Source organism: Tympanuchus pallidicinctus, unplaced genomic scaffold, assembly GCF_026119805.1.
Source record: "Tympanuchus pallidicinctus isolate F22 unplaced genomic scaffold, pur_lepc_1.0 scaffold16, whole genome shotgun sequence".
Lineage (NCBI taxonomy): Eukaryota > Metazoa > Chordata > Aves > Galliformes > Phasianidae > Tympanuchus > Tympanuchus pallidicinctus.
This window is the reverse complement of record NW_026294679.1, coordinates 33,980,061-34,215,420: the sequence shown is the minus strand read 5'-3', so window position 1 is coordinate 34,215,420 and position 235,360 is coordinate 33,980,061. Positions and strand designations below refer to the sequence as shown.

The window sequence follows — 235,360 nt, the reverse complement described above, 5'->3', positions numbered from 1 at the left end:
CGAGGCGGAGAGAGCGGCTCTCCGGCGCTCCGGGCCCCGGCAATGGTGACAGCGGCGCGGGCCCCCCCCCGGCCCGGCCCCGCTCCCCGCCCCGCTCCCCGCCCGGGGCGGCGGCGGCGGCGGGCCCGGAGCCGCGCGGTGGGGCCGCGCTGCTACCGGGCGGGCGCTGGGCGGCGGCGGGGCGGCGGCTCCTCAGGGCGTGCGGGCGGGCGGCGCGGCCTGGCTCATACCCCCACTCCCCGCGCCCAGCAGCGCCGCGCGAGCGCTACGCTCCCATCATGGCCGCAGCTTCCGAGAGGGCAGGCCGCACCGCTCCGCCCCCTCCGCCACCCCGGAAAAGTAGTCCCCGCCACATCGCCGCCCCACCGCCTCCCTCCGCCCGGCCTGAGCGCCCCCCGCCTCGCGACACGCCGCTCCCCCGCCGTGCCGCCCCCCGGGCGCCGGCGCCGTCCTTCCCTCGGTGGCGGCGAGGCGGAGGGCGGGCGGAGGGATACGGACGGAGAGCGGCTCGGCGGTACTGCGACAATCACGTGGGCTGCCCGCTGCGCTCGCGGCGGCCCCTCCCCCGCGGCGGAAGTGGCCGGCCCGGCCTGGGCGCCGAGACGCGCCGAGGGGCGGGCGGCGGTGCCGGGTGTTTCGCTCTCAGTCGGGGCTGGCCCTGCCTTGCCTTGCCCTGCCTTGCCTTGCCCTGCCTTGCCTTGCCTTGCCTTGCCTTGCCTTGCCTGCCCGCCTGCCTGCCCTGCTGCGCCGCTCGGCCCGAGCCCTCCTCCCGCTGCCTTTTTGAGGCTGGCCACTCGGCCGGCCGGCCGTCTTCGGTAGTTCCCCGCGGGGCGGTGAGAAGCGGCTCCGAGGCGCCCTCCCCGTCTCCGGGCAGCACTCGCGTAGCTGGGCCGGCCCCCGACTCGTTCCGGGCCGAGTGGGCGCTGAGCGGGCGCCTGCTGCCCCCTGCAGCCGCCCCGGAGCCCGGATGTCAGCGGTAGCGTTGCGTCGGAGGAAGCCTGTCGAGAAGGCAGTTCTTTATTGAGAGAGGGGTGAGGGATATCTGGCGGAATCTGAGCGGAAACAGAGCGGAGCGCTGCTGCGTGGGGAAAGGATCCGTTTGCTATCCAGATAGAAGAAACGCATCGCAGCGAGGAGCAGCCTGGTGGGAGGGGAGAACCCGTGAGCCCCTTTCCCTTCAGGAATGACAGGATGTGCCAAAGCAGATGGCCTCGGTCAGGCAGGTGTCTGCCTAGGGGTCAGATCCCAGCTCTAGCGTATGCCTACCGTGAGTGTTTCTGAGGCTCAGAGAAAGACACCCTGCCGAGGAACTATTTGGCTAGACCTGTCAGCGCGGGGAATGCAGCCCTCACTGGAACGCCAGTAGAGAATGTCTGATTTGCTCAGTAATTGCATTACCTGGGGAATGGCTGGCAGTCTGAGCAAAGTAATGCTGGCTTATGCATTGGCTGGATACTGGGGGGATTTTGTTGATAAGCAGCACTTTGGCAAGGTGGGATAAAACATAGTATCCTGGAAAATACATGTTAAATAGCAATTTTTACATATGCACACTAGGCAGTACTTTACAAAATCTCCCTAAAGTACAGCAATTGAAATGTGTAAGATAAATTCAGTGTCTTGTTCAGTCTTAGAAAAGCTTTTAAGAGAGGTCCAGCTGCAGCTAGTTGGAGCAGAGGAGGAATGGAAAGGTGAAATGTTATGCTTCGCCTTTAAGGGCTCAAAATAAACTGGAACATAAGGTGGAGGGATTTCCTGGGTTGCTGTAGCTTTCAGCTTTTGCAAATGCTATATTATATAATTCTGTCATAAATGTATCAAGTTAAGATCTTTTGCCACCATTATTCCCACTGGGAAGCTGTTCCCAGAACCTCCTTCACATTTTCATGCTAAGTATATTTGTGACTGGTTTGTATCCACAAGTTCTTGCACCAGTGTTGGCCTTAAATAGCTCCTACTCCATAGCATTTACCCTTTTTACCCTTTGTGTGTTTACAGTTCCTCCTGGCCTTCATCTGACTGGTCTCAGAAGTGACTTTCTGCTCCTGCTTCTGTATTCTTTCTTTTCAATATACACTACCAGAATAGAGCATGGTGTTCTTGACAGTATCTTGCCCCCGGACACAAGGACACTGGTATTAACCCCTTCTAAACCCTGTTAGGAATGTTGTTTTCCCTGTCATGTTGGCAGCTATTTTGGGGCCAGCTACTGTGTGCAGTGAGACCATAATTTTCCTTTCCCAGACTTCAGAGAGGTTGGTTAGGGTCTACCTTTCTTAGCCGTCTCTTCTGTATAAAATGTAGGGACTGCAGACAAAACTAGCTGATGATAAATTCAGAACAACAAAGAGGTAATTGGTGTAATGATATAGAAATACGGAATTGCTTGGGTTGGAAGGGACCTTAAAGATTAGCAGGTTCCAACCCCACTGCTGTGGGTTCATTGCTTCCAATTAGATTAGGCTGCCCAGGGCCTCAGCCTGACCTTGAATATCTCCAGGGATGGGGCATCCACAACTTCTCTGGGCAGTCTGTTCCAGGGCCTCACCACTGAGTATGTAATTTCCTCCCAGTGTTTTACCTAAATCTCCCCTCTCTTAGTTTGAAACCATGCCATCTTGTCCTATCCCTACATCCCCTGACAAAGAATTTGTCCTCAGCTTTCCTCTAGCCCATTTTTTTAGGTACTAGAAGGTCTCCCTGAAGCCTTCTCCTCTCCAGGCAGAACAACCCTAACTCTCTCAGCCTGTCTTCAAAGGAGAGGTGCACCAGCCCTCTGGACATCTTCACTGATGCTCCTCTGGACCTGCTCTAACAAATCCATGAAGTTAAATTGGAGAACTTTGGCACAAAATGCTATAAGTGCCAAAAGTTTTCACGGGTTTAAGGGGAGAGAGGAGAAATTCTTGAAAGAACTGGCTGCAGATGTAATCTCTGGTGCCTGAAATCTTTGGTAGACAAGTTGCTGAAGCCCAGCAGAGTTTTTGTGGAAAAAACTTTGCAGTTATCAAGAATGTTTCCAAGCATCCCCTTTCCTCCTGTTTTGTTTTGTTTTGTTTCCCCATCACTCACCTTGGTCTTTCCATGTACTTTGCCTTGCTTTCCACTGATCTCCTTTCATACCTACACCATTTTTCGTTGTTCACAGCCAACAATAACCCCTTCCTACTTCTAGCCACCACAGATGCTTTTGCTTTTAGCATACCAGTTCTTTCCCATCTTGCTCCTGTTCACATCACTGAAGGAGACCTGATTGCCTACAGCCACTGGACACTGAAGTTCACCAAAAATAATATTTATTGGCAAAGCACTCAGCAGTCAAAAGCAAAACAACCACTATGTGTCCTTTATCATAACCCCTCTGAGTTTTCAAACCATGCTAGGTCCCTATAGGTCCCACTAGGACCTCCTCGTGCCATAATGAGGAGCTACAATCTTCTGGAGATGAACCACATCATCCATACTTTGGATTTGAAATGTTAGAATTTGAGCTCGCATGTCCTCAGTGATGGCAAAGCAAAACTAGCAGTGAACAGTTCTGTGTAAACAGGGAAAAGTCCAGTGATGTAAGAGGTACAGAGGCATTTGTCAGATTAGGTTTGAGAGCAAGTCCTAGTGTTGAGCCTTCAGCTCAAAACATAAAGGCTTTGAAAGTGTATTTAGTAGAGCAGAATGAATTCAGTATATCCCACTGCTTTTAAGAAATATTTGTTCAAGAAATAGTAATCTCTCCCTGTTGTGAGAAATTTTGGCCCAATGGATTCCATACAATATAAACCAAAAGCACCAACCTCACCTTCAACCTGACCCTGTTTGACTTCTGTAAAAAAAATTGTATCTCCTATTAAAAAAATTTAATGCACTTTTCAGCAGAGTATTTCTTTCAAGGGTTCATGCTACAGCTGTTGAATAGCAGTGAGAAAATGTTGGTTTCAAGTTTTTATTACTTGCATGTGTGTTTGCATTTATCCTTAATTGCAACAAAACAGATGTCATTTTTTAAGAGTGGGAGAAAAAACAAGGGTCCTAAATATTTTCCTACAGCACCAGTGATTCAAACACAACAGCATTTTTCTAGTACATGAAATGCCCATAGTGAAACGATTGTTCTTTTCCTATTCAAGAGGGGCAATACAAGAACCTCTGTGAGCCTCAAGTTAATAACACCTATCATCTTATTTACCATATATATATATATATGTATAGTTATATATATATAGCTATTTACCATATATATATATATATATATAGTGTATACATATCTACATCTTATCTCATTTACCATTAAAGACTGGAGAAGCAGCAGAAGCAAGAGGGCTTTCTGTAAATCAATTTAGATATGGACACATTTGTTTCCTGATTAAATACATTTCCTTTTTGGGAGATGTACTGCACATAGGACAACAAAAGGTAACCTTCAGTACTCCTGAAGAAGCTAAAGTTATTTCAAACTTTTTTTTTTTTTTCTTCAGTATAGGCCCAGGAAGTTGGAACCAAGCAAAAACTGCTGGCCTGGTATTCTGGTAAAATCCCAATCATTTTGAGAACTGGAGTATTTTTTTTTTGTGTGTGTGTGGATTTAATGATGAAAGCACCATGCATCACCGATGTGATGATGGATGGTTTCTATGGGGCAGGTCTGTCCCACCTGCGTCACTGCAGTGTGCTCAGGTATCAGCACTAAGCAGATGCACTGCAGGAAGGAAATTTTCTATCACATTCTTTATCTGAGAGGAGTTAAATGGAGTAGCTGCTGCGGCCACGAGAAAGCTCAGTAGACTTGTTTGTAGGGTGTATGTGAAGGAACTCCTGCATTTTTGTACAAGGGATGATGATTAAAAATGCCCTGTAGTGAAGATAAGATTGTATGAAATGCTAACAGCTCTTGAAAACCCAAGCAGGTTCCCAAGTGAGCTGGTGCAGTTTTGTTAGTGAGCCCTTGAACAATATATGAATCACAGGTAAGAATAAAAGTCATCAGGCTCTATCTCAGAAAAAGCCAGGAGTAGAAGGCATTGCTGCAAGAGCAGAAGGGTTGAAGACAACAAAAGGCAAGTTGATAAAACATCCAAGTGATCATATTCATTAGAAAGATCAATTGTTTTGGCCTTTATATGGACATTTTCCTGATAATATGTATTATTCTAAGTTATTATTTCAATACTGTGCAAGTTGAAAGTGGGAGTGCTTTCTTGTTATCTCTTATTAAAAGTACTGGTTAATTCTTAAATGTCCTTAGGATCATTTTAGTCCTGGTGAATCCCTGTAGCACCCACAATCAGCCAGCTATGGTGAGCTTTGGGTCATTGGGCCTATGTACCACCTCTGAGCGAAAGCACAGCTGCAGTTGTGCTCTGTGCTCCCCAATTGCACCCTGATGTGGGACCTTCCAAGGTCCCCTCCAAACAGTCCCTCCAATTTACAAAGACATCTCTTTGCTGTGGAAATGTTAGGAGTTCCACAGGGACTGCTCTGGCCACAGAGTGACTGAGAACAGTCTGGAAGCTGAACCACTTGTTAAACGTGTTCTTGGTTAAGTATCTTTTGGCCATTTCTTACTCTTTAATATGAACGCATCCATTTGTGGAGATCTATGTGTGTGTGTCATTGGTTGCACTTCAGCACACCGCGGCCACAGACGGCCTCGGTGACGTGCTACCTGAGAATTGCACAGACTAATAAATAGCGATAGAAGTAATGAACAGCCGTAAAAAGCTGAGAGTCTGGGGGCTGGGAAGTGCAGGAAGAACGGCGAGTTTCTCCAACGTACGGCCGCGGTGCAGCTCAACCTCAGCCCCGCAGACCACAGCCGCCCTCCTTCGCCGGTACCGCTACGTATCGCCATCCGCGCGCGGCACCCCGCACAGCAGGCACTCCTAGCGGGCAGGACGAGGCCCGCTCCGCGAGGAGAAGCCGGGCCGGCCGGAACCTTGGTGCGCGGCGGCGGCAGCCGGCCGGAGCGGGAAGTGGTCTCTCTCCGCGCCGAGCCGGGCCGCACCGCCGCCTCCTTCCGAGCCGCTCCCAGCGTGCTGCGGCTGCGCGTCGCTCGGAACGGCCCCGGGCCGGGTGAGCGAGCGGCCAGAGGGCGGCCGCACCGTCGGTACTCGGTACGCTCGGCGCTGCGGGAAGGCAGGGCGGATGGCGCGGCCCTGAAGGCCGGGCCCAGCGCGCTGTCTGGGGGCGTCCTCTGGGCGGGAGGAGCCGGGCTGCGGGGAATCCGGGCGCGGTGCCGCGTGCGTCCCTGTGTGAGAGCGGGCCGCCAGCCGGGCGCGGATGGACGGGCTGTGCGGAGTGAGCCGTGCCCGGAGGTCAGCCGGGGCGGCTGGAGGTGGTGCTGCCCTTGCAGCGAACTTCTGGGCAGGAAACCCACGGCTGGGTGAAAGTAGATGGAGGACGGAGGGGGCCCGATTTTTAGGGTTCGGGTTTTTTTTTTTTCTGTGTTTGAAGGAGAATTTTCCCTCTCCGTTGCCCTCGCTTGAAGATACTGCACTTTCTGGCTTCAACTCCAGCAGTAGCCGGCCCTTCCCCTGGGAGCTGTGTGCCAGTCCAGCCTGTTCCCTTGCCAAGGGATATTAATGCAAGCTGCGGATCTCTCTGGAGCGTGGCGTTTGGGCGACTTTCCCTGCGGCTTCCTCTTAGGAAACACAGCTGTCCGTGTAAGTGAGGTAATCACTACATCTCCGTGACATAGCATTCTTAGCTCGACAAGACGTAACGTCTCAGTCTTAAAGGGAATGTGCATCTTGCACCGAGGTAGTCTGTCTTTGGAGGTATTACACTACCAAAAGGAAGACAGATGTCTTAAGACTGAAGCTGGGACCATTTTGCTTCCCATCGGTCCAGCTAGGCCCCAGCTCATTGTTGCCCTTTGTTCTCTTCTTACCGAAAGTGGAAGTGAAACCATGCTGTCACTTCCTACAGCCCCGCGTATCTCTGCTTCTCCCTTACCTTTTTTGTGCTGCTGTCAAGTTACTTCCTGGTAACTCCATGAACTTTGGGCTCGATATCTGCATGGAAACAAAAAGGTGTTTAAATGTAAAGTAGGTATTTTCTTAGCTTTAACTTCTTTTCCTCTTTCCTTTGCATTTAGCATTGAGAGGCAGGATGGTCCACGCTGAAACTTTTTCACGCCCCCTGAGCCGGAATGAAGTGGTCGGATTGATTTTCCGTTTGACAATATTTGGTGCTGTAACATACTTCACCATTAAGTGGATGGTTGATGCCATCGACCCCACCAGAAAGCAAAAAGTAGAAGCTCAGAAACAGGTAGGATTTTATTCACAAGAATTTTTGCAGAACACCGTTTCATTCATTACTGTTCAGGCAGAGAAATCTGAAAACTGGGCTAGGAATAGCCAATGAAGTAATTAAAGAGAGCTTGTGGGAGTGGAATAATAGAAAAACAGGAAGTGTATTTTAGTACAGGGTCTGAGCTGTTGTAACAAGTTAAAATCTCTAGCTCATAGTGGTGAAAGAGCTGTGTGGTGTGATGGTGTGGTGGTCTCTAACTATCTGCAAGCGTGTGGTCCCAGTGTCTCTTCTGTTTCCAGCAGCTTTGCTAAGCAGCAGCACATTAAATAATGCTTTCAGTTGCTTGTTAAAATCCTTGATCAGAAATAACTTAGTTCTCTACTGTTTTTTGGCAACTTGATGGCAGAGGCAGGGCTGCAGTAGCTCATAGCAAAGAGGAATGCTGCTGTCCAAGTGCTTTTTCAAGCACAACTGTAGCTTGTCTCTTCCCCTGGTTGCAGTCAAAATGCCCTGGAAAGGGGAGGAAAAAGGGGAAGCCTTGTTCCTTAGGATGGACTGGAATGAGGTGCGCGTGGGTGTTAATGCTTTTAGAAAAGGTGTAGGTGCCTTTGTGTACCAGATGTTAAACATTTCCTTTGGAAAGTACTGAAGCAAATACTGCAATATTTATTTATCTATCTATCTATCTATTTATTTATTTGTTAGGCCTGTCTCCCCGTATTCAAACTATTCAAATTCAAATTAGGTTTTAAGCAACCTAATTCTGATGGGTTTTTTTTTTCCTTTTTTAAATGAAATCTTCAGTAAAAAAAATTGGTTCCCTTTAAAAATCAGCTTTCACAATCTGTGCTGGTGCCAGCTGTTATGTAAGAGGTTGCAATATCCCAAAAGCATGTCAGATCTAACCTCAAGTTTGAGCGTAAAGAGAAAACGAATTGCGAAAGTATGTTGCCACAACAAATGACTTCTTTTTAAAGTGGGAAAAAGAAAACAGTGAATGCTTAGAAAAAATATCTGGCTTTGGTGCATCGTTCTTTTTTTTTTTTTTTTTTTTTTCCCCTTTTCCTTGAAAATACATTGATTCCTCACAGATGCAGTAGTATTGTTTCACTGAAGTGACAGCACATAATTTGGAAACAGCAGAATCCTTCTTCTAAAGGATTTGGGCACTTTTCAGATGTGATTTATTGAGAAGCTTGTATTTCTAACTTTCAGACTCCAAGTAGCAGTCCTTTAAAAATTAATTTTTGAATTAAGTTATCTACTTCCCTCTCTAATTTTCTTGGTGTTTTATGCCTTAGGCTGAAAAGCTTATGAAGCAAATTGGAGTGAAAAATGTCAAGCTTTCTGAATATGAAATGAGTATTGCTGCACATCTCGTCGACCCACTAAGCATGCATGTAAGAAATACTTTTCCATTTTATTCCTAGTAAAGCACTTCAGACATGGAAGATGTTAATTTTTTTTCTTTGGATGGCGTTATTTTGCATATGTATATGTCTATGGAAATACACGGAAGGTGATTCTGTGATTTGAAACTGTAGTAACATCATTAACTAATCTCTTGTTGGTTTTTTGTTTTTTTTTTTTTTCTGGAAGGCCCAACACTACTTAAATTTTTGGGTATGTTTTGTTGGTGGGGACTAAAATCACTTCTAATACTGTTTTTTCCACACCAGGTAACTTGGAATGATATTGCAGGCTTAGATGATGTCATTACAGATTTGAAAGACACTGTCATCTTGCCCATCAAGAAGAAATACTTGTTTGAGAACTCCAGGCTCTTACAGCCACCAAAAGGTAGGAAGGGGTTATGAATTTCTGTATTGATATTAAAAAACAAAAGCTACAAAAAAAAACCCACATTAGGATCACTTAGAAAGGAAGGAGAAAGTGGGTTGATAATTATCCAAAGTATAACTGGACTGATGCCAGGGAACACCCTCTGGTTTTCCCTCTTCTATTGCCATGAAAGTAAATTCTAGTGAATGGCTCGTATTAATTATGAAGTGATAATTGCTTCTTAGTTATTGATGATGCATCTTAATGCATTAATCAATACAGTTTGCATTTTTAACCATCTAAATTATGGAAGCTTTGTCTTTTTTAGACCTCATTTTGTCCTTTGCTGTACAACTTTGTAGGCTTTATTAGTTTTTTTTATAGTATCATGAAAACACGAGTCACAAATGTGAATACTGCGTTAAGCTGATCTTGTTCACAGCTCTCTGTTCTAATCCTAGAAATTGCAGTCATTAAAGACATCATTTTTATTTTGGAGATCCCTCGATTCTCTCTGGAGTTGAGCTGGACAATATTGAGGCAATTGAGTAGATCAGAACTATCTGTGCCAGAATGCAGCAGGTTGTATTTGCTGTATGCTTCTTGAAAACACACAGAATTTGAACATGTAGTGTTGAACAAAATGCCAAATTTTATTGTTAATACTCCTCCCAAAATTCTCTGGAAACCAATTGCTGCCTGTATCTGTGGCTGTCTTTTATCAATTTTATGTACCAAGAGAAAGAAAATGAAATAGTTTTGTAACTGGTTCAGTTTTTTCAAGGCTATGCTCTCTTAAATCAGAAATTGAAACTGTCTGGAAAATTGTTCTAATGATCTAATAAGCAGGAGGAGAATTATTTATCTTTCTTAAGCATACTTTCTGTATAGGGCAAGCTCCCTGTTTTCTTAGTGGCTTGCAGCAAGTGTTAATAGGAAGTCATCTTTTCAGAGTAGTTGTTTTTCTGATCATCGACTGTATAAACAGAAAAAAACAAACTATTACTCTGTTTTTACTGATTTTTATTTTTTTTTTTCTTATTTTCTTTACAACCGTGTTAGGAAAACATTGCTGTGATTTCTTTCAACATAGCAAGTTTAAAAATAATGAGAAGCATCACACTTCATTTGTGCATGATATGTTTAAAATGTTTGTGGGCTCCTTTTTGTTTTTAACCCCTCTGTACTAAGCTTTCTTAGTGAACTTGAAGCTATTAATGAGGCCTACCATAACGCTTGTAAGAAGTAGATTTTTAGTCTTGTAACATTTGCAGTCTATGTATTTGCTAGTCTATGTAACATTTGCAGTCACAGTAATAAAGCACTCATCTTTCAGACTAATGTCTTCTTTCAATTTCACTATATATTTTTGTGTGTGTTCTTGGTTTTAATCTTACAATGAGGATATCTTAAATGTGTTTGATTTGATGGAACACTGTGCAACTTGGCTTCCTCTCTTAAAACTTGCGTGAAATACAATCCCAGGCACTTTCATGTCTGTTGTGCCAAGAGTGTTTTCTGCATTGCAAGCAGGGAAGATTAGCACCATGGCTTTTTCAGGAGTACTTCTCTATGGCCCTCCTGGTTGTGGCAAAACCTTGATCGCCAAAGCTACGGCAAAGGAAGCAGGTTGTCGATTTATTAACCTCCAGCCTTCAACACTGACTGACAAATGGTATGGAGAGTCTCAGAAACTTGCTGCTGCTGTCTTCTCCCTTGCTATCAAGCTCCAGCCGTCCATCATTTTTATCGACGAAATAGGTAAAAATCTGTGCTCTTTGTAAGTAGCGGCGTGCCGTTGAACTGTGGGTTCAAGTTGAAGGTTATATTGATCTACTTTCCTTAGGAAGAATGGTAATGAGGCAAGATTTAGCAACACATATGGTATTGGAAAGTTACCCTGGCAAAGCAGGAAAAATCGCGTTTCTTTTTGTGTTAGTGCAGGAAATTACAACAAGTTGCTGCTTATTTTTTGCTGGGCTAATTAGGGAAACCTTATGGGCAATAAAACATGGGATTAGAAAAGCTTGGGAATAATAATTTAATAAGGCTAGTGAAATAGGACGGGAACGCCAGATAGGAAAGCAGAAAAAGTGCAGTTGTTCCACGCAGCTGGGCTTGCCACTATCATGCTTAAGTTACTGTGAGCAGCTTTGAAACCGCTCTTTCTCCTAGCACTTTGCACTTCACAGAGTGAATTGTGCAGTTTGTAGAAAGAGCATGACAAAGCTTTGTCCCGTTCATGTTTATGAAGGGTCTGCTTTCTTCAGATGTGTTTATTTCCTTCCTGTAAGTGTGAAAAATGTGCCTTTTCCTACCTGGTGGATGTTGTTTAGGCGGCTTCTGAAAAAATCAGAGCTCTGCATAGCAAAGTGCATAGCCTGATTCATGCCAGTCCTGAAACTTGCTGTTCTCTTGTGCTTTGGGGTTTCCTAATGATTCCATCTCTACATAAGAAATTAAGAGGAAATTTAAATTTCCATGAATTGGGGAAAGTGAAAACCAGGAGCTATGATCTGGGACAGTCTGACGTGGTAGTTACATACTTGGGTAATGTAACATAAAAGATACACTTAAAAATGTGCTAGGACTCCTCTGCTGTATTCTTCATTGTAAGAAATATTATTCATTTGTTGACAGCATTTGTTTTAGAAATAGGACAGAGTATGCCATCAGCACACAAGAAATCAAACTGTAGTTTCAACGGCAGGATTGTAAGTCTGCTACTTTACTGAATCCTTTAATACAGATTCCTTCTTGCGAAGTCGTTCGAGCTCTGACCATGAAGCAACAGCTATGATGAAAGCTCAGTTCATGAGTCTGTGGGATGGCCTGGACACAGATTACAATTGCCAGGTAAGCAGAGAGAAAAGCAGTGGGATTCTGTCATCCCAGCTGTGGTGTGCTGGATCATTTTGGAAGGAGTAACAGATTGCATGTATTAACTGCAAAAAGAATTTCTCTATCTGTTCATGAACACCCATGTGTTATGGGAATGAGATGAATTATATTAAGGAATTACTTTTCTTCTTCAGAATACTGTTTTTGTATGTGTTTTGTTTTTAATTTAGAGCTGCTACTTTCAGAAGTGTTGTAAGTTTCAGTAATGCAGCTTTAAAACTCAGGCTGCCAAAATTTGGAATTTTGAACTGTTTGAAAAAACAGGTTGCCAATTAAATTTTCATCAGGCAAATAGAATCTTTGATTTCAGGAAAGATATGAAAAAATGCGAGTATTCACCTCAGTTGCAGGTAGGTTATTTTCTTTCCAGAAGAGCATCAGACTAGCTCTAAGTAAGCATTAAACTGAAATTCTTAATCTTTGAGACATCAACTTCCGTAAATTTTTTGCGGTCAAAATAAATTCTGTTAAATGGAGATGTGGCTCCACCCCATGTTCTTCTGTGCTTTCCCCCCTTCCCATAATCTTTATGAAAACATTCTGATTCAGAGGAGGGGGGAAAAAGTACAAAACCTGCTGATGCTTTATAAAGAACATGACTTGGATGCCACATAGAGGAGAGCCTGCTGCCGGGGTGTCACCTGAAGCAATGATTTTAAGGTTTTAGAAAAGGATGTTTATTCTTTAAATACTGAATTTTCAGCCTCTTAGATTTGTATTTGACTGTGGAAGAATTCTGATTCTCTGCTCTCCATCAGTTTTTTCTTTACGAAATAGGCTCTTCCTGCTCTCTGGGTTGTGCTTACTGAAACCTGCTTTTCAGTGGATTTTTAAAACAGGTCCAAAGATGATGAATGTAGGTATTGCAGAGGCTTTAAGCAGAATGTTTGCTTATCATTAGTGGTACGAACACCTAAGTGTAAGCTAAGATCTTGCACGCACACGTTCTGTGTAGTACATGAATATTAGTTACCTGCTTTCCAATCTAGTGGCAACTTCCTGTAGCAAATGAGGTTGTTCTGTGTAGTAAGACAATATGTGACCTTACCCATCTCAAGCTCAGCATGCTGAGCCTGAGCAAGTTACTGTTGTCCCTTACTTGCTATGCCTTTGCATGGCAGAGAGCCGTAGGGATAAAAATGCAGTGCAAATGATTGGTGACACTGGGATTGATTCAGGTTTCTCAGGAGTGTTTTCTTTTGGTACAGTATTTCAGGCTCCTCCCTTTGACATTCTTGGGTCGTGGCTTTTCTGACAGCCAGCTCATGGGGCTCCTTTGTTCCATACCCATGTTTACTTGGAAGGTTTGGGTTGCTTGTCTGATTTTCGTCAAACAAATTTCCTTTGAACAAGGATGAAATTTGGCTTTTATTACTGTACAAAAAATTGCCAGTGTTAGGAGGAAATTGTAAAATCACCATAACGAGCATTACTTGTTCCTTTGCTGATTGCATCTGAAAAGTATCTTCAGCTTTGGCTTGAACCTGCTGTCATCATGAGTCTGGCAGGGACTGAAGGCTCAGTGCCTGGGAAACGGGGCTGCTCTGCTCAAAGCTGTAAGCCCTGGCTGCTGCATTCATTCTTGGAGAGGCCTGTGTTTGACAAAGCCAGTTCTGGGAAAGCTCCTAGCCCTGATGCAGAGGGAAAACCACCTCAAGTGTAATGCTGGGCCCTGACAGATCCTCGGGAAGCACAGCAGGGATGCAGCGATGCCTCTTGCATCAGCAAGCATTGGGCACACAAGCAAGACCATGGAATTTACATGCACAACCCTTTCTAGACAGACCTGTGATTGAGACTGCCTGAGCCCCAGCTAAAAGTGAGCCTTGGGCTTTTTCTGTGAAGCAGTTTGCCACCGCATACTTAAGCCTCTAGGTGGCAGGGTGGCTCCGATGCAGAGGATGCAAGCAGAAGGTGCCAGGGCTCGTTGCGGAACAGTGACCCCAGACAAAGGAGCAGGAGGGTGTCAGGAAGCTCTATTGATAGGAAATTTACTTTCTGGACATTTTTCACTGTTGTGACTGGGTGTTTACGATGTACATAACTTAAAATAACAAATGAGAATACAAGATTGATGTCAATGGGAAGTAAATTTGTCCTTAAGCTAACAGCTGAAATCCAGTCAAATGAGGTAATGCTCTCCTTGTGTGGAACTTGGCTTATACACATCTACTGCACTGCTCCTTCAGTGTGCTATAAGTATACCACAGCTATACTGAAGCCATATGGGTTCTGCTTGATTTTTAATGCTTTCTAAATGTAAAAAGGAAACAACACTTTAGCATTTTGTAAAAACTGCCCATTTAGTCTTTCCTAGAGAACTAATTGTCTCTTTTTTTTTTTTTTTTTTTTTTTTTTTTTAAACACTGCAAAAGAATGAAAAGATTTTTCATACCTGATCAACGTGTCTTCTTTCAAGTCCCTTCCAGACCATTGCCTATAGTCGAAAGCTCTGAGTTACTGCTCGGTGTTTGAACTTTCAATTCGGGATCGAGGAGTGTCAGACTGACATAAAAATCAGTACCAAGAAGCCTCATGTAGTTTATTTAAATGTTGATGTTCTTGATAAGGAGTGGAAGAGTCACATTTTTTTGTTCTGAAATTGGGGTATGGAAATGTTTTTTAAAATGGGGTATCAGGCTACATTGTTGTTTTGTGTATGCAGGTCATTGTGATGGGAGCCACCAACCGTCCTCAGGACCTTGACTCTGCAATCATGAGAAGGATGCCGACCCGCTTTCATATCAATCAACCCGTAAGTCCTGCCAGCTTTGCTGGAACAATGCCTGGGGGCTAGCAACAGGCAAGTGCTCTATCAGCCCCAAAAGACAGGTATCTGGCTGATTTTTTCAAGGAGATAGAGATGGAGTACTGTTCTGGTCCGCTTTTAGTGTTTTTAGAAGCTTATAGAACTCTGCTTTTAGGGTGGAGTTTGCCAGAAAAACCTAGTTCCTTGGTTCTTTTACCTGAAAGAACTCCATCTGTCTGTCCTGAGAGCTTCCAGCCCATTTTTTTCATCTAGATGCTTTACTCAGTCACTCTTTCCTTGCTGTGGGATAAATAAATACAAAATAAACTAATTTTCTGCATTTTTATGAAGCTTAAGGAAGTCCTTGGCATAAGACCTGAGCACATCCCATCTCTGCTCACAGCAGTTGGCACTGGGCACTCTTCATGCTAGTATACCATGCTGTTTTCCAGTGCAGTTTTGCTGTTGAGGTTTTGCCTTCTTTCTGATAAGCTGTCTTCTCTACATTGCAAGGTAACACAGTTACTGAATTCCGTGAGGGATTATCAGGCAGCTGCAGGTAGGGCATGAGCCAGAAGGTCTGTACCAGGAGCAGCATCTTAGAAAACAACTTATTAAACAAAGAACTTCAAAGGCAATGGTGCGGAGGTGAGAGGCAGCTTACTTCACAGGCTGCCTTTTGGGGAGATCTTAGTTCTAACTTGTAAACAACCACAAAAGGCACAAAATAATCTGCGTGCACTGCTTTATGGGACAGAGTGACAACCAGACTGGGGGTACATCAGTTTCTGGATATGTGATACGTAGACTTGAAGGAGAGAAGAGGGTATCAAAACCTACATTCTGATTAAGCCTTTCCATATTTGAGCACACCAAGCAATGTGGGAAACTTTTAGCTTTTATTCTCCACAATTTACTCCAAGTGGGCAGTAAGTTAAGGTCTGTGTCAACTAGGCCAGCAGTCACAATGTTACCCTCTCTGTATGTTTTGCTATTGCCATCCCTTCCAAGGTATTTCAGTAGCCTTGAGCACTTTATGATATCAGTACGAAAATGTCTTGTGTTTTTGTAAAAGGCTCAGTTGTGGTTGTTAGCATTTCTTTCTAAGTATGGTAATATGCTTAATTATCATTTTGTGCAGAAACTGAGAGACTGAAACAGTCCTATTCCCAGACCTATCTTATTGGAACTGGTCTTCTGTTAAAGATGATAGGAAATCCCTGGGGACAGGTGATTGTACTTAGGACAAAGTAAGACTAAACACAGTAGTGCGTTTCTCTTTCCCTACAGTTAGTGTAAATGTGTATGCTCAAGTGTTCAACTGCGTGTGCTCCTGGAGTCAGAGTGCCCTAGGTTTTGCTGAGTGGTTTCCCTAACTGCTGTCAGATAGGTTTCCTTCCTGTGTTTTTCATGTCTCCCATTTGAGGGATCAGATTTTGTCACTGAAATAGACCCAAAAGCCCACTTAGTGCAAGATTGATGTGGGTGTTGTTTATGTTTATTTTTGTTTTCCAATAACTAATCTCTTTTGTTTAAGGCTCTGAAGCAAAGAGAAGCAATCTTGAAACTAATTCTGAAAAATGAAAATGTAAGTAGACTCCTCTTCATGATTAATTTACTATAAAACTGTTGTCATGAGCACATGCTCTGGAGTTGTTGCAAATACTTTGTAATTGATTTTCTTGAGATAAGGTAGAGATCTACCTGAGTATTCCTGCCTATAACTTAGGAATCTTTTGTTCTCTTAAGTGTGGCGTCAGTTTGAAGCAGTAGACTTCCCTCTTGGTTTAAGTGCGAGCCAGTGAAGAAAATAACTTCTCTGTCCCCATTTTCTTTTCTTAAAACAAGATGTGTTCATCTCACTAACGATGCAGCTAAAGGTGAACCATGATTGGAAATAGCTTTGATCAGTGAAAGGAACATTGTGAAGCATCATTCACTCAGGAAGAAGACATTCTGATTTTCTTCAACTCAGTGTTTGTTGGCTCAAATTCAGAATGGAGGAATGACTTTTTCTGACAATGCTGCTTTTCCACTTTGATTCGTAGTTCATACTTCCTTTTGGGAAAACTACTATGGGTGTTTTTAGAAATTATATTGTATATATTGAATATATGATTCCTATCACGTCTGGGTTGCACATGAAAAGAAAAGTAACAGTGAGTGCATCTAGAAATCTTACAGAATTTAGGCTGCAGCATTAATTCTCATCAAGTTAATGTTGCAAGGGTTCTGTTTATGCATATTCTAAAAGAAAATCAGTTGATTTTAATAACAAATGATATTTTTAAGAGGCTTCAAAGTTGCAGCTGGTCATCATGAATGGCAGATATTGAAGGGGCTGTTTTTCAGGTGGTCATTTGGGATCATTTGTGTTGGACTGGAAGGCAGTTGACAATAAATGCAAAAACTGAACTGATGCTAAAAGCCAAGGGAATTGTGAAGGAAAATCTGACCTATTTGCGGCAAACATCAAACAAATTAAACCTCTTGCAAACTGTGGTTCCAAATCATTACTCCTTTCAGGAGTTGTTAGGAAGATGTGCCAAATAACAGACCTTCAAGCAGGCTTCCCCAGTAACTGCAGGCAGCCTTTGCATGCAGTCAGACTCATGCAGATCCTTTGCCTGGGATGCTGGGCCTGTGAGTTCAAGCACCTTGCTCTTATGGCATTGAAGGGGAACCTCAAATAGCTTATGAATGTGGCCTTGAAAGAGCGTAAGGTGTATCAACCACTTGGTAGGGAATCCCAGCCATGCAAATGATGCTTGCTGGGGCAGGGGTAGAAATCAGCCTGTACTGGTTATTCCATTGGAGGAGGAAGAGAATCTCTCAAGCCTAGCTTCTTTCCATCCAGGGAACAAGCTTTGGACAGCCCTTCACATGGCAGCTGTAAGCATGCTAGCTATTTTCCTTTCCTGTCTCAAAGTACTGTTTCATCTTCCTGACTTGAAGGGATATCCTTGTCAGTACCTGCAGCACAGCATCCCTGTTTCCAGGTTCTTCTTAGCCAGCTACACTGCTGCATCCAGTTGTTGATGACCAAACTGAGTGGCTCCTCCAGCTGAGCCCTGTGGGCTTCCATATTTGTGTGTAGGGCCATGCTTAAAGCAGGGCACTGAGAGACAGCTAGGCTTTGCTTTTACTACCATCCAGCCAGTTCTGTGAAATCATCTCCCTCTTGGAAATCACTCCTTAATCTCAGTCTTTTGGTTAGACTGCTTTGGCCTTAACACCTTAGAATCATAGAATGGCTTGGGTTAGAAGGGACCTCAAAGGTCATCCAATTCCAACCTCCCTGCCATAGACACCAGATCAAGTACTGGATCAGGCTGCCTAGGGCCCCATCCAACCCGGGCCTTAAACACCTCCAGGTACAGGGCACCCACAGCCTCTCTGGGCAGCTGTTCCATCACCTTACCACTCTCATAATAAAGAACTTCCCCCTGACATCTAACGTGAATCTCTTTTTCTTTAAAATCCCCTCATCCTATCACTATGTACCTGTGTAAAAACTTGATTTTGAGTTTAGAAACTCATGTGCTACATTCCTTTTAAATTTTGGAAGGCTGCAATAAAGTCTCTCCACAGTCTTCTCTTCTCCAGGCTGAAAAAGCCTATTTCTTACAGCCTGTTTTCATAGGAGAGATGCTCCAGCCCTCTGATCGTTTCTGTGGCCCTCCTCTGGACCCTCTCCAACACAAGAGAGATGGAGCTTTTGAGGTGTCCCATACCTGGATGCAGTACTCCAGGTGGGACTTTATGAGAGCAGAGTAGAGAGGCACAGTCACCTCCCTGCTCCTGTTGGCCCCCCTCTTCTGATGAAGCCTAGGGTATCATTGGCCTTTTGAGCTGCAGGAGCATACTGCTGGCTCATGCTCAGTTTGTCATCAACCAGAACCCCTAAGTCCTTCTCTGCAGGGCTATTCTTAAGGAGTTCTTTTCCCAGTCTCTGTACATATCTGGGATTCCCTTAAAACCAAGTGCAAAACGTTGCACTTTGCTTTGTTGAACCTCATTAGTTTATCAAGGGTCCACCTTTCAAGTTGATCGGAGTCCCTCTGGATGGCATTCATTCCTGCTGTATCAACAGCACCCTTCAGCTCGATGTTATCAGCAAACTTGCTGAGGGTTCACTCAATCCCATAATCTATGTCACTGGTAAAGATGTTAAAGAATACTGGTCCCAAGACAGACCCCTGAGTATCACTGCTTATTATCGGACTCCACCTGGGCATAGAACCATTGAACACAGCCCTCTGGCTGCAACCTTCCAACCAATTGCTTATCCACAGAGTAGTCCACCCTTCAAAATCGTACTTCTCCAATTTAGAGGTAAGGATGTGGTGGGGGACTGTGTCAAAGGCCTTGCAGAAGTCCAGGCAGATGGCATCAATTGCCTTTGTCCACTCCATCACTCCATCACTCCAGCTTCTTGAAAGGAAAATGTGTCTTGAATGGAAAATCTGCTGGAAGGAGCTGTAAACTGGGTGAATAAATATGAGGTCTTGACCAGAATGAGTCCAGTCTGATCCAGTGCATGGGATTAGAGATGTTCTTTTGCCTCTAAGTTCCCTCTTTCATGGTTGTGTGAAATAGGATTAGTTGTTCATTAACTCGACCAACAGCTTTTGAAGTTCTTACTCTGCATTGAGAGCTGGCAACAGCAAAAGATAAACTTTTTCCTGCCTTGCTGTATTACTGGTCAAAGCAAGTGCTTATGCAAATACAATGTTGTCTCTTGAATAATGTTAAAAACAAACTAAAAAAGGCTGTGGCTAAGAAGGGGGAACCATTGGGTGGCGTTCATTTTGAGTTGCAAGGAACTTGTGAGGGTGTTGGGGAAACCAAGTTGTTATTTCTATGATACTGTTTTCCAGCCATCAGGCTTCTGAAACTGCTCAGGAACCTTGTCAGTAACAGGTGGTAGCAGTGTGATGATTCACATGTGATTGCTTGTTCATGCTTAAGAGATTTATCGGATGAAACATCACTTTCATTTAATGAAATTGGTTACCTGGGAAAGTTCAGACCATAACTTTATCAAATAATTTTCTTTTTAGTTCTCAAAAAGGCAAGATGGAAAAACCCCTGACTTAGGGCAGGTAAAAATACTTGGAGGTGACCATTTATTATACTTGTAGAACAAAGTGAAGTCTTCAGGATCTCCATGCTCTTTTCTCGTGTTTCTGGACAGGTGGACAGACATGTAGATCTCCTCCAGGTTGCCAAAGAGACTGATGGATTCTCAGGAAGCGATCTGAAAGAAATGTGCCGGGATGCAGCGCTCCTCTGCGTCAGGGAATATGTTAATTCTGCCTGCGAAGAAGAGAAGTAGGTGCCTTTATTCTGTTACAGTAGCGAAGCAGCAAGTGGGAAGGCTCTTGGTGCTACATATTGGGCAGTTATTAGGTTTTGTTTTCTGATACAAGTGGCAAATTATAGCAATTTTGTCAAACCTCTCCCTGACTGACGGAAAACAGGAGGTCCTCTCCTTCTTGACAAACTGCCACCATACGACCAAAAAAACTAAATAAGTTATCTTATTCTTTTTGACCATCAAAATAAGACTGTTTGTTCCAAGGCATTGAGCTTGAGCTGGCAAAAACCAGCAAGAGAAACACTTCTGCACTGTGTGTGCTACCAGTTTGAAACGCTGGTGACACAGTGCTCTTGTGCACACGGAACTGTACTCTGTTATGTTCCTCTGTTTATCTCCATGCTTGCAGGTAGACAGCATGCACAGACAGAAGCACATTCTAAGGGTAGTGCTGGGTCAGAGTCAGAGCTGCTGTTCTCAGAGGTTACTTCTCTTTGTTTGAATTGGTGCCACGCGTCACCCAAATGACTCTCTTGGTTTTATTTTCTTTCTCTATCCTGAAGCCGTGATGAAGATGAAATTCGGCCTGTGCAGCAGCAGGATCTCCTCAGGGCAATTGAGAAGATGAGGAAATCAAAGAAGGCCACGCTTCACGATGACCTGATGCATGTCATTATAGATTAAGGCTAAGGAGTGCGCTTGCTGTTTCTGATGTGATTTATATTCTGTAATCAGTTAGCGAAAGCAATGGAAGGGGCTGGGAGTGGGGACACTCCTTGAACGAGGGAGTTCTGTTTCTGGAATTGTTTTTATACAGCAAATGCTAAGTTATTGAAATTTTTGTCATGCACAACTAGAAATGTAACAGTAGATCACGAAGTGGAACAATTACAGCTCTGACCAAGAGCAACTGCCTGTGTCTTGTCCCTTATGGATGCACTGCGTAGCCTTAAAGCAGGTTCTGGTGTGGTGCGAGGGCAGCGGCCGCCTGCTGCCAGCTGTGTGCGTACATACAGGTGTGTGTATGCATTACGTATATATATCCACGCGTTGTTTTTATATGTAGGCATAATATGTAGATAACTTGAGTATGGGAAATGTTTTCTACTTCCTGAATGAAACCAAATCAGAAGATGTATAGATTCATCGATACTCAGCTCACACTTACTTCTTCCTTTGAGCAGCAAATAGAAATTCTGCTTCTAGAATAACTTTGAGGGAAAATTGAAAATGTTACTGATACTTTTTTTTTTTTTTTTTTTTTCACATCACCACTTGAAATCTGGTGCCATTGAGTAAAGATAGTAACTACTGTAAAAATGTTTGAATGCTTTTTCTTTTGTATGAATTCTGCTTCTGGAGACATTTTAATGCTGTTCTTATTTTTCTCCTCCAATGTGATTTAATTAAGGGTGAAGTCTACTTAACTGCTTTTTCCTTAAGCCCCACCTTTTCGAGTTTCTTGAGGCCGTGCTTTCTGCTGTGTTACATGTCACAGTGGGGGCCTACTGCTGTTTCATCTCTGGAAGAGGCACTGCTGCACTGCCCCATTGTGCCATGGCGAGGGGAGGTGTTCTATGGTGCTTTGCTGTGTCACCTGCTCTGCCATGCAAAACTGAAGGCAATGAGGAGACAACTTCAGGTTTATAAATATGATTTAGCGATGTTCTGCTGTACCTGTTGGTAACAGTTTGGTAAATTCATGTAACACTGTGTAATGATAAAGGCAAAGGGTTAAAATGTAAGTGGCAAAGTCTTTTGGTAAAGTTATTGTCAGCAGGTTTTCAGTAGTTTAATTTTTCATAATAATTGTGAATTGTGCACTAACTTGACACAGACACATCATCACAACTGTCCGACCCAAGGGTCAGTGCACTGTCACAGCTCTGCTGGCTGTGGAGAGGTAAGCGGCGAAAGCAGGTGACAGTGGGAAATGGAACAATCTGCAATGCAGAGAGCCGGGGTGAGGTGTTGTCTGGTGTCAGGCACTGCTGACAGTGTGAGTTCCCCTGGAGGACAAAGAGCCATCCTCCACGCTGCAGGGGGGTGAGCTGCAAAATCTGACCTTTGTAATCAATTGTGGCAGTTTCTCTGGAGGCTGGGATTATGCCTGCACCAGAAGCAGAGCTCGAGCTGCTCAGTCCGTTCAGCTGCATCCATCCTTCTTCACAGTGTGTTACTTTGGGGGAAGTGGTTTAATCCTGGTTTATAATCAGACTGAGTGTGAGGTTAAACATCAAACCTGCACAAAGGGATGCCTGCAGGAGCACCCTGGCCCCCAGCTGAATGCTGCGGTCCTGTCCGTGTGGCCCCAGCGAAGGGGCTGTTGGTGTGCCTTCACCAGGCCTAAGAGAAGGGAGGGGGGGGGCAGGTGGCACATGGGGTGATCTGCAGTTGCCCAAGGGATAGTTCCTGCAGCTGAGCTGTTCTCACTTCTCCAAGGACAACTCTGCACCTTAGAGGCCCTTCCTGGGAGCTTGCCAGGGAGCCCAGGGATACTGCAGGATTTATGCAAGAACATAATGTTTATGAGTGTGTCTCTGAATTCTGCAAGTGCTGCTTCTTTACAGCCTTATTTGAGCAAGGTTTGGACATGGGAAACCCCCTCTGGTGTGTGGGAAACTCATCTTGAGGGGTGCTTGGGTCTGGGAGCGGTAGGCAGCACAGCGCTCAGTGCTGCTGAATGCGCCTCACCTGACTCGAAATAAGGCAACAATCACAATGTCAGCATTAGTTTACATGTATAAATATTTATTTGTACTAAAAGTGAGTGTCTCAGAGTATCAGAGTCAGAATATATTAAATCAGGAGATGCATCAGTTGAGGTACAAATTCCAGTCTCATGTCTTTAATAAATACACACAAAAAAACTAGTCCACATTATTTTAATCAGAGGTAATCTGTATACTATGCTATTTTAAAAGAACAATTCAACAATTGCGTTTTGCTGTGACCATCTGGATTAAGTACATTGTCTTGCACTGCTTGATTCTTTTGGGATGAGAGGCAACAGCTAACTACTGCTTCAAAATAGCCAATATTGCAATTAAAAATTTGTGTCTTGCTTTTATCTTCCAGGTCCCTGCCAGAGGGCCTGCATGTGGAAGGCTCTGGTGCTGATATGCTCTCGGCTACTGCCGGGGTGGTTGCAGCACAATGTTGAGGTATAACACGGCTTTTTGTTCTTCTCTTTGAATATATAAAAAGATTACAAAAAGAAAACCAACATCAGGTGACAAGTGAAAAATAAGACGCTTCGTACAAAAATATTCCCAATTGCATGTGTAATCTTGGTACTGCACCATGGCCACAGCAGAACAGCTCTGAGCTTGCGGCGTTGCTTGATGTGCAGTCCCCAGCAGAACCAGGGTTGTTCTTACTGAGCCTGGACCCATCTGTAATTAAAAGGCGGCACGTGCAGAACAGTTCCTGTGAAACCTGCGCTGAGCAGCCCTGGGGAACTGACTGAAGAGGATGTGTGCAAAGGCCACAAAAGCTGGTGGTAATGCGTGCATGGCTGCCTTCCCTCTGCTGTCCCCTAAAACCTCCCCTCCGAGTGCAGCTGTCAGGGAAGGCGCTGTTCACCCTTCCCAACACCATGGCAGCACAAATCAGAGGGAAGGCATGAGGTGTGATGGCAAAGTCTGTGGTGGGGAAAACCAGAATAGTGCTGCAAGAGCTCTCCATCAGGCAAAGGCAGCCCCAGTTCAGCCCTTCGCACTGTCCTGTATGATCAGCATCTTCTCAGCGATCTCCCAGGCTGCGTGATGCTCCACACGGCTGCCATGGTGCCCGCTGGGCCATGAGCACAGGGAATCCCAGCGTCCCCATGGGAAGCGAGCTTAGAGCACCAGGATCACAGCCAGTTTGTTTTTTTTTTTACCAGAAGGGGCAAGCAGGAGGAAGAAAAGACCAGTGAGGCACTGACTCGGCAATGAGGCTGTTCATAAAAAGGCACTAAAAGGTCTCACTGTTAGCAAATGTCTAAGGCACGACCTCGAGAGCAGCAACTGGATCCAAGCACTGAGGGCCAGCAGCAACCACTCCTTGGTCCCTCTTTTGGGGCAGCACTGGGCAAGGGGTAAAGGAAGGACACTTCATTGCTTCTATTCCATGCAGGTGCACAGATTTGCCCAGGCAGCACCAAATGAGCCAGCTGGCCCCATTCAACACTGCACTAGGCACCTTGGAGCTGCACCAGGCTGGAAGCAAAGGGCTGGCTGTCCTCCTCCTCCAGCTCTGAGGGGAGGAGGACTTGGTTCAAAGTATTTCTGATTATTAAAAACTACTCTGATCCAGACAGGAAAAGTCCCACCAGTCAGAATAGTGAAAATGCCATGTAGCTGATCTCTATCATAGGGAATCAATCATCGCTCACTCTTAATACAAGTATTCCTAGGAGGAGAAGTAGTGTTAATTCTTTTTTTCCAGCGATTGGTAGTACTCAGTTAGCACTTTCCAAGCTTTGGGGGCCATGAAGCCATCCGGTGGGTTTTCCCCTTCGCGAGCGAGCTTTCTCATGCGTGTTCCTGAGATGAAGTCAAAGTCATTGTGCCTAAAGCAAAACAGAGAAGGGTGAGGTCAGCCAAGTGGTCCAAGCTGTCCCCGTGCAGTTGTTCAGCCCTACCAGGAATGCAGCTGCAAGCCCCTGGTGCCACCTCCCCGCCAGCAACATCCCATGCTGACGTTCCTATCAGCAGCAGCACCGTCTCCTGAGGGAGACGCTTTCTCCAAACGAGCTGCAGTTGTGGTGAAATGCCTCCATAGCAGTTACGTAGGTTAAAGAAAAGAAGACTGCGGTGCTCACGTTACCTTTCTGGTTCATAAAAATCCATAGCTCGCTTCACTTTGTTGTAAGCCGCTACACGGAACGGGATGATCTCCACCGACGTCAGGCCCGGCGCCATGCTGAGCACTTTCCCTCCCTGCGTGGGCTCATACAGGTCCTTCTTGGTCTCGGGGTGAGGCATGCCTGCAGGATCACGCCCCACAATGTAGAAATTGGTGCCAGCAATCATGCGAGCCCGGCAGTGCCACTGCACCTGGGAAGGAGAGACGGGGATGCTGAGCCCAGCAGCCCTGACTGCAAGGTGCTCCTGGCCAGCCAGACCTCGCATACAGCAGGGAAGGACGGTGGAGATGTGAGCAGCCACACCACTTCTCACGTCAGCACACACAGATTTATCTCTCACTGCGTGGACCTGGGGCAACATCTCAGCTTTTCTGCGGACACATATGTCAGTGGGAAATGCCAGGACTGGAAACAGTTTTGTTCCAGTGCGACAGTGAACAGAGGAAGCCATTTGCTATTTGAATGCACAAAGACAGGGCCTATCAACAAGCATCCAGCATCTACCTTACCTCTGTGGGGCCGGCATAGAGCATGGGAGAGGGGAAGATGGCAACAACAGTGGATTTGGGGTCCAGGACGTGCTCCTCAAGCACCGCCGCATGCTGCTTCATACGCCACTCCAGCGGAACATCGTCATCCTTGGTCCACCCACCCAGGGGGTGCAGGAGAAGCACAGGGTTTTTGTAGCCCCTCTGCAGGAGCTGGCGCCGCGTGTCCTGCATGAGCAGGGCATGCCCATTGTGCACGGGGTTGCGCAGCTGGAATGCAAAGACAGCATCTGAAACAGAAAATATGACACCATCAGGAGACAGGCACAGATCTGCTGTCCTATCTTCACATGAAACAGACCTTAAATACACATGTACAGCACCTCTGGATTGCTCTGTCAATTTATTTTCATTGCACATCCTTCCTTTGGGGCCGATTTTAGTCCGATCAGCAATTCTGCCTTGTTTCTGGTTAGCACTGGATAGAAATCCACATCCCTGAGGAGTTTCCTGGCTCTTTAAGAAATCTGTCACCTCCATAACCTCACAATGTCACCTTCACAAAGGCCAATACTCTCTTCCCCTCTGAAATAAGCATCTAGGGGGCTAGCATCTGCTGCTCGGATGCCACTGCTGTGGCAAGAGAGGGTAGAAAGAGTTAACATCATATTCAGCACATGAAACCTAATTAGCCCTAATGTGTTGATCCTGCAGGAACACTACAAAGGCCATTTCTGGGGTGGCATAGATGAGAAAGAGCCTGAGCTGTCAGACATGACAGAAGATTTATGGCTCTAATTACAATGCCAGAGCTACAGAATGGAGCTCCGAGATTTGGCTGCTCCATATACAACTGCACTTTGCAGAAGCACTCTTTAGCCAGGGCTGTTCACACAGACACCTCTGGTGCTCAGAAACAGGAATTCACAAGGAAGCGATAGATCCTTAGGCTGTACAATACTTCCTACCTCTCAGCCTGCCCCCTTGGGCTGAACCCCCTTAGAAACACTTCCCTGAAATATTCCAGTCTGAAATGACACAGCTACAGGCCACAAAATATCTGTGCTCTACTGGGGGGGGCAAGGCAATGCTGTCACTTGTGCTAATCCAAGGCACTCACCAGCATTCATTTCCCTGAACTTCTGCTTGAGTTCCAGCGGTGTCAGGCGGTATTGGTCCAGGCCATCATTCCAACAGATCTTTTCCAGCACAATGAGGTCTCCCCCCACCAGCCAGTCTCCACTCTCCATCACCATCTGTGAATATTACATCCGTATTCTCAGGATGGCAAAAAGCCCCCTCTCATTTCCCAGTCTCCTCTGAAACTCGTTAGGCACGGTTTTGCCTGTGGAGCGATCCTCCTTTCTCTGTGTACTGTAGGTCAAAACTACCACAAAAATTAGCAAGGCACCAGTGACTGCACCACCACACCCAGCTGTGCGCTGTGCTCACCTCTGCAGCCCAGGGCCAAGAAGTTACGGCACAGCCCTTCTTCCACCTCAACTTTTGCTCCTGCAAAGCCTTCCCTCTGCGAGCAGCACTCTGGTAATGGTAACACCACTGTATCATCCACTTTCCATTCTATCCAGCGCTGGAAATGCTATTTCCCATCTGGGGCACTGCTTCGGGAGTGTGCAGCCCCACGATCTTAAGGAAATCTCCCTCAGCTGCAATAATGAAGCTCCTGACCTCATTACCCTGCACTGACCCACTTAGGATTGCACAAGGCTTTGTGTGAAATCCTCAAATTTGCCTTAATGTACTGTCAAAGCTGTTCTTCTCATCATCAATGGCATAATTAAACTTTAACAACTAAGATAAAAAGATGCCTGTTTCAAGAGAGCAACTGCTGCTAAATAATTAATGGAGGTATTTTAAGTTAGAGGAAAAGAATTAGCATTGTTTTGGCCTTTGAAGTTCAGGTCACACGGCATAACCCAGAACAGTCCTCGCTACATGACAGTGGGAAAGATGAACTCATGAACTATAAGGAACAACTCCTTTGCTGACTGCCAGTACAGACAGGCAAATTGAGGAGCAGCCTGTAGCTAAAAGGAGCACAGCCAGGGGTCTGCAGTGTGAGCGTTTGACAGCATCCATCTCTGGAGGCTCTTAAGGCAAAAGTAGATGCCATACTGAGTGACATGGCTTGTTTAGTGGTGTATGGGAACTTTGAATCACGGCCTGAACCTCTCAGTGACCACCTGAGGCAAGCACTGAGTCAGCCACGGAGCACAGGTGAAGGCAATTCAGCTGTGTGACTAGAAGGGTTGGAGCCTGGCTGCACCTCTCCTAGGCCCCATTTAAGGGCTGACTGCCACTAAGGAAGGATCCTTCTGGAGATTGCTCCCTTCGGAGTTTTTTTGTGAGCCTAGGACACAGGTGAGCATTTTCATTTATTTTCAATTATCCTTTTCCCCCCTTGATAATCCTTTTAGTTATAAGACCTGTAGATACCACTCTGCTAATTGTATATTTGTTGACTGCACAAGTGTAGTGTGGGTGGTGGTGATGGGCTGTTGGTGGACTAAATGATCTTAGTGGTCTTTTCCCACCTTCCTCCTTCCTGATTCTATGATTCTAGGAAATTGTTACACACCCAGGTTCAGGAAGTCTTTGAGCTGCTGGCTTTGCTAAAAACATTCGGATGTTGGTATACTGGTAAAGGTGAGGAAATGAAAATAACTCCTTAGCAGCATGATTGCACTCCCTCTGAATCGCTTATTACCTCACTGATGCTCTTGTTAAGCAGCATGTAAGCCTAAACATTCAGTCTTCCTGCATGCTTGAGATGTAACACTCCTCCAAGAGGAGCTCTCCTCCTGGAGAGCTAACAATGTGGAAACCCTGGAAAGGTTTGGCTCTCTTGTGCATAGCTCTGACCCTGCCTGGGTTTCCATCAGCAGGAGGGATGGCGCTGACCCACCTTGACGTGTGGGTGCTTGGCACAGGTGGTGCCCCAGATGCGGGCGCAGCGCTCCTCCTTCCTGTGCTCGAAATACTCAGGGTCCCTGAGGATGGCCACCCTGCGCCCCGCGTAGCTGAGCGCCAGCGCCCCGCAGCCCTCCAGCCGCTGCTTGTCCTGTGCTGACACTGGCAGCACGATGGGGATGCTCAGGTTGACGACACCATCTGCAAAGAGAAGGGTGGATGTCAGTGTCCTCCAAAGACCTAAAGCGGCGTTCTTTGGCACTGGAATGGACTGCAGAGGGTTGGTGGGAGAGGCTGGAGTGCACTGAGACACTCATAGTTTAGTGGCTTGTGGTAGCAATGGTAATGGTTGGACTAGATGATCTTTTAGGTCCTTTCCAACCTTCTGATTCTATGATTCGACGCACAAATTCTCTTGTTGAAGAGGAAGGCTGAGTTTTTCTATCTATATCTCAGTGACTCACCATCAGTGACATGAATTTATTCACTGCCCAAATTTTGTTTTGTGCTGTAAACAAATGCTAACATTAGTGGGCAAAGAAAGCTCCTTATCTCACTGTCAGAGATGTCCTAAGGACACCTGGAGTATCTCACTGTTCTTTTTCTCTCCCAGAAAGATTCGTTCTTTTCCAGTTAGTTGTTCTAATGTCTCTGCAGAGTTTCAATGTCCTTGGTGATCGCGGCCCCGGCTATAGCCCAGGTATCCTCTTTCAGGACAGCAATCTCCACTCAGACCTCTTCTACTTGGGCATGCCAGCATTAGCACACTGAGATTGTAAGTTTTTCCATGGGTTGCTATTCATGAATAAGAACAAACAGATCATAAATCACTGATTCACTTTGGATCTGACAGAAATCATGTTGGACACCTGAGACTGGAAGATTTTGACTATTTTGTTTAATCTTTTTTAAAATGCTTCCATTTGCTTTAATTCATGACCAGACATTATTCATTTGACAGGCAGCAATTTTCAAGCACCCTGATGAGTAATTGGGTACCCGTAACTACTGTCACGTATGGACCAATCAACCAATTAAATATATGAAGTTATTTGAATAATCTTTATAAACATGTTAATATTTAAATATTGATTAAATATAATCATTATATCTGTTTTATGTGTAACTAAACAGTGATCAGTCAATAAAGTCAGCGTGGAAAAAGCTGGATTATGAAACCCACAAAGGATGCTGAAGCTGAGGATCTCTATGCTCCACTTCCAAATGCAAGATGCTAATAAAAATCACTCCAGTGGAGGTGAATAATTACAAAATGACTAGGATTTTTGTGAGGACTGGTCAGTAGGATGCAGGATAAACAGCTGAATCATAAACAAGACGTGCTTGTGTCCAGTCTTAATAATTTAAATAGTAAAAAGTAATAGCAGAAACTCTAATTGTAGTGATTTCCATATAACCTAAGGATAGTTACATACATACCAGTTACAGAGAAATTCTTTCCTGGGAGAACACAAACATAATTAAGGTAATTAACACTCACAGGCACCTGTTACAGTCTGCAGAATCAAAGCAACTCAACAAAAACTTCAGTGTAGATTTACTCCTCAAAGTGTGAAAAAAGCTACAAAAACGTGACATGCTCCAGCTGCCCACCTGCAGGTCCTGCTCTGTCAAGTGCGGACTGTCCTGAGCTAAGCAGTGCCTTTGCTTAACCCAGCACCAAGCTGCTGCCCTGCATGGCTATGGCAGTATCAGGGTCCTCGAGGAGGAGGGCAAGACTCCCCGCAGGGCGTCCTGCACCGAGATCCTGAACCCCTGAGGCTGGAGACCTCTGCTAGGTCTAAAACCCAATGTGTGCATGGCAATTGCATCTCTGTCTGAGACCTGGGACACAAAAATCTACCACACCAGGCTCAGGAATTGGCTTGCGCTGTCTGAATATATTTGCCTCTTCCAGAGACAAAAACGCCCCCAGCTAATTAACAGCTAAATCCAATTTATTTTAGGGTAAGGTAATAGAGAAATATGAAAATAAGAAATAGAAAAGCAAAATCAGACTCTCTCCTTGTTTCCAAGGAGCAGCTGCCCCCTGCTCCCACTTGAAATTTAGCCTGACAGCCTCCCCTGGTTTGTGGTTTGCATCTTGCTCTACCCCAGGAGAACTGAGCACGGTGTGAGTCACACATACGTACGTTACATACACACAGAGTGAGCACGAAGGCAGCCCATACCGTTCAGCAGCGTGCCGAAATGGATGACCTGCAGGTACTCTGCCTCGCGCATGAAGCCTTTCAGTGGCGTGGCCCAGCCTTCGCTCAGCACTTGCACCCACTGCAGATCCAGCTACAAAACAAACCCAGATGGCTCTCTGTCACCAAGTCATGCTGCTTTACCCTCCCTTCTGCTGCGAAAGCAGTCTCACTGTATTAAATAAAGGATGTTCCTACAGGGGAAAAAGTGGTGCTGCGTGTTGGTGTGATGGTTTAGATCAGATGTTAGGAGGAAATTCTGTATTCAGACAGTGGTGAGACACTGGGACAGGTGGTGATGCGTGGAGAAGCTGTGGACGCCTTATCCACAGAGGTGCTCAAGGCCAGGCTGGAAGGGGCCTTGAGCAGCCTGATCCAGTGGGAGGTGTCCTTGCTCATGGCAGCAGTTGGACCTAGATGACATTTAAGGTCCTTTCCAACTCTAACCATTCCACGATTCTACAAACAAGGCACTGAACAAAGCTTCTGCCCTTCAAACAGCACAAGGATGAGTTACAGCACAGCACTCAGGCGAGACGATACCTTTGTGATCTCCACGGATGGCAGTGCATTTGCTTCAGCTCGGGCAGCATCAAGTTTATTTTTGGGTACAAACAGCTCAAAAACATCCTTAATTGATGCACAGGGCACAATGTTCTGAAAGAGAGAGAGAGCAATGGTAATGCTGGTTCTAAACGCACACTAAGAACCCAGAATATGAAGTCAGATTTACAAGCTGACAGTGGTGGTGGTGGTAAAAATAAGTGACCTACTTGTGTTTGCAGGAGCTCCACAACCTGCTGGATGCATTCAGACACTGACGCAACGTTCGTCTTCAGCACCAGTTCAGGAGATTCGGGCTTCTCGTAGTCTGAGTCAATCCCTGTGAATCCTATTGACAATTAAACACAAACCAAACACATTTAATGTAATACTCCACCCCCCCAGAGTCCACACTACACAAACAACCAACGAGCATTCAGCCATACTCAGTACTACAAGTACACTTGTGACAGTAAGATTAGGGAAACAGGATACCCTTTGTACCACAAAGAGCCTTTATTAACACACCTTGAGATTTTCTACGTGCAGAGCTGCAAAGATCAGCTATCTGAAGCTTTGGAAAGCAAAAGGCAAATTAAGACCTCATTCTTCCATACCTTTGATCTCTCCAGCTCTTGCCTTTTTGTACAAGCCCTTCACATCTCTGCTTTCACAAATATTTAGAGGAGCATCAACAAAGATTTCAAAGAAAGGCAACCCAGCAGCCTCATGAATTTTCCGTGCATTTTGACGATCCTGTGAGAAGAAAGGTAGGAAAATGATACGTGTGCATTGCAATAAGCACCCTCCTACTCTCTGACATTTCCTGAAATTTGACAGAGGTAAATTACTTTCTGGTATAGATTTATTAAATTTAAACCAATTTTAATAACGGCTTTTATTCCCGTTACCCTCTTTTCTTTGAAGCTAGTTTGGAAGACCACTTCATTAAGTAGGACAGTCAAAACTGGGATGAGAATAATTATCTGCTCTGTGTTAAAAAGGCAACTGTTTGTGTTGGCTTGATACTGTCAGACATTTGGTATTCTCAGGAAGCACAAAAATACAATAACTTATTCATATAGAATACTGATAGCACTATGACAGGCTATTGACTTTATGCTTATTCTCTTACAAAGTTAATAGTAGGAGGCTACACAATGAGATTTCAAATGTCACTGAGCCTTTAACCAATTCTGAGCAGAACTGAAAGCAAAAACATTGTCAAACTATTATGAGAGTGGTGACGTGCTAGAACAGCTGCCCAGAGAGGCTGTAGATGCCCTGTCCACCCCTGGAGGTGTTCAAGGCCAGGTTGGATGGGGCCCTGGGCAGCCTGGGCTGGTATTAAGTGGGGAGGTTGAGGGCCCTGCACGTGGCGGGGGATTGGAGATTTGTGATCCTTGAGATCCCTTCCAAGCCTGGCCATTCTGTGATTCTGTGAAGTGGCACTCCAGAAAACTCTACTGATGGTGTTTAATTTTGTAAACCTGTGGCAATGCACAGAAGAGAGAAGATCTGGAGGTACATACAGAAGGTCCTCTACATGAACTAATCTTTCCCAGGAGTGTTCATGAGATCAAAGCAGCTCAGGAAAGAGCTGAATATGACGCAGACAGTTTACCTTTGAAAAAGGAGAAATGAAGCTAGTTATGCAGACAAGCCCAGCGTCAGCAAACAGCCTGGCCACCTCTGCGATGCGGCGAATATTCTCCTCACGGTCCCCGGCTGAGAAGCCCAGGTTTTTGTTCAAGCCGTGCCGAACGTTATCACCATCCAGGGAATAGCAGGGGATGCCATGAGAGACCAAGTACTCTTCCAGAGCAAAGCCAATGGTTGTCTTACCAGCTCCAGAAAGACCTGTTGGAGACAGCAAAGTGAGGTTCCGGTTTGAAAGTGAGGCTCAGGAACGGGATGGCGGGGGGTCACCAGCAGAAAGTCATCGATCCTAAGGGAGGCGGATGCATCCCAACCCAGCTCTGTCCACTTGTGCATTCAATCTATGCAGTCCACGTAGTGTCCTTCTACGTGGTCTCTTAAAAGTCAATGGATAGGAAGTTAGGAGACCGCTGTATACTTCAAAGAATAATCATCAGTCAAAGAAGTTCACATTTTTCACATACAGGGTCCTTAATTGATACTAGAAAGAAGGGAATTGCCTTGGATAGGATGTTTTGGCTTCAGAAATGGGTTAAAACAGATCAGATGCAGGCCTTCTTCCCAAGATGAAAGAGAAGAAAACAGAGATGTGCTTTATTCCAGCGTTCAGCACACAATGAGTTGAATCAGAATGGCTTTACAAACTCTTCCATTCATGTCTTGCAACATCTTCTGTCAGTCAGAGAATAGCAATACTTAACAAGCAAAGAAACACCTGGACAAGTGTCAAAAAAGAGAGTTGTGCAAATGTCAGCAGAGAAAAATAAATGCTCCCTGGGCCCCAGATCTTGAATTTGTTTTTCAAAACAAAAGAGAAAGGCAACACATCATAAGGTGCAAGAAATCACTTTTAGCACAATTCACTGTCTGTATTTCCTTTTCAGACAACAAGACCAACTTGTTCTGCCGCTCACAAGGTTTCTGAAACACAGGAAACCTAGGTGCCCCCATGAACTTTCCACCGACCCAGAATGAAAATCTCTGAATGCTGCTCTGGATGATCTTGAGTGCGTTTTGCTGCCAGGGACCAGGTGAGTTTGAGCCCAGGGTTCCTCAGCTTGGAATACCAAGAGCAATGTGCAGGGCTTTCCATGTGTTCAGTCAAGGGAGCCAGCAAATGGAAGCCCCAACAACAGCTGCAAAATTTATAAAAGCCTTATTTAGGGGCAACCACTGCAGGAAAATCATTTTACTTTGCCAGCACCGTGCTTCTGTACAAAATCACTTTGCAAATTCGCACCAGCTCACAAGGAGTGCTGGTGTTGCCTGCAGACCCCAGATCACCACCTCCAAGCCATTCTCCTCATCTGTCCACACAGCTCTCATGTGTACAGCGATGTGGATGAAAATACCTGTTAGCCAAACCGTGCAGCCACGGAATCCGCCCCTGGTACCAACAACTTGTCCTCGTTTACTCCTGCTGACGTGATGGGCTTGGTAAACCACATTGGTTGATCTCTAAAGAAAAACAGAGTGAAACAAAACGCTTTTGTTACCCTGCTGCACTCCACACACCAGAAAATCTCAGCCAGGACAGAAGAGACACGTACATTCATTGAACATCAGCAAAAGCCACTGCAGCAAATGCTGAGAACACTGTTGCACAGGAAAATGCTATACAACCAACATGGTAAAATGGGAAGAAAACTGGCAAAACAGTGAGAAAACTATTTGCCTTTGGTGTCAGTTATAGGAAAGGAAAAGTTCCAGCAGGAGCAAACACAGAAATATTTTCTCCCCAAGCCACATTCTGCTTGATGCAGGTTCATCCCTCTCAAATCTCTGGTGCAGGGCGGGGGGAAGGCTGGGCTGGGCTTTCCCACAGTTTGTGTCATGCTAGGTAAATATTTCTCCATCTGAAGTCACAGCGGGGAAGTAAGCATGTTTTATGTGTCAGAGATGGGTTTTTTGACAAGATACCAAAAAAAAAAAAAAAAAAAAAAAAAAAAAGGAGACAAAGATGTTCATTTTTAAAAGTGTTTGCAGAATAGCCTTTTTTTTCCTCTGCTTTCTGAGTCATTACCATTTTAGCCCAGTTTATCAAAGGCAGAAGGACTCACTTGAGACTTGGTGTTCTGCAGGCAACAGAGGGCTCTGTCTGCTTAAAAATCTAAGTGAAAACCATTCCGTAATAGAAGTAACATCCTTCTTCCCTCTTCTCTCTGAGGCCAGCATCTCAGCTGAGATCACAGAGATATCATCAGCAAGACTCAGAACTTCACACCCAATTTATATTCCACTTCAGCTAAAATCATCAGAATCGGCCTCTTTTTATGCTTGCAAACCAGAGGTGAAATTTTCCACTTGCAATTATTTGCGGGCACACAGGACCAATACACAGACCTTCCATAGGCATTGCAGCACACTGCCAATTCTTCAAAGCCTCCACTCCCCAAACCAGGCAGGATTGTTCTGTGTGTTTTTTTGTGCGTGTGCTAGTTTTTAATTTGTTTTGCAGGGGGACTGTCTTTTTGGACATCTGGAGCTTGCAAGCTGAGACATCACCGTTATCGTTTAATTTATGCTTGTCCTCAGCAGTCTGGACTCCTGAAGCAGGATTAAATGAGCACACGTAGAAGGTAACAGCCAGCAAGATAACCCCTGCTCACAAAACACAAAGGCAAATTTTGCAGTTTTACTCCTCGCAGAAGTCTGGCACTATGGTGTGAGCACCCCTGTGCCAGCACACCATGGCTCAGCCCTGCAGAGGAGCCGCTTGGTGCAGCACGATGCCTGAGCAGAAACTGCACAGCCCTCCATGCTCCAGCATACGGAACAGCAGTTTTGCAATTTATCTGCAAGCGACAACAGAAGAGGCAGGTATTTCAGCACAGAGAAATGAAACCCACACACTCAAAATATCCTTTCTACACCCCTTTGCTGCCTGTGTCAGCAGGAACTCTGGCAGCACGCTGATTTCCTTGCAATGTGGTTCTGCAAGGCGTTGATCTACCCAGCACGACAGGGACTACAATAATGTCTGTGCTAACACGTTCCTACCTGGCTGACATCACAAGCTTATTATCTTTAAAGCAGATGCTGCTGCAAATCCGCACTACACACATCTTGGAGCAGGTTTTTTTGTTCGCACTAGCATCTTCTGGAGCTTGGGAAAGCAACCCAGCAGCAATTTCAGATGTGGGTGGCATTCCTGCTCATGGCAGGGGTTGGAACTGGGTGGGCTTCAAGGTCCCTTCCATCCCAAGCCAGGCTGTGACTCTAACTCCAGACCCCTCCTACCTGCTGGTACCAGATCCCTCCTATTTTGCTCCTACGTTATGAGCAGCTTTGCTGCTAAAGAGGCGAGATATCCCCACGTCTGAAACAGTGGGACTCACACCAACCCCAGTCCATCAGTTGCATGGGACACCATCTGAAATCAAACGCTCTTAAGCCTACAGAGACAGATCTTACGTTTAAAACCCTCTCCTACATCCTGCCATCTTAATAAAAAAATGATTTCAACTTGTTAGCTGAACTTGATGCATAAAAATTGTGTTTCTGGGTCTTTTAAGTAGAAAATTTCTTCTCCCAGGGCAATTCCCACGGCTGCCCTTGAGAATGGGTGCATTGACATCAAGAGTCCATCACAGGGGGAAATCCTTCTATATGATAGTCACTTGCATTTCGCACTTCTTTTCACAGAAAAGAAAACCTATCATATGCAAAAGGAGGAAGAACATGAAGAAGGGGGGGGTTTGCTTGTCAGTGGCTCACCTTTACAATCAGAATCAAGGAAGATGGAGAAATTTTGGAGTTTCTGAAGTCCTGATTTAATTCCCACAACCCAAAACCTACTGACTTTTCCCAAATATCAGTGTAACTTGCTGAAAAGGGCTATGATGATAAGTGTTTCAAAACTAGCTCTATTCTTTCCCAGGAAAAGCCCCCAAAGAGCCAGCATTACCTTGGAAATTTCTGCCTGCTACAGATCCCAGGATCCCACTGCCACAGCTGGACTTGGAGGATGGAGCACTAGCTTCAGGCAGTGACAAAGATATTACAAAATAATAAGATTCAATTGAGGAACACAGCACTGGGTGACTAGATGTCCTGCCAGGGGTGCCAGCGTTTGCTCACACCAGGCAGGCTGCTGAACTGTGTTTCCCTCCTCCTTCACAGAATCACAGAATGGCCTGGGTTGAAAAGGACTCAAAGATAATCTTGTTTCAACCCCCCTGCCAAGAGCAGGGTCGCCAACCACCAGATCAGGATCTTCAGCACTCCCACAGACCCAAGCAGTCCACTCATGGTCCTTGGCAAGCTCTCCTGCTGCTGCTTGCTTGTCCTGGCACCACTGAGACAGCACCTTGTCCCTGCCAGGAACGTAGCACAGAGACTGCTAGGGGCTCAGCAGAGAGCTTCCAGTTACCTGAAACAAGCAGGCTTTCAGCTTGCAGACAGACACTTTGCAATGCCAAACTTTGCTAACAAACATAGTTTTCAAGGTGAGGCTAGGCAAAGCACTCTTTCCACATAGGACTTTTACACATAGGAATTTCTGAGCTCTTATCAATATCCAAATTTTGAATGCTGCTGTAACACTCTTCTAGTATGTCTGCGCATTTGAAGTGTACACAACCAGGTATTATACAACCTTGCAAAAAATCAGGCTGAATACACAAGCTCAAACGCCTGTCACCTCACAATCATGCTCTGATTTCATGACAATATGACTTCAAAGCAGAGGTTGAGCATTAAAGCTATCTCTCCGAAGCCACCCAGATCAGATTTTTGGTCTCTAATATCTCTGGACAGATGATGTCACTAATCTAATTTCCTTGACCCACTAAAACTAGTGAGTCACTCTGTGCTCACACACTTCCACGTTCAATTTGGACGGCCAGGACTGATGTTAGAAAATAAAAATTATTCTCAACTTCTTTCCAAAAATTACAAGGGAAATCTGCATGGTGAGCAAGTATTTCACAGCCAGAACAGCCTGACATCTGCTGGCAAAAATAACACGTTGAACAGGAAACCCTTCCATGAATTCCCTATTTTTTAAACATGTGTTCTGCTAAACTACCTCCACTAAATGAACCCATTTCAGCAGTTTGGTTCATGTGCATGTTGCAAATACTACATTTTACACGGCAGAAGGAGACCTGCTTTCCTTTGATGCTTAAGTGTGCTACGAGGCTGCTCTGGATGATGCTGAGGCATCTGACAGACCCATGGGACCACAGCCAATACAAAACACGGTCCTCTTGCAAAACAAGGGAACATAAGTCATGCTCACACTGTTGTTTTGGGGCTGGACACCCGCAGGTATGAAGTGAGCACGTCCATTTAATTGTAAAGAAAACTGCAAAGAAAGGAATTGTGCAGTTGCAGGTTAGGTGACAGTCAGAATTCCCACATCAAATAATGATAATTCCTACAAGCAAAGAATAACCCACAATGCAGCATCGGGCAATCATCCCTTGAGCTCTACTAGGCTACAAGTTGCAAGATCAAAAATATGGCTCTGCTGCTCAGAGCTGAGGCTTGTGACCAGCTTGCACTGGGCAGAGCAATGTGCCCCTTCATCAAGCTCATGTCTTTCAAGAGCTCAAGAAACAAGTCTGACACATCATTCTTTAAAGGCTGAACTGGTGGCACTGCTCTGAAACAAAACTGCAGCTCTGTGCCCCTACTCACTGAGTTTGCAATGGGGTTTTACCCTGGAGGCCAAGAGCACACAGGTAAAACAAAAACATCACCTTTCTTGAGGAAAGCAGGATCTCCTCCAGCACCAACCAGCACAGGCTGAACTGAGCCCATCAGAATTCAGCCATGCTGCCACATACAGCAGCTGTATTCCTGCTGGAAAGGAGCCCTGTGACATTTGAGAAGCTTTAGTTATTTCATAAGCAGTGAGAGCTGCAGAACATCTGCAGGCATGTCAAGTTTCACCAGCTTTAAAATACTTATTGTCATAAAGGAACCAACCCTCTTGCACCATTTCTCTACAGGATATCGAGGTAGTGGGCTGAAAAGATAAAACCTGGGGACCAAGGCCACTTGCCCCCAGAGCAATGGCATAGGGCTGCATCTGAAAGAGGTCTGAGCATTCCCACTACTTTAGCAGTACCCACCACCAGTCCCGGACGTGCAAAATGACACAAAACACATCAGGCTCATGATTTTCTCCACAAAGGCTCTATTCCCAGACATGAGTCAGGGGTGCTGGGGGCTCGGTGTCACCTCTGCCCACTTCATTTGGGGCCCAGTCCTCAATCTGGGCCCCAAACGTGCAGTCACCCAGTGCAGTCACCCAGGCTGCACGTCCTTGACTTCAGAGTGGCGTTTTCTATTTCAAAACTGAACATTTGCAAAGTGCAAATAGTTAGGGACACTCAGACAGAACTGCAACACAGGACACGGTTCAATGGAACTTAATCCAGACAGGCCAAGAGTTCACTTGGCTTGAAAAAAAAATCATTCGATAAACTCAAGGAAAGAATCGAGGATTATGAGATCTACAAAGCACTGTTAGGCTGCAAGGCACCATCCGGTACCTCAGGTCACAGAGGGGAGCTGTGATGACACACCAGGACATGTATCTCAGCTGTAAATTCTCCCATGGGCCCCACACCCAGCTGCTGCTGGAGACTGCAGATGTGTCCAAACCAGTCTTTCCCCTGCTCAGCACCTCTAAATCCCTGCCGCACTGCTGCCAGCCAGATGACAGCTTGTGTTCACTGGGACGCCATTTACCACGCCACCTACACTACCAGCTGCATGAGCCAGGCTCAAAAACTGTATTCTACAGTTTGGAGATTCTGGGATCAAGGCTTCCTGCGCTGTCTGCATACCCAGTCCATACAACTGCTACAGAAGCATGTGATCACAGAACACCCCGAGCTGGGAGGGATCTGCAAGGATCACTGAGTTGCACCCCTGGCTCCACAGAGAACCACTCCAAATCCAAACCCTATGTCTGAGAGCAGAGTCCCAGTGCACTCTGAGCTCTGGCACTCAGGGCTGCACCCACTGCCCCGCACAGCCCATTCCATGCCCACCACCCTCTGCTGCAGAGCCGTTCCCTCACCCCCAGCTCTTTCTTTCCCGTCCCCTGACAGCTCCACGCCATTCCCTCGGGTGCAATACTGAACCCCCAAGCCACATTCACCTCTCTTAAAATCAAGTTTGTCTCTCTTTCCACCACCTGGGTCTTCACAAACAGATGATCTGCCCACCAGTAGGGCTGGGTAGGACTGAAAAATGACCTCCCACCCAAAACACGTTTTTGCGCTACATTGGAAAGTTGAAAAATGGAAACACTGTTCTCCCAGAGATTCTGTGAAGACCTCGAAGTCAGAAAGTCTTGGAAATGCAAGTTCAAATGGTCATTTTCCATAGGTGAGCAATCTAGCAAGCGGGTGGCAAAATAACCTCAACAAACTCCAAAGCACTGTGTCTAAAGAAAAGCCAGACTAAGAAAAAGAGAGCGCTTATGCTGCCTTCCCTCTCAAGCTCTGCTCTCCAAACAGGCCAATATGCTTTGGCACTCGCTCAGCAGATAAAACTCTTGACACCAACAGCTGTAGCTCTGCCAAAGTATAAGCAAACAAAACTGGACTGTGCCACGAGGATGGGAGGCTGCACAACTGGCAACGAGAGATGGGCAAACCCTAACTTTTTAGCATCCTGTTTCACGACACACATCCAGAGTTCCTTTGGCCCTCCTTTTTGCCTCCCTCCTTTTGCTAACGATACACTCCAAGTAATTTTTCACTTAAAAATGACTAAGCTGCAAGGCCATTAAGGAGCTACTTCTCACTTCCCACAGCTGTGATTCAGAGCTTACTCTGAGATTAATTGTTAGTCACCACACTCATGGTAACAGTAAAGTAATAACTAATAACCCAAATCACACGACATTTCTCTGAAAGGACCTTTAAGTACAAAAGCCTACAAGCACTGCAATCGAAGTACAAGTTCAAGGCAGAGGATATCACTAGACAAGTATTAACACAGGCCCTAAAACCCCTTATCTTTCGTGGGTGTGTACAGCTGCAATTTATCTAAAATACTTGATTTCAGATAGAAAAAGGTTTTTTCATTTTTAAAGAGTACTTAAAAACACCCTCCAGGATCAACATCAGCCCAGTAAAAAATGCAAGTATGCCAATATTCTCCTGAAAATCCTGAGGAAAAACAAAATCCTTGTGACCTAAATCTAACTCGCAGCTGCAATGCACATGTCTGGATAGTTTGGGGTCTTCAAAATTGTTCCCTGTATGGCCTGAAATCTCTTGCAGGAGCTGGCCAAGATGCATACAGCTGAAAACCTATGCCTGAGTGATGGATTTTGGCACAGGCTGTAACTGGCCGGCAGCTTCTCTGTGACTTCACTGGTGTTGCCCAAAGAACAGATGAGGCCGGATGCTATTGATCAGGGGTCAGGCAGCAGGAGAACAAATGAGCCACTTGTCCCTACGAGAAGGAAAACGACGAAGCTTGTAGGGCCGTTCAGGCAGGGACCACTTGCCCTGCAGAAAAGCACAGCCGCCCTTCCCAGCACACAGCTACTGGGGCTGGACCACACTGATCACTTTGTTCCCCATCCCCTGGGTGACTCAACCTGCCATGGAAAGAAAGAGCCATTCATATCTGGGAGCCTGCAACTTTTTCTGTCCTTTCTTGAATGAAATTCCCCCAAATGAACAGTGCTGCTTTCACAGGACAGAGAGTGGTTCACAGCTACTGGCTGCTGGTATGTTGGCAGCTCTGCAAAACAGCACGAGTTAGTGAAACGGCAGGGCGAGAGAAACAGACCAAGAAGGGAGCATTTAACAGCAAAGGACTTAGAAAAGAAACAGAGAGAGAGCCATAAGAAACAATAAAAGTAGAAACAAGAGCGTATTGTGATAGTCTCATGACATCTCCTTGATCTTCAAAGGCAAAAGAAATCAAAAAAGTGGCATAAAATAATACAAGGAATATCAGACAACCTAAGCAATTAGGAAATGGTCACCGTTTACCACCACGGTGCAACAAGTGTGTTTCAGAAAGCACACTGCAGCTGTAAGCCCAGTCCTGACAGGTGCACCAAGGCCAAGCTGTACCACTTCACCAACCTCAGCATCTGCTCAACGAGCTCTGCAGAGCTGCTCTGAATATAAACACCCTTAGAGATGTCAGAAGATCAGTCAGTCAATTTCTTTATATTTAAAACAGGAGTAAAAAATAAGCAGACAAACAAACTTTTACAACCTCTTTTTGCTTATTTCACATTGGTTCACAGTCAGAATGATAAAGCTGTACAAACATTATCGCACAGCTTGTGATACCACAGTCCATCTGAACTCTGCCCTGTGGTTGCACTTTTTTCAACAGTTTTTAGGCAAAGAAATGAAGCTTTCTTCATATTTCCTCAGCACTGTTCATCTAATCTCACAGGTTTTTTGTTTTTTTTTTTTTTTTTTTTTTAAAGTAAACTGAAGAAAAGCTTACAATCTTTTTTACATGTTAATTTACCTTTCAATAAGGGTCCGTAACTTGTACACGTAAGCCCTGTGCAAGCAAAACTGAACCTTCAGAAGTTACAGCTTTGGGATCTGCTGGGCTCCTGGAAGGGTTCCTCCACGAAGCCAGAGGATGCTGTGTGCCGCATCACTCAGCTGCTGGAGGCACCCTCACAGAGCCTGCAAACAAGGCTGCAGCACTTACCCCAAAGCAGGCGGTTTCTCTAGGGGCTCTCATTCTGCCCGTAGCATCTGTAAGGATATGCGAGGAGAAAGCTGGACCCTGCCCAGCCCTCTGCCCAGTGCTGCCTCATCCCATGTGTGTTGCTCCCACGCGGGTTCAGACAGGTCTCCTGCATGCTTACCAAACACCTCGATTCCACGAGGAATTTGAGCTGCACCTTCCACACACTCGTGTTTTGTTGAAGGAGCGAGCTGTGCAGCCGGTTGCCCTGGCAAGGGGATGGTCTCTAAGGAACCCCTCTGGGCTGGGGCTGCCTCTCGGGGCACACTGCAGTGCCTGTGTCCTGCTTGCTGTAAGAACACCGCTCAGTGCAGAGAGGAACCAAGCAGAGGAAATACCAGCAGTGCCGCAGGTGGAGGGAGAACAAACTGCTCTTTCGTCGGGACTGAAAGAACTACTCAGCCATGAATGCTGCACTGTGCAATAAACAAGGGCTGTTCCACCGCTCCACGTTACTCACTGCAATTACTTTAAGGTACGCTTACTCCCGAGAGTAAGATTTCACCATAGGGGCACACAGGAGGCTTATATAAGGAGTGATAAGGTTGCCATTAAAGATTGTTCTTTGTCTCCAAAAGTCATCTCTGAGATGGGTCAGGAATAAGCACTGCCTGCTGTCAGTGAAGTCTTGGAACTGAAGTAAACTCAGACACAGGGAGAACTTCATGCCTCTCACAGTATCACAGGCAGAAGCAAAGGGAGTGCCACCACTTTAGCAGCAAAAGAATCCCCATATCGAGTGCTGGGTCTTATCCAGAGGCAAGGGGACTTACTGATTTTTAAAGGTAACACAAAGATCAAAAATCCTAAGCTTTCTTCTTTGCATCTTACCATGAGCTCACATTAATAAATGGCTGCTAGGTGAAAATAACTTCAAACTCCACGCAGCACGCAGGGTAAATACGTGTTTTAAGCAGGGGGCTTCCGGGCACTCAGCGTGCAAAACGGGGAGAGCAGTTGCATCACCTCAGCTCACCTCGTAGCTGCACCACTGCACCTTCCCACAGCGGGCAGCCAAGCAGTGTCGCCTACCAAACCCATTTCTGACATATCAGCGGACAGCGAATAACGCTGGAAGAATCCATTCTCTCCCCGGAGTGTACCTGAAAAGCCTCACCTCCCGCAGGAGGAAGATGAACGCATCGCCCACACCACGAAGAAGTGGTAGCAACCGGGATTTTAACATGAGAGGAGGACGGAAAGAAGCAGTCTAAGGAAGAAGAAAAAGAAGCACTACGCCGGCAGGGTCTCAGACAGGTGGGTGACGCTCCCTTTTCCAGTCTCGGATTCAGCACCGCGCTCCGGCCCCGAGCCACGACAGCCAGACGCCCGGCGGCAGGCGCGCACTTCGCCCCTTTTCTCAGCAAAATCTCAGATAAAGCGCAGCCCTCCGCTTGGCACGGTGTGACCGACACCGCCCGCGCGCCTCACGCACCGTCCCACGCCGGCGAGCCGAGGCCGCCCCCGGCCGGGCACCGCATCGCTGGCGGGACCCATCGCGAAGCCCTGCGATCGGCGAGCCCCTTTCTGGGCTCCCCGGGCAACCCGCGCACGGCCGTCGGGCGCTCGGCATCTCTGTGACAGCAGGGTGCAAAGATCGGCCGCGGACTGCTGGTAAAGGTCGCCCCGCTGCCCGGGGCGGGGGCCCCCGGCCGGCCACGAGAACGCCGCGCCCCGGGCCGTCGCCCCCGAAACGAAGCCCTCTCCCGCTCCCCGCAACCCAGACTCCGCGGGACGCCGAAAGCCGTCCGGGGCCGTCGCCTCAGCGGCTCCGGTAGCCCCGAGGGAGCGGCCCCGCGGCGAAGCGCGGCCCTACCGTCTGCTGGCTGTTCAACATGGTGCCGGCCGGGCGGCGCGGGGCACGGAGGGGCACGGCACGGCACGGCACGGCACGGCAGGGCCGGGCCTGGCGGGCGACAGCGGGCTATAAGGGCTCCGCGACACGTAGCTCTGCCCCGGGCCGGCCCTTCTCGACCTGCGCCCTCCTCCGTCTCCTCCTCCCGCCGCGGCCACCGACGTGGCGAGGGACGGAGGAGGAGCGGCTCCAGGGCCCGGCGCTGAGGCGTTCCCTCGCGGCCGCCCGCTTCCAGCCGGGCACGGCCCGGGCTCGCCGCGCTGCGAAGATGCGGAGCGGCCGGCAGCGTGCGCTTCAGTCGGACGAGCGGCACCGCTGCTGTGGTGGTGCGGGTGGGCTGTCAGAGCGAGGCGCGGCACGGAACCGCGGCACGGAACCGCGGCACGGAACCGCGGCACGGAACCGCGGCACGGAACCGCGGCACGGAACCGCGGCACGGAACCGCGGCACGGAACCGCGGCACGGAACCGCGGCACGGAACCGCGGCACGGAACCGCGGCACGGAACCGCGGCACGGAACCGCGGCACGGAACCGCGGCACGGAACCGCGGCACGGAACCGCGGCACGGAACCGGCCCTTAGCGCCGAGCCGGGATGGAAACGTATTATTCCCCGAAGCCTGGTTATTTATAAACTCGGGGTGACTGTCTGGGATGCACCCTTTTGGTTTTGGCTAGGCTACCGGACGGGGAGCCAGCACGCTGCAAGGCTCCTCGCCGGCTTGGTGCGGAGATGCAGGCGGGGCGCGGGTACAAACGACCTCTGAAAGCTTGCCTCTGTCCAAAAGGTGGGATTTGTCCCCCTACCGCCATGCTGGGAAGGCCTCCTGCTCGGCCCAGTAACAGTGGGTGCTTTCGGGGAGGGAGGCGGCCCGAGGGAAGGGTTGGGACTGCGCAGCTCGAATCAACAGCCTCAGCATCGCCCCTGAAGGATAACGGTACTGCCAAAAGCCGATCCGCCCCGCGTTCAGGCCCTCGGTGCTGGGCCAGTTGACTCTGCAAACGCTACGAAGGTTGGGAAGAAACACACAGGAGTCCTGTGCCACGTAAAACCCAATGGGTGAATGCCATGCCTGACGGCTTTTCACAAAATCCACAACTAACCCATGGAACTTTCCACTGCTGAAAAAAGCCCAGAGCCCAGGACTTTGCCAAACCAGAGGACAGGCATGGTCCCTGTGGAGGGAAACCACATAGCACCCTTGAGATGACCTGCAAGCCAGTGGTAAAGGAAGACACTCACAAAGGGTGTGTAGTTCTGCACGTGATGGCTTGGATTCTTCCACGTGCCCTGAGGATGCACAGCCCCATCCAGCACTGCTCTTGTTCTCTGACCCCTTCTTCCCGTTCCCCAGTCCCTACTCTTAATCGAGCCCACAGCTGTGAGGACGATTATGCAAACAGGGCTGTTTCCCCACTAAGCAGGAGATAACTAACTTCTAATCATCTCCAAAGGAACAAGTGCTCTCCCTAGTTCCAATATGTGGATGAGCATGGGAACTGTGGGCGTTTGCTGGTACTTGTTCCTCTACTGCCAGTGTGTCCATCACCATAAAAATACTCCTGTTTCATCTCTGCCCTTCTCTCAGAAGAGCTTAAGATGGCAGAATCTTGGAATGGCTTGAGTTGGAAGAGACTTTAAAGATGCTGGTGCTGTGAAAGTTGCCCCTAAAGGAAAAAGATAGTGAGCATCTGCCAAGCTTCTGAGATATATGGGAGAAGGATCGAGAAAACGGGAAACCCCAGAAGAGGGATGAGAGGAAAGATAGTGGTGTAAACGTAGTTCCTCAAATGGAGAAGTGAGGCCCATTGTGGGGACGGAGGAGCAGGGATGACTTGGAGGTGAAGGAATGAAGCTGGAAGGATATAAGGAGGCAAGGAACACCTGTTCAACCAACTCCTGAAGCCACACAGCTATTACAGTGTGATAGCTGCACTAATCCATGGTGTAATTCCAATTAAACTCATTGCATTACACGTGGGATTAATTTGATTTAATAATTCCAAGGTGATATTTTAGCCTCTCTCATTTCATGCCTTTCCTCAGATTGCTTTTTTTTTTCTTCTCCCCAGTTGTCCAGCTGCAGATTAAGTTCCTGCCATAAGAACAATACAGCACGGCTGGAAGAGCAGACAACCAAGCACAAACACATTATCCATGGCAAAATTATGCCCTGGTACAAGGGCAGGGTTGAAAGAACCCTCCCACGACCATTGCCCAACCAGGACACAGGAGAAGGACATGCTAAATGACAAAGCCTGGGAGTGCACAGCAAATGGGTGTTGCTAAGCTCTCCCTCAAGCACAATGGCAGCCAAACTTGACTAAATCTGCTTGGTCTGTTTATCTGGTGCTCAGAAGTGACTTGATGCCATTTTTGAATCAGAGTACCAGAGTAGGCATCTCATCTCTTCTTTACGTATGGATTTGAATAAATTGTCAACATGAGAGCTTCAGAAGTGGTCAAATCTATGTTGAGCTGGCAGGCAAAATGTGAAATCTTGAGAAAAACACAAGTGATTCCAAATTAACCACAGCTGTCATTGTATTTGTGGCTCTGCTCTACAAGAACACAGCAGAATGTGTAATTATCTCCGATGAGCTAATAACAAGTCTTAATTTCCTGCAAGGGTTATTTTTAAGGGAGTTTTTGTTTGCTTAGTTGGATAAAAATGTACAGTATTGCCCTTCTGTGAGATTAACTTTAAATATGTGTTTTTACACCCCTACCACATCACCTTTCCTTTGTGTATCTTCAGTAACAAAAAACATTTAAAACTGTCTGGCAGACAACAGTAAGAAAAAGAAACTATAAGAAGGGCTCTGTGAAACTAAAGGCACCCCTCCTCATAGGGCAACTGGAGCCAGCACTCCAGGAGTGGTCTCACCGCTGAGCAGAGGGGGAGGATCAGCTCCTTCAGCCTCCTGACAGTGCTTTGTCTGGGGGCAGCACAAGGTACTTTGTGGCAAGGACGCACTGCAGGCTCACGTTCAGCTTGGTTACCTCCAGCCAGGGCCTTTTCTACAAAGCTGCTTCCCTGCTAGGTTGCCACCAGCATGTCCTGGTGCCTGGGGTTGTTTCTCTGCATTTGTGGCTATGCCTGAACTTTGTGATGTTCTGGTCAGTCCAGCAGGACTAGTTTTAGTGAGGACATTTTTTGAAGAAAAAAGAAGTTCTTTCCTATTAAAAATTAACAGAAGAAAGGTAAATGGGAAAAGACGGAAAAAGTTGTGCCACTACGTAACTGGAAGAAGTAGCATTAAGTGCAGTGTAACACCTCCATGTCTTCCTCAGATATCAATCAGTGAGACAGTGAACAAGTCAATGTTATCTGTTTGTTGCATCACTCTTCATTTCACATTTCATCAAAGATACCTCCTTTCTAGGAATTAAACTGACTACATGACCTTCCCGAGAATCTGAGCAAGTAAGAAATATTTTGCATGAAAAAAAGATAAAGACTTTTTCCTCCTCTGTTTCCCCAAGTACAGTGCAGAGAGGGGTATGAAATTCTTTCAACGTCTAATAATTTAAAAACTGCATAGCTGTTGCCTCCAGATTTAACTTGCATGTTCTTTCTGAGGAGATAATAGATGATTCAGAAATTAAGGAAAAATAAAAGGAAGAATCTAGTTGATTCTCTCAAGAGACATGTGAATTAGTGGCACTCAATTAATTTTCATTAAAGAGCCTCTCAAGCTATTTAACGAGCTACAAGAGCTGCAGCTTACTACAGTCAACAAAAGAAGCAGCACCAGAGCAAGGCAGACAGAGGGTCAAAAATCTCCCCAGATGGAGAAAAGGGCACTTGAGCATCCTCCCTGCTCAGTGAAAAACAGCCTTGTGAATGATTAGGCAACTTCTGGGCCCTGTTACGTATGCTAAAGTGTTAGAGGGAATGTTATAATTTGTAAGCATTCTCATTCTGCTCACAGGATCGGAGACTTTTGTTCTTCTCCTTACTGGGAGGGGGCAGATGCAGGTTATTCACTGGATATCTGCCCTTGTGCACAGAGAATAGGGATTATTTAGCACTCCTTCGGAAAGTTTATAATGCCCTGATACTCTGATCTCAGAGAGGCAATAAATCTTTAGACAAACAGCTCTCTTAAGAGCCCATTGTGCAACCTACTGTTTCACTAACAGGACCCACAGAGAGGAAAATCTATATATAACTCCACCAAACAGGCCCTGTGAGCCACTGCCTGCAAGGTGTTTGCTACAGATGTACAGAGCTTCCTGCTCACAAACCTACCACAACACCTTCACAGCCAAAAATCTCACGCAGCATAAACCAAGAAATTGCTTAAAAGCATCAGTACACACTTAGAATCTTATGGTTAATAGAATCACAACCTTTGGAATAGACCTCCAAGATCATCTTGTCCAATTGTCCACCTCCCACCAATATTTCCCTACAGAACCATGTCCCTTAGTACCACAACTAAATGTTTCTTGAACACCTCCAGAGATGGTGACTCCACCATCTCTACTTGCTCACAGAAAAAGACGAGGTTGGTCAAACAGGACCTGCGTTTCATGAACCCATGCTTTTGAGCCTGATCCCCTGGCTGTCCCGCATCTGCCACATGATCTCCCTCAAGATGATCTGTTCCATAATCTTTACTAGCACCGAGGTGTGGCTGACAGACCTTTGGTTCCCCACATCCTCCTCATGACCATTCTTGTAGATTGGAGTCACATTGGAAAGCCTCTGATCCTCTGGGACCTTGCTGGTTGACAGAAACTCTGTTAGATGGTGGAAAGTGGCTTGGCAGTCACCTCAGCATCCTTGAGTGGATCCCATCCAGCCCTATGGACTTGTGACAGTCCAGGTGGAGTAGTACTTCTCTATTTGTTTCCACCTTTACTGTGGGTCGTTTATGCTGTTCCCCATTCCAAAATTCCAGGTCGGGAGATTGAGTAACCCGAGGACAATTGGTCTGACTTTCAAAGACAGATGTAAAGAAGGCATTGAGAGCATCAGGCTTTTCCTTACCTCAGTGGTCACATTCCCTGCTGCCTCCAGTAAAGGAAAGAGACTCTACTTAGTCCTCCTCTTATTGTTAATATATCTGTAATAAAAGGTTTTTTTGTTCTTTTACTTGAATGCTTGCAAGCCCAGCATGACTGTTGGTCTCCTCGACACTCAGGTCAACATGCCTGGCATAACTGTTTACCAGCAACCAAATATTTTGCCACTCACAGCCCTTACCCCCCTTCAAGGGGGCAGTAGTGGAAACAGGACATCACTCATAGGACAGGATCCTCCCTAAAGGCATTGCAGCCTTCAGGAAGTGGAGAAGTATCCTCTGCAGCACTCTCCCACCTGAAAGACATAAACTGGGTCACTGTCCCTCATTTTGCATGGCCACATATTTTAAATTGTTGCATGACTCCCCTCGCTGTGCTGATATCTAGCAACAGAAGCATTGCCCACATTAACACTGCAGCCTCAGGAGCCCACAGATCAGTTGCAGTGTTACCAGTCATGCCATTCCCATGGTGGCTCTCATCTGCTCCGTGCTGTACATTTGGGAAAGTAGAAGCAGAGGATGGAGGAGACAGGAATGATGGCCAAGCTCAAATCTGTGTGCCATGGAAGCTGCATACCAGACTAAGTGAGCCCTATGAGCAATTCTCAAACTACTCTACCACGTGATATCTTCTCTCTTTGATTCACTTTCCTAGAACTGGGGAACTCACAGATGATGGCTTCAGCTTGATTGGCTTGCTTAATCATGAATGTCTTGCTCTGTTTTACAGATAATGGAGACAAAGATGTTCAGCATGGTTTCTTCATGCCTTCTCTTAATTCGCTTCAGTACTTTCTGCTTTGTGTGCCTGCACTTCCACGTTTCTCCAGTCCAGAGCTGCTGCAGCACTCGTATAGAGCCAGTATGATGGTCAGGCCCAGGCAGAGCACAAGAACAGCCTGGGCAAAGTGGTTCAGGGTTTGCTGCTCTTCTGCAAACAGTGAGGAAAAGATTGTGCAGAACACAAACAGTGCAAACACAACTCTAAGGCAGGAGCCCACAGGGAAAATGAGTGCAGAAACACTTAACAGCAGACTCAGGCTTGTCAGCAGTTGATCCAAGAATAAATGCAGACAGCAAAGTCCCAGGGGAGGCTTGTCACCCTATGGGGTATTGCTCAGTCATTGGGAGGTTAATGAATTCTGCTCAGCAAATACAGAGTGTAAGATTGGCACCTTTCAAAATTAAGAGTTCCACAGATTAACAAGTGTAAGCCCTTTGGCATCATCCCTGTAATTTGTCATGCCCACAAAGGTATCATCTCCGATACTGAACTGCCCCAACAAGCAGTTCCTGTTTGTGTACGTCTCCTTTTACACATGGCTTTTCATAAACAGTTTTTTGATCCTGTATAAAATGCAGGTCTGGATCTGCAGCCCTAAAACTTTGCTTGCAAGACACTAAATCAGAAACTTTTATGAACTACTAAAGCAAAGCACAGCACAGTGGAAGCTTGACCACAGACATGGGCTGGCACTGGCTGCTGGCATGAGCAAGTTGGCCTTTTAGTAAGAGCAGGAAGCATTATTTTTCCTCTTGTTCTGTAATTCAAAAACGCATGATTATCCCCAGCACTGGGAAAGCTGCTCAAGAAAAACAAAAGCTCCAGAAGTTACAAAAAATCAGCCACAGAAACTTCCATTCTCAGCAACACCTTCTGCTGCTGGGGACTGCCACAGCCAGCCAGAAATATTACGTTCAGAACCAGTTTGCCAGAGATTTCACAAAGCCAGAAAGGAGTCCAAGCCAGAAGCATGATTTGTACTAGCATACTTTTGTGCATCTTTAGAACGCCACACAAAAACTCAGGAAAACAAAAAAGCACCTCTCTTACTTTGGAAGAAAGGGCATCAACATTCTCCTGTCACCCAGGCAGAAGATATATTAAACTTCAGCTTAAGTTCACCAACTTGTTTTCATCCTTCTGTACAGGAGCACATCACAGAACAAGGGTGAGGAGAGAGCATTTTAATTTGCTGCCATCTTTACACCCACATCCTCCTCGAATGGAGGAGGCTTCACAGCCACCATCATGCAGCTCTGACCAACTGGCACACGCTGCCTGCTCTCCACCCACCCCTCAGAACTCAAGCCAAACAACTCAGATCTGTGATTTCCAGGACGTTTTTCAGTCACTGCTCCTTGGTGATGCAACTGCTAATGTTCATCATCATGATTTTCCTACACACCCTCTGGTCTACAGCTGACAGCTCTGAAGGATCCCAGCTAGCCTGGCTGTTGAGATGATGGCCCCACACAGCAAGTCCATGTGCAGCAAGTCCCATAATCGTTAGGGAATGGGTGGCAGTACACATTCTGTAATTACACAGCAAGTTCTTTTGAGCAGGTACCAATGTTACTCTCACCCTTCTAGCACCACTCAATACCCACACCTCTGAACTGTTGTAACAAGAGTCCTTCATTTTTCTCATCAGACTCTTTATTTTTATTTCTCTTTTTTTTTTTTCCTTGTCTGCCTTCAAAAACCAACACAGCTTTTGAGATTTCTCTACCTGCTGTGTAGAGCAATTGTCAGCTGTGTTTTGTAGGCAAACTGCAGGTTCTCCTTGCATTTATATAGCATGGCTGCAATAGCAACCAAGAGGTAGTTCAGGAGGAGGATTTTATTCCAAAGAGCTGACAGTTTAACTCAGGTTAGAAACTCAAAGCATCATCAGGCAGGGCAGGTGTGAGGCTCCAAATCACAACTGGAGCACCTCCACGTCCCAGTGTGGGCACCAGGCTTTGTGTGTAGCTTTGCCTGGTGAGCTAGCATGGAGACATCTGAGAAAAGACAACTTGCACAGCAGAGGAGATGGTGTTCATCACACCCTAGGTGTATGACACAAGGAAAGGGGTATTTATCAGCAAAACAGCAGCAGAAATAGCCAGCAATTTCTGTCTGACTGATTTTCCACAGTTGTAGATCTCATCGTGGAGGAATTCAGCTAAGGCAAGGCTTTGACACTGCAGATTGTTCTGCCCATAAAAGTCAGGTTTCTTTGCACTCACCTTGAATTATCATTTAGTAACAATCGATTTTACAAAGTAAATGGACTTTCTGAAGCAAAAGGTAAAGGTTCTTATCATTTTGTGACGCCATATTGCAGTAAAGATATTTATTTATTGAGTGTAATTTTCTGCTATAGATATATCACCTTTGCCCTGTGTGATTTCTTGTCCCTTTCATAGACTTTGGCTCCTACATTTTCACCTTTACAATACTAGAATAAAGAGTTCAGTTCCTGAAACGACACCAATGGTTCATTTTCAGACTCCTTTTCCCTACAGACTGCTGCATTCTGGGGGCTCAGGTGAGGAGATCTAAAGCCACGGGTGTCTTCTTACAAAAACAGCAGAAAAATGCATAAAATAGGCAGCCTGGTATCTTTGTGGATAAAACTGTCAACAAAGCAATCACAACAGAAGAGTCAGAGATTAAGGAAAAGCCAAGGAAACACAACTTTTCTAGGGGCAGCTAGTGTTAGACAAGCACAGGCAGGTAGCAGTCAACTCCTATCACAACGTTTTGAGGTCTAAGTTCATCCTAATCCTCTTGCAAAGGAAGGAGTATTGCAGGAGAGCAGCTTCTACCTGTCCCTTTCCTTCTTCTTCAAACTCCAGGAAGTTATGAACACTTCCAAGAATTTTTTCCTAAATACACAGTGAATTTATACACAATACCATGGTCTTTGGCTTTGTCATTCACCCAGTTTTGTCTGCCTTTCCCTTTGTGCGAGGGCAGATGCTTTAGGACCTGCACCATTCTTTTTTTTAACTCATTATTTTAGTTGTGGTTTTTGCACTGTAGGTCACGTGTTGCCAGGCAGCATCTTCCAGCCAAGACAGACGTAGCCACCAATGAAGAAGATAAATGACTTTCTTGTAGAAAACCACCTGAAGGAAAACCCTTAATTTATTCCTTAAGAAACTTTGTGTTTGGCAAACTTTATTTCAAGTTTGTAATTTCTAGAATTACTTTGAGAAGTCTTTTTTACCACTCTCCTAGAAAAGCCATTATTAATAACAGAAGATAAGCTTCACAAAATTAGGTTGTCATTATTTACTGTTTTATTTACTATTTATTTACTATTATTTTCTAGTTGTGAAAGACTTTGGGTGCTTTATCCAAGCATTTTTAAACCTCAGCAGTGTCTTTGAAAATGTATATTGCATAGAAGGAAATACTAGAAAAGAAGGTCTTTCTTAACTGTTTCTTTCCATTTCAAGTCACCAAGAGGACACCCAAGTCCACCTTGCCAATTGCTCGCTGGGAGTCCCTAGCCAAAGGAACAGGGAGTGATATCTGTTCCCATGAACCTTAAACATCAGTTGAATCCATGGAACAAAAGGGAAGCAGGAAAAGAGCAATGAGAGCAACACATCTTCAGCAACCCAACAGAGCTGATCAGACAACTGTGTCGTTCCTAGCAGCTGTCTCCTGGCAGAAAAAGCACACTGAATGCTTTGTTTTGTAGTGGTTTTGCTCAACAGATGAGGACATTTCATAACAGGCTGCAGGTATGTCTCAAACACACCGTTGCCAATACACTCATGGGCATTCAGCCAGAAGTGGGTTGAGACAGCAGTTGAGTGGTTCACATCAGCTCACTTCCCTAAAAAGAGCATCCAGGGGTGGTGGAGTTTGTACACCTTGTCCAGGATGGCACTGGATTGAGCATACATCTCATGAAGGGGTGCTCCAGCAATCCACTCTCCCTTACTCTCAGTTCACCTACAGAAAATCATTGGGAAAAAAAAAAAAAAGAAAAAAAAACAGCCACCAAGGCACTAAGCAGAAATGATGAGGCATATTCTGCCTGCTGAAGAGAAACCCAGAGACTTGGCTAAACAGCACCTTTCTTGCTCTTAGACTGTATATCCTGGCTTCAGCAGGGCGAACAGTGTCATGCAGCAGCCACTCTGTCCCTGTTGTCACTATAAAACAGGGAGATGGAGAGAGAAGAGAGTTCTGTTTGCTCTGCTTTGTTCAAAGACTTCGGCTTTCCCTTTGGGTTTCAGCAGGCACATAAGTAGACATCCAAGGCAAGAGGAAACAATTCAGACTGCAGTGGGCAAACACATCTGTTCTCCACCTACACAACGGTCACCTTCTCCTCAGCCTTTCTGAAGCAGCTCTGTGCAAGTAGCTACCTACCTGTACGTTTTCCAGCCTAGAAAGAGAACCTTCTTTTTCTCCTCATGGCCAGGTCCAACATGGCGCACAGCTGCTGGACTGCCATGGACTGCTGGTGAGTTAGCTGGGGTCTGTCAACACTGTCAGGGAAGAGTTGGGTTTCTCAAAATGGGCTAAAACTGCAGTGATATTCGTGCTACAGCAAAGTAATGCAGTTAGAAAGAACCTACTGACATATAGGATGGAAGCAATTTCTCATTTAGCATGAAAGCTGTCTCCTGTCTAGCTTCCTGATCTGAAGGCTACCCAGGAGAGCTTATAAAGTAGGTCACATGGACCTCTGCAGTTAGCTTTGTTTTTGGATGCCTGCAGCTCAAAGAACCATCTCCAGATTTGGGTTTTACTTCTTCCTCAAGTCCCACACCAAGGGCTGGTTTGAAATCAGCAGATGCAACACCTCAAGGAAAAATAACCAACAACCAGGGAAAAAGGACTTGAAGTTATGAAGAATCTGTTTTACCACTTCTTCTTTGACTGATAGGATACACGGGCACACTGAAAGGGATCACTGCCTTGGCATGGGCATGTTTCACAAGCAGAAAGCACAAAGACTACCTGGAGACAGAGGAAGGGAGAAGTGGACATCTACTGCAAGGTGACACGTGAGCATCTCCCCTAGCTCAGCTCCAGAAGAATTGTGCAGAGCGAAAGGGAGCACCTTCTAGCACTAACTCTTCAGGCACTGAAAAATCCCTGGAGAGCTTTCAGGCTGATGGATTTCCACTGGCTCCAGAGGAAAGACTTGCCGCTCTGCACCACACCAAGGCCTCCAAGGGATGGAGAAGAACCCTGTAATTCTGGGTTATGCAAAAGAAATCTGAACCCCAAAGGCATTACCACAAAGCCAAGCCTTGGCGGGACTACATATGCTTCATGTTTGAGAGGGCTGGAGGCACATGGCCCCAGGCACTAGTTTATGCAGCAGCACTGGATCATCAAAGCAGGGAGTGTGCTGGCAACTCGGAACATTCCCATGTGTGTAACTGACAATGCTCTAAATATTATACACAGATCTGTTATGCACAAACCCACACACAAAAAGTGATCTACGACACCTGGTGAGAATTCTCCAGCAGCAAAAGCACATGACCTCTGCAGTGCCACAGAAAGCAGCCCTCAGCCACACCAGTAAGTATAAAAACCTCACTTGCACAATGATTAACCTCTCCAGGAGGGAAACAAAGGGAAATCACATGGAGTTGGATCCTGTCTGGAAAACAGAGCACAGCTGTGATCATTTGTGTTCAAAAGAACTGAAGTGAAACCAGAGCCAGTACACAGAAAAAATGTTTCAGGTGAGGAGGAAAGCCAAGAGGAGAGATTAAGAGAGATCAGCCCATCAGATCTGGCAAAGCAAGGGCTGAAATGAGATGCAAGTGCTGCCTGCAAAAGTACCAGGCAGGTAGGTGACAATGTTGGAGGATGTACATAGGCTGTAAATCAGGAGAAAAAGGTTAACAAATCTTTTGGCAGATACACCAGGAAGCAGCAACTTAGAAATGTATTGAAAATCAATAGGTGGACAAAGTTGTGAAAGACATTCAGGAAAGCAGGGGCTGTGGAAGACCCTTGCTATTTTCTCCTCTGTAGTGTTAGGAGGACCATGGGATCCATGTGCTGAGAACAGCACACTGTTCACCTGTCAAAGAGCCGCTACGTGTTTCCAAAAGCTGAACAGTAATGCTTCACATGCATGAAATGAAACACATCTAATTAAAAGCAGGAAAGTAACAGAGTGCAGCTGACTGGTTAGAGAGCCAACCAGTTACCTGTGCATTGGCCAGAGACTTCTAGCACTAGAGGAGACAGGGATTACAGGTATGGCTGCTTGGATTTAAATTGCCAGGAAAAAATGCTGAACATTTGATTAAACTCTGTAGGCATGGAGGAGCCAACACTGAGAGGAATAACAGCTTGCAAGGACTGCCCAAGGCAAACTGCAGTGCAAATGAGCCAGTTTTGTTCTAGAGAGGGGATGAAACCACAGGTGCACAACCAGCTAGAAAAGCCTTGTGATCCCCTAGATAACGTGGGCAGTGATGCCTACATCAAGGCAAAGGAAGCACTGATACAGTACTTGCTGGGAAACCAGACAAAGAGGATAGTTCACCCTTAAAGTGGAAGGAGTCCTACCAGAGTTAGATCTGAGGCCGGTGCTGCTCAGTCCCTTTCTAGAGCAAAAATACAAGTTAATGTAACTTCCAGTACTTGAAGGGAGCTTACAAGCAGGAGGGGGGAGATTTCTTACACAGTCTAATAATGATAGGACAAAGGAGAATGGCTTTAAATTAAAAAAGGGGAGATTGAGATTAGATGTTGGAAAACAAATTCTTTACTCAGGGTGGTGAAGCCCTGGCAGAGCTCCCAGAGAAGCTGTGGGTGCCCTATCTTTGGAGGCTTTCAGCACCACGCTGGATGGGGCCCTAGGCAGCTTGATCTGATGGGGGCAACCAGCCCATGGCAGGGAACTGGGGCTGGATGGTCTTTAGGGTCCCTTCCAACCCGTGCTATTCTTTGATTCTGTGATAATGTAACTCCACCAGTGTTAGAATACAAAACTTTTCCTATTTTTACACATGCTTACATAACCGAAGAGATAACATTAAAATGCCTCTAACAAGAGGAAGGAATATATTATGCAGAGGATACTGTTTCCTTGAAAACCAACCACAGAACATTGATTGCTAATATTTTCTAATGCTGTTAAGGCTACTCAAAAAGAAATACTTCCGACACTTCGGAAGGTAGAAAAAAAATCACTTAAGCTCTGCTTTTCCTGTTGGTTAAAGCCAAGGGCAGCTGTCCCCTTAGGCTGTCATTAAACTCATGAAAAGATGGGCTGTTTGCCATTTGGATTCAGTCACTAGTGAATGGTCATCAGGGGACTCAATCTTCCCAGAAGAAGCTGGGGATAACAGCCCAGCATCAGGGGGAATACAACAGCTGCTCAGACACTCAGCATCAAAGCAATTTCTCAGGTGAGTCAGGAGGAACATGCTGTTTTTCCATCAGGTTAGCCTGAGAGAAGCTTGTGCCGTTCATTTAAAGTTAGAGATTGGGAAAGTTAAGAGACATGGGAAAGCATGGAGATCCAGTTGGTACTGATACTGGAGGCTTTCAGCAAGTTCCAAACAGTTTCAGCAGTTTTACCAACACCTGCTAGGAAAACTGAGCACACACTGATGAGATAGAAGGTCCTGGCAAGGCTGAATGACAGGCTAAGGAGAAGAAAACAGGAGGCTGAAGCAGCCACTTTGTGAAATGAGTCCTGCAGGACTGTGCCTGTCAACAGCCTGGAAAAGGGAAAACGTGACAATATGTGCTGAGGACCCAGGGTCATCCCAGAAGAGAAGGGACTGCAAAAGTGCTTTAAAAGACACAGCAAGCGTTTAAACCTAGGAGATTTGGATTGTTCCTGGGAACAGCAAACTGCAGCATGGCAGGTAGAGGAAACCGGAAAAAAAAAAAACAAACCAAAAACAACCTGAGCTGATCACCACATCCCAGGAGTGAGATAGAGGTCACAGGAAGGACACACAGACACTACGACCCACTGCTCACTACCCATAAAGGACAGCAGAAAATAAATGAGATGCTCTTGGGAATAGAAAACTAAGGAGAAAACAGCATTTTGCCCCTCCTGAAGCCCTTGAATACAGGCAGCAAATCCAGTTCAGTAAATATGAAGGTTACTCAGAAAGTAATGCCTCCTGTGTTGTTCTGTTGGCCCCCGGTGTCAGAGGTGGATGTTGGTGGTACAGCGGTAGGGGCTGAACCTTCCCACCAATATCCCATTCCATGCTGTTGCCATGGGACAGATGGCAGCAGAGGGGCAATTTGACAGAATGGTGTCTGACATGGGAGTGCACGTGAAGCAAAGGTGTGTCACTGAATTCTTCCACGTGGAAGACGTAGCACCCATTCACATTTATCAATGCTTGCTGAATATTTACAGAAACCAACCAGTGGATGTGAGCATAGAGAGGCAGTAGGTGTGAAACACTGTGAAACAGCATGTCACCTCTGCTGATGTAGATTTTTATGAGCACAGCATGCAGGCTGCTGATGAAAATATAGAGCTGATGGTAGTGATTATGTTGAAAAATGCATGTTTTGTACCTAAGAATTTGATCTATCAAGTAGTATTATTGTGCTCTTTGTATCTGTTGTACTTGCCATGGAAATAAATAGGAAGCATTACTTTCAGAGTGACCTACATACCTGTGTGCACGTGTATATCTATATACAGGCACAAGATAAAACCAAGCCAAAAGTCCAAATAGCAATGACAGCAACAAAAAGAACATAATGACTCCAGTACAAGGAACAAATAAACAAGAGGTACCTCCAATCAGGGAGAAAGGAGAAGTCATAAGTAGCACAGCTGGATGCAAGGAGATGAAATGTTTTCACTTCTTTCCCAATACGGATGCTCCAGGGACTCTGAGGAACTGCTGGTATTTAGGACAACACTGGAACAAGATCCGTATCACACAAAATGATTCAAGAACTGCAAGAACACATGCCAAACATAGACATTTGCATAATTTCTGACAATCAACTTTTTAAACTTTGTTAATTAACTCTGTTAATTGACTATGTCAGAAAGCTGTTACGTATTTAAATCTAGGCTGCTGCAGACGTGGCTGAATTTCCAGTCTAACAGGTGGCAGGTTCAAACAAAAAGATAGGAGAGTCACAAAGCCACAGCATCCGCCATGTCCCACTACAAGCCAGTTTAAGGCTTTGGGGTTGGAAAGCAACAGGAGAGCCTTGTAGAAGAGAAATTCACTTAGAGCTATACAAAAAGCTAGTCATAGATCTGCTCTCCTTACTCCTACATCTCCCTTTCTGCTTTGCTGCAGGATGAAGGAGTTCCACTTCCCACCCACCAAAGCAGCACAGAAACCAGCCAGGACTTTCGGCAACAACAAAACCCACTTCCACACCATGCATATAAACAAAGCATGACCTCACCAGCACATGGAAACATGGGGTGATGAAGCTCTGGCATCAGGTCAATAAATTCACAAGAGAAGGAAAGGCTGGGGGAAAAAAAAATTCCCCAGAAATCACGAAGTTAGGAGCTCTTGCTGGCTTGCCTGCTCCTGGCCAATTGCTGGTGCTGCACTACAGTGGTCTTACCAGTACATACCGTTTGCACTTGCACAGAGTTCCTTCTTTTTTTTTTTTTTTTGGAACATAACTGATTAACCTTCACTGAGGATAGAGGACAACATTGCAGCACAGTAAGGTCAGCATGGTCTGTGACTGAACATCAGGAGGCACTGCCTGTAATTTCATGTCCAAGAAAGCAAGAAGAGAAACTATTATTTGTTACACAAGCAACTACAAATCAAGTTGATTAAATTAACCTCCCTTTGCAAATTTATGCATATAATAAAAGTAACTGTTTAATGATAATACTTGCATTTAAACTAATTTTTAAGAAGTGTGTGTATGGCAGGGCTGCTCTTCTTTTCCATTCCCAAGAAGCAAGTCCTGCTTGGTTAAAATAATTTTGCCTTTTTTCCTATTCCTGTACAGGTATTTTAAACAAAGCAGCATCAATTGCTTTCTAATTCATTATAACAGACTTTGGAGAAATGAGGAAAGAGCCTTTGATCAAAGATATGAGTTCATTCATAGCACAGTCAGGAAAGTGCTGCAGGCAAAGCTTTTATGTAGAGAATTAACAAACTAACAGATACTCACTCATGAGGATCTACTGTAAGTATCTATAAAAGGACAGGTCAGAATGTATTGCATGAGGTTTGTTTCTAATTCTTCTTTATGAAATGAACTTTGATTTCACATGAGAGGGTGATAATGTTTAAGAAAATAGCACTGCATCAGATCCTGGACCACAGAGAAGGATGTGCATTGCTCACTTCAGAATGCAGGACACCTCCAGGCACCTGGTAATACCTGTGAAAAGCTTGCCAGGAGGCTATCATCCGTTTCAAATCCGTGCTCCTGGAAAGAAGAGTAAGTTTTCAACTCAAGTCAAAATGAGAAAGTAAAATGTCAATTAATGTACTTTAATATTAAGCATGCAGCAGCGTGAAGACTGGAAACACCAGAGACACACTGCAGGAACAGCAGTCTGTCAAATGTGTTTGAAGCAGAATACAGGCATGATGCTACATACTGCGTTATTGTTGCTCATAAAACAGGTGAAGTGCGCAGTTTTATTTCACAGCAGTGAAAATCCAAAACCAGTTACCCAAATTCATCCAGTCAGTCCCACAGTATCACAAAGTTATGTTACATGCAGCATCAGAGAGCTTCATGCCAGCCAGAATTACAGCAGCAATACTTACTAGAAGGAAAAAATAAGCTTTCCAGAAACATTAGTAAAGCTTTAGACATCCAAAATTAAATATATTTCAAGTGTGTTTAATGCCAGCATCCAAGAACACAGTCTGTGTCTTCCATCAATGAAAGGTTCCAGTTTGGGTGAAGTTACACACAGAGTTGTCACTGGAGGCCTGAGGTGAGGGGTTCTGCCTGGAGCTGCGTGCAGAAGGCGAAGGCATCATTTTCCTTGCAGGGCTTTTCTGGGATGGGCCAACTTGCAGTGCCATGAGAGGTGGCAGCCTGTTTGCATTGCTTCACTGAGCCAGTGCCCAACTTCATGGAAATACATTGATCCTGTTTGGTTTCCTTTTTAGTCTATGTACAAATTTATTTTTGGTTGCTTGAGGATGTGTGTTTTCTGTTCTTTTTAAATAACAGAGTCATATGAAGTCATATCCCTAGCAGTCAGAATTAGTCACATGCACTCATAAACATCCCAACACAGCTGCTGCAGCAGTTGTGCAAGATTTCCGTGCTCAGTCTCTAATTATGCCAGCTGAGTGAGTGGGGGCAGTCTTTGCATACAGATCACAAATTGCACATTTTCCCTCTTGGTTAACTGGTGATATCTGCTGTAGATAAACCCACTGCACTGGAGATACAAACAGACCCCTAAGCCAAGGCAAAACAGAAACAGTCTCTGAAGAGTTGCACAGAATTGTTCTATCAAGCTACCATCTTTAACACAGAAACAAATGATGCCTCACCACAAAAATAATTGTTTGGTTCTTCCACCTTATCTGGTTCATGATCTAAGAAAAAACAGGGCAATGCATTCTTCCTCTGCAAAGAACACAGTATCTTTAACAAACACAGAGGGTAACGGAATAGACAAATGGAAACCTTCCACTTATCTCCAGCAGTAAAGCTTGCATTTCTTCTGTTCACATCGTGAATTATCATAAGATGACTCAACCAGAAAAAAAAAAGTTCGAAGGTGAATTTTCTCCTTACGTCTGCTATTTATCATATTTCACCACCTTTACATAGAAGTTTCTTTCTTCATAGCTTTGCCTCAAACACTGCCTCACAATAAAGTTCATAACAGGCACCTGTCACAGTAACTACACTCAATTGACTCAGTCTCAAAGCAGTATCATGCTAAAAAGGAGACAAAGCTGATATAAAATAGCATTAAAAGTCATATGCTGGAGTTGGCAACCACTGAAAAACCATAGGTGTTTCAGTGCAGCTGTCCTCCCTAGCCACCTCCTCTGTTTCAGAAACAGACCTGCAGAGCTAAAACATGCAAGAATTCTACCAGGACATCAGTACTAAAATATTCACTAGCTTTAATCAGTACTACTGCTGACCAGAATCACAGCCTCCATGGAAGTCAGTGCACTAAGGAAACAGAACCTACGTCCTACTCCATGAAGAATACTTAGATTAAAACAACAAAAACAGACAGGAAAAATCCTCATGGTGATTTCACTCATAAAATGATATCCTAAAAAGAAGCTTTTCAGTTGCTCCTTAACTTACAGATATATAAACTCAGAAGTGTTTTATTGAAGGTGTATTTGAAAAAAAAAAAAAAAAGGTGACAGAAGTCCAAGTCCTCTAGAAAAAAAGATGAACCAAGTCCGCCAATACTTAAACTTCTAAACTTTAAACTAGTTCAGGTTTCTCTTCCTTTTTCTTTCCTTTCCCTCCATCAGTTAAGTTTTCAGTTTTGATGATGAGGCTACCTAAGTAAATGAAAGTATAAATGTTTACAGTGCCTATGGCACTCCTGTGGTAACAGGTTATACCACCCCTTCACCCTCTCCCCTGTCAACACAGCAAAATACCCCTCACTTTATGGGCTGAGCTCTGGAGCACTTGTTACAGGGCACACACATGTCAGGAGCTACCAGCGCCATAAAACCACACCTACATTTGCTTTGGGACCAGCCATTCCCTTCCAGGCAATGAAGGGACTTTTATTTGACTTGCTGTATTTTGGACATTTCTGGACAATTATCTTGATTTCTTTTTTTTTTCTGTTTTACTGTTGAACTCTGAAATACTTTCTCAGCAGCAAGTAAATCTGCTTTAAGTGCAGATACACTAATGAGATGACCACTACCTTCATGCAGTTAATTTCTTTAAAATCAGCTCAATTTCAAGAACAAGCTGGTGTATTGAGTGGATAAGGCCTAAGTGATACTCGGTTCTTGCAGAAGTCAAGTCCCAGCCAGATACTTCTCACAGTCTGAAGCCTGCCCAGACTTAGGGTAAGCACCTATCCTGTTCCAAGCAGCAGGATGCACTGGAGACCTCCAGAAGTTCTAAGAAAACTTTCAGTATTTGAGGAGGACCAAGATGTTCAAATTGCTTGCAGAGCCTCACCTGAATGCCCCAGCCCCAACATTAACACGAGAAATTGATGGTGGCAAGTGAAAGGAAACACCAGACTGCTCAGAGAACAACTGCTGCATGGCCACTTTTCCTTTCAAGAGCTCTGGAATATCTCCCACTCCCTCATTCTTCCTCCCTTCTCTTTCAGGAGAATTTACTTACCATGATGGCTAACTTGCAGTGCTGGATGAGTCGATGAGAACTTAAGAAACATAAATCCTTGTCCCTTCACAGGTGGACAGTGCACATAGCAACTCCTCCTCCTGTCAGTGCTAGAGTGAGATGCTCATGTGGTGCTGTCCAGGCAAAAGCTGGGCAACTATAGAGAAGTAGCATATATTCTTTCCCTGCTAGGGGCTCAGGAAAAGGAGTTAAAAAAGCTCACAAGTTTAAATTATTTCATGCCTGCCATAGGAAAACAAGAGCTAGCAAAAAGGCAGCACGAAGCAATATTGAATTAGTTCAAGCACCTTCAGCTCTGACAAAATAAACAGTTATCCCAGCTCTAAATTCTATCAACAACACATTCATAAGAGGAATGACCTAGAAAATTACTTGTCTGTACACATAAATATACAGGCACACTTTGTCTTCCACCACATTTGTTACCAATACTCAGGGACATCCTGTTACAGAATTTGGTTTTGTCATTCATCTTACGTAATAAATAAACAGTGCACTACTGAGACAACCCAGGTAAATAATGGCCATCAAATGTGCAGGCTTAGAGAGTTGACACAGCAGCATTTCATCCAAAGCGCTTGTTCACAACGTCTGTTGAAGAAAACTGAGATCGGTTTCCAAGTCAGCCACTCCATTTAATTCCCTCAAAGTTCATCAGTAACAGTACCATTGAACTTGGGCAATTCACACTCTTCTTCAAAGTGACAGTTCTGAAGGATGTCCTTGTAATAGCTCTTGAGGTCTGCGTATGTAGAGATGGTTTCATTTGAATGATGAAAGAGCATTAGCTTTTCATTCAGCAACAGCTGCACTTGGTACTCCTCCTTGGAGGTCTTTGCTTGGTCACAGTGGTAGAGCACAAACACCAGGTTGGCTGCATAAGGCACAATCCGGCCACTGCGGAATTTCCGATGTGCCTGGCGCATGTAATTGTTTGCCCGGAGGGGCTCAGCATCTTTGAAGAAGCCCATAAGAGCAAGAAGTGGCTGAAGTGTTTCTGCATGTCCAACTTGTACAATCAAAGGTGAAGAAATGGGTTTTGAACTAAAGAGAAAAAGGAAAGGATCAGCAACAGCTTGTACTGCACAGCAAACATACCAGCACCACAGCTGTCAGCAGTGAAGGCTTACAGCAGTAGACTTTGAACTTGTTGTACTTCAATTTGTGATAACAGCCTGTTTCAGGATTTCAGTACATACAGGGTTTAATTTAAAAGAAAAAAAGAAAATCAGCACCTGAGTTTTCCAACCTATGCTTGTCCCACCTGAAGCTATTGGCTCTTAGGAAGAATGTAAGAATTTGTAGCGAACGTAATTAGGGTAGAGCTAGAGTGTAACATAAATCAGTGAAATACAAGCAAAACCCTGTCTTAAGGCGTATATTCATACACTTGGAGCAGCTCTCAGTCTTCCTGTGTAAATGCAGCTGCTTGCGCTCTTCCCAGCTACGGACAGATCCTGTGAGCATGCTACAGTTAATCACAGGATCACCAAGTTTGGAGAAGACCTACAAGATCATCCAGTCCAAGGTTTGTAAACAGCAGTGCCTCCTCCCATTAAGGATTTTAGACAGGAGCAGCAAATCTGCAAGGCTATGTTAATGGACAAACCAAATCAAGCCCTCAGCTGTCAGCATGTGGAGGCCCCAGGACATCCCAGCAACTCAGAATTCCCTCAGCACAGATCACTGAATCATAGAATGGTCTGGGTTGAAAAGGACCACAATGCTCATCTAGTTTCAACCCCCCTGCTATGTGCAGGGTTGCCAACCATCAGACTAGGCTGCCCAGAGCCAAGTCCAGCCTGGCCTTGATCCATTGTGAACAGGTGTAACCACTCTCCCATCACAGACCATTTGTAAAACGTCCCTGAGATTTTATTCTATTGTAACTCCATAAGCACTACAGGCTTCACAGATTTGCTGTAGCACAAACCTGTTTCCAACATCTAGCAGTTTTTCCCAGGGTATCATGGTGTGGTTAACAAGAATAATTTCAGTTATTGTTGGTAGTTGTTGTTCCCTAACAGCACCGAAGTAACCAAATAATAGAACACAATGAACCATGGAGAGAGCACATCCACAAAGACAAATTACTTACTACTAAAACACAATCTAACAATTCTGAATACTTAAAAAAAAAATCTAAATTTTTAAATGTTTTTTTAATAAGCTTTTTTATAAATTAATCCTTGATGTGGTGAAGAGAAGCTCGCTCATAGACTGTCGTCGCTTTAGACCTGGAAACTTTCAAGGTTTTCATATTACTTTTGCTAGGCTTGGGAGTAGAAACTTTGCATGACTGCTGTAATAAAGGAAAAGTGACAATTTGGTTTCAATATGAAAACTACACCTAACCACAGACTTATCCACACATTAACCATAGCAAAACCCCACTTCCCTCTGACCTAACCACAACCACCTGATTGCCCAAGTGGCAAACAGATTACTGATTTAACGCACAACCTGCTTTTCCTTCTCCACCATTTATCAGTGCCTATTACCCAGCAAGAGTGCTGCTACTGCTGATCCTGCAACCGCCTGTTCGCCAAGAAGATCACACTCCCTCCACACATAGCCAGCAGAAGGAGTCAGAGATCAAAGCCTAACAGCCTAACCTGGCCTATCAGATGGGGCTCAGCGCAAGGACAAAAGGCAGTGGCTCACAGCAGTTCCGAAGCAGCAGCCCAAGGAATGGCTGCCCCCTGCTTTCTGGAACCACCTCCAAGGGGTGCTCAGAAGCTCGAGTCACACACAGTCAGACAAAGGGTGACATCTGGCCACACTCCTGCTTGCCCTCCACCACTGAAGTCCACCCACAGATGGGGCACATCTTGATTGGCCTGGAAAGGAGGTGTTTCCTCTGCTCTGAAGCAACTGAAAAATGGTTAACTGGGGGATTTGCTTGCAAACACAAACTCTGACCAACTTGGCATGACAGCCTCTGTATCGCCCACCTGCTACAACCAGTCTTTGTGCAGTGTGAAACGTGCCTTGTACAGCACCGCTCAGCCTTCTGCCTATCCTCCCTGGACATGTACATACAGTTACACACACTCGTCCCTCAGACACGTCATATAAAAAAGAAAAATCAGAAACCTGCCTGTTTCCTGCTCCAATGAAGTGGTACAGCCACAGAAAGGATCTGTGTGTTTCCTCCAACCCACACGCACCTTTTCTGCACCAAGAGGTCCACTCACTGCAGACTGCTGCCAGCTCCTCTAAAACCCGAGATTCTGCCTGCATTTCTCTCCATTTTATTCATGGCCTTTTTACCTAATTTTAAACCTGTAAAGCTTTTAGATCCTTCAACCTCTTTCCTTCCCATTCCCCTCTTGCTCAACTGACCAGCCAACTTACAGCCCTCCTCCACACACATCGCTAGGTTTTAGGGTGCATTACACCCATCTTGTCAAACAACAAATAGGAACAGCAATAAAAATGCTTGCCTAGAGAAGACAGAAGGACATTTCCTTTGACCTGCAATTTCCAGCTCAAATGACTAGGTCAGATTTGCACATTTCAAAGCCCACAAAGCTCCTTCCACAATCCTCCCTGGTTGGAACAATCTCTCTTATGTTGAAGAAATGCACTGCATCTGCAGCACTTCTTAGCTTCCCGTTTTTTCCCCAGCCATTTACAACATGCCTACATCCAAACAGACTCATCTTCACCTGTGACCTGCCTGTGCTAGTAAAATCACACATCTATCCCTACCATCCCCCTTTCTTGCATTTTCGTTCATTTTTTACCCAAGAAAGGGATCTTCCCCTCCAGACAGCTCCTTTTCTTTAGTAAGGAAACCTGTTGAAGACTTATTGGAAAAAACCATGACGAAAATCTAGACTGTATCTCCCAGCTCACCACATTTGCATGCCTGTTGATTTTCTCCCGAGAGTTCCAAAAATGCAAAAGAACCAAGTTGACACTCTTCTGGTATATCACACTCACCAAGATGCTCAGCAACGCTAGTCTCAATCGTTATTTCCGCTAACCTGGCCTGCATTTTTTATTCTCTCCTGGAGATGCTTTTTCATTTATTCCTGTTCTTCTAAATCATCACACTTGCCAGTCCATAGGAACTTTATGTTTGAAGTCACCACTCACTGGTTGTCACTTCAGACATTTCACTCAAGTCCTTTAAGCTGGGTGAGAAGTACCCAGCTGTAGCAACCCAAAACATTTTCATTTTGCTCCAGCAGCATGCTTTATACCTGCTTGTTTCTAAGTGTGGAAATTTGTGTCTTTTATTTTACTATGCAAGGAAGCCAACAATATGCTGCCAGAGTCTCCAAAAAGCATTATTCACTTGCACTGGATTTCATCACCACCCACCATCCTCTTTTCCTCTCTCTGCCCTCCTAAGTAATGCTAAGATAGAAATGTATTTAACATTGTGGCTTTATAGAAGGTTTGGCCTTGCTCATCAGCTGATGCCAGCAGGAATTCTAGGATGGAAGTGAACGACAAAAACATGGCTAACTTGTTTTTTAAATCAAAACAGCAAAAAAAGGAATAAAGTTATAGCGCATATACACACCAAGAGAAGTGTTACAGAACAATCAAAAGCCTCGTGAAGGCAAACATGGAACAAACAAGGAGGTTGCTCTCACTCTAACTACACTTAGTATTTTGTCTCCTGAAATCCTCATGCTGACAGGTCAAACCACTTGGGAGACAAAACAAACCTCTGTCATTCACAGCAGAGCCGGCATATTATTTTAATAAGGATTAAAACTGTTTCACTGTATGATACAACCCCACCTTCTTAACAGTCTCTTTATGACTGTATAATTGAAAATCTTCCTGGACTCTCAGCAGCACCGGATGTTTGATTTCTTGTCTAGGACTACTCAAGCACTCCCTGTTCAACCAACATGGTCATGACTATGGTTCACACTGAGCATCTTATTATCTAAGGACAATAAAAATCAACAGTAAGGTTAAAAGAGCAATGGTAAAGTAGTACTTTTAATTACAGTGAAATCAATAAGAATTGCCCATTTGCAGCATGTGCAAAGGTTATTACTGTCCAGATGTTTCTGATAAAGACAAAACAGAAGCAGACAGTGCAATCAGCGGAGCACTGAACAGTAGCACAAGCTAATCAAACTCTGAAGGGTCGAGACAGCAACACTCAATCTTCTTTGGGATCAAATAATGACTCAGCACTGCCTATCAGCACCAGACAAAGTTCTCAGTATCGTACTAAAGCTAGTGATAATCCAAGTTTCCCCCTTCCCCTTACATTAATGACTTGAGAAAGCAAAGAAACCGTCTAATTTCCAACTTCTAAGTTGAAGAAATTGTACGTAAATAAAACCTTGCCATAAAATACTAGAGTTTGCCTGCAAGTTATTACTGATGATTGCTATCGTGATTTTACGAAGTGCCTCCAATGGAGCAGAAGCAGCTCTCACTGGGCAGAAAGAGCAGCTGAGCTCATTCACAAGATGTGAGGACATTAGCTTCTGCACTGCCCTCTCTGTAACCTTGGAAGTACATCTGACCATAGCTGAAAATGAAGAATGTTCATGAGCACTATCTACCCCCCAAAAAGGCCTGTATAGAAGCACAGGATTTATCATGCAAACAATTTTCAGTTCTCCTTGATCTTTGCAGATATGGGTTTAACACTGATTCTTCTGCATCAGCACACCCATCTTCAACAGTCGCTTGCTCCTTCTCCTCTCGGTCTACTGATGTACCATCTTGGATATGGAAGAAGTCACCTTACTTTCAAAAAAAGTTCATTTCCTAAGCACTAATGTGACTTTTGGCTAGTGATAACCCCAAACCCAAGAGATAGTGAGATAAGAAGAAACATTTCCTGCAGCAGCATTTAACTGGCTGGCCTTCAAATATTATGTAAAAATTCCCCCAGCAACTTCAGAAGAGAAGTTTTAACAACTGTTAACAAGAAAGCTTAGACCACATCTTATCCCAGACTGACACGCAAAAAAAAACCAGGACCAAGGACTCAAACCCCTCTATTTTCAGCTAAAGAATGAATTCTCCATCAATCCCACATCCCTCTGTGATTTATTTCAGGAAGAAAAAAGAAAAAGAAAATAAAAACAAACAGAAGAACCCTTGATTTGCAAGAGAACAGCGGAAAGCAGGGAATGCAGGGGTAGCAGTGGACCTGAGAGGCAGCAGAAACCTTAGAGGTGCTGTTCTGAGTGCTGTTAACAGGTAGGAAAAGAAGAAAAATCTCTGAAATGATATCAAGTCCTTGCGCATGAAAGTTTCACTTATAACAGCATAACAGACTGCTGTGCTGGTTCATTCTCAGAAGCAGTACCAACACAACGGGCCACCACAAACACTGTTGAGATGGACATTTCCTTCCGGTCTAGCAAGGATGTCCATGAGGTCCTTCAAGGAAAAAGCGAGCTTGAAAAGCTGAGAAAGAGCACTCATCTAAAATTCAAATTAAACAGCAATACCTTTTATCTAGTCTTATAGAAGTTAACTTCAGAGATTTTGTAGTTTCAAATGCTCCTTTCCTAATGAACCTACCTCTTACGTTCCTCAGGAACTCTGAGATCAATTGCACCATGGCAGCAGCAGCATACTGATACTAAATATTTGTATATTAGCTGCCAAGCGCTGGTTAGCTTTTTTCCTTGTTTTTGAATTCCTTCAATAAAAGGCTATGACCCTATAAAAATGCTGAGATATCTTTTCAGAGAAATTCTGAGAAAGGAAATATTAGGCAATTAATCTGAAGTTAAGTACATTCTGGGAAGTTTCAAAGTCATAAACAATACTTTAAATGCCTAGGTCCAGGAATAGCCACGCTTTCCCAGAGAAGGCCCCCCGTCCTGTCAGAGAAAAGTCAGTGACCACACACACATTTCAGAAACACAGGCACAGGGATGCTGCTGTACGCACTGCAAGCACCCCTAGAGAATCCTGTCTCTACCTGGTTTCTCCAAAAACACCCCTTCAGCCCCATCTTTGAATGATGAAGCTATCAAACTCAAACGTACCATACAGTACAAAGTGCCAGGGCCAAACTGTTTGAGCTGTTTACAGTATTAGTGGAAGTAACCAATTCCTCTCGTTTTCTGAAATCAAAACAAGGCTTGAATATTTTTCAGGTGTCTCACTGTAAGCAGTACAGTCTGTTCACCTGTAGAGCTGATATACTGTTGTGTGAAACAAACACCTTATTAAAGAAATTTCACCTAGCACTACTCTCTCTGAATGGATCAAGCAACTCTTTGGCACGTTACTATTCACCATGTAATTAGCAGATGAGATTAGTCCTGAAGCTCATCACAAGCTCTCCTAGACTGCCCCAAAAGACAATCCCATACAAAGAGGACACCCCCAAAGCAGTCTCGTATGAAGAACAGTATTTACTGCTAAATGATTACATAAGGTTATCAATTGTGTCAGGAATGGGCCTGCAGAGAGGGAGGGAATTTACAGAGAACAATAAAAGCTATCAATAAATTAGCAAACTAATCTGTTTACATTATGGCTCAGCCTTGTACAGTTACGAAGATCAATCTCGAAGTTCAAATATGTCTTTTTTATTTTTATTTAATAAAAAAAACAACTTAAAATCTCTGTACTGGAGGAAATCATTAAATATTCTGTTCCTTGTATATGCACTTAGGTTAGAATTTTGAACCACCAGCCATGCAAGAGCCTTCTAGCAATCCATCTGGACAGTACAGACAGATATATTATGTTCTCAGGAACAAGAAAGGTAGGTTTGATAAGCATCTGAAGCTAGAATGAAAAGGGTAAAATAGCTTTAGTTTTTAGGATAGTTGATATCTTTGAAGGGTGCCACAACCATTTCTTCGGGCTTTTTTTTTGTTTCTTTTTTTTAAACTCACCTTTACTCAGTTATGGAGCTGTTATGGTTGGTGCATTTCTGAAAGATTAGCAGCTTCATACTGCATAAACCATCAAAACACAGGGATCTCTCACTGACACTCACAGCTCCTGTTGGTGGTTCCAAGATTTGCAGGCCCTCTCTCCCACAATTTTAGCCTATCACAAAGCTTGGCCAATGGATTCAGAAGTTGCTTGTGCAATTCAGAAGGGCAGATTCATCTTTGGTTATTTAGCAATATGTTAGAAGGAAAATAAATTGTAGTAGGTTTCACTCACTAACTTTGTACAACATAAACAACTCATACTGAATTGAAAACACATCAATCAAAAAATTCACAGTTCCAGTATAGAAAAAGAAACCAACAGTTCAGGGAAGAGTATTACCACGTTGGCTTCTCTGCCATATTGCTGCATGGTCTGATTGTTTGCTATCCATAACAGATGTGAGAAGAATTTAATCCTTTCCTTTTCACAAAAACAAAGCTCTTTATGGACTCGGATAACATCCCAAATATGCCATTTTAGCACAATTCACCTGGTTTAACTTCACTCCTATTGTTTTGTTTTGGTTTTATCTTCTAAATAAGAAACTTTTTATGGGAGAGTTGTGGCACTCAAACTCTCCCTAGACATGTTATCACTGTATTGCCTTAAAGACTGGCAAGAAGGCATAGAGGAATGTGGTCTTGGAAGAACCTATTTGACAGTGGTAAGGTCCCAAGGAAAAGAAGTTAACCTTTACTGGACATTAGTGTTTTATTGCTACTGAAGGTGCAGGAGAATTGAGATACTAAACATTCATGTCCAAGACATTGAAGTTGTAACTCCAATACCAACTCTCTAGTGGTCTTATAGTTAAAATCTGGAGAATTTGAATAACTTTCATCATTTTCTTAAGGGCCGGCTAATCACCACAAGATAGTTTTCCCAGAAGAAAGAAGAGTGAACTTTAATAAGGCAAATAATTAGGCAAATAATCAGAAATCTGATGAGCAATCAGATTGCTGGGTCAATAGATCTTCATGGAAGGAACAGGGTTAAAAGTAAAAGCTCTCATTTTAGTTGAGCTGTAACAAGGAATGGAAATGAGACAAACTGCTACATACAAATATTTGAAATATGCTATAAAATGTAGAGCTGTCGGTGCCATTCTCTACCAACAAGCCTAGAACAGAAACACAAATCCAGACACCACAACTCCTTGCTTGAGCAGAAATGCTCTAACTGCTGCTACTGGATAGCCCAAACTAAACTTTCCTTAAAAAAACAAACAAACAAACAAAAAAGAACTTGGAGCAACTGAAAGATTCTAGAAATAAAATCATTCTTCCTGTAGTATTGGAATAAATCAGAGATATATCAGTGTTATACACAGCTAAATAAGATGACATTTTGCCACCACAGCGGCTCATTTTCTGAGCAATGAACAGCTGCAGATGTACTAAATCTGTTGCCCCAAAGTTGTAGTATACCATTAAAGATATACTTATAACACCATATAGTAATAACAACGCATGCATACACAACCAAATATTTTCTACGATTAAAACATGCGCATGTTTTCCTTTCATATGATTTCTTGTTCTCAGTTGTACTCTCAAACTGCTACAGCTCCCCAAATAAGTCTCCCTCTCCAGCGCTGGTGGTGGCAGATTTCCACGTATTTTTAAGCGCACCAGGTTGCCTAACAGAGGCTGTACTTAAGCCTTCAGTGCTTTAATACTGCCACCTGACGTCGTGGGATGGGGTTACATGCTCCTTTTGCAGAAGGCAATAAGCTTGAGATGTCTTCAACCCCCACTTCGGAAGACACAGGGTAAGCAGACTGCTCACCCAGCTTCGAATTTTGCCAGATCTCCATTTTTGCCAGGGTCGTCATTCTTTACACGTGCACAAACTCACTGCCTCCATCCAGAGTAACAACAACACAATGAACTGAAAGTGATTCTTCCCAATTAAATTTTTACACTATCTTTAAATACCACAGATCTGTGCAAGCATTCTTGCTTTTATAATATATTCCAGAAATCATTGAAAATTGTGAAGTCATTTGCCATTATTTTAAACTTCTGTCAATTTCTTAACATAGGTTTCACTGAATACATCACATCATTCTTCAGACGACGTGTTTTGGGTAAATTTTGCTTGATTCATTTTCTTGGCCTTTAGCAGACATAAATTTGTATTTACATTTGTCTATCAGAAATCGGACTACTAGAGATGATCCCCTGGGTTAGGATGTAAGTTCGTGTTTTCCAGTCGGTTATCTCCTGCACAATTCCCCATTCTTCCATAGAATGGGAGATGCTCTCCTGTACTTAGGAAGGACTCTCCCTCTCAGCTACATGTCCTGCAGCATATGCCATGGAACAACTTTCCCAAATAAAACAACTTTCCTGAAGTTATCCCTGGGAGATCAGCAGTCCCTAAGAATGGCACTGGCAGTAGGCTGGCTAGTTGTTCAGTTAGCTATTTGCAGAGTGCCAGCATATATTGGATCGACTGAAAATGTTCCTCTCTTCCATGCTCTGAGAGGGCTCTCCTGGCTGGGAGGAGGAGGCAAGCTTCCTCCCACATAATCATGACAATCATGACTCTCTGTTTATGGTAACAAACAGAGATGAGGGTGTAGCAGCTCCAAGGGCAGCCAAGGGAGCTCAAGGATTAGCTGGTTGGGCTCAGTGGTCTTAGAGGTGTCTTCTGACCTCAGTGATTCCATCAGTTGTGCTCTGTCGTTCGGAGGTCCAGGCTTATTGGTGCCAGTGTCATGGAGCCACATGCTTGATTCACAAGGGATTGCAACACCACCCATGGTGAGCAACAGGGTGATGTAGGATAGAGTGCCTCTCAGCACCTCAGTTTAGATTAGAATGACATGTTTTAAGTATTACAATTGAACTCGATGATCCTTATAGATTGCTCCAAACCTGGGATATTCTGTGATTCTGATTCCACAGCCTAAGCTCTAAGACAGGATGAGATTATCTCAATCCTTCACTGCTCTGCCTCCCACACCCGCTCTTCCCAAGAAATTTGGGGGCTGCTGAATAAGCTGTCAATAAACTAGAAGTGCAGATGTGAATTTTGTCTATTTATTACAAAGTTGATACACAGTTAAGAATTAAAGCTACTAAGTAGCACTAAAGGATTTCAAAGGCCTTCACTGCTCATAGAATAAATACACTAAAAGCAAATAGAACAGATCATTCTCCTTATATGAGACAAGCTACATTAAGAAGTTATTTTTTATGTTTCAGAAGGGCACAGGGGTTTTGCTCTGCTTGTCTGCTCACTTTTAACCTGCTCTTCATCTCCTCATTGTTTTTATTTTCTGTCTTCATAGAGGCAGACACAGCATATACGGAAGACTTCACAGCAGTGTGCTTGTCAATCTGTTCACAGTTGGATGTTAATGACCTGTGGTCTCATGCATTTTTTACTTAGCTTCCCAGTAGGCTGAAGAAACGATACAGGAGAGGTTTATTTAAATGGCAATCTAGCATAACCACAGCTTTGACTCCACCACCCTCAAAATGAGAGGGATCAGCAGCTCTGACAGCCTTGGATTTCCAAAAACCAGAATGATTTGACAGCACAGTGTCCAGGCTGGCAGCAGAGAGGTGGGTATCAACAGCCACCTCCTTCTGCCCACCCTTCCTTCACAATTAGTCCTCAGTGCTATGTTGGTTTCATGCTTACAACTGACAAGTTCTAGCCTGTTCATAGCAAAATGAAGAGGGCTTAACGCAGAGCATCTCTGCACCCAGCAGTTTTGGGTGTTGAAGCACAACAAAAAGACCAACTAACAATTTGAGAATTCTGGTACAATTGACTTAACAGTCAGTTCTATCACTGTTGATGTTTAACTTAGATCTTCAACGGGCAAAAATCTAAATGAACAACTTCTTCACAGTCCTCTCTGCTAAGAAATTATTGGCGTTACAGAATGGTTGAGGTGGCAAAGGATCTCTGGAGGCTGTATCCCAGAGCAGTGTCAAGGCAGCTTTTGAAGATCTCCAAGGAGGAAGACTTCACAATTTCTTTTTTCCTCTAATCCAAAACTGCAAGGCTACCTCTACTTTCAATCTGTCAAATGACTGGGGAAAATAAAGTGCTTTCTTACACATTATCAAGTAAAAAAACACACAGATATCGCTTCAAGTATCAGTGACTTAAGCTTTTGTTCCTGAAATACTTCTGAAATAATACTGAAATAATTTACATATTTTTGACCTACTTCAGTACCCTAAATTTAGAACTAAAGGCCCAAAGATGCTAGGAATGCAAGTACATCCACCACATACAGCTACTCTTTCTGTATCAATATCAAAGCTGAATTTGCTCGCCTCAAGCTACTCGTACATTGATTCCAATAATCAATTTAAAGGTACAATCTTTATTCAATCTTGATATCACCTCCTTGATTTTGTGTACTTTTGTAAACATTTGTACACTTACCTGCTCAGGTATTGATTCACATGGTTGATCACTAAGTTATGAATTTGCAATTCCTCTGTTTGAACAACATTAATATAGGTTGCAAATTATTTTCATATGCACTGTTTTTAAGCCTTACGCAGCTCTCAAAAATTTTATTACTGGCACTTGAAAGCAAATACAGGTAATTTTGTGACATAAACACCCAAACTTGTAACTAAAGCCTTTGTTTTCTATGCTGTTCTCTCTTCGCTACAACATATCACTGCTACTGACCGAAACCAGCTGATAGGAGTAAACAATACACACAGTAACACAGGCATCTTGTCTATAACTTTAAACCTCCAAGGGCGCATTAAAGGCAATTTTTGAGGGCTGTAAGAGTTCTTGGAAGCAGTACCATTGCTGTCCTTCCTTCTCTGACACAAAATGACTTGTCAAACCATGGAACTAGCTGAACACAAACCACTTCACCAGACCAGCCTCCTCTGAAGATTCTTGCTTGTGCTGTCTTTGAGTCTGTTAACAGATACTTGTGGGACCTAACAACTTCCTACACCTACAGCATTGTTCCCAATGGGCACTTTTGCTGCAAATGAGTAAGGATGTGAAGCTAAATACCAAGAGAGAGCTCCTGGGCTGGTGGCTAAATTACTCATGGTGCTCTCATGTTCGTACAACAAACCAAGGCTTTTACAACAGCTTCAGGGCTCAAATGCCTGTACAGGACACTGAGCATACTGCCTAAGTTCGCCTTTCTGCAGTTACAAAGAAGCAGGCATGACAAGGCTGGTTTGCTGTTGCAGTTCAGGCTTGGTGGATTTTGCAGCAGACAGTTCTCATCTAGGGTTACTGAGTGTTTGGGTTCACTTGGAATAATTGCTCTTTTGTAATTGCATTTCACCACCTTCAGCCTGAACAGAAAGCTTTAATAGCACAAGAGATATCAAACACGTGAGGAAAGAAAACAAGACTTTCATGCTGAAGTGTTCAAGTAACCACAAAGCAGAATATATCATGCTGCTTTTTTTAAACCCACACTTTCACCACAAATGCTTTTTAACAAAGACATTTTAAACAAAAAGTTCATTGTTCAGCAGGAAAAAAACTACCACTGTCAGACACAGTAACTGGCTGTCCCTTGGAGGCCTGTGCAGATCAATAAGTTAAACGATGAAAATAAATCCACTGAGCACAAGAGCATCAATGGGAAAAAAACAAAACAAAAAACCTATTAACATTCTATGATAACAATGCTCTATTAATGGTTTTATTCTGTTACAAATTCTCCTAACCAAACTCTTCCAGCATTCTTGTGTCTGAAGTGTTTAACTCTTGTTCATATTAAATCCAACTCAGGATTAACCACAGAAAGGCTTGCAGTCAACACAAAAGCTTTTTTTTTTTTTTTTTTTTTTTTTAAATTTACCTTCTGCTCTCATCCACTGCTTTGTCCAATTGCTGGAAGATGTCCTGGAATAAAATGCAGCTGGAGCGACTATTGATGTCATAACCATATCCTCTCTTCCAATATTGCTTCAGGTCATTCAGGTACTCCAGTACCTAAAGTTACACAGTTTACAAGTTTTTATTATTGCATACAGTGAGGAGAAAAAAAAAAGCCCACCACCTCATTAATGGAGCTTTAATTTCTTACTCCATGCGTGTAATTTCACAATGAACACCAATTGCTGCTGCACTGCTGGGCAACTCACTTGTAGGTCTTCCTTTGAGATCGAGCAGAGCTGCTCAAACACCCCATATTCTTCACGTGTCTAATAACCACTTAATGAACGAGCTTTCACCCCCTCACTAAGTTAATAGAAGGGAACTGCACAAATTCCTGCTGACCCTCCTCCTCTTTGAGAGGAGACCACTTCTTCCTGACATCATTGTCTACCCTTTGGCCAACCATGTCCCTGTGTAGGGGCTTCCTGTCTTAGACAGGTCTGCTCAGCTTCCTTTAGGAGCCTCTGCAGGGGCCCTGCTGAACATATTTTGCAGTGTAAAGTAAATGACATCACCCTTAATCCCCAAATCTCTCCAAAGGGTAATCAGGTGCTTTTTGAATAAAGGGGAATCCAAAGCAAGGCATATTTATCCAGGTTCTACTAGATTTATTAACAGGAATTAGATTTAGAGATCTGATAGGCTTCAAAAAAGAAGTCACAGAGGATCTAGAAGACCTTATTAGCTGTCTTCTAGAGTCAAGACATTTTATCATATAAAAATAACTTACACAAAACAAAGTTGTCCAGAGCATTTCAGGTGTTACAGAAAGAAAAAGCATTTCGTGAATTAAGCGTGCAATAGGAAAAGATTGTTTTAATCAGGACAAATTAAGGCTCTGCCAGTATTTAAGTTTCTGAACGCAGAAGGTATTTCAGTCCTACCGTTTGATTAACCCACAGCTCTTTGGAGACCAATGCAGCACTAATGAAGCATTGAACCTCATGAAGGTTGAAGAACAAGGGGCACAGAACTTACAACTTCTGACTGCCCACAGAACAACATCCAAACACTGAAGCAACTTCTGAAGGCTTCGCAAACCTCTCTGCCCTCTGCATTTAGCACCTACCTTAGCATCCTCTTCACTGAAGAGTGAACACCACGGGGACGTCACATTTTTTATAGCCAACTCATATGAGCAAGTGAGGAAAGCCACTTGAACAAGATCTGCAATAAATCCAAGAAACCAGTGAAAGATAAAACCACCACCACAGGACTAGCAACTTTCTCCCAACTTTCCCCTAAAACAAGTAACTACAATTCAGTGTTGAGAACAATCACCAGTCCAAATGCCAAGCAACAAAGTTTCCAGTAGAGTTATTGTGCAGAATGCAAATTTCAGACTGTAGGCTCTTCACATTACAGTTGGTATGATGGAGAAATAACACATTCCACACTGAACGCCAATGCACATATGATAGGTGCCCACTGCTAGGATATCCTTACTACCACAGAAGGCAGAAGAGGGGCAGATGGAGGTGTGCCTGCTCACTGTGGAGCAGCCTCTGGCTGCCACGCTCAAACTGCACGCTACTGGCTGGGTTTAAGCTACAGTGTGCCGTGGTTTTAGGACTGCATCTTTGGGGGAATGCTGGAAATAACAGCAGTGCCTATGGCTGGGGGCTTCCTGACCACAGGAAATGTGCTCCTTCTGGACCAGCAAAGATGAAACACAGACAGATCCATCTTTCCCAACTATCTCCGTGCCTGAATGGCAACATTTCACAAAAGAATTAAAAGGTAGCGCACTCATAACTCAAAGCAAAGGTAAAGTTGAGCCCCCAAAACAAAGGCAAAGCTGCTACCTTCCACTCATCTCTAAGAAGGATACCTCCAAAGGCATTTTCTTTCTGTTGGCTAACAAGCACACACTATTGCAGCCCCACACACCGAAAGCTGCATGGCTGCATCTGGTTCAACTTGCATTTTAAACAGGAACTCTGCATAACTGCAGACCGAGCACAGCGCACCCGAGGCGGCTCCCATACCTGCGTTCAGCTCTCCGGCCGGCAGACACAGGGCACTCGCCACTTTCTCCAACACTTTCCTCATCTCCGGGCCCTCCTTGAAGGCGTTCACTTGGTACATGGCCGTGTCGTTGTCCTCCACCAAAGCCACGAACTTGTCGCAGTGATCAAAAAACCTCATCAGGGCGTCGTTCACTTCGATCTCTGTCTCTGAAAGGGAAAGCAGCGCTCAGCGCGGGACTCGTTCCCTGCGGGAGGCGGAGGAGGACGGGACGGGCCGGACGAGGGCCGCTCGCGGGGCAGCCCCGGGAACGGCTCGGCGCTGGAGGGCCGGCTGGGCACACCGGGACGAGGGCAGCGGCCGCATCCTGCGCTCACCGTCGGTGCCGAGGCTGAGCGAGGGCCCGAGGCCGCGCCGGAAGGCCGCGCCACTCTGCAGGCAGCGGTGCTTGGAGCTGCTGGCCAGCGCCAGGCGGCGGCGGGCGGCGAAGAGCGCAGGGAAGCGGGCAGCCAGGCGACGCGCCAGGTGCTCCATGTCGCGGCGGCCCCGCGGCGCCAGCCGCCCGTCGAGGCTCTCCTCGTACCACATCGGCCAGGCGGCCAGCGCGGCGGCAGCGGGGCAGGACGGGGCGGCGGCGCGGCGGAGGCGGCCGTGCAGCTCGGCCAGGCGGCGGATCTGCCCGGCCGTGGGGTAGCGGGTGCCGTGGCGGAGCACGGCGCGGAGCTGCAGCGGGGCGCAGGCGGCGGGCAGCCGGGCGGCGGCGGCGTGGGGCCCGAGCGACAGCGGGTCCTCCGCCAGGTGCGGGTTCACCTCCTCGTAGCGGGACTTGGTGCCGAAATAGCCGCCCAGCCCCGCGCTCGCCACCGCAATCAAAAGCGGCAGCAAGCAGGCGGCGCGGTGCGGCGCCATGGCGGCGGATGCAGGAAGAGGAGGAGCGGCTAGCCGACCCCGAGCTCTTCTCGCCTCCCTTCGCCCCGGCAGCCGCGCCCCAGCGCCTCGCCGCCCGCGAGCTGACGGGCAGACCGGGGCGGGCCTCGCCGCCCTCCGGGCGGAGCTGTGTCCTCTGGGGGTGTGGGCGGGAGGTGCGGCTGGTGAGGGGCGGTGCTGTGGTGAGGGGCTGGTGCTGTGGTCACGATGTGCCCAGAAAAGCATGGAAAAGGACGAAAAGAGGCGTCCCGTGGGAAAGGCTGCCTGGCTGACACAGCTGGTGCGAAGCAGCTTGAGCAAAGGCAAACCACATGAGCAAAGTTCCCCTGAGCCTCTTCTGCTCCCGAATTGCTCCAGACTGAACCACCTCAGCTCCTCAGCCGTTCCCCGTAAGACTTGCGCTCCATACCCCTCCCAACTCCGCTGCCCTTCTCTGGACAGGCTCCAGTCCTCTGCGTCCTTCTTATTTGCCCAGTACTGAATGCAGCACTGAGGGGCGACCTCACCAGGGCTGAGTACAGAGGGATGGATCACCTCCTGCTGGCTGCGCTGCTTCTGGTACTAGCCAGGCTAGATAGAGGCTCGAACAGTGCAGGCACAGCCTTTAAAGCTGATAGAGAAAGGGGAAAGAGAAGTGTGGGGATAAGGAAGTGTTGTAGAGTTCTGGGGGCTCTGTTAAACCACAGTGCTGTGCCATGGCCATCTCGCCGTGATGCTGCACATGGTAATCACTGTGTTTCTCGGTGGCTCTGATGGAGGTTTTGGCTTGAGCCTCTTTGGTGAAAGGTTAGTCCTCAACAAGCATAATGGAAACCCTCAAGGGTATGTTGTAGAATTTGTTGACAATGAGGATTTCATTCTGTGGGTTTCACAGAGACTCGCCTGATAAGGGATAGGAATTGTGATCTCTTAAAAACTAGCAACAAGTATGTTGCCTGTCAGCAAATTAACCTCACTTGAGAAGTAACGCACCTGGTTATTCTGGTTGCACTTCTGCTGCATCTACATCTCAGTTGCAGTGCTTGTACTTCCCTGGGTTTTTTGTGCTGTTCATAGCCTGCTCATCTGGGCTTTGCACTGCTCCTGCAGCTCTTGATATCCCTATTGCTTACAGGTAAATGCCAAACAATACACCAGGAAGACAAATCTTGCATTCATGCACTATGTTAAACTTCTGTCTCTTCTTCAGAGATCAGCAATATTCAAGTGAATGCCATAACTCACAGTATGTTTCAATTCCACATGGAATATGGTCATTTTTTAGACTCATATGTAAAACTGTTTTCATGTAAAATGTTTTCACGCCCAAGATTATTTTATACCAGTATCCTTCCTATCAGTCTCTATTATATTGAACCATATCTGTAGGGTCATGCTTTGGTGGGCGTGAGTGACAGGTTGATAGTTGGACTAGATGATCTCAGTGGTCTTTTCCAACCTTAATGGTTCTATGATTCTTGAAGCTACACAGAGGATCTGAAGGGCAAACAGTCCTATGGTGACTCAAAAAATGATCTCCCAGTAGCACATTAAGCAGATAAACAAACTTAGCAATTGCACAGGCATTTAGGTGCCTGTGCATCGAAGAACGGAGATGTTTTGCAAAGGGCTTGACTTAAGCACAGAAAACATGAATGTTTGCATGAGAAAGTGTGGCGAATAGCTAGCTATTAATAAGAAATGCACTCTACTGTGTAACACAGTGGTAATCAAAGTCAATGGAACAAATACAAGTGTGTTGTCTGGTATAGCTCTTTTAGATGCAAACAGTCCCTCAAAAATGATTCCGAGGAGCTTTCCAACAAAGCTGGGTTAAATTGGCAAGTAAGCATTTCAAGACCGGTGCAGAAAGCTAATTTGGACTTCAGTTTAAAAAGAGGTCCAGAGGGAGAAAAGCACAAATGCTTCCTCATGTTTTCAAGTCATTTGTTCAGTTTATATTTGACATATCTAAGCACCAGTCATTTCCAGCATGTTGTCTTTTATGACAAAATCAACACGACACCACCTACAGTGCAATTTTCAGAAAATACTATTGTAGGGGATTTTGTTGCCTGTTGTAGATATTTTGCAAAACACCAGGAAAAAAAAATAGACAAATTCTGTCTTCTACATAGTTACTCACTCTAACAATCTGTAATTGATTTTTTTAGTAGGCAAATTACTTTGCATATTTTTGTGGCGTGCTCACAAGCTTAACCGTGTAAGAAAAAGAATACTCACAGAGCTTTTCGTTAGAGATGGGAAATCCTTCAGATGTACAAAATTTGAAAATACCAAGTGTTAATTCCAAGAATGCTTAAATAAAGACTGATATATGATGGCAGTTTCCATTCTGCAAAGGGAATGCTATGTCACGAATTCATAGTGAAGACAGTTACCCCCTACAATGATTCCTAACACGCTCCTGTCACTCTTATCCCTCTGGAAACACTGCATTAAATCAATCAGTTGTGTAGTTTTGATGTGTTTCAAAGGATTTTTTCCTATGCACCTGTTAAGATAGGGAAAAATCTTATCCATACTGAACTGTTCTATGAGAGGCCTTTCCTTTCTTTGTTTTTGAGCTATTAAGGGATATTAAGGCTCACTTGTGTCCCTGGGCTGAGCTGTACTGCTTATTTGAAAATCTGCTCACAGAATCACAGAGGAAATTTCCAAATGCTGCTCTATGCTGAAAACATAATTATTTATATGATTGCACATGAAGTTGAGCTTCTTTCAGAACCTCTGTGCAAAGCATTTACTGCCCTCAGAAATAAAGCAAGACCAGATGACTCGGATGCTTAATGCCTATGCAGCCAAGTCAAGGTATGTGAACATCATTGCTCAGATGGTTTCATGGTGAGTCAGAGACCAACTGGACAAGGGAGCTAGAAACTGAGGTTAATTAAGTGCAGCCCCATTCTGGGGGCTGAAAATAGCATTTTTTCTCCCTCAAAGATTTTCCTCAGATTTCCTTCCCTGAGAACAGCTCCACTTCATACTCCAGAACTCTGGGCCAAGAGTTTCCACAGCAACAAAGGCACCATTTTCACCCTTCATAAATGCTGTGATGACCCTTGTCTATTTTTGTGTTTAAATAGGGAGTATAAATAAATAAATAAAGTTGCAACTATGCCCGCTCCAAATGCTTTTATAACAACATCAAACTGCTACCTCTTTTCTTGTCCTTTATCTTTCTAGCATTGTTTCTCTGCAGGTTCAAGTATGATGATGCTGTGGGTGGTTAATTCATGTTATATTTCCATTCACTAACTTTTTTTTGGTTTTTTTTTTGTTAGTTACACTGTAGTCAAATCAGTGCTGAAGAACTGACCCACATGATTTCCTTTTTCTTAATGTCCTATGGATTTTCTGTGTTAGCACATTAAATTTCTAACCAAGCTATATCTGAAATGCAACTGAGAAAGTTAATGCACTAAGTTGTTGCCCACAGTCACAAAGCAACAGGTATGCTTATCAAGATGGGAGCAGTGAGCTTGACTGGCTCCCAAGCTTGTGTTTGTGCTTCCAAAGCAAAGCTGTGTCTCTGAAGCTGCTGGGTGAGATGGCAGCATCTAGAAGCCCTCTGCCAGTTGGCATCACATCTCTGCATAGGCACAGAGCTGTGTCATCAGTGCTGCTCAATTTGGGTATGTTTTTGTATTTTAAGTGCAAAATTACTTTCATTTGGTGACACTGACAGATCCTCTGCGCTTTTTTTTGGAATTTAAGCTCCACCCTGCTGTTTCAGTCAGAAGCACTCTTATCTTAGGGAGTCCTTTGTCTTCCATGCATATGAAGACACAACCCTATGGAAAGGGATGGGATTTTCCTTAGCTGATGCCACATTTTGGTTGGCGATCTGAGAATTGGAAAAGGAACAACACACACACTGCTAATTATTGCTTTCCACAGAAAGTGTGGAGTTCAGATCTCATCCATTCTACCCTAATGGAGAGAGAGCGCCCATTTCCTCATACATCTGGCTGCACTGCAGTTTTCATGCTACGCTGGTCTAGTGCTCGCAGGACTGCAGCCTGTCAACAGTTATCATGACTGGCTGCTTTTTCTAGAGATCGCCTTTCCCATTCCTTGCTCCCATTGCCAAAGGTCATTGGCTGCTTTAGAGCTGCTCACAGCATGATCTCTTTGAGGCTGAGTTCAGGGGCTTTTTCCAGTGAACCTGAGGTCTGCTTCTCCATCAGGCTGCTTCATTTAATGGTTTATGACTACAGTGGAGTCATCTGGCCTTGACCTTGATTAACCTGCAGTTTGCCTACATCCCCAGCTGTGTTTATATCTCTGTTCTTGTGGCCTTTTTCCACCCTGCTGTTTCAGTCAGCTGCTCAGCAGTTGGGGTATCAGTCCGGTTTGGTCACAGATGGGGAGCACAGTGCTCTTGGAACCCCTGGGTGGTTCCCCCTCGGGTCTCTCACTTCTGGCATTACATTATTTAAAGTGCTTGATTGATGTGACATAGCTGCATGGGACTCTACATCACACGGTTTGTTTGCCCAGAAAATATAGAAGCCTTAGGGCTCCTAACTGCTTTGACCTCTTTTCAAGCAGATTTTCTGGTCTTCCATTATAGCTTCATCCTGTGTGGGCAACTATATCAGGAAGGCAACCCCATAATTAAGTGGCTTGTCTTCCTTCAAGCCCTTCCAGTTCCCATACAGCAAACACACTGAGGTCATGGAGTGGCTTGGAGTTTGAAAAATGTAGGGATAAATTCAGAAACCCTCAAACCCAGCCAAGCTGAGTTTTCAAAAGGAGTCAAGATACATAATAAGTTCCTTCTTCCGCACTGAGAAAACTCACAATGTAGATGTGTGTTAAATATATGGAAAAGGTAAATTGCTGGATTTTATTTTGTCCAAATAGCAAGCAAATAAACAAACAAGTATACAAATAAAACCAACAAAAACTGAAAAAAAACAACCCCAAACCTCAAAGATTTTAATGCGCTCCAGGCAAGGGACTAGTTAGAATAGTGAATACTGGAAGAACTGGCAAGTGTAATCCAGTGGGAACTTTTTATAGTAGTTTCTCAGACTGGATTTAGCCTTGGATGGCTGAGGAATTATAAAAAGTATATTCCAAGCAAAAGTCAGCAGAGCTTGAGGAGATTTGTTCCTTTGCCCTCTGCAGTCTGTTCTTCAGCAGATTTTGAAGAATAATTAAGATACATTCAAAATGGAATAACATGAAAAAATATTAACATTTTAGTTTACATATAGCACAGTACAGGGTAAATATTAAAGAAGAGAGAATGAGGATGGGGCATACATAATAGTTTGTGCTAAGTCACAAAGCTTAGCATTAAGCCAGCAACAGAGAAAACCTGTTGGAGGTGGGCTGAAATTTACCTCTTGTAACAAACAATAGGGATTTCTGCTGCAAACCATCAACTCAAACCAATGAAAGAGGAGGAAAGCAAAAACAGGCCAGATAATTTCCAGGCAACTGTGAGCCATCCGTGTGGCATCACTATGTAACGGCAAGTACACATTTAAGGTAGGTCAGAGGAAACAGCAGCAGTACAGATGGGGAAAGATTAATGCTACCCACAGCAGGTGTTGCTGTGATTGCATCTGGAAAGCTGCACAATGAGCGCTGGCCATCCACAGTCACCTCTGGCACGGTGCGCATCATGGGAGAGGATGCTGCGTGGATGTAAACAGGACATGAGTAAATGAGGGCTGGGTGTCTGGAGATTTCTTATTGGGAAGGGCTGGTTTTGGGAACTGTCTTCCACACATAGAAGACCTGGCTAAGCTCAGATAGTTATCAGTCTCGGTGAGATGAATGAGACGCTTTGCCTGATACCGCTCTGCTTCTTGCCAGAGAGCAGCAGCAGGTTCAAGCCTGCAGCATACTTTCATAATGAGGCTTCTCGCCCAGGGCAGCAGGATGTTACAGTGGGAGCGTGACTTTCCCTGACCAGTGCCATTCATCCCTGCATGAAAAGAGGGACAGAAGAGCTTTGAAAGAGCTTTAGAAAAATTCAGTGTCAGGAGTTGATGTGAAACAAATCCAACTGTCCTGTGCTGCATTCAAAGTCACACTGCATTAAATCAGTCAGGATGAACAGAAGAGAAGCATTTTGCCAATGTACTCAGCAGATGTACAGTCACGGTTGGTCAGCAGATTTCGAAAATTACAGCCATCACCTAAGAAAGATTTTCTTCGTTTTCAATCCACCTTTTTGATAGATTCAGTAAATAAAACATAATCCAGTAGCACTTTTCCCAATCCAGAGGTATCAAATTGTCCTTATGATATACATGTTAAATTCCTTCTACCTTTTCCATTTTTTCTCATAGATCCTCTTTTCTTTAAAATAGCATTGATCATCAATGTTATTATAAGAAAAACCTGAAGAAGGCTGCTGTTTTACAGATATTTCTCATGGCCTCTAATCCTCCTTCTTGGAAGCAATTTAAATTCCATTCAAAATCTCTTTCTTACGTAGAGTAGTAAGCTTTGCCCATTTTTTTTTTCCACAGGAGATAACAACTCACTGCTGGCTCACTTTTCATTTTTCTCAGAGTGCTCTTTGCTGCCCTATTTTGTTCAGATTTCTTCACTTTTACACTTGAGAGATGACAAGGCAGAGAGATTATTATGCTTGCCAGTGCCCCCATGCAAGAGGAGAAGCAAATTAATTCCTATACCATTTCAGAGCTAGAAAAAAGCTAGATACTTGCTCTGCCCTCCCTGAATCTGCAGCACTGCTAGAAGTACATCAGAGTACTGGCAGTAAGGGTGGCTGGGTCAGCTGCTAATATACCTGATAGATGGCATACAGCACATTTGCAAAATATTTTGGGTTGGGCACTTTGGGGAAGCTATCAAGCAAGCTCTTTTGGAAAGTCTGCAAATTAATTGGGTGCAGCGGAATTGCCAGGTCACAGCATGAACCAATGGTTGAGCACCAGGTGACAAGGCATGGCTAACCCGGGTACGAGCAATGCACCTGAGTGACCAGAAGGGCTGCAGCCTGGATCCACCCCTCCTCACCCTCATTTAAGGGTTAGCAGCTGCAGGAGCAGCATCTCTCTGGATAGAGGTTGTGCTTCTGTTGAGCTGTCACTGGTTGTTGGAAGGATGAGCTGATTTTCCTTCTTTACTACTTCCTTTTGGTCCATAGTGCCTGTATCTTATTTGAAGTCACCGTCTTTGCCTTCTTTTTGCCATACAGTGGGTCTCACATTCAGTCAAGAGATGAAGATGAACCAGGCCTCAATGTGACAATAAAGGGAGAGGCCGGGGTGGTCCTGGGAGTTGAATGTTACTTAGGAGAAGGAGAAAGGCAGATTCCATGTTCATACCATCTCCGATATAGTAATACAATATAAATAAAGCCCCTTCTGGCCCCGTAAAGCCCTGATTACTTCAAAGGGCCGAGCATCCAAAGAAAGATCGTTCTTACAGCTGCCTTTGCTGAGTTCACCTGGCTGCTGCTGGCATTTGGATAGCCTTACTGGCCTTGCAAGAGTTTTCAGAACGGTTTTGGGTAATGTGGCGTTCCACTTGACAGTCAGCGTGGCTGGGTCTTCTGTCTGCATTAGGATTAACACCTGCATAAGCTCTCACATTGCTTTTTGTGGCTTCTGTTTTCCTAACTATTGCTCTGTTTTTCTTAGATGGAAAACAGGTGTGCTGTTTGGTGTTTGCTCTTTATTAGATGTATTAATAGGGCATCTATATATAGACAGATGGAATCAACTGTTATTTTTTGGTGTGCTATTTTTTAACACAGGTTTCAGAACCTGTTTGCTCAACTTCTATTTTACTTATAAAGAGGAAGCTATGGGAATTGCTTGGTCTCTTTTGTAAGTCATTTTCCTACCTTTGTAGCTTATTGCCCTTGAAGATGGACAGATAGGCTTTCTCCATAGGCTTTCTCCATCTCCTAGACAGAGATGGTTTAGAGCTTATTACGATTTTTAAGGAGTCGATGATATTACTCATAGTGGTAACCTCTAGGGGCCCTTTTCATAAACTGTGACTCTTTTCTGTGTGAGGCATTGCAAAAACCAATAATGCTGTAGTATAAGGTGCTCTTGGAAACTCAGCAGGTTTTACTGTTTTCTTTTTTGTTTGTCTTCTAACCGTTTATATGTCCTTAATAAAGCATGAAGAAGAGGAAAAATCAAGTAATATCAAAAATCATAGATAATTTTGGTGCTATTTCTTCAGAGAACAATTGAAAAAATCCATGATTAAGAAATTCAGTGGGTTTTTTTTTCTAACATACAGTGCTTGGACCTTAACTGTGGGTTTGTTTCAAGAGGAAAGGAAGTGAAGGGGACCATTTGTCACAATTAAAAGAAAGCAAGCTCATTACTAATTTTAGGATTTCGTAACTGTTTGTTTTTTCAAGTAATTTTCCAGTGCTCAGTATTTCCTTTCACCCTATTCCAAACAGGATTGATCATAATAAGTGGAGGTAAAGGAATACCATCGAAGAAAAGCTCTTCTGGCTCTGTGGATAGTTCCCACATAGCCATTCCTATCTGAGATTTGGTGTCAGATTTTTATTTTGTATTTGTTCTTGATGAAACTCATCAATAAGGTTAAGTGCAGGGTGCTGCATCTGGCTCGGGGCAATCCCAGGTATTTATACAAACTGGAGAAGGATATCATTGAGAGCAGCCCTGAAGAGAGGGACTTGGGGGTGCTGGTGGAGAAGAAGCTGGACATGAGCCAGCAATGTGCACTCGCAGCTTGGAAAGCCAACTGTGTTCTGGGCTGCATTAAACAAAGGGTGGTGAGCAAGGAGAGGGGTCTGTATAATCAACATTCATACAGAGTGGTGTGGTTAGGCTGGTATCTACAGATGATGTAGCTAGAAAGATTATCACTGTGGAAAGGGATAATTGAAAATAAACAAAAACGCTCATCCATGCACCAGACTTAGAAGAAAAAGTCCAAAGGGAGCAACCTCCAGCAAGAGATCCCTCCTCAGTGGCAGTCAGCCCTTAAATGGGGCGTAGGAGAGGTGCAGCCAGGCTCCAACTCTTCTAGTCACACAGCTGAATTGCCTTCACCTGTGCTCCGTGGCTGACTCAGTGCTTGTCTCAGGTGGTCAATGAGAGGTTCAGGCTGTGACTCAACAGTTCCCATACATGCTTCTCATGCACAAGTGAGACATTTTGGAATTGGGATGGATGTTATTGATGTTACTGGTGACAAAGCAGGCACAGCCAATGCCTGCAGACCCAATGGTGCCATGATGAAGGGCTGCAGTGCATTCTCAGGTCAGAAAAGAGCAGGTTTTGGTGGATGGCTGCCAAGGGCAGTCGTCAGCTCTGCAGGCAGGATCTCGTGGAGGATGTCCCTCTGCAGCAGGACCAGGATGAAGACGGCAAGCTGCAGCAGGCCCAAGAACAGCAGAAACCTCCTGAGCAACAGAAGAAGGTTCACTCAGACCAAGGGGCACATTTGTCTCAGCACTTTCCAACCAACCACTCCAAACTGCTCCACAGACCTGTGCCATACAGGGAGCAACCAATCTGTCGTGCCTCTCTGCAGGGCTGCCAGAATCCCCGCCCAGTCCGCCCCCACCTGCTCTCCCCACTCAGGACACTAAGAAATACTGAAGGTTTTCATCCCCACAAAGTCAAAAGCTGCCTGATTGTCTCTGGACCCCAGGGCAGCTCACCGCAGCCAGGTCGTGAGTGGACGTCGCTGTGCTGCCGTCTACTCATCCTAGAGGACTGGGCAAAGCAGGGACACGTGTTGGGGTGTGTGAAGGTTTGGGCCTAGAACCCCTTCTTTGTCTCCACACATGGAAGTGGGTCCATATCCCCTGCCATGGCCCTGAGGTGATCCTTTCCTCCCCAGGCCACAGCGAGGCTTTCTATCTTACCACTTGCACAGGCATGGTCTCGTGCATCAGGGAACTGATGTGCTCTTCCCTGCGGGTCACCTTCTTCCTGTTACAGACACCAGGAGATTGGTGTATGAGAAGAGGCCTCAGCACCAGGACCTCTTCCCCCCCAAGGTGGCCACAGGGACCCGAGGCAGCTGCCCGGCCTCAGCCGGAGCCGGGACAGGCACCCCTTGGTGCCAACCCTGCACAGGTCTGGCCTTCCCGAGCTCCAGCTGGTGGCACAGATGCCTGGGGGCTGCTGGCATCCCAGCTCCCCTCTGCCTCAGGTCTGGACTGCGCTGGGGAATCACTTACAAGGCAGTGTGCCTTTTGGTGTTCTCTCGTGTCTTTTGGAGGTTCTTCATGTCCACCTCCACCTCCTCCCTCAGAGCTTGGAGAAGGAAAGGGTCTGGTCAAGAACCCACCCCGTGCCTGCTCGCAGGGGGCTTCCCCCATAAACGTGCTGCTCCCCATTCTCTCCCTGCCACCCTCCGTACCTTGCGGATTGTTGCCTTTTCTCTGGTTGGCAACCATGCACGTAGCAGGGAGGTTGAAACTGGATGAGCATTGTGGCCCTTTTCAACCCAGGACATTCCATGATATGATTCTATAAATCTGTTTCCTAACTCACACTCAAACTGCAGATCTGTGCTCTGCACTCATTGTTTGTTCAGTTCAGTAGATGTGTATTTAGATGTTTTGATGTTTTCCAGGAAGCATGGGTTGCAAACAAATGATGTAATCCATGCATATTTTTGGAAGTGTTCAGCTCCACCCAAAACCAGGCTGGGACTGATGGTAAGCAGAGCTCTGCAGAGGAAAAATGCTGATTTGGCTGGCAGCTTTGCCCACAGCTCAGTATCCTCACTGCATTTCAAAGCGTGTATTTCAGTAACACAAATGAGCCGGCAAGTTGGTCATCAGGGCCTTTCTTTTAGCACCCTTAGTAGTGCAACAAAAGGAATAACGAATAGAAAGAGGTATTCAGCTGTGGTTAGTGGAGTCTGGGCCTTTTGTCTAGAAAATCCTGAACTTCCCAGCTGAAGTCCATCATAAGAACTTAAAAACTTTTGTCTGCTTTTCCCTCAAAATCAGATCATGCCAGTAACACTTTTATCTTGGATAAAGAAGAAGGGAGCTGAAAATTGCATTTACTGCCATTAAGGTTAATCATTTACTTCTCTTTATTTGGGGTTGAAAAGTGCTGCGCAGTTCAGTAACTGTGCCCAGGACTTGGGGCTTACGAGAATGGCAGTGAAACAGTGCTAACATGTCCCATGTCAGGAATGTTTTTTGAGTTCAGTGATAAAAGCCATGGAAATCATCCTATTCTGTTTGTATAAAAAGAATCCATTCAAATTCAAAAGAAAAAAAAGAAAAAGAAAAATGAGTCTAAAATGCGAGGGCTGAAACACTGGTGGCCTTAAAAATATATAATTTTTTCAAGATAAATGAATAAAAAGTGAAACAGGAGAAGATATTGAAATTCCATTCTTTCTCACTCTGCACGCAGAGCAAAATAACTTTCCAGAAAAGTTTTTCTTTGTTGTTATCAATGTGGTTGAGGAAAGAAAGCTTTGTGAATCAATACGTGGTGAACAGTTACTTGGTAGCACAGTTACAATCATTTTTCTTCTTGGCTTCTTTTAGGAATTACTTGTATGATTACATTTCAACTGAAAGCCATGAAGTTTGGCCATATTTTGTGTTAGGCTCAGAGTCAGGTTTCAGTGTCACAACCAGTAAGATCCCACTTTTAGGTCATTGCTCTTATGACTGGGGACATGATACTCTGCAGAACAGGAGTTCCTTGCTCTTTTGTCCTTCCCCACATTTTTCCTGATTGAACATTTGTGTTTCCTTCACTCATGCTGGGGTAAAATCTTTTCCTTATGCAGACTTTCCTCACTGGAATTCACTTTCATGTTGTATACATCAAAAGCTCATGGCTGCATACTGAATTTGTATAAACCTATTTAAAATGTCAAGATAATAAGTTACTTAACCTAGACAGGCTGAGCAGTGGGCCTGGGAGAACCCCATGATTGTTCTGTGTGACAGGACAAGGGAAAATGGTTTCAAATAAAAGAAGGGAAATTTAATTTAGATATGAGGAAAAGGTTTTTTACATTGAGAGTGGTGAGGCACTGGCGCAGGTTGTGCAGAGATGTGTGGATGTTCCATCTCTGGAGATGTTTGAGGTCAGAGCCCTGTCCAGCCTGAGAACCTGATGGAGCTGTCTATATCTCCATTCATTGGAGGTTGGTTGGACTAGGTGACCTTTAAAGATCTCTTCCAACTCCAACAATTTTAGTATTCAATGAAGTATTTGTCTCCTTTTGCTAAGGCACTGACTGCGCTATTTCATATGCAGATGTGAAATGAGACCTATTGAATTCCAATTAGATCTGATACTGATATCTGATAGATATACCTAGTATACATATTAGTATGGAAGTATTGCCAAGTATACATTAGTGTACTTATTATATTACCTCATGTTAGTTATAAGGTACTGAAAACCATAATCTGGCAAGTTTCAATACCTCTTCTATATAATATGATGTCACATGGTTTAACACCATTAACATGTCTGCCTTGAGGTTGCTCTTCAATAGACCCACAACCTGTGGCTACAGAATACATTCACTTGCAAAGTGATTTAGTATAAAAAGGAGTCTGATAACCATTTATCATATTAAAAAGAGTTTCTCAATTTATGTGAGTCGTGTCCCCTTCTGACACAGAAAGTATATGTCTCTGTGCACAATAAGGATATTTAAAAATTACATACTGCATTACCTGGATAGGAAAATCAATCCTATCCAATATGAAAGTATAAATATCACTTGCTGAATGAAGATGAATGTAACATTCCCACTGAGTGAGTCTATTCTGGGGAAATCATGAAGCAGAAATAAGATTAAAATAAAATGTGACAGCTGGATCTTGTTGCTAGCTCTAAAAGAGTCCCTCTTCCATGACAAGGTTGCACCCGGTTCCTTTTATAGCAACTCTGGTTTATCTCCACTGTAATTTTGGCCTGAGAAATTCCAGCTAAGCTTTGACGTCAAAGGCAACTCTCTACAAGCAGAGATTGTCTTTTTATGCAGAGCAAATTTACAAAACAAGTTTCACTGGTAAGGACGACTTCTGCCTTCCTTCCTTACATTACCCCTGAGCTCCCAAATTACCTTTAAACTTTCTGTAAGGTAAAATTCCATTGCAACATCACACTTGTGTTATATCTGAAAAAGAGGTGGACAGACCAAGCTTTTGGTTGTCTCGTGGACAGTTTTTAAGCCAGCCTGCTCCCTCTGTTGTTGGTGTGCTTTCACTCTCATCGAAGCACATACAGAAGACAACTCTTGTAGTCTGTGCAATTACAGATCCCGCTAGAGCTCTTCTGCTCACAACAAAGCTGCTGGCAGTAACCTCAGTATGCTGCTGTAGTGGCTGAGGCCATCAGAAATCTCCGGGCTGATGCACAAACATGTTCTTGCAAGTTGTTCATTTAACTTGAAGTGATGATTGCATTTGAAACTATCATCCTGCCAGAAGTTTGATTCTAAGCCCCTTTATATTCTGCATCCAAAAGACACTCTGCAACAGATTTGATGTCAGCTAGCATTGGAGACCTCCTTCCAGTTAAGTGCAGCATTGGTAGAATTTATTTCCCAGAAGAAGCACTGTGCTGCAGTGCTTGACTCCTGTGTGCATATTGGCACTTGGTCCTGAGGCTGCTGTGAGCGAGGCAGGCAGAGTCAAGGAGCCCATTAAAGTATGTGTGGTCTGAGCAAGGACTAATTCATTACCAGGAATAACTTTGAACTGACACAGAAAGTCAGCACTCCTTCTTGGCATAGAATGATGATTTATTCTTCCTGGACTTCAGAGCACTTTATTTTTAGCCAAAAATAATCATGGGCTGTTAAGCACAAAGCAAACCTGAGATGCAGAGAAGCCTGCAGCACCGTGCACAGGACAGAAGAACTCTCACTGCAGCAGTCTCGCGCTGGTGGAGACGTATGGGACTTCACACCTGGCCCAGTAGAGCCATTCCTGCATCAACTCAATGTGTATGTGTCACCCAGACAAGACAAACTGTCCTTTTTTAAATGATTCAGAATCAAAAAACCACAAGGTATTTTTGGAGACAGAAAGGAGACATTAAGAGCCAGCAAAATTGCTTCAGTTTGTTCTCTGCTCTCCATGGAAGTGTCCACAATATCCCTACACAGTTCTATTTTATTATGCAAGGAGGAAGGGATCTGGTCTAAGCTGTTTTCTAAAGGTTATATAGGGAGTTTCTGGGAGAGCCTAGAAATAGGTAAGGGCAGCAATGATGGCAGAGAGGCTACTGATGTCCTTGTGCTTGAATGTAAGGCATCAACAAAGCAGGCCAACCCTAAGAAATGTGTGGTCATTCATAATTCTGTATTCATATTTCAGTATAATTCTGTGTACAGTGTAATAATTCTGAGCCACACTTCCCAAAGAGATGAATGGGGTGTCAGCTGAGGAGGAACATTATGAGATGGAGACCTTGCAGGAGTGCCTGGCCAGAACCCACAAGCTTCTCAAATAAACAGATTGAGGAAAGGGGAAAGTCTCAGCTTTTTCCAAAGGAAATAATTTGTCTTCTGCTTTGTTTGCTGATACCAAACAGGTAAGGGCTGGAGCACTGACATTGACACCTGGGAGCAGGAGGTAGACTGGGACCCCATGAGATCCAGCACTGTGGTGACACTATGATCCTGAGAAAAACACTGTTTCATGCATGACATTGGTCCAAACCTTAAGTGATCTATGCAGAATGAAAGGCTGAGTGAACTGGGTCTGTTCAGCCTTGAGAAAAGAAGACTGAGAGGGGACCTGATCCAGGTCTATAAGTATCTAAGGTGTGGGGGCCAGAATGGCGAGGCCGGACTCTTTTCAGTGGTGAGTGGAGACAGGACAAGGGGAAACGGCCGGAAACTGCAGCATAGGAAGTTCCGCACAAATGTGCGCAAGAACTTCTGTACAGTGAGGTGACGGAGCACTGGAACAGGCTGCCCAGGGAGGTGGTGGAGTCTCCTTCTCTGGAGATGTTCAAGACCTGCCTGGATGCCTACCTGTGCGACCTGCTGTAGGGAACCTGCTTTGGCAGGGGGGTTGGACTTGATCTTTGGAGGTCCCTTCCAACCCCTACTATTCTGTGATTCTGTGATTCTGTGATACTTTATGGAGATACAAGCAATACTGCCCTGACTGCCGTTGCCTACAGCAATGTTTCTTTGCAGAGGACAAACACAAATGATGCTTTTGCAGATGCATACTCCGTGGTAAGAGCACTGGAGAAGAGCCTGTAGTAAATTTAAGCTTGTGACATTGTGGGTTTGGGGTGGAGAAGGCAAGGAAGAACAGCGGTGTCCCTGCTCTCAGTTACAGCTCTGTGGCTACTCCTTGCCTTGCACTCACAGCTGGCTGCTTCTGCTATAATACATGTCACTGTTTCTACAGCTCAGTAAAGGAAGAAGTGTATGAGAGGCCCCTGGGTCTGGGCACATCTCTGTAACAGCAGCTATGAGCCCTTGTGATTCTTCCAGCTGTCACATCTGTCAGAAGAGCTGTGCTTTTTCACCCATGGCTTAAGCCTCTGTCCTCCTAGCCCTGCAGCAAAAGAAAAGAAACACAGCAAAGACTGCATTTGGACTAAATAGGTGGTCAAATCCTACTCCAACAAGCTTTCAACGCCAGGTCCATGAAGTGAGGAAGCACTGCGCTCTGCTCCAGCAAATGGTAGAGCCATGCCTACTGAAAACCCAGACACATACCTTCCATAAAGCTTCTTATTTCATTATTGCAATGATTGCTATTTACACACGTAAAGGCTTGGTCCAAGAGTAGGTAGCCACGTGCACACAAAGGCCAGTCTATGCTCCTTGCTCTTTGAAGCACTGTCACACAGAGCCAGTCTTGCAAGAGGCAAAACCTCCTTTTCTCTCTTTGACTCAGTGAGAAGGTGAAGGGTTCCACAAATCAGAGGCTACTGGTGTTGCTGCATATCAAAGTTAGTAGTCTTCTGTAGAGAAAAGTGTTCTTTGATCAGCATCTTTTACTTTACTGAAATTAACTCTGTTATGCTAATAGTCTAACTCATTAAAGCTTTGCTCTAATAGTCCTGAATTACTGCTAGGATAACGACATTTCTGCTTCTAAATGTCCTGTGCATTCCAACCAAATTACATCTGTGTTTGTGCACAGATAAATTATTCTCACAAAACTTACATTAAACATCCTTCCTGCTTCAAAAATACCATAGGATACAAGATGACCAGGTCACCTGGCAATCATCCTTTGCCTTCAGAAAGGGAGAACAGACACCCCTCCTGGCATTTAAAAAGGATAGAAATCTGTAGGATATATCCTCTTACATGCATAGAGTGAGTCAGGCTCCTGTACAGCAAGAATCTGTGCTGTAAGGTGCAAGAAGACAATCTAGTTTCTCATTGTACAGTAGTGGAGAAGGAAGCAAGCAAGGAAGAAACAACTATATTTGATTTATGATTTGCAATGTCTAACGTATTGCTATGGCACCAAGGATGCACGTATGGGAGTGACACCACACCTGGTGAAGCTCTAAAATCAAATGACTGCTGTAGAAATAACTGCTCCTAGCCTGTGACTGTGGTGCAACTGGGACGTGTCATGAGGGCAGTGCTGCAACAAGGTGAGTACAGCAGAGAAAATGACTGATGGTGAAGCACATGTACTTGCAGCAGCACTTGGTACCGCCACGTGATTCCCCATCCCCACTCCCCAGCTGAACGTGCAGGGCTGATGCATGCAACCCACCCACATGTAAGCCCCCCACTGCTTATTTTAGGATGGGGCTGATCAGTTGACTTGAGCTTTAGAAGATCTCTCACAGTGCCATATCTGTGATTTGCATTTTTGTGCACAACCTCGGTTCAGCCTCGTGCTTTGGTGACTGACAGGTTGCCTGGAAGTTGCGGTGCCTGGATGAGTAAGTCTCTGCCTTGGTCGACCTGAGGGGATTCAGCTTTAGTTGTTCCTACCATCTCATTCCCAGTGAAGAGAAGTAGTCTTACAACTTACTATATCAAATCTTAAAAAGAAGGTGGCCGTTATCAATGAAACTGAAACCTTTCCTTGCTGTAAGTTACCACAAAATTTGATCTGAGCTAATGTAATTTCTGGGAAATGTAATACACTGAAATCTTGGCTACCAGCAAAAGGCCAAACATGATACATACCCCCCTTTTATGGTCTTCACAACATCAGCCTAATTTGCAGAACAAACACATTCAGCCTTCAGCCCTTGTCCTATCACTCATGCATCCTGCAGCTAGTAAGATGGATGCATCCACTGATGCTCCAGGACAAAACTACCCCTGCACTGGTGAGAGCTGCTCTAGTACCTGCATTCTGCCAGCAAAACTGTCTGCTTAACAGCCCCTGCGAGACACTCACAGCCCCACGAGAAGGTCAGAGCCACAGTAACAGCAGTCTGCAGAAGTTAGGGTCTCTACCATGCTTGACAATAGTGAGGGAGTTCAAGGGATCTCTGGAAGTTTCCAGTCCAGAGTAAAACTATTGTTCACAATACCTGCAAAGGGAGGTTGGATTTGTAAATCTTATTGCATAGTGGTACAGGACACAAATCACTAATCAGCTTTAGGCTGTGAGTTAAACATTAAAAGGAAATGGTAATTGTTAAACCCACTTAGTACAGACTTGTGCTGACACTATTCCTGCTACCCAAGCTGCATTCACTAGAAACAAAAAATATTTTATTTTAATTACAGATATCTTTCTTCTCTAGACTGGCCTGAAAGGCTCCGACAGGTGAAACAGAAAATCCAGCCTGAGTAAGCAATTGATGCCATCCCTGGGTGCCAGAGCCACAGGAGGACATAAAACACAAAGTGTTTTGAAATGGATATTCTCAAAATTCATGTGGGGGGATGAATAAATACTGGGTGGAACCATTGAAGCCTCCAGGATCAGATCCTGTAACTGAGCAGTAAGGAGAGCTGTAATTACATGACCGCAGAATTTCTGGGCTCACAGAAAAACACAGATGATCATGACTTGGAACCTCCTGGAAACAGTTATGCTCCTGTTCCTCCCACACCAGAGAGGCGGCATGTTCTCTTGAAAGCTGGAAGCTGACCGGGAAGAAACTTCCACACCTGTCCTTGCAGCTCTCTGAGCTGCTCCAAAGCTGAAGCTGTGTGACTTCTGCTATGAAATCCCATCTTGCTGGAGCTGGTTTTGTACCGTGTGGTTTTCCTCCCCTACCAGCTCCTGCTCTCAGTCCAGCTGAGGTCATTTAGCATTAACTATTCTGTAGTACTGGTTCTTGGCTGCTGCAGAGCCCTTTGCTGCTGGACCTGCCCAAGCATCTGGCACTTGCTGCAGTAGAAGGATGCAGTGGAGTGGCTGCAGCCTAGGCCCAGCTGACCCATGCCAGGCCACGTATGTGGATGGCAAAATACCATCTTCCCTTTTGGAAACCAACCTGCTTCATGAACTGATGTCAAGGACAAAGCTACAGCGCCGTTCTGATAAGAAGTGACACATGTTGTGGGAATGCATGGCTGGTTTCCACAGACCTTATCAAGAGGCAAATCTTTTGACTGTCTTTTGCGTCCATTTTTTATTTTTCCTACTTTTTTATCTTTAAATGGGGAAACGGTTGCTACTGTCCTGGTTCTGTTAAGCATTTCTTGTTTTATTTAAAGTTTTGAGCCATTTTCAGTCTGTACACATACCAAAAATCAGGACGAAGAGCGCTTTTGCCCTTCTGCTCCACGGGAGTTCTCTGCCCTCCTTGAGCTCACCTTCGGACCCCATGTCAGGCTTTGTTAGGCGTACTGCCCCAGGCAAACTCTTCCACTCGGCAACGGCTCCGACGCGGCGGGACTGGGAGCAGCAGGGTGACCTCCTGCAATTCCAAGAGCGGCCGCTGGGGGGCGCAGTGAGCGGCGCGAGCGGCGCGGGCAGGCGGCACGGCCCGGCAGTGCGCGCAAGGACCGGTCACCTCTTGGCACAACGGTCTGCTGCCTCCCAGCCTACACATCCAGCTGTGGTCTCCACTAGCCAGAAAGCTCTTGCTAAAAGGAACGTGGCTACCCAGAAATGCGGCTGTTCAGGTCTTTAGACGCGGGGTTTGCCTGAGTCTGCTGCTGCCCTCACACGATGGCAGAAATACCATCTGCATAAGGTGGATGACCTGCTCAGCCTGCTGGTAGAGCTGGAGAGATTAAGGAACGTCAGGGAGTGTGAGCAGGACATGGACCGGTGAAGCAGCTCCCTGCCATATCTGCAAGAAAGGCAGCGGTGTGATAGCAATTCATATAAGCGGTGGATCCTTTGCCCCACTGCAATTGGGCAGGGAGAGGGGAACCTAAGAGACAGAAAGGAATGGAAACAAGAGAGCCCCCCTCCCTACCTATGCTGCTTTCCCAGATGCCTTTATACCATAGATTTGAGGCTCTGGATATCCAAAGACAAGTGCAGGTGCTGTGGAAGGTCCACCCAGAAGGTTGTCTATGGAGAGGTGGTTGACTCCACGCCTCAAGACTCCTCCACCAAGAAGGAAAGAAGGGTAATCACCACAGGAGATTCCCTTCTGAGAGGAATGGAGGGCCCTGTATGTCAGCCAGACCCCACCTGTACAGAAGTGTGGGAGACCCCTCAGCCTGCTTTACAGAAGCTCTTTTAGTTTAAAAACCATTTCCCTTTGTCCTATCACTATCAGTCTGTGTAAAACGTTTTCTCCCCTCCTGCTTATAGTCTCCCTTTAAGTACTGGAAGGACACAGTGAGGTCTCCCTGGAGCCTTCTGTTTCCAGCATGAACAAACCCACCTCCCTCAACCTTTCCTCATAGAAGAGGTGCTCCAGCCCTTTGATCATCTTTGTTGCCCTCCTCTAGACCCGCTACACCCAAGAGGAGAAATAATCCAGCAAGTATGTGAGCAAGGTCCTCCCCTGTCAGTGAAAAGCATCTCTGGGCTACTTCCAATGCTGCACAATAGCAAAAACGGGGGACAGTGAATTAATACCCCGATGCTAACTGGAGGCCTCCCACCCCACAGCCTGCTGGGGACTGGTTGCAAACTTGTGCTGAAAAACATTAGTTTGGGTTGTAAATGCAGGAGACAGGAATAAGCCATCTTCAGAATCAGCTTAGTGGTATCTGATGCCAATGCCATTATTTTAGTATTATAGAAATGTGAACGTACTTTAATATTATTTCACTGGTTAAGTATTAATGTGCTACTAATAAATATATTTCACATGAAAATATATCTTAGAATGGAATATCATTATTTTCTTACTAATTGATCTCTGAAGATTGTGACCTATTAGTATTTTACTCTCTATCCATTAATGCAAACACTGATTTTCAATTAAATTCCTATTTATCCACTATAAACTTATTGCCACCATTCAGCATATTTCCTCCCAACAGAAACATGAGTTAGACTCCCTTGCGAATGATCTGCTTTGGGACTGCTAACCTCTCATCCTGAAGGTCTCCTCTTGAGACTAAGAGAGAATGTCTTTACCATGTGATTATGATTTAAATAGCTTTGCTTCTTTGCTCTTATCATTAATGAGGCGCCACCTATCTCAGCTGAGCCGATGGGTGAGTCAGAGCCATCTCACTTATCATTCCTCTCCCTTTTGATGCTTGGGGAAGAAAAGGCAGAGCTGATGTGGGCTCCACATGCCTGGAGGAGAAATTTCTGCTGAGCAGAGCTGTAGGCTATCTCCTGGAACAGCTGCCCAGAGAGGCTGTGGATGCCCCATCTATCCCTGGAGGTGTTCAAGGCCAGGTTGGATTGGGGCCCTGGGCAGCCTGGTCTGGTATTAAATGTGGAGGTTGGTGGCCCTATGTGTGGCAGGGGGTTAGAGGTTCATGATCCTTGAGGTCCCTTCCAACCCTGGCCATTCTGTGATTCTGTGATTCCTCCGGCTCCCACTGGGCATCCCAGCCCCAGGGAGCCCCGTCGCGGTGTTACCTGGCATCCATGGCATACGTGGGCACCTCCCTGACTCCTGGTGCCTTGCGAGTGGTGGGAGGGAGAAGAGCTGCCAGGATCACAAGGCGATCAGCGGAATTAAGGCTAGACAGCCGGGCTATGCGTAAGCCTCTCGGTCGGCTCTTTGTCATTCCCAACAGGGATCACAGAATCACAGAATCACAGAATCACCTGGGTTGGAAGGGACCTCAAGGATCATGTAGTTCCAACCCCCCTGCCCAGCAGGGCCACCAAACATACACATTCAGATCAGGTTGCCCGGGACCCCGTCCAACCTGGCCTTGAACACGTCCAAGGACGGGGCATCCACAACCTCCCTGGGAATCGATTTACAGTCTCATAAAGTTCATAAAGTACCAAAAAACGACCATACTCGGGAACAACCCCAGCGGGGGGGGGTTTACCGTGACTGCCCTGGGGCTGCCAGAAGCGGCCGTCAGAGAGCGGACAGCACCTCGCCACAAAGCGCGAGCCGTGCCGACAGCACGCCCGCCCCGGACGGGACGCGACGGAGAACCCGTGTGACCTTCCGCCTTCTCTGCCGCCGTTCCCCGGGAGGAAGGCGAGGCGGAGTCTCGCGCCGGACGCTCCTGCGAGAAGCCTCGCGCCCGCGCAGCCTCCAACCCTTTCCGAACGGCTCGGCGGAGCCGCGAGTCGCGGGGCCGCGCGCCCCGCGCACGAGATGGCGGTGGGGAGATGACACGGAGCTCACGTGACGCGCCGCCCCGCCCCACCCGCCGCCGCCGCTCGGGAAGCGGAGCCGCCGCTGCCGCAGCCGCCGTCCAGGGGAGCCGCCCGGTAGGCGGCCGCCGCCACGAACCCGCCGGGCCCTGGGGTTCCGCGCCGCCCTCCCGGTGAGCAGCCGCCGCGAGCGGGCCGTGCGGCGGGGCCGGGGGCGGCGGGGACGGGAGGGCGGCCGTCCGAGGAGGGGCCGAGCGGCGCGGCGGGGCCGTTCGATCCTCCGCTGCTCTGCGGGGCGCGATTGCCTTCGGCCCCGCGGGGTTAGGTCTGCTCGCCCTTGGAGGCGCGATCCCCCTCGGCCCTACGGGCCGCCCTCCCCTCGGCGCCGCGGGCCGCCGCCGCGCCGAGCCCCGGAGGGGACGCTGGGACCTGGGTGGTGTCTGTCCGGGCGCCGGGAGGGAGGAGGCCGAGAGCGCAGAGCGGCGGTACTGCGACCGCAGCTGTGGGCGCCTCTCCCTGCCGGCGCTGTGACAGGTGGGTGTGCGGCCGGTGCTGGACGCGGCCTGGCGCTGGGTGGGCTGGTGTCTGTGTGCCTGTCTGTGTGTATCCGTCCTTCCACGTTCTGCTGCCTGCCTGTTGGTGGCCCCGCTCCCATCACGGTTTGTTCTGCCCTGTGTGGCAGCCTCACTAAGGAAGGCCTCGGGGCCTCCCGCTGTCGGTGTGAGGTGCAGTGGTGGCTGGGGAGCAGGGCTCTGGGTCCTGGCAGGTGAGAGATAAATGCTAGTTTTAAGTACTGATAAGAAAACCACTCCTACCCGGGGAGATCACCTTGATATTTTCCATGTTCCTGCATGTAGAATAGAATTAAATTCTGCTGGGAAGTCTTTAAACTGTGTTGTGACCTGTGTAAGAACTGTGATTCCCAAAGTGCTTGTCGTGTCGGCCTGGAGACGGCATGTTTCGGTATGTTACTGGCTTCTAAGGAGAGCTTTGGACACCTAGAAATGTAACAGACCAAAGTGCCTAGGTAACTTTCAGGCAGGTATCTGTGCATACCACCTGACTGCGCAAGGCCTGTAGAAGCAGTGAGCTCTCAGTAATGTTTCCTGTATGCCTGTGCTCCCTGTGTCGTTGCTTCCCTAACCACTCTTCAAACTGCAGCAGGTGCTGTTTTCAGTTACAGAACTCACATGTGGTACAACAAAACCAACTGTGTACAGTAGAACTGAAGCCAAAGGATTGAGGATTTTGGAGCATCAGTGTCCCATGACCAGTGCTCCCACATTACTGGCAGGGTTGTCTGAAGGATTTGGCATCGTCGGAGGCATTTTGCATCCAGGAAAGCAGCACACAGGTGTTGGCATGAGCTGGTGTTCTGTGTTAAGGGCTGGAAGCTGTGCAGGGTCATTCAGCTCTGTAAGTGAAGTCTCTTTCCCCCACCGAACAACTGGGAGGAACGCAGGTGAGAAGAAAAACACAAAATCTTGGGTTCTTGTGTGTTTCATCCCAAATGTGCTTTATGGTTCTCACAAATTAGGTTGCTGGAAGTTTGATTTTGGTTGTTAAAGTTAATATCCATGCTAAGAAACTCCCAGGTGTTAACTAGTTTCCCTGTGCTGTGTGTAGTCCGTTACAGTGTAAGCAAATAATCAAATACCTGAAAAGCATCTCTCCCAACAGCAGGCTTTACTTGTGCCTGTGTGTGTGGTCAGAAAGTGGCAGGATTGCACAGCACCTTGCAGCAGGGAAGCAGGGAGCCCTGTTGTGTGGTGTATGTGCTGTCTATGTGCAGAGCATGCCGGGCAGTAGGTCTGCAGGACACAACTCTGGCTGCTGTAGTTTGAGGCACATTTTTAAGCTGCTGGTATCTCTTCCTGCCCAGCATAGCCCACACCATCATTTCCTCGAGCTAAAAAGGGCGCTGCGTCATGGAGCCACAGAGGTTTCCTCGCTGGTCCATTAGTGGCTTAGCTCAGCCTTGCCTGCGCTTTATGCCATTAAATGCCACTTGCAAATTTAATGCTGGGAATGCTGAGATTTGTTCTTGTGGAATTTAATGCCTCGTGCTTGGATTTGTTAAAATGGCAGGTCAGACAATGAACTGCTTGGGTCGGAGAGTACTGAAATGTTTGCAATTGGCGTTTGGGCAGATCAGAGGGAGCCCTGAGCAGATAGCTCAGGTTTCGAGGTTCTGTGTCCTCACCCAATTGTGTTTGTTAATCATGATGTGGTGATAGCTGGCAAGATCCAGCGCGATGGAAGTCCTCGTGCTCAGTGTCTTTGCAGGATCACTGCTGACCCTGACTTAACCATGTGTATTTCCTTGAAAATGGCGCAGGACGCAGCACCTTTCGTCATTCCAGTTTAAATTCACCATTCCTTCCTTCCTCTGTTTTTTCACGTGGTGGTGCAGAAGGGTCAGCACCAGGGCTGGTGGGCTTTAAACTGTGCTGTGCTGTCTTCAGTTGTCTGATGTGTGGTTTTATTTAATGCGTAACTGCCTCTTGTTTGACTGCTACATGCTAAGTGTTTTCATAGGGGACAGTGCACAGAATTTAACATTTTTTTTTATTCTTAACCTTAGCAAAACAACCAAGGATTAAATGGAGAAACAGCTTGCACTGCCTACAGGAGGCCCCACCCCTGCACCAGGCAGAATGTTAAAGTACTACTCTTGGTTGAAAAAGAGTCACAACAGTGGTGTTTACTGGCTTTTCATAGCAGCATCAACCATGACTCCATATATAGAACAGTGATTTTCAGAAGTTTTGCCTTGGACCGATTCCATACAATCTCTCACTTCCACACATTGACCTCCTGCCACGGAGATGGCATTTCCTGTACTCTGCTGGCGTGAGCTGTCCTGCTGCTGTAGAGTGAAAATGTACCATGCAAGCTGTGCTCAGCAGCTGAGCACCATGCCAGGCTGCCAAAGGCCTGCTTATGTGCACGGGACAGGGTGCTGTGTGTGCTGGGAGGCTTGGGTAGTTGCATGGGGCTGACTCTGCGTCTGTATGCAGATGGGACAGTGCTGTCCAAGCTGAGCTGCAGTTCCATGAAATCACACAGGATGCTGAAGTTGGATGGTTGCAGCTGTAGTGCTGGGGAAAGGTAGTGTGAGGATAGCTATGTGCCAAGGAGGAGGGAATACAAAGAAACTACAGCAGAGGGAGGAAGGGGTGGAGGCCCCTTGTGGGGCCTCTGTGAAACACCTGGGCAGAATGTGGTGATCTGTGTCCTACAGTACCTGAGGGATGCCAGCTTGGTCAACATGTGGTTATACAGAGATGCAGCCACACTGGGAGAGATTTTTATTTGCCATAAGCAATATTTAGTAATAGCTTAGGGTTTCTTATCTACTTGCTTTGAAACAGCACAAAAGCTGTATTTTGCAGTCATGAGCAATTATCTGCAAATTAAAAAAAAATACTGGTCAGATACTGCTTTTGTTTTTATGCATGTATAATCTCCTATTTTAGTTTTCTCTCTTTTGAAATATAAATATATGGTTTATCAAAGGAGACCTCAGAAAGAGCCCACGTCATTCATCAGATGTGGATTATTTGCATTCTGATACTTTGTTCAGCGTTTGTTGGGGAACACTTGCAAGAAAACGTGCGTCTGCACTGAGAAGGCAGAGATCTGTACATCCTGATGTCCACAGGCATGTGTAGTGTTGCTGGGATGGCATGCCAGTGGAGCTGGTGTTACTGGGTGGAGCTTTGGAGGGCTCTGAGGCTGAGGGTCTTGCTGTTACAACCCCAACTGCTCCATTCATCCTTGCGCGCTGTGTTGCCTGGCATCGCAGTAGCTGCCAGCAGGGAACTTCCTTTGCTGTTTCTTTGAGTGCCTGCCAGTCTTTAAAACCCCTCTGTGCTTCTTCCCATTAGAGGTGAGCTAATATCACAGAGCACTCAGCATGTTAAGTGTGGGCTGTTTGCAGTAACTTTGTAATCCCTTACACTTTAACACTCCCTGTTTGTAGCTGGATGTGAACAAAAATACAAAATATTTGTATGCGAAAACATCTTTTGACTTCATTGGTTGAGAATTCATTTGTTGGCAGTTAGGGAATCTTGTTTCTGTGTTCAGAACAGTTTTTGGTCTTTTCATGTTCATAGCCTAAACGTGGAATGCATCCTAAGAATTGCAGGACGTTTCTATGGTCCTCCAGGCAGTTCCACGTAACAGCTCCATGCTGACGTTCAGCCTGTAAGATGCGCTGCTGTGCTACTGAACTAATTACCTCTGCTTGCAGACTGGATAATAACCCTTCAGCCAGAAACTGTGCAAGATGTGCAGAAGGGAAAGCACTTGTCCTGTCATCACTGAGCTGGGACTGCAAGGATGCATCCATAAACTCACCTCACTCCACTCTGGATGTCAGAAATAGCATCCCACAGTGGTGCTGTGGCACCTTGACTGGTCTGTATTTTAGGGTTTGACACCACTAATGATCTGGTAGCTCACAGAGTGTTTTTATATTTTTAAGTGAGAATGTCACACTGACCATTAGCAGACAGAATGGATCACCCTGCACTTGTCGGGTGGCCCTGGGCCAACCACCTTCCGATTGGGATCAGTGTTCCATAGCTGTGAATGAGTGAATGAGGTGTGCTAGATGAGGGCAACACTGCTCCTCCAATGGCAGGCTGCAGGGAGCCCGCTGCAGAGCAGCACCCAGATCACTGCAGAGACCTGCTGGGTGCTTGCACCCTGGGTGTGTGGTTCATTCCCACAACTTGAGCATGCTTGTGCAAGAAGGAGAGGGGGGAGAGAAACACCATTATCAAACAGCAGCCACCTTTGCTGAGTCAATATATCTGTCCTTAACCGTAGGCACAAAGACTACTGATGAGACCTCGGGTGGCTGTAGAACCTGCTGCTACTTTGAGACTTTTTGAAGCCACCCAGGCTGCTCAGCCTCTTTGCATACCTCACTGTGCTAAGCTGTTGCTCAGCTGTTGGGCTGTTAGCAAGCATCCTGCAGGGCTGTGAGCTGCCTTGCCTGTGGATGTGGTTGTCTGGTTTCCAGGGAATGTGGGAGGATGCTCAAAGCCTTCTTCCTTTAGCAGCCAAAAGACAACAGCATGTGGAGCTGTGAGCGAGGACCTTGCTAGCATGCAGGCACAGATTTTCCCCTGGGGCAGGGGAAGAGAGCTGATGTGGCTGCTGGCTGGAAAAAGAGAGTCCTCTCCCTGCAAAGGAGATGGTCCAGTGGAATTTGCAGTTCCTTGGCAGGTCAGAGGGCTTGTAGATGAAGGGGTGGAACAGATTCCTGCTGCTGACCCTGAGGTGGGGTTGCTTTAGAGGCCTCTATCTGGAGATGGTGCTGCCAAAAAGCAGGCTGTTGCTAGATGCAAGGCCATCTGAGTTGTAAGGTCTGTGGTAAAGGGGGCTTCTGTGGGAAGGTTGCTGTACTGGTGGTATTTCTGAGGAGGTGGTTCCTGCTGGTGCATATATTTGTTTCTTATGTTGGGGTGACCAACTCCCAAAATACTTCCTTCACTGCAGGTATCGGTGATAGGACTGGAGGCAGTCATTGGACTGCTATACAGAAATGGGCAGAAAGGGACATTTTCAAACAAGTTTATTTAATGTGGTTTTGCTGCTTTGTGGCACCAGCGCTCTTTTTGGAATTAAGTTGGAGTTACTCCTTGGGAGCAAGGCATTATGGAGGGAATTCAGGGTCTGTGGTGTGTGTGGGATGTACTTTCTGCTGGCGGTCCTTGTCCTAAACATGAGGTTTCCCTGTAGCCCCAGCAGCTTTTGGTCTCTTTACAGAGTTTCTGGATTGCTTTAAGGGATACAATGCTTTGTTCTGGTCAAATTTGCAAATACATTCTGGAGCTCATTTTCCTTTCTCCTGCCAATTTAGTGCTTTTGCAGCTTTCCTCAGTCAATTGGGAAAATCATTCCTAAATCATTAGAACTTGGCATTTACTGACTTAATGGAAAACTCGAGTAACAGTTGCATGACAGGAGATGGCCTCTGAGTAATGGCAATGGTGTAAATGCCAAAGCGATGTTTTCATTGTTGACGAACCTGTTTGGAAAGTGCAGTGGATCCCTCAGGTCTGTGCAGCAGCAGCGGAGCCGGAGCCCTGCAGCGATGTGTGTTACGGGAGGAACCGCGGCAGGGAGGTCCCTCTTCCTCCTGCTGCACACCTCACCTCCCTCAGGGAACTTCTGTCACAAACCACAGCTTGGCAGCTGGGTATGACATCACAGTTCTCCATAGCAGCTGGCTGTCAGAAAGAAGAAGGAGAAGGAGTGCAGGCCTTGTCAAAATAGGAGAAGCATGGCAACAGTGTCCAGAGTGCAAAAGCATTGAGGTTGCATAGGAAAGCCAGAGTGAGGCTGGGCACTAGCAGGCTCGTTAAAGTATCTTGTGCCCCAGCACAAGCCCTCCTCTCCAGCAGCTTCTGTACTCCAGAGATCAAGTACGATTTACAGTGTTACCAGCACCTTTGCCAACTTCTGTATTCTCTTACCACAGATTTCCTTGCAGAGCACCGCTTGGAAGTCACCTGCTCCAGCTGCCTTCTCCATCCCCAGCTTGTTTAATCCTCCTGTTTCCATATTAAGCATGAGGCAGCAGAGCGGTGTGTGATCTAGTTGGTGAGGCTTGTGACAGGTCCTTTGTGAGCACCTTGTGACATCAGGAAGCCATGTGGGAAGGTGACATCAGAGTGAGAGTGTAAATCTTGTGGCTGCAACTCTGGAATTGCTGAATGCAAGCAGAAGATGAAGCTAATGTGACTACGTGTGACATGGAAAGATCTTGTTCTTGGATTTTTCAGTCCTTTTGGCAGCTGCTGTGCCCGTGCCATCCTTTCTTTACCTTCTGCTTCAGATCCGGAAAGTAAGATCAGTTGTGCAAAGGAACGGGTAACATGATAGCATGCTCTCAGCTCTCCTTCCCCTCACACCAAGGTTTGCAAAGTAGGGAGAGGTTTCTGGTCAGCAAAATCTGGCAGCAGAAAAAGGTGGAGCTGCTCACAAACTCAGCTGTGCTTCTCTGTGCTTGTAATTAATTCAGCCTCCAAGTTAAAAAATAAAAATAAAAATGTGTATATATATATAGGGTTTGAAGAAGAAAAAAGTGCTGTACGGTTACACTCTCCACAGAGAAACCTTTGTAAATTTTTGCAACTGAAAGGAATGCATTTTTCTCTTCCTCCATCTGCAGTGATGTGAAAAGCTGATGAGCTGGTATACCACTGATTTAAATCAGGGCCTGATAGGTGCCTGGCACTGGTTGTTTGGTCTGTGGTGATGGGTGACTTCACTGGAGGAAACCGGTAGGTATGTGTTGTGGTCCATTGTCATTGCAGGGGTTTTGTAGCCCGAGCAGAAGAATACGAAGGGACAGGGAGCCTGAAGGTCGCTTCTGAGCTGCATCCTCTGTCTGCCTTAAGATTGACATGCAAATTCAGCAGTACCAGGCAGCTTTGCATATTGTTCTTTGCACTGACTCCAAAGCCTGAGGCCTGTATGGATTTTACCTTGTCCCACTTTCAAAATGTGCTGCAGCCCTGGTGCTGTTCACATGCCTGTCTCGGTTTGGTTCGGAGTGAGGCTTTTCTCCCAGGGTGCTGTAAGGCGAGTCTCTAGAAAAAAATCAGTCTCTATTTTTTCTGAGGTAGCAAGGCTGTGGTGAAATCTGGAGGTCCTGTTTGTAGAGGAAGCCTGCTTTCCTGACCACAGCCATTGGAGGTGGGGTCAGCCCTTCCTTTCTATTTTTGGTTTTACCAACAGTGTGCAAAATCTTGTATGATTTACTGCTTTTGGTTTTGTGCCTCAGGAAATACTGCACATGGCTTTGCATGTTGCTTTTAAGCTGATTTGGTACTTAGTGTGCCTTGTGCTAACCAATTTTGTCCCTGCTGTAAGAAAAATGGACAGCCAGGTCTGGTTTTACTGTCATGTAGCGGTTTACTCTTGATGTTGTGTCTTGTTAAATGCTGAGTGGTACCATACTCTTTGGTATTCTAAAGACTGAAATTATTCTGCGCTTTGGCCCAAGCTGAGTTTTCACACAAAATCGGGGTTAATTCTGCTTGTTAGTGCCAATTAGTCTCAACAGGAGCCTTTGTGGAGGGGACTCACAGAGCTGACCAAAGTTGATTCCAACCTATTTTCTTTGTTGCTTTCATTTTTATGCATACTAAATTGTCTTCTTGTGTTACTTCTTGCAGTTTCTGCATGCCTGAGGTCTCTGACCACAAAGTGAACTCGAGCTTGTGGGTGAGACCCAAACCGTGAGGATCTGTGCCTTGGTTAGTAGCTTGCAACAAAGGAAATGGCTTACCAAACTGCACAGCTTTCTGCACATAATGTTTTTGACAGTGTCAAAACTTGCTGTTTTATTGTTGTCATGCTCTACGGAATCTGCTAGTGTTTTGTAACATAAACATACTGAAGTTTATGGTGTTGTCTTGTTGCAAACCTACATCTAGTGAACTTAGCAGAAAAGCATTTCTAGAACTTCCAAATCACTTTCTTAAAAGACGGACGTCTTATTTTTACGTATAGTTGGTTCTACATTTGCAGCGCAGATTGAGATAAGCCCCTTGGTGAATGAAGCCACCAATTGAAGCGATGGGCTTGTGCAAGTCAGCCTGTGCTTGGGTATTTCCTGGCAGAGGCCAACAGTGAAACCGCAGCCCAAGGAAACGTGCAACTGGAGCTGTGGGACAGAGAGCCTGTGGAGCTCAGTAAGGACTGGGTACTGAAAAGTGCCTTCATCACAGAATGGCCAGGGTTGGAACCTTGGACCTCAAGGATCATGAAGCTCCAACCATGCAGGGTCACCAACCTCTTCATTTAATATCAGACCAGGCTGCCCAGGGCCCCATCCAACCTGGCCTTGAACACCTCCAGGGATGGACGGGGCATCCACAGCCTCTCTGGGCAGCTGTTCCAGCACCTCACCACTCTCTGTAAAGAACTTCCCCCTGACATCCAACCTAAATCTTCTCTCCCTCAGCTTCAAACCATTTCCCCTTGTCCTGCTGTTATCTACCCTTTCAAAGAGTTGATTCCCCTCCTGTTTGTAGGTTCCCTTTAGGTACTGAAAGGCTGCAGTAAGGTCACCCTATGGCTTTCTTTTCTCCAGGCTGAACAAGCTGCTGCTGAGACAGTGTGGTGGGGCTACCGCCGTTGTCAAGATCAGCAACCAAGTATGTGGAGAGCATACCATCTTTAAGTGAAAAGGGCTTTCAGCTGGAAAACAAGGTACTTTCTTGCAGCTTTTGAGCCGTAACATTTTGAATAGTCCTGTCTTCCAGTTCTGTAACTGAGGGTGATTGAGCTGCGTTGAATTGAGTGTTCTGTTTGAAAGTCTTGCCCTGTTGACTGTCACGATTTTGTCTCTGATGACTGATGTGCTTAATTCCTCATCTTAAGTAACCACTGAAATAACTAGCTAGGGACAGATGTCTATTTTTAAGATAGTATGAACACTGTGAAACTTCAGTGCTAACAGATGATCTGTTGGTAGCTAGATTTCACTTTTTCAGTTAAACTGAGGTCAGGCTGTAGGGAAGCTCCTTATGTTTTATGCTATTCTGATTTTGCAGGGCCACTTAGTGGGGAAGATCCCATAAGATTTGTTTTACTCTCAGCGGCAGAAGGGTTTTCCTACCTTGATCTGCTCCTAACAAAGGGAGCAAGAATGCAGTAGCACCTTTTGAATGTTATGTGCTTCTTTCTTCTTGCTATAACAATTTATAAAGGAATTATTATTATTATTCTCCATTAGTATTGCTTCAACTTTTGGTTTACTGTAATTTTATTTTTGCAAAATATATTTTACAGCTAGGAAGACTCAAGGAAGAAACTTTCTGGCAGTATCTGTAGGAGTTGCATCTCTTTACTGTGCAGATGCTGCAATCTAAATCTTGCTTTCGTATCTCTTGGAGCTAAAATAGTTTTGGATAAACAAAGCATTTCACATACTGTATGAAGCACTTGCAGGCTGCCCCCTCCTGGAATGCAGCCACCAGGAATGCTGCAGGCGAACAAGGAGCCCTGGCATAGCTGAGGGCTGGAAGTGGGCTGCTTGGGGCAGTGTGTCAGATGCAAATGTTCATTTTGATCAGAGTACTACAATCCAAACCATTTTCTAAAGTGGAAAACTTCTGTATCCTCCAACCAGCTTTATTTTTGTATGAAATGGCTGACAGCAATTTTTTCTCCCCCAAATTGTCACCAAATATTGCTGCACAGCATCTACGCGGAGCTAAGACATGTGATGTATTCCTGCAGTGTGCTTGAGGAATGCCATCTTGACAGCCTGATCAGGTTCTGCTCTAGAAAAACAGACCAGGAGTGATGGCAGCAGTGTGGTTAGGAAGAGGCCTGGTGAGTACAGTTTAGCACTGGGTGTTTGGAGACATGGGTGTGCACTCATCACGATCAGTCGTGCTGCTGCTTGTGATGCTTGAGGATCTTAGTGCTGCATCTTAGGAATGGTGGAGGAACCTGTTTCAATATAAGTTTTCTTGTGGAGGAAACTCACATTTCTGGTATTTGCTGTTTTGTGGGAAGAAGGGTGTTCTCAGACATGTTCTCCCATGTGTTATTGCAGTGTGTTCTCAACCTGTGGATTGTAACCCGGCTTCTGTTTGTGAGAGATCTGAGGGGGAAAACCAATGCCTTGTGACAACTTGAGAATTAGGTAGTGGTGTGAACGTACCTGCTTGAATCTGTGATTAGCCTAGAAACCAGGAAATTCCTTTCCACCCATCTACTTGGGAGATGGGAAGCAGCAGTGAGCGGAATCCCAAGCTGTGCACAGTGGCACGTGGGCTCCCCATCAACACCACAACAGACATGTTGGACCCTTTGCAAGATGATGCTGTGGACAGAGTTTTAATGGAATCAAGGGGAGCTGAGCAAATATTTGGATAAGACAGTCCTGGAGGGTTCTAAATACAGACTCGGGAAATCCCTTGGCTGAAAGCAGTCAGAGGTTCAGATGGAGTGAGAGTGCATGGCTCAGCTGCTTTTACACATTGATTGGACTGGCGCAGTGGAACAGTTGTGAACTTGTTTTGTTATACAGGGATGGGGAAAATAAAAAAACTGAAGCTTGTGGTGACTGGTGACAGGGCTAATAATAGTAGAGATGAATGCCAAACTTAGTGCCTCATAGCAGCACCAAAGGGAATCTCTGCAAAAAGTACTCCCAGATATTGCATGCATTGGCTTCAGCCTGGAGGAACTGTGAGAGCAATACTTTGTGGTTTTTTTAAGCCAAAGATGGGAACGGCTCAGGAGGAAGAGCCATAGGTCTACCTGGATATTGGCAGCTTCCAGTTTTCTGTTTTACAGCTTTTGATGGTGAAGCTTCCTTGGGTGGCAAGGTGAAATCAAAAAGGAGGCAGAAATGGAGTGGTTGCTCAAGCACTGTGTATGTGGCACTATTAGCTGTTCTGTATCATCACGATTGTCTTGTAAATATGCTCTGTAGAAGAGGCCCATGTACAAAGTATTGAACAATATTTTAAAAGCTAATGCATTCATCTTTAAGCCAAGAAGTCTCCTTTATGAATTTTATGTAAATGTTGCTAACATTTTTGCTGAGCACATTTTTGACTATTTGGAAGATATTTAACTGCAGCAATAACATAGAGAAGGCTGCTTGAAAGCATTTTTGGTAGGGGGAAGTGGAGAATGCTGATGGTTTATTTTTGTTTTGTTTATTTCCAAGAAACTTCCCAGCACATATGCTGTCCTGTTAAGTAGCCCTGGCATCTCTGCTCGAGAAAACTATTGGCATCCAGTAGTACTTCTGGAATTGAATGCACTGAGCACAGTGCACCCTGTGTCCTCGCCGGGTAGCTGACAAAGCAGGCATTCAGTCACCACTGCAGGATCATGTTCCCAAAAGTGAATCTGACTAGCATTCTAACCCTGCTAGAGCTGAAAACCAGCACAACTGGTCTGGTTTTGTGATGCACTTGTTTCTTTTAACCTCTCCAGGTTGCAGTCTGTAATTGAGCTCATCACAAAACCAACCTCGAGTACTGAATGGTAAGTGGTGTCACAAAGTCCAGTAGAAACATTGAGGCCTTCTGTTGGAAGGGAAAGTGATGCCTTGCTGTTTTGTGTCAATTCTTCATTGTAAGGATGCAAAGATGAGACGTGTTCAATGATCTGTTGTTTTCAAACGTGTGGAAATGGAAAGAGCGAAGTTTAAAGTGACATAGTTTGTTTTTGAGTCAGCTTTATCTCACAGCCAAAAGCATTTCTGTCATGAGCTTAATAGAAATTCTGATGCACAGTATTGCTTTTCAGTAGAGATGAACCATTTCTGTCTCCATCCTCTTAGCCCCATGTGGCCCATGCGTGGCACAGAGTACTCAGCTCGCAATCAGTCTTCCTTCAATTTCTAGCAGCCAAAGCACGTACAGACCGATGGAAAATGATCCAGATAAGCAGTCAATCACAGGTTTGGTGGGTAGAAATAAGCAGTGTTGTTCAAAGCGGTTATCACTACTGACAGAAAATGGGGAAACTCCAATCTTGTTACTGCATGTTCCAAGAGCAGCAGCTTCCTTGTTGCTAAAAGCTTTGCCTTGTGAACACGCTGCATATTACACAGAAGGTCATGGAATGAAACAAAGGCCTGTAATTTCCTGGTTGTTTCTGGGGAAGAGGCATGTTATCTTTTTACGTGGATTTCCTGATTGCAAGTTGAGGGAACCCTTGGTGGGTTTGCCAGTATTCAAGGTGTGTACATTTTGGAAGCTTGTTTAGCAGCAGACAGTGCATCATTCAGAAAGCTGTTATCATAGAATCATAGAATTGTTTGGGTTGGAAGGGACCTTTAAGATCACCTAGTTCTGACCCCCTGCTATAGACAGGGACACCTCCCCCTAGAACAGGTTGCTCACAGCCCCATCCAGCCTGGCCTTGGGTGGTTCCCGGGATGGGGAATCCACAACTTCTTTGGGCAACCTGTTCCAGCGTCTCACCACCCTCACATAAAAGATTTCTTACTAATATCTAGTCTATATCTACCCTCTTCCTGTTTAAAACCATTTTCCCTCATCCTCTCACTACCTGCCCTTATAGAAAGTCCCTCCCCAGCTTTCCTGCAGGCCCCTTTCAGATGATGGAAGGCCGCTATAAGGTCCCTGTGGAGCATTCTCCAGGCTGAATAGCCCCAGCTCTCTCAGCCTGTCAGCAGGGTCTCACCCTGTTACAACAGGATACCTTGAGATGAGCATCAAAGCTGAGACTTTTACAAATACTGATTTGGAAAATATGGTCTGTCTAAATAATGAGACCTCGTGTTTCTGTAACATGCGGTAATTATCCAGGCAGGTCCACTCTGAATAAAACACTGAATATGCTGAAAACTACCAGGCTGAATTAGTTCATATGTTCCCTCTCTTTTTTTTTTTTTCAAATGTTTTCCAATGTAGTAATAACTTGTTTTATTGTAATTGACTGCTGTTAGTTTCACTGAGAGAGGAATGGTGATGCTGGAAACAGTGGAAGGGACCAACCATTTCATGTGAGTGGGATTGTTGTTTTTTGTACGCTTGTGATTTAGTCTTGTACGTTGTGACCTAAAAGGAAATCCAGGCAGTGGTCAAAGGGTGTTTGGGGGCTGATTAGTTCTCAGTGGATGCTGTCTTTTCTGCCTATGACTTCTGTGTCTGCTGTAGTTCAGTAAGGCACTTAAACATTTTGGCCTCTTAACTGGTGTTGACACTTCTAAAAGCCATGCTTTGTTAATAAACATAATCAAGATGTGGTGTGTTATTTTTGCTGGCATTATGCAGACTGGAGTACTGGGTGTGCAGATGTCTCAGCTGTGAGAATGAGCCCAGTTGTGTCCTTTCACAGAAGTGCAGAACCATTTAATAGATGTGGAAGTGCTTGCTGCAAGCATCATCTTCTATTCTGTGAGATCTCTTCAGGGGCTCAGGTGCTGAGGTAATCCTGTGAATAAATCTTGCTGCTTCACAAGACTTTGTTGCCATTGGTCGTAACCCTAACACCTTTCTTTGGGTTTTGGGAAATTAGGGCTGGTTTTAGCAGCATGTCAACTGCTGTGCTAATTTCTTCCCATGCAAAAAAGCTGAAGGGAATGTAACACTTTGTTGAGTAGTGATTAAAAACCCAGTGTGTAGCTGTGAGCAGTTGCCTCTAAAGCTTCCTAAAATGGAAACAGGAGCCAAAATACTTCGCCTTTTGTAAACAAAGTCAGAAGAGTAAATTGAATGTAAGCTTAAAATATAGCAGCAAGATGCCTTTCCCAAGGAGCAGTTGGCAGCTGGTTAATCCAACCTCTGCAGACGTTCCTGATCTTGCTGTTTGTGCTGGAGAAGGGTGTAGGAACAGCCCACTCACACCACATTTGTAGTGCTGCTGCTTGCGTGTACTTGTTGGGTAGGAAGAGGAGAATCCCCGTCCCCACATCTTCATGTCTGTGCTTTGCAGACAGAGCTGACATACAGGACAAGGAGGAATTCTGTGGCTTTGATAGTGGCTCATAGTTACAGCTCTCTGAAATTGTTTCAGCTGTTGGTTCGCTTACAGTTCTGCATGAATGATCATGGTGGCAGCGTTCGCCTATAAAACAATTGAATGTTAATGGAAGGGATTGCATGCTCTTTGTGGAAGTCCTGCAGCATCTGCAAGCAGCTATCTATTTAAATGCAATAGTTAGAAGTGCAGGTTCAGCCCTGAGCCTGCCTAGAGCCTGAGGTGGATGTGCATGCATGTACCTGCTGCTGCAGTGCATTGGGTCGGACCATGTGAAATGGTGCATATAAAGTAAATGAGCTACACAGAGTGTTTGAGTAGCATGAAAACAACAATATCTCTTCTTCATCTTCAAAAATCAGGAACTCCAAAACCATCAAAATGCCCCCTTGCTGATGCTTCTGGGTTGCTGCAGATATTAAAACCAAGTGGTACCATGGAGCTGAATGCTGTCATCCCACGCTGAAGTGGAGGTGGGCTTCTCATGCCATCGCAGCTTGCTATTGCTTAGCAACTCCAGAAATGAGCTACTTCCACAGAGGGGCTGGAGCATGCTTGTGGGGAGCCAGGTGCAAGGTTTGGCACCTGTGGCTCCATGGCACAGAAGCTGTTTCTGCTCTGGGAGGAGCAGGAGGTGGAGGAGCTTGGTGTGCCAGCCTGGTGAGTTAGATAAGGGAGGCCTTAATTTCTGAAAAGCACACACTGTGTGTAATACATCGAATCATAGAATCACCAAGGCTAGGAAAGACCTTCGAGATCAAGGATCAGTTTGCATAAAAAGAACTGCGTGGCTGTGTGTGTGCCACAAGCAGGCAGAATGAGCTTTATCAAAGCTTGCCACAGCTGAGAGCAGTGACAGAGCACCACTGTGACTTCAGAGGTGAATGGAGTTCAGCGTTGCTGTGAATCACTCCTGCTTTCCTGTATGTAGCTGGCTCTCAAATAATTGGGTTTATGCTCCATTATAAGGATCAGTGTATTCTGGAGGAGCAGGCAGACTGTGCTGGGAGCCTTGTGCCTGGATGCAGACAGTGTTACAGCAACTGGTGAGGGGTTTCCAAGCTTTGTAAGCTTGGCAGGTGAGCATGCAGTAGGGGAATACGGTGTGCTTGGGAGGGTCCCTGCTGCCGGGAGATAAGGCTCAGTCTTTACTGGACGTGTGTGGGTGGTGCTTGGGTTCGAGGCCCTGTGCTGGGTCAGCAGGTACCTGATGGCATGCTGCCATTGTCTCCAAAGTGCTTCCATGAAACAGTCTTGAAAATGAGCCAGGAACATCATGTAAAACCTAAATACAGATTTCCAAGCAATCCTAGATCAAACTGGGTGGGAATCACTGATTGCTTTCTCCTGGGGGTGGCCTGTGTTCAGTTCTGCTTCAGCAGGAGGGATGGAATTTTTCCCCACTAGTGTTTGGATGGAAGTGTCTGAGCAGCAGCTCTCTAACAAGTGTGAGGGGAGCAGGGCCATCTGTTTCTCTTATCTGAACACAGTGCTGAGCTGGCCCTGCCTTTCTGCTTCTTGACAAGTGGCAGAACTCCAGTCTCCCCATTCTGGTCTCCCTCAGAAAGCGCAGGGCTGAATGACAAGCACATTCCTTCCTATCTGCTGCTGTCAGCCCTACCATTGGCCTGTGCACAAGCTTGATGAGAGCTTGTGTGTTAAGGGACTGAGAAAAAGCCTGTTGCCATTGTGCTACCCTTGGAGGATGCTGGTCGAGCAGATTTTAGTTTTACATTTTGTCTTTGCTTTGTTGTGAGCGCTTTCTTTCCTGTAAGTGAACTTGGTTAGCTTGAAGACCACCACAGAAAGCTTTCAGTCCTCCTGTACTTCCTTTGTGCCAGCTCAGCAGTTACCTCATTTGTCATACCTGGTTCTCAGCCTAGGTGACTTTACCAGCTCCTCTCAGAGAGTATTTGGGGATATATTTCCTTCCAGTCTTTTCTCCCTTCGCGCAGTGCCGTGCCCCACAGGATGGGGCGCAGGAAGTGCTCCAGACCCCTCTAGATGCGACAGATGCTGCTGTGGAGCTTGTATGGCATGAGAGTCTTCTGTTTCCATGTCCGTGGGGATATACTCTTTAAAATAGCTGCCTATGTCATGGCAGTGCATTACCATATATCCCATCTACGGGTAGACCTTGAGAGAATCTTCATGTTACAATCCTCCTAATGTTTTTAATAGGAGGCTGGCCAGTAGCCCTGCTGTCTTAATCTGCAGTGACTTGTTTTTTACAGTGACCTTCTGAGGACGTGAGCAGCAGCCAGCTGCAGGTCTTCTGGGCTGTCATGGTCACAGTGAGCTTCTAACCCAATAAGCTGAGCACTCTGTGCAGGAAAGCAATTCCAAGTAAGCAAGTAAATTTTGCGTTTTGAAGGGTTAGTGTTTTGGAGCAGTATACTTTTCAATATGTTGTTTACTGTAAACTGATACTAAATGTGACCTGGATTTGGATGCATTCTCGTTTTGTACTTAAATGGATGAGTATCCATTTTGCTTTGGATTAATCGTTTTTTGCATGTGTACCAGTGGCAGCCTTCAGTGCTGGCAGCAGCCTATGGTCCTCACTCAGGTAGCTGTAACAATTGACTTCATGTCTTGCAGCTGTATGGCTGTTTCTTTTGGCACTCGTACTAGCTGGGTTTTCTGAGTGAGCCAGAATCCTGAATCTGAGTGATTCAGAATCATTGCTTGCTAGCAAATGTAGAATGATTCAGTCCATTTTCTGTTAGCTTAGATATTGCTTGTGCCAGCCTGGCAATTTCCATTCAAGAAAACAGTCCAACTCCAATACTGAATTGTAAAATCTTAGAAGTCAACTGAAAGATGGGTTTGGTCAGTCCCTTTTCTTTCCAGTTGAGGTCAACTAAGAACAAAACTTCAGAGGATGTAACTTATATGGATGTGGTATAAATACCACAAAAAGACTGCTTATAAGGCAATCTTTGCCCCTTTGGTTGTTGAAATCAGAGTGATCTATAGAGTGGGTGACACAGACAGGTGGAATGCCCGATTTCTGTTCCTGTTTCTGACTTCAACATAAATAAATTGACCTGCACTGAGAAAAATAAACTGGACATCTTCCTTTTCTTGTTGCTTGTTGTTATGGTTTTTTTTGTTGTTGTTTTTTTCCCCCTTTCAGTAATGCTTTGAAGCTGCCCAAGGATTTGTTGAGGGGCATCTTTTAAGGTTCTTTTATTGATGGGTTGGGTCTGATCTGTGCTGAAAGGCTTCATGACTAATGTAAGAACTGGAAAATGAAAGCAAGAGCTATTGAACTGTAGAGATGTTTGAGAAAGAATGTGGTTTTTAAAGCAGTTATTTGTTGATGTGTAACATGAGCAACTAGCACATTGAATAAAACAAGGCATTGGTGCCCACAGCCTTTGGCTAGGAAAGTGCCTTTTCTCAAGAAGTGCTTGAAAATGGGTGAGACTAAACTGGCTGGTCCTGAGCAGCTGCTGTGAAGGACAGAGCAAAAGAGCAGCTCTCTGTTGTGGTTCTTCCTAATCCAGTTGTAATTCTCCCTACGAGCGCCCCGAGCAAACCTGGTTTTAGGTAGACTGGGTTTAGTCCCTCTCCTACTGCAATCACAGGGCAGCATGCCTGTAAGTCTCAAGTGCTGTAGAATAAATATTGGGTAGTGTTTCTACAGATACCATCAACAATACAGCCAGTAAACAGAAATAATGAGAAAAATGTGACCTAAAATCAAAGCTGCTAAAAAGAAGGAGTTGTGTGTGTGTTGCATGTAAGGTTAATTGTTCTGGGCAGGAGTTAATTCTGTCGTTGCTGCTTTCTGAAAGCTGGCATCTGTGTGGTGGCTGTTCTAAACGTGAAACCCGAGGTTGTTTCCATCAGTCCTGAAAAATTCTTACCTTTGCTTCACCAGCTGTACAAACACTGAGAGCTGAAGGCACTTGTGCCTGACAGCAGAAGCTCCTGTCGCTGTATTGATTCAACCTTTCTTTTCTCAGGGCTCAGTACACAGACCCGATGAATAACTGAGTAATCTATTACTTAAGTTGATTGCAGCTTAATAGGGGTTGAACATATGTAGGTGTAGTGCAAAGCTGCTTTATTCCCACCATCTGAGAAAAATTCAAACTGAGCACTGTTGGAGATGCAGCATGCCTTTTTAATTCATGTTGAGAAGTTCCTTACAGACACCTGCATACATTCGAGGTCAGATTTGTGTGCTTGTCTCACTGTATAGCAGTGTACTTTCCAGTGCTGCAGGGTAGCAAAATACATAGGTGGCTCCTTGCTGAAATCCAGGGGTCTAATATCATGGAAATGAAGGTACTGCTGGCTCTCAGTGGTTTTTCTTTTGTGGATTGGTCGCAAAAGCATCCCTTTCCTCAACTGTTAGCTTTGCACAACTTGAGCCTTAAACTAATCCAGGGAACCTCTTGTAGGAACAGAACTTGTTGTTCAGCTTGATGCTGAACTTGCTTGCTGAATTTCTTTTAAATTGAAACTTGCTCTCCATGCAAGCAAATGATTGCTGGATGTGTGCAAAGCAGTATTTTAGGGCTGGAACTTAATTTGTCTTAACGAATTTTGTTAGGTTAATTTTGCTGGTACCTACTGTGCATAACTCCATGGAACAGAGCCTCAAGGTGTTTGTGTCACCATGTGCGATGGTGGGGGGAGCACCATCTAGCTGATCTCTAATTTTATATTTGTCTTTCTGTAAAGATTTCTGCTGAAGTTGCCTGTTTAAAAACAGATAAATGTGTATGCATCTAGCTAGGACTTGAAATGGTTGAAATTAAATTCCAGCACGGGCTACTTGGTAGTTAACAGCCATAGAGGTTTTCAGCTCAGATCGACGTTTAAAAAACCCAGTGAAATGTCAGATGCATGGGAAATGATCTCTATGAAAACCGCCTTCAGTAGTTTCTGGGTGTTGGCCTGCACACGTGAGAGCGCCTTGGGGATAGTGATTAGTCATGTAACTGCCTGCAGATAGGTTTTTTGGTGCAAATGGGGCTTTGTGGTGCTGATGTTTAGGGGATTACTTTGCTGCCAGGAATGCCTGAGCTCGGAGCTGCTGCGTAATTCTGTCCTTGCTGACTCCCTGCAGTGGCACCGGACCAACCTCCAGGAAGATTCTTCTCAGCTCTGCTTTGCTCCCCTGCTGCCCTGCCCCTGCTTTTCCCAGTTGCACACAAGCTGTGTGCATCTGAATTCCTGTACAAGTGGAAGCAGCGAGTCGGCGCAGCAGGATTTGCAGGTGGCTCTGGTTCTAAGGGGTACACAGTACCTGGAAATATTGAGATCTGATCTGTGCAACTGCTGCTTCTGCTATATTGTGCACCCAGGGGGTAAGTCCCAGAGAGGAGTGATGGTTCATTATCATGGCAGTAATTGGAAAACAAAGGTTTAACTTGAGTTTGAAACAGGCATTTTGTGCATCCTTTGCTCAGATGGATCTCATTTGACCCCGGTAGCTTCCCTGGCCTCTGCTGCTTATTAAATAGAATAGCTGACTCCTAAGGAGCAAAGGAGCACCACAAGCAGGATGCTGTCAGTTTCATCCTTGTTTCCTCATTCAAATCCTTAAAACGTGGGGCTTGGGAGAGGCGAAGGGTGCGACAGCAGGAAGTGACTGCAGTTTATGGAAATAAGCCACACCTGCCTGTAGTTAGTCTCTAATTTGTAGAGTGCATCTTCTTGCCCTGCACTGTATTTTACTGTGTTAGCATAGAACTGGCCCTCTGTGCTGGCTCTGAGTTGCTCTGGGGCTGGTTCATGGCTTACAGGAGGCAGAGATGAGGCTTTCTGCTTTGTGCCCTGTTTCCTCGTGTTCCTTTTGTTTTTTCCTGAATTTCTTTTAAGGTTCCCAGTTTTCTGTTGGGGTTTGACATCCATCATGGGCAAGCATCAAAACTTCTGGTAGCTACCTTCGTGTCCTGCTTGTGGAGTGGATGTACAGATGTGTGTTCTCCGTCTGAAAGGCACTCAGTGACAGCTTTATGGGAACTTTTTTCACTTCCTTTGGAAGGAAAGGCTGAGCTTTAACCTGGGGCTGCTGCCTGTTCCCCTAGCTCTTAGCAGGCAGGTAAAATTTCAACTACGATGTTACTAACAGCAAATGTTATTTGGTGTTGAAGTCATGCTGGAAGTGGTTCAAGATGGGTGTATTTGATTTGTATTTGGGGGGAGCACCATCTTGCTGATCTCTAATTTTATATTTTTGCTGCCTGGCTGTGAGTTAGGATTGCAAAGATAAAGCAACCTGGGCTTGCAGTTGTGGGAAACTAGTTCATTCAAAGCCTGTCAGTTCATTTGTTAATTTGTTTTTCTGTGTTCTCGTGGATTTGTAATTGGAAGAAGTTTTTAAACAAAAAGGCTTTTCCTAGCCTTCCTCTGCTCTTCCTGTTTGCAGTGAGTAGTTGAAAGGCTGTCAGCAACTGATTTGACAGGAGATTTGCACGTAGTTCTTAGGAAGCCAAAATGCTATATCTGATGGTTTTTGTTCCATGGTGATAACTGTATAGGAAAGGATGGGTAGAATATTTGGTATTAAAATGCTGAAGGGTGCCTGTCTGGACTGTTAAAGAATGTGTGTGTCCAGACTACAGCCAGGCAGGTTCAAATGCCATCTTGTGTGGAGCATGCTCCTGCCTCTGGGTTCCTCCCTGCCCTTTCCTGGGCTGCAAAGCTCTTCATTTCAGCCACCAGACAGTGATGTACTGTTAAATTCCCCAAGCTTTGCTAATTACTTCTTGGAAAGCTTCTGTAAATACAGCCTTGGGGACGCCCTGACCTGTACAGCATGTCTGGAAGGGCAGCTGGCAGAGAGGTGAAGAACTCGCTTTGCACAAACACTTTTTATTACTCAGATACATTCACTACTCCTGAAGTCGCCTAAGCTGCTTGGTGGAAGCTGTCACTGATCCAGATAAAGTCGATGCCCTCCTTAGCCTAAAATCGGGACAATCTGCATCTGACACACTGTGCCTGTTCTCCCTGTTCTGAAACTGGTTGTCGTGCATGAGGATGTTAAGGAAGCCAGAAGCAGCTGTGAAATGGAGAGCAGTAGGCAGGGTGGATGTAGACTGACAGGTCTGGGCACAGCAGTCAGCAGGGAAAGATGCCCCTTATCAGTTGTGGTACCTCACTTGCTCTTCCTCCTGATGTGTTTTATTTTCCGTGTTTTAGTCTTCTGTGGAGTTTCTGTGAGCAGGCAGCTGAAAATTGGGAACGCAAAAGCACTGACTCTGGTTTTGCATTGTTCTACAATTTTTGGTAATGCTGTCCAAGCCCCCAGACAGTTTCTCTGGCAGACCGACTGCTAAATGGATGATCTAATTCCCAGCCAGTGCTGTGATCTTAAATATCACTGTACATCACAGGAATTACTTGAAAACTGTTGTGTATTCCTTAAGCTGTCAGTATCCTTTCGGCATCCTCTTTGTGCTCTTTCATCTTTAAACACGTGTTCTGAAGCTCAGATAACTTGCCTGTTAGCAGCTATGAGGATGTCTTTTCTCATCTCCTGCTCCTTAACCATAGCTGTACTGGCAGCTTGAAAGCTGTTTACAAAGGAGATGAAGCAAGGAGCTGTGTTGCAGTTGCTGTAGTCGCTGTTTCTCTAAATGTTTTTTTCTTACTCCAGCAATATTCAACACGAGTTCATGTGTGTGCTCAGTGAGGATGTCCGCTTGCTTTCAGCTTGCAAAGCTGGAGTGTCATCTCTCTGGTCGTAACCCTGAAGGACAAATTAATGCTATGGGCAGATCTACCAAAGGTGAGGTGAGGTCCTTAACCACTCCTAGGTGTGAAGCAGTGCCCATGAGGTGGGTTTGGGGGCTGTTGATGAGGGGGTGACTGCTCCAAACTGAGTTCAGATTCTGTAAGTGCTCTATTTTTAGAGAGGTGGTGGCATAGGTAAATTGCATAAGGCATCTTAAGATAATTGCAAAATTGCAGTTTGTTTATAAAAATACAATTTCCGTCCCAGCTTTCCCCAAAGCATTCTGTTGAGAGACAGTTCGTATAATGAAGAGACAGCTCATCAGATTATTAATAGTGTCATCTATTTCATTCTGAATGCTATGTTAAAATAAAGAAATAAAGGAGGTATAGTACAAGGATAACGAACTTAACACTTTTGTGTCTGTTCGTTGACTAAGTTCTGTAGGTTTCAGTTTTACAGACTACATCAGGCAGTACTTCAGCAGCCGGTGAGAAAGGCAGCTTGTCTCTGCGTGGGGGGGAAGTATGTGATGTGCTCAGCTTCTTAACTCAAATGCACCACTGTGTGCACACGAGTGCCTCGTAAAAAGGCAAGGGACAACAGCAGATGAGAGTCATTGTTTGCATTTCTTCACTGTAAAGAAGTGGTTTAATTAGGGAGCTTTAATCAGTCTCTTTCCTCTGAGCATTATTAACTGCAATCCAAACTCAAACAAAAACTGCAGCTCTTAAACTTCTTAAACACAGAATGCAGGTCATTTGGGTTGCTGTTACAACTTAACTCAAGAGCTCTGGTGTTGGTTGCCTTGTGAAAATAGGATACTGCTGGAAAACCTGGTCTGAAGCTAAAAGACAGTGGCTGCTTTGAGAGCTCTTTATCTGGGTTTTATTCTTCTTTTCATCAGTTGATGCTGAAAATGCTTACAGCTCTGTGCATTCCCTGCTGGTGCTTTGCTCCTTGCTGCTGCAGGAAGTGGGCTGCTGGGGCAGTAGGTTTCACTTTGTTGTTCATAGCAGGGTCTGCCAGACAAAGTATTGTGAAACAGGAGGCACTGGTTCTAGCTGGAGGATTTTGTAGAGGCTGTTGAATTGTTACACATCCTAGAAGTGGACAGAAAGTCTCTTTTCACAGATGTTTCTCTTACATAGATCAGCTCCATCTGCTTCCCTTACCTTGATAGAGTAGTTGGTGGGGAGAGGTTGAGTTGAGCTGAGCTTGCATCAGAGAGAGGATGCACAGTAATTCAGGTTAGGGGAAACTTAAGGGGGAGTTCACAGCTTGGCAAGCTGTCACTCTGCTCCTTCCCGGCACAGAAGAGAGAGGCCAAGGAGAGGGTCTTGAGTCAGGCTTCCTGTATCTCTCACCTCCCTGACTGCTGGGGGAGAGTCAGGTGAGCAAAATCCCTCCCGCTGTAAGAGCAGAGCAAGTACCAGACAGCCTCACAATGCTGAATGTGTGCAGGTCTGTGGGGCCCGATGACATGCATCCGGGGTGCTGAAGGAACTGGCTGCTGCGGTTGCCAAGCTATTCTCTGCTGTGTTTGAAAAGTCCTGGCTGTTAGATGAAGTTCCTGGGGAAACATCACTCCCATTTTTAAGAAAGGGAGTTCCAGGGAACTACAGGCTGGTGTGCCTGGGAAGGTCATGGAGAGGATCCTCTTGGAAGAGATGGTTAGGCATGTGTGAGATGCAGAGGTGATCTGAGGCAGCCAGCACAGCTTCACAGAGGGAAGATTGTGCCAGACTCAAAGAGGAGAAATTTAGGTTAGAAATCAGGAGGAAATTCCTTTTACAGAGGACCAAGAGGCCCTGTCGAAGTCTCCCAGAGAAGCTGTGAGTGCTGCTATTCAGCCAGTATTTGCTTCTGCCTGGTAATTTGGGGTTGAGTGAAAATAGAAGCTTCAAAGCAAATCTGTATTGAATCCCATGTTGGGAGAAATTTGCAGTTTGAGGTGCAGAAATCTTGGGGAAAAAATCCACATCCTGGGCAGAAATTTGGAGATGCAGACCTGTGTGTTGGCATGCTGCGCCAGGTATGCATTTTGCACCTGATAAAAGTAAGCTTGTGTCCACTCCACATAAGGTGAAAAATATGTGTGTGCTAAGACATTGATGAAGCTAAATAGGTAATTAATAAAAAAGCTGAATCTTTTCCTCTTTATCCTGGTAGGGGTAGTTTTGCTGGTGCTGTTTTGGGAAGTAACACATGCGGGTGACCAGGACTGTCTTTTTCCAGAAGCACAAGCAGCTCAAGGTGTAGGCTTGACTTAGTTCATAGGCAGCCTGAAGTTATGCTTCCAGCTGAGTGTGGGGTCTGTGCTTTTACCTGCCCACAGCCTCTTCCGCCCTGCCTCCTTGGTTTGGGCAACTGCAGGGCTACTGTTCCCAAAAAAATAAATAAATAAATAAATAAATAATAATAATAATAAATATATATATATATATATATGTTTGCATTAAACACATTTTTGTATCTGTCATTCCTTGTGTCTTCAATGTCAATTGTGCCTCTGTCCCCAAAAAAAGAACAGGCTCAGTGAAGGACAATGGGGATCAAAAAAGGCATGGAGCAGCTTTTGTATGAGAGGAGCTGAATAAACTTCAGCTTGGAGAAGAAATGGTTAGACTGGGGGAAGTGAGAATGTTATGGAAAGTGTGAGCAGAGCATGACTGTACCCAGGCCCTCCCTGCTTAGGTTAAAAATAAGAAATGAAGAAGCAACAAGCTTATAATGGGAAAGCTTTACATTTGGTAAAGCTTTCCTTTCAGTGCTGCACAGGTTGCTGCATGTGCTGTGATGAGGGGTTAAGCGAAGACTGGATAAAACCTCACCTTGGCTGTTTGAAACAGCCTCTTCTGGCTCAGAGAAACGTTACCAAAGCGATGTTTTAGAGGGAGGTAATATCAGCAATGTTAAACTTGCTGCAGAAACGTGAAATTTATTATGTATGGATGTAATTAATACCACTTTGCTCTTTTCAGATACCATCTTGTATTTCTGCTGTCTAGTATGCATCTGGGGCTGCAAGTTGGAGGAACAGATTAAACGTGAGACTTCTTGGCTTCTGCGTGACTTGAGGTTGTTGTTAAGTAATGAAGAACAGATGTGTACTGGCAGAAAATTCAAGTGCTTGAAGATGGGTGTTTAAGAGCAGATGATAACTGAAGTTGTCTTGGATAACTTGTTGCCTTGCTTCATCAAAGATTTTTAGTGGGTGAGGTGGTGCCTGGGGTGAGTCAGGTAGGAGGGGAAACCTTGTACCACATGCTGCAAAGTTTGTTTGCTTGGTTACCATGTGAAACAGTCATACTTCCTGGAGACTTTGGGGCTTTTGCTGGAGCATGAAGCTGAAGCTGCTGAGTATACCCAAAAATGCCCTGAAAATGGAAGAGGCAGTGGTCTGCACACTGGGAAATCTTGGATGATGATAGGCTTCATCCTAAGACATGGATTTAGTGGTTTGCATGGGAACCATGAGAGCTGGTTGGAGTGATTTACCACTTGTCTGATGCTCTTTTCTTGTGATTGCTCACATCTATTGCAGCGAAGTTTGCTTCCATAAAAGCTAGAAAACTATTGGCCTGCTTTCCTTCCTAGTTTATAACACAGTAAGGACAGTATTGCTGAATGTGCTTGGACTAAATTTGCTGGAAGAAACTGGGAAAGCACAAAAAAAATGACTTGGGAAAGCATGTATTTAATGTACAGTGGCAACTGATTTCTAGACAGTTTGATTGAGGTAACTCTCCATCCTTCATTTTTAGCTCCTTGGCTTTGCCACCAGACAGAATAATCTACCTGTGGGATTAGAGCTATTTTGCTCACACTAGGTGAGGATTAGGTTGAAGTATTTTCACTTGCTAAAACTTTTGCAGTGTAACCTGATCTAAAAATAAAATAAAATCCCCCCCACAGCCCAGTTTGGGCTTCCCAGCATAACTTTTCAAAATATATGAGGCATCATCTGGGCCTTTGACTATGCATTTGCTGTTCAGAATATTGAAGCTCATCTGAGAAACTTTGCAAACCACAAATGTATCTCCTGCGTGCATCTGTCAGGCTCTGGAAACTTACTAGGTGATGTTTTTTTCTTACTTCTTAATTTTAAACTCTGTAATCTCTTTTATCCTCGGATTGTTTTATGTGATTTCTGACTTGATCTTTAGTTAGAAATGTCTGACATATCTCGCAAAAGCCCTTGGTTTTATATTTGTATGTGCTGATACTAGTTAGGATTCTGCTTCTTTTGGTTTTCTTTTTCTAGTGTGTCACTTAAACTCGCCACGTGCACTGTTACCAAACCTGTCAGCTCCTGTTGTGCCCACTTCCCTATTACGAGTCCTTCTAAAGCCCAAATATACTTGGCTGAGGGCTGGCCTGCAAACTCCATTTTTGCTTTGGGAGCATCAAGAGCTTTGAGAGACTTGATTAGATGTGACAGACAGAATTGATTTTGCTCACAGATCGCATGTGCTGGAAGAGGCTGCGGTGGAGCTTTGCTGCGTGGCAGGCGTCATGTTTTGCTGTTGCCACTGTTAGACCAGAGCATCAGTGAGCTGCTGATGTTTCAGTTCTGTAGGGACTGAGTGTGAGGAGGGATGGTGCTGGTGAGTCCAGCTGATTCACTGTGATGTATGCTACATGTGGTTATGCTGGGTGAGGGTGAGTGCGACTGGCTCCCCAGCACAGGGGGGCGTGGAGAAGTAGTTCTGTATGTTCTGGCTTCCTGGCTGCAGGGCGGTTGGTTGATCAGTGCAGTCACCTTAGTAGGCTGTTGAGCTGCCATTTGTTGCACTTCTTGTGTTGTCTCATTCAGGTGATAGTGCTGGCTTATCTAACATTGGTTAGAAATGGCTGAGGGTCCCTTCCTAAACTGCCCAGACTTTTTTGAAAATAGAGGAGAGAGAATTGTGCTAACGGAAAAGATCAGAAAATCTGGTGAAGTAATAGAGAGCAGTATAATGGGATATGATACAGAACGCTGATGTAATGCAAATAAAGTGAAGTGTGTGCAGTGGATGAATGTATTGGAAACAAAAACATCATAAGAGAGGTGTGGAGTTTAAAGTCTGCTGCTAAAGATTACTGAAACAAATTACAGGAAGTTTGCTTTTGAGGACAAAATCATCTATGCATTCAGGGAGAGGAGAGTAGCATCTTTGTGTGAGTGCAGGCTTGGTGCCAGAGGATTGCTGCCCAATAAGCAGAGGTTTATGATTTTGGTTATTTAAATAAATGTAGTCAGTAGATGGAGAAGGTGACACCTTCACTTAGATAAGACTGAATGCCATATGAGCTACCTTGCAGCACTTTGTCCCCGCAAAAACCTGTGCTTTCATCTTCATCGTTCCCTGCTGCTCATATTTATCACGCAAGCTTTGCCATGGCCTGTACTTGCTGGGATGTTGTGTCTGAGTCTCTGTGGTCTGTCTCGAGATAGGTAACAAGGAGGTGCTTCCTTCCTCTCTAGTTTCATTATGCTAGAGGAGGCAGCCCGTGGCCCGGCAGTGAGCTTCTCATTTAGGAAGGCTGGAGGTGGCATCTGAGTTGGAGAAGCTGGAGCTGGAGGAAGGAGGACAGCGTGGTGCGCAGCAAAATGAATTAATGTGGGGATCATACATTTAAGTGAGGAACTACATTTGAACTGGCACAAGCAGGCAGCACTTGTTTTTTTTCTCAAGAAATATCTGCAGCTTGCCATGTCCATACCTTTTAGCCAGTATTGTCTCTAATGTCTTTCTAAAATTTTATTATTGCACTTCATTGGTGCTGTCAAGGTTTTTGAATGGGCAGGTGCTGTTAAATGGATATACTTTTTTTTTTATACGTTTTTGCAGTGTTGTGAACATCTTTGTCTGGGGTAACTTTTACATTTTTATTTTTGGAGCCATGGATATGTAGGTTTATGGTTTAAAAGAATTAAGTGCTTAGTAGTTTAAAAGACACAAACAGGGAGAAAGGGCAATACTCTCAAAACAAACCAAACGATTCAAGCAGAACTGGAGCTATGACAAGGCACAGCTTCCTAACAGCAGCACAGACCAGAAACGACTGGGGAGGCGGAGCCCTGGTGCTAACAGCCATTCTCCAAGGAGACTTGCCATGGTCTCCTCCTTTGTTTGCAAAATAATGCAACAGAGGGAAAAATCATAGAACAAAGAGTCAACTCTGCCATCTGTTGCCATTAGTGATGTTTTCATATGGTAGCTGTAGTGGGTGCATGTGAAATGGGGAATACTGGCTGGTGCCTTTGGGTTTCTGTCTGAGTCATGGTACTGCCGTGTCCTGTTAGCTGGTCCCATAGGTGTGCATACAAGTATGTTTGCATTGTAGCTGTGCTTGAACCCAGCTACAAAACGAATGTTGAGACATCCTGTCAGGATCTGTTGGCTCCCATATAGCTCTTAGACTATCCCCACAGCCTTTGCAAAAGGACCTTGGGAAGAGATGTGTAGCATCTGAATTAGAAAGGCAGAAGATCACCTTCTGGGGAAGTAAGATTAGGAGAGGACTCAGTTGGACCCAGACAGGTAGGGATGATTCCCCACAGATCACCCAGGCACTTGCATGGACATCATTTGCCATTTCTCTGTCTTCATGCACACACTCCTGACTTGCAATATGGGAATTTAACTTTTGTAATATGGGAATTTAAATTTTGTAAGGAATGTGCTTTCAGGTAGAGGGTAGAACAAAGCAAGATGCAGCTGTTAACTGACAGCTCCTCTGGCTCAAGTGGAAGAGTCCATTGGTTTCTGAAAGCACAGAAAGATGTCACACAGCTTGTGGGATTCCATTGGTATGTATGTGGTGAGTTTGTAGGTGTGGAGGGGAGAGCTGGAGCAAGGAGGAATTGTTTGAACAGGTGATGATTTGGAACAAGTGAATACTGTAGACTATAATAAATACAGCTAGTTGCGCCAGAATTTTGAGACCCAGGAATCCTGCTTCTCACTGCTCTTTTCTGGACACAGTTGACCAGGGAATAAATGAAGATGCTGACATGGTCAAAATTACTGGGGGAAGCCTTATATGGCACAGTGCTAACAGCAAGTGAGTCATATCCTTGTAGGCAGCTGCTTCATGCAGGGGCTGGCCAGTTTTCTTTCTTTTGTTTAGTTTCCTGTTGGCCTCATAACTCTTCTAAGTGCAACAATGAGCTGGCTGGGTTGCACCTAAAGAATTACCTCTGTGGGAATGGAAATGAAGAACAAAGCCACTGTGTCCAATAGATCTACTTCTTGCTTTTCAGCCTTTAATAAACCTTTACCAGGGAACCTTTACGATCAGCATTCATTTAGAATCATGGAATTGCTCAGGCTGGAAAAGATCTTAAAAGATCATCAAGTCCAACCACTACCCAACTGTAGTACCCAACTCTAACAACCCACTACTAAATCATGTCCCTGAGCACCACGTTTTTGCTTTTATTATTGTTGTTTGTTTAAGAGATGCATGATGGCTGCAGAAACTTCCCTTTTTATTTGCTTAGTTGTATAGCAACTGTGCTCTTCAGCTGTGATCTGAGCACCATGAGAAACTAGGCAGCACAATGACTTCCAAAGGGCTGCGGTGAATATGTTGGTATTGACAGCAATTCATAAATAACGTCAGTCTTTTCTACTGAAATCTTCATGAGTTCATAAAATCATTGATTCTGGGAAGGCCTGTAGCCTTTCTTATCCAGAAGGAAAAGCCACTGTGTCCACCTGAGTCATTCTGTCCTGTCACATAATGTACTTTAGGAATTAATGCAGTTATTTTTGTCACTAGGTGAATGATCCAAAGTTACGGTGAGGTTCTGTTGTGAGAGCCTGCCATGAGAAGGCTGGCTTGTCCTGCAGTGGTCCTTTGGCAGGAATTACACTTCTCTGATTTGGGATCACTCAGAAACTACCTGTAGGGACTGATGATAGCTGCCTGCTTCTTTGAGGCAGATTTTCTCTGTTGACTGTATTTTCTTCCTGTAGCTTCTGATCCCATATACTTCTATGTGTGTGTGTCTGTGTGCATCAGTTCCTTTCTTTCTAATACCCACTCTAGCCCTGCGGCTTCAGCAAAATGTTCATTATGACACAAGCTGCTCTGCAGGGTCGATCAGTGCAGCAGTGATGTGCTGGGCTTCTCAGTGTCCCTGTCTGTTTCACAGAGCAGCGGCTGAGTGTGAACATCAGATACATCTGTTGGCTGGAATGCTGCTCTTGTAGCAGAGCTCTCGTTTCTGGGGAAGGCTGCTGGCTTTGCAGGTGGGTTGGTGCATACAGACCACACAACTTTGCTGGCTGTCTGTTCTAATCAGTAAGCAGCCCTGAAACCCACTGCACAGAACTCCTAAGGAACAATCTTACCTACTTTTCACCTAAATGGGCTGGTGAATATGTCAAAAAGATGAAACAGATGCAGAGGCTCAGTGTTACCAGCCTGTGGGGGGTAGGGTGCTTTTGTTCATGAAAGCAGGTCATGGCAGTGTTACATACTGAGAATCCTCCCTGTTGCCTGAAGCCTGAATTGGGTGGTGTCTGTGTGGTGATGGCTGCTAATGGTGGTGTTAAGCAGCATGTTAATTGACCGAGGATCACCGGGAGCAGTTTGGTTCTGGAGGACAACCTACGTTCAGCTTTTGCAGTAGAGCTGGAGGCAGCTGGGAGTTGAAGGCCAGAGACTTTCCTGCTTGCCATCACTTGACATAGCTCTCCCCATCCCAAGGGTGCTCCATGCACGAGAAGCAAAACGCCTGCTGTAATGAAATCCCAGTGACAATATGCATTATAGAGATAGTGTTGCTGATGCTTTTATGGCACTGAGGAGGTGAGTTGATCTGTAATTAGCATTCTCTCTTTTTCTTTGCAAGTCTGGGGAGTTGTGTGGTCATCAGTATGTTAGGACTTTTGTTATCTTGCACAAGCCCCATCAGTGATGGTTGTCCCTGTCTCATTCTTCTTGCTTTCTTGAAAAAGTTTCATCCTTCAGCTTGTAGACACAATTCAGAGCACTTGTGGAATAGAGGGGTTTTTAAACTGTTGGTGTTCATTGAAAAGGTGATGTTCAAGATAATAATAAAACACACAAAAACAAAACAACTGAGCAAAACGAAACAACAACAAAAAACAACAGCACCGAAACACATAAAACAGGCAAGAGAAGTGGAAGCTGTAAGAGAGATAAAAGGAATCTGATAATACCAAGCAGTCTGATGAAACTTTGAACTAGTGTTTTAATGTTTCCTCTGTGTCACTGTGGGAAGAAAAGACCCATTATGAAAGCAGTTTGAGCTGAAGTGTAGCAAAGGTGAGTTACAGAGTACTGGAAACTGAATCTCAATCTTGAGAATGAGACAGCTTGTGAGTTTTTTCTGGCTCTCTCCCAAGGCTTCTCATCTGAAGGTGGAACATTCTCAGCTTTCCCACCCTCTCCCCATAGCATAGAGAGTGCAATTCTTTAATCATGGTTGTTTTGCTCAGTCATGGAAGTTTGATGTCAACCAGAACCATGGCTCCTTCTTAGCAAAGCTGCGTGCTGGTGCCTAGGGTTATGCTTCCCCAGGTGAACGACTTCCCTTTGCATTTATTTGAACTTCATGAGGTTCCTGTCTGCCCTTTGCTCCAGTCTGTCAAGGTTCAGGGCAGTGTGACCCTCTGTTGTATCAGACACTTGTCCCCATTGTGTCATCTGCAAACTTGCTGTGGGTACACGTAGCCCACCATCCAGGTCACTCACTGATGCAGAGGTACAACAGAGTTAGCTCTCATATCAATGCCTTGGTAGACCTCTAGTAACTGGCTTCCAACTGCACTTGGTGCTTTTGATCACCACCTTCTGAGCTGCTTTCAGTTCACTTATCTAGTCCATATTTTATTTTGTCTGAGGTTGTCACAGGAGATGGTGTTGCTAGTATTATAATGTCAGGACAAGCAACATTCTGCTGCCCTCCCCTCTCCCACCAAGCCACTTGCTTCATCATACGAGGCGGTCAGGTTGGTGAAGTGTGATTATTATTTTTTTTCCCTTCATGTATCCATACTGACTATTCCTGATAATCCTCTTGCCCTTTGTGTGACTGGAAATGTCTTCCAGGATTAGCTACTCCCAGTGATCAAGGTGAGGCTGACTGGCCAGTAGGCCCGTGGATCCACCTTCTTGAAGACAGGATGACATTTGCTTTCCACCATTGGAAACCTCTCCTAGTTGCCATGACTATTCAGAGATAACTGAGAGGGGCATCACACCATTAGCCAGCTCCCTCAGCACTCGTGAGTGCATCTGGATGAGTCCTTTAGGCTTGTTCACGTACAGTTGAAGTGTTCCCCAACCTCTTCTTCATCCATCAATGGTATGTTATCCTTGTGCTGGACTTACCCTGTTGTGTGTGGATCATGAGATTCTTGAGAGTCAGTATTACCAGTTGCCTTTCACATCACCATCCCCATATTCATTTCAGAAGGTCTTTGGCTTACTTCACTCCAACCCTCCATGATCAGATAGCATTCCTCGTTTCCATGTGTGTCTCCTGCCCCTGCTGCGATCTTTTTTTTTTTTTTTGCACTTGAGTTTGCTTGGGAGCTCCTTGCTTCTCTTTTCAGGCTTTGTTCCACCTCCTGCTTGTTCAGTTGGACCATTCTTCAGCTTGAAGGAGGTAATTCCATAGCAGCAACCAGCTCTTTTGCCACCCAATCGTGCTGAGTGTTCAGCAGGGATGTGAGAGCTTTCCCCTTAATGGCCTGCAGGTATTTCCTGCTTACACACCTTGTTCAAGTTTTGCTGGTGGGTTTGGCTTTCCTAATGTTTAATTTGGATGTGCAGAAATGTAGTTTGTAAGCTAACAAGATGTAGTCTGTCTTAAGCAGAAATAACACCTCTTTTGGCAAAAGCCAGAAATCGAATCTGTATTTTTGGATAGGTGCAGTATTTTCCTTGGAGCATTCAACCTGGCCTTAGTGGCTGAGTCAACATGGTGCACGTAACTCTAGAAAAAATAAAGATTTTATTTCTATTTTATGTTCTTCTCTCCTTATGTCTTTCCTAATGTAACAAAGTGTCCCTGTCATTGGATGGATTTGATGTTTACCTTGGAGCAGTCAACCTGGTTTTAGTGTCTGAGTCAATGTCTTGCATGTAGCTATAGAAAAATAAAGACTTTCTTTCTCTTTCATATTCTCTCTCTATGTCTTTCCTAATGTAACTCGGTGTCTACAACAGGGCAGTTTTTCTTTCTCCTTCTCCCCTGGAATGTGTGTATATATATATACACACCCTGTTACATTGCAGGAGTATTTGCTTTGAAAGAAATTTCTCCATCTGAGGCAAACCCAAACCAAATGTGCAAGATAAAGCGTTTGTTTTTTCTTCTCTTAACAAGAAGGGAGTCTGATGAATGGCAGAAAATGATCACCTGGGAAGGACAGTGAGCCTGTGAAGGGGAAGAGTCTTTCTCTGTTCAACTATTCCAGGAACAGACTGTGAACTTGAATTAAGATTTTTTGGAGCCATATTGTTAAATGGAGGCAGTGTTTTACAAAGGACCTGTGATTCCAGCTGATTAAAGCCTTTAGTTGTGGGTACAATGGATCTTTAATAATCCAGCAAGATTTTCTCATCTAATGTTTGGATGTAAAGCATCAGCATTCAGGGATTGCCAGTCCCTCCTCCCATCCATGTAAGAGCTGTTGCAGCAAACCTAAAATTACTGTAATTACCTAGGGAGGCCAGGGAAATCCCCCCACTGAAAAAGAAATATAAAAGCCGTTATTGCACCGTGGAAGATTTCATTGTAATAAGACTGAATTTTAACTCTTTGTTGGCATTCTAAGCAATCCCCAGGTTCTGCAAAACTTCCCAACACTATTCCATTTTTTTTGTGTTCAGTCTAAACAGTTGATTTGGATGAAAACTCTGGAAGCATATAGACTAAATAATCTTTGCTTGTGTTTATAGGGTAGTTTGCAAAAGCAAGCACCTTGCTTTTCATTTAAGAATCTGTTATCTGAGGTCTTAAGATGCGTTTGCTACCTTTTGCTTGAGCAGTAGGAGATGAAGTAGCACTTCAAGTTCTGAGGTTCTAAGCTGGAGCAGTGCATGTTTAAGCACCGTATTTTTGTAAAAACACAGACAGACGAGCAACTTATAATTGCTACATAGATAAATGGGACAAGAGAGCAAATTCACCTCTTCAGAAAACTCGCATGTTTATCTTTAGTCTTTTGAGTTCCTTTAGGCTCGTTGTAGAATTATGTTTTTGTGAGCTGTAATTGTAGAGGTAAAACATTTCTGGTGATTCTTCTGGAGCACGGTGTTTAACTGTCAAGGGAAGCTCTGCTGAATATTCTTTTGAATTAGGCCTCTCTGGTGTGGGTGGGGAAAAAAATAATTTCTTCTTAGTTTAGGAAATCATAGTGTGCAGCATGATAACGTCCAAGTAGTGTCATCCTTTGGGAGCAGCGAAGAACTTCAAAAAGAAACAGACGCTTCCTGTGGCTTGAATTTCCAAGAGCACGGGAAGGATGGTGGAGTTCAGTTTATTTACACATCTGCCTCACCCAGCATGGACCAGATTAGCTTGAGTATTTCTGGATTTGGATAATCCATTGGGAATAACTGAGTGCTACAGGATAGCAAGGAGAATGATTCTCCTTGTCTCTGTTGATTATCCAGGGACTTGCAAGGTAGTACTGAGATCAGAATGGCATGGTGGTTTGCTCTCAGGCATACAGGCATAGAAATGATCTGGTAAATGTTTGGAAGATATGAATGTAGAAAGGAAACCTTTCTGACTGGTGTCACATTAAAGAAAAAAAAAGTCAACTCAAATGCCACCATGCAAAGAGAAAAAGATTTAAGATATTTGACCATAACTTAATTTAACAATCACTGTTCTGTGTATACAGCGTAGTATATTTGTTTTGTTAATATTGAGAGAACTAGCAAATTCTCTAGTAGGGCTGTACACAGGTTGTCGATGTATTCTTGATCGTTAAAGCTAACTGTCTTAAGGAGGAGCAACTTGAACTGAAACCTGATACTTGCAAATGAAATCTGTGCACGTTCATCCTTCTTAAGTTCCCAGCTCACTTAGCAGCATTTAGCAGAACTCAAAATGTGCCAAAAAATACAGTCTTCTCTGTCTGTGGTGCATTAAAGCTGCTGAGCCTTGGCCATGGTGGGAGCAGGATGACTAACTCTGCTCAGCTTAGTGCTCAGCATTGTAGTTAGACACAAATTCTGGTGCTTGTAGTAATGCATATAAGCAATAGAATGATTTGGAACCTTGCTAAATACTGAATTTTTTGTGGGCTATATCAGTGGTGTTGGTGGAAGGACTAGGTAGTGATGGTTCTGCAGAATCGATACTTTACTTTCTACTAGGAGAAAGTGGGATTAGAGCAAATGGCAGCCTGATCTGTAAATACCTTCCCCAGAGGGAAAACCTGTCATGAGTGAGAGGTCCCATTTGGAGGTCTCAGAGGAGACTGTGGTAAATGCTTCCCTGTGAAGCAGCCACAGGTGACGGGGCTGGTGAGTTTGGGAATCTGTGTGGTGTTAGTGTCTCCCAATAGCTTTAGCCAGTTTTAAGCAGTCAGATCGAAATAAAGCATAGCTGACATTTCGTAACTTTTGCTGTATTAGAATCTCCACTATTTTCCATGCTTGTCTGTACCTTGTGCTTCTGCAGCACAAGCAGTGCTTCCTACGCATTACACGCTCTTCCGGTAGGACCATGTCCTGCTATGTCCCTGGTGTTGGGAGCACAGAGGTTGTGCTAAGCACCCAGCACTTTGATCTTTGTCCTTCTGCGTTTGTCTGCATCATGGCAGTCAGGGCTATAAAAACAAGATAGAGCAGGCCAGTGTACAGAAATAGGAAGCAGGAAGGCTTTTATAACTAGCAACTGGCAGAGCTGCCAGTATGGCCACGTTTTGGGCTGTTCCAGAAGCAGCCTGTGCTGTTGCACTGCTGTGTGTTTGCCCTTCCTGGGGAGGAGCAGGAAGGGCTGTGTACACATAGGATCTTCTCATCCTTCTGCAGTGAGTGCCTCGGGATTGCCGAGCTCCATTCCATCTGCTTACCAATCCACGTTCACTGGATCAGCCTTTGAAACCAGCACTTGCAATGTCCCTGGGAGAAGCAGTGCCAAAGGAACACGTGTTAGGTGGTGATGTTGCACAGCTCCCTCCTGTGAGGCACTGATAGTGCCCACTGTGCTGCCACGGGATGCGTAATGCCAGGCCGTGTTGCAGATAGCTCCTTATCGCTCCTCTGGTGGTGTTCCCCTGCCCTTAGGATGGCGGAAGCAGATAGATGAAGCTGTCTCTGTCTTCAGAGTCTTTGAAGAAGGTACGCAGCCCTAGGGTCTGCCTCCTGGGCCTGACAGAAAGGACAAGGTGCTCATTGTGGGAGCAGCAGGGATCATTTGTGTGTTTAGGAGCACCTCATCACCCTGTTGACACGCTGCACAAATATTTTGCAGGCTAAGGAGCTGGATTTCTCTCTGATTTGCATTCAGTGCAACTCTCGTGGTATGTGAACAGTGATCAGGATGTGAGGCTGAGCTGGTTTATCATTGATGGGGTAAAGCCTTTTCCACAGGCAGAAACCCTGTCACTGACCTCTGGCGCAAAACTGGTACATATTAACTCTTGCTTTTTTAAAAAAAATTGTTAATTTCACTTTACTGGAAAGTGCTTTTGGGTGTTCTAGGTTAATAAGAAACTCCTCTGGATGGTAAGAGAGTGTCTGCAAAGCCTGCAGTTGGCATTTGCAGGAAGGCGTGGTGCTGCTGAAGGATATAGGAAATCGGAGGAAACAAATATTTCTCTCACTTCTCTGCCCCTTCTTTGCATAGAAACCAGCATTAACAATTTCAGATCTCACTGTTTAAACAGGGATTGCTGGGCAGGCCTGTGAGCCAGAAGTTCTGTGCATTAGTGAGATGTGTGTTTAGTTTGGACTGCATCATTTTCTGAAAGGAAGAATGTTTGCCTTGCAGTGCTGTGCGCAAGCCCCAAGTATGGCCATTTTGGCTCTGTTTATGCATAATAAATCAGTGACTTGCTATATTCAGCCAGCCTTGCCTCAGATCAGTGAGGCCGCTTCTTGGAAAGGTTCTTTATTGCTCCTGGATCGCAGCAGCTGCCTTCCATCCTTACATGCCATGTTTCTGATTCAGGCAAACACAGCTTGCTCTGTCAAAGGCTTTACAGAAGCCAGAGCACCTGCTATGTCCCAAACTGCTGGTATAGAGAACCAGCAGGGTCATAGTGATATGTAGGGCAGATAAGAAAGGAATTAACTCTTTGATGGAAAGATCAGTGTGTCCCATTACAATGTTTTGAAGAGATGAACTGTTAGGTGCCTCCAGCAGAGGCATTTGGGTTGAGGTTTTGGTTTTGGAACAACTAAACCAAACTGGCATTCCCTTGTGGTGACTTCTTCAGTCGGATCATTTGGACACACCTGGATAATGCGACTTCCGAGAAGTAAAATAAGTGGCTTGAGAATAGGAGTGGCACTTGGCAGGCTGGGAGCTGTAGGTCTGGATATGAGATGGAGTCACACGTGGAAAGCTCCCTGCCATGTGACAGGTGTCTCACTGGCTGCAACGCTGAGTTTGAAAAGAGCAGCTTGTTCTTTGTCGCTAGAAAGCTTCCTTCTAGGTTAATCTGTGATCACAGTGGCATTAAACACTTGCTTTGATCTGGCTGTCTCGTTGCATGTGTCCTGTGTGAACGGATGGCAGTAACACACTGTGCCACCCTGATGTTTTCTGAGAGTTACACTCCACTGTGCCATCCCAGAGTCCCTGCTGAGGCAATGCAGGTGTTTCACTGGTGATCCCAAGGACAACAGCTGTGGGGTTTCACCGGCAATGGCAGCAGGACGTACACAGCCTGCAACATGTGGGATGAGCGTGTTCACAAAGATGCTTCCAGTGAGATGAGGCTGCAGTGAAATTCAGGCTGCTTGCATTGCTTGCAGCACTCTCGTTTATCTGCAGCAAAAGGTCTTATGGCCTGGAAAACCTCAGTTTTGTGTAACCCCCCTGGTGTTTCTGCTGAACTTTTTACAGTTCTGTTGCAGTGAGCACCCAGGGAGCATGGCTGCTTGCAATCCCTCTGAGCCATTGCAGTTCAGTAGAGTCCCATGACCATGTGCAGGGTCAGACAGGAGGGAGAGGCTGGGGAGCTGCCCTGGGACTGCCAGAGTGTTAGGGATTGCAAAACTGGCACTGGGTCAGAGTACAGCCACGTGTTGAAATACAGCAGCACAGCGTATTTCCCTAGTGCCTCTCTGGAGGAGAAGAGCAGGGGAAGCTTTTAGCTGATCTTGCAGGTGACTGGTTTGGTGGCAGACTGTGTGACTGTTATTTTTGCTGTGATTTTAAAGTACACCTTGCATACGTGTTCCAGCAAGCTGAAATTAGCTTCTCTGTTGGCAGAAAGATTTCTGTTTGGGTAAAGTGGTTCAACTTAAAAGCAGGTTGAGTTTTTTATAGGGAGAGAAACGAAAGTGTGGTTTCCTCTGGACATTGCTCTGCGAGTCACATGTTGTATGACACAGTGTTGCTCTCTGGAAGTGCAATTGCTGGAACTGATGAGTGTTTCATGGACCTCGAGAGTCACCCTTTGTGTTGGATACAGCTAAATGCTTAACCAGGCAGTTATGGAAGTTTGTTTGAAAGATGGACTGGCAATTCTACAAGGTATTCATTAATGCTTCTAGTGTATGTCAGAACCTGATTATGGAATATTTGATGAGCTTTCTTCTGTTTCAAAAGTAAATGTCCTCTCTTAACTGCTTTGCTCACAGAAGTGGTAATGGCTATTAATGCTGTAATACAGATGAAGTAGTTTTGAATTTCCCTCTTTAAACTAATTAGAAAAAATGATAGGATTTTTTTTTTCTGGTTGTCCACCGCACTTGTCTTTTTACCTACTAGCCTGTTTAAGATCACGTTATATAAAGGAAGAATATACACATCTGCCAGCTGAAAGCTCTCAGAAGGGTAGAGCAGTGGTGGCCAGAACAGCTTTGTTTCAGAGATGTGGGTTTTTACCTCATTAATAAGAAGTGCTTCACTTCTGGGTCACGCAGCTGAGAGCACTAAACAATAGTTCAAAGCTGTTTAAAACTTACCAATGTTCTCAACTTCGTATTTGCTTTAAAAAGGCATTTCAGCTTAGGAAAAGTGATTTAAAAACCCACCTTGGAGCTAGAAGTAATAAGCTTGAGGAGATGGGTTTGTTGCATTCACAGCATCTCTGGAGAGATTTGTGCTACAGATTGCACAGAGGGTTTAGTATAAACTAGGCCACTAGATTTGGGGATGAAATGTTGAAGCAGAGTAATAGGCAGCAGTTTCCCACTGGTGTTGGCTTGTTTGGCACATCATGGCACTGAATGCTAAGTAAGGGAGAGGATTTGATGCTCATAGCAAACAGCAATCAAGTACAGTAAGAGATGTTTCCTTTCAGATGGTCAGGCAGTTGTGTTGTGGTTAAGACCAAAAAACTTCACTTTGACAAAAATGGGCTATCTATTTGAAAGTGCTTAAAAATATGTCCTCAAACTGTTGTTGAACGCAGTGCTTTAAAGCAAATGATGGTGGGATTAACTTCTTTATGGTCTTGTGGCATATTTTTGCTGGTTTGTTGCATCAGTGACCAGAATCAGATAACTTACAACAATGCTTAAGAGGTTTTTAGGATACTTTCTCTGGGAGATATGAGCAGTGAATGTGGAGATTTACGTTGCTCATGTGTAGCAATCTGAATGGGACCTCTCTGGTAGATGATGATCCGAGAAATACAGAACCAGGCTAAGCTCATACCTGCTTTTGCATTGTGCTGGTGGTGATCTGTGGTAGCCAGCAAGAAGCATGCCTTTGTGTTGGCCCTGTAAAATGCGTCCTGAAAAGGCAGGAGTGTAGCTGCTTCATTGAAGCCCTGCTTTGCAAGGAGTGCTTCTTAGTAATTTAAGGGGAAGCCCTTTAAAAACTGACTTATCTCACCTCTAAGCTACTTCTTCTTTACCAGTTGCTTTTAAATTTTATTTTTGTTGACCTCTTCTTTTCACTGAGTTCAGCTTTGTGGGCATTCTTCTCTCTTTTTATAGAAAACCACCTTTACAGCTCTGCTTTTGGTTTCCTGTCCAAGCCAGTGACTCAGCTGGAGACAGCGTTGTCACCTGCGAGTGCCATGCATGCAGAAAAGCTTGCAAGTTCCTGGTATTTCAAGTTATCATTGAAGCCATGCCACTGTTTTCCTTTGTCTGTGTTGTTGTGCTGGGGATTTGGATTGGGTCACCTTGGTGTAAGTGGATATGACCTCTTACTTCCACTAGACGTTACTTCCCACCTTCCTTCCTGATGAGCATGGAAGGAGGTGACCCAATATAATCTACTTGCTGTGACCTTTTGCTTTTAGTACTTAGGCAGATTTAAGATGCTGGGACAGGGAAGGCCTTTCCCCAGCCAGGCTTCAGGAAGGATGCTCTCCAGCCAGTGTCAGTGCTGCTGGAGCTACAGAGAAACATTCATGCTGAAGCTCATAGTAGCTATTTCTTTGAAGTGCTAGCAATCATCCTCAGATCTAGCATTCTGTCACATAGCTCATCTCCTGATTAGGGACAAACAGGCACACACTCCGTGGCTGACTTCAGGTATTTTTGTGGTTGATCATCATTCACAGCAATGCTTGGTATGGAAGGTAGATGTGAAGCAAAGCAACTGCCACGTAACAGGAAGCACAACTCCAAGATGTTCCATCCTTTGGAAGAAAAATGATACACATACAGCCACTTCAGGCTGTCCTCCCTGGTAGCCCTTTGTCTGAATATGTTCTGGCCAAAGTCTGTAGAAAAGGGAAAAATGACAACTAAACAACAACAAAAAAGCTTTGCAGGTACTTTGGAAAAATTCATTAAGCATATTTCTTTTAATTTGTTTAGGGTTGTACGTGATATTAAGTTGCATCTGCCTGAACACATGCAATATTTAAATACATAATGATTAAATGTGTTTAGAAGGTGTTTCAACAGCTTGCTCCTAATTACCTGCAGTCGTCAAGCTGCCCCCTCCTTAGCCCCACCTCAGCCATGGGAGAACAAGGCTGACTGCTTTTTGTATCTTCTAGTCTCTAAACCCATACAGCCATAGGTGGCTAGGAAAATACAGCATAAAGATAAGACCTATGGGAGCAAGCAGGAGCATTTTGGTCAAATCTGAATGCATTTCTTGTCAGAAGAGATTTATTAATTTGGCTGCTATCCTCTGCCCCGTTGTTATGTATTGACCCAGATAAACATGGTGTCATTCATGCAACAAGGAATCTGGCCTGTAGTGTGCCATGTAATTTGTCCTGAAATTTCTCATCTATGTGCTCAGTGGGAAGAGTTCACAGAATTGATGTTGAGTGGCACTGAAGACATCTGCAGGTAATTCTGCTCCAGAATCTCCTTGTGGAAGTGGGATGAGGTTGGGCAGATCCATCACTGAGGTGTTGGTTTGCATACACAGACATACATTTACCCACACTGAGACCTCTAGGCATTGACTTTTTTGTGTGTATGTGTGTATATGCACACACACGCACACACATGCATACACACATAAATGGAATGTATTTTTAAACTGGGGTGGGATAAGCGAGCTTTGAGGCATTCAGTTCTGCTTAAAGTCCCTTCTTCATGTGCCTGTTGATTTGGTTATGCAGATTGAGGCAGGAAGGCGGATAACAATAAACCACATATCCAGCACTACAGGGTAAATCATTAACATGAGGTCTCAGTGCCCGCAAACACCGTTAGATAGGTTCCTCTTCCCTAAAACTCCTCTCTTCCAGGAGGTAAGAAGCAAAGTGATTTGCAGGTCTTTGTTTAGCTTGTGGGCTTCATTCTGTTCCGGTTGGGAAGGCAATGGAGTCCAGCGGGCTCCTGGAGGGAACAGGAGGGAACCTCCTTCCCTGCGCCAAGGCACACAGCCCTCACCTCAAACTGGATTAGGAAGGTGAGACAGAGGGGGAAAGCCAGGCTTTCAGTGGAGTTCACTTACATTTTGCCGTTGCGCTGGAAGAACTATAGGTAGGTAACATTCTTATGTCGTATGAAGAAGCAAGAAATGTTCTGCAGCAGCTTGGGTGGATGGGGAAATTAGCGTCCTATCTCTGTTTGTTGAAGCAACTGGAGGCCAGGAAGGAAGGAAGCAAACAGCGATAAAGATGTGTAGCTGTCCACACAGCAGCGAGTGCAGTGTGTCCTTGTGGGCTGCTGCTGTCTGGGTAGTGGGGAGCAGTTCTCAGATCTCCCGGCTGGGCTGCTCACCACAAGGCTTTGCTCCTCGGGCAGCAGCAGCCACGGAGCACCCGCTGAGTCCCATCACCTTTTGCCACAGAAGCATTACTCAGCTGACCGTAAGTACTGTGACTCAGTAGAAAAGCTTAATTTTAAATGAGTTAATGGCTGATGGGCTGATTGGATTGGTGGCTTTGTTTCCTAGAATCCAGGTGGATTGAATCTGCCAGTTTGAGCTGTCTAGGCACCTTGGCATGCTTAAATCTACACCAGGGTTTGCAGGCATTTAAGAAAGGGCTTTGTCCAGTGTTTTGATACTTATCTGTTTGTCCTGTCTGCATGTGCCTTAAATTCTATCAGTGATATTTCCAATAAGCTTCTTTTGTTCAAATAATTTGTACTGTAGGTAGCAGGTAACACACAAAAACATGTTATAGGAGGAAGAGTAAAAGTAGCTTCATTTTCTGTATTTGTGGCTGTGAGAATGAAAGTAAAAGGGCTTAGTTCAGAAAGGAGTCAAACTGTTCCAGCTGCCCACAACCAAAAGCATACAAGGCTGAATGAAGCTGTGCAGCCCTGAGACAGAATCAGTGTCTTAGCTTGCTCTCATCAAGTCTCATCTCAAGTGCCCTTTGAGATGCTGAGCTCTCAGCCAGGCTCCCTCAAGTGACTGACCTGCCTGCTTTCCACTTCTCTCCTGGAAGTGTGTGCTACTAAGACTCCGAGAGCCCAGCTTCTTGCTGGTCCATGCGGCTGGCTCCCCTGCACAGTCTGTGCTCTGCATCCCCACAGAGGTTCAGAACAGCTCTGGCCACATAGGAAAGTGCCCTCCTTGCTTGGCTGACTTTACAGTGACTGCGCATTTTAAAGCCTGTCATTTTAAAGCTTCTCAGCTGTGTGAAGAGAGAATTCAGGGTTTGTTACGTATGCCTAATACTGGGGCACGTGGAGGACATGGGCTCAAACCTTCCAGTGGTCAGTGGGACCTGCAGCCCTGCATCCCGTTTCTGTCAGGTTTCCTGCAGCTGAGTTAGGCGCTGGCTGTCCTGCAAGCTGCTTCTCCAGTACCTCTGTGCCTTTCTCCTTGGACATTTTAGGGATAAGAGGTGCCATCTGGGACTTCAGCTGCTTTAAATGAGCTGTGTCAGGAGAGCAGCAGTCCTCTGGATAGCCGGGTAGCGATGCTCAGCTGTCCTTGACACAAGACCTGAAGGACAGAGAGAGGGAAGAGAGCCCAGTTTCGGCTATCTTGAGTTGTATGTGCAGGGGAGCACTGGAGAGCGTATCAGCTGCTCTGTTGTCACCAGCTGCTCTCTGCAGCTGCCTGCATGGCAGGGAAGGGGGGATTGACTCCACTTAAAAATAGAAAGGGAGATTAGGAAACTCAAGGTACGGTTTCGACACGCAGCTGAGCTGCTCTGATGACTCGCTGCCGCCACCGAAAGGGGAAGGACTTGCTTGTGCTTGTGTGACTGCGCAGCTGGTTTGGCTGCCTCACCCAGCAGAAAGCCCAGCCAGGAAAATAGGAGTTTTCCACCATGTGGTCACACAAGAGAGAAGGGTGGGGATGTAGAGCTGGAGGGGGGGGAATCTGAGTGCCTGCAAGTAGATGGTTTAACTCCTCTGGAACAGGTAATCTGAGGTGTGCGGAAGCTGCATTCAGGTGAGCATCTCAAATGCTTGGTGTTGTTACTGTTTGCTCTCAGCATGCTCAGCTTGGGGTGAAAGCAGCTGCAGTGTGTGTGCGGCTGTTTGTAGCTGTGGCTCGTTTAGTTTTCAAGTCGGTCTGTGTAATTTAAGTATAAAGTTATAAGGAGATTGACTTTGCTGTTTGTAGTGCTCATAGTTTGGTAGTCGATGGGGAAGGTTTATTGGAGGAGCTTGGAAAACATTTGAGAAGTACTGGAGCCTTACTTTCACTTACTGAATGTGTTCTGCCTGGGTACGGTATTATACAACTGTAAGAGACTTCAGGGTGCAATAGGCATGTGAAATGTTAGGAAGAAGCTGGCAGCAGGCTTCCAAGGGTGAATGTATTGTGTGCACTGTGGGCTGTGTACTTCTTAAGAATTGCTTTTAGAAAGTTTCCATTACATGGTGTCCTGTCAGCAGCTCTTCACTCTCTCTTTCAGTCTAGTCTTTGTACTTACCACTAGTCCTTGTAACTTTGAGTATATTTTCTATGGCCTTTCTAAAATATGGACAAAAGCCAGTTAAAGAAATCCACAATTTTCTTTGCTAGAAAGTTTGTTTTCTGATGTTTTTGTTGTTGTTGGGTTTGTTTTTTTGTTTGTTTTGTTTGTTTGTTTGTTTGTTTGTTTTGTTTTTTGGTCATAGTTCTTTGTGGGTTTGTATTTTGTTGCTGGTGGTTGGTTGGGGTTTTTTTTGGCCCTGTGTTGGTCAGCATTGAGAACAGTGGGATTTCTCAAGCTGCTTTTTGGTTCAGCAGAGTTCCCGATGTCACAACTCTCCTAATAACCAGTGAAACATCCTATCCTAATAGTACCAATATAAGAGGGGGGCATTCCAGATGCTTGGTACAATAAGTGTGCTGCACCAGGTGCTGTCTTTCTGCATGGGGCATGGAGGAAAAACAGCATTTAGTTCAGCACATCTTGGTAATGTTTACTGATAGAATTCTTAGTCCAGAAATCCTGTAATGTAACACTTTGCCTGGACAGACAGCTGGGAGACAAACAGTATTTATTCTTTTTAGGAGGTTGTGTGCATATGGCTGTAGAGAAAACCTGTCTAGAACTCAGTGAAGTTCTGTACCAAGTAAAATTCTGTGATCTCAAGTGATGAATTCTAACAACTGAAATTCCTCTTTTCAACCTCTGGATGAGAGTTCTTCATTCAAGAAACCAGTTTTACTCAGTTCAACTTCAAAACGTTTCAAGGTGCTTTATCCTTTGGTACTGGGTAGCTTCTTGTAACCAGCAGTACAGAGGATCTGTTAAAAAGATCCCTTTAGCAGTGCAAGTAGATTTTTCATCAGTAAAGATGACAGTGTTGTTAGATTTAATTTTTAGAAACTGTGAGGTTTAACTCAATTCAACCCAGTTTATTTATACCGGGGAATCTAATGCTTTGTGGCTAGTGAGCATTAAGTAGCTGTGATGAAGACTTCCTAGCACGACCACTTGTTTTGATGCATCTTTGATTTTGATTTCTTACTCTTTTTTTTTTTTTTTTTCCCCATATTATTTCTAACTCCTTTTGTATTTTAATTTTTTTTTCCTTCTAATTTGAGAAGCTTTCTGGGGGCCTTTTGTTTGTCTGTTCTAAGCTTGTCACACCATACCTGAATCCGTGGCAAGGCCCTGGCATTGTTCAGCCTTCTGCATGTGGGTCCCTTGCAGTACATCGGGTAGAATAGCAAAGATCTGATTTGAGCAAACCTCACGGAACTGTATTTTGTGTTAGTACAGCTGCTGAGAGATAGTGGGGAGTTGCTTCAGAAGAGGAGGGCATCTGCTTCTGGGAAGCACTGAAGCTAGGAGGTGCAAATACTCTATTGCAAATTCAAATCGAGAACTCAAAGCAACTTGCAGCTGCATTAAGGTTTCTTTGTTTTCAGGGATCTCCTTACACAACTTATGTGTTCTGAAGCTACAGCTGTTTGTATGGGGCTGCGTTTTGGATGAACGAAAGAGCTGTTCCAGGAGGCTGGAGTAATCCCTCAGCCAGGAGAAAACTTTGTGCCTGTTTTGATTTCTGAGCTACTAAACTTACGTAAACAACCCTCTCCTAAACCATAAATATTTTTCAGTGGTAGGATTATCTTCCCATGTAATCAAATTATAGCTATTTAGCAATGGGACTATTTGCAAGCTTTTGTCACACTGTGTGGCGGCCTGGTTTTTGCAGCTTGTGAGAGAAGGGTGGGAAAAGAATGGACCCAATAATTCAGTTAGTCAGACTGAAAGTGCTGTTACCGAATGAGATTTATATGAGGAAAAAGTTTTGTTAGTGCTTAATGTTCTGTAACAGTCTGCAGAGGCATAACCGAGCGGTCAGCACAGCAGCTGCCGTCATAGGAGTTTATTTTGAGTGATTATAGAGCCTGCTGTGCCTTTCCTTTCAGCGGCCAGAGATCACTGCTGAACCCGGCCATCGTTTGTTTATGGTCCTCCTGATCCTCTCAGGTTGGTTCTCCTTCCTTTGAAAACCTGAAAAGAGGGAAAGAGGAGGTAGGCAGGTCTTACAGAGAACTGCGGGAGAGTGGATGAAGGAGGGGTGGGAGAGCGAGTGCTGCTGCTGCTTAGAGGAAAAATTAGGGAATAAGAAGCTCCAGAGAGCATGAGTACCTGCTGTTTTTGTCTAGGTCTTGGTTTGGGATGAACACTGCCTTTCTTTGTATTTTTGTTAGATTCTGGTGTAATGCAGTTCAGCTTGCTCTTCTGATGAATCACGGAATTGTTAAGGTTGGAAAAGACCTCTAAAGATCATCTAGTCCAGCTGTCAAGTATGCATCATGGGTCTGTATCAATAAATGTGGCTTTACGTAGAGCTTTGAAAAGTGTTTTGAAATAAGAAGGGACTCCTGTCTACAATTCCCTTTTAATTAAGATAAACAGAAGGATTATTTTTTTCCATTCCATATGAAAGCTTATACTCAGAAGCCACTCAGGGTATGAAGATGACTTTGGTTCTGTTGAGCCTCTGAGTAATTAGGGAGGAGGCAGCTGCAAGCTGACACGTGGCTTGGGGCAGAGCTGCTAGTTTTGGAGCTGCAGAAGGGACCTATTATGCTTTGTAGTCCTGTATGGGGAAAAGGAGTAGTGTGAGGTTCCCTAAAGACCTACACACTGCTGTCTTGGACCTTTGGATGTCCTGCTGTAGAGAAGCTGCTGGGACAGTATAGCACAGCCTACATCCAGAACTTGCTTGTCTGGGTGCAAGCTAAAGGCCACCGCAAAGTCCCCTTCACAAATATGGGGGGGGTGAGAGGATAATGTGAAAATACTTCACCCCATGTTGTAATTTTGTAGGTGAAAGGTTGTTTGCAAGTAGGAATGCAGTTAATTTTCATGACTGAACTTGGAGGTGTCAGCAGAATTTGAATCAAATTTTGGAAGAGCAAGAAGGGAAAGAAAATGTGCACTGTAAACATGAGCGCTGTATTATTTGTCAATCTTCTGCTTAAAAAAAAAAAAAAAAAAAAGTAATGTCAGTGATCTGGGACAAATCCTCCATCACTTGACGTTTGTCTTGAGGCTTGGGTTCTGCCTTTCAGCAGTTTGGCCTGACTAGGTAACACACAGAACAGATTGATTTCTGTTAATTGTAGTGTCCATTTCAATGTGGATCACCAAAAGGAATCAGAGTGCACCAGTTGCTGATATGAAACTTCCTTTCTTGCGGACTGACCCTGAGGTTTGTGCCCTCCATCAGGGTACATACATCTCCCTGTCGTCAACAATTTGTGCAGCACCTACAATAACAGGGCCTTACATGCTTATGTAAGTGCATGCATGTATATTTTACATCCCTGCCTGCCCTTCATATTTTATTTAACAAAGAGTGCAAGGAAATTGGTTACTTAGCAAAAAATGGCTTTCAGTGAAGTTGTGAAATAAGTTTCCTGATTTTGTTCTGGTGCTGTTTATATATGCTGTCCTTCCTGCTGCTCATGCTGCTCTTTCCCAGGATCTCCTGACACTTTGTAAACATTCAGCCTTACTTGTTACTCATGCAGAAAATGAGGAGAGCCTCCGGTGCTGCTCTGCACTGCCCATCTCCTGCGGATCCATTGTGCCCACTGGGCAGGATGAGAAATCCGTGAGGCAGATGAGAATGCAAAATCCTCTTGGTTTCACTGTGCTTGATGGAAGATGCTGTTTTATTATTGGGCCATGCTGAAAGGTGCCTGCAGCGAGCAGTGTGTTGAACAGTGAGCCCAGGGGTGTCGCCTTCCTGCTGTGGTCAGGGTTATCCTAAATGCTGCCCCTCTGATGCTGCCAGGCTTTGGTAATTCAGCTGATCAGGAATGAGTCAGACCAGCACTGGTTGGCTCTCAGAATCAAATCAAGTTCCTGCGTTATTTCGCTGATGACATGAAGTAAAACCTATAATAGGCTCAGTTGGTTTTTTTTTAGTGCTGTTGTGGTACTGCAACTTGGGGTGAGCTGCATATTTCATTGGGATTTACGCCGTGGTACTTTCATCCCCTTGCCCACATGAAATATTTGTGAACAGGGATATTCAGAGCCAGTGGAGGCTTTGGAGTGCCTGAGGACAGATAACAATACACTTGCTTTTAAAAGCAACTTTCATATGCATTTCTGTTCTTTGCAGTCTTTGCATGTGCAACCCCACCGTCACCGCCACAGAAACCACCAAAACAAAAAAAAAGCCCAAGCAAACCCCAGATGCACATTACAGTGACTGTTTAATATTTTTTGGTTTGAAGATTTGATAGTACCTGATTTTATCTCTTCTAAAATAGTTCAGCTTTTTTCCTTAGCAGTCCAAGCGGCACTTTGAAAGGTCTGTATGGCTTGCATGAGAAGCACTGCCAGTGCCAGGGGACCGCTTGTCAATTTTCACAATCTTTCTACATGGAAGATTATTTTTTATGACCTCCTTTTAAAATGTCATATTTTATCAGCGTTGCAGGATCTTAAAAATGTTCTTTTCACTTGCTAGATCTAGCTATGGGATGCTTGCCAGAGCACAGATCAAGGAGCAGTCCCGCGGAACAGGACTGACTGAAAGAGCAACAGCAGTGTCAGGTTGGCCCTTGTTCAGTCTGTGCTCTTAAAATAGTCTGTTCAGGAGGCTAAAATACTCACGTGTGTGTGTTCCTTGGGACCACAGGGATTAGTGAGCATGTTTTGCAGTGAGGAGGGCACTGTGGGAGGTGTCCCTGCCAGCAGCACAGTGCTGGATGGCATGTGGAGGCTCAGGACATGACTGAGGCAGTGTCTGCTGAACTGGTAACTGCTCCCTCCTGGTGGTGCTTTCAGTTCCATCTCACCAGAGATGCCCCACAAGGGATGGTCCCCCCATGTGAGTGTTCCCACTGCTGGATCCTGTGTGTCAGGAACAGCAGCATAATCAATATTCCCTCGTATTGCTTGCTTACTTGGGCATACAGCAGAGGTATTCCACCCTGATGTTAACCTAAGGGAAGGGCATATTCCCACCAAGCCTTCTGTGTCTCACTGCTGGAGGAGCAGTGCTCTCTCTGACATGGCTGCTGCTTTGTTATCTGCTCTGCTGTTCATTTTTTGGCTTGAACTGCTGAGGCTGTTTCCAACTGTGCTCTGCTTTCCTTGCCAGCTCCCTTCCTTTCCCAGAAGCCAGCGTAGCTGGTCGGCACCAATGTGGCTGGGACAGGTAGGTCAGACTTTGGCTATTTTTGAGCAGGACCTTACTGGTGTTAATGCCTTGCTTTTCTTAATGCCTTGTTAATCTGAGTGTCACCCGTCTGCTTGAGGAAAGCTCCGCCGTCTGCATGACTGCAGATTTAGGTTCTTCCTCATCTCCTCTGCTGCAGTTTATTTGGGTTTATCTTCCTGGGTTTCTGCACTTCTCATGCTGCTGTGGATATGCAGGTCTCATTATGTGCTTCCTGTTAAATTGTGACAGGGGTCCCTTGTGGGCTGTGAGGGCGATTTATTTGTGCAGATGAGCAGCTCAGCAATCCTCTTGGAGTGACAGCATCCCATAATTAAATAGTTAATCCACGTGCCTACTCCAACAAGGAATGCTTTTCAATTTCTAAACCAGCTGAAATTATCTGAGCAATTAGATTTGCTCGCAGCACACAGAGCACAGATGGGAAGCCCAGTGCGGCTCAGCCCCTGGAGCTGCTGCTGCCGGCTTGGCGCAGCACGTTCACAGTGACACAGCCTGTTATGTGGCTGCTCATGGTGGCCCACTGCTCTGCTGTGAGCCATCAGCTCTGCCCTCTGCATGTGTAGTTCAAGGAGGGGATGGATTCTTAAGGGTTTTATCGTGCGCTCTGTAGCAAACAGCTCAGTGTGCCTTCAGTTAGCAAAAATGCTTGGAGTGGTTAGCAAGGTTTGCTGGAGGCCGCACGCCCGCTCTCATGGCTGTGGAATCGTGCCCTGATCTTGGCAGTCTGGGCCCACGTTTCCAACCCTTCTGTGCAGGATGTGCAGGTCAGAGGCATCGTGCCACCGACCATCTCCAGAGAGGTACCTGCCTTACGACGTGTTATTAGTGCTGCTTGAGAAGTGCGGAGTGCCTGCTGAACAGACTTTGCATTTTTTTTGAGGCATTCTGTGAGGGCTCCATCGGCTGCAGGTGGGTCGTGGGTGTTAATGTGCTTGGGGACAGCAGGTGTGAGTGAAAGATTATTGTCATTAAACAGTGTTTTTTTTAGTGTAGCTTAATTCCCATGAAATGAATGCAGGCTGCTAGTTCTTAGCTAGTGCTTGCAGCTGAAGTTCTTGTGCTGGGCTGGAATTACAAACTGACAGAAGGGGAATGCTGAGAACCACCCTGCCCGGGTGCTCCGTGGAATGGCAGTGGGAACTGCTGAGCAGCTCATGGGCATCGCTGTGGAGCTGTTAGCAAAAGGCAACAGTCGTTTCCTATACCCTTAGTGTACAGGAAACTAGAGGGTGGGAAAATGAAGAGGTAGTAGGATGTCTGCAGGAGAAACTTCTGAGGCTTTCAGTCTGTTACTGAAATATTCATAATTTCAGATGTCAGATAACAAGATGCATTGTTATCTCTTATCTGTTTCTTATCAGTGAACAGAGTTGGTCATAACTTTGAAAATAAGATGAGATGAATGTTGGAAAGGTTGAGTATTTTGCAGACTTTGAATTATTCTCAGAGCTTTCAGGTAACTGTGCCAATGGTCTTGGCCACTGACCCCTGGTAACACAGAGTTACCATCACTGGTTGTGTGGAAGCAGGTGTGTTTGTAAGTGCTGTTTGTGCTCTGCTAATATCCCACAATGAAAAGTGTTAGGAATGCATGACATTTTTGGGAGTAAGGTCGTGTGCATCTGTTCTTTGAGTTCCGTGCTGAATTGATATTGGAAGGAAGATTGGAGTAACGTTGTCCATGTCTCAGTATTAGAATCAGTGGGAGGGATTACAACAGTTCTGAAATCGTCTGTATAAAGGCAAGAGGAAAGAAAAAAAATAGGGACCCATAGAGTGGGAAACAGAGCTGCTCTGAACTGCTCTCCCTCTCTGGCACTCCTTGCTTTTGAAGAAGGAGGTGATGCACGGCCCACCTGGGGTGGAGAAAGGATGCATTTCCAGCAGTGCTGGATGCTGCTGAATGGACGGGAAAGTGTTTTTGCCATTAAGCTGAAGGCAGATAGTGACAGATCTCCACTGCAGACAGGAGATTTGGCATCAGCGTGGCTGGCGGTGAGGAGGAGAAGGAATGTAGCTGAAGTTTGGCAGATGAGCGAGCTGCGAGATAGTTTTCTTGTCTCCGGCGTTAGCCACAAAAGAAAGGTGCCAGGGCAGTTTGTCTGAATTTTCAGTAGATCTGGCTCTGGTAAGGCAAGTTCCCATTGTTAGAATTGTATATTATTAACTTGTTGGCAGTCTAAAATGCTATTTTTTTTTTTCTAGGCTTTCCAGGCTTCTGGTTGATCCGGGCCAGCTACACAAGAGCAGTCTTAATCTCCTTCTGCCTACAGATAGGTTTTCCGTATCTGAGTTTGATGTGTACAACCCTGAACAGTTTACTACTGGATAAAGAGGGAATGTGGGCTCAGAAATCAGGCTAAGGAAAGCTATACCAGAAATGATGCTAAATCTTTTTGTTCTCTTTTTCTGAAATTTTGACTCTTGGGGCTTGGAGGCTTTTTGATCTGGTTCTTCTGGGCTGGACTTCAAAAACAGTGTATTTTAAATAAAATATTTATTTCTCTAATGAGATATGAAAACATATTTTAGGTTTGCTTTCTAAGTACACAAACCCAGTTTTCTTTTGCATAGGCTGGAGCTCAGAGAAGGGCCGTCAGGAGGAAGCAGCTGTTGTGGTGTGGATGCTATCTAGTATATGTCCAGGACCAAGACCAAATATTAATAAATATGACAATTAACTGATTAAGTCTTCAATGTGGGCTTTAATTTTGCTGTACTTTCTGCTGATTTTCATTTCCCCGGTCTGCATGACTGTTTTTACAAATGTGCTAGTGTAGGCATTTAGAGCTCCGTTACCATTGGTCACAAGACTGCTCTTGGCTTCCCTAGGCAAAACTTGCTTTCTGCTTTGATAAATATGTGGTGGTTTTTGTTTTGTTTCTTCTTTTTCTTTTTTCTGTTTTTAATTCTTGCCGCTACACTACTTGGATTCCCAGAGCCTCACCACAGATCTGGCTTCCTGACAATAACTGACTTTTAGGTATTCAAAGCAGGCCAAAAAGAGGCAGCCCAAATCACCTCAGCTTGGTTAACCAAGCCAAAACATGGAACACTTGACAAACGTTTTGTCTCTTTTCCTTCTTACCTTCTTATTTCCATCCTTTTGCTCTGCGCCGTGCTCTCCCCATTTCTGTGCCTTGGGGTAAAATGATGTTTTTTTGCCTTTTTTGATGTTTCATCTGTTTTCCCTTTGAGGTCTCCTGTTGTCTCTATGCAGACACAAGAAGGTTTGTACAGTTTCAAGAGGCAGGGAAGTATCACTGTGTGCATTTTAGTACTGGTGTTAGCTCCAAGGTTGCGTGAGGACATGGACTCTATTTCTAGCTCTGCCCTACCTCTGCCTGACCCAGATCCCAACATGCAGCACGGATGTGGTTCAGCTCTGGTGGAGACAACGGCCAGCACTTGGAGCTGCCCGAGTGCAGCTCCAAGCTGCACTCTGTCCAGAGAGCACATGAGCCAGGTTTGAGTGGGGTCCGTGGGGGCTTTCTTCTGAGGTAGTGCAGAAGTGACGGGTGCTGTGGACGGCTTTGGTACTGCTATAGAAGTCTTTGCTGAAGAATTAAAGATCCCAGTGTCAAAGTAGGTGTACCCATGTGTGAGGTAAGCTGTTAGAATTGCAAAACAGAGTTCTTAGAAGTTGAATTTAGATTTTTTATTTTTTTTTTACCAGTGAAAATGAGCTCTGGGGGAAGGTGGGTTGTTGTTTGCATCTTTTTTGTACAGAATTAAAAGCATATGTGTGGGGGGATTAGAAGAATGGTTTCCAGTTGCAGTCATTCGGAAAAGGCTAGTATTTATCCCATTTCTGCTGCAGGTGTTGCAGTTCTTAAGAACTTGAATGTCTGTGCTGTGGCACGCATTACAAAATGGCATACGCGCTTGGACCATCCATGCACTAGTTGGAAAGCTCTTAGCTGTTCCTGCAGGTGCTGGCTGCTCTTCTGGTCCTGTGTTTCGTGATGAGACTTCTGGGGCTGAAGTAATTCTTCAAAACTTAAAGCAAAGCCAGCAGCTACCTTCCCCACCCCATCCTGTCCAACCTTGGATCACTAGAAGCAGGATTTCCGTAGCGTCAGAACAAAAGCCTTGCTTAGCAACTGGCCAGATAATGAGCTTGCTGGTCAGTTGAAGCCTTCTCCAAGTGTTTGCTGGTTTCCATAACTACTTCAGAGCTGCAGAAAGAAGGGTGAGGAGAAAAGTTGAGCAGAGAGATTTAGGCCTACAAAGAAGCCAAGAGCGAGGCTTTCCATCTCATCGGAGTTGGAGGAAAAAACTGTCTCTATGAATTAGTACAGGGTGTGTGCATATAATACACAGATGTATAGTTATGTGTTTGTGTAACAGATTTAGCAGTGTTTCCTCTCTGAAACTTGTTTGTTGATTCAGGCTCAGTGCAAATACTTTCAGTTTGAAATCCTTGCTGCTGAACTCTGGCACTGAGTCAGAGCTGTTCTTCTGAGATCCCTGTCTGCGAGTGGATTTTGCTTTGCTCCTATAAACTAGGGTAGGCTTGTTTCATTTTGTAGAATAATTTAGGCAAAAACGGGTTGCTTGGGGATTTATGTAGCATGCAGGCAATTTCTTCTCTCTGAAACTGTGTGAGCAGCTATTGAGGAGACGTGGGAGTTGCTTTGCAGATTGATTGCAGCCTGTCTTGTCTTAGTAGTAATTCTGCTTGCTTCAGCTTCACATCTGTGGGACAGCATTTTCTATCTGGGACTGACCTTGGAAACTTATCTCAGAGCTCTGTGAAACTTGTACACTCATCCCTGCCTCTATTTTGTATGTACAGATAGCTTCAATTTGCAAATAGTTGTCTTTACAGCACAAAGCCAGTATCACGTAGTGTTTTAAAATGCCAGCACTCTCTTGCTTGCCGGCAGTGCAGTATTGTGCAAAGGGGAATTTCTGGTTTAGAGGCAATGATGTCCTGCAGAGAGGGAGGTGGTTCAGTGCATTGCTTGTGAGCTCATGTTAATGAGATTGGCATGCAGAGGAGCTTTGAAGGTGCAGGACACCCAGTTGGGGAGATGTGGGAGCATTATTGTGAGTGATGACAAAATTCCTGTGGAGAAGGTGACTACTACTGTGACTCACATGCTGCTGTTATAAGCAGTTTGTTTTGTGCTGTAAAACTGCAGGGCAAGAGCTTCCTCCAGACTGTATTTAGTGTCCATGTAACTTCTGCTTGCTGGTGAGTTTTTGGAATTGGCTGAGGAGTTGCTTACTAAAGCATTAAAACTTCAGTCGTTACAGCACTCACTTTTCTCCTGCTTGTGTGTGCAATCATCATCAGTGTGTATGGCAGTGTATGTTAATTTTCAAGAGAGAAAGCGGTGTCACTCTATCTTTAAACCATGCTTACCTATCTGTAGACATTGCTTGTTTTAGCAATACTTCTGCTAATGGCTTTATCCTGTCAGCTTTTTGGGGGTGCTGATGAATGAAACACAGTTTGCAACTAAAATGCACCTACTTCATGGGAAAGGATTTGCAAATCTCCTTAGCTGTGTGGAGCTGGTTGAGGTTTCTGAGATGACTGGTTATTTAGCTGATTTCTATAGTGACTGTTGCCTTGGCAGCAAAGGTCCTTGCTTAGAGAATAAAAGCACTGTGCAAGCATGAGGAAGGCATTAGAGATCACTGGTCTAGAGTTTGCTTTCACAACAGTATTCCTTCCCTTCTGTAAATACTTCTGTTCCCTTTTCCCCACCTACTTCTACTTAGGCCTTTCCTCATTCAGATGCAAAACGGACACCGAAGGGTCTTTTTCTGCTGTTTCTATCTTGTCAGTGTTAATGATGAGAAGCAATGCTTTTTGCTGCAAGTTTAGAAGTAATAAGGAGTGCTATATTGCAAGCCAGCTTTGGGAGGAAGATGAGAGCTCTGTGGCCCACACAGCCATCCCACTTCTGTACTTCTGGGGTTGTCCACACTTGCTCAGCAGTGAGCAGGTGGACTTTGAAATGAAAGCCAAGGTCGTGACACGTAGCATGGGTCCTTGGTTATCCTCCAAGCAGACCTGTGGGTGGAAACTTGCAGGCCAGCACCTCGGCCAGCAGGCTGAGAGCAGAGTTGTAGGCATGGCTGGTGTTATTGCAGGCAGATCGTGTCCTTTAATCAAAGAGCTGGTTGCTCTCTGATTTGCTTGTGCTCAACTGCATCTCCCAGAAATGATGCAAGAGATCTTGTTCTGTAAGGTTTCCTAGTGCTTGTAGAACCTCCTGGTGTTATTTTGGTATTCCAACCTCTCTGGTTAGATTGAAGTGGTAGAGGAAAGAGCTTCGGTTACCAGCACTCCCTGTTTTGAAATTGGAAGAGGATCTGTAAGTTCCTTTAATATTTGCAGTGAATGTAGAGAAAAGGTTGTGTAAACATGAGAAGGTGGGAGCTGGGAAACTTGCCAAAGTTGCTTCATCTCTCTCAGTCTCGTGACGGCTGTTTTGAGATATCGGTTTTTGTCCTGTGTTGTCATTGTGATGGTGCAATTGGTATCATTATGCTAATCACATTCGTATTTATAGTTCATTACCAGATACCAGCTCCTTAATGAAGCAGATCTGATGCAGATGGAGGGAGCATTTTTGTTGCCTGCCTGAGCTCCCAACCCAGTGCACAGAGCCCTAGTGCACATCAGCAGTGGCTGATGTCTTTGGCTTCTGTGGACAAGAGCAAACCTTACTTAGGGCAGTGGTGGCCCATGAGGCACTCAGATTGCTTCTGCAGACCTTACCTGGTTGAGCTTTTAGCAATGCACGTTGAAGAAAGGAGATATTTTCCGTGTGACAAGCTGGGAAAGAAACCTCGTGGTAAAGAAACTTGTTTTGCCTATTTGCCCTCTGTTTCAGACAAGCTATGAAATGGATGTTTGTGTTAGAAATGTTAGATGTTATTCTTTGTTTTAACTTTCAAGCTGAGACTTTCAGCCTTCTTCCGTGTGTATCAGTTACTCTGCCTTTGTGAAAGGTGCTCCAAGGAATTTATGTGCTGGTGGCATGGTGGCAAAGGCTGGGATTTCACCCAGCAGATGCTGAGCTCAGGCTGCAGAGTAGCAAAGACTGGGACTCTGGGACTCTGTGCACTTTAGCTCCTCTTTGGTCCCAGTGCTGCCATTTGCTGTTCCTCTGCAGAGGGTGAGACCTGGATTTCTAACAGGGATGAAGGTGTGTGCCCATGTATACGTGAGATAGGATTCCTCAGTTTTTAAAACCAGTACAGTTTCTTGGAAAAAATGCTTTTATACTCTAAGGGACAAAAATGCAGGACTTGAGCCATCTATTTTTCTGCATCATGTCTCTTAAAGGCATTATTGATGGTGAGTTTAAGGAATAAAGCACGTACATGATTCAGAATTGACTGTATTTTCTTTAAGCAATGTTGCAGGCTCCCACAATTTTGCTGCCAGAAGCACACATTTGCTACTTCTCGCAGAGCTGCCAGGCCCATAAGGTTACAGGAGCATATTATGACTTTTGTGCTAGTGTGACAATAGCATTTACAATTGGCAACAGTTTTTTGTTCTTTCACACTGCGTGTAGAATTCATCTTAAAATTTACTAGCTTAGCCCAGGCAAGAGAAGGTGTACGCATTGTGAGCAATGAGATGTAATGTTGGGATTGGCTGCAGTTTTTTGCACCGTGATAAAAGCAGTTCTGTGTCTTGGGGATCCTGACTCCTTAAGCAAGCAGGAAGCTGCAGTGTTTTGTCATGGGCTGGACAGAAAGACTGATGTGCTAGGAAGATAATGGCTAAAGATGTTCTCTTGTCCTTTCCAGCTTTCTGTATGTTTGGGAAACTGGCATTTGCTCTCCAACTTATAAAAGTTAAAAGCCTTAATACTACCCCACCTCATGATGTGTGCCAAGTGCTCTGACAGCCCCACATCTGTGCTGAATTTGTAAAGCAAAGCTCGCAGAGGCAGCTGATGGAGCTCTTTGGTGGCACATCACCTGAGATGGGAATATTGCGGGCATCAAAATGGATGGTAGTGTGGCGTAGATCACGTCCAGGCTTTGTGCTGCAGCCAGTATGGGACCCAGGAGCTCCGGTGCCCTGTGGCAATGCAGCACAGCGTGGTGTCAGCACAGCATGATGTGATATCAAGCCAAGCTGTCCTCTGGTGAGAGTCTGCTTGGGGTGTGTAATGTGGGTTAACATGCATAATTTAATCAGTCCTGTTTTTCCATGTTCGGAGCTCTGTAACTAAACACCGATTTGCTAAACACCACTTGAATAATGAAGTGATCTGTGTCTGACAGCTTTTCTCAGTACATGTGATCCCACTGCCAAAAGGAAGAAAGAAAATAGAGCCGTATCCTTTCTTCCCGTGAATTTAAATAGTGAAGGTAGTTGCAAGAGAGAGCATTTATCGTTATCTCTGTTAGCTTTGTGTATTTTAGTGCACGCACGTGCTTGGCACGTGCACCAAGTTAGAGGTGGTATACCTGGAGTGCTATGAGCCCTTCTTCCAAAGCTTCGTCTTTTATTGAGCATCAGACCTAGGTGATTCCTCAGAGAAAGAGATTAAAAGCTGTATCTCACGTGTCCAGTTCAGTCCAGAGCAAAAGAAGTCTTCAACTCAGCTATGAAGCATTGTTTTTAATAAAAATTGTTAAGGCTCTGGAATAATTGGCAACAAGCTCAGAGGGGACAAAGCTTGTGCAGGCAAGGCTGGCACTCAAATCAGTCTCTCTTTTTCAAGCCAGAGTCTACCTATTCTTTGGCAGTCATTTTGTCTTTAAACCTGAATTGAAAACTTTCAGTAAATGTTAAGTGCCTGTTTGTTTTTTTTTCCCTCCCCAGGAAGAAGAATGCCAACATGAATGTGAAGTGAACTGTTTGCTGCGCTCGCCACAGCACCTGGGTGCTCACATCAAATGGTCAGAGACAGGGACTTGTCTCCTGCCAAACTGCTTCCTCGGACAAGATGAAGCCAAGGAGGAGCCTTCTGATGTGCTGGAGCGGCAGTGACTGCTGCCCACTTTAAAATCGATGTAAGACTGTGCTCCGGCTGCCTGGCAGGATGAAAGAAGTGGTGTCGTGGTCACCTGAGGAGGTGACAAATTGGCTCATGGAAAATGCTGTGCCGGAGTACTGTGAGCCATTGAAAAGCTTCACCGGGCAGGATTTGATCAACCTGACGGAGGAGGATTTCAAGAAGACGCCTCTCTCCCGAGTGTCGTCCGACAGTGGCCAGCAGCTCTTGCACATGATCGAGGCTTTAAAAATGGCTCATCACATAGAGGCTCACAAAAATGGGCATGTCAACGGGCACATCCGTGTCAGTGTTAACAGCACCGCACATGAAAATGGCTTGAGTAGTAAAACAAAGCTGAACGGAGTGCCAAATGGTTATAAGAAGGAGATGATAAAGATCCCCATGCCAGAGCCAGAGCGCTTGCAGTATCCCATGGAATGGGGCAAGACTCTCCTGGCTTTTATTTATGCACTTTTTTGTTTCATCTTTACCACAGTGACTATCTCAGTTGTTCACGAACGAGTGCCTCCCAAGGAGGTGCAGCCTCCCCTACCAGATGCATTTTTTGATCGTTTTGATCGGGTGCAATGGGCCTTTTCTATTTGTGAAATTAATGGCATGATCCTTGTAGGACTGTGGTTTGTTCAGTGGCTGCTGTTAAAATACAAGTAAGTAAAACCTTTTGGAAACTTGGTGTTCTAGGGTGTACTTGTGATGGATTTGGAGGTCAGGTACAGTCCAAGTAAAGTGATGTTTCTTGTGGTCTTTCTGGTTTTGGTATCCCAGAGTGAAATAGATGCCACACCACAGGTTCTGCAGTTTGTGTGGGCTGCTTGTACAAAAGCAGGGAGTTCTGCTACATAAGAAACTATGATCTCAATTGCCTGCAGGGTTAATGTTAACCCTTTTAAAATGTGAAAAGCCTTGAATTGAGTGTAACTATGTTCTTAACTCATTTGACTGTCCTATCTGTAGGTGAGTGAACATATAAGTCATCATCTGTGAACTGATTTGGGAATTCTCACTGTAGTTTACTTGATGTTAAGGTCCTACCCTAAGATCACAGTATTTTCCGTAGAATCCATAGTGTTGGAAGGGACCTTTAAAAGTCATCTAGTCCAACTCCCCTGCAGCAAACAGGAACATGCACAGCTAGATCAGCTTACACAGGGCCTGATCCTGCTTTACCTTGGAAGTCTCTTTTTCCTTATATCTAGCCTAAATCTACCCTATCTAAGGCTCTTGAAGCCATTTCTCTCTGTTCTGTCACCACAGATTCTGTTAAAGAGTCTTTGCTGTAGCTCCTCTTTAGATACTGAAAGGCCTCTATCAGGTCACCATGGACCCTTCTCTTCTCCAGCACAGCCGCAGTTCTCTCAGCCTGTCCTGACTGGGGAGGTTCCATTCTGTGGATCATTTTTGTGGCTCTTGTCTGGTTACACTCCAACAGATCCATGTCTCTCCTGCACTGAGGACTCCACATCTGGATGCAGTGCTCCAGGTGAGGCCTCACCAGCACAGTGCGGAGGGGCAGGATCATCTCCCTTGCCCTGCTTATCACGCTTCTTTAGATGCAGCTCAGGGTATGGTTGGCTTTCTGGGTTGTGAGGGCACATTGCTGTCTTGTGTCTAGCTTCTCATCCATCCTTACCCTCAGGTCTTTTTTGGCAGGGCTCCTCTCAATCCTTTCATCCCCCAGCTTGTATTGGTAGTGAGGGTTGACTTGATCCAAGTGCAAGATCTTGCATTTGGATTTGTTGAACCTGGGCCTACTGCTCAGCCTGTCTAGATCCCTCTGGCTGGCATCTGATCCCTCTGGTGTGTCACCACACTCCACAGCTTGGTGTCATTGGCAAACTTGCTGAGGGTGCACTCGACCCCACTGTCAGTGTAATTGGTGAAGATATTAAAGAGTATTGGTCCTGCACTGGCCCTTGTGGTACACCACTTGTCACTGATCTCCATCCAGATGTTGAGCCATTGACCACTACTATTTGCAGCCAGTTCTTCATCCATTGAACAGTCTACTCATAAAATCCATATTTTCCAATTTGGAGAGAAGGATGTTGTGGGTTACTGTGTCAGAGGCCTTACTGAAGTCCAGATAGATGACGTCGGTGGTTCTTCCCTTGTACACTGACACAATGACACCATCATAAAAAGCCACTAGGTTGGCCAGGCAGGATTTGCCCTCACTGAAGCCACGCTGGTTCTCTTCTATCAGCTCCCTGCCTTCAGTGTGCCTTAGCATAGCTTCCAGGGTGATCTGCATCATGATCTTTCCCAGCACAGAGATGGGACTGACAGGATGGTAGTTCTCAGGATCACCCTTTTTACCCTTCTTGAAAATGGGCACAATATTGCCTTTTTTCAAGTCAGCAGGGACTTCACCTGATTGCCACAACTTTTCAAATACCATTGAGAGTGGCTTGGCGACTACATCAGCTAATTCTCTCAGAACTCTGGGATGCATCTCATCGCGGCTCATAGACTTGTGGATGGCTCAGGTTCCTCAGGTGGTCATGGACCTGTTCTTCACTTACAGTGGAAGGGACACTGCTTTCCCAATGTCATCCTATCAAACCAAACATATGAGGTCTGTGTGGTGAGCAGTTGTTGGAGAAGACTGAGGCAAAAAAGTTGTGAAGTACTTCAGCTTTCTCCTTGTCTGTTGTTACCAGCCTGTTTGTGTCACTCACTAGGAGGAGTACACCCTCCTGGACTATTCTTTTCTGGTTGAGGTACCTGTAGAAGCCTTTTGTATTCTTGGCATCCCTAGCCAAGTTCAGTTCAAGCTGGGCCTGATCCCATCCCTACACATCCCAGCAGCTTCCTTATATTCCTCTCATGATGCCTTCCTGACTTGCTACACCTGGGGATGGAGAGCTCTTGTGCACTGAGAAAAGTTTCCTTAAAGATCTGCCAGCTCTGCTCCACACCCTTGCCCATGGGACAGTTTCCGAGGGTGTTTTGTTGACTGACTCTCTGAAGTGCTGCAAGTTAACTTTCATAAAACTTAGCATCTTGATTTTACTCTTTACCTGTCTCATATCCCTCAGGACCATGAACTCCACCTCATCACAGTCACTACAGCCCAGGCAGCCTCCAATCCTGATGTCATCAGTCAGGTCATTTGGGTTGGTGAGCAGCAAGTCCAGTATTGCATCCCTCCCTGGTGGGGCCACGCATTACTTGACTCAGAAAGTTATCCTCGGTGCATTTCAGGAGCCTCCTGGATTGCCTGCAGCTTGCCATGGTGCATTTCCAGCAGATGTCCGAGTGGTTGAAGTCCCCCAGCAGGACAAGCACTTGCTGGAGGTAGCAGGCCTCATCAGCAGGCTGCATCGACAGGCACTAAACAGCAGGCAGTGCTGTGAACTGAAGCAATGGTGCATTAAAACTTCTAAAGGACATTTTCTGCTTGACATTCAGTAGTACAGGTAATGCCAGGAACAGAGTATGTTGAAAGCTTATCATAAAATATGCAGAAGTGCGGATACACAGTGAATTTGCAAAGCTATTTGGGTACTTGCTTATACCTGCTCAGAATTGCAACAGAGAATTTGCTTGCCAGTGCAGTTCACCTACCTCTTGTCCTCTACACAGTGACTGTGCAAGTGGATGTTTAATTCAGTTTCTTTAAAATGCCATAAATCCATACCTTGGACTGCGTTGGAGTGTTCAAAGTTAGGTGGCTCTAAGTGGCATGTCGCCTTTCCTTTCTAAAACCAGGCAGAAGTGTGCTCTAGAGCTGTCTCGCCCAAAGGGGTTTTTTCCTCCTCTAACACAAGGTCTCTTTTTTTTTATGTGGTTCCCATATTAAAAACAAAAACCAAATAACAACAACAAAACCAGCAAACAACAGCTGGAAGGCATCTAGTCTGTGCAGCACCAAGTTAAAGATAAGATCCTTTGGTTTGCAGGACTTTGTAATGACCTTAAAGTTTTCAGTTTCTCTTTTTCAAAACAGTAAAACCTGAGGTGGCAGCTCACTCACCCTTATAATGGAGAAAATTATTAAAACTTACATGTATTCAGGTTGTTCACCAGCTTGCTAAGGTACAGGCAGCTGGAGAGAGCTGCTGTGCTGGGGCAGGATACCATTACGTAACAGAGCTGTAGATTTCCACAGCTATCTGACAAATGTTTAAGCAATCTGATGCTATCAGTTTCTCATCCTGGGGACCTATCCCAGACATCCCAGCTTTTGCTGTGTATCTTTTCACTAATTAACTGTGGACAAGCACCTCCTATCGGAAAAAAAACAAAAACCTCACACCTTATTTTATGCAATACAAAAGTCATTAATGAATATTGGAAAAATTGCTGTTGTTTATTCATCTTTATTGTTGCTTTATAAAAGTTATTGGGTTTTCTCTGCTGAAATTTTAAGACCATTGTGCATTTCCACAGTGTTTCTTAAAGGAAAGTTTCTAGAATGGTTAATGTAGTCCATTCTTATTATACAACGCTTAGAAACTGTGAAATTGCTTTTTTGTGTGTGCGTTCGTGTATGTACAGGAATAGGAATCTAACCTGACATGGTCTCTTGCTGTATAAGCTTCTGCGTCAGGCTCCCATAGTGGTAGCTGTAATACTGAGCTCTCTTTGCTGCTGTGATACTGTGATGAAAAGGGGAACCATAACTGGTGTCCCAGAGCAGAAATGTTCAAAACCAAGGGAAGAACCCAGAGAAGACCATGGGAAATTGCCCAACACACGTTTGAAAGCAGTACAAGGGTTCAAGCACACTGTGATGGATTAAGAACAGCGGAGTCTGTGAAGTGTTTGGAGATTTCAAAGCAATGAGAGATGGGTTAAAGTAATAGCAAAGTATTTTGACATCCTTGGTAAATGTGGAGAGTTTTCTTTCTATTTGCTTGATGTGTTCTTCTGCTTTGGCTGTAAGGTGACGATGTTATGGAGTCATAGGTCTTTCCATTTGCAGTATCAGTCCTGGAACAGCTATTCTGTGCCAAGTCAGTATGAGTACTGGTTGCGTAACACATTAGAGACCTTTCTTCTTGTGTGTATAGAAGCAGAGTTGTCGTGGTCTGAGAGGCCTGGGCTATGAGTGAGGAGCAGAAAGGAACAGGGTCTGGTGATACGGCTTTGTCTAGAAGTCCTCATTCTAATGGCTTTGGTTGGTGAACCACCAAGTGCTATAAAAGAACTGAATCACTTGGTGAAGAGCATTATCACCTCTCTTTGAAACTTAATTCAAGAATGAAGGGAGGAAATTAAGCCAGATGGACTTTTCTCACTTTCTTGAGCATCAGCAATGTCAGGGATAGCCATTGTTGCAGACGGGAAGGTGAGCTGTGAAGCCTGGTGGTTGCTGGGCAGGAGACCCATTTCTTCTCCTACTTAGTTGACAGAGCTACCACCCGTCAATATCTCTGAGGGAAAGTTTGGGATCACTGATGAGCCAGAAGCACGAGGTTGTCATTGTCAAGCAGGGAAACTCTTATTGCTTCTCACACCATATCCATTATTTACCAATAGCCTGATTTCATCCCATGTTTTTCTCCCAGGCGATGAAGGCTGATAGAGACGTGTCATTCACGATACCAATCTCTTCCTTGTTTTGTCCAGGCATTGCATGATGAAGGTGAATAGGACCTACATGTCTTTTGATGTGCTACAAAACCAGACATGAAGTGGAATTGGATGCTGGTTGTATCCATCCAGCTAACCATGGTGCAGACTTGCAGATTGGCTCCTGCTAGTTCTTTCTTCTCCAGAAAATAATGTTAAAGTCAGGTAGATACTGGAGTTTTCTGTCTGCTCAGCTTGCTCAGCAGCGAGGGTTCTGGAGCAGGCATTAGGTGTATTAGAGGGAGGTAAGCGCCTTCTTTCCTTGCATATCCTCACAGAATCCTGCCCTTGGTATTTTTGGCAAGGGGATTAGGTTGGTTTCACCAGAGAGCAGGAGTGGGGAGGATGCATGGGGCTTGGCTGGTTGCCCCGAGTGTTTTTCTGTAGAGTGTGAGGAGCCCACTCAAGCAGCACATATGTGATATGTGTACTTGCTACCCATGTTGGGTAAGGTCTGGATAACTGTAATAATCTTTGCCAGTAATAAGCTTACAGCATACTTGTTAACTGGCTCACACACACGTATGCCAAACCTTGCTGAAAGGGGAAAATATGGGGCCTTTTGGATTTTTTTTTTTCTTTAATGCTACATAGCAGAGCACTTTGATGCAGAATTTCCTAAGCCAAAGCACACTAAATCTACTTTAAACTAAGTAGATTCATGGGTAATGTTAACAAAAACGTTCATTGCTCAGTAAAATACTGCCACTTCTTTGGCCTTTCAAATGTGCTACTGCTTTTAATTCCCCAACCCTACTCTTTGTCTTTATACAGGGATATAAAGAGAAACAAGCTTGAGTGTGGTTAAAAAGCTGAGCATGTGTGAGAATGGATCACCTTTCCAAGGGAGAATTTTCTCATAGGAGCCACAGAGGAAAACCACTGCCCTGGTGGCATGGTGTCTTCAGCACAAGGACTTTCCCCACTTTGGTGAATCTGATTCTACTACTCGGTTCATGCAGCTACACTAATACAGTGTGCTGCTTAGCTCCCTGCTGCGTCCTTGGCTGCACTGGGAGGGGGAAAAGTCTCAAAGTACAGTGCTTCAGTAGCTGAGAGCACTTAGTGAGCACTCAAGTGCAAAATGCACTTGCACTGGAGGATTTGAAGCTTTTCTGATAAATTAGGACGCTCACGTTCTTATTGATCTGGCACTGCAAAGTTGAACTCCTCTGAGAGCAGAGCAATCAGTTTAATAACTCTGCCGAAAGCTATTAAAAGGAAAATACGACCAATGTTGAGCTATGAAACAACTTCAACTTCGTAAAAAAATTATTATTGCATCTTTCAAAGTGAAAGCTTCAGAATAGGAATGAATGTGAGGACTCGTACCTTGTATTGTAACCTTTGTATTCCCCAAATAACCTTAACTCTAGATAGCAGTGGTTTAGAATCAACCAAAACCAAATGGTCTGTAGCCAGCAGGATACAGCAGTGGTTAAAGTCTTGAGCTGTTGTAGCTGGGTCTGGCCTCCGTTATATAAAGCTATTGGTGATTTTTTTTCATGAAAAGCTGTGCAAGCTGATGGATGTGCTGGAAGCTTTTTTCTTGTGGTGTTGCTTGGTATGTAGCAGTTAAGCTCAGTAGGCCTGGTTTGGAGCTGGCTGTTGCTTTTGAGTCAGACTTAAAACTCTGCTCTCATTGTGTTTACAAAACTTCCCTATGTTACCCCAAAATTGAGCAATTTATTGGCAGGCCTCAATGAATGAATCTCTTTTGCAACTGTGACTGCTTGCCTGGAGAGTGCCCTCCTACGAAAACACCCCATTCTGCAGCTGCTGCAGCTCTCAATCGGTATTTTGGACGTTCTATTGGTGATGTGAGCTGCTTTCTCCCTTAATGCTGCTCGAGAAATAAATGTTCTCATTCATTTGGGTCATACAAGCTATTCCTTCTACAGCATTCCTTTCTAATTACTAAGAGGTGTGTGTCAGCAGAAATTAACTTAGTCCTTTTCATCTTTTAATGAAAATATTGTAAGTTTATCCCCCTCCTTGAATAGAAAATTAGTGGCCATTCTAAGCTAATGGAAGGGTGTGGGCATGAAATCCCTTGGAATGTTTTCAGCACTAAATCTGCTTAGGCATTTGTATTTTAATCCTTAAATTTCCTGTAGCCAACTTCCTGCGTAACGTTAGTTAGTTAACTAACCGAGTTAGTTGAGCCATTTGTGTATTTCTGACCTGCAAAGCGTGGGAATATTTGTAAAGGAAGTCAGTATTCCTAGGTGAAAGCTGACATAGATGAACAAAGTTCCAAGTTTCAAAAGCGTCAAGAAGACCAAAGTTACTAGCTTGTGTGTTTTGTTTACCTTTCCTTATTGTATTTTCTTCTTTTTTTTCTTCTTCTAGGTCTATAATTGGCAGAAGGTTTTTTTGTATAGTTGGCACACTATACCTGTATCGGTGTATTACAATGTATGTAACTACACTCCCAGTACCTGGAATGCATTTCAAGTGTTCTCCAAAGGTAAACGTTTCACTAACTTTCTGTATTTTAATGATTCCCCTTGTCCCACCATTGACAGAACTGTGGACAGTGGTTTCGCAGTGATCATTACTAATTTGAAAACAATTTGGCATGAGGGGGTGCTGGGAAGGTGGGAGTGGGACGGCAGCTTCCTTCTGCACATCTGCATAGTTTCTGTAGCAGTTGTAGCTGATTCATAACGTTCAGCATTTTTCCTCTTTGCTAAAGCAGTTCAGGGTTGCAACCTGTTGTTAAACCCATTCATGATTTCTAGTTGAAAACGATCCAAGGAGACTTTTAAAAGTCAGTTTCACATGAAAGTCTTTGCTGCTATTAGTTCCTGGATATACTGCAGTTGTGTTAGTGCAAGGGCTTGACCCTCCCTGAGCTATCCCTGACTGTTTACTGTGCCACATGGGCTTACAAAAGCTGTGGTGAAGCCGAGTTACTGAGGTGTTGGTGTTCAGTCCACCTCTGTCACATAAGCTTCATGTCTTCATAAGCTTCATACACGAGATTTTTCTTCATAGCGTTCATCTCCTTGCCTCTCCTTGCCTCTACTGTAAGAGAAAAGGCAGAAATGTAATTTCTGTGAAACAGAAATTCTGTGGCGTGCAGGGTTCAGGGTTGTGTGCACAGCCACGAGGCAGATGACAGGCAGTAAAGCCATAAATCAAACCTGTGATTCAACTCGAGGCACGTGCTGTCACTGTTTTTATGAGGTTTGCTGAAACATACAAACCTGTGGTGCAAACAGGGCCAAAACACTTGAGTTCCTTGGGGAGGTAAAGCTAACAAACGTGCTTTATTGTTTGTTTGGCAGTGCAGAGCTTTGCCAAGCCACGTGTGGCTTCTTGAGGGACGTCAGTCTTTTATAAAGAGAAGTAGAGGCTATAGAGTCAACAATGTATTTGATCAGTCAGCCATTATGAAATAAAAAAAAACCCACACAGATATTTATGGGCTAACCTGAGCACATCTGTCATCTTCAGAAATTTACAGCAAGTAGGGCTCATTGCTCAAGTAAAGACAAGCCTGTGTTGTGTTCTTTCATTGCTCTGCTTAAAAGCTTAGCTGAGCTTTCTTGAAAGCTTTAGATACCCTGGTGGGAAAAAATAGCATCTCATTACCTTACTCTTAACAATCACGGGGTGGGCTTTGGGAACATCTTAATGCTTCATAAGGAATTGCTAGTAGGAAATATTTGATTGCTACAAAGACTGCATAGATCTGTCCAGAAAGTACAGTTTCCACTTGTTAAAGCAAGAAGGAAGTTTAAAGAAAAGGAACAAGTTGTCTGTGATGGCTAACCAGGGCATTCTATGTTCCTTCTGACCATTAAATGGATTGTAAAACTTAGTGAAATGAGGTAAGGATCCAGCAGATGTGCAGTTGAGTGTGCTAACCCATTTGGCCTCCTCCAAACTCAGTTGGTTCCGTGTCCGTTGGGTCCTGGTGGTGCTCAGTACCTCCAAGTTGTGCTTTCCCCACATTATCTTTGAGAATTTCTTTAATGGCTGGATTGATGTTAGGGCTGTGAGCAGCAAATGCAAGGTCTAGGGACAGGGCCAGCAACCTGTTGGGCAACAAATCCAAGAGAAGGACTTGATTCGCTTTGGCTTTTCAAAGGCAAATGGAAGATTTTCAGGAATGCCTTCTGAGCCAACAGTATGAGTTGCAGGTCATGCAGAGCAGATCATTCAGGTGTGGAGGACCATCCCTATTGGTAGTGTGGGTGTTGTGAACTGGAGCCCCTGCAGAGGTTTGGCTTGTGCTATGGTTTGTGCTATGACAAATGCCATTTATATTTCTTTTCTGATGTGAAGTGGGAAGAAATAGTTTTAAAACTTCCCAAGGCAGGGCAGGGGGATCCTTTAATGTTTGTAGTGAGAAGCTCAAAATGTGTGTTAAATCTGGCTTTAGGCAGCTTGGATGTCCAACTTGGGCAGTTGGTCTCATTTTCAGTTGGATTATCATCTGCAGGGCTTGCACTGTTATGAACAAGATGAATTAAATTAAGCTTGATTTATTTAAATTGTGTTGCCTCTTGAACAGAAGGGGAAACAGATGTTTAGCAATCATGAGAAATTTCTAACTATACCTGGAAATATTTTTATCTTCTTTTCTTTTTGCGAAGCTGGATTTTTTGAGACTACTACAGAATTCACGTGTTTTGCAGTAGTCCTTATTCTGCTCCTCACTGTACCTGTGGGGCTTTTAAAAGGACATAATGAATGGAAAATCTGAACCCCTTACGTGGTCTTGAAGATTCCCATTACAGTAGTTTCCCGCACAGCCTCAAACATTGACAACACTGCCAGCAAGGCCTTGGAGAAAGATAATGCCTTTTCATGGTAGCAGCAATAAGTACTTATAAATAGCAGCAGTTTCTGCTCACTTACCTGTTTTACCCTTAGTTCCTTACTCAGTGTGGCCACTGACAGGAAGTTGACACTTCTTGGACCTTTCTTTGATTTGGTATCAGACTGAAAGGTGCCATGTTTCTCATTGCAACCAGATGTGACATGGTATAGGGCTTTTTTGCACATATACATACATTCACGAATATCTGTACGGACAAATAATACTGCCTCTTCTGTCTGTCATGTGGGTGCAGGAGTAAAAACGTAATCCTTTGGGATATTGTATTTGTAGGAAAGTTGCAATAATTTTCTTGGTTCTCTCTCTTGAGAATACTTCAGATAACAAACGAATGCAGGCGTGTACAGCCTGTGCTCACATGCAGACTTCCCTAATGCACACATTACGGAATAAATTCTTTCATATCAAGGCAAAAAGAGAGAACAAGTGAAAGACAAACAGCTGACTGATGGCGTGCTTTAAATTTGGAAAGGTTAGCAGTGATACGACATCGTTCATTTGCGGTTTGCTCTTCCACCAGCTTTTTGGAGACTGGGAATCTCACCTGCGAAGGATAATGAAGCTGATAGCTGGTGGAGGATTGTCCATCACAGGATCCCACAACATGTGCGGCGACTATCTGTACAGCGGGCACACCGTCATATTAACTCTCACATACTTATTTATCAAAGAGTGTAAGTATGTTCATCAGCAATCTCCTGTTGTATACATTCCCAGCTCATCAAAGAATGACTGCTTTGCGGATTGGTAAACACCGCTTCAGTGGAAGTGCACCTGTTCTCATGAAGTAAAAGAAATACAACTTTGAGGACATAGATTTTACTGAAAAAGAAAACTTTGGAGACAAAATACAAAACCTTCCCATGTGCATGTCTGAAGTATATATCTGAATTCCAGTGTTTTGACTAGAATATAGTTTATACCTTCATTGAACCGTGCCCCGTGGATGGTATTTTAACTGCATCCCCTTGTCTAGAGAGATGGATGCCAGGGTCACTCATTTTGCTTTTTATGAAAAGCAAGAGGAATGGATTGTCAGCTATGTAGAATTAATGTTGAGGTATACAGCAGTTAATTTTACAGACCAGGATATATCAGATTTTTATGTATCTGGCTTGTTTCTCTAAGGTTTCATAACCTTTCTATCAAGTGTTTATCACTTCTAAGTACACTAGAAAGCTGCACCCTGACAGAATGGTGGTGCTTTTGTCATCTCAGCATTCCTGCTCTTAATCTCAACTCTTCTACCCACCCAGGATTGCAGTGTGCATCCTCTTCTAATTACAGCAATGGTCCTGAGTGCTGATAATGTTTTGAAATCATGGAATCATCTCAGTTGGAAAAAACCCTTAAAGTCATTTAGTTCAGTCTCTCTGCAGTGAACAGAGATGTGTACAGCTCAGATCCCATCCAGCCTGACCCTTCTTGTCCCCAGGGATGGGGCAGCCACTGCCTCTCCAGGCAACCTGTGCCAGTGCCTCATCACCCTTATTGTAAAAAACTTCTTCCATGTATCCAATCTAAATCTTCCCTCTGTTAGTTTGAAACCCTTTTTCCTTGTCCTATTGCACAGATCCTGCTAAAGAGTCTGTCCCCTTCTTTCTTATACCTCCCCTGTAGACACTGACAGGCTGCTCTCAGGTCCCCCCGGAGTCTTCTCTCATCCAGACTGAACTGCCCCAGCTCTGTCAGCTTGTCCTGGTAGGAGAGGTGTTCCATCCCTTGGGTCATTTTGATGGCCCTCCTCTGCGTGCTTCCTAACAGCCTGCTTGTGCTTCTTTGCAGATTCCCCACGGCGACTCTGGTGGTATCACTGGCTTTGCTGGACGCTTAGCATGGCTGGGATGTTCTGCATCCTCCTTGCTCATGACCACTACACTGTGGACGTGGTGGTGGCTTACTACATCACTACAAGACTTTTCTGGTGGTATCACACAATGGCCAACCAGCAAGTAAGTTTCTCCCAGTCTTTGGATCCTTATAACTCTGTTTGCTATATTGTGGTGGGGGTGAATATCCACACATTGTCCTGAGCCTTTCTGCAGGCGTCTGTCCCTCTGGAGCATCTTGCTCTTCCTTTTCATGATGGGCTTACAGGAGAAGAGGCATTGTTGTTTGGTTTCATCTTGTGTCTCGACTGCAGAAAATATTTGAAGGCTTGCCGTAGGCTGTGTAACCTGAGGTTTTGAAATCCCTCTGAATTTGGGCAGTTTTTGTTGTGTTCTAACATAGCTTATAGAGGTAACGCTTTTTTGCACACAGTGAATTAAGAGAAGTTATCCTAGACTTCTTTTAGGCCTGTAACAACTAATCAGTGTCCAGATATTTTCTGTGCAACATGGAGAAGGCATTTTACATAACTGTTGCATTCAGTAGCAGTTAATTATGTTTGACAAAGACCCAGTATGATAGTAGGAAATGAGTTAATACTGTGGTGCTGACTTTCAGTTCATACCAAGGTCTATATAGCTACTGTGTAGTATGCCATTCCTCCTTTTTTGTGCTACTTGCAGCGGCACCCCCAACCTTGTTGCATATTTCTGCTTCCAGATGCCTGATGCAGATCATGCAGTTTCATGTTCATTCACTTCGGAAGCTACTGTGTTCATTAAAGTCTGTGCCTGAACTTCCTGTTATCACACAGCACTCGGTTGGCTTCCATGCCTCAGATTTCCCAAAGTCTATCAAAATGCAGCGCTGAGTGGTCATGTTTCCAGCTGGGAAGCTACTGAAGCTTTGAGTTCTGATGAGAACATGCTTCAGAAGAGCTCTTTGCCTTACTGTATGGACATGTATCTCTTTTGCGGCCTGCTGAGGCTCAGAGGAGATGGCTCAGCACTGTTACCCTCATCTGCTAAGATGCTGGGGAATATTGATTGCTGGATCCTTTCCTGAGCATGTGTTTGTGTCCTATTGTCTGTCCCTGGTGCTGCTCCCTGTGCCGTGGCTTGTTTGTGACCTTAAAAAGCTCCTTTCAGAAAGTGGATTTTTTTACATGTGAGTTTATGGGATAGAAAGAAAGCTTGATGTGCAGGCCCTGTGCTTGCACTTCCCAGTGGGCTGATGCCTGGCTTCCCTGCTGTGGCACAGTGAATGTACAGCAAGGTGCTCACTTGACTCCCTCAGCACCTGCCCACTCCTTTTATTTCAGCTGTGGCTTGCTCATAGCCAAGAGCAGTAAAAAGGGTGGTGGCTGTGGTGTGAGCGCACACCAAGGCCAGGGCAGGTTTTTTGCCTCTTCCAGATGGGCCAAGACATGCACACAGCTGGGCTCCTGGTAGAAAGGTGAGATTGACCTTTTTTGACATGCAGTTTTTCTGCTTGGAGCTGTTGTTGAGCAGCTGAGGGCTTGGAAATGATGGCAAGTGTCACTGAGGTGCAGCAGGTTCTGTGTGCAGGGAGGCTGTGGAAAGGCAGCTTGGCTGTTTGGCAGATCTTTGTACAGATTTGTTCAGCAGATACCTCAAGATGCCAAGAGGTTTTTGGAAACAACTGTAAGCAAAGGCCAGCACTGATACATGGGAGTGATTGTCAAACAGTGAAGTCATGCAGGAGGTCCAAATGCCTGATGTCACATAATTCTGTTTTCTGACTGTCTGTCTGCAGGTGCTAAAAGAAGCTTCCCAAACCAACCTCCTTGCAAGGGTCTGGTGGTACAAGCCTTTCCAGTACTTTGAAAAGAATGTCCAAGGAATTGTACCTCGCTCCTACCACTGGCCCTTCCCCTGGCCGGTGCTGCACCGGGGCAGGCAGGTGAAATACAGCCGGCTGGTGAATGACACATAGCAGCGTGTTGGTGGACAGAGGGGGAAAGGGCCCGTCCCAAGTGCTAAGAACTCCATGCAAGAAGATGCCATAAAAAAACAACAAAGCAACCCCAACCCCTCCCTAACCCTTTCTTTTAACAGCTCCCTTGACTTAACCTATTCAGTTACCTGGTAAGCACTGTGATCTTTTTTTTCTCTCCAAAGGATCTGCGTTGGACAACAATAAAGAGAATTTAACTTATAACGCACTGTTATACATTTCTTGTTAATAGATTTGGGATTTCCATTACCCATCACCGTGTTCCTTTGTATATGATGCAACAGCATAAATGAAAGCTTTTATACCATAAGTTCTGGTCTTTCCAGTCACGTCTGGGAATAATGCGTATTATTTTCTTGGGAAAACATACTTTTCATATCTCTTGCCCCAAAGATTGGGCTGTAAGCCATTTTCTAGCTAATGACTCTATGAAGGTTTCTGATACCTGCCTCGGGTAAATCGAGAAATCTTTCTACCTGTTGCACCGCGATACAAGCGAGATGATAGACGCAGGAAGGTTTGCTAATCTTGGTTTTGTAGAATCTGCAGTGACTGTGTCAAAAAGTGCAAAAAAAAAAAAAAAGAAAAAAAAAAAGTTGTAAAGTGATTTTCTAAGTATTTCCTAACTTTATTTTTCAAAATGTGTACGAAAATTAAATTTGAAAAGATTTTTACATGTCAGAGAATAGAGAGTTAAAATTTAAAGAAAATGCTTCTTGGGAGAGAGAGATTTGTCTATGTTTCTAGTGCCTTTCTTGTCTTGATTGTATGGTCAGTAGGCAGTCTTAAATGTTTTTATTTAAAATAAAGTATTCCATGAAAGCAGAAATATATATACTGTATAATTACTAATTTTTGCATTTATAGCTAAATTAAACTGGAAATTTGCTTATAATGTTGAAATTGCCATGGGTAGGGATAAACCAAAAAAGAAGGGTCAGATCTTGTTCACACATTGTGAGCAGATCGTACTAAAAGAAATCACTTTATTGTCTACTTGGTAGCTGTGTTTTAATATGAAAACAGCCATGAATTCCTGTTTTTTAAGAATTTTACAAATGATCACTGAGTGAACTACAAATGGTTTCTCCATCCCATATTGAGCTGTTGTTGGAAAAACAACAAAGATAATCTATTTCTTTAAAATATTTGTGCAGAAACTGCATGTAACTATAAGTTTCACTCCTACCATACATACTGTATGTCTGGGGAAGTATTCTATCCTAAACTTGCCAATGTGCAGAACAAAATAGTTTTTTTTAAAGAATGAAGAAGAGAAAAAAAATATATGAATATATATATATACATTCTGTATTTTACGTGAAGCAGAGTTATCTTCTGTAGGGTTTTTGTGTATTCACAAGGTGATATTTGTATTGTAAAACAACAATGGTGAAGGAAAATAAAAAGGCTTTCGAAAAATGTAGTTTCCTTTATGTTTCTAGTATTAATCTTAAATTTTAAGCTAGGTTTAATCTTCCTGACCTTGCCTTTGATTTTACATGTAATTGCACTGTAGGCCATCAAATTGTACGGAAACTGCATTGCTGTTGAATTGCTGTTCACCTTTGGCAAACCAGTGCCTTATCTGAAATAAATACTATGCAATACATTCTGACCATGTGGGAGCTGGGAGCGGATCTGAGAAGCCCTCCTTGGAACCATCCCCAGGGCTTGAAAAATCTACCCCAAAAGTGCAGTGGCGGAGCACGTGGCAGGGCAGGCAGCCGGCAGCCCAGGAGCTGCACAAAATGTCCCACTGTTGTGAGTTCTTGATGGTGACAGTATCACTTCTTGTTTCTTCTGGTTTAGGTTAGGGTTTGTGGTGGTGGTGGTGATGGTAGCATTTTATCTTTACTTTTCCGCCCTCTTTTCAACCTCCTTGAGGAATCATTCCTGTGTTACTTCTGCTGCTTTGCCTCGCCGTTGCCTGGGATGCTGAGCAAGATGAGCCCGTTCCTTAGAAGCTCTCCCTGGAAGGGAGAGGATTTCTTCCTATTCCACATTTCTTGGCAAAAGCCCTTTGCAGCAGTATTTGCAGAGCCATCTGCAAGTTTTAGGGATTAGCTCTGCATGCTTTGCCTTCAGTTCACAGTAATTGTCTTTGCAAGTGTGCGGTTGAAAGCTGATTTTAAAGCAGCAAATCCATCCCAAGGCGATTGCTTGAGAGAATTCACGCTCCCAGATGTAAAAGAATAAGTAGATTTTTCAAGACCTGGCATCACACACATCAAAACCATTGACATAAGTAATGTATGGATATATGCACATGACATTAAATGGAATCTGCTGAATTCTGCATTGTAGTGTCTGACTTACTGCATGGGTCTTGCTGAACATGGCTTCGTTTTGTTTGTTCACGGCAGAGCTGTGCTTTGGTAAAGCGTGCTATGCTGTCATGAGAAATAATGGGGCAGGCAGGGATGCCGAGCCCAGCAGTGCCACACTGAGTTCTGCATTTCCCCCAGGATGCTCAGGTATGATATGTGTACCCACTTCTTCTGCATTTGCTTCCTGTGGTGGGCATCTGTAAGGGCACTTAAAAATAGTGAGAAGTAAGGTTTTGAGGCACAGCTGTTTTTCTGGGGTAAAACATAGCATGTCCAGGGCAGACCGGAATTTGAAGGAGACATCTCCAGACGTACAAATTGGAGAAAAAAGGGCTCAGAACCGAGAAGGACCCTGCAGTTGTTGGTGTCTGGGAGAAGTAGCTGAGGTCTTTCTCTGGGAGTGGACCTGGGTGAGTCACCACGTTGCTGCACACCGCTGTGGCTTTGTTTTTGGCTCTTTCAGGTGGGGAAGGTTTCAGGATTCCTAAAGTACAAGGAGGGAAGGTTCTTGAGCACAAGCCAAGCAAAGGCAACAAAAGCTTTGCTTTTTGCTCTGCAAAAAGCACAGAGGTGGTGAAACATTTGCATGGTGTTTCCTGGTGTTGCCTGTGTAACCCAGCAGGAACACACACTGCAGAAAATGGACTCTTGCACTAGCCCAGTGTTTTGGCTGCACCTTTGTTTTTCTCCAAACCTGAGCTCATCTGTGCTCTGAGTGCCTGCTGGTGAGCACAGGGCTGAAATCACGATGTTCTGCAGCAGGAGGTGCTTTTTGCTGCCACTTTGTGAAATTTGCTTGCAGAGGGTTTCCAGCAGCATCCCCAGCCCTGCTGGTTGCCATCATCGGCAAGTGCAGGTATGGATGCATGTAGAGCAGCCCATCTTAGTCACTTTCTACTCAATTGTTGTCCATAAAATGTCAGCTGGCATTAGCTTGGGAAGGTCCTCCCCAGTTCTGTTTTGTCATTTTCCCATCTCTGGGCCCAGTGAGCAGGAAGAGATTCCCAAGAAGAGTTTCCTGGTCTTGTACTGGAGCTCTTTGGTATCCAAACATGACCAGACACCAAGTTGTTGAAGGCCTCCAGGGGGAGGGGGTCAGCCTGGGGCAGCGTGGGCTGAAGCCTAAATTTGCTACATGGTTTCTTCTGATGTCTCCTAAGCACAGAAAGCACTGCTGGCTGGCCTGAGGGTCCCAATCTCCACCAGTCCTGCAGCTGCAAGGGTGCATCTCCATCCCCGAACATTGCGACACAATTCTGGAGCCCAAGGGTCTCTCCCTTGCAGCTCTTTGTGATGCTTTGGGTTACTTCTGTGGACTTTTGAGGTGCTGTTTCAAATCTTTGTGTACACAGAAATGGGCAATGAGCAGCAGTTGGTTTAAGTTAATTTTGGCTTATCTCAGCTTCTTGCATGTGGGTCCAGCAGCCAGGGCTGTAAATCTGGGCATGGACAGATCTTTTTACCTACCCATGTAGTTGAGGTGGTTGAGCCTCTGCTATCACTTATTTTTTCATTTCCACCTAAGTCTTACAGGCTTCAAGGAAAACAGAATGAGAAGAAGCTCAGAGGCAGTCACTGAGGTGGCATCTGATTCTATATATCACCATTTCCACGGTTTCTCCCACAGCCCAGCCCTTCACCTGATGGAGTTACCTGCTGCTGTCGGGGTGCTCTGGCTGGGAAATCAGGAGGGGAGATCTGCGTGGTGCTGCCTGATTCACCCTGCCTGTCTCTGCCAGAGCCCCGAAGGATTTTGCTGATGGCTTTGCTCGGAAACCTTATCTGCTGTCATCAGGATCCATATAAAAGGGACTTTGGACATTCTGTATTAAATAAGCAGCATTATGCAAAAGGCTTCAGACCTGCGTTCCCTTCTCACAGTTGGGATCCCAAGCTTTGGTGAACATCTTGAGTCTGGACAAACAGCAAACTCCCACTGAGAGCTGATCCTTGTTCCAGGCCCCTGCTGTAGACACCAGCTGTGCAAAACACAGCACAAACAGGTTTGAAAGGAAGTTTCCATTCTCTGAATGCCGAAGTCTGTGGTGTGTCACTGCTTCGGGGTATCTGCTGTGGCTTCCCTGGCCCCCAAATAATGTGGTGTTGATGCTGCTGCTTTCAGAGTCTGCAGAAATCCAGCCAGGTTTCAGAGTGGCACAACGCATTCCAACCTAAGGAAGAGAAGCCTGGGCAACGCCGTGCATTTTTTGGGGGAAAGGAAATGTCACTCTATTTATTCCCTGTCCATCCTTCTGACAGTGCCCTGCGGAGGCAAGCAGAAACTCACAGAATTGTGCAGCAGGTCTGACCTGTCCCCTGCTATGTGCATGCAACTCCAGTCAGTCGTTATCTTCTCAGCTCATTTTGCTGTTGTTTAAATTCATCAAAATTAGGGCAAGTTCTGAGACAGCCTTTTGAGGATAGTGAAAGCCCAAGCCTCATCCAGCAGACAGAGACACCAGCCAGCAGTATTTTGCAAGAACAAATCAGTGGGCTTTCACCCCAAATGTGAGGCCGCTTTCCATACAAATTGAGGTTTTAATTGCAATGCAAATGAGCTGCCTTTTGGCTCTCATGCTGAGTCTCTTGGCCGAAACTCAGCTGGCTGTGCAAAAACAAGGCGGCAAGGTTGCTGTCCTGATGATGATGTTGGACAGAAAAGCAGATACCCTTTAGGGGTTTCTTTTCTTTGCCCAGCACTTGCAACATTACCTCAAAGAGAGATTTTTAATTGGAATTTTTAACAGATGGAGCATTTTCTGTCCGTTAGGCTTGGGAATGTTGTGGTAAATTCTTGGTGGGGACAAATGGCTTCCTGGCTGGCCTCAGACACTGCGCACCTATGGGTTACCAAAATGAGTTGTTGCAAGGAGGGGTTTGGATGAATGTCTACCACATGCCAATGAGATGAGTCAGAATGAGAATTGAGAGAAGGAAAACAAAGGGGAAGAACAGACAAATAAGCACTCTATTTAGTTAGTCTCTCTCTTTTGTGGTCTGCTCAAATTTGTATTTGCATTGGAGGAGCATCTAGAAAGCAAGGACAGATGGAAGTCCCCGGTGTCTCACCGGTACCTTTGCTTGTGTCTCCTCCATCAACTTTCCTGAGCACCGACACTGGAAGATAAGAATGGAAGGATTCAGGTTCAGGCCGTTCATGAAGACGATTGTGGCTCCTGTGGATTTGTAAGAGAAGAGCTGGAAGTCTCTGTCACAGGCTGCCTAAAGAAGCTGTGGTTTCCCCATCCCTGAATGTGCTTAAGGCCCATCCTCATGCAGTGAGGATGCCCACCACAGGGGATTGTCACTGGGTGTGCTTTAAGGTCCCTTGCAACCCAAGCAATTCTATGGTTCTATAAGACAAGCACACCATCACTACACCAGCTCTTGAAAAGTCAGTCTCACAATGAAGAGCCAATACATCACCTTTGGAAAGAGTTCATGTTCTGCCAATGCCCCGCCTATTCCCATGGCATCCTGCCTTGCAGGCTGTTTGCCACCAACAGCAGGGCCAGCACGTTCCACTGGTATCACAGCAAGGAGATAACGTATCAAGAAATCTTACTTCTCCCTACCAGCCAGCCTGAAATCTGCTGAGACTTAGCAAAATACTGGAGGGAACCTTGAAATCCATGACTCAGGTTGCTCACGGGGATATTAACCCTTTGGATTAGGAGTATGATAGAAACAGGGATAAAAGTGGAAAACAGCATCTGCTTTGATGTTTGGAAGCTGAGTGGGATGGAAAAGGTATGTGGTTCCATCCTTAAATTCCCCAGTTAGTTGTAGGACTCTAGAAGGCCTTAGAAGAGTATATCCCTGTATTTGAGCTCATCCAGTGAAATCTGTCAAACATTGGGAGCAATCTTCCACAGGGACTAGGGATCACAGCAGGATCCTGCAGGCAGCTCAGGCAGTGATGAGGCAAAGAGGAGGGAATAGGCCTGCTGCTAAGTTCCTGGTGCACCAGAGGTGATCTATGCAATCCTAAAAAGGTTGTGTTGAAGAGACAGACACTGTTCATAACTTAAATGAATGGAAAAACTCTGCCTGCTTTTGCAGTAAAAGTTATTGATCTGTTTCCCCTTATCTTGCATGGAGCCTGACTCACAGGGCTATAACAGCAATAATTTTCAAGTTGGACTTTTCAGCAGGTTTCAAGCAGGAAGATGTTCCTCCAACCCCTGGGACACGTGAGAGACCACAGGGACAGAGACAGAATTGAGCGTACCAAAGCCTCACAGCACCCAGAACACCAAAACCCTTGGAGGCTGTGCTGCAAGGTGAGTTTGCATGAGGTGGTGTTGAGATTCTGTGGTGCTATTTTTCACTTTTTACTATTACTCCAGCTATTTAATCACTTGGAGAAATGAATGTAATCCTATTGTGTGGATGTGTTTTGGGATGGCACGGCGATAACTATTACCCAGATAGGTTGCGATATGTGAGCTCGTAGTTTCTGTACTAAAATGCAAAGCCAAGAAAGGGGAAGGAAGGGAACACATAATACTATGTTTCTTACCACTAAAAGGTTTGTTAGGTGAAATTCAGCAGTGATCACAGCTGCTTTATCTCTCTGTGGCAAAAGAAACTTATAGAGAGGTCATCTATAGCAGATTTGGGTGACTGGCTCATTGCCATGCTTCCGAGACCATAAATTTCCTCTCCAATTGTGGGTCCATCCTCCATGCTGAGACACAGCCGTAGGGGCAAAACATTGTCACTCAGGCTGGCGGTTCCCACATTGCATGGGGCCATAACCAGGAATTTTGGGACCACCACCAAGAATGGAGATTCCCAAAGACCCTCAGAAATCTGCCCCTTTGGGCAGGTATGTGCATCAGACAAGGGCAGAAGCATATAAAGGAACAGGATTTGTGGCCATTTTGTGCACCTAAGTATGTTTGAAAATGCCCCGAGTTGTCTTAAAGGCTTATTTCTGCCTTGCACAGATACTTCCAAGAAGGGCAAAAGACATATCCTAGATCCAAGTGCGACCTCCCACCCAGCAAGTCTGAAAATCTTGATGAAAATTCAGATGTCAGGGCAGGACAAATAGAAGATTTTTAATGTAGGAGGAAATGCAGCATTTTCTCATTGCCTTATTTTCAACATTTTTTCTTGTTAGTCTTTAAAATGAAATGGAGGAACAATGCTCAAAATGGGAGAAGCAAGGAGCTCTGCATAGCAGGAGAAAGGTTGGCATCTCTACAGTAGGGTCCTATCTAGGAGCACTGTCACAAGTACTACTTTTCCTATCCTGGAGAGAAATGCATTTGCACATGCCGTGGAGATGTTTGTCTTGCCTCAAGTTTCCTAAATTAAACATTGTTGTGATGAAAATATTGTGCGCAAAAATGCAGTGAGGCTTCAGGCATTTCCTTCGCCTGCTTGGCGAGTATACAGCCTGGCAAAATATCTGGGGTTTATTTGAAAGACTTGTTCAAGAGAACAAGCCAAATATCCCTGTTCAGCGAGGGGATATGTAGCGCACAAACCATCAGTGGCTCACTGCAGTGTCCTGTCTGCCATCCCACCAACTCCTCTCTGTTCACACAGGGCCATGTGCAGACAGAGGAATAGACACCCCTACTCCAGCCTGGAGATTGTCCTCATCACTCTCCTGGTGCTGATGACAGCGGTGACCGTGGCACTCCTCGTCCTCCACTTTGTCACTGGGGAGAGCAGCAATGGCAAGTTGAGCTCTTTTGGTACAGCTCAAGAGGGTTTGCTGGGAAAGAGGGAGGATGCAGGAGGGAGTGGAGATGCACAGTTGTCAGATTTCTTTTTAAAGCAGAAACAGTGATATCCACACCACAATGAAACAGTGACATGGTAGTGTCTCATTTCCAAATCATTCGCAGCCTCGAACCTTTACAAGCGCGCCCCTTATTTGCACTGGTCAATGATTTTTGCTTGAATCTGAATACCAGCCCCAGTTCTCCCCAGTTCTGCAGTAGTGTGTCATTTCATGTGCATGACACGTCCTGTGGCCATGCATTCAGATCCCATCAGTCCATTCCTCCATGAAGCAGTTTGCTTTTTTGGAAAGCCTAAAGCAGCACTAAAAAAAAATAGTCATGCGATGAAGCACTTTACTGAAACCCAGAGAAGGAGAAATCTAAGGAGCAAGTCTGCACTCCTGGGCCATTTCCAGTTGCACAGAGCATGTTGTTTGTGAGCTGTGTGCCTGGACCTGCAATTTAAATTGATGGGATGCACCACAGTGTTTGCAATACCATTACCAACCATTTTATGCCTCCAAGCCCACCACCAGACATGGGGCATTGGGTGGCAGGACCTGCTCAAAGGAACCCTTAGATCACTTCTCATATGCCCCGTTCTTACCCTCTGAAGAGATAAAATATTGGTAGGGGAGGTTTAAATGGTTTAGTGGGAATCTTCTTCCTTTATGCTGCTTTAAGCACGAGCAATATCTGTCTGCTGCTCCTGTGGGCAGTCTGTGGCCAATGAGAGCATATCTTTTTTTCCTCTGTTTTACATGACAGCCAAGGAAAGGGCATGGTGGGGAGACCAACTCCAGCAGGGCAGGAAGAGCAGATTAAGCACACACAAATATTTTCCCATGGTGTTATCTCAGCCTCCAGTGATTTGTGGCTGTGGGATTTCCTGAAGCACAGAGAATTTACTTACTTACTTACTAACTCTCCTGTTTTTTCTCCTGTGATGCTGTCCAGACACTTTGAGCATCAGGCAGATCCCTGGTCCATAGGCTTCCTAAGCTCCCAGGAATGTTTAGCAGGTTTCAGACACGCTTTACAAAGGCTACATTAACTCTTATGATCTTAATTCTGCTTGTTCTTGTGGCCACTTATCTCACAGATTCACAGAATGGCTTGTCAGTGGGGTTGGAACTTGGTGATCCCTGAGGTCTCTTCCAACCTCACTGACATAGACAGGGTTCCAGCCACCAGATCAAGTACTGGATCAGGCTGCCCAGGGCCCCATCCAACCTGGCCTAAAACACCTCTGGTGACGGGGCATCCACAACCTCTCTGGGCAGCTGTTCCAGCACCTCACCACTCTCTCAGTAAAAAAACTTCTGCCTGACATCTAATCTAAATCTTCCCTTCTTTAGTTTAAAACCATTCCCCCCTGCCCCATCACTATCTGCCTGTGGAAAAAGTTGATTTCCCTCTTGTCTGTAATCTCTCTTTAAATATTGGAAGGCCATAATGAGGTCTTCCTGCAGCCTTCTCTTTTTCAGGCTGAACAATCCCAGCTCCTTCATCCTGTCTTCATATAAGAGGAAAACTAGCCTTCTGAGCATCTTCATAGTCTTCCTCTTGACCCTCTCCAACAGCTCCACGTTTTTTCTATGTTGGGGGCCCAAGGCCTGGACAAAATACTCCAGATGAAGCCTCATGAGAGCAGGGTAGAAAGAGAATCACCTCCCTGTCCCTGCTGGTCCCCCCTCTTCTGATGGAGCCCAGGGTACCATTGGCCTTCTGAGCTGCAGGAGCATACTGCTGGCTCATGCTCAATTTGTCATCAACCAGAACCCCTAAGTCCTTCTCCGCAAGGCTGCTCTTAAGGAGTTCTTCTCCCAGTCTCTGTACATATCTGGGCTTCCCCCTGAAACCAAGTGCAAAATGTTGCACTTCGCTTTGTTGAACCTCATGAGTTTCTCAAGGGCCCACCTTTGAATTAATTAAGGTCCCTCTGATAGCATTCATTCCTTCTGCTGTAATAACTGCACCATTCAGCTTGGTTTCATTGACAAACTTGCTGAAGAAACACTCAATCCCATCATCTACATAATTGATAAAAATGTCAAAGAGTACTGGTCTGAAGACAGCCCCCAGGGGGACACCGTTTATTACTGGTCTCAACCTGGATATAGAGCCATTGACCACCACCCTCTGGTTGTCACCTTCCATCTAATTCTTTATCCACTGAATTGTCCACCCTTCAAATCTCTCCAACTTAGAGATGAGGATGTGGTGAGGGACTATGCCAAAAGCCTTGCAGAAGTCCAGGCAGATGACATCAGTTGCTCTTCCCTTTGTCCACCAATGTTGTCACTCCAGAAGAAGACGGCCACCAGATTGACCAGGCACGATCTGCTCTTGGTGAAGCCATGCTGGCTGTCTCAGATCAGCTGCTCATCCCACATGTGCTTTAAGCATAGCTTCCAGGAGGATCCACTGCATGATCCTCCCAGGCAGAGGTGAGATTCCTCAGCTGTAGTTCCTCAGGTCTTCCTTTCTCCCCTTCTTAAAAATGGGAGTGATGTTTCCTTTTTTCCAGTCACCAGGGACTTCACCTGACAGGCACAACTTTTCAAATATGATGGATAGTGGCTTGGCAGCTACATTAGCCAGTTCCTTCAGTATTCTGGGATGCATGTAATCTGGCCCCATAGCCCTGTAAATGTTCAGCCTCATGAGGCCTTCTCATGTCTGTTCTACCCTAACAGCGGAGGGAATTTTGCTCCCTCAGGCCCCACTGAGAGGGGTGCCTAGGGGAGCAAAATAGGGTCCCTATTATTATTTGCTCCCCTAGGCACCCCTCTCAGTGGGATATGAGAGACACAAGAAAGAAGCCTGGCTGACAGTGAAGGCTGGGGCAGAGAACTCATTGAGTAACTCAACCTTCTCCATATCTATTGTAGCCAGTTGTCCTTTCTCATTTACCAAAGGAGCTACGCTCTCCTTGGCCTGTCTCTTCTGAATTCTGTACCTATAGAATCCCTTCCTGTTGTTTTTACCATCCCTCACCAAGTTCAGTTCCATTTGTGCCTTGGCTTTCCTGATCCCATCTCTGCGTGTCTGCACAGCATCCCTATATTCTTCCCAGGTGACATATCCTTGCTCTCACTGCCTGTACTTGCTCTTCTTTTCCCTCAGTTTGACCAGCAGCTCCTTGCCTAGCCAAGCCAGTTTCCTGCCTCCCCTGGCTGCTTTCTTATTCTGAGGGCTGGGGAACTCTTGCTTGTCTCAGAAATGCATCCTTAAAGACGAGCTAGTTTTGCACCACTCCTTTTTCCCATCCAACAATTCCTTAAACAAACTAAAGTTTGTTCTCCCAAAGTTCTGGGTCCTCAATCCACCCTTTGCCAGGCCCACATTCCTCAAGTTCATGAACTTGACCAGGGCATGGTCGCTGCAGTCCAAGATGCCTCCAATCTTAATTTCTTTAATGATCTCCTCTGCATTGGTGAGTGCCAGGTCCAGCAATGCTTCACCTCTAGTGGGTTTGTCCAACACCTGAAGTTGTTGTCAATGGATCCCATGGGACTCTGGATTGCTTGCAGCTTACTGTGCCATTTCCCCAGCAGATTTCTGAGTGGTTGAAATCCACTATCTCCCATTCATTAAAATAAATTCCCTATCTATCTTATTATAGATTATGATAAACCATCGCCAACACAGAAACCACCAACAACTGATGGCTCTGGAAACTACTTACTGGGTGTAGGTCGGGCAGACTGCACAGGGCCCGTAGCAGAAATTCCTCTGGTATGTATGGGGAATTGCTCAGAAGTTCAGTTAAATACTGATTTTTCATCATCCCTCAGTGTTGCGGTGGGCTTTTTTGTTGTTATTGTTTGTTTGTTTGTTTGTTTGTGTGGGCTTTTTTTTTTTTTTTTCCCCAGAACTTCTGCCTTACAATCTCTGTGTTCACAAACAGTTGTCTTCATTAATCATTATGTGAATTGTTGTGTAATCAAAAGGCAAGATAGTTGCATCTCTGAGTTAAAAGATTTCTCTGATCTTCTGGAAAATATGCTTAGAAAAACATATGGAAATGGACACATCCCGTATTTTGTCTGGTGGAGCTCTTCCCTTCCAGATGGGCTATGCCAATCCAGACCAGGTGGGTGGCGGACTTCTCACACGCCTCTACAGCCGAGCCTTCATCGTGGCTGAGCCCAATGACTCCAGGAGAGTGGTGTTTGTCAGCACTGACATAGGGATGGTGTCCCAGAGGCTGAGGCTGGAGGTATGTGGCTGGAAGTCTGCAAGGTCTGAGTGGCGGCAGGTGTTAGTGTTAAGGCTGCAGACATTACAAAATGATAATGAATCTAGCAGCACCGTGACTGTTTGCTTGGGAATCTCTTTGCAGCACGATCTTGAGAGATGTCCTGTCTCTTCTGAAGAAGAGCTGCTGATTCCTGAGGCTTTTCTCAGCAGAAAAATTATCAAAAAATGTATGTGACACTTGGTGCCTGAGTAAATCTGAGTTTCTAGCACCACAGAGGATGAAAGGAGATCCTTGAGACATGGAGACTCCATGAATGACTTAGTGTGGGCTGCAAGTTGGCCATAGAGGTCTTCACTTTTAGATATATTATTGTTTAATATATTATTATTTTAAGGCAGTTGTCAAGTCAACAACTACAACCTACTTGTTTGGCTACTGGTATAGGAGTATCAGGTGGAAAGTGAGGAGTGAGGAGCTGGTAGAGAGGCTGGATTTACTTCAGGGCTTGATACAAATCCCCACAGCCCTTGAACATGAAAAAGGAGTTTTAGGACCATTTCTTTTCCCTTAGGTGTTGAAGGAACTGAAGATCAAGTATGGCGAGCTGTACAGAAGGGACAACGTCATCCTGAGTGGCACACATACGCACTCAGGGCCTGGTGGTTACTTCCAGTACACACTCTTCTGGATCACTAGCAGAGGGTTGATCAAACCAAACCTCAATGCTATAGTGAATGGCATTGTAAAGGTAGGGGTCACAGGAACTGGTGACATAAAAGTCCATGAACACAGAAAAGGTGGGGGAGATGCTTTTGTGACCAACTCGCTGTGATGTTCATGGTAGCACCTCACAAGAATGCTGAGGAAGCAGCACCTCTAAATCAAAGGAACCTCTAAATCACAGAACAGTTTTGGGTGGAGGGGGCCTTAAAAATCCTCCAGTTCCAACCACTGCCTTAAAATACACTCAGAAGTGGTTTTCTGCTTGCCAGTGAGATCAGGTCAGAAAACAAAAGACTTTTTTTAGAAAGAGGTGGTTATGGCTGATTTTGAAATGTTGCTTATAATTAGCTTCTAATTTTCTAAGATTTTCAGCTATTTAAGAAAAGCAAAGCAAACAAAACCCCCAAAATCCCAAGAAAGTGTTAGAATAGGCAGGGGAGGAGTTCTCCAAATAATCTCATATATTTTTCACATTTGTGGTCTAATATCCTTCTGATTTTCAGAGCATTGATATAGCACATCAGAACATGAAGAGAGGAAGGCTTTTTTTAAACAGAGGCATGGTAGAAAACAGTCAAATCAACCGCAGCCCTTACTCGTATCTCCAGAATCCAGCATCTGAACGTAGCAGGTAAACTCACCTCAAAAATGAGAGAGACACTGTGTTGGGAGCCAGTTGTCTTTACAGCCAGCTTTTCCTGGTCATTTATAGGATGGTTCAAAAGTGGAGGCAAGTCCTCAGCAGAATGACACTGTCACCATCCTGGGTTGTCTGGCATCTGCATTCCCAAAAAGGAGTTGTACATGCAGGCTTGGAAGTTGTGGTTCCTTCCAAGCATGTGACGCTAAAGATGTGACCTTCTGCATTATTAACAACAACAGAAAAAGAATGTCCTTAGTAGACACTGTATGTCAGACAGCATTAAAATGCATGAGGCTGTATTTGAAGAGAGCTCCTCTCTCCATCACTAAAGGATGCAGTGCCTGAGGTCAGCAATGACCATACTTCTTGCTTTATATTCACAGCTATTTTAGGATGGTCCTGTAAGGTCTCACCATGTCCTGGTAATATCTGTAATATCCTCTTTGTTTTCTTGCACAGTCCAGTGGAGATTTAACAACATGGAGTCTGACTTTGGCCCTGGTGCTAATGTGATTTCTCCATTTCATTGTCGCAGGTACTCAACCAACACAGATAAAGAAATGGTGATGCTGAAGATGGTAGATGAGAATGGACATGACCTAGGATTCATCAGGTACTGGCTACTGAAGAAACACTCTTCTCTCCAAATTCACATAAACCAGAGAATATCAGGAGTGTGGTTCAGGGGTAGTTCTGTAGTTCCCTGCTTGCACAAGCCTTCCTGCTTTTCAGGAAGATCTACATGACTTTCCTATATACCATTCTTCCCAGATGGTCAGTAGAGAGTCTCTGAGGGAAGAACAAGTTATGTGAGAGTCCTTGAGGGCGTAAACCAGGTCAGTGTCTCTCATCTGCTCTGGAACTGCAATGGGCACTTCTCTGGTTATGGCTCCTACACTGTGGCTTGCAGAGGAGCCTGAAAAAGATGACCAGAGTTGGCCTGCCCTGATAGGGGTGCAAAAACCTCCTACCTGCTGGGTGTTGGATGTTTAAGGCTCGTCCATCTCAACAGTGTAGAACAGGGAATGAAGATCACACTGTCAGCCCTTGAGGCTCATTCAGCACCCTATATTTCACTCAAAGCATGCTGTTCCTGGTGCTGGGTGCCTGGTGCCCTTTTTATGACAGCCATCCTATCAGCACATGTTCTTGGCTGCTCGAAGTTCAGAGCTCAAGGCTGGGCCAATGAAGTCAAAGGCAGTCCTGAAGCCAATGGTGTGATTTCTCCACTCAGAAACCAGAACGGAGTCTGACTGCATTAGGAGCATTTTCCTCTGTGATTTTCCCCATACTCGTGTCGCAGTCAGTGTGGTGAGAAAAAAACAAGCCTCAGCAGTTTTATGATATGGTCTTGTCCCACCGGCTGTCATGCGTAGTCATTAAACATGTACTGTTTGACAGCCTCTGCCCAGTGAGAATTGAGCAATCTGCTGAAAACGCAGTTTTATCCATGGAGGGAGGGTCCTTTCGAGCTGCGGTGAACCTTGGAGCTCATTTGGGGTTCAATTAACTCTCAGTGGCCCTGGTGATTACTCTGCCATCTGCACACTCATGATCTGGCTCTTCGTGAGTCCTGTTCATAATGGGAGAAGATGTAAATAGCTCTGCCCTTGTTAATCCAGCCCTGGGCACTGGTGGTCTGGCTTTTTATTTCCCCGTAGAAAATTCCCATAAGTCAATTGCAAATATTTAGGTAGATGCATTTAAATAAAGGATTTCCTTATGTATGTCTTCTCTTCAGCTGGTTTGCTGTGCATCCTGTCAGCATGAACAACACCAACCATCTTGTCAACAGCGACAACATGGGCTATGCATCTCTCCTGTTTGAGCAGGAGAAGAACAAGGGTGTGCTTCCTGGAGAGGTGGGAGCATTTTCAGATGATTGAAAATAATGGGGAAAAATAGTGCAATGGGGTGGAAGGGTGATACTTACCATGGTCCACAGCAGGCTCCTTTGAATGGTGAAATAGGACAGTGGGGTAAATGCAGCAAAAGGAGGCTGAAGATGCATCCTTTGATCTATTTACTACTGGAAACACTGGAAAACACCAGAAAGGCAAGCGCGGGATGGTAGATCCCATACACTGTATATGTAGTGTAGGATCAAACCTCTGGTTGCTTGTTTCCTGTGGCTTCCAGCTGGTTCTGTCTCCTGGTTTTCATATGTCCAGATGCAAACACAGCTCCTTTAGAAAGTATTATTTCCCTTGACATAGTGCATGGTTATGGATGCAAGTTGGTGCAAGCTTACATGCACACATACATGGCTGTATGTGTGGACATGTTTGCAGGACTTGCCATTCAGCTGTATGGTTGGCTGGACAGTTTCGTCTAGCAGTCTCACAAGTGACTAAAGAGCTGATAAGTTAAGAAAATAGATGCTGTTGACATATGCCATCTCCAGAAGGGGGGAAACAAGAAGATGAACTGAGAGCTGAGTTCAGCCACACTTGGTGTGCACCCAGCCTTACTGCTCTCTACGTTTTACCTCCTGCACCCGTACCCACTGGCTCTCACCCTATAAATCTGTCATGGTGAAAGCCTAGCAGAATGAAAACCTGGATGAGATTGCTTCAATGAGCGTGATCAGTAACACACAGAGCTGGGGATGCAGGGCCACATGGAAGGAAGAGGTAAATTGCACGCTTGCAGCCCCAAAAGAAAGAATGCAGGCAATGTCTGCAATCACTGCAAGTCAGTAAAACCCATCTGACAATATTTCTGTTTTACAGGGCTCTTTTGTTGCTGCATTTGCATCTTCCAACCTGGGGGATGTGTCTCCCAACACCAAAGGTCCATTCTGCATAAACACAGGGGAATCGTGTGATAACCCACAGAGCACCTGTCCTGTTGGGGGGGTATGTATGTATGTATCCACATAAATTATGACAAAAGAGAAAGCTTGAACTGGAACTGCACATACAGCACTGTGTGGTGTTTTCCTACAATTCTGCATGTAAAGAACCCCTTTGAGACTGCTCTGGGCACCCCTTCAATAAATATAACATGTGTTGTCCTCCCTATTTTCTGGCCAGGCAGCCCAGATCCAAATGTGTCATGCTGTGAATTTGCAGTAGTGCTGTAACCCAATTTCCTACGTTTTAGGTGGCTATCAAGAAGCTATTAATTCCCATGTGAAGAAAATCACTTTTGCCTTCACCCGCTTGCCAGCAAAATGCCCTCCATATTAACAGGCCACTATCATTTAAGCACATTTCTTAACAGGCATCAATGTGCATGGCCATGGGACCTGGCACTGACATGTTCGACAGCACAAGAATTATTGCACAAAATATCTACTTGAAAGCAAAGGTGAGTGATGTTTTGCTTTACAAATGTGCCTGAGTGCTCTTATTACAGAAACAAATGTGCATTAGTCTGGGCAAATTTCTTGCACTTGCTCTTTCTTTTAGATTTCTACAAAATCCATGTTAGTATACTTAAAGAAAATTTCCCTATTATTCAAAAAGTGCACACATCTATTTAGATGTTTGATCATAGGCCTTGCAATTTGCAAATGTTTTTCTGAGATCTTAATCTCTTCCTTGCTGCTGCACAATGCAGGTGTTGCTCCCTTACAGTTGTCCCTCCAAGTGCATGCAGCTCAGAGAGATCAGGTGGGAAAACCAGAGATGTTGGAGACTCCTGAAGAGCTCCAGGACACTGTCACATGCCACTTAATGGCATCACTGGAATATGTCAGGGAGTGGAGATACGACTCTTCTAGATGAATCTCAGAAGGGCTGGATGCCCGATTTATCCTTCCTCAAGGAATTCTGCCTATTCATCAGGCCTCCCACTCCAGCAGGCCCTGCACTGTGTCCTGCTTGGAGTGCTGACTTGTTATGTCCTCTAGGAGCTGTACACCAGTGCTATCCAGGAGCTCACTGGGCCGCTGCTCTCCGCTCACCAGTGGGTCAACATGAGCGATGTCCAGGTGCAGCTCAATGCCACGCACATGGTAAGAAGGTTTGAGTTCTCACAGTGTGATGAGACAGACTGGAGGGAAGTGGCATTAAAATCTCTCTCTTGTGTTTTGTTTTGTTTTGTTTTGTTTTGTTTTGTTTTCCCCTCTCTTCTGATTAAGGTTAAAACATGCAAACCAGCCTTGGGACATAGTTTTGCTGCAGGGACCATAGATGGAGTGGGGGCTTTCAACTTCACACAAGGTGATCTGGGGAGTGGGTTTCAATGTGGCTTTATGCACATAAAAGAGGAGGAGGTGGGGCATGTCCCATTTGGATTCAAATCCTACTATTTCTTCAGAAAACATCAACAGCACATTGAGCCAATTCCACTAAGTGGTGCTTTGAGGAAGGTGTGGCCTTAAAGCCCATGCAAGCTTGTCTGTGCTCATTAGAGAGATCCTGGAGAAGGATGTGGCCCTGCCCTGCAGGAAGGGGAGCTCTGAACATGGAATGGGGAGGAAGAAGATCTGCTTCAGGGCAGTCTTCCCATTTTTTCTCATTGCCCTGATGCACAGCTGGCATTTCAAACCACCCCAGAAAAGGAAATGGTTGGAAACAGCTGACCTGACACAAGGAAGGGGTGGGCAATATATGAGGCTTCTGTCTGCCAGCTCCTGCAGAGACTGTGCAGCAGTAGTGTTGAAGAGATGTTTTTCCTCCAGGCTCAGTAGAAGGGGACCCGTTTTGGGACAACATCCGGGACCAGCTCCTGGGAGAGCCATCCAATGAAACAAAGGCTTGCCACCAACCAAAGCCGGTCCTCTTTAGCACCGGTGAGGTAAGAACAGAGCAGCATATGTGCTCTGAGCCTGCCATATTGGGTGGGATTCTGCATTTCGTTTTTCAGAGCCACGTAACTCTCAAGTTCTTGTTTTCAATTTCTTTTTAGAAGACATTCATTTTTTTTTTTAAGTGTTTTTTTTTTTAAAGCTGAAATGCTGCTCAGTGGTGTTCAAGAATGATGTTGTCTGTGCTATGGGGTGGCTTGAAGCCAGGGCTAGATTGTTTTTTTTTTTTTTTGCTACTTTTCCATAAAAGTCATATCAACTTATTTTTCTGTCTCAGATGACTTGGCCTCACCCCTGGCACCCTGACATTGTAGATGTTCAGATTGCTACTATTGGGTCATTGGCAATTGTTGCTGTTCCTGGAGAGTTCACGTAAGTATTTCTTGCTCCACTTATCACAGCTGAGAGCATTGCTATTGTAGAAAAGGAGAGCAGGCTAAAAATTGTCCCCCATATACGCAATAGCTCTGCAGGCTCCACATATGTATATCCACTGCACTGAGTTGCCTGTATGCTGTCTTCTCTGGTTCCTTGGAGATTCCCATTCTCTTCTCCATTGTATAAATGAATGAGATGGAAATGAACGTGCTCAATGAGCTTCTTGCGGCCTCTCCTCTGTCCTGCTGTGCTGTGTGGTGAACAAGTGACTCCTGCTTAAGTCTCCTCGGTTTCTGTAGGCTGACATTTTTCCCTTAACATCCCTAGGACCATGTCGGGACGCAGGCTGCGGGAAGCTGTTAAAAGCGTGAGTTGTCAAAGACGAGACTTCCTGATGGGGCACTGCACCTGGAACTTCACATTTCTGGATCCTTCTGATCTTTCCCTCATCCCCTCCCAGCTCATGCCTTACAGAGCTCTCCTTCTCATGGTTCCTTCACACTCACATTGTGTGCACTTATTGATATACAAGAGAAACAAACATCCTCCCCAAGAGGCAAACTAATTAGATTTGAATACATTAAGGTAGCTTTTTGTGGTGGATACATCTCATTCTCAGTTATGGTCTGAAAACTTAATTTTGCCTACTGCTCCCACAACACATTGAGACTATCTCACGCTGTTACATTGCCAAGGTATTTAGGAGAATACAGATATCAGACTTCACAACACCCTTAAACTAGTTGTATTCACTGGAGCATGAGGTCATTTTTCCTCTCTTTGTGTAGAAAGTGAAAAAGAATCATTAATACACTTGCAGTATGGCTTTCATGAACATCCAGCCCCATACCCACTGTAACTTTGTAATCTGCCCTGGTAAATAATAACGTTACAATATAATAACATGACCATGCATTAAGAAGTTGATAAAAGATGAGTGATTTATTTGTTTCCCTTCTTAGGAATTTGGCTCTCACGGTACAGTAGGAATGGATGTTGTAATTGCTGGTCTGTGTAATGTCTACACGCATTACATTACCACCTATGAAGAATACCAGGTAACTGATTCAGATTTTCCTATATGGGATAATAATTCATGTGAAATTATGCACACATAGAGTACTTTTCCTTTGCTATGAAAAACTGAGGATTCTGCAGCCACAATCCCAACGCAACCTTGTTTATTTTGGACTAGTCAAGATGGTGCAAGTGCCAAAGTGCAGATCATTTCCAAGATTCTGGAAACTGACCTGGGAGGAGATGTTGGGAGAACTGGGATTGTCCAAACTAAAGAGTCAGAGGCAAAAAATTATAAGCCTTTGAGAGAGTGAAAGAGCTATGAAAAACAGAAAAGTAACAGCTGGTTCTCCCTGTTTGTGATGGATAGGAGAAAGAAGAATAACCTGAAGTCACAGCAGAAATACCTGGGCTAGCAGTGGGACTGTCCCCTAGCAATAAGGTGATTGAGATGCAGGAAACCAATTATTTAAATAAGGATTATAAATTAAATATTAATCATTAAATAACCCCTTGCAGGTACAGTACTGTTCTTGTCTTGGTGCAGCTGGATGAGACACACACACTGTTCAAGAGTCCTTTCAGCCCCCCCCTTTTCCAACTTTGTCCTTTCCTAGGTTCAACGATACGAGGCGGCATCGACTATTTATGGACCACACACCCTTTCTGCTTACATCCAGTTGTACAGAGGAATTGCAAGGGCTATTGCTACGGTAATCGATATTTTCTATATGTCATATGCTTGGATATGTGTCTGGATAAAGAACCAGAGCACTGATGTGATTCATAATCCTCAAATGAGGAGCTATGAGATATGGTTTAGTGGCTTGCGGTAGCAAGGGTGATAGGAGGACTGTTGGACTCTATGGTATCGTAGGTCCTTTCCAAGCTTGGGATTCTATGATTCTATAATGGAGAGAGTGGCTATATGGACTGACGTATAATGAATACATCTTCCCTCCCACAGAACACAGTGCAGGACTTGCCAAGTGGCCCTGAGCCCCCACTTTTCAACATAACCAGCCTGACCTTGGTGCCTGCTGTCACTCCCGATAGAGCACCAGTGAATAAGACATTTGGGGATGTGCTTCAAGAAGTGAACGTACAGTATCGAGTGGTGAGAACTTCAAGCATTTGCTAAAACCCGTTTAGAAAATAATCTTTAAATGCTTAATTATCTTGCTAAAGTGTCTGAATTTTCTAAACTGTGTGGTGATCTCAAACCTAAAAGACATCATTGCTCTTTTTGGGCACGGGTGAAAAAGCAGATTTTAGCTCTACCCATCCATGCACGTGTCATGTACTTCGTTTTTGCATCTTCCACATGTGCACAAGGTCAGAGAGCGCTCTGGAATTCTAAAAGCTCCTTCAAAATGCCTCCTTTCTTCCTTATTTCTGGTAACGAACCAAACTTACCCCTTCACCATGAAGTTTTATTTCTGCAAAATGGTTAAACACGCTAGCAATTTTCCAAAGCAGCAGTACTCTTCAGATCAGATTAGCAGAGGAGAGACAGAGTTTTCATACCAATGTAATTGTACTGAATATGGTTAAAATTAAGGAAAAATTAAGTCCTTATGATAATCAACATGAAGAACATTCTCCCTTCTGCTTCTACGTAAAGTGACTGTTGATAATGAAGTGGTCAAATACTGTACAGTAATTTCTTTACAAGCAGAAATCAGGACGCCTTTGATGTTTCTGGGGTGGAATGTAAATGAAATAAAAATGTTAGAAAGGGTTGAGTTCTCAATACCTAAAATGTAGATAAGGAGTTCAGAGCAAGAGCTTTCATTTCATTGCAGTGTCCAGCAGTAAGATAGGAAGAAGGCAGGGAGTTATTCTTAAAATCTGACCTATTTCCTACTGTCTTTTACAAAGAAATTGTACATGCTGTGATGTTTGTCCAACAACCAGGAAAGGAGAAGGCAAGGAATGCCAGTTCACGATATAAACTGTTCACTGCTATTGCAACAAGTGAAATTATTTTAAGACAACAAACAAAATACTCTTAAGACATCTTCAAAGGATGTTATTAATGTGCTGCTCAGTCTTTAACATAAATTTCAATTTCCCCCTCAGGGAGAAGTTGCTGCAGTAACTTTTGTAGGTGCAAACCCCAGGAACTCTGCAGAGAACACGGTAAATATAACACAGAAATGTTGGAGCTAGAGATGCTAAGGATTAGTTAATGTTTAGTTAGTGCATCTGCCCTATGCATTTAACTCACTGATGTTCTTGTTTTGAAAGGAGCAAGATCATATGCTTCCAGTGCTTTTTGTTTCACTGCAAGTTCAGAAGACAGTTTTTCCTATAGGGATTTCCTTTGAGAGTTCACTCCAACGGAATATTTTTGGATTAAAGTCCTTATTTTGGACTTTTGTCTGTTAGAGACCATGTTGGCTTGTATTTGACATATTAGATATGAAACCCACACTCAAGGTCATATACAAATCATCCATGATCTATTCACACTATTGAAGTTGAAGGTACTTATGCCATGCAACAGTCCAGTATAAAATGCCCTCCAGCTGGAGCAAGAGTGGACTCTAGTCTCCATCTTATCTGCTCAGTGCATCCATTTAATTAGCTGAAGAAAATCTGAAATGTAAATAATTCACTCCATCAGTCATCTAAGACAGAAACTGGTCGCAAATAACTTGCCTGTGCAATGGTCAAGTACTTTACATATTCCCTACTTCACTTGTAAGTTTAAGTTCAGAAGCGTAGTCCCTTCTCCACTTGAAATGACACAGAAGTGTAGGGACTTGCCTGTTCACTCAGCCTCTGGCCAATTCTCTTGTTTTTATTCCAGACTGAACACAACTTTCTGACCGTGGAGAGATACATGAATGTTACAAGGAGCTGGCAGGTGGTACAGAACGATGCCTCCTGGGACACCAGGTCTGTGTCCCTAACACTGCTTCGCAGTCTCTGCATGGGCTTTGTGTTTAATCCAACCTTAGGTTGGTCTTGTTCCTTCAGACAGTGCTCTTTGGGAATACATCAGTCCACATTCGTTTGGTTAACGTGTCCAGAACAAAACATTCAGCCTTCCCCTTGGTATATCTTCTGCAATGAAAGCTTATAAATTTGAGAGTGGTATACTGAGGAGTAAGAATTGGAGCAGGATCAGTGTTCAATTTGTTCACAGCCTACATCCATCCATCTTTAGTATTGTGCTAATGGATAGGATACCAAATAAGAGGCCCAGTCAACAGTAAGGCTTTTATAGAAGACTGTCTGGTTTGTTGTACATCATAGAGCAGAAACAGATATCAATTTTAAAAGTCTATAAGAAAAGAAAATCAAGGTTGGAGATGTCAATCATGAGGAAAAACAGCCATTATGCAGCAAAGTTGATGTCACCTTTCAAAGCTATCCTAGAAGCCAGTATACAAAGTACAAATGTCAAGGGAGTCTTTGGTCAAACTTTTCATTTTGAAGTTACTCTCCTGCTACAATAAACCAAGGCATTTGCCAATCTTCCCCTGCACCTGTAAGAACACACACACCAACCAATAAGAAAGTGGAAAACATCCATGTTGAGATCTTCTGGCATTGCGACGTCCCACCGCATATAACATCAGGCATGTAACATCAGAGAGAGTGTTCTAATGCTCAATGTGTTCTGGACTTGCTGGGCTCTGTCTTGGTGTTCACAACAGTGGAGCATCAGACCAGACCCCACATCTGCATTGTGGGCAGTTATCGCTGCCCTGGCACTGCTCAGGAGGATGGGCAGCAATTTGCCTGGCCCTGCCTTTTGTTGAAGGCAGACAACAGAGGTGGCCAGATCGCCACGAGCTCATCTGCCCAAAGTTCTTCCCAGGTGAGATCTAGGCTGAATTCTAGTTCCTGGGTCCCAGGGGTGTTGGTCCTGGTTCAGAGTCTGCTGAGTGGGACAGAGAGAGGGTGGTGGCACAGGTCCATCAGCACAGGTCCATCACAGCAGCGTTTTGTGGTCACGGCATTACACACAGCCAAACATTTTCTAAAAACTTGTCAACCCTGTAGAGCTTGGGATTGGCTTGCTGGTTGCTGCTCTGATAGCCTAAATACATGAGCAAAAGGGTAATAGTAGCTCTTAAAATATACTTAGCTGGAACACATTCATCTTATGTTAAAGCAAATGTATTTTCTTGCTGACTCCAGTTTGGTCTTGCCCTCTAGGTTTTACTGGACCAAAGGGTCGTCTGGCCAGAGCAATGTGACAATTGAATGGCACATCCCTAGCAGCACAGAGCCTGGCATCTACAGGATCCAGTACTTTGGGCACTACAGGAGGCTGCTCAAGCAGTTCTATCCCTTTGAAGGCACATCTGCAGCATTTGAAATTACAAACCTGTAGCCAGCTGTTTTCATTAAAGGAATTGTTGCCTCTAAACAGTAGATTTGATACCCGTAATGTTCAAATGAACACCTGGGAGGTTTTCTGTGGCATTTTTCCTCTGTAGGAAAAATGTTGTCGCTTATGTGCTTCTCATTGTCCTTTGCTGTGCAAAGCTCAGCTTTTTGCAAAGTTTTGACTTTTACCTGCAATTCAGCCTCATTAGTTTGATATATTTTCATTCAAATAGTGCCTGTCCCAGATGAATCTCACTGATTCTTATTGTACTAAAAAATGAACTGTTTTTCTTTACTCACTAAATAAATGCTTATTGATCGTGAATAGGCTCTCGGAGAGAACTAATGAATGATGAGACCTAATCCAGACAATAACATAGTCCATAAAATTGAGCCCAGTCCATATAGCTGGGAAGAACTGCTGAATTCATAAGACATCAGAAAAGAAGATGTCTTAGTTTCAGCTGGGACAGGATTAGGACAACTGACTTAAATTGGCCAAAGAGATATATAAATGGTATTCCACACCATTACGACATCATACAGGAAGAGATTTGAAGGGGGTGGAAGTTCACCTCTCTCTCTCCCACTTCTCAGAACCCAGTTGGGCACTGTTTGTCAAGTGATGAGCAATTGCTTGCGCATCACTTGTTATAAGCATTCGCATACATACATTTGTCACAACTATTATCCTTTTCCCTAGTAGATAGTTTTATCTCAACTCACAAGTTGTGCTTTGTTTTCCGATTCTTTCCCCAATCCACTGGGAAGCGGTTAGTGGGCGAGTGGCTGTGTGGTGCTGAGCCATCTGTCTGGTTGAGCCACTGCAGTCATTTTGGCACACAGCACAGAGCTTGAAGGGTTGAAATAACAGCAGATCTGACCTGACCATGTTAACACAGGGTGCTGTGGTAGCTTGATAATTGCTGGTCACAGTGTTAATTTGGAGCTTTTTGAGAATCTTCTCATGGAACTATATTGTGTAGCACCATGCTTGCTGTTTATTTTCCCTTCTGCATCGTTTGTCAGCTCTGGGGATGGGATTGAGGAACACTCTGTGGTCTTGGCTTACATCATGATAAAAATAGCTGCTGAGAAACTCATCAGAGAATCATAGAATTGTTCAGGTTGGAAAAGACCTTAATGACCATCAAGTCCAACCGCAACCTAACCAGACTACCCAACTCTAACAACCCACCACTAAATCATGTCCCTGAGCACCACATCTAAACAGTTTTTAAACACATTCAGGGATCAGGAGCCCATTCCAGTGCTTAACAACCCTTTCTGTAAAGAAGTTTTTCCCGATACCCAACCTGAACTTACTCTGGTGAAACTTAAGGGCATTTCCCCTCGTCCTGTCACCTGTCACCAATGAGAAGAGACCAACCCAGCTCTCGCTGTAAGCCCCTTTCAGATATTGGAAGAGAGCAGTATGGTCTCCCCTCAGCCTCCTTTTCCCCAGACTAAACAGCCCCAGTTCCTTCAGTCTCTCCTCCTAGGCCATGTTCTCCAAGCCCTTCCCCAGCCTTGTTGCCTTTCTTTGGACCTGCTCCAGCACCTCCAGGTCCTTTCTGTACTGAGGTGCCCAAAACTGAACACAATACTGGAGGTGAGGCCCCACCAGTGCTGAGCACAGGGGCAAGATAACTTCCCTAGTCCTGCTCACGACTCCATTCCTGATCCAAGCCAGGATGCCATTGGCCTTCTTGGCCACCTGGGCTCACTGCTGGCTCGTATTCAGCGAACTGTCCATCAGAACACCAAGGTCCCTTTCCATCAGGCAGCTTTCCAGCTGCTTCTCCCCAAGCTTGTAGGGTTGCGTGGGGTTGTTGCGATCAAAATGTAGGACCCAACACTTGGCCCTATTGAAACTCATGCAGTTAACCTTGGCCCACTGATCCAGTCTATCCAGTTCCCTCTGTACTGCCTTTCTCTCCTCAGGCAGATCAACACTCCTTCCCAACTTGGTGTTGTCTGCAAACCTACTGAGGATGCACCCAATCCCCTCATCAAGATCATTAATAAAGATGTTGAATAGAAGCAGCCCCAGTATTGAGCCCTGGGGGCCACCACTTGTGACTGGCTGCCAACTGGGTTTAACTCCATTGACTGCAACTCTTTGGGCCTAGCCATCCAGCCAGTGTTTCACCCAGTGGAGCATATACCCATCCAAACCATGGGCAGCCAGCTTCTCCACTGAGGATGCCGTGGGGGACAGTGTCAAAGGCTTTACTGAAGTTTAGGTAGACCACATTGACAGCCTTGTCTTCATCCACTACACAGGTCACCTTGTCACAAAATGAAATCGGGTTTGTCAGACAGGATCTACCATTCATAAACCCATGCTGACTGGGCCTGATCCCCTGGTTGACCTTTAACTGGTCCATGATGGCTCCCAAGATTATCTGTTCCATAAACTTCCTCAGCACCGAGGTGAGACTGATAGGTCTGTAGCTACCATGATCTTCTTTCTGGCCCTTTCTGAAGATGGGCATCACATTTGCCAGTTTCCAGTCCACCGGAACATCCCCAGTTAGCCAGGACTGTTGAAGGATGATGGAGAGTCTTGGCAACCAGAGCTTGGCAACCACATCCACCAACTCCCCCAGCACTCTAGGGTGCAGAACATCTGGCCCCATCTGGACTTGTGAGTGTCCAGCTTTTGGAGCAGGTCCAAAACCATTTCAACATAGATTATGCAGGGTATAACGTGTGTGTACTCAGCACTGCAGTCATCTTTGGGTTTCAGAAACCACTTTGTGGAGGCTATTAGTTATTGGACACTTTGCTTTGTCTCCTTGGGGAGCCCAGCTATAAGGAGATAAGGAAGTACATTTTCCAGCAGTTCCTCAGCATCCCTTTCTCTTTCATTTTCCTCCTTTCCCTAGATTAGTTACAATAGCTCTTGAGAATTTTGAATATCTGTGGGATGTTCAAATTAGCATGCTCCTATTGCAATGTGTTGTGAATGTGTTTCAGGTTATGTTTAAGTTTAAACAATTATTTAAAAATAACTCAGAGATCTCTACCCTGACACAGGATAGATCTGAGTGGCTGGGGTGGTATGAGCAGGCGCGTAGAGCAATGAACACAGCCAGAGGTTTGAAACTTCACTCTGAACAGCTGCAGAATCATAAAAAACTAGTGGAATATTTGGAAAAGGACTGCCATCACCCTGGTAATCCTAAAGAGACATAAATCACTGCGGCATGCTGGGACCTGGCCCATGCCTACCGAGCTCAGCATCCTCAAGGGGAAGAAAATAATTCAAATCATTCTGAAAACCAGTTTTGCCATAAAGCAAAGTAAGGTCAAGGAACCTGCACAGGAGATCCAGTTCTTAGGAACAAAATGGCAAGATGGATGTTTTCAAACCCTCAAAGATGCGATCAATAAAATAACTGCTATGTCCCCACCAACTAACAAAAAAGAACACTCCAGGGGAGACTTGAGGTAAGCCCCTGTGGTTTTGGAGCCAGATATACATAGGATGTGAGGCCCACTATACTGCAATTGAAAAGCAGATATTAGCAGCATATGAAGTGTCCAAGCAGCTTGGAAATGTCTGGTACTGAAGCACAACTCCTCTTGACACCCTGACTGGCTGTGCTGGGCTGGATGTTTGAAGGAAGTGTCCCCTCCGCACGTCATGCTGCTGATGCTAAGTGGAGTTAATGGGTCACACCTCTCACACAGTGGGCTCAAACATGGAATCCCATAGTTGTCCAGGAATCTTAGAATCTTAAGGACTGGTCCAAAGGCAAAGATTTTGGAATATCACCAGAAGAGAAGGTGATATGCTGAAGAGTCTCCACTGTATAACAAACTGCCAGAAAAAAAGAGATCTGGGCATTCAGGTTGTAAAAGTACGTCATTTAGGTGCTCACGTACCCGAATCATGCAACTGAAGGACATCAAAACAGCCACCAGGTGGATTGGGCCACTAGGATTGAGACAGCTCAGGTAGAACTGGAGAGGCAAAATAAGGGTGAATTATTTCTAGCTTGGTGGGCCCATGTCACACCAGGCCATCAAGGAAGAGCTGCAACATATAAATGGGCTTGGAAATGAGGGGTGGACATGACTATGGATGCTGTGGCACACTGTATCTGTGAATGTGAAACATGGGCTGCAAGGGAATAAAACCTCTTTGGTATGGAGGACAACAACTGAAATACAAGTATGAAGATGCATGGCAGTTAGGGATCACAGTCCCACAAACACACCATGGCAAACGCTGTGTGCTACAATGGTGGAAGCAACCACTGGCTGGCTTGAAACATATCCCATGCCACCACCTGAAATGCTACCCTGGGTCTTGAAAGTAAGTCTTGTGCTAACATTACCCCAGAAAGAATGGAATCATGTGATGGGACTCATTTCCAAAACAATCTCATAACCACATGGGCCAAAGAGCACAGCACTGAATGAGCATATCACATCTCCTATCGTGCACCAGCTTCAGGATCACTGAATTACGCAATGGACTCTTGAAGGCTATGCTGAGAGCAGTGGATGCTGGAACATTCAAACACTGGGACATGGTCAGCAAAAGTCTCCTGGCTAGTCAGTGCTTGAGGATCTGCCAATTGAGCTGGTCTTGCCCACTCAGACCTCACAAAACTTTAACCCTCAGGGTGATTGAGAAGGCCCTGGGCAGCCTGTTCTGATGGATGGCAACCCTATGCACAGCAGGCAGATTGGAAATGGATAAACTCTGAGGTCTTTTCCAGCCCAAGCCGCTCTCTGATTCAATGATTCTTGTAGTGTCTCATGGCTAAACAATTGTAAATGTTTAATAAGCTCCAACAATGTATATTAATTTTGTATGTGATCTCTTTAATTCTTCAGAGAATCATCAGTCAGATAATTTTGCCTCTCTTTAAAATCAGTAGGAGATACTGAATTATTCATTTTAAACCATCTGCAGTCTCGGAGACTCCTATCAGGAGGAGCTCAAAGCAATTGGAATTTTGAGTCAGAAAAGAGAGATTTTTGGAACAAGGCAGGGAATTAAATCCTCAGAGGTGCTCTCGATGTCCTTTTCAAACAGCTTGCCCCACTAGTCCATCCACCACACTTCTGTCTGCCCCAGTGCGGCAGAGTCCCTGAAATGAGTTCGGCAGCACAGGAATATCAGAAAGTTTGTTGCAGTTTTTTTCCCTACTTCACTCTGCTCACATTTTCTTGCAGTACCATGCACTGTAAAATACCAAGCATCCCCTACAAACACAGTTGGATCATTTTCATGAGTTTTCTGGTCCAAAAGCTGTGTTGCCTTGGATGGATCCCAACATAATTATCATTCTCTTTCTGCCAACTTATTTTTTACATTTTATAAATCAGAAGACATTGCATGGAGGTGCTTTTGAAAATAAATGCAGTTGGAAAAATGAAATGGTGCTTCATTTCCTAGCCCAGGCATCACTAAAATGGTTTATTTCATTGCTTCAGCTGTTTTTGTTTGCACTATTGCATTATAGTAACAGTGGAATTTTAGGCAGTACTAATATAGCACATTTATCTCTAAAACTTTAACATTTGACCCAAAAGAGTGTTTGGGTCAACGAGCTGGTATTTCTTACAGGAGGTGTCAAAAGTCAGAATTTGGGTGTCTCTCTCTCCTGTGACATAGGTAGTTTGACCTGTGCCCAAAGTTCTGCAGTGTTCCCTGTGGCAAGCTGACTTATTGCTGTGTCACCAGTGGGCACAGCTTTATTTAAGTTTTGGAGGAGTGTTCAGAGACCTTCATAATTTTTATTTCTATACAGCTCAACTACTCCAAGTGCTGCAGTGAGGAATGCTGCTGAGCACCATTTATTATTTGCTCTCAAACAGTTTTGTGGCTGTCATCTGCTACTCACATACAACAAAAATGACCCTTTTTGAGTATTTCACACCACGCCGAGGTGCTGTGATGAATTCAGAAGCCACTAGGTGCCAGTGCAGTTTTACATGAGAACAAGCTCTCCACTGAACAGAGCCAAAGCATATAAATTTTTTTAAGAATTTAGGCAACTTGCCAATTGTTAAATTTAGCTTTACTCATCACAGTTGCTCAACAGGGCTGCTCTCCTCTGATATGTAGCCATTTGTGCCTTGCGTACGTGCTAAAAAGGAGAGCAGAAGTTCCACCTTTTTTTATCACAGAACATAAACTAATACGAATTTCAGAAATTCATCCAAGAGGTGCACACATCTATGTGCTAATCCTGGCTCTGCTGACCTGCTTTGCAAAGCTTGATCATGCTGCAATTGTCCCTCCCAAATTACCAACAGTATTTGGTTCTGTAGTAGAGAACATAAATTAGAATCTGACCCAAGGCATGGGAGAGAAAGAGGAGAATCTCACTGCAGTCTCTTGGTTTTCCTGTGGGCTTTTGAGAGTTTGCATGTTTCACAGAAGACCTTTGCAGGTCAACCAGCCAGCATCTATGGCAAGGATCTGGCTCTGGAGAGATGCTCAAGGTGCTGACGAACCTGCCCCAGATACACCCAAAGGAGAGAGAGGGCCATAGGTGTGGCTGTCCACACAGCCTATGGCAGGTCTCAGTATTGACAGGGACAGTAATTTCCACTCCTTAAAGGAAAGAAGCATCCCATAAGAGTGACCCGAGGCTGCTAGTCTCTGGCTTGAATGTCATACTTGAGAGCATTTTTCCCAAAAAAAGGGGAGATCCAGGTACGTGTGTTATTGGAAGATGAGAAGAGATGGTCTACGGGAGCTATGGGAGACATGCAAACTCAAAAATAAAGCAGATCATATTCAGAATCCCTGAAGACTCTATCCCATAAGTTTCTAGAAAGGTTTCAGTGGGATGTGAAAGATACTTTCCAAGTGGGATGTTTCAGGGTTGATCCAGCTACAGTGGAGTCTGCTGATTTTTCACCATTTATCTTCTTATTGCTCATGGCTGAAATATATCTGGGACTTATTTGTTGGAGGATGTACATAGTTTTTGGATCTGTGTTGCTATCCACTAGGAACCTGTATCTTTGCAAATCAGAAATAATGTTTTCTTTTAAGTTAGGATGTGAGTTTCAGCTTTCCAGTTTTCCTGAAAATCCTCCTTGCTCTCTGTAGTGGAAATGCTGAGTCACAGCCTGAAGCAGTCACTGAGCAGCTGGTGGGAAGGCATGGCCAACCTAGGGGAGCTCAGGTGCAAGCAGTGCACCTGAATGACAGCAAGGGGCAGAGCCAGGATCCCTTTCAAAGTCCTTTTTGAAGGGCTGGTGGTGAAGGTGAGGTTGTCTTTTTCAGGTATTTTAAAGGTAAACAGCTCTTTTCCTTTGTTTATGTATCTGTGGCTGTTGTGTTTGGGCTTGTTCTCATTTGCTGTAACCTAAGACTTTGCCACCCTGCTATTATCATCCTGTTATAGCATTATGCTCTCCAAAATTCATCAGCCAACTGTAGAGCAAAGAGGGAATCTCTGTTCTCTAAAGGAGGGGAAATGTTACAGCACAAAAGTGAGTCCTGCCATTGCCCTGATTTTAAACAAATGAAAGCAGGACATTAGGAACATTTAATAAGGTAAAATAACAGAGCTGGCAAAGCTGTTGCTCTTGCTAGAGCCCAGAATACAGCTGACCTCTTTGTAAGTGTCTAAAAACAATGTTAGACTACTTTGGAGAAATCCTATTTGGCTTGATAGGGATGCCTTCTGTTGTATGTTGTACGCTAGCAGGAGAATTAGCGATAGGTTTTCCCATATTTCTTGGGGTCAGGATCCCTCTGGAGAAGGGTCCCAAATGTGCAAAACAAGAACTTAGGGCTTGCACTGTCTGAATGTTGGGTGTGGAAGCAGGAATTGCTACCACTCAGTCATTCAGCTGTTAAAAATCAAGTCCTCATTCTCTTAAAATGGCCATGATGGTAGCAGTTTTCTCCTTGGAGAACTGATGACAGGCTCTTCTCATGGTGGGACCAGCCCTAAATGCTGTATCACCCTGTCTGTCCTCTTACTTTTCACCCTAAGACATCTTAAGTGGGATCAAGTAGGGAACAAAGGTCATACATTTACCGCAAAAGTGCTTCCTGCACTGACAAGGAAATAAATATTGGCCAAAGAGATGGAGGAAAAAAAATACCCAAACTCTTGATTTTTTTAATGTAAACGTATAGAAGTACAACAGTATTTTCTGCTGCGTACAAATGCCAGTGCCACCAAAATGCATGTTGAAAACTCTCAGCATTGCCAAGCAGTTTGTGAACTTGACTGCGTGACAGAATCACAGAATGGCCAGAGTTGGAAGGGACCTCAAGGATCATGAAACTCCAACCCCCTGCCAAATGCAGGGCCCCCAACCACCCTATTTAATACCAGACCAGGCTGCCCAGGGCCCCAAACAATCTGGCCTTGAACACCTCCAGGGGTGGATGGGGCATCCACAGCCTCTCTGGGCAGCTGTTCCAGCACCTTACCACTCTCTCTGTAAAGAACTTCCCCCTGACATCCAACCTAAATCTTCTCTCCTTCAGCTTCAAACCATTTCCCCTTGTCCTGCTGTTATCTACCCTTTCAAAGAGTTGATTCCCCTCCTGTTTGTAGGCTCCTTTTAGGTCCTGAAAGACTGTAATGAGGTCGCCTTGCAGCCTTCTTTTCTCCAGGCTGAACAAGCCCAGCTCCCTCAGCCTGTCTTTGTAGGGGAGGTGCTGCAGCCCTCTGATCATCTTTGTGGCTCTCCTCTGGACCCTCTCCAACAGCTCTCTGTCTTCCATGACTTCAGATCCATTCCTGCAGAGCAAAGTGTGCTCTTATTTACAGTGTACAGGATGACTTTTTTAGATACAACTTAAGGTATGAAAGAAGTGAGGCATTCATATTGGTTTTAAAAGTTTTAATGAGATTTCAAAGTCCAGTTAATGCCTTTTGATTACTTTAGAATTACAGATTTGCTTCACAGAATTTAATCCCGGTTGTCATTTCCTCATAATGGATGATTGAGATGCTATTTTCACTTCATTCTCTTTAAACGTACACAATTGTTCTCCAGTAAATGGATGATGTGATTTTTCTACACTTCATAGTGTTAAAACTATACAAATATTGTACTAAGCGTACAAAAATAAGTGCTTCATGCACACACTTTAATACTGCTTCTTGTCCTTTTCTTTGACATCTTTCTGAACTTATATAAATAAATGAAAAAGCAGACGAAAGTTACTGAACATGGAAAGCAAGAAATGTTTTCTGCCAATCTTAGTATTTTTTTTCTTAGAGAGACACACGGATATATCATTCATTGGCAGTTTTCTCAAACATAAAATAGACAGAAGAGAAAGTAAAGCCACAATACCAGTAACACTCTTAGTTATTTCAGCCTCTGTGAACAGGATCGTCATTTTCTGCAAATCAAAGTGTGCTGAACAGTAACCACAGAGGGCTGTAATACCTTTTGGACCACCCTAATGAGCTACTTTATAAATAGAAATAGTCTAATGTGCCACAAACTGTACAGTTTTATATGTTTTTGTTCCATTCCTAAGCAAAATCAAATCAGCCCAAGTATTAGAATGCAAAACACTTGGAGCCTGTTCATCAGCACCTTGTCCCAGATCATCATGACTGGTACAGCTACAGAGATGTGGGGAAAGCTCCATCTCAAGTGACAGAACTGCCCACATGGTGCCGCAGTACCTTATTTAGTCTGGATGGTAAATTAGGAGCCAGATCAGCTGGAACTGACGGGCAATGCCAGCCCATCCTGGATGACTTCTGCTACTATGATTTTGGCTAAGAAACTTGGGTTCACCCTCTGAAGGAGGAAACTATAGTGGTGAAATAGTGCCATGGTAGAACCAGGCAGGGATTCAACCTTTCAGGTCATAAATTCTCCACGTTAGCACACTAGGCTGAGCTATTTCAAGTTTTCTTAGCATACATGGGCTAGAGGATTAAAGCATGCACTATAATTATCTAATATCAGCTTTATCCTGTATCTTAAGGCATCGTTATTCCTTCTTCATATGGCTAAAACAAAGGGACAATTCCCTCCTGCCATAAACCAGAGGGAACTCTCAGCATCCCCAAGGCATATGGACACACCACTTATCAGAACACAAAGTGTACTGCTGGCAGACGTGAGCTGCCCCAGTGAAGCTCATTCTGCTAAATTAACTTTTGCAAGAATCACAGCAGCCTTGCTTTAATGCATGAAGCAGTGTTATCAGCCAGACAGGGCTCTTTCTACCCTGTTGAAAAAGTCGCCTGTATATCATTTTATTTGTGTAGCAGTGCCTCTTATTACCAGGCAATGGCTGAGCTCTCATGGTCTAATTAAGTAGAGAATTGGCCTGAATAAATAGCACTTCTCTGGTCCTCAGCTGTAATTGTTGAAAAAGTGTTCCTGTTTTTCACTGAATATGTCACTGGATAGGAGGTGGGGGGGAAAAAAGCCATTATTTGTGGTTTTGTGATTGTAGGTACAGCTGGAAGTAGCAAAGCCAGAGACAAAACTCTCCTGAAAGCGTGCCTCTTGGTTAAAATGGGATCATCATGAAGGAGAGTACAAAGAAGCCTGTAAGTCTGGGCACACATTTATGATCAATGGCTCTTTCCTTTGGCTGTTTTCTGCCTGGTTGGAGAAATTCTGGTGTATGCCTGGCTGATGGTTTGGGGTGAACAGAGGATAGTATTGCTGTGTACTGGAGATTGCTGGGACACGCTCTCCTTCCCATGGGGCCCCACATCAAAACCTCCAGGGGAAAGGCTGATTTCAGCATGGTTTGTGGCTTGTAAACACACATACAATGGTGTTTATATTCATATGTGTATATACACATATACATAAACACACCTGAGAACCCCTGGTTTCCTGGGCTGAGATTTTGCTTTCTAATGTGAAATCTGATTTTTGAGTAATTTTTTTAATTTTCCTTCTCCCTTAATGTCCTATAATGAAACTAAAGAACTAACAGAATGAAACTCTGACTAAAAATTAACTTCAGGCGACAGATTAGGTTAAAATCATGAGGGTGTAAGAATTACCAGACTGAAAATTTTCCTACCCGTGCCTGATTTAAGGAAACTCACAAAGACAGGACTAAAATGCTCCATAGCCATCACTGCGTGCAGCAACTGCGAAGGCAGGGTAGGCTTCATATGCTGCGTATGAGGCCAAATCCTGTCCCATCGTCACTGCCTGTTTGAGCTGAGTGGCTGTGACTGCTGAGGCAGCATTAGCAATGGTGTATCCTGCGAGGGGAAACAGAGAGAGAAGAAATGTGGATTCATGAAAAGGTATTAAAAATCTACCACTGCCTAGTGTTTGTTTTGTTTTGTTTTTAGCGGGAAGGCTGTTGTCAACAGGAATCATGTAGGAAACAATTCATTAAAGGGAAGACAGGTGTTCTTCACACAGCTCACCACACGTTACAAAGGAAAAGAAGCACTGCAGAGAAAACTTGGTCATCTTTCTAGAGAAGACATTGGCACAGCTGGGGAAAAACGTGGCTCTGACATCCTTTGTGGCCCAAATACATGCAATTTGGGACAGCCGTGTTAGAGAGGAGAGAAGATGCTCTATGCAGTATAAAGGAGAAAATATTTAGCAAACTGGATTTTTTTCCTATCGGTTTCTAATGGGAAACGTGGGCTCAAGGGTTTGAAATTTTCTATGGGAAAATGTTAGCTTTGCTGATTCAAAATGAATCACTGGGAAAACAAACATCATTTGGGGATGCTTTGTCTGAAAGCAGAGTATATATAATAACTCATCAACTGGACCACAGTATTTTGCTGTGAGTGAGTAAAGAATTGAGATGATGCTCTAAAGTGGGCGGAGTAACTGGAGTGCCTGTTGGCTCTGCTACAAGACTACACCTCCCAGATCCAAAATCTTTGACCAAACCAATGGGATTGACTCAAGGTCAGTCAGATCTGCAGTTTTCTTGGGGCAGGAAATGGAGATATCAGGCAATCTAGGAGTATGTTGCCTCATTGAAGGTGGTACCTTGGGGGGAAGCTTGAGGAATTCATGATGACTTCAATGTTGTGGTCACTTATAGTATTTTCTTTCCATCAGCAAAGTGAGGTGCAATTTGGTTGGGAATTAAGAAATATGTTGTTTAAGATGTGTCTGGCACAATCCTGAGAGAAATGAGCTGCTACTTGGGCATGGCCTGATCTATGTGGGGCTCCAGTGAGTGCAGGCCAAGCACTGGTGTGTGCTCCTGGCAGAAATATTAATGTGTGTCTATTTGTTGAGTTTCCAAGACAAATAAATAAGGGTGGATGAAAGAAAAATGAGAGATTATAATTAAGCAGTAAGTGGGGACTGGATTCAATAAAGAGCCCATTTGGTTTCCACACTGCGGAAGCTTGCACAAACCCAGACAAATTGATTTTTCTGTGGCTTTTGTGGACTCCTGTGGCAGGAAGACGGATAGATATTTTTTTTTAATCCATCCTTGAGACACTCCAAACAATTCAGTAGTACTGACTAATGCATTCCTCATGTGCAGCTTGGCAAATGCTATTCCCACTACATCAGAATACCCATTATGCTGGAGAGCAAAACGCGATGCCTGCAAGCTGGATTCCTGCACCTGGCTCATGTTTTTCATGATTTCCCAAATTCTTTTGGGTCGTTACAAGAGTTCTTGGGAAAAACAAACCTCCCTGTAGAGGTGGGAGAAAAATGGGATCAGATCTGGCTTTCACGTCTGTGCCATTTTTTTGGCAAGTGAAACTCAGTGTGTTGATTCAAAGGGAGCTGGAATGCTAGAAGATGATGACTGATCATGGATCAGTCAGTTAGAGTGGCAGTGGCTTGGGCATAGCCATCAAGTCCACAGAGGTGATGCATCACGGATGTGGAAAGCATCTGGTCCTGTGTCCTTCTTGGTTCTCCCATTGAAGGGAGGCATCTGCAACTCAGCAGCCATGAGTGTGTTAATTCCTGACACATATAAGGAATAATGTAGGAAAAATAACAGTGCTATACAGACACTGATATACCTGGAAAAGCTGGTGCTGCAGGAGGTACCTCTGCTCCTTCAGTGGGAATCCCCAGTGTCTGCAGGGTGTACTCTGCGGCGTAGGTTTTGGCTTCATCGATATAGGCACTGAGCTTGGGAGGTGTGAAGGGATGGCTGTGAACACAACAACCTATTAACTTTTTTTTTTTCCTTTCTCTAGGCCTTTCCTGCATAATATTTTAATCCAGCCGTAGTTGGCATGATATCACATATCGAATAGAAACACTGTGTTATTGTGCTGATGCATTAACACTGCCTCGCTCCTTGTAGCAGCCCGGCTTATTCACTGAGATTATCAGTCCTGTGCTGATTTTGATCACAGCATCTTTTCAGAGCGTGCTATTCTCACTCCAAAGGAAACCCTGCTGCAGTCTTTCCTTCTCATTAAAATATACTACAAACAGTATTTCAGATGAGAAGTGCTTAAGATCATATTTGAGGCCTAATTAGCATCATGTTCCTACCAGCTGTTTTCTTTTCCCTTTGTGGACTATTGTATGTTTCATTTTCCTTCTAATATGCACTCCTTTGCCTGCTGATTTCTAGCTGTTTGTAACTCCTGAACCACCATAAGGAGCCTACTAAACATGGCAGAAATCATTATTGTTTTTTTTTATTTTATTTTTTATTTTTTAGCTTGTGGACGATTTTCTCCCTGATATTAAAACAAAACAAAACAAAACAAATAACAACCAACAAAATAACCCTGGAAATAGAACATGTGCCACTGTGTTTTGCAGACAGATGTTATGTTAAATATGCTTTTAAAAATTTCATAAAACTTAGTTACGTACATGGTGGGGTTCTGGCTGGCGAGGGCAGGGATGGTGATTTTGTACAGGAAGAGCTGTCTTTGGTCTTGGCCAATTGCAGAGTGCAGCTGGTAAACAGGCTGTCCCCAGTTATTCTTCTGGCAGATTTCTTCCAAGATCTACAAAGAAGGGATTCGCTGAGGTTAATTGCTGCATGTAGCCTCCTGCCCCAACTTCAACCCCTGCACTGCCCAACCTCCTCCCTGGAGGAGGGTTTTCCAGGGTGCAGAGGCAGGTTCCTCAGGTCTCAAATGTAAAAGTAAACCACAGATAAGATATTACAGCTCACCTTAAAATACAAGATTCATCTAACATATTATACCTTAAAAATGCCTCAATTCTAGAAGCTAATCGTTACCTCATTAAGATGGAAGTCATTTTGCTGATTAGCCGTTTCATTCTGTGATTTCTATTATCTGCACAGTTCTATCTGAATTCTCCCCAAAAGCTCCATCTATGCATGTCTTTTCATGTTCTAAAAGTACCGCAGTTGCATTTATCTTCACTGCTCTGGTGCCTCCCTCCCTCAATGGGTACAGTGTAAAGAAAGAAGAAAAGGCTGTGTTTCCATCCAATTAATTATTCAGGCTTCAGACGATTTCTGTTCCTCATTTGAAAGAGAAATGCTGAATCACATTGCCCTTGGACTGAGCACAGCTTATTCCACAGTAATTGGGAATCACTCTCTGGAAACGCTCTTGGTTTTACTTTGTATTCTTAGTTTTAACCCACAGGCTCTCTGTCCCATTTGGGTCTGATGCCATGCCATGCTTCTTTGCTCCCCCACCAGCTGTGGGGGTAGCTGCACCGCACTCACTGCTCAGCTGAGTAGTCGCTGGGTCTTGGGGCTTTTCCTACTTGAGCAGAGGGTGAGGTCTCCCCAGCCATTTTTCAGTGCCGGAAGGATCTGCATCTCAGTGACACAGGAAGGCAATTTGGAACTCCAAAGCAGGACAGAAGATCAAAAGTTGTGATTGTCTATTGAAATAGGAATGTCCCCAGGCATGAAGCTGAGAACTGGGTTGTACCGGAGACCTACAGTCTAAACCTTCCTGCAGCACACCTTATTTAAAAACTACGTGTAAAATGTAAATGTTAATGCTGCTTTACATCTTGTAGATAGAGCTCTGAAGTTTGCTGCTCTGTGCATGTACCTCACCCAGTTCATCAGATTTCTTGGCTGCAGTGACAACTGTTCCCTGCTGTCCCAAAGTCTCTGTACGGATGTTGTTTTTGCCATGTTACATCACCACGTAAATTCTCAGTAATGGAAATGCATTTATAAAGACGGAGGTAAGCATCAGGGACCAGCTGACAGGTATGAATGAGGCTGTCTTGAAATAAGCTGGACTGAGTGGGATGCGCTGTTGTGAAATGGCAGTAGTGAGCAATTAGGGAACTCGGCAAAATATGCCCCCCAAAATTGGTGTTGCGAGTGGTCAATGCTGTTTTTGTGTTGTCTGGCACACACTGACCTGGCAGTGGAGGGGTTCATCGTGGGTTGGAAGAGCAAAAATGCTGAACTGTACCTGCTTTAAGGCAGTGCAGCAACGGTCAGGCTATTTCACCCCTCTTATACATTGGTAACTTGGAGTAAAGAGCAGTGAAACTGTGCAGAGGAAGGGAAAATCCATTCTGCAGGTTTCTGAAGGAGAAGAGGTTGTTTTATAGACATTTAGTAAATGGGGTGCTGTGGCAGTTTAAATGTTATCAGACAGAGATACATGTTCATATCCAGGGTGCAACTTCTTGGATGATTCAAAGGGAGGGGAGCTGCTGGAAGAGAAGTGTCCTGTGAAACCTCGGGACCTTTTCTGGGTTTGTTCTGCTCCATCCCTAGCTGTCAATCTGGATCTCACTGCCATGCACACAACCATGCCACAGGCTCCTCACGCACCCTGAGCTGCAGCATTTGACTGGCTATTGTCCCATGGTTATTCTTGGGACACGAATCTATGACTTGGGATTTTGTCTCTCAGCTTCAGTCAAGCCCTGCTCTCTTGCCATGTCACGGGAGACAGCATGAGCTTATGTGCATACACACACCTAGATGATGTACTCCATTATTTTTCCTTATTTGTACTGCATTGGAGTAATAGCACTGTGGCAGCAGAGCTCTGTGCAGTGCCAGGGCCAGTTTGGAAAACAGATGATTCTATTATTTTTTTCCCCGCAAAGACGCTATTATTTTTCTATTTGTGCGAAATAGTTCCTTTTTGAAGTCCCAAAGTACGCATTTTATTTATTGTGTCCGTTTTAGTTGAGTATTTCTTTACTCCACAGTGTTTTTGAGGATAGAGAATCATAATTGGATTTCATCATGTACCCATGGGAGCTCATAAGAATTTGCCTCAAAGGAGAGTGGGAAGTGTCTTCCAGCAAGGCAATTGCACACTGCAGGATGCAAATAGTGCTATTATTGTTGTTTCACGTATTTAAAGATTTATGAATGGATGTAGTTTTCAATCACCAATGCAAATTCAAGCAGGGGCTGTTTTTCTGGTAGCAACTTAGGCTAAGTTCCCTGGCCCACCTTTCCTGCACGTACCTGAGGAGCAAGTTTGACGCCTTGGGGCTTTAGTGTGACTTGGTTCATCGGCGTGAGCTCCATTCCTGGCAAGAGGTCGTAGAGTTTATCCTCTCCCCTCTTTTCTCCTTTGAGCTGGTATCCACGCCCCAGGCCCGTGTACACCAGATAGCCGCGACCTCCCAGTCCTCTAACTCCCGCAGCCCCTACAGGTACATTCATGTAAATTTCTAGGAATGTAAGAAGGCATTAAACTGAATCAAATCACTGGAAAAGTTACCCTGATTGTCCCTGCAATGGAAAAGTTAGGCTCACTGGCTTTTGGCTTGGGAAGCTGGAGTTTGGGAAGGAGGTAGGCAGGTGCCCCCAGCAGCCTATTGCTGTGGCTCGGCATCGTTGTTGCATCTCTTGGATCTGGAATGGGTGGAGGTGTGAAGTGCTGGGGGAACCCTGCTTCCTCTTGACCCAGTTCCATCTCCTGTGCCCTAAGCAGCCAAGAGGAAGTGCAACTTTCCACACAAGTCAGTTTTTACTTTGTGACACCTTTCTGACCAGATTTGTAATCAAGAGTTAAGTATCTCTCACCACTCACCAATATAAATTCAGTTTCCAGAGGAACTTAGTTATTTGACAACTCCTCCCTTATATGAAACAAAGCCTAGTTTTCAACCCCCATTACATTTTTGCTTAAAGAACCATGCTTGGGAGTTTGGGGAGAATGAAAGGCAAGAGAGGGCTGGTGGGCTGGCACCTTAGCCACATTGAGATCCCTTCGGCTACAGGGCTGAAGGCACGAGGTTGCTACCACTGGCACTATCTTTGAAAGACAGACCAAGGGTATGTCTCTCTTTTTTTTTTTTTTTTTGTAGCCCCCAAACTTAATTCTGCATGTACCAGAGGTTGGGTTGCCTGAGTGTGGGGATTTGCTTTGGTCCCAAATGTCCCATATGAACCCATATGGGTTCAAAGACAGAATCTCAGCTACCTTCGTAAATATTCTGTTTTCATAGGCTATTTATTGTTAGATTAAAATTAATCAAAATGTTGTTTGATAAAATTATCATATAATTATAATAAATATTTACAAAAAATATTATATGTTTTTAAAAAATCACATATCCCAAAGCACAATATTAATTTCTTGTTTGTTGATTTATTTCTGTTCTGGTTCCTCACACTGCTTCATCACAGTTTTAAACTCCCTAGGAAATGCTGCAGCTTTGGGTCAGAAAGCACTTGGACTGGTAAAAATTTTCTTGTGGTTTTCAAAGCGAAGGGGATCTACTGCAAAGGGCACAGCCTGTGGCCAGTTGGTGGAGCTGGCTTTGAAGGGCAAGGAAAATTGTCTTATTTGGTTTTCCCTGCTGGGGCAAAACCAGGATTCTCAACTTATTTACCCTGGAAGGAGAGAGATCTGGAAGCTGTTTCAAGCTCATTCTGGGGACTGGTTATTTTTTCATTCCCTGATTAGTCTGCTGGAATATGACCATGCCTTTTGGGAAGGACAGCGACTACAAACTCTTTCCTATCCCTCTTTCAAAGGGATGCAGGATCCAGGGCAAGGCCAAAGCACAGAACTGAACAAGGGAATAGCCTCCAAACACAGGAAGAGTTAGCTTGCTAGAGCTGAGTATTGTCAAGACTGGAGTTACCTCTGATGGATGGGGGCCGGATGATGCTCCTGCTGCTGAGGCCTTTGGTGGCTGGGAAGTGGAGGTTGGGTATGGGTGCATAGGCTTGGGGTGCGTAGAACACTGGGGCACCCAAGTAGGTGGCAGCAGGGTCGTAGACATGTCCAAAGGCATACGCATATTCTCCCTGCAGCATAGCTCCTCTGCCACCCGTGCCCCGGGTATATCGAACATAGCTGTCCTTGTCAACGGGTTTGGCTAATGTCACCTCAATGGGGGACCCATCCAGCACCTGCACACCAGAGGAAGCACAAGGGTGAGGCAGTCTCCAAAATACAAGAGGATTATCCTAAGAAGGCAGTTTCCCCGTGTGGTTTATTAATAAAATGGGAAAACTGAGAAAACTACCCAAACCTGAACCCTCCCATGGATGGAAAAAGGCACTGGGTAAATGAATATTCAACCTGTATAGAGCATCCAGCCCTGACACCAGTCAGCAGGGGCTATTTAACTGAATTAGGAAAGTTGTGAAACCTTTTGAAAAGTTTCCCTTCCCTCCAAAGCAGTATGTAGATCAGCCGGACTGTAAGTTCTCCTATGGGACACAGCAGTAGCACTAAGAATAGGAGCGGGGTTAACACCTCTTTGGGAAAAACTCTTGCATTACAGGCACCGTGAATTGCATGCAGTGCAAAAAAGTACTAAGTACAGGAAGCTCCTTGCAAGTCTGCCTCCAAATTTAGAGCAGATGTTTAGAGTTGACCTTGTTTGTCCCTCTCTGTCATTCACATGCTTTCCCTTCCAGTGTTTCTGTTGGTGAACGTGAACTAAGCATGAGAGCACAAGCCGAGGGAACTCAAAACCATTCTTTTTCTAGATCTCATTTTGGCACTGCTTTGTCTTCTTTTTTTCATTTCTTTTTTTTTTCTTTTTTTTTTTTTTCCCCACGATAAAATCTACCTGTGGACTGAAAAAGCTAGGACCTTCAGGATGTTTTTGTAATTAATAAGCTAGGCAGCTTTGTTTTAGCTACATTATATGTATTATTGTGCAAATAAGTCCCACAAATTCATGTTTACAGCAGCTTTACCTTCCCATTCAAGGCTTTCATAGCATCGACTGCATCTTCTCTTTTATTAAAGTGCACAAAGGCATAGTCTCTGATTTTCTTTACTCTCTCTACTGCACCTATGGAAAACATTGGAATATCAGTTGAAAATGTGTGTTTGTTGGAAAGTATAGATCAGAATGAGCAATTGTGTTGGGCTGTGAACCCTTGGAGAGCAAAAGCTAAGTGGAAGAATGAAAGTGTATGGTTTCTTCATACCTCTTAAGATGTATATACCATGGAAAAATGAAGACAATGGCTGTATGATTTCAAGTAAAATAGAAACACTTTTTGTTCAGACAACATCGAGATTGCCATTAAACCAAAGTGGTTTGATCCTGTCCAAAATGCTCTGAGGTTGTCTTTGGTTTTATGTCTCCTTTCTGTAACGGATTCTCAGGACCTGAAGGGCTGAGCAAGGCACCTGGGACCTGGTTAGCTACAAGTCACAGCACTGTGTGTGATCACCGTCTCTGTTTTCATATGCACTTAGTATAAACTTACACCCCCAAACATATCTTGGAAATACAGCTAACAGATCCAGAATTACTCTTCTATTGCTTTCTTCCCTTTTAAAGCTGAACTGGTACACAGGGAAATATGTTATTGCTGCAAGAAAGCACTTACTTAAATAACTGCAGAAGAAAAAATATTTAGAGGGAAACATTAGGAGCTCCAGGGGACTAAATGAAGTCTGTCCCAGCCCACAGCTGGAGCAGCCTGTACGTCTGCAAAATGGCAATGAGATGATAAGCAGCCCTTTGTGTCCCCCTGGGATCAGTTATTTTCTAAGCCCAAAATTACAGGCACTGTATGCTGATGCCTTGTTTACAAGTCAAGATTTTAATTAACTCTCTGGGTTTTGAAAATTTCCCTTCCTCTCCTTGAAAGCATGTTGCATTATTGAACCTAGCTTTTAGCATCACCCCACTTGAGCTGCTGAAGGCTGGAGCCCATTTAACTGAATGGAAAATTCTCCAGGGAAGGAGATTTTTGCTGAGCTCTTGGGAGCGGGGGCAGGGCTTTTCGGTGACGCCTGTTTCTAAAGAAGCCCTTCAGCTCTGGATTTGGCACAGATGTAAGGGTAATACTTATAGGGTATTATGACTTGGGATGCATAAGTAGTGTTCCTGGTGGCAGCTAAGTGAAGCAGGAGGTGAATCACTGCAGCCTCTTGCTGCCTTGTTTGATTGTATTCTCAGTAGAACTCAGCGTTTAGATAGATTTGATGAAGAGCAGTTGTTTTAAATCACGGCTGTTATTTCTGTCATCATTCCTTTCTGTAGATGAAGGAAGCTGAAACTACCCAGTTGTTTTACTAACTCATTTAAAGGAAGACACAAATGACTCAAAATCATTTTTATGACATGGGTATCCCCACGCATCACTTTGGATCTCTTCCAGTTGCCAGTTGTCATAAAAAGGGTGATAGTGTCAGTAGCTGGGAATTTAGCAGCCCTTAGTGGAATGACATGGTGTGCATGTTGGATAGGAGTTCAGCGTAAGGACAATTTTTGTGGCATTACACGCAAACATTTCATAGTGGAAAAACTGTTATTTTTGTCTCTTCTTTTGGCATTTTATGAATGAAAAATTATTTCCATTTGCAGTAGCTGTACTTACTTAAGGGCTACTATGTCAGTGAGTTCCTACCTTGTTTGATGTTGTTGAACTCCTTCTCTATGGTTTCTTCAGTGGTTGAGAGCATGAGGTTCCTCACATAGAGAATTTTTACTGATGACATAGTGTCTTCATCCACCTCCACTTCTGGCTCTGCCCAGTCAACAGCAATAGGGTGTCCCCACAGTTGAATCCTTCCTTTAAAGGGATTGACATCATCAGTGCCAGACAGGCTTTGTTCCTCTCACTTCTGCTCACAGAGTATTTCATATGCAGTGTCAACGGTAGAGTAGGACAATTCTACAAAAGGAACTGAACAAAGTCTTTCTAGCACAAAGTACTGCCTTTCAGTTAACTCATTTCCAAGAACAGATGCTCCCACTTTCAACGTACTCCCACTAATACCTTAGATGCTGCAGAAATGCAGCAGCCAGAATTTTTAAAAGTGAAAATACGGCATGGCTCACTAGCATCTGCATTCCCTGAAGCGCTCTCTAAGGGAAATATTTTCATGAATATACTTCTAAAGACCCCTGTTGGATGCAAATTTTTAATTCCCTAGATAATTGAAAAGGGATCCAGAAGTCCCATTGGATGAAGTGAAATAGTAAAAGTAAAGATGTCCCTATGTGCAAGTATTTGAAGTTGCATGGGCGAGTGCAATTGGGTGAAGTTGCAGCAGGAGTAGAAAAAAGGGAAACAAAAAATAATGAGGATGTGGAGTAGAAGCAATATGGGTTTTATACACAAGGGACTGAGCTGCTGAGGGGCAGAAAATAAAAGGAACAAATGAAGAGATAGTTAAAAACTATGTCATCGTGTTATCAATCACATTGAAGTCTGTCATCATCTGCATGGAGTTACCTAACCCATTAAGTAATTGATTAGCCAATTAGTGATATTCAATGCATAATGAAAACTGATGGCTACAGCTTTGCCTCAAAGCCATGTGATGTTGCAATAACCATTGCTGCCTAGTCCATTCTGTCTACTGCAAGGAGACCTTTTCCCACTGCTCTTCAAGAGTGGCTGAAATAAGGCCTCTCCTCAAAACCCAGAGCTGTCCATCTGCTGTCTCCTGTGACCTGCTTTTTCTCTGACAGTTTTCATCAGCCCAGCAAACCACGGCATTGGATGCACAGTAAGGACCATTCTCTGACTTGTAAATATGATCACTGTTGGATATTCCCCCAAAAGAATGAAATGTCTGTCTCTTTTGAACATTTCCCTAAAAGAGTAACCAGGCCTGTCTATGGTTTTCTTTTTCTTCTTTTATCTTTATGACGTGAAGCTTGGGTCCTCCAAGACCCGAAAACATACTAAAACTTAGGAGAAGCTTGCAGAGAGAAAGTGAAACTCTCAGTAAGCAAGAGATCTTTATCATTTATCATCATCTTTATCATTCATTTTTAAGAGATCTTAAAAATGGCATCTCCCCTTGGATTATATACCTAGGATGGGATGGGAGCTACAAAATACAAGAAAATTTGAGAGAAGAGGTAGAATTTGGAGACCGGTTCCTTTTTTTTTTCTTTTTTTTTTTTTCCTTTCTCTCTGTAATAAGACTGAAAAGTTGAAGAAACAAAATGTGAACCGTCTACTCCTTGCTGGGAAGGCTTGTGAATTAGCTAGGATCTGCAGAGCTCCATGGGATTTACATTCAGCTTTTTGTGCTGCTCAGTTTGACTTGGGAAGAAAAAGATGGCAGCTAACAGCAGCCAGCTAAAATAAAATCATAGAATCATAGAATGGTTTGGGTTGGAAGAGACCTTTAAGATCATCTAGTTCCACCCCCCCTGCTACAGGCAGGGACACCTTCCACCAGACCAGGTCGCTTAGTCAGGCAATGCTCCTTTTTCAATGTTGCCATTTTCAGTTCAGTGGCCAAAATAATGACCTGGCTGATTCGTAGTAAGAAAGTAAGCTTGGTTCCTGCACTACCAGCTTGCTAGAACCCAGGTTTCTCCTATCTTCTTATTCAACCTGGAGATAAGACAAGGTTTTCATAAATAGCATTTTACTTCTTGAGCTTTTCTACCTCTTCTACATGCTCCCTCAGAAAGAAGAGAGTGTCAAAGTAAAAGAAATAACTTAATAATTATATTCTATTTCACGTTCATCCAGTGCATCAGCTGGAGACACAATTCAGTCCTGGCTTGAAACTTTTTTCAAACTCTTCCCGTATGTTTGCAACTTCAGAAGACTCTGGCTCCTGCTCAGGTCTTTGAAATTCCACAGACTGTTTATCAGAAATGTCCCTACATTTGTAATCACTAGCACACTGTACAGGGCTGCTCATGGCTACACGCTCATTCCCATCTGTTTCACTGTCTCTGCTCAGGATTTCAAATGTATTGCTCCCTCAAGGCTGCCATCAGTGCAGGTGCCTGTTTTTGCTCCTTCCTTCCTTCTCAATATAGAATTCATGACAAAGTTGTGTTGAGGCAAAAACTAACAGTAAGCATTCTTCTAACTAGGAGTATGCTATACTGATGCAGAAAGCACAGAATACAAAGAAAAAGAGTCAGTGTGAGATATCCCTCTATAGCTAATACTAAGATAGATACTAACACTTGAAAACCTGCTCATTTTTGACAAGATGACTTTAAACACATGATTTTAATGGACCATCATATAGAAAGAATTAAAGACTGGTGAGTTTGATGAGAGAGGGACAAGTCTCAAAGCAGGTTTATTTAATTCTTTCATCAGCAAGTGAGCTGGCTTTGACAAAGCAGTACTGGAGCTGCTGAGCAACCAAAAGCATGAGAAAAAAAAACAATAGTGGAATCAATGCAAATGCAATTATTTCCTTTGTTTATCACCTATCAATCCTCTCTGCTTCACAATGACCCCAGCACTAAATGAAATAGAATTATTATCAATGTTATTTATATTCTAGAACAATTCCTCTTTTGAGGTTTCTTTCCTAGATGAAAAATACTAGTTTTCAGGAGCATCCTCAGTACATTTTCAAAGCTGAGTATGTTCCTAGATCCTTCCCCATGTGATGCTTCCCAAGTGATCATAGATGTTTTATTTGGAAACTAGGTGAACACAGGATAATATATATCCTGTAACAGGGTGGAATGGATACGCACAGCTAGATCCATCTAGCTATATTTTAATCATTTCAGGTTCCTAAATGAGGTGCCTGGCGAATGAGCATGGCAGCAAATCAGGGTCTGCAGAGTCCCCTATACCATACACCAGATTAAGGGCATCTCCAGCAGCCAGCCCAGCATACCAGGGACCTCCTTGCTTAAAGTGAATCATTGGCAACCAAGATGAGAAACCAAGCAGTGTTTGCTTTCTTGGTTACATAGTTGGAGATTTCTGTACTGCAAGGTGCACACATGCATCTGCTACGCTGAAGCTGCCCCTACCGCCCTCAGCACCTGTACAAACCTGGGAGCAATTTCCTCCTGGCCATTGCTGCTGCCCGGTGGCTTTCATATTCCACAAAAGCAAAGCCCCGGTTTTTGGTTTTATCAGCTGCACTAGGGTACACAATGACATCCACAACTCCGTCTGTAACTTTCTTCATCTCTGCTAAAATTTCCTCTCTTTTCTTCGTTTTGGGGATCCCCCCCACAAACAGGCGGCAGTTGTCCACGCTGGCACAGACTCCAAGTAGACGCCCATTCCTGTGGATAAATGACATTGCTGGCTAATCAGGAGCACTTGGAGAGAGGGAAAAAAAAATCTCCTTTTTGTCCCAAAACACAAGCCGTTTGGAATGGAAATTCAGGTGATCTTGCTCAATGCAAGGGTTTAGATCCAAAGCGAAGGCTCTGCTAGATTTGACATCAAAGTAAAGCAGGGAATTGAGAAGAAACCTGAGCAAAATTTTCCTTTTGACTCCTGGGATTCTCCCTTCTACTAATTCCAAAAACAGCTGCTACTGGGCAATTACACAGACCAACTAGACATCGCAGGGACTCTTGATTTGCCATCAGTGTAAGCCAGATTTGTTTTGTCCACCATGACTCATAGCTTCATAGTGAGCCTCACAGCTGGGATTTTGGGAGAAAGAAAATCCCTTGTTACGAGGACACACTATTTCAGAGTTTACTGATGCCCATTGCTGTGCAGACTGCAAGGAAAAATTTCCTACTGGGCACTTTGCTCACTACTTTGTGCTCTAAGTACCTCCTGTAGGTCTTGAGAAGTAAAAACTTTGAATTTAACTTCTTTAGAACAGTCTTTGGAACAAGCAGAATAAGAGGAGGAGGTAGAAGTGGCTCAAGTCTGATATGTAAGACCCTCCAGCCTCTGATAAAAATCTCATTTCCATACTCCCTTTTGCACCTTGCAACTTGCTCATTCTTAGGGCTGCTGGTAAAGCAAACACAATCACAATTTAGAACAAATAAAATAAGAGCCTTAAAATTGGTTGATCTCCAAATGCTTCTAAGCAGAGACATCTACTCATCCCACTTTGAACTGGAAAAAAATCAACTAGGGATGAAATCAAAACAAAATGTATTGATAGACCCATATGTTGTTGATTTCTGTGTGTTTTGTTCCCCATTTTTAGTCACAAACAGGAGGAATTTTTCTGTTTCTACCTATTAAGAAATGTCACTGTTTTGTCAATTGGTTTTTATCATATTTTGTTGTTTTTTTTTGCAATTGCTCTGTTTCTCTGAACGTATCTGCAGTACAGCTCAAGTGAGACACTGTGGATAGGAATATATCAGCAAAAGCCCAGAAGGAAACATAAAAACAGTGGTTCAACGTCTGTTAATTTGATTCACAGCAAAATATTTTTTCCAGATATTTAGTTTATCTTTAAAGAAGAAATATCATGCAAAAGATTTTGAGACTGAGTGCTATGCACTGCCTTTGGACTAGAGTATAAAGCAATGACTGCACAGGCAAATAAACAGTGACTTCCTACAAAGTTTAAGTATCTAAAGAAGCTTTCTTTAGATTGTTGGGACAAAAATTAATTAACACAGATTAATACAGCATGTGATTTAAAGTAGAAGTGAAAGTGTTTGCTATGCTTACCTAATTTCATAATTATTGAGTTGCTTTATTGCATTCCTTGCCTCCTGTTTATTTGAGAAGGTTACAAATGCATAGCCCCTATTGTTGCCATTGAAGTCCATCATCATTCTCATTTCATAGATTTTGCCAATCTGTAAATCAGAAGAAAAGTCATTCCTTAAAGAGATGTTCGCCTGAAAGGTGGAGAGGTGTTTCAACAAGGCTAGATGCTTCCTTGGCTATATCATTGGATACTTCCTACAGATAATCATCTATATACTAATGAACGATTAATATACCGAGTCACAATTCTACTTTCTTGACTTTTTTTCTGATAAATGGAAAAAATCATTAAAAACGGCTGAAAGTGTGTAAGTGAGAAGAGTTGTGGGAGGGAGGAGTTAAAGGGGAGTTTGGCACTGACTCTAGCAGCTCCGGGATTTCTGTTCTCTTCCCATCAAGGAGTCTGTGCTCTAGTTTTGAGATACAGTAGAGACACCAGGAAAAAAAAGGGTCTGAAACTGGAAGGCTGAGGGGCAGCATTAGGACTGCATGGTCATTGGCGTCTGAATGGTAACATCTGCTCAGGTTTGTGTGCAGCAGTTGGATGGGTATGTCCATTTCCTAGGTGGAGGGAGGCTTGTTTTATACAGCTAAACAAATATAGGGGGAACAATCTCCCTCATACTCTAAGCAGGACCAGTTCTAGCAATAAATCAGACCTGGTCACGGAGGGAAGGCATCGTGGCAGGAGGTCAGAAGGGCTGTCACTAAACCAAGGGCAGTCTGGGACAGATAATTTCTAGTTGAGGTTGGAAAGGCAGAGCTGAGCATCTATAATCTCTGCTCAGCAATTGCCTGCCACAAAGCCTTACTTTTTCACACAGGGGTATAAGTTCATCCTCAAAAAGGTCTCGAGGCAGTTTCCCAATGAAGATCTCACACCCCCTCTCTGGCGGAGGGCCGTCCCAGCCGGGGGGTGGGCCACCGTATTTCCTCTGCCCATTTTCCTACCGTGGAAAAAAGAAAAAGAATTGTTTAAATGCAGACTTCAAACGAGGATATCATCAACCCCTTATGAGGAATGAAATTTATGACACACGCCATTACCAGAGTGCTTGAGGCAAACACCTTCCTTCCTCTCAAGGAGCAATCCTTATGGACTCAAGAAAAGAGAACACAAGTGTGCACTGGCTGTCCCACCATCAAATCTGTGCCCAGAGTATCCCAGATACTATGCTGGTGAAAGGTCTGATTTGTACCTAGCTGAGTTTTTCTAAGAAACATGCATCAGTACCTTCAGCAAGAGACTGCTGTCACAACTCATATGTCTGGAGACAAACACCCTCTCAGACAATTTGGGGCAAAGGAGACACCTGGCTAGCCAGGACTTTCTTTATGCAAGGAGCAGGACTTGGCACCCAGTGATACCCAAAGACGTGACAAGCCAATTATTTCCACTTAGCTTACGTTTGTCCTAGGCTAGTGTCTCTCTGGTATCCTGTCCTATTTTAAACCATCTTTACTATACTTCTCCTCTTTTCCTTCATTTCTGTGCTTTCTTTCTCTTTCTTTCTGTCCCTTTTTCTCCATTCCTCTCTTTCTCTTCCCTTCTTCCTCCCATCTTCTCCACTTCTCTCCTTTCCCTCTCCTGCTGTCTTTTTCTTGCAGTGATGTCTTGTGTCCAGAGGACTGACACTTTGGTTAATTTTCTCTTTTTGTCTATTTTCTATAGTCATTTCCCACCTTGGATTATTCCAGGAAAGAGAATGACTGAATGGATGACTTACCAAGAAAGCATGAAGGACTTAAGTTTACAGCAAGCAGGCATTCTTTCAGGAAAATAAGAATATACCACAACCAATTTCAGTTTTCCTAACCCTGTAACCAGCCCTAAATTATTCACGCTTATTCCTGTTTTGCAAATAGGTCCAGCATATTGATGGAGGTATTTGAAATTACAAATTAATTTTCAAAGCAAAACTAATGAAAAGATCATGATGTTTATGGTTATTTCTCTGATCTCAGTTTACTAAACTGAGCACAGTGATGGCACGGGATGTTCTGTCTCTTGAGCCATTTGTTAGAATCGTATATTTTGTTTAGATTTAGATATTTTATATTTTTTAGATATTTTATATATTATATATATATATAAAATATATTATATATATATTATATATATATATATATATATAGATATAGATATAGATATAGATATAGATATTTTATATAGATTTAGATATATTTTTTAGATATACAATTAGAATTGTATATTTTGTTATGGTTGTCTGTGCTCTTCACTGACAGGTTGGCTGGAAGAAGCCTTTGGTCATCTAGAGAAATGCTCATCTCATAAGTAACAATCTGAAAAGGGCAGCATAATTTTAGCATCCTGTTTTAAGTTGAGTGAGAGACAAGTGGTTAACATTTTTCATTTTGTCAAAATATGTGGGAGCTTATATGCTGGGAGAGAAAAAGTCTATTCTCAGTCCAGAGCATCTTCATTTGTGGCTTCAAGGCAGCATCTCACCAAACTCATCTTGATGAGGTCTTGGAAGGAAAGGAGAATTTCAAGAAAAAGAAAAGAGAGAAAATGTTAAGTTTGAAAGAAAGGGAGAGGTAGGAAGAAGGAAGAAGGCTCTGGGTGGGTGAGTAGGCAAAAATCTGTGGTTTAGGAATGAGCTATTGCCAGATGTAATTGTACAAAAGTCTGAAACTCAGGATAAAGAAAATCACAGGAAGTGTAATACAGAGAAATGCTACTTATCTTCTCCTGTATGACAGAAAGGCTCCTTGAGTGCAGCAATCCCAGCTGTCAGCCTGGTCTGGGGGCATGCACAGAATGAAGGGTTATATGAAAATGCTTTTTCCCAGGAGTCTTGGCTTTTGCTTTGGACTTTTGTGCCCTCTAGTGCTATGCAAAGCGAGACCAAGTTCATGGCAACCACCAGCCTAAAGTTCACCATTTTCAGTTCCTTCTTCCAGGATGCAAGGTCAGTCATATTACTACCCAATGCTTTTGAAAAAGGAGTTTGTTTTGGTCATGCTGGCTAAGGAAGACTTATTGAAATTATTTTGAAGGACCTGCCCACTCTATATGTGCTATAACCAGAGGAGGCTTTGTGCTTGGAGACCCTGAAGGCCGTACTGAGTGCAAACCTTTGGTTTTGGGCATGAGACACCTGCACTTTTATGCATGCAAAGGTAGATCTGGGTCTCACACACTGGACTTACCATGACCAAATCTGGACCCAAGCTCCCCTGAATCTTTGCTTAGTGGGTTTGCTCTGCTCCACTGACACTGCAGCATAGTGTCAGTAGACAGTTATACTAACCGCGTAGACAGTTATACTAACCGCTCCCAAGACATAGCTGTGCTCTGTTGTTATTTCACCCCTACCATAGTTTGTCAGGAGGAATCCAGTGCTGCTGCGCGAAAGACAGCCCCTATTATACACAGCTCTGTGTAATATGTGGATTAGAGAAAACCAGAGACAGAGGAAGAAGCAAGGAACGCTTCATGTGTGCAGATTCACTGCATGAGCCCCTGGTGCTTCATGATGAAACCAGACACTGCACATGGAAGGACGTGACTGTGAGTTCCTACCTGGATCAAATTATATCCCGTTCGCTGAATTAATGCACGGAGGGCGGCTTCTTTCTGTGTGCCGGTCAATCCATCCCCGGATTTGTGATTTGATTCCATTGTGAGTGATTATCAGCAAAAAATCAGGTTAATTAGGGGTGCTCACTGCAATCAAATTTAAGATAAATTAAATAAATTAATATGGCTAGGAGGAGAAAGTCCACTCTCCTGAGAAAGCTAACAGGATCGTTCTTCGTAAGTCAGTCAGTTTGAGATTCAAAAAATGAAAAAATAAAACCAGCTACAGACCATGTAATAAAGAAAAATATCCCCCTCTTCCCTGGTGCTTGAAAATAAACAGGATTAAAACGTGGAAACAGATTTTGTCCAGTGAGACTGCACACATGTGTATGTGTGTTAGGAGGGAAATGAGTGCAGGGTGCCTGCCCTTACTTTAACCACACATCAGTGAGTCCTCCATGCCACAGCACCCAGCTGGTGCTGGAAAGGAGTCTGGTACAAGCCGTGTCCAGTGCTCTGTGATACATGAGACATGGGGCCAGATGTGGCCTGTTTTTGAGAACTCAGGAACATGGGAGTGCTCAGACCTGTATCTAAGTTCAGGGCGGAGACAACCCTGGGTTCAGATGTTTTGATTCAGAACTGCAGTTTTAAATAATACCTAATTGAAGATTTTTTTTTTTTAAAGTTAATTTTTTGGGCCATAAATACCATAAAGCTGAAATCTGCAACTGAATTGGGCCACACATGCTGGCACGGGGATTTCTGAGAACTGACAGCTTACAATTTCAGGTTGCACTCAATGGTGAGCTTTGAGTCTATGCAAGCATCATGGGTCTGCAGATGTCATGCTCAGCTTGAGGACGTCTGCTTAATGACAGATTTTGGAGCTATTTATTCTTGGGTTTGTGGGTTGCTTTGTCTCTGATTTTGTCCTGTTCAAATGATCTCTGGGGTTTTAATTACTACCAATGTGCAGGTGCTGGAAGCTGGGCTGCACCACGCAATAGCTTTCCACCAACTCTGATTGCAAAATGAATGTTGTCCGCAGCAACTGGAGTCTGATTGTTTTGGTTTATCTTTCATAGAATCAAGCCCATACTTAAGTGTGTTTGATTTTTTTTTTTTTTCATGTTATTCAGATCAAAGGGCTTCTTTAACACCTAGGAAAGCACAGAGTGAGCCTAGGGACCCAACCACAACCCCATTGCACCTTTGTCAAGAACAGCACTGAACCTCTCTGATGCTCACAGTTCCCATGCCTGCTGACTTCTGCAGAGCTGGGTTTGATATGGCACAAGGTGAGATTTCCTCTGGCACTGAGGCCAAGCAGAGCCACTGGCGCATCTCTCCACCATGCTGGGAAGTAACCAGCTGAGCCTCAGTGTGTTTCCATAAATGCTGAGCTTCTCAGTTCTGTCTCAAGCAGCGTCCTAGGTAGATGGGCAGGCTCAGAGCATCTTCCCTTGCTCCCTGGCTGCTCTAAATGCATTTGCCTGTGTTGTCGTAGGTGCCACACGTCCCCACACCTGCCATCTGAGTAGGTGTGTCACATCCATCCCAAACCGTGACATCATTTCCAGCAACATTCAGTCCAGGGGATGGCTTCTTGTTGAGTAGAGAGAGCAAGCCATAGTGACAAGTGAGAATACCACATCTTGTGGTTGATATGTTCATATCAGGAGCAGTGTACCTCTTGGGCTTCTGCCTGAGTTGGTAAGACCAGACGATCTCTTCTTGTAAGGAATCTTGCATATCTTAGCCTATTTGAGAGCAGCATGTCTAGACAGCTGTGTACTCCAGCAGAGAGGGACTGAGCAATCCCGATTTAGAGTTCGAGACGAGCATAGGAGCTGTGGTTGCACGATGCTGTGCCTTTAGGGCTGGGATCTGCCCACAGCTGACCCAATGCGCCCTCACATCCTTTAACTTAGAAGGATTGCAACCATTTTCCCTTATTACAGGTGTCAGCCCCATTCTGGCGAGCACAAGGGAGGAGAGTTGCTTTCATGGAACTGAGGAAACAAGACTATTTCCCTCCTTCTTTGTTCTCTGCCATTAATCAATTAGCAAATCTGCCCTGGCAGGAGGAGCACTCCCCATTCATGGCTGCTCTTAGGAAGTGTATATACCTGCAGCAAATTAAGACAATATTTTTAGCATTATTTAACAAAAGACGTGAAATTGAGTTAATTGTTCTGGAATTCAATCATTTCCAGGGGCTTGGCCCTTAGATTGATTGCTGCTAATAATGACTATAATGATGAAAACTATTTTTGGAAAGACAGGAAGATGATGCATTTTATTCAGAAGGTGTTTCAGTTAGGATCTCCAGATGTGCAGACAGTTCGGGCATATCTCCTACTTCATGCTCCTTTCTGACCCAGTTTTTAACAATACTATTGTTACAGACCCACAACCTAGAACCCCGGGTCATTAGGAATGGAAGGCAATAATATGATTTTAAATCAGAGCATTGTTGCATTTGATTTTTCCTTCTCCGCAGCAAATGCTATCATTTATTTTAGGTTTCTATCAAACCTCCAAAATGCCAAAACAACAAAATGCACTTTTTTGAGTATGGTGTCCTTTATCAATGAGAAACAAACTCATCACAACGTCACTTGCTTCCTTACAACCACTTCCATGCATCGTTTCCTGGCCAGCCAAGGCATGCAGACTTCGTCCCTCTGTCCATCTGTCCCTGCAGTGGAGGAAAGATTGGACCCTGTTCTGCCCAGCGCCCACTTGCAGCCCTTCGCAGAAACCTGGTTACTGTTTCCATGAATGAGATAACAAAACCTTGTTTATCCTGCACCAATCGATGAGCCTTCTTGTTTGAGTGTATCAAGACACTTGGACACATCCAGCAAAGGCTGTCCTACAGCAGTTAACCCTATGCGAACAGAGGATTAAAGCCTTTGGAAATGAGTGCCTTCACTCCTCACCCCTAATAGCCCAAGTATGTGGTTACTGGAGAAAACTTTTTGTTTAGGTTTTCATCTTCCTTCATTTAAGGATTTGGACTTTTCTCTCCCTTCTGGCTCCGAGCATGCTTCCCATACATATATCCATGACATGAACTATTCTTTATATTCTTCATCAAATCAAGTGCTTAAAGTTTCCTGGGCAGCTGTGAGATGCACCACCTCTGTTTGTGTGAGACGTGTTGCAGGACAGAGTCCAATTAAGCAACAAGGGTGAAACTCCTCTTTTCTTCAGGAAGGAGGTGTTTTCCAGGTTGTCTCATAGAAAAAGTAGGATTTTTTAGGTATCTATAAGCAAACTGCATAAATTCCCTAGGTGCAGTGTGCCTTGCGGTGCCTACATACAGTATTTGCAGTATGCAAATCTTGGGAAAAAAATTGCCTTTAATATTGCTTCAGAAGGTGACTGCTCTCTTGGTAACAGCTGCTTTACTAAATGCACATGGTGCACCCCAAAAAGCCCATCAGAGGAGATGGCTGGTACTGAGCCTGGCTTCTTTCCTCCCCCCATTAGACTTGCAACACCATGATGTGTCAGATGCTTTGAAGCCAGCCTCCTCTGGCACCCGCCTCTGCCTCCTTCACCAAAGAAAACAGCACGAGGGAAGCATCAAGAACTGGGCAGAAAGCCAGCTATTTGGAAGAGATTGGTGAAAACTGAGATTTTTAGGAGCAGCAATTGCATTTGAAAATGGGGCTGATCTTTTGCAAAGAGAATGAGGAATAAGAAGACAGCGAGTCTGCTGAAGCAGTTTCTAATACTTCATCCCAGAAGTTGCACTTTAACAAATCAAGATTGAATTAGCGCAGGGAAGATCCCTCCTCCCCCTAGCTTGGGCTGGCTTCATTTTTTAGCACCCATAGGCTATGAGCATGAGGAAAGTGCTAAGAAGCTGCAGGGATGATGCCAAACATACTTATCTGCTTATCAAAGTCAAGGCAGATGCTGCAGGGACAAGCATGGGGTATGCAGGGCACCCTGGTCTGCCCCATCGGTGGCTTACACCCCATGGTGGAACCGCAGTAGGGAAAGGAGCACAGTGCAGCCTCCCCATCCCCACCCCAGGTGTAGGACACCGGCCAAAAGGCCCTTCCATGGGGTGTCTCTCCGAGCCCTCTCCTCGTACCCCAAAACCTCATGGCAGGATAATCCCGAGGGCAGCAGCCTACCTGAGCAATCTGGGAGATCACCGCTCAGGAATAGCTCTCCTTGATTATGGGGAGTTTGCGACGTGTCACTCCGGCTATTCCCCAATCGTCATATCAAACTCCAAAGGTTCAGTGGCCCCGGGCTGGTTTACAGTCCCTGCAGGTTAAACGTTAACCTGCTCTATCTCCCAGCTCCCCGCAGGCCTTTGACCAGATAGCTGGGTCACCGTTTCTCAGACAGCACCTATGCAGGCTGATTTTTGTAAATAAATAGACAGGACTGCAGTCAGACCATGGCCCAGGGGCAGGTGTGGAAACCAGGCCCTGCTCCCGTTTATGCACCCTGTGCTTTCTGTGCCAGCCCATCTCCATTGCTACTGCTCGCAGCAGAGCTGGTGGGAAGGGCAGGGTGCAGCTCACAGTGGAGTGTTGGCTGCCTAGAGGAAGGCCAGCCAGCCTCACCACCAGCCTACATGTGAGCTGCAAGGTGGCAGAGCCCCTTGTGAAAGATGCCATTCTCCCACTCCTGAGACCTTGCTGAGCTTGGAAAAGTGCCATAGTGCTGTTTGTCCAGCCTTAAAAGCATGAAGTATTCCAGTGCGGTGGGAAGATGTCAGGGCCCTGCTCAGCCCAACAGCACGTGTGCCTGAGCCACAGTCCCAGTGAGGCACCGGTGCACTGACCCATTTCTTGGCTTAAAACTGAAGCTGCACCCAAACTCTCTCTGCCCTCTGTTGCCCAACTTTTTGCTGAATTCAGGGAGTCAAGCACAGATTTTGGAACTTATTTTAAAAAAAAAAAAAACAACCCACAACCACCAGACACTCAATCCAGTCACAACCAGTATCAATTCCAGCATCCAGTTTGGGGTCTGCTGCTTCTCCTGGATTCCCAGGAGTAACTGGAAGACATGACACCACTTTTTGCCACTATTAGAAGGGCTTTTGTCTCTTTGGTGTGCCATCCTACCTTATATGCCATAAGAAACCAGTCAGATTTGATCATAACTGACATCAAATTTCAAACATGGTAACAGACCAGTGTGCCACCAAGTGCCTCAGACTCTGCAGGGAAAGAATCTGAAATAATTTGGTGACCAGACAAATGCTGCTGCTCTGAAACTGTGATACCGGGAAGAGAAAATCTTCTCCAAAAAAAGTGAAGTACTGTGCATCTTCATGTGACCGCCAATAAAACAAAGTCATGAAAACTTTTTTCTGGGGAAGAGGAAGAGAGAGAACAGCACAAGATGAGAGCAGAGCAAGTGAGTGAGATGCGAGCAGAACTGGAAAGTGCAATACATACAGTTGTGTCTGAGAAGTTTGATGCCTTGTCAAGGCAATCAGCCATTTTACAAATTTGGGATCTCGCTCTGAGAACAGTTTTTTCTCCATGTGTTTTCTCAATGATGAGCTTTTCCAAAGCAAAAAAAAACAACAAAAAAACACAAATCAAACTCCAACTCATGCAGCCACAAGTAACTGTGACAGCATTACTAGGGAGGAAAAGCCATCTGCTCGTTAAGTAGAATGCAAACAACAAATGGTGTTATATATGTAAATAAATAGAAGATTTTGGGATGAAAATTTGGTCATTGAGCCCCATTTTTGGTAAAAAACTGTCTGTGCTCCCACTGGTTTGACCCACAGGGATGGGGAAAGTGGGACAAACATGTATGAGTGCAGGCAGACTACATGAAACCCCTCAGTCACTAAAGGAGGTGGGATTTCAATTTGAATTTTTGGAAGGCCCTCAGGTTGTGTGAGAAGGGCAGCTGTGATGTTTTTCTCCTCTCTCTGGGGCAGACTTTGCTCAGAAGAATAGACATGATCTGTTTATGCTTCCTTGAAAGCCTCTCAAGAGATATAGTTGAGAAACCCCAAGAGAAGTCAGACATAATTGCTTCCTTTTCCATAATCACTGTGGATTGCTTGTTTGAGGGCTTCCCACAGCTTGCCAGGTGGAATTAAGTAAAAGCACTTCCAGCTCAAGAAAAATGACACTTGAGCAAACATCATCCCTTGGTGTTAATTATTTGCTGCCGTGAAAATCCTAAATTAAGCCCAATCTTCAGCTTCCTATGGAAGTGCTTCAAGAAGTTTCCTGGGATGCCCAGCAAGAGCACATGCAAATCTCCACTGATGAATCTTGCTGGCTGTGGTTGGGATCAAAAGCTTCTTGTTAGCGTAATAATGAAGCCATTGAAAACATCTTTGATTTCAGAAGGAGCAGTGTGCTCTTCCCAGGACCTATCAGGGATTCACTTGTTGGTTTCCACTCACTCAGGTTTTGTAGTAGGGAATTTATCTTTGGTCTTTCCTTGGGCACTGCAGTTCCTTTGGCCCTGTTCCTCTTGCTGGGGAGTCCCCATCTTCTCAAACTGCTGCTTTTCCCAGTTTTTGGCTGAGATTTTTCAGGTTTAATCATGCCATAGTGATGAAGTAGTGATTTGTCAACCAGGAGCACTTTGCCTTGTGCCAAGAGGGTGTCAGGTTGCTCTGCTGCCAAAGAAAATAGAATAAATTATAAAAGCTTTGTGTGTGGCCTCAAGATAAAGCCGTGGTCATGAGTACTCATTTGATGTATGATATTATGATATGAGCTGTGTTTGCGTAGGGCTAACGTTTGGATTTTGATTAAAAATTGACACACTGTGCTGGTCTGTAAGGGTTCCTCTATTCTTCTGCTTGCAAGTCTGATGTCTCATAATGAGGTGTGTAGCCTTGCTGCCTTACTGCAACTCCTTCATTCCCATGGGTTTTGCTGTGTGAGTGACAGGCATGAAAAAGTATTAATAATGCTTTGTAACCACCTGCTAGCTTCATGGTGCAGTGCTAGAGAGAGTAATCATAATGCAGAAGTAGAGACCTGTATGTGACTGCAGGTTAGTATGTGCTATTGAGCTGATGAAACACCCTCATTCCTAATTTGCCTGCTCAGCATCAGTTTCCAAAACCCATGTCAAAAAGCTATTGCAAAAAAGAGCGATTTCCAATACAGGAACTGGTGGTGACATCGATTAGGAAGATGTTTT

At 44.7% G+C, this 235,360-nt stretch overlaps 6 protein-coding genes across 26 annotated transcripts; 3 read left to right on the top strand and 3 right to left on the bottom strand.

The window, feature by feature from the left end:
* Nucleotides 1-5,964: 5,964 nt before the first annotated feature.
* On the top strand, nucleotides 5,965-21,323 carry ATAD1 (ATPase family AAA domain containing 1). Of its 5 annotated transcripts, none has more exons than XM_052677615.1 (11): nucleotides 5,965-6,107; nucleotides 6,482-6,656; nucleotides 7,091-7,266; nucleotides 8,553-8,651; nucleotides 8,931-9,051; nucleotides 10,594-10,794; nucleotides 11,783-11,889; nucleotides 14,600-14,689; nucleotides 16,221-16,271; nucleotides 19,881-20,017; nucleotides 20,567-21,323. In XM_052677615.1, the coding sequence occupies exons 3-11, from the start codon at nucleotides 7,105-7,107 to the stop codon at nucleotides 20,685-20,687; spliced, it is 1,089 nt and encodes a 362-aa protein (XP_052533575.1). In that variant the 5' UTR covers nucleotides 5,965-6,107; nucleotides 6,482-6,656; nucleotides 7,091-7,104; the 3' UTR covers nucleotides 20,688-21,323. The 5 variants fall into 5 exon arrangements, with proteins under 5 accessions (XP_052533575.1, XP_052533577.1, XP_052533576.1 ...); XM_052677617.1 differs by having other exon boundaries at nucleotides 5,967-6,107; nucleotides 6,451-6,656; XM_052677616.1 differs by having other exon boundaries at nucleotides 5,967-6,107; nucleotides 6,448-6,656.
* Nucleotides 21,324-22,733: 1,410 nt separating this feature from the next.
* Nucleotides 22,734-44,309, bottom strand: PAPSS2 (3'-phosphoadenosine 5'-phosphosulfate synthase 2). Of its 2 annotated transcripts, XM_052677576.1 has the most exons (13): nucleotides 44,202-44,309; nucleotides 34,039-34,144; nucleotides 32,652-32,887; nucleotides 31,645-31,783; nucleotides 31,258-31,376; nucleotides 31,028-31,141; nucleotides 30,467-30,578; nucleotides 29,715-29,735; nucleotides 28,270-28,475; nucleotides 26,464-26,599; nucleotides 25,365-25,633; nucleotides 24,816-25,045; nucleotides 22,734-24,558 (listed from the first exon to the last, which is right to left on the bottom strand). In XM_052677576.1, exons 1-13 carry the CDS (start codon nucleotides 44,220-44,222, stop codon nucleotides 24,417-24,419), a joined length of 1,851 nt encoding a protein of 616 aa, XP_052533536.1. In that variant the 5' UTR covers nucleotides 44,223-44,309; the 3' UTR covers nucleotides 22,734-24,416. The 2 variants fall into 2 exon arrangements, with proteins under 2 accessions (XP_052533536.1, XP_052533537.1); XM_052677577.1 differs by lacking the exon at nucleotides 29,715-29,735.
* A 16,189-nt stretch (nucleotides 44,310-60,498) lies between these two features.
* MINPP1 (multiple inositol-polyphosphate phosphatase 1) lies at nucleotides 60,499-101,110 on the bottom strand. 4 transcript variants are annotated; one of them, XM_052677588.1, is made up of 5 exons: nucleotides 79,505-80,112; nucleotides 79,148-79,336; nucleotides 78,229-78,326; nucleotides 77,080-77,213; nucleotides 60,499-61,445 (listed from the first exon to the last, which is right to left on the bottom strand). In XM_052677588.1, exons 1-5 carry the CDS (start codon nucleotides 80,034-80,036, stop codon nucleotides 61,310-61,312), a joined length of 1,089 nt encoding a protein of 362 aa, XP_052533548.1. In that variant the 5' UTR covers nucleotides 80,037-80,112; the 3' UTR covers nucleotides 60,499-61,309. The 4 variants fall into 4 exon arrangements, with proteins under 4 accessions (XP_052533548.1, XP_052533551.1, XP_052533547.1 ...); XM_052677591.1 differs by lacking the exons at nucleotides 60,499-61,445; nucleotides 79,505-80,112 and adding exons at nucleotides 62,356-64,403; nucleotides 100,957-101,110; XM_052677587.1 differs by lacking the exon at nucleotides 60,499-61,445 and adding an exon at nucleotides 62,356-64,403 and having other exon boundaries at nucleotides 79,505-80,103.
* Nucleotides 101,111-101,715: 605 nt separating this feature from the next.
* Nucleotides 101,716-177,056, top strand: SGMS1 (sphingomyelin synthase 1). 9 transcript variants are annotated; one of them, XM_052677603.1, is made up of 7 exons: nucleotides 101,813-101,831; nucleotides 110,780-110,898; nucleotides 160,329-161,171; nucleotides 168,454-168,571; nucleotides 171,474-171,627; nucleotides 172,739-172,905; nucleotides 174,560-177,056. In XM_052677603.1, the coding sequence occupies exons 3-7, from the start codon at nucleotides 160,549-160,551 to the stop codon at nucleotides 174,737-174,739; spliced, it is 1,242 nt and encodes a 413-aa protein (XP_052533563.1). In that variant the 5' UTR covers nucleotides 101,813-101,831; nucleotides 110,780-110,898; nucleotides 160,329-160,548; the 3' UTR covers nucleotides 174,740-177,056. The 9 variants fall into 9 exon arrangements, with proteins under 9 accessions (XP_052533565.1, XP_052533563.1, XP_052533561.1 ...); XM_052677601.1 differs by lacking the exon at nucleotides 101,813-101,831 and adding an exon at nucleotides 109,886-109,940; XM_052677605.1 differs by lacking the exon at nucleotides 110,780-110,898 and having other exon boundaries at nucleotides 101,716-101,831.
* A 3,873-nt stretch (nucleotides 177,057-180,929) lies between these two features.
* On the top strand, nucleotides 180,930-198,942 carry LOC128077910 (putative neutral ceramidase C). Of its 2 annotated transcripts, XM_052677565.1 has the most exons (21): nucleotides 180,931-181,373; nucleotides 182,650-182,783; nucleotides 186,460-186,572; nucleotides 186,907-187,056; nucleotides 187,610-187,786; nucleotides 188,265-188,392; nucleotides 188,940-189,017; nucleotides 190,146-190,266; nucleotides 191,137-191,262; nucleotides 191,630-191,716; nucleotides 192,261-192,365; nucleotides 192,492-192,573; nucleotides 193,035-193,150; nucleotides 193,438-193,532; nucleotides 193,866-193,905; nucleotides 194,501-194,596; nucleotides 195,173-195,268; nucleotides 195,523-195,672; nucleotides 196,638-196,697; nucleotides 197,371-197,459; nucleotides 198,729-198,942. In XM_052677565.1, exons 2-21 carry the CDS (start codon nucleotides 182,654-182,656, stop codon nucleotides 198,904-198,906), a joined length of 2,217 nt encoding a protein of 738 aa, XP_052533525.1. In that variant the 5' UTR covers nucleotides 180,931-181,373; nucleotides 182,650-182,653; the 3' UTR covers nucleotides 198,907-198,942. The 2 variants fall into 2 exon arrangements, with proteins under 2 accessions (XP_052533524.1, XP_052533525.1); XM_052677564.1 differs by lacking the exon at nucleotides 198,729-198,942 and having other exon boundaries at nucleotides 180,930-181,373; nucleotides 197,371-198,715.
* An 8,789-nt stretch (nucleotides 198,943-207,731) lies between these two features.
* A1CF (APOBEC1 complementation factor) lies at nucleotides 207,732-232,488 on the bottom strand. 4 transcript variants are annotated; one of them, XM_052677582.1, is made up of 12 exons: nucleotides 232,348-232,488; nucleotides 228,191-228,334; nucleotides 225,456-225,590; nucleotides 224,602-224,732; nucleotides 222,994-223,232; nucleotides 219,619-219,783; nucleotides 217,948-218,045; nucleotides 216,879-217,149; nucleotides 215,248-215,456; nucleotides 212,682-212,818; nucleotides 211,868-212,001; nucleotides 207,732-210,103 (listed from the first exon to the last, which is right to left on the bottom strand). In XM_052677582.1, exons 2-12 carry the CDS (start codon nucleotides 228,287-228,289, stop codon nucleotides 209,952-209,954), a joined length of 1,770 nt encoding a protein of 589 aa, XP_052533542.1. In that variant the 5' UTR covers nucleotides 228,290-228,334; nucleotides 232,348-232,488; the 3' UTR covers nucleotides 207,732-209,951. The 4 variants fall into 4 exon arrangements, with proteins under 4 accessions (XP_052533542.1, XP_052533543.1, XP_052533544.1 ...); XM_052677583.1 differs by having other exon boundaries at nucleotides 215,248-215,432; XM_052677584.1 differs by having other exon boundaries at nucleotides 215,248-215,312.
* Nucleotides 232,489-235,360: the final 2,872 nt, after the last annotated feature.

Bases quoted from the DNA above. Each gene is read 5' to 3' on its own strand.
- A1CF (XM_052677582.1), bottom strand. From the start codon at position 228,289: ATGGAATCAAATCACAAATCCGGGGATGGATTGACCGGCACACAGAAA. The intron at 225,591-228,190 runs GTAGGAACTCAC...TTTCCACGGTAG, and splicing joins CGGGATATAATTTGATCCAG to GAAAATGGGCAGAGGAAATA. The intron at 212,819-215,247 runs GTACGTGCAGGA...CCTTCTTTGTAG, and splicing joins GCGTCAAACTTGCTCCTCAG to ATCTTGGAAGAAATCTGCCA.
- PAPSS2 (XM_052677576.1), bottom strand. From the start codon at position 44,222: ATGTTGAACAGCCAGCAGACG. The intron at 31,142-31,257 runs GTAGGTCACTTA...TCTCTCTTTCAG, and splicing joins TGGAGCTCCTGCAAACACAA to AACATTGTGCCCTGTGCATC. The intron at 28,476-29,714 runs GTATGTATGTAA...TTCTCTTTGCAG, and splicing joins AAAGAATTTCTCTGTAACTG to ATGGTGTCGTCAACCTGAGC.
- SGMS1 (XM_052677605.1), top strand. From the start codon at position 160,549: ATGAAAGAAGTGGTGTCGTGGTCACCTGAGGAGGTGACAAATTGGCTC. The intron at 171,628-172,738 runs GTAAGTATGTTC...GCTTCTTTGCAG, and splicing joins ATACTTATTTATCAAAGAGT to ATTCCCCACGGCGACTCTGG. The intron at 172,906-174,559 runs GTAAGTTTCTCC...GTCTGTCTGCAG, and splicing joins ACACAATGGCCAACCAGCAA to GTGCTAAAAGAAGCTTCCCA.
- LOC128077910 (XM_052677564.1), top strand. From the start codon at position 182,654: ATGTGCAGACAGAGGAATAGACACCCCTACTCCAGCCTGGAGATTGTC. The intron at 191,717-192,260 runs GTGAGTGATGTT...TATGTCCTCTAG, and splicing joins ATATCTACTTGAAAGCAAAG to GAGCTGTACACCAGTGCTAT. The intron at 194,597-195,172 runs GTAACTGATTCA...GTCCTTTCCTAG, and splicing joins CCACCTATGAAGAATACCAG to GTTCAACGATACGAGGCGGC.
- MINPP1 (XM_052677587.1), bottom strand. From the start codon at position 80,036: ATGGCGCCGCACCGCGCCGCCTGCTTGCTGCCGCTTTTGATTGCGGTG. The intron at 79,337-79,504 runs GTGAGCGCAGGA...TTTCCCTTTCAG, and splicing joins GCTCAGCCTCGGCACCGACG to AGACAGAGATCGAAGTGAAC. The intron at 78,327-79,147 runs GTATGGGAGCCG...GATTTATTGCAG, and splicing joins GGCCGGAGAGCTGAACGCAG to ATCTTGTTCAAGTGGCTTTC.
- ATAD1 (XM_052677615.1), top strand. From the start codon at position 7,105: ATGGTCCACGCTGAAACTTTTTCACGCCCCCTGAGCCGGAATGAAGTG. The intron at 16,272-19,880 runs GTAAGTAGACTC...GTTTCTGGACAG, and splicing joins TAATTCTGAAAAATGAAAAT to GTGGACAGACATGTAGATCT. The intron at 20,018-20,566 runs GTAGGTGCCTTT...TCTATCCTGAAG, and splicing joins TCTGCCTGCGAAGAAGAGAA to CCGTGATGAAGATGAAATTC.